The sequence below is a fragment of the Sorex araneus genome, chromosome 8, assembly GCF_027595985.1.
Source record: "Sorex araneus isolate mSorAra2 chromosome 8, mSorAra2.pri, whole genome shotgun sequence".
Lineage (NCBI taxonomy): Eukaryota > Metazoa > Chordata > Mammalia > Eulipotyphla > Soricidae > Sorex > Sorex araneus.
In genome coordinates, this window is record NC_073309.1 from 41267406 (window position 1) to 41555763 (window position 288358).

At 41.8% G+C, this 288358-nt stretch overlaps 5 protein-coding genes, 1 long non-coding RNA gene and 1 pseudogene across 12 annotated transcripts; 4 read left to right on the forward strand and 3 right to left on the reverse strand.

The window, feature by feature from the left end:
* Nucleotides 1–5027: 5027 nt before the first annotated feature.
* ZNF570 (zinc finger protein 570) lies at nucleotides 5028–23655 on the forward strand. The gene is made up of 5 exons (XM_004600716.3): nucleotides 5028–5165; nucleotides 5846–6033; nucleotides 12282–12408; nucleotides 13115–13210; nucleotides 19010–23655. The coding sequence occupies exons 2-5, from the start codon at nucleotides 5929–5931 to the stop codon at nucleotides 20362–20364; spliced, it is 1683 nt and encodes a 560-aa protein (XP_004600773.2). The 5' UTR covers nucleotides 5028–5165; nucleotides 5846–5928; the 3' UTR covers nucleotides 20365–23655.
* A 7600-nt stretch (nucleotides 23656–31255) lies between these two features.
* On the reverse strand, nucleotides 31256–60416 carry LOC101538308 (zinc finger protein 420). 3 transcript variants are annotated; one of them, XM_055145116.1, is made up of 5 exons: nucleotides 60257–60416; nucleotides 58566–58616; nucleotides 50948–51041; nucleotides 40789–40873; nucleotides 31256–34811 (listed from the first exon to the last, which is right to left on the reverse strand). In XM_055145116.1, exons 3-5 carry the CDS (start codon nucleotides 50954–50956, stop codon nucleotides 32884–32886), a joined length of 2022 nt encoding a protein of 673 aa, XP_055001091.1. In that variant the 5' UTR covers nucleotides 50957–51041; nucleotides 58566–58616; nucleotides 60257–60416; the 3' UTR covers nucleotides 31256–32883. The 3 variants fall into 3 exon arrangements, with proteins under 3 accessions (XP_055001091.1, XP_004600772.1, XP_055001092.1); XM_004600715.2 differs by lacking the exon at nucleotides 40789–40873 and adding an exon at nucleotides 48729–48855; XM_055145117.1 differs by lacking the exons at nucleotides 50948–51041; nucleotides 58566–58616; nucleotides 60257–60416 and adding exons at nucleotides 36480–36685; nucleotides 37301–37388 and having other exon boundaries at nucleotides 40789–40807.
* A 178-nt stretch (nucleotides 60417–60594) lies between these two features.
* On the forward strand, nucleotides 60595–68258 carry LOC129406761 (uncharacterized). 2 transcript variants are annotated; one of them, XR_008631214.1, is made up of 4 exons: nucleotides 60595–60794; nucleotides 62551–62663; nucleotides 67703–67829; nucleotides 68114–68258. It is a non-coding gene; the product is annotated as an uncharacterized LOC129406761 (long non-coding RNA). The 2 variants fall into 2 exon arrangements; XR_008631215.1 differs by lacking the exons at nucleotides 67703–67829; nucleotides 68114–68258 and adding an exon at nucleotides 66106–66200.
* Nucleotides 68259–84430: 16172 nt separating this feature from the next.
* Nucleotides 84431–187444, reverse strand: LOC101546936 (zinc finger protein 345). Of its 4 annotated transcripts, XM_055145123.1 has the most exons (8): nucleotides 186782–187444; nucleotides 179156–179241; nucleotides 172629–172755; nucleotides 170285–170380; nucleotides 166202–167424; nucleotides 128779–129709; nucleotides 97853–97867; nucleotides 84431–90456 (listed from the first exon to the last, which is right to left on the reverse strand). In XM_055145123.1, exons 2-8 carry the CDS (start codon nucleotides 179162–179164, stop codon nucleotides 89240–89242), a joined length of 3618 nt encoding a protein of 1205 aa, XP_055001098.1. In that variant the 5' UTR covers nucleotides 179165–179241; nucleotides 186782–187444; the 3' UTR covers nucleotides 84431–89239. The 4 variants fall into 4 exon arrangements, 3 of the variants coding, with proteins under 3 accessions (XP_055001098.1, XP_055001096.1, XP_055001097.1); XM_055145121.1 differs by lacking the exons at nucleotides 97853–97867; nucleotides 128779–129709; nucleotides 166202–167424; ... (2 more) ...; nucleotides 179156–179241; nucleotides 186782–187444 and adding exons at nucleotides 92710–92808; nucleotides 93080–93206; nucleotides 95399–95453; nucleotides 102338–102390; nucleotides 103126–103464 and having other exon boundaries at nucleotides 84431–90897; XM_055145122.1 differs by lacking the exons at nucleotides 84431–90456; nucleotides 97853–97867; nucleotides 166202–167424; ... (2 more) ...; nucleotides 179156–179241; nucleotides 186782–187444 and adding exons at nucleotides 137228–137300; nucleotides 146392–146448; nucleotides 147324–147427 and having other exon boundaries at nucleotides 123797–129995.
* LOC101546679 (lysophospholipase-like protein 1) lies at nucleotides 137201–138190 on the forward strand (annotated as a pseudogene).
* A 5696-nt stretch (nucleotides 187445–193140) lies between the features above and the next one.
* LOC101547198 (melanoma antigen preferentially expressed in tumors-like) lies at nucleotides 193141–206328 on the forward strand. The gene is made up of 5 exons (XM_012932234.2): nucleotides 193141–193162; nucleotides 195137–195269; nucleotides 201475–201777; nucleotides 202490–203089; nucleotides 205734–206328. Exons 1-5 carry the CDS (start codon nucleotides 193141–193143, stop codon nucleotides 206326–206328), a joined length of 1653 nt encoding a protein of 550 aa, XP_012787688.2.
* Nucleotides 206329–252562: 46234 nt separating this feature from the next.
* Nucleotides 252563–270212, reverse strand: LOC129406840 (igE-binding protein-like). Its single transcript, XM_055146416.1, is given in 4 exon segments — nucleotides 252563–254062; nucleotides 263414–263518; nucleotides 268702–268763; nucleotides 270122–270212. Coding segments are annotated over 4 exon segments (1605 nt in total). The 3' UTR covers nucleotides 252563–252715.
* Nucleotides 270213–288358: the final 18146 nt, after the last annotated feature.

Below are 288358 nucleotides of genomic sequence, written 5' to 3' on the forward strand. Positions count from 1 at the left end.
GAGATTGTGCCGCTTAGTCTGTGAAGCCAGTGGGTTTAGTTTTGTCTTTTTTGGCGTTCATTCGGGACTGGGTTTTAGCCGGGTGAAGGTGGGCTAAGTTTCATATTCCTGGAACTGTCAGGAAAAAGGCGCGGGGAAGGGAGGGGGAGTGGCGCTGTGTGAGATTTCAACTGTGGAATTTGAGAATCCGAGGTCCAAACAATCCGGTCAGAGCGTATAGTCTTGGTACCGTTTTCTAACCCTGTTATTTTCTCAGCCATGTGTGTTTGTCGCAGCTATTTGTGTACTTTTAGTTTCTGACTTGTGATCCCTGTTTCAGTGTTGAAACTCACTACGTTAAGTAAACGAGATTTGTTGAGTCTATGTTACTGAAATACCCATGCTTTCCCCAGCACACAGACTATTGTTTCACATTTGATGTGTTATATGAATGAGTGTGATACAGAATAGAAGGTATTGTTGAAGATGAAAACATGGAACCGTTGAATGGAAGTTTATGTCAAGAATTCAAAGAAACCCTACCATCTGCAATGAAAATAAATAGAAATCAAAATCAGGAACAAAATCCAAGACTAACCAGAAGATTGGAAAGATCTTTTTTTTTTTATCCTTTTGTGTCACACCCGGAAATGATCAGGAATCACTCTTGGCTCTGCACTCAGGAATTACTTCTGGTGGTGCTCGGGGACATATGGGATGCCTGGGATCAAACTTAGGTGGGTTATGTGCAAGGCTAATGGGCTAATGCTTTGTCTGCTGTCCTATCACTCTGGCCCCTGACTAATTTTTTTTGGACGACCATTTTTTTCTATTGAATCACCATGAGATACAGTTACAACAGTTACAAAGCTTTCATGTTTGAATTTCCATCATAAAATGATCAAACACCCATTCTTCCACCAGTGCACATTCTCCACCACCAATGTATACCACCCGCCTTTACAAGCCTATCCCTGCCTTCATAGCAAACAATTTCCCTCATACTCTCTCTCTACTTTCCGGCATTATGGTTTGCAATATAGATACTGAGAGCTTATTAGGTTTGGTCCTTTATCTACTTTCAGCATACATCTCCCATCCCAACAAACGATTCCTCCAACCATCATTGTCTTAGTGACCCCTTCTCCATTCCAGCTGTCTTCTTCCCCAGCTCATGAGACAGGCTTCTAACTATGGGGCAATATTCCTGGCCCTTGTGTTTACTGTCCTTGGGTGTCAGTCTCATATTATGTTATTTTATATCCCATAAATGATTGCAGCCCAGACTAATTTTTATCCCCCTCTATTTAATTTGGTTTTCACTTTAAATTCAGAGGAAGTGAATGATTGACAATGAAAATTGAAGACTGAAATTTTACAGGAGACTGAAATAAAAAATATATCCATGCAAACACTAGCCAAGGTTTTGGTGGTTCTTAGTGCTAACCCACAGTTTATAAAAAAAAAAGCTGCAGTCTTCATCATGTTAATTTTGGGGACTTTGTAGTCCTCGAAGGTATCTTGTCTTTTAGCTATTCAAAGTCAAAAGGAGTATGTCATTTCTAGGCTACAGTAGAAGACTCTTCCTGTCACAATGCTTCCTTTCTAGATAATGGACTCAGCATGAGAGCTGTGAATCACTGGAAAGAGACAAGAGTATCCCAACAAGGCATAAAATGAGTCATCCAATTGAGTTTTTAATACTTGTTTCAGATATCTTAGCAGTAGATTTTTCGCCTTTATTTTTAGTACTCATTTCAAAGAAATGAGAAACAGAGCTGGCTGTTTAGTGTCCCTAATTTTGGTGGGGGATGTTTATAGACATGTATTTCTCCTTTCACATGTGAAAATTTTGTTTATGTATTTTTTAATCATCTTCATAAATTATGCAGAGATATGATAGCTTCCTGCTATATTGAGTTAATAGGAATTTATGAAATTTACCCTCCTTAACATTGATCTTGGTCTTAATTAAAATTACTGTTTTGCTTTGACGGGCATACCCTGAGTGCTCAGAGCTTACTCCTGATTCTGTGTGTTGGGATCATTCCTGACAGGGCTTGGGGGATTATATGGGGTGCTGGGGTTTAAAACTTGGTTGGTCGCATGCAAAGCAAACACCTTACACACTGGACTCTCTCTCCAGCCCCATCTGACTATCTTGATATTACTGCATATTCATCATTTTTGTGCATAAATTATCTTTTTCCCCATTATAAGCTTTATGATTTAGTTTTTGTATGTCTCATTCAACTGATTTTTCCTTGTTATCTTTGTTGTCACTTCGGTAACATTTAATAGTGTAAGTTAGTAAGATTCTACTGTGAACAAAGGGTTTTATTAATAAGGCAAAGCAAAGCTCATCTCATAGGGAGCTAATCAGTGAAACACACAACTCCTGCACTGTTGGGAAAGGAAGTTGAAGATAATCAGTTCCAGCAACAATCATGTGGTGTCTATTAAAAATAGAATTGGATCATTTACTTCAGAATGCTGATGGGGCCAGAGAGATAGTATGGCGGCTATGGCGCTCGCTTGCCTTGCATGCCACTGGCCAGGATCAATCCCAGAAATAAGTCCAAAGTACTGCAAACAAGAACTGAATAATAGCTCTAATTCTAAAAACCAAACAAAAACCACTGCAACTAAACCAACCAACATTTAGGAAACTGCAATGTGGTTTTAAAATTTCCTGACTATAATATAATTTCTCCTGTTCTTTCACTTTCTCTTTTCTCATTTCTTATTTTTTTTATTATTTATTTATTTATTTTTGGTTTTTGGGTCTCACCTGGCGATGCACAGGGGTTACTCCTGGCTTTGCACTCAGGAGTTACTTCTGGCGGTGCTCAGGGGACCATATGGGATGCTGGGGATCGAACCCGGGTTGGCTGCGTACAAGGCAAACGCCCTACCCACTGTGCTATCACTCCAGCCCCTCTTACTTTTTAAAAGAATATCATTTTATTATTAGACATAGATCTCTCACATAAATGAAATTTTTATTTACAAATTATTTAAAATTATTACACTTCTGCTTTTTGTCATGAACCATCATAACATATCTCATTCCTTTATTGTAAAAGAAAGAGGTAGTGTTCGTGCAGAAGATATTAGTACTTGTCCGTGCCCCACGCAGAATCTCTAGCATCCCTGATGGTTCACTAATCACTTCCAGGAGTAATTTCTAAGTGCAAAGCCAGGAGTAAGCCTTAGGCATTGCTGGGTATAACCCCCAAACAAACAAACAAAGGAAAAGATAAAAGAAAAAATATATTGCATTTATTTTAAATGAAAAATGGTATGCTTTTGTTTAATCTCAAATGGAGATGGGATGGGGAAAATATTTTGTTTAGGCACCCCCTTTCTTCATTAGTTACATGAGGGGAGCACAAGCCCAGAGGTGATTAAGTCTTACTCTTGGCTCTGCACTCAGGACTTACTCCTCCCAGCAGGATTTGGGGACCTTATGTGGTGCAAGGCATTTACTATCACTACCAGCAATACTGTCACTGTCACCCCACCTTGTTCTTTTCTAAAAAAAAATTGCTTATTTTTATTTTATTTTTGTTTGTTTGGGGGGGCACACCCAGTGGTGTTCAGGGGTGGCTCCTGGCTTTGCACTCAGTAGTTACTCCTGGTGGTGCCCGCGTTGTCATATGGAATGCCTGGGATCAAGCCCAGGTCTGCTATGTGCAAGGCAAACTCCCTACTCGCTCTGCTATCGCTCTGGTCCCTCACTTCTCACTTTCAGAGTTTCTTGCTCAAGTGGTGGCTGCTACTTCAGTTTACAGGTGGGAAGGGTACCCTAAGGGCTGTCACCAGTTATCCCCCTAACTAAGACTGAATGAGTTAAATATATTTTTCCTTCATCCTTAAATCCCCTTAGAATTCAAACATTTAACATAAATTAAAATTTGTAATTGAATTTATCAGTGAAGACATCTAGGTTTCCATATTTGTGGGAAAGTTCTTAAGTACCAGTTGAATTTATTTTATGTCTTATTTACTTTCTATTCAGGCTTGTTTCTTTTTAAATAACGTTTACTAGTTTGTGCTGTCAAATCTTTCTATTTCATGTAATTGTTTAATATATTGAAGTTGCCCCTAAGTTTTAAATTTTTCAATATTTGAAAATCTGTAGTGATATCACCTCTCCTGTTCCTGATATGGAAAATTTATGTTCCTATGGATAGTTCATCTCCATTTCTTTCCTGATCAACCATTTAAAAGTTTATTTTATTTTTGCCATCATTGTACTTTTATTTTTGGTGAGGGGCGGCGTTCCAGGGATTGATCACAGGGCCTAACACATGTAAAGTATAAGCCACATACATATAAAGCATGCATCACTGACCCCCAGTCCCATCCATCCTTATACTTTTCAACCGTTGGCATGTTTCTGAATTGTGCTTTTCTCTCTAACCTGATCTGGTGCTCTTTAATTGGGACGCTGTAGTTCCATTATATTTAACCTGATTCTTGACATCATAAAGTTTATGACATCATAAACTTTCAATCTTACATCATGTTCTAAAGCGTGTGGTCCCACACTCAAGAGCCATGGAGAGACAGAGGAGCGGTACATCAGGAAAAACCTCTTTGGAGATGCGACATTTATATCTAGGTGGGAAGGAGTGGACAGATCATGCACAGCTGGGACTCCTTTCAGGCACCCCAAGGCAATTCTATGAACTCGCCCCTCATCCACTGTCGGGGCGCAATCCAGTGCGTGCCGCACGCACAGCCCCCACTCCTGCCATCCAGTTCTGACATCAGGGTGCTAAGGGAGGAGGGCTGTGCCTGCCCCCAGCAATCCAGATCTAGTGTGATGCTCGGCCGCATCCCTCAGACGCGCCCAGGCTGGGAGCTGCGAGGCTCTTCTGGACATCCCGGGAGAGGCAGGCGTGGGAACCCGGGACTGTCCCAGTCTCAGCTGAGCTGCGCAGCGGCTGCGGGACCCTGCGGCGCCGGCGCTGCGGATTTCCCGCCTCTGGACTACATTTCCCAGCGGCCTCTGCGAACACCGAGCCGGGTGCCCTTTTGTGTCCGCCTTAAGCCCAGTCGCTTCTTTCCGGACCCCTGCAAGCTGGGATCTCTGACTCCCGTCTGCACGCGGGCCCGAGCGGAACTATCGCGGCGCTTGCAGGGCGGGGCCGGGGCTGGCCCGCAGTTCTATTCTGCAGGTCGGTAGGTTGAAGATTGGACGGTGGGTTCCCCACCCCCACCTCACCCCCCCACGTTGGTCCTTGGGCCCTCTGAGTGACTCGTGCAGAGTAAGACGCACAGCTCCCCCATTCCTGCCGCTGTTACCCGTTGTGCTTGTGCACGTCTGTGTGACGGTATCTGTAAGCGATTAGATGGTTGAGATGGCAGAGAGCAAGACTGTAAGTGGGGTGGGGAGGGTGACCTCTGTCTGCCGCCTGGACCCTCAGCCCCCATGGCTGTGATTTCCAAAATTGGAAGCTTAGAAGTATGGGCGCGGGTGTCTGCATACACGCGGCCGCTGACTGCCATGTATGTTGGAAGGTGGGTGGTGCTGGAGTTTTTAGGAATCTCTCTGAAGGGGTACTGAGTGAGACTGTGCCAGCCACCTCTGTCTTTTAAAGCTAGCCAAACTATGGCACGTGCCAAGTTTTAGAACCATTCATCTGTTTGAAAGAAGGCCTGACAGATCAGGAAGATATTTGATCTTGGTGCCAGGTGCTCATGAGTTGGGTGGCTTTGTGTCAATGATTATATTCCTCAGAATCTCCACTTGTAAATCTAGGAAATCTGTTGTTACAAAATTAGGAAATAATTCAGGCATGTATTAACTTGAATGCAAACAAATTCCTAGGCCTCCATTATGTTTTATTTCTTAAAGGGAAGGCGTTTCCCTTGATAGGAGGCAAAAGACGCCGAAAGAAGCAAGACTGTGATTCTCATATAAGAAAAGCCCAGTTTTTCATGTGTGCGCCCCCTTCTCAGCTGTCTGAGGAACCTGCCACTTCTGGAGAGAAGAAAGACGAGGCGCGAAGGATGTCTCTGGAACTTCTCAAAGCTATGTACCAGGTGTGTTGGTGTTTTCTTTTTTCTAAAATAATTGTCCTGGTTTTAAAAACCAGCAGACATTAATTTTTCTTCTGCTCAGAATTTTCTGGGTAACCAGTCATACACTAAAGTCCTTGGCTTGGCCTGCAACACCCTACGTAATCTGGTTGTCTCCGAATTTATGGACTGAGATCTGTTCACATTAGCTTCCTTTTTGTGAGTTTAGCTACCCATTAAAACATAAAACATTCTATTTTTTGTTTTTTGGGGGAGGGAGGGCGGTGTTCATATCTGGTGGCACTCAGGGCTTATTCCTAGGTCTGAGCTCCAGGGATCACTCCTAGCTGGGACCTGGGGACTAAATGTGGTGCCAGGGATCGAACCTTGGTTGCCAGCCCCAGAGTTGAGTACATTTGTTTTTTTGCTGGTTTTGGGGCCATGCCCAGTGGTGCTCAGGGCTCATTCCTGTCTCTGCACTCTCGGATCACTTCTGAAGGGCTTGGGGGGACCATATGGGATGCCAGGAATGGAACCCAGGCCAGCTGCATGCAAGGCAAATACCCTACTCTTTGTACTATCGCGCTGGTCCCGAGTACATTCATAATTCATATCCCTGTACGTTTCCCCAGATCTGACCTACATTCTAGTCTCTGGCCAAACTCTATTAGTTTATTCAAAAAGTTTTAATTAAGTGCTTATTAACTCAAAGAGCATAGGCCTTTTTTATTTAGCTTTTTGGGTCCACCTGGCGATTCTCAGGTGTTACTCCTGGGTCTGCACTCAGAAATTACCTCTGACAGTGTTCAGGGGACCATATGGTATGCTGGGGATTGAACCTGGGTTGGCCACATGCAAGGCAAATGCACTACCCACTATACTATCACTACAGTCCCCTTGACCCTCTTATTTGCTCTCTCCACACTTCTTCTGTGATTTTATCCTGTCTCATGGCTTTAAATTCCATTTACATGCCACCATTTACCAGACTGTTACAGCTAGATCTCTCCTGCAATTCAGACTTACATATCGAACTGTCTACTTAGGATTGTCACAGAACTCTAAATAGCTCAAATTCTGTGAAATGAACCATTGGAAGGTTTTTTTTTTTTTTGTTAATATTTGTTTGCTTTTTTGGTTTTTGGGCCACTCCTGGCAATACTCAGTAGTTATTCCTTCCTGGCTCTGTACTCAGGAATCATTTTAGGCACTGCTGCTGAGATCACATGGGAAGATGTGGATTGAACCTAAGTCAACTGTGTGCAAGGCAAGCGCCTTACCTACTATACTGTCTTTCCAGCCTCAGAATGCCTTTTAACTTTTATTTTGTGTTATTTGGGCCATACCCTGCTGTGTTCAAGACTTATTGCTGATCCTTCCAGAGTTTGGGAGACCATATGTAGTGCCAGGAATCCAACTGGGATTGGCCACATAGTAGGCAAGTATCCAACCCCCATTTTATCTCTCCAACCCTAACTTTTAACTTTTTTTTTTTTCTAACTTTTAACTTTTAAATAAGAAAGAAAGGTTACAACTGAGATTAAGGATTGAAGACCAAAAAATTTAAAATTTGAGAGGAGCAGAGAAAGTATCAAGTGTTCATTTAGAAGCATGGGGGAATTAATGAAATGGAGAGTTGAATCATGTGGGTAGCTTTTTGGCCCACTTGAGGTTAGTGATCATGAGTTTAAAATTACACCAATTAGCATGATTTGTATTGTTAATTTTGCTCCAACAAATTAAGCTCTTCAGGGACTGGAGCGATAATACAGAGGGTAGGTTATTTGCTTTGTACCTAGATTTGATCCCAGGCACCCCATAGTGTCTCTCCAAGGTCCCTCCCTCCTGCTAGAAGTGATCCCTGAGTGCAGAGTTAGGAATAAGCCCTGGGTACTACTGGATATGGCCTCCAAACAAAAACAAAAATAAAGTGATATGCAGGTCCTAGTAGGGTCAGAGAATTACCCTAAATGGTATAAGATAGCAAAAGTTAGAAGTCAGAACATGAAAGTTTAGATCAGTGTTTCTGAACTGTTAAAAAAATATATTTTAATATGTACTTATATATCTACTATATTATATATGATATATAAATGATAATATATATAAATGATAATTTATATAGATTCTGAGGCTATTCCTGTCAGTGCTATCTAATTTATATATATAGGTTCTGGGGCTATTCCTGTTAGTGCTCAGGGCTTACTCCTGGCTCTGTGCTCAGGGATCATTTCTGTTGGGTCCCGTACGGGTGTCAGGGATCAAAGTCAAGTTGGCTGCATGTAAGGCAAATGTCCTACCCTCTGTACTATTGCTCTTTTGCCCCTGCCTTTTTTTTTTTTAATATTAGGGTCCCCTTCAAACTTTGTTTCCTTCCATGGTTTCCTGTCCTACCATTTGGCTTCCTGATCTGACACAGTTCTCACCTGGGCCCCTTGAAATATCCTGGGGGCTCACAGGGGATCATCTGGCCCCCACTTAAAAAATAATAGTTTAGATTATGGGGGTTTTGTTATTTATTGGTAATGACACTATCTGTCAGGCTCCTTCAAGATTCATTTAGGTTTGGTTTGGGGGCAACACTGGTGATGCTGGAAACTGAACACGGGTTTTGCACTTGCAAACCATGCTTTGCTATCTCTCCAGCTTTTGTGTATTTTTACTCAAGGTATATAAAGGGAAATTCTTTTTTAATTAAAAAATGAAGAAGCATAAGAGGTTCTTTTCCATTTCAATGGGGGGAAATGATTTAAGTCTTAAAAAGAAAGTGTAATGAAGGAAAAAAAATTGAAGAACCATAAAAGTTTGTGTAGCAACTATCCATTGTCTTTGGACAGTAAAGAGGATTAAGAACCCTTTCTGAACTTTTTTTTTTTTTTTTGCTTTTTTGGGTCACAGCCGGTGATGCACAGGGGTTACTCCTGGCTCTGCACTCAGGAATTACCCCTGGCGGTGCTCAGGGGACCATATGGGATGATGGGATTTGAATTCGGGTCGGCCGCCTGCAAGGCAAACGCCCTACCCGTTGTGCTATCGCTCCAGCCCCCTCTGAACTTTATTCTTTCTCTTCCCCAGAAGGCTTTGGTTCTAAGTAGCAATTAGTTTGAAGGTGAAAAGAAGAGTTGGTAATTTTTATGGCTATATTGAACTTCCACGGAAGAACCTGGCAAGCTCCCTGTGGCATATTCGATATGCCAAATACAGTAACAGTAACAGGTCTCATTCCTCTCACCTTGAAAAGAGCTTCCAATTGTTGGGAAAAAACGAGTAAGGAAAGGCTGCTACAATCTCAGGGCTGGGACAAATGGAGATGTTACTGGCGCCCTCTGGAGTAAATCGATGAACAACAGGATGACAATGATACAGTGACAGTGACAAAGTCTGGGGTATGACCATGCAGGTGTGGAAACATGTGGAGGGAGAGATATTATTGGAGGAGGTATGTGGGGGTTGGGGGTCATGCAGAGGATTAGGGAGTTGAGAGGCCAGATTGTAGGATTATTTATGAGGATATTGAAGTGTCTAGCCATTATAATGGGAGCACTGGTGAGACTGACAGTGAGCCAGATGTTGACGTCATAGAGAAATGACAGATAATTGGTTTCTAGCAGAAAGTAGTAGATAAAGAGAACAGAAGGAACCAAAGTATATTCTGATTTTATGATGTTTAAAACATATGGTCCTGGGACTGGAGAGATAGCACAGTGGGTAGGGCGTTTGCCTTGCATGTGGCTGACCTAGGTTCAATTCCCAGCATCCCATATGGAGATTTCCCTGAGCACCTCCAGGAGTAATTCCTGAGTGCATGAGCCAGGAGTAACCCCTGTGCATCACAGGATGTGACGCAAAAAGAAAAAAAAATATGGTTCTTTAGGGAGGAAGGAGAAGGAACCATCTAGAACAAATACAAGGAGTCATGAATTACCTCTTTCACTTCCAGGTGCTGTTGATACAAGGAACAAGGGCAAGAAGAGAGTTATCACAATGTCAGGGCTTTAGGGGGAGTCCTCTCAGCTAAGAACCACATTTCTATAAAACAAAAGGTAGAGATGGCCCGGGTAGATAGGGCACATGCCTGGTCCTGATGTTCGAGGTACATATCTGGCATCTCATGGGACACCCCCAACCCTATACCCCCTGCACCACTAAGTGTGAGTCTTATTTTTTTTTTTTTTAAAAAAAGGGGGAAGGGGCTGGAGTGATAGTATAGCAGGTAGGGCACTTGCCTTTCATACTGTGACCTGGGTTCAATCCCTGGCACCAGATTGTTCCCCCAAGCTCTGGCTCTTGAGTGCAGAGCTGTGAGTAAGCTGGAGCACCACCAACACAAGTAGAGTTTGATTCGTGTGCTCTACATGATCATGTTACTGCTGGGACAAGGAGGAAGACTCTCACAAACTAATTCATATAATTAAATGAGAAAAATGATCCATGAGTGTTAGAAATCACTTGAACAATTTCTATTCTCCAGAGAGAGTTTCATTTCTTATTTTGATGAGGGCCTTTCAAGTTGAGCTCAGGACTTCCAGGTCCTTCTAAGAGATTCAGTGTGAGAGCTTGAGAGTGCGGAGCCATTCTGGTCCTGCTGTGCCAGGGATTATCCAGGTTCCTGGTGGTGCTCTTAGGGCCTCCAGAACTACCCCTGGTGGGGTGTGGAGGGGCCTCTAGTGCTGTACCTGGTGACTAGAGGCCAGGAATCAAACTGGGGCTGACTGAATACCAGGCATGTTCATTAACCCTTGTGCGCTCTCTCCAGCCCAACACAGTTTCTTTAACTATGAAATTTATATTAGACACCTTCTAGGCCTTTCTTGCTTTGGCAGATTTACCTCTTCTAATTTTGTAAGATATACAAATATGAGTGCGTATGTATGTATGTGTGCATAAACATACATGAAGCAGAGTGAGAGGAAGAGGGAACAGCAGGGTCAGACCATTGCTCTTTTTTTTTTTTTTTAATGGGTGACACCCTGAGATGCTCAGGGCTTGCTTACTCCTGGCTCTGAACTCAGGGGCCTGATGGGCTTGTGGGACCATATGGGATGTTGATAGAACCTGGGTCGGTCACATGCAAGGCAAGCACCTTAATATACTTCTGGTCCCTGACCATTCCTTTCTTTTATATATACATATACATACATACACATCACTTTCATTACTTTTTAGTCAACAAGTAGTTACCATTGAGGGCCCTGGAATTCTTCTGAACCATCAAGCAGCGCTTCAAGTTTCAAGAATTCTGCTAGTGCATTAGCAGAAGCAGAATTATTAGTGGGACATTCCTATCCATGCATCAGATTTTTAAGTACTTTGTAATGAATTATTTAAACATTAATGGACTAATGATTTTCTTTGGTCCAACAGTTTTCAGATCGTAGCAAGCATTTTCTTATCTCATTTTTGAAATCTTACAGTTTTTTTAACCTTTCAAACCATTTGTTAGTTCAATCCATTACCATTTATTTGAATACCATCTTCTGTACTAATATTTTTCTAGTCATATAGCAGTGATAAAAAAATTTTAAATGCGCTCTGTCCTCATGGACCTTACATTTTGTTGAAGATACGATACATACAATAAATAATAAAGCAATTAAGTGACACAAAACAGTATGTGGCTGGAGTGATAGTACAGTGGGTAGGACACTTGCCTTGCATGCTGCCAACCTGAGTTCGATCCCCAATATTTCATATGGCCCCCAAGCACTGCCAAATGCAGAGTCAGGAGTAATAACCCATGAGCACTGCTAGGTGTGGTCCCCAAATAAACAAAAAATAGTCAGGTTTGGGGAGTAGGGAGTAGGGAGTAGGATAAGAGCATTGCTACTTCTACAAAGAATGGTCAGAGGGGCAGAGATAATATAATGGGTTAAGGCTATCCTTGTCTTCACACAGCAAACCAGGATTTGTTCCCTGGCACCCCATATGGTTTCCTGAGCACTGATGTTTGTAGCCCCAAGACAAAAACAAGGTCCAAGAAGAATGATCTTAGGGGAACTTGTGACTTTTGTTTGTTTGGGGGGGCACACCCAGTGGTGCTAAGGGCTGACTCTTGGCTCTGCGCTCAGGAATTACTCCTGCTCGTGCTTGGTGATCATATGGAGACCCAGGCCAGCTTTCTGCAAGGCAAGCACTCTACCTGCTGTACTACTGCTCCAGCCCCATTTAACACAATCTGAGGATGTAAAATCAGAGCGGGTCCAGTGTACTTGGGGCAGAACAACGAAGGAGACTACCTACAGTAAAAGATAAATTTCTTTCTTTTCTTTCAGGAGTTGGTGACCTTTGGAGATGTGGCCGTAGACTTTTCCCAGGAGGAGTGGGATTGTCTGAATTCTTCTCAAAGACATCTATACAGTAATGTGATGCTGGAGAACTATAAGGTCTTAGTCTCACTGGGTAAGAAACTTGCAGAATTGAACTTCTACTCCCAAGTACAACTCCTAGTCTTGGAGCTCAGTGGTAAAGCACTTGCCTTTTAGATTTGAGGCCCTGGGTTTGATCCTGGCAACACACACACACACACACACACACACACACACAAACACACACACACACACACACATCCTTCTCTTTGAACTGGAGTTTGATTACACACACACACACACACACACACACACACACACACACCCACACCCACACCCTTCTCTTTGAACTGGAGAGAGTTTGATCCCTAGCACCCCATATGGTCCTCTGAGCTGCCACAAGTGATGCCCAAATATGGAAATACAGGATCCTGAGCACTGCCAGTTGTGGCCCCCAAATTATATATATATAATTATATATATAATCATATTAAAAATCATATATATAATTATATATTATAGTATAATGTTATGTATTATAGTATCCACAGTTCTTAACTGAAGGTCTGTCTGCTACCTATGTAAGTGTAATGGTTTAATATTCGTGGAGTCGGCAGGGGATAGGTCAGTTATTAATCCATGTTGGAAGGTTCGGTGTCTCTCCTTGGATACATATCCTTTCCACAGTTTTCCCTGGTTTACTGTAAGCTCCCTCATTTCTAATGATCAAAGAATTGGAAGTGGGTTCTGGAATATGTACATGATCAAATACTGGTTTTGTTTTTGTTTTAAATATGCAGGTCTTTGCTTTTCTAAGCCCAGTGTGATATTATTGTTGGAACAAGGCAAAGAGCCCTGGATGGTGAAGAGAGAGCTCACAAAAAGCTTGTGCTCAGGTGAGTGAAGGGTAAATAGGCAAAAGCTTTTGCAGGTACCAGCCAAGCCTGGCTCAGAGTTCTAACCTCTTCATAGTTATTGGCACATTCTTAAAAAGGCCACTGTCTCCCAAAGTGAGTGACACCACTCCCCTGGAGGCACTGGAAAGATTTAGGCAGGCGGTATTAGCCTTCGATGCAGATGTGGGGTGCTTTCTGTTTGTTCCCTTAAAGAAGGTAGATTTCCAGGGGGGCGGGGGTAGTGCTGAGTAAATTTTTTTTCTGAAAAAGGGGCCAAATAAGTGTGAGAACCTCTTTCTTTTTACACTTTTCCTTCTTTTTTTTTGGAGTAATATTTCTTCTCAGTCATAAACCTCTGCTAATTATTTAAAAATTATTTTTCTAGGTCCAGGGAGATAGCTCAGGAAATTTTAGTGCTGTAGAACTACAGATAGTACTGTAGAACTCAGCATCATGCAAGGCAAGCATCATACTCTCTGTATTAACTCTTCAGCCCCTGTGTCGTAATTTTTAATAGTTATACCATAACCCCCTAAACAAAATATATCTGCTTGATTTCACTTTTTTATGCATGAAATATATTTTGATATTTCTGGCTTTTTGTTTTGTTTTTTTTTGGGGGGCATACTCAGCAGTGCTAAGGGCTTACTCTTGACTCTGTGCTCAAAAATCACTGATTCCAGGGACGCAAAGTGGTGCTGGGAATCAAACATAGGTCAGCCATATGGCAAGGCAAATGTCCTACATGCTGTACTATCTCCCTGACCCTAGACTTTTCTTCTTTTTAATTCTGGGAGTACTCAAGGCTTATTTCTTACTGTGCTCAGGGAACACTCCTGGCGATGCCTCAAATCTTTGAACAGTTTTTAAATAGTACATTCTTATAAACTATTGGTAGTTTATTACTTTGTTCATTTATTGTTTGTTGATTTCATCCTCTTACCCTTGGTATACTGTTTTTATGTTTTCTTTTGGTTTGGTTTGGTTTTGGACCTTCTAAGGATCTCAGGGCACCTGGATCCTCTCCTAGTAATGCTCAGTCTAACAGTTTGGTGCTCCATGAGGTAATATACTGCTCAGGCCAGGGGTGTTGGGGGCCACAGGACCATACCCAGTGGTGTTCCAGGGCTAGCTGGACCACATACTCACTGATGTCAGGGGCCATGCAGTCCTGCTCCTGGGGAACATGCTCAGGATCTTTTATGGCAGGCATGTGCTTCAGTCCTTTGAGCTATCTGGCTAACTTGCTTTTTTATTTTGATTAAATGTTTTGGTAAGCATTGAACCTATTGCTATACCCAGTATGTTGGCTATGCACAAGGTGGGCACTCTCTACCACACCAGTTATTGTTTCTGGCCCTTAATATAAAAACCAGTCTGTTAAGTGATATCGCACTGATGTTTTGATTTGTATTGCCCTGATTATCAGTGATAATAAGGGTATTGGCTTGTTTTATTATTTTGGCCACAGGTTATAACACTTGGAGTCTGTTCCCAGATCAGTGCTTGAGGGCTTCTGCCAGTGATGCTCAAGGAACAAGGTGGTACCAAGGATTGAATCCAGGACCCCAACATGCAAACAAGCATGTGCTCCAGCCCTTTGAGCCATCTCTGCATGACTAGCTGGCATTTTTTCTTCCTCATTCTGCTAGCCACTTGTTCTCTGGAAAAGTGACTTATTTTGCTCTTCTCCCCATTTTCTTTCTTTTTTCATTTGTGATTTAGAAAGTTACAGATTTATTCATGATAAAGTTTCAGGTGTAGAATGTTACACCACCAATCCCTTCACCAGTGTCCACTTCCCTCCTGTTTCCCTTCCACCCCCCACTCTGCCTCTCGAGCGGATACTTTCCTCCTCTACCACTGACCTAGAATTCCCTTCTTTAATTTATCACCCCCCCATGCCTATTTCAGTGGTAAGCTGCTTAATGAAGACCAGTTAGTTGCTCTTCGTTTCCTTTGCCTTGGGTATTTGATATTCCCCTACGCCATTTCATTATATTCCACATAAGAGAGAGGTCATTCTGTGTCTGCCCCTCTCCCTTTGACTAACTTCTCTCAATATGATGTTTTGCAGAGCAGTCCACATAGTAGCAAACTGCAAGACTTCATAATATTCCATTGTAAAATATATACCATAATTTATCCAGTCTTCTGTTCCTGGTCATTTGGGTTGCAAGATTTTGCCTGTAGTGAATAGTGCTTTAATGAACATAGGAGTGCAGATGCCTTTTCTGCATTGCATGTTTGGGCCCAAGGATATACTCCAAGGAATGGAATTGCTGGGTCATCTGGAAGTCTCCCCACTTGCAGTTCATGGGGCTACTCCTAGTTTCTCAGGGTTTGCTCCCAGTGGTACTTGGGGGATCATGTGATTTTTGGAAATTGAATCCAGAATTCCCCCACTCAAATATGTGCTCTAGCCCTTTGAATATCTCCCCAGCCTTCTGAATTTCTTAATTTTTGTCTATCTTGGATATTAGTTTTATCATTTGTTTGCTGTTAATATTTTCTCCTATTACATAGGATTTATTTTATTTTACTTTTTGTTTTGATTTTGGACCACATCTTACAATGATCAGGAGTGACTCCTGGCTCTGATTCAGGAATTTCTCCTTATGGTGCTCAGAGTATCATGTGGGATGCCAGAATTTGAACCAGGGTCAGCCATGTATAAGGCAAATGCCCTACCTATGGCGCTGGCACCAGGATTTTTTTTTTTTTTACTGGTAGTTTTAAAAAAACTTCTTTTGTTTTGTTTCGTTTTTTTGGCCATCCCCAGTGGTGCTCAAGGCTTATTGACTCTGTGCTCAAGGGTCACTCCTGGTGGTGCTCGGGGACCAATTGTGGTGTCTGGGAATCAAACCTGGGTAGGCTGAGGGCAATGCAAGGGCATTAAGCTCTGTACTATCTCTCTAAGCCCTTTCTTTTGGTACTTTATTTACTGATAATTTTGTAGTGCAGAAGCATTTAGTTTGTTGATATAATACCATTTGTTTTCCTTGTCATTGAAGACAACATGTCAATATGATGGAATAAGTATTCTATGTTTTCTTTGATATATTTTATGGTTGTAGGTCTAATGTCAAAGTCTTTAATCCAGTTTTAGTTAAATTTTGTGCATGAGATTGTGGTCAGCTGTCATTCTTTTTCACATGGTAACCAGTTTCCTCAACCATATGTTGGATGAGATTTGTTCTTCCATTTATACTCTTTACTCTTTGTCATAAGTGAACTGTTTAGATGTTTGAGGGTTACTGTTGGAATCTCAGTTCTAGTCCATTGATCTGAGTGTTTGCTTTTATTCCTGTATCACACTGCCTAAAATAGTTGTATAATATGGTTTAGAGTTGGGGAACATGATGCCTTTCATCTTATTTATTCTCAATATTTTTTTATTTTATGTGTATCAGGGCTGGAGTGATAGCACAGCAGGTAGGGCGTTTGCCTTGCACGCAGCCGACTCGGGTTCGATTCCTCCGTCCCTCTCGGAGAGCCCGGCAAGCTACCGAGAGTATCTCACCCACATGGCAGAGCCTGGCAAGCTTCCGTGGCATATTCGATATGCCAAAAACGCTAACAATAAGTCTCACAATGAGAGACATTACTGGTGCCTAGAAAAAAAATTACATGAAAATTTTGATAGGGCTTCCACAGTTTGTGCTTTGGGTAGGAATATTTTTCCATGTCCTTGTGTCTTCTATTTATTTCAATAGTGAATTTATAGTTTTAGATGAATAAATAAATGTTTCTTTGTTGATTTTTGGTATTTGATTTTTTACAATTTATTTTTATTTGCTTATTTTTTGTTTTGCGGGCCACATTCAGCAATGCACAGGGGTTACTCTTGGATCTACACTCAGGAATCACTCCTGATAGTGCATGGGGACCATATGGGATAATGGGATTTGAACCCAGATTGGCTGCTTTTGTACTATTTCTGCAGTCACTCCCAGATTTTAAAAATATAATCGAAATTGAATTAAAACAATTTTTTGTAACCCATTGCTTACATATAAAAGTACACAGACTTTTGTATGTTGATATCTGACATTTTATGAGGGTAAAATATTTTATTGTTTCCACTTGATTTTTATACTCTCTTTAGGATTTTCTATATATATTGTCACGCCTGCAAACAGTTGACAGTTTTACTTCTTTTCCAGTTTGAATCCTTTTTCATGCCAGATTGATGTGTCTAGGACTTTGAATATTATGTTGAATGATAATAGTAATAATGGACATTTTTTGTGACTAATCTTAGTGGAAAATATTTCAAGTTTTCATCATTTTGTTTGTTTTGGTTTTAGAGCCACACTGGCACAGTGCTCAGGGCTTTGCTCCTGTCTTCACTCAGAAATCACTCCTAGCAGGCTTGGGGGACTAGATGGTGTGCCAGGCGTCAAGCCAAGAATGGCTGCATGGAAGGCTAGCACCCACCAGCTGTATCACTGTTCTAGCCCTTAGCAAAGTTTTAAAATCAGGAAGTTTTCAAATCCAGCTTTGAAAATCTCTGAAAATCTCTTTTCAAAGATTTTTTTTCCTATTCAGGGTTAATCTTTTTTAATACTTTTCTATGTGTAGGAAGAATGATGGAATTTTGATAGGTATTTTTAATATTTTAGGATTTTAGGGGCCATACCTAGTGATACTCAGGGATTACTCCTGGCTCTGTGCTCTGGGATCACTCCTGGTAGGTTTTGGAGGACCATGAGGTGTGCTGGGAACCAAACACAAGTTGACTGAGTATAAAGACTAGTATACTTTAGGACTACACTAGCTCTCCAGGCCTTGCTATTTATTCATTTTAACGACACATATTCTCTTTATGTAGTATGTTTATCTATTTGCTAGCAAATCCCAATTTAAAATCTGTAGCTAAGAATTTTCTATTTTTTCTCTCTAAGGTGACACTTAAGGGTGTTCTGGGTTTTGGAGATCCAATCAGGGTTTATATGCTATGCAGATTTTATCTTAAGCCCAATGTTTTATGTACTTTGCTTTCCAGCATTTATATTTCAAAGTCTAAATGGTAGCTTAAAATGATCATTTTCAAAACTAAACTCTTAATTCTTCTGTATCTTGCAAAGTAAATCTGTTGTACCTATGGTTATTCCTATTAGTGTAGATGCTGATTACTTCTGTATGTTGCAAAGACCAGGCAATTTTTAGGCATGTATATATTTTTCTATTATATTAAACAACCACGATGTTAAAAATTCTCCATAAAATACAGCCAGAACCTGATCAATGCACTGTACCTCTGTTACATATCTGATCTAAATCATCATATTGTACCTGGATTACTACAGTAATTGAGCTACCCTAACTCCTTCGTTAACTAAGAATAATGAGTTTACTCAAAACTCTTCATTGTGGGGCTGGGGAAAAAGCTCAACAGACTGGAACACATGCCATTGCCTCAGATGCAATAATTTCTTTTTGACCTGAGTGAGATTTATCTTACAGAATTTTTGATTCTAATTATTTCTTCTCAACTACCTGCATGATATATTTTTAGTTTCTGTTCTTGTACATATCAGCACATATTTGGAAGGGTTTGGGCGTCTCACCTTGTTGCACTCAGAGCTTTCTTCTGGCTCTGTGCTCAGGGATTACTCCTGGCAGGACTATGTGATGCCAGGGATCAGTCCTGAGCCAGCCGTATGCAAGGCAGACACCTTACTATCTCACTGGACCCAGATTTTATTTTCTACTAAGTCATAAACCTCACATTATACATGCACTTCCATTAATGTAGCTTTTGGTATATAGTTGAAGAAATACTTTATTTTTCAGGTTGGGAACCTTTGTCTGAAACTGGAGAATTAAGCCCAAAGCAGAATATTTATGAAGAGCACTCATCGCAAAAGATATTAGAAAAACTTACAAGCTATGGCCTTGATTACCAGCATTTAAGGGAAAATTGGAAATATGAGGATCATCTTGAAAGACAGCTACAGAATCAGAAAGCTTGTTTTAAGGATGAGATGGTCACTCATGATGATGCCCTTGAGGAAATAGGACAAGAACATAACAAATCTTGGGGATCCTTGTATTCGAAAATACAGCTTCACAAACAACAGGTACTCCCCAAAGAGGAGGAAGTATATAAACATGAAACACTTAGGAGAACCTTTAAAAAGAGTTCAATTACCATTAAGCCTAAAAATATTTATACAGAGAAGAAACTTCTGAAATGTAATGACTGTGAAAAAGTCTTCAGCCAGAGCTCATCCCTTACTCTGCATCAAAGAATTCACACTGGAGAGAAACCTTATAAATGTATAGAGTGTGGGAAAGCGTTCAGTCAGAGATCAAATCTTGTTCAACATCAGAGAATTCATACTGGAGAAAAACCTTATGAATGTAAGGAATGTAGGAAAGCCTTCAGTCAAAATGCACACTTGGTTCAACACTTGAGAGTTCATACAGGAGAAAAACCTTATGAATGTAAGGTGTGTAGGAAAGCCTTCAGCCAGTTTGCCTACCTTGCTCAACATCAGAGGGTACATACTGGAGAGAAACCCTATGAATGTATTGAGTGTGGGAAAGCATTTAGCAATAGATCATCCATTGCACAACACCAGAGAGTTCATACGGGTGAGAAACCTTATGAATGTAATGTCTGTGGGAAAGCATTTAGTCTTCGTGCATATCTTACTGTACATCAGAGAATACATACTGGAGAGAGACCCTATGAGTGTAAGGAATGTGGAAAGGCTTTTAGCCAGAATTCACATCTTGCTCAACATCAGAGAATTCACACTGGAGAAAAACCGTATAAATGTCAGGAATGTAGGAAAGCGTTTAGCCAGATTGCTTATCTTGCTCAACATCAAAGAGTTCATACTGGAGAGAAACCCTATGAATGCATTAAATGTGGGAAGGCTTTCAGCAATGACTCATCCCTAACTCAACACCAGAGAGTTCATACTGGAGAGAAACCTTATGAATGTAATGTTTGTGGAAAGGCTTTCAGTTATTGCGGATCCCTTGCCCAACATCAGAGAATTCACACTGGAGAGAGACCCTATGAATGCAAGGAATGCAAAAAAACCTTCAGGCAGCACGCACACCTTGCTCATCATCAGAGAATCCATCTTGTGGAGTCACTCTCACCACCTAATCCAGTCAGTCACCAAGTCCTATAGACCCTCTGAAATACTTATGTAATTTATACCCTTCTCCATCTCTGATGTCACCCCTGGTCTAAGATGTATCTCACCTGGATCACTGCTAGAGATTTCATCTGATTTGGGTCTTCCTATATCAATTTTTTATTCCCTTAAGTACAATTTCCACCATGTACCCAAAGTTTTAGTTTTGAAGTATAAGACCACACATATCAATGTCTCTGGTTAAAACTAATTTTGCTATTTTTAAGTTGACATTCAATCATTAAATTTGTCTATGGGTGCTCTATTTTATGTTTTGTATATTTCTCAACTTTATTTTACTTTCCCTCTCTGGGAGCTGGGCACTTTTAGGCCCGAGAGCTTAGATTTTGGAAAAACCGTATCTCTAGTACCTTTGAGTAATTTGCCTGGCTTATCTAAACCTCAGGATTTTAGTTCTGAAAATAGGAATACTAAGGGATACTGTGTTGTAGAAACGTATTACATGAAATGGTGTCTCTTGTAGCCTGATGCATTTACAGTAAGAAATTTGCATGTAAAATACTTCACTAGTGCATCAAATATAGCAGATGTCTAACAAACCTGTGTTAACTACCTAGACCCCTTAGTGGAAAAAGTAGACCATACCTGAGCAGATCAGAATTGAAAAAGTGTAAAATATTCAGAGCATAAATTAAAATATTTGTTCTATGGGTGACTGGTCAAACTAGACATAACCAAAGCTATAATACATATCCAGCTTTAGAACATTCCTGAAGAAAACTAAGCATGAGTACAAACTGGAAGCATTCTCACCAAGAATAATTTATGTTTTGATCAAGGCCATAGAGAGCACAATTGATAAAAAATCTGTAAACAAATTCTACTATCCTATAAAAACAAGGCACAAAATCTAATTGTGGGTGAATCTGAATAATTTTGTAAGTATTTAAACTGTTCTATATAATAGGTAAAATGATTTAAATGTATCTAGTGGCTATAAAATTAAATTGGAGAGACAGTAATTTAGGTATGGTGCTTGCTTGCACGTAGCTAACCTAGGTTCCATCCCTAGCACCCTATATGGTCCCCAGAGCATAACCAGGGGTGATGCCTGAGTGAAGATCTGGGAGTGAGCTCTGAACACCACCAGGTATGACCCCAAAACAAAGAGATTCAGGAAAGAAAAATACAGATTAGAGTTACTATATGATATATAAGTATTAACTTATACATACATATAGACCTTCGTTAAATGAATATTGAGTACCAAATATTTGCCACTGTTTTGGGTTGAAGGAAACAATAATGAACAATACATGTCCTCATGGAGTTAAATTCCAGATACTGAGACAGCCTTATGTAATAGGTTTTCTAGATTTTGAAAATTAAATGTAATTTGAGTGTAATACTTCCTAAACCACAGGATTCCAGGCTTATTTGATCTACCACTCCCTTTCCCTAAAAATGTTGCTCAGTCATCTCTGAAAGTTTATCTTTTAAAAGCAAAGAAACAAATTGTTTCCCAACTGCTTCTGGGTCTACTATCAGCCCCTGGACTGTTCCAGCAACTCTGGGGTATCACTCACTTTGGGAAAGTGGTCAAGACTAAAGAGACTCAATACAGTTATTAGTTATTCTTAATTTACAAATTGGGTTGCAGGCCTAAGCAGGATTTCTCTGTGGGCATTTTTGCCTTTTTAATTCACAATTTTAGGAAATCTGTGAACTGTAAATTCTTGTGAATAGCAAGAAAAATCGCAGAGTGATCTAGTAGAAATTTTGCATATGGCATGGGGCTCATACAAATGGAGAATCTCCAATAGTAAGGCAAATGAAATTAAAATCACCATTTCTATTTCAATATCATTGGGACAAAAAAGCTTTACCATACCCGTTACTGGAAAGAGGTTAAGTAACGGAAATATTTATACAGTGTTAACAGATAATTATGATAGGATAATTTGGCAATATTTAGTAAAGTTGAAGATGTAGTAACATTGATCTAGAAGCTCCATACTCTCCAAATGTGTTATTTATTGTTGGTGAGAGAAAGAATATTTAAAGCAATCAAAGCAACCGTTAAATATGTTAAAATGAAGTAAACCTCTCACTAATATGAATATATCTCAAAAAAGTAATGATACTGAACTAGAGTTTATGTATAATGTGCTGCTTATGCATATAAACTTTGAAAACATGTAAAAACGCTTTGTGTATTTTCCTTGACACTATGTCATTTAGAAATAATAAAATGACATGAAAGTAATCAAATACAAAAGAATGGTATCCTACAGGGAGAGAAGGTAAATGTGAAATTGAAGAAAGTTCACAAAAGATACCTTTAAATAATCTGAAGATTAAGCAAACATGACCGATACTTATCTGATAAAGCTGGATGTTAGTTTATAGATAAGTTCTTATTGTTTCTTTCTGAATATTTAAACTTTCATAATAAAAATATAGATCATTAAAATGCTTGCCTTTGTTATTTTTTATTCAGGTATGCTACTTGTGTTGCCATCCATGTTCACCAATTTCTTAAGAAATAAGATTGTAATCTATTTGAGGGAATAAGTACAATTTGGTGACTTCCCTTTCTTGTTTGTTTTGAGAGTGACATTTACACTGAGAATCTTAAAAGTTACTATGTTTACTCTATTCTTTCCTCCATTTTATTAAGATTACTACTATTTAAGTCATAAAAGGATGTTTTGACATATGTATACACTGAATTAATTATATTGAACTAAAAACACCCCAGTTGTTAATTTTTGTATGTTGTGAGAATATGAGGTCTAAGCAAATTTTAAGTATTTACTAACTCTAGTCATGTTCTAAGTTAGGTTTTCCTACATTTGTTTTGGGGGCACATCTAGAGATACTCAGGTTACTCCTGACAGTGCACAGAGAACCATATGAGAGCTGAAGCAGGATTGATGGATTTTTATGGAGTTGTTTTTATATAGGCCCATGCTTTTAAAAATATTATTTCTAGCAAGTAACTTTCGTTTTGGGGGTGCACCCAGCTGTGCTCAAAGCTTACCTGTGACTCTGTACTCAGGGATCACTGCTGGTTGGGGGATATATGGGGTTCTGGGAACCAAATCTGGGTTGGTGGTTGACTGCATGCAAGGCAAGTGTTGTACCCATTGTACTCTCACTTGACCCTTTCATTTTCAGTGTTTGTTGTGGGGAGAGCCACACCTGGCAGTGCTCAGGGGATCATATGGTTCCAAAGATTGAATTTGGGTTAACTGTCTGGAAGGTAAATGCCTTACTGTGTTACCGTTTTAGTCTGAATACCGAGTTCTTTGTTTTGCTTCTATTGACTTTTTCCCACTCCTCCTCTTCCTTTTATACATTCATTCCATTTACTTTGCTGGAAACTCAGTTAATAGAAGCAAAACTGAAAAATACACTTGTTTATAATTCTGCCCCTGTTCAGAAGTGGGCTCATGTCACAAATTTACTCTGTAGCACTGTAGTCCTGTTCATCGATTTGCTCGAATGGACACCAGTAACGAGACTCCACTGTGAGACTTGTTACTGTTTTTGGCATATCGAATACGCCACGGGTAGCTTGCCAGGCTCTGCCGTGCAAGTGGGATACTCTCGGTAGCTTACTGGGCTCTCCGAGAAGAAGCGAACCCGGGTCAGCCTAGTGCAAGGCAAATGCCCTACCTGCTGTGCTGTCGCCCCAGTCCACAAATTTACTCAAACCCACAAAATATACAGTACGAAAAGTGAATTAGGAGCTACCAAATACCAAAAGTTTTGGATATATAGCACTGTAGACTCACTGACTGTAAATGTACTTTTAAATTTTTCTTTCAGGCCACACCTGGCTGTGCTCAGAGCTTACTCGTAGCTCTGAGCTCAAGGATCACTTCTGGTGGTCCCGGTGATGGGACCCTGGTCAGCTGCATGTCAAGCAAGGGCATTACCCACTATACTATCATTCTTTCCCCTGTAAATGTACTTATATGGTTATTGATAAAGGTGGAAAACTTTGCTTATGTATGGTGCAGGGAGAGTTAGAACTCTGTATCTTCAATCTTAACTATGAACCAAAAAAATATAAAATTAAGAAATCATTTAAAAAATGATAATTGGGGCCAAAGAGAGCCTACTTCCTACTTTTTAATTTTTTGGCCATACCCAGATGTGCTCACGGCTTACTCCTGGTTCTGTGCTTGGGGACTGATCAGTCTTGGCAAAGCTCAGGGGACCATTATGTGATACTGGGGACTAAATCAAGTTGATGGCATGCAAGGTAAGCACCTTAACTGCTGTATTACCTTTCTGACCCTGACAGTTCCCAGTATTAATTACACTGAAGATTTCTAGTTTTAAGCCATTTTGCTTTGTGTTTGCCTCTTTTGGTCTTTTTTTTTTTATTCATATCAAAATATTTCCTAACTTCATCTTTATTTTTTAATCTATTAACTTTTTAACAGCACATTGTTTCACAGATTTCACTAATTTATGGTATAGATATAAAGAAAATAGATGATTGACCTTTGGTTACAAAACTAATTACCAAGTATTGGGAAGGCAGAAAGAAGGATAAGGAAAGAGACAGTTTAGAAATGACATGACAGGGACCAACACGATAGTACACTGGGTAGGGCATATTGTCTAGCATGCAGAAGACCAAGGTTCAATCCCTGGAATCATTATGCACTCTAAGAACTGCCAGGAGTAATTTCTTAGTGCAGAGCTAGAAGTAACCCCTGAGCATTACTGGGTGTGGGCCCCCAAAAACAAAAAAATAAAAACAAAAACCACATATATAGAAGTGACATGACAGTGGTGGATGATCTTTGATGATGTGCAGTTAACTTTGTGTATTAAAATGATGTTGTAACCATTAACTACAACAAAGTTTAAAAAGATGGAACATGTAAACTTTTACATATTATATATTTGAATACATTATATGCAAAGTTTATATACAGATTAATATAGTAACATATAATTTTACATTAACTATATATAGATATATATTTTATATGTGTTTATATATACTTTATATTATTCCTAATACTTCTAATTCCATTCAATAAGTTGTCTATAAAATTATTATTCATGGCCTATTACTTAATCTTTTGGATATTGTTCTATGTAAATAAGAAAACTATTTTACTGCTATCAATTAGTGTCCTGTATGTTAGTTGCGCTGGTTTATAGTATATATATTCAAATTAACACCTACAAATCTCTCTTAAAAACCTATTGATGACTGCTTCACCGTCCATTTGATCTTTTTGTGGACTAGAAATTTATAAATCTGCTTTTTTTAAGTCAGACATATTGGGAGGAGGTGAGTCTGGAGTCCTTTTTTTCTTTTGGTGGAGGGGTCGGGGGTCAGGGAGTAGAGCACTGGGACACACCTAGTGGTGCTCAAAGTTTACTCCTGGAAGAATCAGAGTACTTCATGGGATGCTGGGGATTGAATCCAGGTTGGTTGCATGCAAGGCAAGTGCCCTACCCACTGTACTATTTCTACAGTCCCCAATTATGTCTTTTCTTAACTTGGTTTATTTTGCAACGAAGGTTTATGCTGTAAAACTGCTTATGCTGAAACTTAAAATCTAGGTGATATCTATAAAAGGGAGACTTTAGAGAAATAGTTAATGAAGTCATAATATACTTGCTTAATTTTTCTCAATAAAATGGCAAAGAAATTATATGAGCACAGGAAGCAGCTAGCCATCTAAAACACAAAATGAGAATTAGAAAACAACCATGTTTGCACCAGAAATTTCAAATTCCAACCTCCAGAATTTTTTTTAAAAATTCTGCTATTTTTAAAAAATAATTCTGTTCTTATAGCTACCCAGTCTCTGATATTTTGTTATGGAAGCCTGAGCTAACTGGTAAATGCATGTATGAAAATCACTGTCACATAAACTTAATGGATCAAAGGTCTAATAACTATCACGGACTTATATAATGTTACAGAAACTTTAGTGGTGACATATAACAAAGATTACATACTTTACACAAGGCTTAGAGAAGTCATTAAACAAATGGACAGCTGGAAAAATCATCAGGGCAAAAATGAACAATCTGGGGCTGGAGCAATAGCACAGCGGGTAGGGTGTTTGCCTTGCATGCAGCCGACCTGGGTTTGATTCCCAGCATCCCATATGGTCCCCAAGCACCGCCAGAAGTAATTCCTGAGTGCATGAGCCAGGAGTAACCCCTGTGTATTGCTGAGTGTGACCCAAAAAGCCAAAAAAAAAAATGAGCAATCTCTGAAAATGTTTTCTATGGAGCTATATAATATCCAAAATGATCAGATAACCAAAAATTTACAACATAGGTAAGGAAAATGTCTATAAATACAAATATATCTATTATAGATGCATGGTAATAGATTTTTGCCCTCCTGACTACAAAAAAAATCAAAAATAAAAAGATAGATTAGCATAATGGATAAGGCAATTTGTCTCACTCACACCGAATGTGGGTTCTATCCTCTGCACCAACTATGGTCTCACATACCCTACCAGAATTTTTGTCTCTCTAGCACTGAGCATAGCCAGGTATGATCCACTGTCCCTACCCGAAATAGAATATGACAAAATATAAAAGGAAACCTGAGTTGATCAAGTATACTAGGTCAACTTAAACATGCTCAATGAGCTAAAGAAACCTATGGGAATAAATCCAAAAGAAACCAAGACAGTATATATGATAGACATATTTGAACAAAAATGAGTGTCAAGAAAGAAACAGGAATTATGAAAAGAAACAAAAAAGGAAAGTGTGTCGATAAAAATTACAAAGGCCAGGAAGAAAACTTACCACATAATTCAATGGTAGACTTGCAGTGGCTCTAAAAATTGTCAATTTGAAAATCAGGAAACTGAAATGGTATAATCAAAAGCAGAAAGCTCAAAGAATTTAAAATTAAAAAGAGGCTTGTGACATCACAAAGCATACCAATAAATGTAAAATAGGTGCTCAGATGGAGACGAGAAGAAACTTTGTTAGTCTTTTCAAACTTGAAAACATGAAATATGCACAATTAAGACTCTTAATTTAACAAGCAATAAACCATCAATAAACAAAAGAATCTCTACTACGACATGTTATTGTAAAATGATTGAAAAAAAATTCTTTTGTTCAGAGGCCAGAGAGTACAGTGAATAGGATACTTTTCTTGCATGTAGCAGACAGGAGTTGATTCCCAGCATCCCATATGGTCCCCTTGAGCATGCCAAGACTAAGTCCTGAGTGATGAACTAGGAGAAACCCGAGTACTAGCAGGTGTGTCTCCTTACCTTCCCCCTCGTGCAAAAAAAAAAAAAAAAGTCAAAGTCAAAAGTGATATTCAGGTTTCATAGATGTGGTTTCAGTTGCCCTGAATAGTGAATTTTGTTACATTTCCTGGGCCAAAGTTGACAGTCTTGTAGCAAGTAGTAAATAGACAAATCCCTAGGATATCAGTGGATTGTATAAATGGTACAGAGCTTGGAAATATATACCGTATTTTGAAGGTTTTCAAGAACACCTAGTGGGAAAGCACCTAGAAAATCATGAAGGTTTAAGGACTGCTACTCACATCCAGAAGGTTATTGGCCTTGACTGGGCTGCAATCCCCAAAAGATTTTGTTTTCTAGATACATTGTTGAGTCCTACTAAATATAGCCCCATTGGTTAATATATACCCAGAACATAAAGAATCACACATGAGGTACAAGAAAAAGCCATGATTTGTGGCCAGAGATAGTACAGTGGATAGAGCATTTGTCTTACACGCAGCCCAACTGAGTTCAATCCCCAACACCCGATATGGTCCCCCGAGCCCAGTCAGGAGTAAGCCCTGAGCTCTACTGGGTGCACCCGAAACAAAACCCAAAAGTATAATTCTTCTGTATACCAGGATCAGTTAGTAAGCTAAGAAAAATTTCAACATTTCTAGAACATTAAGTTTCATTTACTTTTGTTGACCATTTAATCTCTTTCATGCTTCAAATTTATCCTCCACATTTTCAGTTAATGATGATTGCCACTTCTTGAAAAAAGTTCACTAGACTTCAGCCACCTCATCTACTAGCTTCCTATTATCTGCAAACCGTATTTTGCCATCCGACTACCATAAACATACTAGTTAATACTAACCCTTCCTTCCAGTAAATTCTATCCCTCTCATCTACGTAAGGTCATTTGTTTGGGGGCCACAAGTGGCAATGCTCAGGGAATACTCCTGGCTCTGCATCCAGGAATCACTTCTGGCAGTGCTCAGGGACAATATAGGATGCAGGGAATCAAACACAGGTCAGCTGCGTGAAAGCTAAGTGCCAAACTCACTGTACTATCTCTTCAGCCCCTGTAAGGTAATTTTTCCAGTGAATATTTAAAATCCTCAATCATCTTCTTCATTATTTTAACATTTTCTAATTTTTTAAAAACAAACATTTCCATTCTTCTTGTCACACAAGCTCGTTTCTGTGCTGCTCTGCAGCAACCCTCTAAATACTATCTATAGGGCTGGAGCCATAGTACAGCAGGTAGGGCGTTTGCCTTGCACATGGCTGACCCAGGTTCGATTCCGAGCATCCCATATCCCAGCATTGCCAGGTATGACCCCTCCCAAAAAAAAGCAAAAAAAAAAAATACTATCTATAGCTGCATGCTCTTACCAGGCTTTTAACACTCCATTAAACTGCTCTGTTCTCAGGTCATTATAAATACTAGTCAATTGCTGACCCAGGTTCAATTCCGAGCATCCCATATCCCAGCATTGCCAGGTATGACTCCCCCCAAAAAAAGCAAAAAAATAAATACTAGCTATAGCTGCATGCTCTTACCAGGCTTTTAACACTCCATTAAACTGCTCTGTTCTCAGGTCATTATCAATACTAGTCAATTCTCAAACATCCTATTATGTAACTTGTCAATCGTATCTGATACCATCATTTATCTCTAATTTTCACTTGGCTCCTGCAATGCCACACTTGGTTTCCCATCTGTTATCCTTAGTCTTTTCTTTTGATCTATCCCTTTCATACTGCAATGCACTCAGCTCTTGCTGTTCTTTTTTTTTTCTTCCTCTTTTTGGGTCACACCCAGCGATACACAGGGGTTACTCCTGGCTCTGCACTCAGGAATTACTCCTGGCGGTGCTCAGGGGACCATATGGGATGCTGGGAATTGAACCCGGGTTGGCCGCATGCAAGGCAAATGCCCTACCCACTGTGCTATTGCTTCAGCCCCTCTTGCTGTTCTTTTTATCTCTCCATATTCAATCATTTTTATATTGATTATTGTGGTGGATAGGCCCACTGGTGATTGGGCCCACATGGGGGATCAGGTCTACATCTGATAATGCTCAGGGAATCATGTAGTGCCAGGGATTGAGCCCTGGACCTTGCCATGTAAGCATGTGCCCTAATTCTTGACCCAGATATTACCCAACTGCCATATGATTTTAAGTATAATCAATAATTATTAAATTCCTATAATCTCACCAGTGCAAATTAGAACATCCAAATGCATACTCTATATTGTGACTTCGCACTGAACTCCAACTGTTCTCACAAATGTGGAATTACAGCTACTGCAATCTCAGCTGATGTAAGAAATCTTTGTCTGTCACCCTGGACTTTTTTCATACCTGATAACTAAGAACTAAAAAAAAAAACAACAAAAAAAACACTGCTTTATTATATCTAACACATCTCTAAATTATATCTTCTCATTGTGTACTACCGTCATTTGAATTAATGTCATCTTGTACTGTTACTCGTCTTATTTTTTCTTATTTTTACAACACAATAGCATGCCAGACCATGTCCTCTACTTAGGTATTCAGTGGCTGCTTATACCTCCCTAAATAAAATTAAAAATGGTTACAATGACAAACAAGGATTTATAAGATTGGTCCCAATATCTCTCACTTCTTTTACCAAGCATCACTTATTCAAATCCTTGTAAGTCATTTAAGCAGCAAAGATAAAAAGCTTTCACCACCCAGATTGAGTCTAAAGTTAGTCATGATATACTTAATGTATAAGTGTCTATTCCTGCCACCATCATAAATATGTAGGATATACCAATGAGCCCTTTTATTATGAGGCTTGAGTAATAAGTTTTACTATATAACATAAGTGGTACTGGAGAGTCGTTCAAAAGGATTTAAGAGGGGCTGGAGTGATAGTTCAGTGAATGGGGTTTTTGCCTTGTACCTAGCCAAAATGGGTTTGATCCCCGGTATCCCATATGGTTCCCTGAGCGCCACCAGGAGTAATTCATGAGTGCAGAACCAAGAATAACCCATGAGCATCAATGGATGTGATCCCGAAAAGCCAATAAATGAATGAAAGGATTTGAGGGATGTATTCGTTTGTTATATAATATATCTAGGAATGATATGGAGATGATATATAAAAATAAAGGTAGATGACAAGGAAAGAGTCAAGATTTTAATGGAGTGGAGTCAGCCAATGACTGAGGGGCTGGGGAAACAGAAGGACTGTGCTGGTGTGTTGAGGAACACCAGAGAAGGATTTTTTTTATCTATACCCGGCAGTGCACGGAACTTACTCCTGGCTTTGCACTCCGAAGTCACTCCTCGAGTAGTTCAAGGAACAATATGGGGTGCCAGTGATCAAACCTAGGTTGACCACATGCAAGGCAAATGCCTTACCTACTGTACTATCACTCCAGCCCAAGAGATAATGTTCTTTAAAAAGTAGTATCACTTTCAGTATCTGCTGACAGCTGTTAGCTAGTTTGTGTTATACTTGCGTTTTATAAGACACTACTCAAAGTAAAAAAAAAAAAACACAAATTACCACATTTCAACTCATTTCTATTCTTCTCTAATATTATAGCTCTGACTGGCACAGTATTTCCCTTGTAAGGAAAAGTGGAGTGATTCTCATTCAATGTCCTGTCTATTAAATCACAAGTTTCTTCTGTTTTGGGGGCCTCAAGTGGGTCCTACACTACATGATCCTAATTCAATGCTACATTTGAGATTTCATGTAAGAACAGAATTCCACTTCCAGGCACACAATTTTATATTCTTAAAAAGTTTCAATATTAACAAAACAGCACCAATGAAGTTTATTTAAATCTTATATTAAAAAAAAAACTATAGGAGGCAGGCAGTCCGTATTTGATATGCTTGTTCCATAGAAAATCAGATGTGTAGACTTGTTCTGAATTTCTGCTCCATTATCCTGAAAACCATTTTTAAAATAGCCATAAAAACACCAGAGCTTCAGATTAAAGGTCTACAATGTAGGCAGGAGTGGGGACTGGAAGGGATGGGGGATAATAAAGAGAGGAAAAAGATGTCTAAAACATTCCATCATAGAAATACCACCTCCATCTTGATATGCAAAGTTGGCCAAGATAATTTTTCAGTCAGAAATAAAAAGGGAAAATGGTTACTGAGTAATTAACAGGTTTTGAGACACACCATTTCTTGTTGCAAAATTACTTGTAATGACAAATTTTCTTTATTGGAAAGCTATGTATTCAATATTAAAAAATTCACAGTATATTAATTTTGTTACACATCTTTTTTCCCCTTCTTTTTGGGGGTTACACTTGATGCTCTGGGGTTACACCTGGCTCTGCATTCAGGAACTACTCCTAGCAGTGCTCAGGGGTCCAAATGGAATGCTAGGGAATGAACCTGAGTTGACCACATGCAAGGCAAGCACCCTGACCTCTGTACTATCCCTCTGGCCTTATTGCACAGCTGTTGCTGAATATCAGAAAAAGTATCAAGTGTGAGGAGGGATGCAGAGGTACATCTTGGTCCTGATCCATTTTTAAAACTTCTAAAAAACAAATCTCTGAACTCTGGTCAGTGACAAACATAAAATTTTCAACTTCAATACAATTCACTTTACAACACTTCAACAACCTACAAACTAATCTACATTTCTTTTTTACACTAAGAACTCCTCTTATAGTATATAGGATATGTAGTTGAAAGGTGTCTCATATTTATTATAAATGACAGTGACCCTCATTAAAATAATCAGGGTTAAGAGTAAAAAACAGGTTTCTCAATATGCATTATTAAGAAATATCCATTTCTCAATATTTGTAAATACCCACCTTATGCAAATAGAAATTCTAATGTGAACATGAGAGCTAATATTTGGGAAGTGCTATGTTCAAGGCACTGTTCTAAGGCTTTACATATACTTCCAAGAACCTTAGCTGGGTCTATCTTACAAACAATTAAGCCAAACAAGAGGTCAATAATTATGATGAATAGGAAAACAAAATGGAAATTTTTACAAAAGAAAGAAAATGACAATACTTTCATAAAAAAGACATGCTAGGGCTGAAACTTTCCTATACTTACTACACTAACAAAATTAGTCCCTATTTTAAACTATTTTAAAGTTTAACCAGTTTCCTAAATTGACAGGATTTTCTGTTAATTAACATTTTTCTCCCATTTATACTGATGCTGAGCTTTTTCAAACATGCCTCCATATTCACATTTTAAGACACTGATAATAGATTAATGATTACAGAAGGCTCTCTATTAGTCACAGAAAATCAGATAATTCACATATAAACTTGTGAGCCATGAGTAAAGTCTACCCCACATCCCGTATATCCAAAAGATTTCTCGTTGATATGTATTCTCTGATGTTGAATTAGCTGTGAACCACGAGTAAAGGCCTTCCCACATTCCTTACATTGATATGGTTTCTCACCAGTATGAATTCTTTGATGTCGAGAAAGATGTGAGCTCTGAGTAAAGGCTTTCCTACATTCTTTGCATTCATAAGGTTTTTCGCCTGTATGGATTCTCTGATGTAAAGTAAGCTGAGAGCCATGACTAAAGGCCTTTCCACATTCCTTGCATTCATAGGGCTTTTCTCCAGTGTGAATTCGTTGATGCTGATTAAGTTGTGACCCACGAATAAAGGCTTTCCCACATTCTTTACACTGATATGGTTTCTCACCTGTATGAATTCTCTGATGCTGTATAAGTAGTAAGCCCCGAGCAAAAGCCTTCCCACATTCATTACATACATAGGGTCTCTCACCAGTATGAAGTCTCTGATGCTGAGAAAGATGTGAACTCTGAGTAAAGGCCATTCGACATTCTTTACATTCATAAGGTTTCTCACCAGTATGAATTCTCTGATGTTGCGTAAGCTGTGAGCCACGAATAAAGGACTTCCCACATTCCTTACATTCATAGGGTTTCTCACCTGTGTGAATTCTCTCATGTTGTGTGAGTTCTGAGCCACGACTAAAGGTCTTTCCACATTCTTTACATTCATAGGGTTTCTCACCGGTATGAATCCGCTGGTGTCGAGTAAGGAGTGAGCCACGATTAAAGGCCTTTCCACATTCCCTACACAAATAGGGCTTTTCACCAGTATGTATTCTCTGATGTTGAGTAAGTTGTGAGCCATGACTAAATGTTTTTCCACATTCCTTACATTCATAAGGTTTCTCATTGGTATGGATTCTCTGGTGTTGAGTAAGCTGTGAGCCACGGATAAAGGCTTTCCCACATTCTTCACACTTATAGGGCTTTTCACCAGTATGGATCCTTTGATGTTGCATAAGTAATGAGCCACGAATAAAGGCCTTTCCACACTCTGTACATTCATATGGTTTTTCCCCATTATGAATTTTCTGATGTTGAGAAAGCTGTGAACCACAAATGAAAGCTTTCCCACATTCTTTACATTCATAGGGTTTTTCACCTGTATGAATTCTTTTATGCAGAATAAGCTGAGAAAGCTGAGTAAAGACCTTCCTACATTCTTTACATTCATAGAGTTTCTCACCAGTATGAAGTCGCTGGTGCAGAGTAAGTTGTGAGTTCTGAGTAAAAGCCTTCCCACATTCTTTACATTCATAAGGTTTCTCGCCAGTATGTACTTTTTGATGTCGAGTGAGTTGTGAGCTACGAATAAAAGCTTTCCCACATTCTTCACATTTATATGGTTTTTCACCAGTATGAATTCTGTGATGTAAAATAAGTTGTGAGCTCTGTGTAAATGCCTTCCCACATTCCTTGCATGCATAGGGTTTTTCACCAGTATGAAGTCTCTGATGAAGAATAAGCTGTGAATCGCGACTAAAAGCCTTCCCACACTGCTTACATGCATATGGTTTCTCACCAGTATGAATACTTTGATGTTGAGTCAGGTGTGAGGCTCGTCTAAAAGCCTTTCCACACTCCTTACAATTATAGGGTTTCTCAGTAGAATGACATCTAGAACGCTGACTTAAGCAAGTATGCTGGTTGAAAATAGACATGGTTTCAAGAATAATCATCCCTTGTCTGAAATATTCCTGATTATCTTGCTTATTTGCCAATGAGCCTTTGGCCTCCAAATAATCTCTAGAACTGGCTACTTTAAGATCACAGTTTTCAAGCTTGTCACTCATCTCCCATTGAGATATTTCTATTTCATAAGTGTCCTTTTTAAGAGAAAAGTTCTTATTTGCACACCGTGAAAGCACGTCTGAAAGAAAACATTAAAAATTAGTGTTGTCATTTCAGAAGGGGAAAAATTTCAATACTAGAAAAACTATATAAGGAAATACATAGGGAAATATAAGAAATAACTGGCCTTAGCCAAAGAGATAGAGGAATGAGTAAGATGCTTTCCTGGCTAACCCTGGTTTGATCCCTAGCACTGCATATTGTTTTCTAAATACTGCCAGGAATGGCCCCTAAGCAGAGAGCCAGGAGCTAAGACCTGAGACTGTGATCCCCCCACCAAGAAAATAATGGCCTATGTCAATTCTTTTCTAGTATTTATTCTGACCTATTAAACCTACTTACCTTTTTTAATAACTAGTTAGTTTCATAAAAGACCTACCCTGTTGAACCATACACAATAAATGCCCACTAAAGTAACTTTATGTCATAGCACAATTACAACTAGAATTTGAAAAAATATTAGTTTTAAATTGTTTCACACATTAACATATAATTTTAAATGTATGTGAAAGGGAAGAGAAAAATAAAAATTGTAGTGGGAAGAGTTCAAAAAATCTTTTAGTCAGTGATTCTCAAATTTTGGTGAAGACCAAAATCACCTAGAGTGCTTTTAAAATTAAAGATCCTAGATATAAAACAGCAGGCTTAGTGTGATTTTAGTGACTAAGAAACAAAGATTAGATAACTATAGCTTAAAAACCTTCTACCAATCAATTCTGGTTCAGATTGTGATTTGCTTGATATTTTAGCCAAAAATTTTAAAGTTACCAAATTAAAAATACAATCCTATTTTAAAAATACAATACAAATGACTTCCATGATTTTGACAAAGTCCTTTATAATCTAGTTCATATATATACATATACATATACATATACATATACATATACATATACATATATATACATATAATCTCCCCACAAGCTTGTTTGACTTTGCTCACTATTTGCAAACATATTAGAGATTACTTTTTTCTTTTTTAATTTTTTATTACTAAATCACTGTGAAGTAGTTACAAACTTATGTACTTTCATATTTGCATTTCAGTGATCATTTACATCCCTCCACCAGTGCCCATTCTCCACACCAATGTTCCCAGTATCCCTCCCACCACCCCCACCCCAACCCCCACTACCCCACCCTGCCTCTGCGTCAGGGTATTCCCTTTTCTCTCTCCTTTTGGGTGTTATAATTTGCAATAGAGGTATTGAGTGGCCATCATGTTCGGTCTATTGTCTACTTTTGGCATGTATCTTTCAACCCAAATGGGTCTCCCCAACATCCTCTACTTGGTGTTCCCTTCTCTATCTCAGCTGCCTTTTCTCCTAGCATGTGAGGCCAGTTTCCAAGCTGTGGGGCAGACCTCCTGGTTCTTATCTCTACTATTCTTGGGTGTTAAGTCTCCCATTCTGTTACTTTATATTCCACAGATGAGTGCGATCTTTCTATGTCTGTCTCTCTCTTTCTGACTCATTTCGCTTAACATGATATTTTCCATGTTGATCCAGTTATAAGCAAATTTCATGACTTCATCTTTTCTGACAGCTGCATAGTATTCCATTGTGTATATGTACCAAAGTTTCTTTAACTAGTCATCTGTTTTGGGCACTACAGTTTTTTTCAGATTTTGGCTATTGTAAACAGTGCTGCAATGAACATATAAATGCAGATGTCATTTCTACTATACCTTTTTGCCTCTCTGGGATATAGTCCCAGGAGTGGTATTGCTGGGTCAAATGGGAGTTCAATTTCTAATTTTTTTCAGAATTGTCCATATTGTTTTCCAAAAGGGCTGAACCAGTCGGCATTCCACCAGCAGTTAAAGAGAGTCCCTTTCTCCCCATATATGCGCCAACAACAGTTGCTCTTGTTCTTTTGGATGTGGGCCAGTCTCTGTGGTGTGAGATGATATCTCATTGTTGTTTTGATCTGCATCTTAGAGATTACTTTTAATTTTGAAAAAAAATCCCTAAATAAAAGCACTCTTCTTAAGCTGCAATTTATATATCACCTTCAAGAGCCAACAATGTGGCTGATTGGAAGATAAGACATAAAATCAGTTGTTGTTCTTTAAATGTCTACTAGTATTACCAGATGAGATTTTAAGCCAATCTTACTGTTGAGAGCTATTACACAAATCTGACAAAATACAAAAGGTGCATGATTGAAGACACCAGAAAATTAATAATGGGACCAAGGGATGGGTTAAAAAAAGAAATACTCAGGAGTTATTAACTCCAACATTTGGGGCCAGTTTTCCATTTACCTATTCTCTAGTCCTCATTCAGAAAAGGGAATTGAGAAGTGAAGGAACTACTGATTTTGAAACATTTCATAAGCTTAGTATACTAACAGCTGGAAAACAGAGTCCATCATAAATTTTCCATATGTTTTGCTGAGGGTTCCCTCATGGAAATGGGAGAAATGGTATGTTGGGAAATTCTTGAATCATCTTTGCATCATCTCAACTCCAGAAATCACCTTAGTCCTAAGGTAATTCAAGACTACCTGTCAGTCTCCACTGAAAATGTATAACACCGTCCAAGGCTCCATTTACTTCAGCAATTATTCTTTATAATCTTAAAACAACACATAACTAAATGAATGAGAGTACAAAACAATTAAAAATGGGAAAAAGCATACTTCGAGGCCTTAAGTCAGGCCTTGAGAGGTTAATATACACAATACTCTACTGTTCCTAAATACTCTCCAAGTGTTCCTCTCTAAGAAGCATATAGCTAAGTTATTGTCTTAGAAATCACTGACCTGTGGCTTTCACAACTGTTCAAAAATGAAAACAAAAGTATAACCATAGTAAATCTAGATAAAAATGGAAAAATATTTCTCCAATTGTCTTACCTCTTGCATACTGCAAGATACAAGTGGCTTTTACTTTATTTACTTCGGGTTTTTGTTTTCTTTGTTTTTAATTTCATGGTTTTTGTTTGCTTGTTTTTGTTTTTTGCAGTGCCAGCATTCAAAGTCAGGGAATCACATATGCAGGTAAATACTCTACTGTTTGAGTTAAATGCCCAGTCTGTTTCGTTTAATTATCCCATTTCATGTCTTCTTAAAATTTACTCTTCTATCCAAGGTCAATACTACTGTTAATCCCAGAAAACTATCATTTTTTTACATTACTACAGTTAAAGACAGGTGTCTAATAAACAATCCAGAAAGAAAAATAAAAGACATTAATTGTAAATGAAGAAAATTTAAAAATTCTCCACTCTTTGGTGATGGGTTGGACATGTAAAATAAAATACAGAGGCCAAAGAAAGCTACATGTATTTTCTGGAAACTGAAAAAATGAAAAGTCATTTACTGAAAACTCATTGTTAGTAAGAACAGATATGAGAAAGAAAGTTGAGAATTTACTTCTGAACTATCATATTCCATAAAAATGATACTGAATAGTCAGATATATGTAAACATGGGATGCTGGGCAGGTAACAGATTTGACATATAAATTTGTGTGTTATCAAAGGAAAGGTGATATTTAAACCTAAGAAACTGAATAAGATTATATAAAGAGAGTTTATTGATAAAGCAAATAAAGAAAGAAAAGGAAAGTTTGAAACTGAAACCTGGGGCATTTCATTTTTATTTTGCACTCAAACAAACAATAAAAAGGAACCAGCAAAGGAAACTGGTAATGAGCAAGTAATAAGGAATGAAAAAAGCTGGGAGACTAAGTCACTCCTGAGGCAAGGGAAGAAACTTGTTAGGAGGAGGTTCAATCGATCAATTGTGTAAGAGGTGAAGAGTTGAGGTATATTGGTAAACTGGTGATTTCTTACAGAACAAAGTTTTAAAAAATATTAAGGGTTCTTAATGGTATTCATAAGATCATTTCCATGGAGGCAAGTTCTGACTTAAGAATTAAAAGCGTGTAAGTACTTGAGATAGGAAGGAGGAAAAATTCTTTTTTGGGGGAGGGTTTTACAGTCATACCAACAGTGGTCAGGGATTACTCCTAGCTCTGTACTCAGGATCACTCCTTGTGAGCTTGGGGAACCATATGGAGAGCTGGGAATATAATCCAGGTTGGTTGTGTGCAAGGAAAATGACCTACTTGCTGTACTATCATTCTGGCCCAAAAGTAACAGAGAAAAGGGCCACACCAAGAGGAAAACATGTAGAGATATTTGCCTCTGATTTATTTGTCCTTTCAGAAGGGAGAAATTATATATTTGTTTGCTCATGAAAATGATAACAAGTATGAAAAAAAGACATTGCAAGAGGCAGAGAAAAATGGTTCCAAAACTGTCAATAAACAGATTAATATTTAGTGCAAAACTGGAGGTACTGTTCGAACAGAACATCAAAGAAAATTCATCTATCATAGGAAGAGACAGAATATGAGTATATATGCGGGAAGTAGAGACAAAGCAGCAGAAGCATAAAATTTTCTTACTATTTCAGTTTCCTCAATGAGATCAGCTCAAGGTATATATATCAGAGTCAAACAGAAGAAATGATAATAACCATGTACATTTTTCTGCAACTTAAAATTCACATTTGACAAACTAATACATATAAAGAGAAAGATAAGTCTACATAGCAAAGACATGTTCTATGTCTCACTCTAGGGTGTTACTGAACCCAAGGAAAGGATCACAGGATCACAGCATTTCCCGTTTTATAGCAAGTCAGAAGTATAAACGATTATTTGCAACATGTTATAAGCATTTGATTGGGCAGGGGCAGTGGAAATGAGCCCTACAATCATGGATTCTGTGCTAACTCTAAACAGTGACAGAAATTATAGAATATAGTTGGTGTCAACTAAGAACTGGAGAATTGTTTTAGATGGAAAAACCCACACTTCTGGTATTAGAAATATGTGAATAAAAGGAAAGTTTTATTTTCAGCTTTAGTACAGCAAAACATAACATCTTAACCACATTAGAATAAAATCAGAAATTACAAAAACTGAAAAAAGTATATAATTTAGAATTAAGGTAATTTTCATAATAAAAGTGAAATATAAAAATAGTTAAGATATAAATACTAAAGGTAGTTAGTAAATCTGAAATTCCATGAAATTTAGCAGTATATTTCAGCCATTCAGAAAATGTCATAGAACAAAATATTTATATTTATATTCCCAATAAAATGCATTAAAGTACTAAGGATATTACTTAAATAAGAAATATGAAGGACCAGAGATGTGGTTATAGTACAGTATATATTCCTTGCATGCGTGAAACTTAGGTTTGATTTCCTAGTTCTGCACAGAAAAAAAAGTGCAAGACCTTTTAAGAAAAAATTCACAAAATGACAAAAACTAGCATGCATATTGATACAGCATATTTAAAAGCAGGACTCAACACTGTTTGAATTCAACTCAGATTCATTCAATTTGTCTAAAATGAATGTATTAGATTTCCCGAAAACATTGTGAAATGCTGGATAAAATGACCATCATTCTTCTAAAACTTTTCTAATTTAAAAGGAAATAATGATCAAAGCAGATACAGAAAAATGAGAACCACAAAGCCAAGCTAAAAATATCTGGAGGCCAGAGAGATAATTCAGTGGGCAGGACACACACAACCAGACTTCAATTCCCAGCACTCCATACAGTTCCCCTGAACCCAAAATAGGAGTAAACCTGAGCACTACCAAGTATAGCCTCAAAATAAAACCAAAACATATCTCTAAAGTCACAGGTACCCTCAGAACACTGGCTGACTTCAATCACCTTAAAAAATTTGATATAAAATCATACTCCAACAAATTTTCAAGGAATAAGACTTGACTTCTTCACAAAATCAGAACTAAGGCCTACAGTTGAAAAAAAGATTTTTCACCCTGACCTTGAAAGGAAATAGATAAAACATATTTCCATTCTGGCCTAAATGCTAAACAAACAAAAAAAGCTATATATCATTACACAATATCTTCTATATAAGAAATAAACAATACAATTAATTATATTAAATCTTACAGAAAAAAATCTTAAAAACAGTCAGGAAATATAGATTACTTACAAAGGGAACAACAATGATACAGATGGCAGATTCCACAAGAGCAACAATAGAAGGCAGAAGACAGTGGAATAGTATCTTCAGAATGCTGAGGAAAAAATGATTGTCAATATAGGATTTTATGCCCCTTAAATCATCAGGCAAGAATGAAAATGACACAAAGTTATTTTGCAACAACAAAAATTAAAACTGAGAGCCTCTATTAACAGGCCTTATCTAATGTAGTTAAAATAGGTGAAATACAGTATGAAGGTACAATGGAAGCTGACTAGCACAGAAATCAAAGGATATTTACGTGAATAAATCCAAAAGCAAATGTTATGTGGGAGGGATACTGGGATCATTGTTGGTGGAGAATGGGCACTGGTGGAGGGATAGGTACTCTCGATCATTGTATGACTGAAATGCAAACACGAAAGTTTGTAAGTATGTAACCGTACCTCACGGTGATTCACTAATAAAAAAAAAATTTTTAAAAAGCAAATTATGTTATACAGCAAAAATAGTGCCCCGTTGGGGCATTAAAAAGAAAGAAAACAAAAATATCAGAAAACAATAACATATTAGATGGTAAAGATGAATCAAAGATGAAACATGTAAAATCTTTTACAGTTCTGGTTAAATGTGCATTTTTCATTTAATAATCATTTTAAGGACCAAAACAAGAAAAAACACTTCTAAAACATTTAAACTCACCAGTTATCACAGAAATACATTACTCCATTTTTAATCTATAAATTGACAGATAAATGGAGTTCAGCTGCTTTAAGCAGTAGATAATGGTTGTTGATTGATATCTTTGTCAATTATATCTTATTTTAGTAAGTATAAAATAAGATATAATTGACAAAAAAGCATATATTCATTTAAGCATTAAATATGTGGAGCTCAGCTGCTTTAAATAGTAGAGAATGGTAATGACTGAAATCTTTCAAAGTGTAACTGACAAAAAAGCATAATCATTTCAGCATTGTATTAGTAAGCAACATAATGACCAAATATTTGTAAACATTGTGAAATGAACAAAATACATCTAGCTAAAGTCATCATTTTTATTCTTGTTATAAGCTGTTATATATAATATATATTTTAAATTTAAATTATATTACTATTTAATAATTTTTATAATTTCCCCTTTACATTTAATGAATAACTATACTAAATGTATTAATGTATACTGAAACTTTTTTGCTCTTAAACATGAACAAATAAATATGAGAAGTTATTTCTAAATTTTTGTTTTTGTGTACTAAATGCCACTTGGCAAGCAATCTTTTTTTCGTTTTATAATTCTATATCTTACCAAAATAGATCTTACCAAAATAGATAACATAAATAAAATCTTTGGGAGGAAGCATATAAACATTTTGAAAAATGTATATTCTGCTTTGCTTTATTTTGGGGCCACATTCTGGCTGTGTTCGAGGGATCATGTGGAATGCTGGGGATGGAATCCAAATTGGCCAAATGCAAAACAAATGTCCATTCACTGGCCATAGTCCCTGCTTGAACAATTTATTTTCAATTAATTTCTTTCTGCAATTATTCAGTAAATTTATCATAAAAATATGACAGAATGTTGATATTTATCTTTATATATTACCAAATATTTTGAGATATTGGGTATATGTTGCTTGCTCTAATCTTCTCTATACACACTGAGTATAGATGCTTGTTCAAAATAATAATTTAAGAAAATAGATTTTCTTAAACCATCTAATATTGTTATAGCTCTTTGTCTTGACATCATAAATGATATTTTTCAAGTTACCTTTAAGATCTTTATTTTGACAAAATTAAGTGTCTTGTGAGCTAGATAAGCATAAAGGACAAATGAGTGGTGCTGTCAACAGCTTGTCAATTAAATAAATCTATGTCAACCCTCTAAAAGGCTGTGATAGTCAGGTCTTTAAAAAAACAAAAAGTAGAGATGCGGGCTGAAAGTAGACTATAGACTGAACATGATGGCCAGCCAATACCTCTATTGGAAACCACAACACCCAAAGGGAGAGAGAGAGAGAGCAAAAGGGAATGCCCTGCCACAGAGGTGGGGTGGGGTGGAGGGGACAGGGTGGGGGTGGTGGGAGGGATACTGGGACCATTGGTGGTGGAAAATGGGCACTAGTGGAGGGATGGGTACTCAATCATTGTATGACTGAAACCCAAGCATGAAACTTTGTAAGCCTATAACTGTACCTCACTGTGATTCACTAATAAAAAAAAATTTAAAAAAGGTAAAAAAAAAAAAGTCATCATTTTAAGTCACATTTTTTATTCTGAAAATAATTTTTAAGACTACCAGCAACATATACACTATAAATAATGTTAGCCACCATGTTACACATTATATTTCTTTAAATTATGTGGCTGTTGTTTTGTTATTGGGCCATAGTCAGATGGGCTCAGGGCATACTCCTGGCTGTGCACTCAGGGTTCACTACTGGTGGGACTTGGAGGATATTAAGTGATGCCAGGATTGACTGAAACTGGGTCAGCCACGTGCAAGGCAAGCACCTTACCCACTGTACTATCTCTCTAGACCTTAACTTACAAAGAATACAGCCAACAAGGTTCAGGGTACACCAGGACTACAACTGATGGTGCAGAAGTTAAAAAAAAAAAGATTGATAGTCAAAGTAATAGAGGGTAGGGTCTTATCCTGCACACAGCCAAACCAGATTTGAACTCTGGCACCCACATGGTCCCCTATGCCTTACCTGCAGTGATCCCTAAGCATAGTTCTAGGAATAAGCCCTGAGCATTGCTTGGTATGGCCTAAAACCTAAAACCAACCCCCACTCCCACATAACCCCCAACAAACAATTTAGCTACTGACATGAGTCCTTTATACAGTTTTTTGTTGTTTGGAGGCCACACTGGAAATGATTAGGGGTAACTTCTGGCTCTGCACTCCTGGCAGTGCTTGGGGGAACATATGGAATGTTGGGAATCAAACCCAGGTCGACCACATGCACGGCAAGTGACCTACCTGCTATACTATCTCTCTGGCTCCACTTTACATATTTTAGATATTAAATCTTTATTAGATAAGTGATTTACCAATATGTTCTTCCATATCTTACCTTTTCATATTGTGAATTTCCTCATTTTCGTTCTCTAAATCCACCCCTACAGACATCCCCCAATCCTGCATTGGGCAACCATTAATCTATTTCTATCTCCACAGATTTTTCAAAGCTTATACATGAATTATACCTAGCAGTGCTCAGGAGTGCTTACTTCTGGCTCTGTGCTCAGTAATCACTCCCAGCCAGGCTCTGGGAAGACCATTATGTAGTGTCCAGGACCAAACCTGGGTTGGCTACATGTAAGACAAATGCCCTACCTGCTTTACTGTTTATCCAGTCCCTATTTCTTTACTTGTTCTTTTATTTTTACTATTTGTCACTACCTGCAATTATTATACTTATTAAATAAGTATATAGATGTGTATGCAGATATATATGTTTAGTTTCCTTATTTAGTATTTCTTCTAGAAGAATGCAGTTTCCCCAAGGAATCTAGATTCTTACTCCAAGTTAATATAAACTTATATTAGTCCTTGGGTCGGAATAGGACCTCAAAATTTGCTTTTTGAACAATATATTTGAGCATTTCTGGAAAGACTGGAGACAATGATGTAAGTCTATTTTGGGGGAGGAAGGCATACCCAATGATGCTTATGTACTCGTGCCTCTGTACTCAGGAATTATTCCTAGAGGTGCTCAAAGGATGGTATGGGATGCCTGGGATCAAATCTGGTTCTGTTTTGTGCAAGGTAAGTGCCCTAACCACTTTGGAAAATGATACCAAACTAAACAGAAAAAAAAAAGATAAAAACAAAAAATAAACTTTCCACAAATTTACATAAAAAGGTTGTCAATGGGTAATAAAATTATCATTAAATTATATATTCTAGGTAAACAAAACTAGATGGGAGAGTTGTATAGAAGCCAAATAAGCTCAATTACAGAAAACAATAGCACAGAAGGCTCACCTCACCCCTAACAGTTCAGCAAATCCTTGGACAATAACCTTAGTAATATCATTATGAGGTATATGTTATAGCAAGCAATATAAAGTACATTATTTTCTGTCCACTAAGGGGAAAGGCTGAGGTAGGGGTGGGGTAACTTGGGACATTGGTGGAGGGAAAGTCAGACTGGTGGTGGGGTGGTGGGATTAGTGCTGAATAATAAATACCTGAAGTGATTATATTATGAACAACTTTGTAGATCATGAGTTAAATAAAGTTTCAAATGGGAAAAAAATTATCATGTATTCTACTCTCTTAAACTAGGAAGAATTCCATTAAAGATCAATGGGGGAGGGGGGAAACGTAATGGTCAGGTAAGCCTTTTTTAGGAGGTTATGATAAGTCCCAACTTTTTTCTCCAGTCATGGGTCTTTTGTTCCCCCACAGATCTTGGACCTGTAGAAGAGTGGAATGTACATAGCAAAAATTTCATAAAACTTTCAGTGGAGAGAAAAGTAAGAGGCAAGAGATAGTTGCATTCCAATGACTTTAAGAGTCTAGAGAGGAGGCCGGAACGATAGCACAGCGGCTAGGGTGTTTGCCTTGCACGCGGCCGACCCGGGTTCGATACTCGGCATCCCATATGGTCCCCCAAGCACTTCCAGGAGTAATTCCTGAGTGCAAAGCCAAGAGTAACCCCTGAGTATCGCTGGATGTGACCCAAAAAGAAAAAAAAAAAAAAACCAAGAGTCTAGAGAATAAAGTAATTTAGATGGCAAATCTCTTACAGAAATCTTAATTAAATGCTCCCCGATAGTCACTTCCTTAAAGAAGACACATGGAAAGCCAATAGGCATATAAGAAAGTGTTTTTATCATAAATAATTATCAGGGAAATGCAAATCAAAACAATGAAATATCACCTCACACCAATAAAAGGAGCATATATAAAAAATATTTAGGATAGCCAGTACTGGCAGGGATGGAGGAAAAAAAAACTTTACTCACTATTGGTAAGAATATAAACTGGAGAGACAAGGCCATGAATCCCAGAAGACAGAGATCTCCCTAGACCCCGTACGGAGCCAATTCCACTGGGGCACCTCAGATGTAGCTGGTGTGCCCTCTCCACCCGCTCCATATGAAACCCCCTTGATCACCAGCTTCCAGAAGCAAAACCCAGGTAAGCAAGTTCCAGGACTAAGACTCCAGACCCCATGGCGGCATCGGAAATGGGTCCTCCCTCCCTCTCTCCCCGCTTTGGGTCCTGGCTGTCATGCCCACAATCTGCCTCCAGATGGAATCTTAGTGCATTAATGGCCTTGATCCAGAGACTCCTAAATGAACCTCAAAATGGATTAGCTCCCTACAGAGATGTCTCTGAACCCCAACCATTTACAATTTTAGAATTCCACTAGTGCAACTGCTTTTGCGGCCATGTAACCTCTCATAATACTCATAATAAGCAACAGAAAATAAATTTTCTAGCATGGTGGTGGGAAAATTTAAGCAAACCATAATGCCCAAAAGTAGAGAGACAGTATGGAGGAAATGTCTGCCCCAAGAAGCGGGGGTTGGGGGGAGGCTTGGATGCGGGAGGATACTGGGGACATTGGCGGTGGAAAATGTGCACTGGTGAAGGGATGGATGTTCAATCACTATGACTGAAACTCAAACATGAAGCTTTGTAACTGCACCTCAGAGTGATTCAATTTTTAAAAAAGGGGGGAAAAAAGAATATAAACTGGTTCAGCTTCTATGGAAAATGCCGTGGAGACTTATCCAGCACATGGCCTCCAGAGCATCACCAGGTCTAGGCCTAAAGACCTTCCCAACATGATCAGGGTGGCCCAGTGGTCCCTAGCACATCCTCTAGCCCTGGCACTGAACACTTGCTCCATTAAGCTGAATATCCCTGGAAGTAGCCAAAATCCCACTGAACACCACTTATGGGCCCCACCAAAAACAACTGAAAACACACAAAAATATCCCAAATCAAAATCAAAATAGAACTCCCAGTAATTCAAATTCTTGGCATCTATCCTTAGAACACACAGACATTAATCCAAGCAATATATGCACATCTATTTTTACTGCGGTACCAATTATGACAGCCTAAATATGAGAAAAACCCAAGCGTCCAACAATAAATGAAAGGACTGAAAAGATGTGGTAAATATACATGATGGAATAGTATTAAACTGTAAGAAAAAACCTTATAGGCTAGAGCAATAGTACAGCAGGTAACGCATTTGCCTTGCATGTGGCCAACCTGGGTTGAACCCCGAGAGCCTCACATGGTCACCTGAGCCCTACTAGGAGTAATTCCTGAGTACAGAGCTAAGAGTAAGCCCTGAGACAAGTGGATATGTGACACCACCAGCCCCAGGAAAAATAAGGTTATGCTATGACTTGGATGAGGCTAGAATGGGTCATGTTAAGTGAAACTAGCCAAAGGAAGAAGGAAAAATACTGGAAGAACTCAGAAGTGTGTGACATATAAAGAAACAAAGGAAATGAATGAACAGTATCTAATGACTACTTCTTGGACTCTGAATACAGAACTGCGATCACCAAGTGTGGGGACAAGGTAGAGAGAAAGGGAAGGAAAAGGTAGATGACAGGTGGAAGCTGAAGGTCACATTGGTGATAAAGGCACATGAAACTTCTGCATCACAAGCACTAATGTAAACACTACTGTAACCATGTCACCTCAACTCAAATAAAAAGATTCTGTTATTTTATAATAGGAAAAAACAATAAACTTTCCTAGAAAATCACCAATATTTTCAGCTATTTTCAAATAAGAGATGGCTATTCATTCACTGTAAAATGCAAATATCTTAACATGTAATTTTAAACCATAAGTCAAATCGGAAAATGTTTTGTTGTAATATACTGGGTTGACTTGAATTGTTAGCAACATACAATGATCTACGCTAGCGCTATTTAATCGGTGTTAGAAAAAACCAAAACGTCTGCATCTATTTTACATTAGGTACCCCTTTGGTTGGGGCTAAAGAGATAGTACAGTGGGCAGAGTGTATGCCTTGTATGCAGATGACCTGGGTTCAATCCCCAGCATCCCATATCATCCCCCGAATACCTAGGAGTAATTCCTGGGTAGAGCCAGGAGTAACCCCTGAGCATCACCAGGTATGGTCCCAAAACAAAACAAATTCCTTTCACAAATCTAAATTGTAACACATAACCTGTATTTTATAATACTGAAAGAATCCCAGAATTCAAATCTATCCCTCTGAATACCAGAGAAACAAATATATAATATATAAGGAAATATGTCCTCTGAAACTAAATGACTACTTGCAGTAATAAATTTTTTCATTTGGGTCGGGGGGCTTTTCTGGGTCACACCCAGTGACGCTCAGGGTTTACTCCTGGCTCTGCACTCTGGAATTACTCCTGGCAATGCTTGAGAAACCATATGGATGCCAGAGATCGAACCTGGGTCAGTCACATGCAAGGCAAAAGCACTTTCTGCTATACTCATTCCTGTCCCTCCAATAATAAAATTTAAGAATGATAAATTATTTCAATAAAATTAATTATTTAAAAGTGACCTTGAGGGACCCCTGGGAAATGGCTCCAATGGGAGCAATATATGTGGCCCTGAATTTGATTTCTGGCACTGTATGCAGGCCTCTGACCCCCAGTACCACTGGGTAAACACTGACAGTACCCAAATACCTCCAGATATGGTACTGATGATCTCCTACTATTGCTGGGGTGGCCCTGGTGGCCCCCAGTATTTCCAGGACCAAGCACTGAGCTGAATAAAGAACCATCAGACACATATCCCTGGACAAATCATTGCCAGGAGTGGCTCCAATGTCCTCACACCTTACTACTGGGAATCCCTATTTAAAAAAACAAATACACTTGAAATTAAGAAAAACAGCCATTTTAGAGGTGGTTTAGAATAAGCCTCTAGGTATAGAAATCCTTACCTAGTGACACCAAGTTACTATAGTTCTCGAACATCACATCTTTATACAAATCCCTCTGAGCAGAGTCCAGGCACTCCCACTCTTCCTGAGAGAAGTCAATGGCAACATCCCTGAACATCACTGATGTCTGAAACAATAAATAATACTAGTTGTGGCAATAATTTCTGTCAATGGAAGAATAAGCTAGGAGGACTCTGATATGGATCAGACTACTAGAGTTATTCATGCTTCTGTACCAATATGCTCCTTTTTATTTCTGTTGCTATACATATTTTTTCCTGCATCTCATTATACATTGTAAGAATTAATTACATACGTGTAATCACCCATATAAGTAGCAAACACAACCATGCTGTATGATACATATTTTTTATATCATATGTTCTCTCTTTGTATATCATACATACATTTTCAATGTATGATATACAAAATGTGTGTCATACAATACATTCTCAATGGGCTGGAGCGATAGCACAGCTGTAGGGCATTTGCCTTTCATGCGGCCAACCTCTGTCCGATTCCTCCGCCCCTCTCGGAGAGCAAGCTACCAAGAGTATCGCACCCGCATGGCAGAGCCTGGCAAACTACCGGTGGCATATTCGATATGCCAAAAACAGTAACAATAAGTCTCTCAATGAGAGACGTTACTGGTGCCCGCTCAAACAAATTGATGAGCAACGGGATGACAGTGACAGTGACAGTGACATTCTCAATAAATGTGAATTTTTTTTCTTGTCTAAGATGTAAGAAGAGAAATTGGAGACATTCTGTAGTATCCTATAAAATCTTTAATAAGATTTGTATAAGAATTCTTCTTGGTTTTTGGGCCATACCAACAGTGTTCCTCACTCCTGGCTTGGTACTCAGGAATTATTCCTCACAGGGCTCAGGGGACCTTATGTGGTGCTGGGGATAGAACCTACGTTGGCCGTGTACAAGGAAAGCACTGTAGCCACTGTATTATTGCTTAGGTTCCAAGATTTGTATAAAGTTAAAGTGTTAAAACCTTAGGTTCAGGGGCCTGAGGGGATAGTACAGTGGGTTGGGCTACCTGGATTCAATCCCGTCACCCCATATGGTCCCATGGGACCACCAGGAGTGATCACTAAGCCATAAAGCCAAGAATGAGCCTGACCACTGACAGGTATGGCCACAAAAAAATCAAAAAACCAACCAAACAACTAACCAACAAAACTCACACACACATAAAAAAATGCCAACAACAACAACAACACCTAAAAAAAACAAGAATAACAACAACAACAAAACCCTAGGTTCATCATGATGAGAAAATAATTACACTTCTATGGTGATAATTAGGAAACCAATACAGGTAATGTAATTTCCTAGTTACTTATAATTGACATACTTATAATTGACAGACTGAAGAACAGATCCATATAACAACTATACCCAATTTAATTTATGCATGTACTTAAGCATTTTAAGTTAAATGAAAATTTTTATAAGCATGTCTTACTTCTAAGAATTTATAATTTTGAACTTTTGGTGAGGTTTTTGATGCTTGGTGAGAACCCTTCTTCTCACTATTCATGGATTATAAATGTTCCACCTACCTAGCCTAGCAACAAAAAACTAAAAAAAAAAATAATCCAAATGTACACATTCAAGGTTAGCACATAATGTTGAATCTCAAAATGAGCCATATTATATGTCAATTACTAGTTTCAGGTATAATATGTCAATTATTAGGATCAGGAAGTACCCTGATATTTCTGTATTTAGTCCCTAATTTTGTTCTTGTTCTGAAAAACTCAAAATACATAACTTTGGTATTATGGAAATTGATCCAATCAAGACCAAAGAAATCTTCTTTAGTTATATCGGATACCCAAATGATGTTTAAATAAGTTAGATTAAAAAAAAACATACTTAAGAGAGCTGAACAGATAGTACAGCAGGTAGGATGCTCGCTTCGCACACTGCCAATCTGGGTTCAATCCTCAGCACCCCATATGGTTCTACAATTACTGCCAGAAGTAATTCCTGAACCAGGAGCCAGGAGTAACCCCGGACCATCGCTGGGTGTGGCCCAATACAAAACCATACAATACAAAAACTAAACTAAGGATAGACTAGCATTTGTAAGAATGAACAAAACTGGACAATTAGACAACTTTCCCTAACAAGGAATGAAAAGATACACACAATCTTTTAAAAGCATATTTGAAAAGGGCAAAAAAGAAACATCAAGTTACCTGATCCATAGTTTTTAGAGCTGCAAGTCATGATCAATCTTCTGGATTCCTATTTTAGAGAACACGAGAAGTACAGAGTCTGGAAAAGGCAAAGCTGAGGAGGGGGGGAAAAAAGAGACTGAGAACATGTATTTTTGCAAGGTTCCAAATGATTGTTATAATAATCATTGTAGTTTTCATCTTCCTGATTTGCATCCAACCCCTAATTAATTACACATTAAGTGAGAAAGTATAAGTGAAGTTTCTCATCTAAACTCAGGGTTCTCTATTTACAAAAACAAAAATATTGGCGATAGAGAGCTAGTTCAATTAGTTAAAGTACATGTTTTACATGTAGGCAACCCAGGTCTCAATTCTAGTATCCTTCTATGGAGCTGCAAGTAGTCCCTTGAGCACTGCAGGGTATGAACTATACACACACACACAAAAAAAAAAAAAAAAGAAAAGAAAACCTCTGAAATAAACTTATAAAAATATTTTTTTATTGTACAACATGTTCCTCTAAAAACAAAACCACCAACTATTATATTTCAACTTTGTGAGTTCAAAATGTGGGTGTGTGGCGCATGCGGTCAGTGGCCAACCTCGGCTGGCAACGAGACCCTCCTTTTGGAGGTGTTAGGAAGTAAGGGCAACTGAGGCTTAAATCAAGTAATATGATCGATGCCCAGGAATAAATTATTATTCGGAGTCAATTAGCATCCATATTACTAAAGCATAGCATCAACTGTCTTCTGATGTCTATACAAAAAGAACACTGCTAAACCATACAAAGGACACAAAGGAAAGAGAAAAAGCAATATAGGATTAGGAGTGTCTCGTGGAACTGGGTGTGCCTCAGGAGTACTATGATGGGTGCAACTCAATAAACCTAAATTCTCTGCAAGAGAAGCAAGAGCAGACCAATGTTATCCAACATAGTTTATTAATGATTACATGCAACTATACTAAAAGACACAATTAAATTCTAATTTTTTTGCATCACACAGCAATCCTCAGGGGTTACTCATGGCTCTGCACTCAGGAATTACTCCTGGCATAGCTCAGGGGACCATATAGGATGCCGGGGATTGAACCCGGGTCAGCCACATGCAAGGCAAATGCCCTGCCCACTGTTCTATCACTCAGGCCCCAAATTCTAATATTTATAATATCTTAATACATATTGAGGTTTGGTGGGAGTGGTGGGAGGGATACTGGGAACATTGGTGGAGGAGAATGGGCACTGGTTGAACGATGTAAACGATCACTGTATGAAATGCAAACACGAAAGTTCATAAGTTTGTAACTGTCACGGTGATTCACTAATAAAAAATTTTTTTAAAAAACATGAGGTTTGAAGACAATAGTTAGAAAGTATTAACTGAATTGTCTGGTTTAGGGGTCTGAAGCAAGAGTACAATAGATAGGGCGCTTGCCTTGCATGTGGCAGACATGGGTTCAACAACAGAATAACAGGAGCTGAGAAAAATATTGAGTTGTTCCAAAATGAGATGGAGAAAACCACTTGAAAACAATAAAGGTTGGAAAAAAAGTCTAAAAAGAAATGAACAACATACAAGTACGATGGGATAAGTTCAAGAGGAAAACTATGAATCATCGGGATCCCAGAACAATAGGAGGGCAGACAGAATTAAGAAATAGCAAGTAAGGAAAATCCAAAGTTGAAGTATTACAGGCAACAGCTTTTTTTTTTTTTTTTTTTTTGCTTTTTGGGTCACACCTGGCGATGCACAGGGGTTACTCCTGGCTCTGCACTCAGGAATTACCCCTGGCCGTGCTCAGGGGACCATATGGGATGCTGGGATTTGAACCCGGGTCGGCCGCGTGCAAGGCAAACGCCCTACCCGCTGCGCTATCTCTCCAGCCCCGCAACAGCTTTTTAAGGAAGCTACTTTAATGTTTTCTTGTAAGACTGGATTCAAGGCTATGAACTCCCTAAGTTGTTCCCTGTCCCTGATGCTTTGTATTATTTCTTGAATCTTGGATAGATTATTTTTGGTGACGTGTTCAGTTCATTGAGTTTTTGTACTATATCCCTTCATTCTTTGCTGGATGGTAAGAGTCTCGTTTGATCTGTTGTAAATCATGAGCTTTTTTTTTTTATGTGTAAGTTCCTTTATTGATCTTAGCTGCTTTCAGTATTATGTATGTCTCTATCTTTGGATTTTGTCATTTTAAGTACAGTGTGTCTTGAAGTTTCAAATTTGAATTCGTTTTTGCAGGGATCTTTCAGGCCTCCTGGATTTTGGTTGCCTGTAATAACTGAGTATGGCATCCACTTATGAAAGTGATGGTTGCCATTTACTAAATGAAGAAAGGATGTTCACTCCTAATCTGCTACAGGATTTTGTATATTAACAATAAGAAATTACCATTTTATTTATATCGAGCATTATATATCTGATAAGGAGTTTTTCTCTACATCCAGAGACTTTTATTAGTCCATTACTTACTAATACAGACACTTAAACAGTAACTCTTAATATATTTCCTAACATAAAATCAATATTCCCCATTTACGATAAAACACATTTTTATACTGCTTTAGACCTACTAAGATTCTCTCCTTATATTTTTCTCAACTTTCTTCACTCATTTTTGTTTTGTTTTTGAGTTACACCTGGCTAGCGTGGCCCAAGTTAAGAAACAGTCGGTGCAAGAAAAAAATTGCAATATTCTTTTGTCCCTGCATGCAGCAGATGAATTCTCCAGAAAGGTACCTCCCAATACAGAAGGGCACCTCCCTATTTGTTACTATAGACAGACAATAAACTTTATCACTACAGACTTGAAAATAAACTTTTGGTCTTATTTCACCTACAAACTTTCCCCTTTTTCTCAAGTCTTTTTTCTCTACAGACTATAAAAGCATTTCTCTAGGTTTCCTACAAAACAGTATAAAGTTAAATAGACATTTTTAATATTATTGTCTGTGTCAAACCAAGAAAAGTGAAAAATTTTCTTTCCTCAATAAGCCTTAATACTGGCCTCACAGGGAATTATTGGCATAGGCAATCAACAGATATTTAAAATCCTACTTCAATATGTGAAAGTTACAAGACATCCTAAGAAGCAAAAATAATTTAGGAAAGATAGAAAGTAATTTATTTAAATTCATGAAAAGCTACAAACAAATTTTTAGAAGGATTAAACTCTAAAATGTGCCGAGTTGTTCCATAGAGACCTATATGGATGCTCACATCTTGACAGGGCTGAGTTGTATGTAATTTTCTTAAAGGAAGAAAGTCTAGCCGTTCCAATAAAAAATTCTATAAAACATAAAAAGCACATTTCAACTACATGATCTTTATAAAAATACAGTAAATATAATGACATAAATGGGTTGGAAGTTAAATGGTGGAGAAAGATATACAAATATAAGCATAAGAAAGCTGTGTACTGGGACTGGAGCGATAGCACAGCGGGTAGGGCGTTTGCCTTGCACGCGGCCGACCCGGGTTCAATCCCCGGCATCCCATATGGTCCCCCAAGCACTGCCAGGAGTAATTCCTGAGTGCAAAGCCAGGAGTAACCCCTGAGCATTGCTGGGTGTGACCCAAAAAGAAAAAAAAAAAAAAAAGAAAGCTGTGTACCTGTGTACAAGTACTGGTAAAATAGACGTCAAAACATTCTTAATTCTAGAAGATGAATTAAGGAAAAACTGCCATTATAAATGTATGAAGATATAACAAAGAATCAAAATATGCAAGGTAAGCATTGTCAGAAATAAGAATATCAAGTTGTTAAAAGCAGATTTGGAATACTTAACTATTTCCTCACTACCAAAATAAGTCAAATTTTTAATTAGTTTTTTTAACACACCTGGTGATGCTCAGGGGTTACTCCTAGCTCGGTGCTAAGAAATTAGTTTTAGTGGGGGTCAGGAGACCATATGGGATGCCAGGGATCAAATCCAGGTCAGCCGAGTGCAAGGTAAAAGCCCTACCCACTGTACTATCGCTACAGCCGCTTTAAAAAAAAAAATCAGCAAAAGCAGATTTATACAATATTATCAAGTAACCTGACACCCAACTTTTAAGAATGCCATATCCAGAGAGAGTTACACAGAGAGTAAAGTGTTTGCCTTGTATGCAATGGAACTCAGTTATATCTCTAGCACTTCATATGGTCCCCAAGCCCTGCCAGGAGTGCTCCCTCAGTGGAATCTGGAGGGAACCCTGAGCAGCACTAGGCATTGTCAAAACTAAGTGTATGACCCCTGACAAACAAATGCATAAGCACTACAACTGAGAGTATGCAATCTTTGGTCAAGAAGAACAACAAGGCAAAAGCAAAAAGAACAAATCTTCTTGAAAATGTTTTCTTTGTGAAAGATTAATACAATTGATAGGCAACCAGAAAGTTTACACAAAATGACCAACATGGAGAATAAAGTCTTAAACACAATAGGAAAGTGTTAAGGATAAGAACTAATTCCTTAAACCACAAATTACTAAAAGTTTTACAAGAAGAAACAAGCAGGCACAAAATGTCAAAATAGATATTAAAGAAATGCAAATTTTATTAAAACAACAAAAAACAAAACAAAACACCTGGACCACAAAGAATAATCTGATGTCTTTACAAATAAATCCAAACAAGATTTTTTTTTTTTTTTTTTTTTTTTGCTTTTTGGGTCACACCCAGCGATGCTCAGGGGTTACTCCTGGCTTTGCACTCAGGAATTGCTCCTGGCAGTGCTTGGGGGACCATATGGGATGCCGGGGATCGAACCCGGGTCGGCCGCATGCAAGGCAAACGCCCTACCCGCTGTGCTATCGCTCCGGCCCCAAATCCAAACAAGATTTAAGGCAAATAAACACAATACTATTCTTTCACAACTTTCTTCCCAGAAAACAGTAAAAGGAGAAAATATTCTCTTCTACATTTGGAAAGGAAGGGAGAGAGGATGAACCGCAGTAATTCTGCTCAGGATTTACTCCTGGCTCTGTGCTCAGGGTATACACTCAGTTTGGCTACATGCAATGCAAGCGCCTTACCTAGACCTCATTTCTACACTGTGAGGCTGAATATACATACCAAAACCAGACAAAAATAAGAAAATGACCTAGGCTAGCCTTGCACGTGTATGTTAAGCTCCAGCACCCCACATGATCATTAAGGCCCACTAGAAATGATCCCTGAACTCAGAGCCAGAAGTAAGCTCTAACCACAGACTCCAAAACAAAAAAGTACAAGAAAAATAAATTATAGCTCAATATTGCTACTGAAGACACAAAACTGAAGTATATCAAACTGAATCCATTTGACTTTGAAACCAGGAAAATGTTTTATACAACTATGATAAAATTAAATTAAAAAAACAGACTCTAATAATCAAATGCAAAATAAGACAATGCATATATGCATAATACCAGCAGGATAAATACAGAAAGGAAGCTGACTTTATATTTCTAATATAATATCTATATTTTAAAATTACACACATAATAAACATATATTAATGAGAATAATGCAAATATTATATTTTTAGGAATATTATTAGAGACAGCATTAGAGATAGTTTAATAAACTTGACACAGAAGGAAGGCCCTGGATCTGATCCTTGGCAGCACACTGTCCCCTAACAAAAATCCAAGAGTAGCTTCAGAGCATCACTAGGTGTGGGACATTAAAGCCCCCCAATTTCTTTCCAACTACAAAACAAACAAATCCTAGAAAAAAAGTTTTTGAGTATAAAAACAAAGATAAAATCAAGAACAATTTTATAATCAATCTTTCAATATGAGTTCAGATCAGAATTTTCTTTTCTTTTTTTTTCTTTGGCCCTTATGTCACCTCTGGTGATATTTAGGGGTTACTCCTGGCTCTGTACTTAAGAATCACTTTTGATTATGGCTCAGGAAACCATATGAGGTGTCAGGGATCAAACTTCATTTGGTCAACTGTAAGGCAAATACCTTGCCTGATACATGATCTCTCCAAACCCAAAATTGTGTCTTCTTAAAAGGGGCCAAGGTTCTATATAAAAGTGACTGATTTTATATTTACAACAGAAAATAAGGCTAGAACATCTGGTCACACTAGAAAGTTTTGGAGTCTGTCAAAGACTACCAGAGTCACATCAAATGAAATCCACAAGGAGCTACATCAAAATAAAAAGCAACCCTCTTGATAAAAATTTGGTCACTCATTAGAACAAAAGCTGTTCTGTAGTGAAATATATGAAATATATTTAAATCTATAAGTTCATATGATAATTTAAAAGGAAAACATGATAAACTTTGGAAGATACTGAAAAATGAGTAAAATCATTTTTATACTTTTTGTTTTGTGTAAGTAACCATGATGTTGAAAAAAGGATATCTGGTCAACTTTTAACAACATGTTACTAATCTCTTACAGAAGGGCTTAATGGCTCCTGGGTAAAATCTTCACACACTTTCCTCTAAGAAAATTTTTTTGGATCATTTTTGGCAGATTACTCATAAGAAGCCATACAAAATAAATTACTCTGGTTCTGCTTTGGGGGCAGGGCTTGGGATTCAGGATGGAAACACTGGAAATATGGTGGTAGGAAGGTATAATGGTGGTGGTATTGCTGTTCAAATACTAAATGTAATCAATTATTGTGAACAACTTTATAAAAATAAAATTTTTAAAAATGAATATCTGGTCCCTTTCACAGATATACTCCAGGTATTATATGTAAAAATATTATGTATCACCAATAGATGCACACACCATTAGGCATGAAACACTGAGGTAAAACAAGTAATAAAAAACACAAACTAGAATCTGATCAAATCTCTAGAATTAAACATCAGTTCATTTAAGAAATATAGGGTTAGACAGTGTTTTCCAAAGTAGGAGATAATTGCCCGCAGAAGGTGCTGGAACCAGGAAATAGTTTGACACGGGAGTTTGTCCTTATTTGGGTAGAGGGTTTGCAGCCACACCAGGTGATGCTCAGGTTTACTTCTGACTCCGAGTTCAGGGATCACTCCTGGTGGTATTCAGGGAACTTTACCAGGTACCAGGAATCAAACCAGGGTCAGCCCAAAGCAAGCATGCTACCTACTATACTAATGGTCCAACCCAAAGATAAGGAAGCTTTCTGTTTATTTGCTTAAAGATAAACTTCCAGAAAGAAAAAGAGCATTGTTTTCTGAAAAGAAGACGGTGGGCCAAATAAGTTTGGAAACTTCTAGGTTAATGTGTTAAATGATACCACTTATCTATAGTAATTAATAACGTGGATATAGCTTATTTAAAAGTTTATAAAAAGTTTTCTGTAAGGCATTAAAAGAAAAGATAAAGGGATTTTTTGGAGAGGAGGTTGGATCACGTCTTACTCACAATTAACTGCAGTTAATTGCCTGTCCCTCCATTATTTGGAAAAGGCTTACAAAACAAAGACTCCTATGTATTTCAAGAACAAAGGCATTTCAATTTCAGGGGCTGAAGAGGTGTTACCCTCCATTCTACATAGGTAGGATGTTTGCCTTGTTTGAGGCTAACCTGGGTTTGATCCTTGGCACCCATATGATCCCCTGAAAACTGCCAGAAGTGATCTCTGAGCAGTGCTGGGTGTGGTCCAATCTCCATTCCTCCCTGCCCTGAACAAAATGCATTTCAGAAAATATTTACTCACCTTGGACTTTGCTTTTGAATGTATGAAAGCCATTCTTTCCTCCTCTGGGTTCTATGCTCAGGGAAAGAAAATGGAATCATCATGAAATATTTGACCCTCCTTAGGGCATGTTCTAGAACCTATACCTTCTCTTTCCCCATCTATTCCAAATTTAATAGAAAATAGAAAGAGACAAGACCAGTTTCACACTTTCTGTATCAGAAAGAAGGGCTAAGATCATATGGTCTTGGACTAGAATTTATTCCTGTATTCAAAACTGCCCATTGGAAAAAAAAAAAAACCTGCCCATTGGAGACAGTCCTACAATGAAGTGCTACCAGTTTTAAAAGTGCGTTTTATAACACACTCCCACTCCTGAAACATTTCCATGTAGTTTCGCTTGAAAGTGCTCTCAGCTCTAAAATTTTCATTAAGCCCAGATCTACTGACACAGAAATAACTTATTCTCCACGGAGAATACAGGGTAAGGCTCCCGCTTTAGATGCTGCTGACTCCTGGAAGAATCTCCACACCAGAGAATCCCTCAGAACTGTAGGGTGATCCCTGAGCATCTCTGACTGTGGCCAGAAGACAGCCTTCTTTCCCCACTCCACACAAACAATCTTAGAATTAACTTATTTTTCATTCCAGGACACGAATTTTTAACTTCCTTCCCTCACTTTCTGTACCCAATAACGAAATAATATGGTTATAATGTGAAAAGGCTGGGGAAGCAGCAGGAGCCTAGAACTACATTCCCAAAGAAATGGACAATACAGGGCATGTGAATGGGAGTGGAGAGTATTTATGAGGTCAAAAAAGAGAGAGATCAAGTCCTCTGTAGACAAAGTCACAGGACCGGATTTCAGGTTCTCCAGGAAGCTAATGTAGTCGACCCTGGAACGACCAGGAAAAACCACCACATAACGTTACATCTGTATCCCACGAAACTCTCTAAAATACACAAACGGGTGATAGAGCGATAGGACAGCAGATAGAGGGGTTGCCTTGCACACCGCTGAGTCTGATGCTGGCGCCCCCAATAGTTCCCCAGCCTTGCCAGGGGCACTGAGCGCAGCACCGGGAGTAAGCCCCGAGCAGCGCCGGGAATAACCAAACAAGAAAAAAATAAACAAAAATGAACATACACAAAAGGCCACCCCAAGTTATACACATTCTCATAGACTAAGTCACGATCACAACGAGACACAGTCAGATCACAAACACAGACACACACTTGGGCAAAAACACAAACATCACTAAATTCTTCTTTGTTCAGACTCCTGAAAACGGCATACACACAGCCTCACACGCGGGTACACTGCCAGGCAGTCAAAGCAACGAGCCCTCCCAAACCGTGTCACACAACTGTCCCAATCCTACCGCGTCGCGGGGCAAATCCCAATAAAACACACGATACCGGTCACGGACACAACTTCAAAGTGACACAAGCCCCCCAGCACACCTCACAGTTCCCAGCAAACCTGTCGCACAAGCGGCACACACCCAGTGTCATCGGAGCACAGTCCCAGGTACGCGCGCAGTCACCAACACCCCGTCACAATGCCAAGGCACCGTCGGAGCCGCAAAACAACTCTCTGGGGTCACGAACTTACACAATAGCACAGTGGCACACGCCCATTCGGCAACACATCAACCGCACACACAGCCTGTCGGACGCACACCGAACAGTAAGAGACTTAGGCACACACCAATTCCAGCGGCACTTTCCGTGAGCGTTCCCGCCCGGGCATTCGACATCCTCACCGGCACAGAGCGTTGTTCAGGGTCCAGGATCTGGCGCGCGGGGAATCTGAATCTGATTTCCGGTTCGCCAGTCGCGCCGGAACCGAACCAAGATCCTCCACAGACGCAACGCGAGGCTCCCAAATAGCGAACGGAAATAACGAGACGCGGAGGACTGTGGGAAACGTAGTCCAATGGGGGCGGGGTGCGCCTGAAGGTTAGAATTCTCTCTCCCTTATGGCGGCGCCGCGGAGATTTCTGGGAGTGCCCGCAAGTGCTGGGTGCGCAGGCGCGGGTGCGCGCCCGCGGGCGCCGCGTGTGAGCGTTTGTGTCGAGTAGTTCTAGTGTCTTGACGCTTCGGGTTGACCAGAGGCGCTGGACAATGGGCAGGTGCTGGGGGAGTAATCGGAGCTGGGGCGGGTATTGCCTGGGGTCCTGTAGCAAGCTCTTTTGTGTGAGATGAAGCGAACAGCTGTCAGCTGACGGGAATCCCTCAGTGCTCCGGTTTGTGATTCCTAGTGCTTTGGGGTGTCAGTCGATTGGTACTTAAAGGTTCCCGGGAGTGGCTTTTTTTTTTTTTTTTTTTTACTTTTTTGGTTCACACCTGGCGATGCACAGGGTGTGCACTTTACCCCTGGCGGTGCTCAGGGGACCATATGGGATGGCGATGCCCAGGGGCCCATATGGGACCATATGGGATGCTGGGGATCAAACGGGGTTGACCCTGTGCAAGGCAAATACTCTACACACTATGCTATAGCTCCAGCCCCGGGAATGGCATTTTAGAGTGCTTAGGGGCGTCTGACGTAGTTAGGGGGACCCCTGCTGAAGTGGTTGTGTTGTGTGTGTGTGTGTGTGTGTGTGTGTGTGTGTGTGGTGATTTTTCTAATGTAAATGGGCTTTTTTCTAGCTTTTAAGTAAAGAAATTTTATTTTATTTATTTAAGCTTTTATTTTAATCAAATGAGCCTGCATATGGGATGGAATGCTAACCAGAAGAGATGATCAAGTTGGTTCTTGCTTGATCACTAACTAGTTTGATGAGCTGGAAAAGGGACTCTACCTGCTATATATTCAGATGCATATATTACGGGAAGGATGCTGAGTGAATATAGTTTGATTTTCATTTTTTAAGAGTAATGGTTTTGTTGTTGCTGCTGGTGAGGTGAGAGGGAAGCCACTGACTGGGTGGTATAACACCCCTTCTGCTTGGCTCATTATGACCTTTCCAGTGCCAAGGGAGGTCAGAACTCTTAAAAGTCTACACTACACTTTGTGGACCTAAAGTAAGATCCCTAAATTTGTTGTCTATTCTAGGAGGTAAGAGTTTCCAAAGATGACATTTTATTAGGGGAATTATGAGAGGATAAAACAAACGCCTTCAACAGAGAGCACAGGTGCTGCTGAGAAAGAAAAAAATGCCCCATGAAAAACAAAAGGAAGGAATTATGCACTCCAGGTTAGAAATCTGGGCAGCCTCCAAATGGAGTTTACGGTGTTTGCTTTTGGAAAGCTTTTTTATATAGGCCTTGGGCTTGATCCCGGTCACTAAATAAAATACATAATAAAATATGAAAAGCAAGAATTGTTAGCATGAAATTAACAGTGTATGAATAAAATAAATATGAAAAGCAAGAATTGTTAGCCTGAAATGAACACATCCCATGACAATGAGCTTATTTTATATTGAACTTGTGGCATTGTATATGTATGGATATAATGTAATTTAGTTTTATTAAATAAAAATTAATAAATACAAAGAGATACTTTAACTCATGAGAGTAAAAATCATTAGGAATACACATTTGCAGGAGGTGAGTAGGACCTAAAAAAACACTATTTTTTAAGTATATGTTTATATTTTTATTATTTTTTAAAGTGTATATTTTATGATAGAACTAAACACTAAACTGTTTAGCCTTTGGGGTAAAAAGAAAGGACCTTCCTGCCTTGATAAGGGAGAGATGTCAAAGGGAACTCTTTTTTAACTTTTTTATTGACTTACTGTGAAATAGACTCTTATAAAACTATTCATGATTGGATTTCAGTCATACAGTATTCCAACACCCATCGCTCCACCAATGTATATTTCCCAATACCAGTGTCCCCAGGTTCCCTCCCATCACCCCCTAGCCCCCACACCCTGCCTGCCTCTATGGCAGGCGCTTTTCTTTGATAGGTTCTTTTTTTCTTCCAGAAATCAAAATTTTACTACAAACGTACTCTACAGTAGACTAATTCAACTATTTCTTTCTTGATAGGAACATTTTCTATGACAAGAAGTTGAGAAGATAAACATTGTCTAAGAAGTTGGTGATCGAAAAGATGCTGTTTAAAGGTTTCTAGAAACTTTGTTACTCAGGAGGAATGAATGGTATGACTGTTTTCCCTGAACAAAATTTAATATTAATAAAGTATATCAGATAATTTCTTAAGACTTTTATCTGCTTCAATGGCTGAATATTAATAGTAGTACTCCTACATTTAAAAAAAATTGTATATGCCAAGGGACTGGGGATATAGCTTAGTGATAAAGCACAGGCCTTTTATATATATGGCCTTGATACCTGTTATGGGTGATACCTGTTATGGGTGAAGCCCTGAACTTGATCTGCATCTTAATATCAATTTATCTGTGAAGAGTAATCAGGACTCCTTAAAGAAACTTGTTTCCAGTGTTGGGATAGAGAAAATACAAGACCAGCTTGAATCTTGCTTATGAAATTTAAGGAAGTGCTCAAAGGATAATAGGAACCTTTGGGAAAAAAGCCACATGGATGGTAAAGATAGTATAGCTCATGTAGCTGACCTGGGTCTGATCTGCAGCATCACATACGGTCCCCTGAGCCCTCCCAGGAGTATTCCTGAGCACAGAGCTAAGAGTAAACCCTGAGCACCTCAGGATGTGGTTTAGAAACCAGAAAGAAAAAGCCAAAGTAGTCAAATAAAATCGTTTCCCACATGCCAATACGAGATTGTAAGTCTGTATGAATAGGAACTCAAAAGTTACTATTGACAAATAAATTTAAAATTTCATGAATAATTAAATATAATCTTAGAATATCCCCGTACATAAAGTCCTTTCTAATTAACAATGAGGGAAAATAATTTTATAGTGGAGAAATGTTATTAATTGAGCAAAAATAATGCTACAAATAGAGCCAAAAGATAGTGAAGGGTTTAAGGCCATTGCCTTGCATGCAGCTGATCCCAGTTCAATCTGGTACTGCATATAATCCGCTGAGCAATGTGTAGAGTGATCTTTGAGCACAGAGCCAAGAGTAAGCCTTGAACATTGCACAGGTGTGGCCCCAAATTCTATTATAACCAGTAATGGGACAAGTTTTCATGATGTGTCTTATATGCTAAGAAAAATAAAACATTGCTTCTGTGACATTCCTTTCAAACATACCTAGTAATAAGGAAACATCAAAGAAAACTCAATGGAGGAACATTGCTTAAAGTTTGGCTTATAATAAGTGTCATGATTTTGTGGCCAGAGCAATAGTTCAGCATGTCAGGTGCTTGCCTTGCACTTAGCCAACCTGGATTTGATCCCTGGAACCCCATATAATCTCCTAAGCACTACCAGAAGTGATCTCTGAGCAGGAATAAGCCCTGAAAAACACTGGAGGTGGCCCAAAAACAAAAAGTGTCAAGATTACTCAAAAAGTCAGTGCAGGAAACTGAGAAACTATCTCAGACAAAAGAATCTTCAAGAGTCCTAAGGAGTCCTAACATCTAAATGCAGTGTGTGATTTTGAACTGGATCTAATAAGAGATGGATAAGAGACTGGGTAGGCAGATACTGAACTAATGTAGAGTCAGGTGATAAAAATTTTACTTCTGTAGTAGACAGAAAGGCATAAGAAAACAAATAAGAGTTCTTTGTCTCTGGGAGAGGGATAATGCGTAGAGGACTTTACAGATTAGCTCATACAAAACAAAGAAAATCCTCAGGCAATATTGAAAACAGTTTTTTCTAGCAAGGTTTCTCTGATGAAAACTGGGCAGAAATTCTATGAGGAGATAGAGAGGGGCTACAGGGGATAAGGTGCCTGTCTTGCAATATGGCCACCCAAGGTTTGATTTTTGGCACCTCATTCAGTGGTGAGCACCACCAGGAGAGGTGTCTAGTAACTGCTGAGTGGGTCCCCAAGAGATGAAGACAAAATTATTTTAAGACATTTTATTCGGTCTGCAATGTATTAAGACACCATGAGTACTGAGCCAGAGTTATCTGTATAGGAAATTTCACAGGATAATTTATTGCCAGACAGACCTTGGGAATCTAGCTCATGAAACCTCTATCTAGACTGATTTTATCGCTTCAGACTCCAGCTGTGATGACTTCATAATAGGATCCAATGGGAGACACAATCGGAGAAACTCAGTAAAATTTTATGTCAATGCTTAGTACTGTATCAATTCCAGATTTTGGGTTTTAATTAATTGTTTTGTGCTTTTATAATGGCATGTTATTGTTTCTATGAATTACACAGAGTGTTAAGGAGTAATATATTAGGTCATATACTATCAAATGGTTCTTTGGTGCAGGGGAAAATCACTTATATTTTATTTGTATCGTTTCTTTGTATCTAGATAAATAAGTAAATAGTACTGAGTGGTCTTTTTTAATAACTCATTATAACTTTAAAAGAATTTTAAGTTCTATTGAATCTCCATAGGCTTTTGGTTATTCATGCTTCACATAGGTGATTTTTTTGGCTTTTTGATGGCTCTTAAGATATAATATATCATATTTCCCTGGAGATTTCCTAGTTTGACTTGTGTAGAGCTATTAAGCAAAATTGACATTTTTAAACTTCATTTCTCAGGATGGCTATTTCAGGATTCTACTCTATCCCAGAAAGAAAAGGTGTCAAAGTTTCATGTGAGTTTTAAGTTATATCTTTATCTCACCACCTTATTCTGAGGTGCAAATAAGGTCCATAATGATCTCAGTAAAATGAGAAATCAAAATTTGATGCAAATAGCCTGAAAAATTTATGAAGACCAGGAAAAAATTACAACTAGAATGTAAGGAAATAAGTTCATTTAGAAGTAGGCTTAATATATAAACTTGATCTTCAGAGGAAACAAAAATAAGAACATAACACTACAATTAATAAAATCCTTATGTAGTTTGTGATTTCATACATTTAAAGATTCATTAATTTCTGAAGAAAATAAAAGATATTTTTGGTTGGATAGTCACACCTGGCAATGCTCAGGGGTTATTCCTGGCTGTGTTTTCAGGGATCACTCCTGGTGGTGCAGGAGACCATATGGGATGTTGGGGATTGAATCCGTGTCAACTATCTACACGGCAGGTGCCTTATCCACTGTACAATCTTTTGGCCCCAGAGAAGAAAAGATTTTCATGGGAACAAAACAAACTGCTTCGGCCCTTGTGAAATTGTAGTTTATAGCTGACCCGGCAACTGATTTTATCTAAAAAAAAGAAATTTTCCTTCTCTCAAAGAAGCTTTTTATTAAGCTCATCTTCTCTGCTTTCATTCTGCACATCCTGAGGAGAAAGCAAACAATAAACTATTTTTTGTCCAAGACTCTCCATTAGTAACTTCTGATAGTGGAATAAAAAGACAGAGGCTTCAACACTGGCTCTAGCACTTTTTGTAAAACCATGATTCAGTTTCTTAAACTTCAGTGCTTTGGTTAATAGGGGCACTTATACATAGGTACATATTTTAAAAGTACATATTTTTAAGTACATATAAAAAGGTTATAACTTTTTATCATTTTCAAAGGAAATATTTTTGGGTTTTTGTTGATTTGTTCATTTGTTTTGTTAGCAGGAAAGTCTGATCCTTGTGATATGGAAAAAAAAATTTGAGGCTGTGGAGATAACATGAAGGAAGGTGCTTTTCATATGGGCTACCGAGGCTCGATCCCTCATACCACTTATCCCCTGCAAGAGCAGGAACAAACCCTGAGCACTGCCAGGTGGGGTCCAAAAACAAACAAATTTAAATACTTTCCATGTCTTCATATTATGATATTAATGAAAATCCTCTGATAAAATTTTTTCTATTAATGACTCAGATTTTTTTTAGATCCTACTGGTATCCCTGCCTTCTTATTCTGTTCTTCATAGGTTTAATCAATTATTACATAACACTGAAATGGCTTCAGCTACCAGTTATATAGACTGAAGGTTAAGAAGTTACTTATTTAATGCACGATATCTGGTGGGGTTTAAAGTAGAAGGCAAACAATCTTAGAGGGAAGTATATTTTTCTTTTTGGGTAACACCCGGTGATGCACTGGGATTACTCCTGGCTCTGCACTCAGGAATTACCCTCTGGCAGTGCTCAGGGAACCATATGGGATGCTGGGAATCGAACCCAGGTTGGCCATGTGCAAGGCAAACGCCCTATCCACTGTGCTATTGCTCCAGCCCCATATTTTTACAAATACATATATATGTATATATGTACATATATATATATATATATACACACATATATCCAACAGCATGTTAGCAATCTCTTATAGAAGGGCTTATTGGGCCCTGGGTGTAATACAACAATCTTCATACACTTTCCTCTAAGGAAACTTTTTTGGATAACTTTCAGTGGTTTATTCATAACAAACAATGCAAAATGAATTATTTCCATTCTACCTTGGGGCTGGAGTTGGGGCTCGGAATGGAAACATCCCAAATATGGTGGTGCGAAGATATAATGGTGGTGGAACTGGTGTTTGAATATTAAATATAATCAAATATTGTGAATTGCTTTATAAAAAATGTTAAAAAGAAAATAAAGACAAAATTTTTAGAAAGAAGTTACTTATGTTCTACTATCTACTGGAGTTCTTTATGAAAATATTTAACAATATGATACCTCATTAAAGAAAACTTGAGTCGTACATATCTGAAAGTTTAACTCCGATCACCCTTTTACTACCATCTGTTCCCTTTACTATATGTCTTTTCCCAGTGAATTAGATCATCTCTATCATTTCCCAATACTTCCTGTGTAGTAGAAGATAAGCTTTAAATGTTTTTCAATTTACTTTTTTATTTTTATTTTATCTTATTTTTTGACTTTTTGGGTCACACCTGGCGATGCTCAGGGGTTATTCTTGGATCTGCACTCAGGAATGACTCATGGTGGTGCTCAGGGGGCCATATGGGTGCCAGGGATCAAACTTGGGTCAGCTGTGTGCAAGGCAAATGCCCTCCCCATTGGACTATCACTCTGGCCCCTAAACTTTTAATTTTACTGAGACAACAAATAAACCTATATTTGCAGAAAACATTCTATATGACATTCTCTCTGAGAGTATAAAATATGCAATAGAAAGTAGGTTAAGTATTAGATACCTTTGTAACTTTTCTACTCTGATGCCAGAATACTTATAGGATGTGCCACCCACTGATTGCAGGGGGAAATAACATTCAAGGATGTGGCCATTGACTTTACTCAGGAGAAATGGCAACAATTGAAACCTGCTCAGAAGAATTTGTACAGGGATGTGATGTTGGAGAACTATAACAACATATTAACAGTAGGTAAGAATAATTCCTCTGTGAAAATCCCATTCTCCATTTCTGTGATACAAGAGGCCTCTAATTAGCATAGTGATATAACCTTGATTTTTTGTATTAAAATATTCTTGGTTCGTTCTTCTTTGAATGATAGTATTTATTCCATCTGTTGTTATACGTCAGTTTATACCTAGAAACCAAATGTTCCTTCTTCACCAGAACCTTGAAGTTTCCAGATTCAGCTCAAATTCTGGTATATAGTTATTTCTCCCAAATTTACTAAAGTAACATATCTCCGGATAAAACAGGCTGTCAACTCAAAAAAACAAATATCATTTTCAAGTTGGAGCAGGAAGAAAAGCCTGAAGACGAATGGCAGAAGAAATGTCAAGATGTTCAGATGACACTGGTGAAGGGATGGTAGTTTCAGCATTGTATAACTGAGACCTAAGCCCGAAAGCATTGTAATCTTCCACACGGTGATTTAATAAAATAAAATTTAAAAAAATTTAAAAAAAAAGATGTTCAGATGAGTAGTATAAAGTTACACTAGAATGATTCAGAGGATATCGCCTCTGAAAGGTTTTTAAAAGTGAGTTTTTAGTATTTTTGTTTATTTTTCTTATTATTGTTTTTTGGGGGGCCACACCCAGTGATGATTAGGTCTTACTCCTGGTTCAGCAGTTAAGGATCACGCCTGGTGGATTTGGGGGACCACATGGGGTGGTGGAGATAAAACCCAAGTTTGCTGCATGCAAGGCAAATGCCCTACCTGCTGTCCTATCACTCTAGTCCCCAACGTCTTTATATTTTAAATTGCAAGTATACCTTCCTCAGATACATACTTACCTCCTCAGATACTTCTAGGTATGTCTTATATATCATGATTCATTATTGAAAATTAGAGGATTGAGTTGGCATTCTGAAAGACAAACATCCCTTCCTTTGCAATCCTGATTTTCATGATTATTTCCCCTATTACTTGTATCCTTACTCTTTTATGAAATTCATCCCATCATGGGGCCAAGAATGTACCTCTGCAATAAAGAACTGTAAAAAAAAGTGAAAAACACATTGTTTTGCATGTATGAGGTCCTGGGTTCAACTCTGAGGGAAAAAAGTTGACAGTCTTTCCAAAACTGACACTTAAGTTCAGTTTATATTTCCTTTCTGCCCATTGTGAAATGCCTCATTTAAAAATCACAAGCATGTCTTTTATGGTCCTTTAAAAAGGAATAGAGGACCAGAGCAATAGTACAGTGGGTAGCACATTTGTCTTGCAGGTAGCCAAGCAGGGTTTGATCCCCAGCATCCCATTTGGTCCCCGGAGCTCATCAAGAGTGATGATCCCTCAGCATAGAGCCAGGAGTAAGCCCTGAGAACATCTGTGTGTGGCCCAAAAACAAACAAACCCATTTATATTATTACTTCACCTCCATTTTATGTAAAAGTTTCTGCCCTCGTACTAGCTGAACTCTGGCTTTCAAGTGAAACTCTGGCACTTGTTTTAACCATATTGTGAGATCTAACCCAGAAATGAATAAAACATAAGCCTGCCATATTGCACTCAATAAACTCCCCTGCACCCTCTCCGAGAGGAATGAGGAATCGAACCTGGGCTGGCCAGATACAAGTCCTACCCGCTATGCTATTGCTCCAGTCCTCGTTTTTTTTTCAGTCTTAATATTTGTATATCATTTTAAATCAATTTTTGCATGAAATTTTAACACAGTACTGCCTTTGCAAGTGCTCTGTCAGGAGTTTTAGTTGATTATGTTTATTCTTTTGATAAGATCTAGCTTATCAAAAGCTCCATTTTCTTGGGTTTTCAGTATTATTTAATATGATTCTTAAACTGTCTTTTTTCTTGCTGATTTCTCCCATTTTCTTGCATTTCTTTACCACTGTTTCTATTTTCACTCCTAAAGATTTACACTTCTTTAACCTGTTAATAATCCTTGGATTTCTATTGAATTTTAACTAATATCAAATTACTCGTTTCAACTATATTTCTGGACATATCCTTATTGAAGTAATAGGCTTCATTGTAATGTTAGTGGGCAGAGAACCAGGCATTTTGGAGGGCAAAGGAAATGCAAACATCTTCTCCCTTAGCTCAGTTTATGTAGAGTGTTCTCCCAACTTATGTAACAGTATAGATCTGGCATTTTGCACTCAAGATGAAAGTTTTCTGATTGAATGTAAGCTTACTTTTTTTTATCGCATCATTGTCAAATTGCTATATTTCCTTGCTATATTTCCTTTCTGCACCATACCAAATCACAAGCATTCATAATTTCAAAATTAACGTTACTTATGAATGTTAATTTTTCTCTTAGGTCTTCTAAGGAGTTTTCTGAACACTGGCCATATGGAATATTTACTTTTGGGATTTCTTGTATTTAGGGAGATAAGTTCTTAAACCAAAAGAATCAACTCAGGGGGCTGGAGCAATAGCACAGCAAGTAGGGCGTTTGCCTTGCACACGGCCGACCCGGGTTTGATTCCCAGCATCTCATATGGTCCCCTGAGCACCTCCAAGGGTAATTCCTGAGTGCAGAGCCAGGAGTAACCCCTGTACATCGTCAGGTGTGACCCAAAATGCAAAAAAAAAAAAATAAAGAATCAACTCAGCATTAGTTTATTTTTGAAATTGTGGTAGGGTACACATAGCTGTGCTCAGGGTTCACTCCTAGCAGTGGTCAGGGTACCAAACGCAGTGCCAGGGATCAGACCTGGGTTAGCTACATAACAAGCAAGCTCCTTACCATCTGTACTATTTCTATGGCCCCAGTGCTGAAAATGTTTCTCTCTTTTTAATTCCTTCTTAGAAAACTGGGAAGTTGGTAAGCAGATAGAAACAACACAGCAAATATTTGTGAAAGGAGTGTTCCCCACACTTCATGAAACTTTGACTAAGGAAAATTTTAAAGAATTCAAAAAAGCCAGAAAAATATCTCCTGTGAACTCAGACATCAGTTTTGCAAAAAAATTCTTCGCTAATTATGACTCTTGTGAAAACAGTATGAAAATTAATTTAGACAAACTTACTCCTGGTAGAAACCATGTAATGAAGAAACATCACGAATATCAGTCTGGCAAATCATGTCATAACTCATCCTCTATTGGAGTCAACCCCATTAAGTGTGCTCAGTGTGGAGAAAGCTTCATTCAGGAGTTGGATCTTATTAGACATCTTAGAATTTATACTGAGGAGAAATCTTACGAATGTTGTGAATGTGGAAAATTCTTTCGCCAGAAGGAAAATCTCAGTTCACATCAGAAAATGCAGATAAGCTATTATGACAGCAAAAAAGAATGTGGAAATGCTTTTTGACACATTACATTAGACATCAGCAGATGCATAGTATAAACCCTGGAGTGTTTTTAGTGTTGAAAAGTCTTCAGAAGTTCACATCTCATTATTCGTATTAAAATTCTGCAGCAAAACACTGATTTATCACCTTCAACAAAAGCTCAAGGTTAAACAAAACATCGACTAAAACCCAGGCAAAAAATTATTGCCATACTGAAAAACATATTCACAAAATAAATTATTGCATACATTACACTTAACCTTAGAAACACAAACATTCTTATAGGTAATGAGATGTGAATACACTGTCTCATTACTGAATAATAAATACCACTGAATTAACAAAATAGTATGAGAAAAAGAAATACAAGCAAGAAGCTTGAAAAGACACTGGGCAGTGGTATTGGGGTGGTGGGTTCAGGGGACTATGTGGTACCAGGAATTGAAGCCAGGCTGGGTGCATGCAAGGTATGAGCCTTAATTGATGTACTAATCCTCCCCCTACAATACATACAAATTTTTGAATTTTTATTGATAAATCACTAATTTCTTGAGTATTTCAGAGCTCATGGAGTTTTCACACAATACCCACCAATAAGATGCCAATATCTCTGCAGTCCACTGGACTCTCATTCCACTCCTTTTCCCTCCTACTTTGAACAGTTTTTTTGGTGAGAGTTTAGGTTTGATTTTTTAAAAATTTTTATTAGTGAATCACTGTGAGGTATAGTTACAAATTTATGAACTTTCATGTTTGCATTTCATTTACATTAGGTTTGCTTTTCATTGGACATTATCTGTAGTCATTCTTTGTTGATGAAGTCATACTTTATATACTACATACAAGTGAAGCCATCCAGTGTTTGTCTCTTGATTTTGCTTAGGAAAACTCCCTCCAGTTCCTTTGTCTTGTAACAAGATTCTGATTTCATCTTGTTGGTAGTATTCCTTTTTTGTATCTCTACCACATCTTTATTTACTCACTAGACATCTGGATTTTCACATTTTGGGAGAGGGAGGACACACCCAGCAGTGCTCAGAGCTTACTCCTGGCTCTACCCACAAGGATCACACCTGGCAGGCTCAGAGGACTATATGAGGTGCCAGGGTGGAATCTAGATCAGCCCTACTCACTGTAAGTGCCCTAATCACCTGAGCCCCTTATGTTACAGTATGTTTCCTTGGAATATATGCTTAGCAGTGATATTACTTTTTACTTATTTTTGAGAAATCTCCATGATGTTTTCCATAAAAACTGAACCAATTTAAATCCCCACTTAATTTTCTTCATAGCCCTACCAGCACTTATTTCACACCAGTATCACTTTATACCATTTTTGTTAATATATTGTAATATTGGTGTTTAGCTTTGCATTTTCCTAATAATCAGTAATAGATTTTTTAATGTGTCTGTTGATATCTTCTTCAAATTTCTGATTGCATTGTTTAGTTGTTTAGTTTTGTGAATAGTGTGTATCAAGGTACTCTCTCCCATTCAATAGAATTTCTTTATTATTTTTACTTTTGGTTGGGGGGATTAGGGTAGGGGGTGCATCACACAAGGTGATGCTCAAGGGTTACTCAGTAATTACTCCTGGTGGTACTTGGAACATATGTGATGCCAGGGATCAAACCCAGGTCAGCTGCATACAAAAAAAGTGTCATACCAGTTGTACTAGTTCTCTGGTCCCAATAGAATGTCTTTAATATTAGTTTCTTTTGCAGTCAAGAAGCCTTTTAATTGATGTAATTTCATTTGCTAATTTTTTGTTTTGTTTTCCTTGTCAATAGAGTTGAATCAGCAAAGACTATTTTATGTATTTTATGAATTTAGGTCAAACATCTAAGTTCTTAATTCATTTTCAATGATAAAAGATAATGGTTCAGTTCTTTCCTTTGCATGTGGCTATCCATTTTTCCCAGTTCCATTTGTTGAAAAAAACTTTCTCCACTTTATGCTCTTCACTCCTTTGTATAAAATTAACCGTTTTCAGGGCCGGAGCGATAGCACAGCGGGTAGGGCGTTTGCCTTGCACACGGCCGACCCGGGTTCGATCCCCGGCATCCCATATGGTCCCCCAAGCACTGCCAGGAGCAATTCCTGAGTGAAAAGCCCGGAGTAACCCCTGAGCATCGCTGGGTGTGACCCAAAAAGAAAAATAAATAAATAAATAAATAGCTCAAGTATTTAAAAATAAATAAATAAATAAATAAAATTAACCGTTTTCTTTTGTAGCACTCTGGGCTTTCATTCCTATTCCATCAATCTGAGTGTCTACTATTATTCCAGTACCATACTTCTAATTATATATCTTGTGTATATAATCCAGGAAATGAGATACTCACACTTTTTTGTCAGAATTGCTTTGACTATTTGGGGAGTTTTGTGTTCTATAAAAAAAATTTTAATGTTTCATCTATTTCTACAAGATAGATGCTTATCACTACACCATATCTCCTTGTGTCTAACATCACATCTTAAATATAAAACAAGCAAATCACAAGTTCTCAGAAAACCCACTATTTTCCTTTCCCCCATTTTATGTTTATTATCTTATTCCTTCTGAGGATTTTAATAAAACACCCTTTAGAGGCCTTGAAATCCTTTTACTATCCTTTGAAAAGCTTTTAGAATCTGAGTAGCTGGTAGAGGGCTTTTCCATTCAGTGGTTTGGATATATGCCATTCCCTTCTGGGCTATAGTGTTTCCATTAGTAAGCATGCTTTGAGGAACTGGAGAGATTGCTCAGTGCGCTGGGGTACCTGCTTTATATATAGAAGACCTGGATTTGATTCCTGGAATCAGATGGTCCCCAAGCTCTGCCAGGAGCAGTCCCCAGGTGCCAAGCCAAGGATGGCAGGCACCTTGAGCAGTGCTGTGAGCAAAATTAGGAAACAAAGTCTACTGTGACTGATGAGCATTCCCATATATGACTGCTTTTCTCTTGGTTTTAGATTGTGTTATATTTGCTTTTTTGCCATTTTTATTATGCCTTCCTGTACATCTCTTAGAGTTTATTTTCTTTGGAACTCTAGGTTTCCAGGATCTGGGTATGTCTTTCTGAGCTTGGAAGTTTTATGCTCTTATTTCTTCAAATAATTTTCCTTCTTCAGGGCTGGAGAGATAGTACAGTGGGCAGAACGTTTGCTTTGCATGCAGTCAATCTGGGGTTTGATCTCTGGCACCCCATATGGTACCGAGCCTGCCAGGAGTGATCCCCGAGTACAGAGCCAAGAGTAAACGCTGAGCACCACAGGGTGTGGCCCCAACTCTTTTTCTTCTTTCTGAATCCCTATGACGCTATTATTCCTCTTGCTACTATCATTAAACTTCATTTTAAAAACTTGCTTTATTTCAGGACTGGAGAAATTGTACAATGGATAGCATGCTTGCCTTACACATGACTGTCCTGGATTTAATCCCACACATCCCATATGGTTCTGAATCCAATATGATCCCTGAGTACAGAGCCAGGATTAAGTCCTGGGCACCACTGGGTGTGGCCCCCTCAAAAACCTGGTTATATTTCTTACACTTGAGTTTGCTAACTCAATATTAAGTTTCTGTCATTCTGAGACAAGTGAGTCCCTCTATTATATTTTGTAATTCAGCTACTATATACTTCAGCTCAGTAGCTGTTTTGTTTTGATCTCTTCCTCTCCTTCTTGAAATTCTCTCCATTTATTTCCTCGTTTAATTAAGCATCTTTAGCATTATTACTTTAAAGTTATCAGGGCATTTAGAAAGCTCTGATACAGAGCCAGAGTGACAGACCAGTGGGTAAGGCACTAGCCTTGTATGCAGCTGACCCAGTTTCAATTCCCAAGACTTCCAGAAGTGATCTGTGAGCAAAGCCAGGAGTAAGCCCTGAGCACTGCCAGGGATGACCCCCACCCCCACACACACAGACACCCACACACACAAAGAGCTCAGATATGCTTAGCATTATTCCCATTCTTTTGTTTTCATCCAGCAATGCAGGTGAATGGCTCCATTTTTTCCCCATTATGCCTGGTGCTACATGAGGGCTAGAGGTGAAGGATCATGTTCAAGCAGGCCTGAGAACTCACAGTATTAGTACCCAAAAGCAATCGTGGTGTCAAAGTCAAGTGGTCCTGGGTAGTGACAGGGGGGTTTCGTGGTCATGAGTACATACTAGCAGCTGCAGCGCTGGCCAGAGCTGCATGGCTACCAAGGATTTGTGTTTGCCATCAACTGGCAGCAACTGCAGTGCCAAGGTAAACAGACCACAGTAGCGTACCCTTGTCTGAGGTTGCAAGTGCTTGGCAGATCCTGTGGCACCAAGTTTTAATGGGCATTTAAGCAAATGTCCTAATTTTCTAGTGCCCTGGGCACCAAATTTGTGTACAATTGTATAAGCAGGAGATTGCACTGAGCACCTGTGGACCTGTGTCAAGTTCAAGCAAGTCCGTGGGGTGACCCATATTCAAGACTGCTAGTACCTGTGTGCATCTGTGCCCCAAACTTGAGGAGTCCTGAATAGTGATCAGGGGCATGCAGTCACAATGCCAGTGGTAATTCTGCCAAGTTTAAATAGGCCTTGGGGACAACCAAGGTTACAAGAGATGAAAACACCTACGTGGCAGTTTAAGTGAATCTGCTAGGCGATCCAGTGTGCAATCCCAAGTAGCTAGCGACAGCTTTGTGCCAGGTCCAAACAAACCTGAAGACACAACTTAGAGCTCAGTATCACAAGTTCCTAAAAGCAACTGTGCACCAAGATCAAAAACATCTGAGACTATCAAGTATCAAAGTCAATAGTGCCTGCATTCCACTGGCTTTCCTGCTGTGATTTCATAGCAGTGGCTGGGAAAACTTCAGAGAAGCAGATGGGTTTAAGCTGAGGCTTGAATCCCAGTAATAACTAAGCCCCTAAAGGGCTGAACAAGTAGGCACTGGAGACCCAGGGGCCACCTGTCTGTGTTTGGAGGTTCACAGGCTACTTTCTGACAGAACAGTAGCAACTTGATTGCTGCCAGTTACATGCTGAGTGGGAAGACTGGGGTCTGTTTGCTCTGCTTGAACAAATGCTTCTCAACACCAGTTAGCTTTGCCATTAGCCCTGGCTGTGTGGAGTTAACCTCAGGAATTTAACTTTTAGGTATGTTAATACAGACAGATACCCGATATGGCTAAGAGCAAAGCAGAAAGACCACAGTTGCCAAGTGACTGACTTGTTTACATTCTTGTCCTCTGTCTAACATTCCAGGGTTGTATATATAGGATCAAAGGCTGTGTGTTGGATATTAGCACAAAGTGTTTTAGGTTTCATCAGTCAATTGCCCCTTTTCCTCCTCCCAGAGCTGCTTGTTGTGCCCTTGCTAACATCCCTAATTTAGTTAAATGTTTATCTCTAACCTCTCCTTCCTGTTTTACCTCATTGTCACAGTTCCCCAAGTCAGTCTTGATTACTTATAAGCCAACTTTCTAGTAATTCTGAGCATTGTATTTGTACTGCTTTGTATTTGAAGTGCTATGTATTTGTATCTGCTTTTCTATTTCCCCTGTAACCTTTTTATATTTTACTATAGAGCAATGTTCTTTGGTTAAACACAGGACTATCAATGCTGTGCTCCTAATATTTGGGCATTGATTGATTGAAAAATCTACTCCTGGGAATAATTACTTGATTCAGGCTTCAGTTGCCATAGTTCCTAACACCCCAAAAGGGAGGTGGGACTGGGATGGAGCCCTGAGTGGTGAAGCTATGCTGGCATCAAAATGGGACATTCTAGAAAGTATAAATGCATGGTCTTGATGCAAGCAGTTACAGCTTAAGAGACAGGACCCCAATGGGGAAAGACAAGCTTAATTGGCCCAAAGACAGTCTGGGATTTACGGTAAAAGCCTAGCTTGCTCTGAGAGCCCTGAGAACTAAATGTTAAAAACCTTGTTTGCTCACAAGGCCCTGAGAACTAACTGTTGGGATCTGTCTCTTACTGTGTTTATCCAAACAACTCTAAGTACTGGTAACATATACAATTAGAGGGAAAGATAAAAGCAATGTATATGTCCTGGGACATAGTGTCTCCTTGATTTAATCTCCCCAAAAGAACTGCCTCTGCCAAATGTTTAACCTATGTAAATGATCAATCACACCTTAGTCATTACCTCCACCCCCCCTCAGATGTTCTCTAAGTATGCTTGCAGCTCTGCACTATGCAGGCCATTTTCACCATCAGGCGGTGCTCTCCCTGTCTGTTTGGGGAAGCCTGGGGAGGACCCGGAGGCGGCTCTGGGCCACCAAACGCACACTTTGCTGCAGCAGTACCTGTGTTTTATTTTATGAACTCACAGCTATGTATTTGGCGTCAACCCTTCTTTCCCCTGGGCAAAATTGTACATCAGAGAATCTTCCCAGTTGAACCTCATTGCTCCATGGCGGTGATTTTTTTTGCTTGGTGAACCTGTCCTCGTGTCTCCAGATTGGGAACTCTCAGTCCCTTGTTTCAAGAATATTTATGTGATTAAACAAGCTTTGATGTAGATTTTGCCATTATCATAAAAAAGGCTGTGTGGATCTGAGAATTAAGCCTTGCACCTAGACATGCACTCACTCCCTCTGAGCTACTTCGCCAGGCAGAACCTGACTCTGCCTCACACATGCAAGGCAAGTGTTCTTACCACTGAGCAACATCTTGGGGCTCTAGAGTTATTTTTTTAAACATATTTGGCTTGTTAGCATAACAAAAAGGAAATGAGTTTAAGAATTGTCTGATGCATGAAAACACTGTTAAACAGAAGTCCCTAGGGAATTGCTTCATAGTTAAGTATTTTGATTGTACTGAGGAAAGTGGAATTTGGGTATAAACTAGACAGTTATCTAGTAGTAAGTAGAACATTAGCCATCTATGTTCTCCCTTGAACGGTTGTTTCAGGGTCAGAGTGATAGTACAGTGGGGAGGGCATTTGCGTTGCATGCAACCCACCCTGGTTTGATCCTCCGGCATCCTCTATGGTCCCTGAGCACCGCCAGGAGTAATTCTTGAATATGCCAGTAGTAACCCCTGAGCATCGCCAGGTGAGACCCAAAAAGCCAAAAAATAAAAAAGAATGTCTCAGTTCCTTTATTTATTTGCACCACGAAGAAGCCCGTGTTCTCTCTTAAACATGCACATGTTGCCTTCCCCCTTAAATCTTTCTAAGTAAGTTTGAATAAAAACTACTTTGCTTCACTAAAAAAAAAAAAAAAAAGAAAAGCCAGCCAATACATTTTTAGGAATACATTCGATCTGAAAAAAAAAAAACAAAAACAAGGGTAACTCTATATTGGGTAAGTCAGAGAATGAAGAGTGAAGCATTTTTATGCTTTAATTTATTTATGCACCTTTAATATTTTATCTTTAAAATATGAGCAAGCATTAAAATGTTGACATTGGGGCTAGAGAGATAGTACAGCAGATATGGTATTTGCCTTGCACACAGTCGACCTGGGTTCAGTCCCCGGAATCCCGTAAGGTCCCCCATGCACTGCATGGAGAAATTCCTGACTGCAGAACCAGAAGTAACCCCTGAGCATTGCTGGGTGTGGCTCAAAAAGCAAAACAAAACAAAATGTTGACATGTATTCACTCTACATAATACTAAGTAATCTATGTATATTTTAGGGACATGCCACACAGAGCTCAGAGGAACTGAGAGCCATTCCAAGTGATACTCAACCAACTGGGCTGGAAGGGTATAAGTTAGGGCCCAGCAGAGCAGTGCCACTTGGAGTCAGTGGTATGGGAATTGTTAATTTTCAGTTATGTGAAAAATATGTGGGGTTAGAACAGTTGCGAAGTGGTAGAGTAGATGTGATCAAAGTTAGCAATACTGGGCCCAGAGAACACTGGGTAGGGTGCTTGCATTGCATGCAGCCAAACCAGGTTCAATCCACTAGCACCCCATATGATCCCTGTAGCACTGCCTGAGCAGAGAACCAATAAGCCCTAAGCACACAGCCAACCCATGTTTGATTCCTCCGCCCCTCTCGGAGAGCCCAGCAAGCTACCGAGAGTATCGTGCCCGCATGGCAGAGCCTGGCAAGTTACCCATGGCATATTCAATATGCCAAAAACAGTAACAATAAGTCTCACACTGAGAGACATTACTGATGCCCGCTCGAGCAAATCGATGAGCAACAGGATAACAGTGACAGTGACCATGGTGTGTGGCCCCAAAACAAACAACAATACCAACACGGAAACAACAAATGTAATGGAACTTTGCCACCTTTTTATCTAATAATCAGTCATGCAATTTTAATTACCAAGAGTTCAGGAATTCTAAAAAATCTTGAAAGTGGATTATTACATTAAAACTAGATTCTAAAAATGGTAGATTTTTGGGCTGGGTATGTGGCCTACCTGGGTTCAATCCCTGACACTCCATTTGGTCACTGTAATTCTACCAGGAGTGATCCCTACATGTAAAGCCAAGAATAAGACCTGAGTACCACTGGGTGTGGCCTGCAAACATAAAGTTGTATTTTTTAAATTATTATTAAAAAGTAGTAGTGATGGCAACTACTTCCAAAAGAATATTTTATAAGCTTGATTTTGGAAATTGGAAATTACAGAATTTTATTTTTATTTTTTGGTTTTGGGTCACACCCAGCAGTTCCGTTTTTCTTGAACAAAATTTACTTGGGAAGACATGAGGAAAGAGAAAGAGAAAATACACATTTATGAGACAGTATGTGTTTGAGAGAGCAAACCAGCAAGCAAGTAGAGACAGATACTTTTTCAGGAGAAGACAAGGGCTTGAGAGAACAAGCCTCAGAGATTACTTCTGGAAGGGCTCAGGGGACCATTTGGGATGCTGGAGATCGAACCCAGGTTGGCTGCCTGCAAAGCAAATGTCTTAATCACTCTACTATTGCTCTAGCCCCCGTAATTTCTGATTTTCTCATAGTTCTGTGATTTTAACAATCTTCTTGTTAGGTGATATGTTAGTTTGGGTGAAAAAAAGTGTATGGCAAGTGACAATTAGTAAATTGGTTGTTAGCAAGAATTCTAAAAGGTAGTGCTTGCTGTGCTATTAAGTTAGCTATTTTTACATTTAGGGTTGGGGATCTAGTTCAGAGCTGGAGTACATGCTTTGCATGCAGGAGTTCTGGATTCAGTTCCTGACGACTGTATGCTCCCCCAGGCACTGGTATGAATGATGCTTAAACACCAAGCCCCCAGTCCCAAATAGTGTGGACCAAACAAAATTCAAAACAAGTTTGATAACGAATTTCAATATATAAAAAAATAGAATGTTTAAGAAAATGTGAATAATACCAACGTATAGGAAACAAGTCGATTTGATTCTATAAGAGCGAAAAATAAAATGTCAGGCAATATTACCATGTGACCTACTGGACAAGATAATAGCCATAACAAAAGTATCTATAAAAAAAGAGAAATAAAGAGGAAAAGGGCAAAGGTTCTTTACGTAAGTAATTTACAGAAAACTAAGACAGCTAAAAGGAAATAAAAATATCCTCAGACTATGTTTAAAAGAATTCAAACCAAAGCAATGGCATTGTTTCATCAGACAGTACTGGCTGCATGAGCCTGAACTGACTTTATCTGGCTAATGATCAGCTGTTAAAATAAAAATAAGTATACTCTGGTTAATCTGATAGGAGACTATAAAAGTAACAAGAGAAGTCTATAAATACATATTTGTAAATTATGAAATATAAAAAGAAAAGTAGCAACACAGAAATTTTTATGTATAAAGATATTTATTGACAATTATTTGAGATAGCAATCAACTGCAAACATGAATGCTCATCAACACAGGAAAAAATATGAACACCTGTTACTTCTACATATGGAAGATTCTGCAACTACCAAATACTAAAGTGAGTAAATTAGATATACATGTACCTGGAAAGATGTCCATGATGTATTACAGGAAAAGTTGCAGACTGATGTCCAAATAATAATGATCCTGTTTAAATAAATACCCACAAATAAACACTCTATATAAAGTATACATTTTAAGTCTACAGAAACCTAGAGAAACAGACTCACTAGATTTTCAATGAGGTATTCGCCTTCAAGTATATTTAATGCACACTGAAGGGAAGTGCATAATGCAATCTTAGAGGCACAATTTAGTTAAATATGAAAAAAATACATTAAGCTTGTCTACATTCTTATGAGAATAAGACTAGAGAAAAAGAATTATGTATTTTGACAATCTTCTACAAACTTCATGGACTAAATATGATAAAGCCATTCATTTTATTAACTAAACCTTTAAAATCCTGGGAGTTTAAGAGGGAAGAGGAGTTAAAAAGAAAAAAAGAGAAAAAAAGAAAATCCCAGGAATTTTCTTCTAAAAAATTTTTTTTTTAAATTTTAGGCCATACCCTATTGGGGTGCCCTGGGTTTACTCTCTGCTTTGTGTTCAGGGATCACTCCTGGTAGTACTCAGGGACCACATGCAGTACTCAGAACAGAACTGGGATTGGACCCAGGCAAGGCAAGACCATTAACTCTGGAATGATTTCTCTGGCCCATTTTCACTTTTTCAAAAATGTCTTAGTACCCTGAACTAAAATGTGAAGAGAGGACTAAAACAGGAGTTTGACAACTGTTAGGTAGAGGAATTTTCCTTTTTCAGAACGATCTCTTATGTAAAGAAAAATATGGCTGGATTGCATAAAATACTTTGCCTTTCCTCTAACTATGCTTAGAATTCTTTCTGGTTTATTTGTTTTTGTTTGGGGCCATTCAGCAGTGCTCTTACTCCTGGCTCTGCCCTCAGGGATCACTCCTGGCAGGCTGGGAGTGGGGGGACCATATGGCATGCTGGGGATCTAAACAGAATAAGTCTCATGCAAGACAAATACCCTATATGATCTTTCCAGCCCTCTCTGGGTTTGTTTTTATTTTTAGCTGAAGAACTTCAAAAACAGGAGATCTGTAGTCAAATAAAGCTGATATGATAGGTTTAATTGAAAATATTATAGGATTATATCACCCCTTCTGAAATTAAAAACAAACATGTTGAACCAAGAAATGTGAAAATAAACAGTGCTTTGCAGATTCATTTGATCATAGAATCTTTCTTCCCCAATGTACTGAGCTCTACCATGACTTGACATATACTATGGTAAAATTTAGTTCCATGTTATTTCTGAAATTCAATTAATGATAGAATATGATCCTACAAAAAAGAATTAAGGACAATTTTTTTTTTTTTTTGCTTTTTGGGTCACACCTGGCAATGCATAGGGATCACTCCTGGCTCTGCACTCAGGAATTACTCCTGGCAGTGCTCAGGGGACCATATGGGATGCTGGAATCAAACCCGGGTCGTTTGCATGCAGGGCAAACGCCCTACCCACTGTGCTATCGCTCCAGCCCCGAGACAAATTATTTTAAAGTAGCACATAATACATTATTCCTAAAATAAAAATATTTTAGATATGACAACCATAAGTCTCTCAATGAGAGATGTTACTGGTGCCTACTCGAACGTTGACAACCATATAGTATACTAGGTACTAAAAGTTTATTTACAATTAATTATAAAACCTAAAACAAAACAGACTGGATAACAATGGAGTCCTATAGGAATTTCAAAATAATTTTGTTCTGTATAACTTTTTCCCCAATATTTGAACAGCTAATTCTGCAAGTCAGAGAATAATTAAAATAAGGATACTGATGAGTTAAAATTTGCTGCCAATACATATCCTAAAATTTAGAAGCTACAGAGAAAATTCACGATGTAAATATGAATGAAATTTGCATAGTGTTCCATATTTCAAAGTAAAATGTGTTAAGCTGTAAGACAGATGACAGACAAAATACAAGAAATACTAAGTATATCCTGGCTAGAACTTTAAGAAAAATGTGACATGTTCCCTTTTTGGTTTCTGGGTCAAATCCAATGGTGGTTGTGGCTTTTTAAGGCAATGTGTTCAGGGAAACATTGTGGTGCAGAAAATTCAATGTGGTGCAGAAAATTCAACCAGGGAAAACCAGGTGCAACCCTTGATTTGTTGTTGGGCGACAAATAGTGGTGCTCGGGATTTACTCCTGGCAGGCCTGGGGGACCATATGGGGTGCCAGAAATCGTACCCAAGTGGGCCACATGCAAAGTACCCTACCTGATGAACTATCACTCAGGCCCCTAACCCTGTACTACTTATCCACTGCCCCCCAAATGTTATAACCTTTCTAGAGCCAATGAATTAGTAATTTAGGTTAAAGAATAATTAATTAGATCACAACTTTGGGATGGGGAAACCCACACTTTGACAGTGCTAGAGAGCTACTGACTGACTCTGTGATCAGGGGATCATGCAAGGTTGGGAATCAAACCCAAGCCTCCTGCATGCAAAACATTCACTTATTCCACTGGGGTATCTCTTTAGTCCATTTAAATAATAATTTAAATCTTTACAGAACTGCTATTGTGCCAGCACTGATAGTCCAAACAACACACTTAAAGTCTGAAATGTGACTATTTTAATAAAAGACCTATTTGGTACCATAATACAGCTAGAAGGGAAGGCACTAGCCTTGCAGTGAACCTGGTTTCAATCCCCAGCACCCCTTATGGACCCCCAAACCCAGCCACGAGGGATTCCTGAATCAGTCAGGAGTAAGCCCTGAGCACCTACTAGATGTTCCCCCCAGGCTCCAAGCCCAAAGTCCTATTTGGTAATTTTCATTTCTCAGAATTAAAAGTAGAACATTCAATAAAATACTTCAAATTTTTATAATGAGGTGCTGGAAGTATATTACAGTAGGCAGGGTGCATGATGTTTTTCACGCAGCCAACCTACACTTGATCCCCAGCACCATAATATGTTCCCCCAGCTCCCCCAGGAGTGATCCCTGTGTGCAGGGTAAGAGTACACTCTGCATACCACCAAGTGTGCCTCTCACCATAAAGTTTCACAATGAATTTTTTAAAACAAATGTAACAAAAGAAAAAAATTTCTGACTTATTTTGTATGTCACAATTAGATTTTATCTTGTTGCCTTTGTCCTAAGGTAAATAATTTTTAATTAAATGCTAATTTTATTAAAACTGAATTCAATGTAGATCAAATGTAAAAATTTGGAACCGAATTCAATCTGAAAATGATTTAATCTTACACAGTATGGATAAAAGGTGTTCTATGAGTCTTTTAACATATATTAATATTTCAGACTACTTACCATTTATATTATCCACAATTAGTTTTATTTTAATTTTATAAACTATATAGACTATAATTACAGTTAAATGATCTCAAAGAATGAGCATCAGAAATTGTGGCGGACAATTGAGGTAGCTGGGAATTGTCTAATGTAAATTCACTTATGTTACGTTTCTTTAAACTATAAACTACTAAATCATGACTAAGATGAAACAGATATCCCAAACAGTCAGGTTGTCTAATAGCAATTAAAGACATTTAATTTATATCGGTGTCTAATTATATACTCACTTCTCCCAGCAAAGAAATCCTAACACCAGTAACCACACTGGCAAAGTTTCAATTACAGAATGAAAATAAATTCAATGCTTATTCCAGAAATAGAACAAGAACACTGAAACTGGTGTTCTATTTCGGGAGTATTTCTGAACCTGAACCCTAGTTCAGACTCATTTTATATCTCTATTAACCAAAGTAAGCAAAGAACAGCTAAGATAAAAACAGGAAGAAACAGGAGCCAGAGCTACTGTTTATAGTGGGTAGGGCGCTGACCTTACATGGGCCGACCCAGGTTTGATCACCAGCACCCCACATGGTCAGGATGCCAGCAATCAAATCTGCCAGGAATAATTCCTGAGTACAGATCCTTGAGCATCACCGTGTGGCCCCTTGCCATAAAAAAAGAAAATGATAAAACATTCATAAATTTAAGCTCAAAATCCTCAACAAAATGCTAGTAAATCAATTCCAACAAGGAAATATACAACATGACTATCACTTAAATGATGTGTGTAATGATATGTACTGAATCTGTAGCTTCACACATGTAAGGTATTTAATGCTACAGCTGACAAACATACCCAGTTTTACATGTGATTTATTATGAGCAGACACGAGTGGGTTGACACTGAAAAAAAATGTTTGTTGACTACAATTTGTGTGATCAACTCATTTCTGTTCTAAAATGTCCTATAGTTTAATAAACTTGCTTTCTTGCTGCAGGCATAGAGGCAATGTTGGAGAGATAGTCAAGTAAATGCTTTGCAGGCAGGGAGCCTGGACAGATCACTGGCACCGCATGTCCCTTAAGGGGGAACTGACTCCCAAACATCAAACCAGGATTTGTCCCTAAGCACTGCTGGGTGTGGCCTCACAACCAAAAGAAATAAAATTTAATCAATGTGATTCACAAGTTGGGGTTAGAATAAGTTAAAGAACTAGTTGAAGTTGAAGATAAGTAATAATATTATCAATTGCAACAAGAAAAGCAAATGATAAAATCCAAAATATTTAAGATTAAAAATAAAACTCAAAAGGAATAGAGGGACAATCCTTCAATGGTGGTTAAAAAAAAAAGTAGAGGCCAGATAGTACAGGAGTGTGAGTAGAACTGTGCACATAGCTGACCCTTACCCAGGTTCAATCCCTGGCACCCAGACATGTTCCTAGTCCCCAGAGTACTGCCAGAAACACATATGGGAGTGATCCCAAAGCACATGCACATACACACACACCCCACACACACCCCAAAGTAACTAATAATCGGTATCATTTAGTGTATGTCCCCCCTCTAAGATCAGGAACAAGGCAACAATATCTACCCTCAATACTGTTATTAAATATTAACATATAATCTAGGAAGGAATACATAAATTTGCTTTCAGAGAACACTGTGTACATAGAAAATTCACTGACAATTACCTTCCAGAATCAGTGAGTTCTGCAGAAAGAACAGAGATTTTAAATTCAAACACACACACACACACACAAAGTAACTAAAAAATGATATAATATTTAGGGCATGTCCCAATAAGACCAGGAACAAGACAACAATATCTACCCTCAACACGGTTATTAAACATTAACATATGGTCTAGAAAGGAATAAATTTGCTTTCAGAGAACACTGTGTACATAGAAAATTCACTGACAATTACCTTCCAGAACCAGTGAGTTCTGCAGAAAGGCCAGAGATTTTAAATTTAAATACACACATATTTATATACATATACAAATACATATGTATTTATACAGATGACAGGTAAGCAAAAACCAAATAAGAAACATCTTTAAATTTTTCAAAAGAAAATCCACTTACAAACTATGTATATAAGCTGTATACCAAAATTACAAATCCTAATAAATCAAATGACTGTCAGTAATACCATAGGTTAGGATAGCAAACTTTTTAAAAGTATTTTGGGGAACTAAGTACCTAAAATCAAGGTATTGGCAGGGCTATGCTACCTCTGGTTATTTTCTTTCCTTTTTAAAGAATCTTAACAAAGTTTATTAAAAAGTAGAAAGATGACACACCCTAGTCAGGGAGGAACTTGTAGGACTAAGGTCTGTCCCTGAAGTTTCTAGGGGAGGATTCCTCTTGCCCTTAAGTTTTTCTGGTGATTACAAGTAAGCCTGTGTTCTTTGGCTTACAGATACATTATTCCAACCACTACCTCTGATTTCATATCTCTATTGTCCACATTTCCTTTCTGGAGGTGGAGGATGGGAGCTACCCCAACATGACTTTCAAAGCAAGTGCCCTACCCACTGAACTATTGCTCCAGCCCACATTTCCTTCCCCTAATATGGACACCAGTAATTAGATTTCTGCTTACTGTAATCTCATCTTAATTTGATTACATCAGCAAAGATCCTATAGGGCAGTGATATGAAAAATGGGATGCAACATTTGAGGAGAAACATAAAGACCTTCTGATGCAAAAATATATAGCAAGTTCTCAGATTAGAACTCAAATTAAATTCCAATTTTATAGATATACTTAAATGTAAGTTTATTTTGTAAGTGAAACACAGGTCTAGAATAGCAGTTATTTTCAAAAAAGAAAGTGAAAGGAATCACCAGTAAGGACACTGTATATAGTGACAATAATCAAGGACAGTCACAGATTAAAATGATGTAAGAATCCCCACCCCCCCCAAAAAAAAATCCTGACAAATTTGTCTAAGGTTCATTTTTGTTTGTCTTATTTTGGGGCCATACTCGGTGAGTATAGGTTATTCCTGGCTCCGCACCCAGGAATTACTCCTGCTGGTGCTCTGGGGACCATATGGGATGCCAGGGATTGAACCTAGGTTCAACCTAGGCTGAAAGGCAAGCACCCTGCCCGCCAAGATTTTTTTTAAAGGCACAAAAAGATATAAGAGAGAAAAGACAGTCTTTTCAACAAATGGTACTGGAACAACTGGGCAAGCATAAACTAAAGAAACTCAAACTAAAGCTTACAATGCATGCAAATAACTAGAAATAATCATACATGTTAAATGTAAAATTTTGGCAAAAACATTGGAGAAAATCTTTGGTAACTAGGCGTGGCAATAATTAGTATCTTATCAAAATTCTTTTATGGATATGAAATTTGATATAAAATTATCAACATTAAAAATTTGCTTGGGCTGGAGCGATAGCACAGCAGTTGGGCTTTTGCCTTTCACTCGGCCAACCCGTGTTTAATTCCTCCGCCCCTCTCAGAGAGCCAGGCAAGCTACTGAGAGTATGAAGCCCACACGGCAGAGCCTGGCAAGCTACCCGTGGATATTGGAGATGCCAAAAACAGTAACAAGTCTCTCAATGAGAGACGTTACTGGTGCCCGCTCGAACAAATCGATGAGCAACCGGATGACAGTGACAGTGAAAAATTTGCTCTTCCCTTGAGTTAAGACCTGAGCACGGTCAATTGCAGCCCCCACCAAAAAAAAAAAAAAATGAAAGAAGGAAATTGTAATATGCATTAAAAAAACAAAACAAAAACTTGCTCTTCATGGCAGTTAAATACATCCAATTCAGTTGGATCCCCCACCCACCACATCCCAGCAGAAATGATCCCTGAGCTCTGAATCAGGATTAAGTCCTAAGCACAGCCAAAGTCGTCCAAAAACAAAGAAAGAAAAAGTCAATGGATAAAGAGTCAGCTACTGAGGAAAATATTTGAAAAGCATGAAGGCAACAAAGGACTAATATCTGGAATATAGGACACACTCTTTCAAAAATCCAATAGAAAAAAAAAGTAAAAAGACACAAGCACTTCACCAAACTGGATATGCAGATGAAAGTACATTACTATTTCAAATAACGTAAATCTGTAATAAGTGAAGCACAAATTAAAAAACACAGGAGGTATTACAACATACCTATCGAACAAGATAATGTTGTAAATATCAAACCGTGGAAACGCAGAGAAACCGGTCACATGTGAATCTAAAATAAATAGCTGCGTTTGTCCATTTATTATAAGAGAAAACATGCATTTACTGTAAGACACAGAAATCATTTGTAAGTGCTTACAACCTCAGGAAGAATGGAAATTTATAGTCACACAAACCTCACAAACCTCGTTACACAAATATTCACTAGCAGCTTTTCATTTTCCCCTGTAATTTTCTCTAAAATTGCTATGGTTCAGAACATGGTATAGCTTCACACTTACTAGCTTTGTTGCAAAGTGATTTATCTGATACTTCAAAAGGGATGTATACTTTTCTACACTTGTATTTTGTATAGCTTTCCTTTAAAAATGTTTAAAAATAACAATGAGCATAATTAGTACATTTCTTTAAAGCTTGTTTATCCTTTTAAAACCAAACATTTCAGTGAGGTGTATTATGTTTTATAAATAAGGAAATAAAGCAAACAAAAGTAATTTTCCCAACAAAACACACATAGAATAAATCTTGTAACATAGATGATCTTTAAAAAAATGGTACCTAATCAGATAACACTACAATTCAGGGAGGTAAACACATGTATTAATGTCTAATAGGGATTGAAGTATGATGTAAACAACTCCACATTTATAGTAATCTAGCTTTTCTTCACTGTTAATTCTCTAATGGGAATTAGTTATGAAAATTATAAAGGATTCCCACACTCACAGTCTGATTTTCTTATATTCCAAAGCAGGGTAATAAACAGGCGAAGAATTTACTAAATTACTGTCTTCAAAGTTTTTCTCCATTATGAAGTTTCTGATGTTGAGTAAGGTGTGAATGACGCCTAAAGTTCTTACCACATTCATTACATTTAAAAGGTTTTTCACCAGAATGAATTCTCTGATGTTGAGTAAGTTGGGAGCCACGATTAAAAGCCTTATCACACACATCACATTTGAATGGTTTCTCACCTGTATGAATTCTTTGATGCTGTGTAAGATGTGAACCACGAATAAAGGCCTTCCCACATTGATTACATTCATAGGGTTTCTCACCAGTATGAGCTCTCTGATGGTACGTTAACTGTGAACCACGAATAAAAACCTTACCGCATTCCTTACATTCATATGGTTTTCTACCAGTATGAAAAATCTGATGTAGAGTAAGCTGTGAGGCATAAATAAAAATCTCCCCACACTGTTTACATTCATGGGGATTCTCACCTGTATGAGTTTTCATATGCTGAGTCAATTGTGAGCCATAAATAAAGGCCTTCCCACACTCTTTACATTCATAAGGTTTTTCACCAGTATGGATCCTTTGATGCTGCGTAAGATGCGAACCACGAATAAAAGCCTTCCCACACTCCTTACATTCAAAAGGTTTCTCACCAGTGTGGATTTTTTGATGTTCAGTAAGTTGTGAGCCACGAACAAATGATTTTCCACATTCCTGACATTCATAAGGTTTCTCACCTGTGTGAATCCTCTGATGTCGAAGAAGCTGAGATTCATAGTTAAAAGTACTTCCACACTGTTTACATTCATGTGGTTTGGTACCTGTATGAATTCGCTGATGTTCAGTAAGTTGTGAGCCACGAATAAAGGACTTGTCACAATCCTTACATTTATAGGGCTTTTCACCAGTATGAAGTCTATGATGCAATGTAAGCTGCGAGCCATAACTAAAGGCTTTTCCACATTTCTTACATTTATAAGGTTTCTCGCCTGTGTGGATTCGCTGATGTTCATTAAGTTGGGACCCACGAATAAAGGCCTTTCCGCATTCCATACATCGATAAGGTTTCTCTGCAGTATGAACTCTCTGATGGTAAGTAAGTTGTGAGCCACGAAAAAAGGCCTTACCACATTCGTTACATTCATAAGGTCTTTCACCAGAATGAATTCTTTGATGCTGAGTAAGATGTGAGCCACGAATGAAGGCCTTTCCACATTCTTTGCATTGAAAAGGTTTCTCCCCACTGTGAACTCTTTTGTGATAAATAAGTTGTGAGGCACAAAAAAAGGATTTTCCACATACCTTACAATCGTAAGTTTTTTTAGTACCCTGAAAGAACTTTCCACATTCTTTGCATTCATAGAATTTTTCCTCAGAATTAATTTTCTGGTGATCAGTTGGCTTAAAGCCATTAATAAAGTATTTTTTGCATTCCTGACATTCACTGGATTTCAGAGAAGAGGAATTTCTCTGTTGCAATGTAAGGGATGTCGTCTGTTTGCAATTACGAATTTTTTCACCGGTGATCATTAATTGCCTAACGAATCCCTCTTTATCTCCTAACTGACTTTCAAAATTATCTTTACATTTTCTATCTTGAAAATTTATAGATTCAAGCTTATGATTTGCTGTCTCCTCATGAGATGCTTCATGTCCATCCACTCCTCCTTTTGAAAATAAGTTCTTGGTCTCATACCTAGATTCCAAGCCTGTAAGATAAAAGGAAAGTAAACAAGTGCTATTTTTATTACTGGAAAAGTAAAACTCCTAACAAAGTAACAGCATACTCAAACTAAGTATAAGATTCATGTCAATGAAAACAATGCAGCAGAAAAGAAAACTTCAGACATAGGTATTACTATAACTCAAAATTTATCATAAAGATGGCAACTCAAATAAAAGATACATTCTTTTAGTAAATGATAAAGATAAAGAGTAAAGTTCATTAATTCTTCAAATCAAAAGAATTATTTACTTCGCATAGTGATACATGGCTTAAGTATTGTACATGATACAAATATTTTTGGTTTTGGGGCCACACCAGCAATGTTCAGAGGCTGTTCCTAGCTCTGAGCTCAGGAATTACTTCTGGCAGTTTTCACATGACAATATGGAATGCTAGGGATCAAACCCAGGTCAGCTGCAAGGCTGACTTCCCCAACCCACCATACCGTCTTTCTACATATGCCCCCCCACACACACCTTTTAAGTTTTTTGTGGTTTTAAGTCAAATCCAGCTGTACTCAAAACCTACTCCAGGTGAGGGGAGAAGGGAGAGGAAGAACAGGATACAACATGGGGTGCCAGGTCAGCAGCATTTAATGCAAGCACTCTACTGCTGTATCTATCCAGCCACATTTTTCTATTTTTAATTACTAGATTTTTAGAGAACTGTGGGTTAAGTTCAAGGAGTTCCCACATGCCCTCTCTCCTTCCCTCCATTTCCTTCAATTTCACTTTGAAGTGCAACACATTATCATTCGTGAAGGTATACTGAAATATTACCTCCAAATAACCTAATCTCTCAAGCCACATTTATGAGCTGATGCACAAAAGGATTAAATTAATAAATGACATCAGCTCACTTGCAACTGCTATTCCATCTTTCAAATGCTCTTCTCCCAAATTTGCATGGCCTACTCCATCTCTCTATTCATGTTTCTCCTTATATCTAATTATTCTATAAAAATACTTCACTTCACTACCTTGGCATTCTCTACAAGCTCTGTTCTGTTTTGTAACACTTGCCACTCTTCATATATTATGTCACGATTACTTCTGCTACAAGGGTCTAAAAAGGTAAGAAATTCAGTGTCATTAAATATATGTATGAATATTATACAGTTTACATTGGATCAAAAATATGAAACAGTAAAAAGGTTTGAAAGGAAAGCTAGGGGCTGGAGTGAAAAGCACAGCAGGTAGGGCGTTTGCCTTGCACACAGCCGACCCGGGTTCGATTCCCAGCATCTGATATGGTCCCCCAAGCACCGCCAGGAGTAGTTCCTGAGTGCATGAGCCAGGAGTAACCCCTGTGCATCGCCAGGTGTGGCCCAAAAATAAAAAAAAAAGAAAGAAAAGCTAATCAGTGAAAATAAAGGAAAGGAGGGAAGTAATAAATGGGACAAAATAGGCGTTTACTTCAGTAACTGATACGAAATGAGTTTTGTTTTCCAAGACTCAAATTTCTACTTCATTAACTGAAGAGTAAATGGCTAGATTGACTTTTAGGATGCAAGCTTGAGGCCAGAGAATAGTACAACATGGAGGGCATTTGCCTTGCACGCAGCCAACCCAGGCTCAATCACCAGCATCCCATATGGACTCCCTGAGCACTGTCAAGAGTATTTCCTGAGTGCAAAGCCAGGAGTAATCCCTGAGCATTACTGGGTGTGGCCCAAACACCAAAAAAAAAATAAATAAAAATAAGACGCAAGCTATTATCTCAAAGATGTGGCCAACCTAAGTAATTCAACTCTTCTTCTCAATTATCATTGCACTAGTTTTATCACTGCACTCACCCGGTCTCTGCCCTTTTGTCATATCTTGCACCACCTTCCAGGGCTCTTTTCCTTGCTCCAATAAAGAGAGCAAATCTGGCTTAGAGATGGAAAGTCCTGCTTAGAGAAGTGGAAATTAATATGGTTATGTTCTGCTTGTTAAGAATTAAAATTGAGTTTATTATTCATCAAATAAGACCAATGGCAAAAAACTTAAAAGGAAGGATATCTAAAAAATAAAAGAGAAAAAAAGCTCAATGGAGCAATTCATTTCAATGTCTATAAGGTACAAATAACTAATTTGCCTAAGAGTCTAACATTCCGTTACAGAACTTCAAGTTTCCCAAATTTCCCAAATTGACTTAAGTCAATTTGGGAACAACAAGCTTACCCAGTGAGACCAGGTTGTTGTAATTCTCCAACATCACTTCTCTGTACAGATTCTTCTGTTTCAAGTCCAGGTACCCCCATTCTTCCTTAGAGAAGATTATGGCCACATCCTTGAATACCAGCAACCTCTGAAATTTTACCCAGGTGAAATAAATATTCTTTATAAGTAATAAGAAGAAAGGTCTTCTGTTAAAAGGCCAAAATAGTGAGTAATATGTTGAAGTCAGAAGCCTGAGATATAATGGAAAGGAATAGTAAATCATGAATATAGGGAATAGTAAATATGATAAATGTGAGAATAATAACTATAGAACATCTAAACAGATTCCTAGGAATATGTACAGGAATAAGTAAAAGTCAGCAGTTGTTGTTTTCTGATTAAATAAGAGCAGACAGCACATGCAAATAAACTGCCAAATATATTCAAATATAAATTCCTTTATCTCCTTTTCCTGCAAACCTGAAACAAAAGGGGAGGTAGGAGAAATGGTGAAGTGGAATAAAGAGGGTAGGGAGAAAAGTAAAGAAAATATGTACCAGATATAGTAGATGGGGCACATGCCTTGCATACTGCTGACCCAGGTTCAATCTCTGGCACCACATATGGTTCCCCAAGCCCCATCAGATGTGATTCCTGACCACAAAGCCAAAGATCTAAACACTGCAGAATATGGCACAAAACCAAACAAGAATTTCTCTTAAATTAAGTCTCCAAAGAATTTAGCAGTAATATTTTTGTTTGTCGGGCCTGGAGTGATAGCACAGCGAGTAGGGCGTTTTGCCTTGCACGCGGCCGACCTGGGTTCGATTCCCAGCATTCCATATGGTCCCCTGAGCACCACCAGGAGTAATTCCTGAGTGCAGAGCCAGGAGTAACCCCTGAGCATTGCCAGGTGTGACCCAAAAAGAAAAAGAAAATATTTTTTTGTTTGTCCTGGGAAACACTGTGGTAGCTTTAGAAAGGCTATAAAATATTCTCTATTACATGTATGACTTTTATGGTAATTTCTCTTTCTCCTACATCCTTCACAACTGTTTCTGAAATTCTCAACTATTCAGATGATCATAGTAACATTTGTCATAGATCATTTATATTTTAATTTATTCTAATGTGCAGTTTTCCTCTCCATTTTTTTATTTTAATTTGTTTCTGTGTGATTCCCTATTTTCAATGCATCATAGTCTGAAAAGATCCTTGATACAATTCCTACCCTCTTAATTTTATGGAGGTATGTTTTTTGGTCCAGCATATGGTCTATCTTTCTCTCCATTTCTGTGAGTTTCCTTGCACGTGCAAGATTCTTTTGATGAAAGAAATGACTTCTTGAGGGATTGTTGTAATAGTGCTAAAGCTAAATAACTAAGCAAGTAAAACTATGCAGGAAACTAAGGGCAGAACTTCTGAGAGACCTATTCAGAGAACTGGGCAGAGATGATGGGTCATATAAATCAAAAAGCTGACCAGTACAGAAGAGAAACACCAACCTATTTGCCTAGGCAAGGGGAATGGGGGAGAAGGGGTACAAAAATAGGTGACGTTATGAAACTTTAACAGAATGTACTCAACACAAAGATTCCGGGCAACAAGGGCTTGCTGCTAGTCCCATGATGCATCCTCCTGCCTTGACTATATTGCCATTGTGTAACGATCAAGAAGCTCCATTCTTTGGCTCTTCTCCTCTTTGTACCACAAGTGTGCTATGTTGCCAGAAATTTTGCAATTCTAGCCTAATTGCAGTCTGTCAAGTGTTTTTTCACCTTAAGATGGTCTTGGTGTGATTGCTTAAGCAAATTCTATCACAATGTAAGAAATAAGTTACTGAAAGGTCAGTGAGACTCACACAAATGTGGTCTTTGACTTACACATAACAATCAAATTCAAAATGGATATGTGGCTGGTACTGAACTCTGAGGCATAATGCCTGACACTCTTTTATTCTCAATTTCATATTTGATTACATTCCTAATCTTAAAGACATCACAAAAATCACATTCTGATACCAAAATCAATTTACATAGTAACCTGAAAATTCAGATGAGAAAGATAAAATTTGCATGTGTAGTCCCATCTTATTAAATCACATTCTGACAGAAGAGATTTTAGTCTTTTCTCAAATACAAATATTTGAAAAAAAAATTTAAAAAAAAATGATTTCCAGAGAGGATGTTGAGGAAAGTCTGGGCTGAATTCCTATCACTCACTAAAAGGGAGTGACTAGGAGAGCAGACCTGCGAATAGGGCTCAAGAAAGCAGAAAGTCTGGAGTTAAGAATACTTGAAAAGTCACTATTTTAAAATGAAAGAAGAAATACCAACTCACTTGGGACATGGCTTAGAATTAGTCCTCTGGCTTCTTCCTGCTGAGAAGCGGAGTCCTAAGAAGATAGAGTCAGAGAAGAAAAAGGAAACTAGGAGAACAGGTATATTCATAGTTTAATAGTATTCAAGATCTTTTAAATGAAAATCAACATTGTTTCAGATGTGCATCATTATAAATCATCTTTATGTCTACTATAAGCTATCACATAAGCCCACCTGATCTATCATTCAATATAACTGATACCTTTTCCTCATTTACCCGCTCCTCTTCCAATAATCACTAAATTTGTCTTAGTCTAAACCTAATTTTGTTTTATTTAGCTCATTCATTCTGTTTCTCTATAAATAACTCATGTGTAAATTCATAAGGTATTAAGTTGTCTTTGTCTGATTCACTGGAGCAAAGACAGAATCATCTTAGTTTTTTTGAGGTCACACCCAGTGGTGCTCAGGGCTCACTCCTGGCAGTGTTCAGGGGACAATAAGGTGCCAGGGATGAACACAGGTTGGCCACCTGAGGCAAGTGCCCTACCCACTGTACTATTGCTCCAGCCCCATGATTTCATCATTTTTTAATAGCTGAGTAATATTTGTAGATATACACACACCATCACATCACCTATATCTAATCACCTGTGCTGGGGACTTGGGTTGTTCCCAGCTCTTGACTTATAAATAATGCCATAATGAAAATGTATCTCTCTGAAGTCATGCTTTTCTTTCTATTCTTTGGGTAAATATCCAGAAGTTGGACAACGATCACATAAAATTTTTAGTTTTTGAAGATTCTCATACTGATTCCTACAGTGTCTGCTGCCTTCATGTTACCTTCTCACTAACAGAGAACCTGGATTCTCTTCCACACACATCCACTACAAAACTAGTTCTTTTCCTTTTATCCATTTTAGAAAGAGCCTTTCTATTTTGCTTCTATGTTTTTCAATTCAGTATTTTCACCCGTTTTTTGCACCTGATCAGTTGAGAAGGCCTGTAGATGTCTAAATAATTTCACCCTTGGGTACAGGATAGTACAGTGAGTAAGGTGTTTGCCTTGCAATGAGGTCAACATAGGTTCAATCCCTGACCTTACATATGGTCCCGCAAGCCTGCCAGGAATAATTCTTGGGTGCAAAATCAGGAATAATCCTTGAGCAACACAAAGTATGGCCCCAAAACAGAAATAAACAAGATTTCTAAATAATTTCAGCTCTTCCCTGCCCTAGAAAACAGATAGAGAAAAATTAATTCACACTAAAGCATTATCCAATTTGCACACTGCTATAGGATTCTCTGACCTGTACCGTCTGGTTCACCCTTTATAGCTTAGGGTACAAATTCCAAATTTAATAAAGGTAGGACCAAGGAGAGGGAGTACAGTGGGTATGGTGTTTGCCCTGGCACATCATTGGTCCCCCATTTGCCTGGAGTGACCCCTGAACACAAAGTCATGAATAAGCTTTGAGCACAGCCAGGTGTAGGCCCCCCACCCTAATGGTAGTATTCACCATTTACAGCCTTATGATGAGGCTGTAAAATCTGGATCCAGTCTGTTCCTTTTTAGGCCAATTCTTATAATAAATACTTCCCAAGACTTCAAACTCTTTGCCCAAGGTCCAATAAACTAAATAGCTCAAGCTGCCTACCTCGCTCATTCTCATACTACAGATTCAAGAAGCATCCTGGGTCCAATGAAAGATATGGAACACCAGGTTTTAGTGTGGAAGCTCCTAATTCAACCTACAGTGCCACAAAGTTCCTCAAGGACCACCAAAACCCATTCTGAATCCAAAGTGTAGGCTGCATCCAGGCCACATGAAGTCACAGCACATGAGTATTGGATAATGAAGAAACAAGACCAAAGCATCCTCTAAGTCACAGCTTCAGTTGAATTCAGGAAGTCTGGACGCAGAATCAACCTAACAGGATTGTGCTTTAAAAGGAAGGTCAATGGTAACTAGAAAAAGTAGCTGTACATTAATTTCCATATAGCCCCCACAATGTGCTTGGTATACGCTAACACTTAATTGAGCCATAGAAAGGTCTGTGAATTTAACCAGTTACCACAACTCTCTGCTCCCACAGCCTATAGAATCTTCTTACATATAAAATGCGGGTAGGGAGAATTACACTCAGCTGTGCTCAAGGCTAACTCGTTGCTCTATACTAAGGGATCTCTTCTAGAAGGATTAGGGGACCATATGTGATGCTGGGGATTAAATCTGGGTCAGCTGTGTGCAAGGCAAAGCGCTCTGGCCCAGTATGTTTTTACAACAGTTTTATAGTCACATAACTCACATTCCATAAATCCTTTTTAAAGTCCAGTTCTTACTATAATCAGAGATGTACAATCATTATCATCATATAATTGCACAAGTTTCACCACTACAAAAACAAAACCCCCTGGCTATTAGCAACCAGCTCTCATTTCCCACTTTCATAATTTTTTTTAATACATGTGAATCTGCCCATTCTGGATATTTCATAGAAACAAAATTGAAAATTATCTTCTATGACTTGGTTCTTCTACAATCTAATGTTTCAAGATTACACTATATTGTAGCATAGATTAAATATTTTGTTTAAATTGCTAAATAACATTCCTTTGTTTTCTTTTGTTTTGCTTTTTTAGGTAACACCCAGTGATGCTCAGGGGCTCTTCCTGACTGTGCTTGGGGGACCCAATCTAATTACAAGATGACTTTTCCATCAATTAGCTCCCACCATTAACATACCAGGTTCATTCTCAATACTTAAAATATTCCAAGGGTTTTAAAACAGGGTGCCATTTGTGGGGAGATAGTACAAAGGGTAAGGCATTGTCTTGCAAGCAGCTGACCTGGGATGGATCCCTAACACCCAGTATGGCCCCAAGCCCACCAGGAGTATCCCTGTGAGCAGAGCCAGGAATAAACCCTAAATACTGCTGGGTGTGGCCCAAAAACAAAGATCTGGGTTCCAAAAGAGGACAAAATATGTCAGCTTGCTGCATCTGTATTATAGCTGTATCATGTACAATGTATATATGAAAATAAAATTTTAAAAAGTCTAATGTTGGTACATATATATTGATTATAAATGTAAATTGACATAGGGCAGGGAATTAAACCTGGTTTTTGCATACAGTAGTTCCCCATAATCCTTAGGGAATATATTCCAAGACCCCAGAGTATGCCCTAAAATATAGATAGTACTGAACCCTCTATGTATTCTTTTCAATCTATCACTCTCTATGGCAAAGTTTAACTTATAAATTAGGCACAGTAAAATAGCATTAATAATAAAATTTAAATTATAATAGAAGTTAAATAAGTGAATAGGACCTGACTTTCTCAAACTACTTTATTTTTAGTAAAGATTTCAAGTCAATGTTTACCACAGTTGAAACTGTGGAAAGCAAAACCAAAGAAAAAGAGAAATCTACTATAAGTGGACTATAGGATTATGTAAATAATTTATATAATTATAGGGTACATTTTAATCTTAAAGGAGCAATCTCTCAGAGATTAAATTTTTAAAAATGAATTTATAGGCTGGAGAGAGAAAATAGTGGCTATGGCACTTGTCTTGCACATGGCCAATCTGGGTTTGATCCCTAGGACCAGGAGTGATCCCTGAGCACAGACTCCAGAATAAGAACTGAGCACAGCTGGGTATAGCTCAAAAATAAAGATTTAAAGCAAGAAAAATCCCAAACCCATTATTCCAATTGGTGGCATAACCAACCTTGCAAAACGGACTACTCCACATAACTCTAAAATACAGTAATTTGATTATTATCCCTAATGAGATATACCGTCATGAATACAAAAATATCAAAAGGCAAACAACAACTCTTTGTATAATTATATCATCAAAGGTTGGTATTCTGAGTGTCTTCATAAGGTGATCAGGATTCTTTATCCTGTTCTGTGATCTCAGCTTGGATCACACATTACATTTTATTTCCACAGGCTCTCTGGGGCTTTTTTAAAAATATCTTTTACCTATTTTAAAAACCTTTTTTCTGGGGCCTTAGTGACAGTGATACTAAAGTAGGTAAAATGCTTGACCTTGCACAAGGCCAACCAAGTCAAATTCAATCCCCAACGCCTTATAATAGTTCTTCACAGCCCCACCAAGAGTGATCCCTGAGTGTAGAGCCAGGAGTAACCCCTGAGCATCTCCAGGTGTGACCCAAAAAGAAAATATATATATATATATAAAGAAAGAATATAAGCAATTTGGTCACAGCAACCTCCTGCTGAAAAACTTTCCGGAGGCTATTATTAGTATTCTTAGCATGGAGATCAGGCCTGGTATTTCTCTCTGAAATACATTGTCTTTCTCCACACTATTTGTAATTTCTGCATATGTAAGGCACTTGACACAGGACCAAGCACAGGTACTCAGTAACACAGGTTTTCTCCCTTCACACATCTTTCTGCCTCTGTTTACATGAACCCTGTCTCCAAAGGCTGGTTCTTTACTCCATCACAGTTTAACAAATATTCTCCGTAGCCCAGTACTTCACTATCCTACCTCTGCAGCCTTTTTTTTTTCTTTTTGGGTCACACCCGGCAATGCTCAGGGGTTACTCCTGTCTCTGCACTCAGAAATTATTCCTGGCAGTGTTTGGAGAGCACCATATGGGATGCTGGGAATCAAACCCAGGTTGGCCACATGCAAGGCAAACACCCTACTCACTGTTCTATTGCTCCAGCCCCATCATAGATAGATCTTGAAATCTCCAGACACCTCATAATTCCTCAGTACTGAAATTCCAGTAGGCGCACACCAAATTAGGTGGGAAAGTGACATAGAGGGCAATTAAACTCAACAAACAAAAGCAGTAACATAGAAAGTTCAACTAGCAACAGAGAACAGAATTAAAAATTAAAAATCAGAGTAAAATTGAAATTGAAAGCAGAAAAGCAATTAAAAAAATCCAAAAAAGTCAAAACTGGTGTGTTTTTTATTTTTAGACCTCCAAGTGGTGTCAGACAATTTTGATTGAATGAGTCACTGTTCACTGCAAGAGAAATGATGGTCCTCCCTCCCTGGTGCTAGGGACCTCCAGGACCACACCTGGCAGTGCTCAGGTCCTTCAGAGCTGCACAGGGCAATGTTTCAGAAAACGTGTAGTGCTAGGAACTGAAACCAAGCTGGCTGCCTAACTAACCACTGTAATGTCTCCTGGTCCCCCAAAGCTGCTTCTTTTGTTTACTTTTTGTCTTTCTGAGTCACACCTGGTGATGCTCAGGTATTACTCCTGGTTCTGCACACAGAATTTACTCCTTGGGAGTGCTCAGGAAACTATATGTGATGCTGGGGATCAAACCTGGGTCAGCCATGTACTAGGCTCTCCCCACTGTACTACTGCTCCAACCCCCAAAGCTGCTTTTTAAAAGGTAAAAAAAAATCATTAACAACCCCCTTCCCAGGCTAACCAAGAAATGAAAAAAATCACTATATCACAAATGAAAAAGGTCATTTCTACATACACCATCGATATAATATATAATAAACTTGAAAAGCTAAACCATTTTTATATTAGCAGTCTATAAATTTTAGATAGCAAATTTTACCTTTTAAATTCTATTCTTAATAGGAGAGCCCACTTTCTATTTCTGTAAATAACAAGTTTTTTTTTGGTTGTTGTTCGTTTTTTGTTTAGGGGCGACACTGGGCGAAGTTTAGGGGTTACTCCTGGCTCTGCGCTCAGGAATTACTCCTGGTATTATTTGTGGGACTGTAGGGGATGCCAGGGGTCAAATCCCAGTGGGCACTGTTCAAGGCACACATCCTACCCACAGTTCTATCTCTCAGGCTATGCAAATAGTTTTACCGGAGCTCAGATATTTGCATTCTTTATTTATCACAAATGGCTACTCTGACTCGACAACAAAACTATTTACAACTGAGTATGACCAACAAGCATATTAACTATGTGGCCGTTTACTAAAAGTTTTGACTTAGGTTTATTGAAAACCAAAAACAGGATCAAATACCATTAGAATCAAGGCAGTAGACAGGGTACAAGGTTAAAGTCTTATGCCTTTTATGTGGCCAAACCCTGGCACAACATCACCGGTATAGCCCTGGAGGCACTGAGCATTGTGAGGTTTGGTACTGAAGGCTTGAGAGCATTAGTAGCCCTGGCTAGGTGATCCCTAGCACTGTAGGGCCCAAGCAGCACTGCATCTGGGGATGGAGAGATACCACAGAGGGAAGGGAAGGTTTGCCTTGCATGTAGCTGACCCAAGTTTGATCCCCAGCACCCTACACAGTTCTTTGAGCCCTGCCATGAGTAATTCCTGAGCACAGAATCAGGACTAAGCCCTGAGCACCACCTGGTGTGCACCCCCCCCAAAAAAAACCCCAAAACAATCAAGTATACTCCATACTGATACTCCTTCCTATTCAATTACCCAACCATCCAATGAGCGTGGCTTGGGACTCCTCAACCCCAAAACAGATACTACTAGTATCAGAAGGACCTAAGAGCCATCTAGAACAGGCCAAATATGAGACAATGGTAATTTAAGTATAAATAATAAATGAAACTGTTGCCACATATTGGGAAAAAAGTATATATGATTCATGTTTACTGATTATTTCCTCATCCTGAAATTGTTAGAGTTTGACCTGCTTCCCTTTAACAATCTGTAATTAAGAATAACCGATCAATTGTTAGTTTCACTCTGCATAAATAATCCAGTTTTGAAATAGAGAAGTAGGATATAACTAGCAATCCCTAATGAAATAATAACAGCAAGCATTGCAAAGACCTAGACTAAATAGAAATAAAAATAGACTGTTAATTCAGGTTTTTATAACCATCAACAATCATTTTGCGTAAGACAAAACAAAGAAGAAAAACAAAAGGGAGGCTAGGGTGTGCTCACAAATCCTCAAAAAGTCAGAAAGCACTTCAGAGCCCAAAGAGAGAACAACAATTTACCTTCAACAGCACCCTGGTGTGGAGCAGCGGGTCGTTCCTTGCTCTCTGGTTACCTGTGGCATAAGAAGGAACAGAAGGATGGCGAGTCCTTTCCTTTTTTCCACCCAAACGGACTTGCGAGAAACGAAACATCTTACACACAACCTCCACCCAAGCCCGAAAGCGGACACTAAGGGAACCCCAGGGACACGCACACCCCTATCCCCTCGGCGATCAAGCATACACAAGGAAAACCAGAGATCAACAGACAGTGTGGGAGGAGGAGAATCTCCTACCGGGGAGAGGCACGAATCAGACTCCCTCGGGACTTCCCTCCCCTCCCCTCGGCTCCCCCTACTTGGGTTGTTTTGTTTCTGGTTCTGCATTCTGACGTCAGGTCACGTCAATGTGACATCTGAAGGCTGGAACTCGCCCCCCAGGTTCCCCCTACAAGGCCCCCTGGCCCCTGTCGCTAACAAGAAAGGGGGCAGCTGAGCAGCGGCCAGACACAAAAGCCCCAACAACAAGCGGTCGGGAAACCTGAGAACGGCCAAATGAGGGGCATTTCTGACACCGGCCATGGCCACCCGCACCGCCCCGTCAGCCCCCGCCTCCCGTTATTCGCTCCCGACAGACACAGTTCGGCCGAGGAGCGGCACAAAGACAGACACAGTTAATCATGGGGCGACTCGCTCGGCTTCAGACAACTCACCCGCACCTAATCAAACAACCCAACCGGGCAAACGCCGGGCACGGCCCGTCCCTCCGCACCCGCGCACGGACCCGGCCCGTCTGGGGCCCCGGCTCACCTTCAGCTCGTCCTGCGTCCGGCCAGCGGACGTCCCGGCCGTCTGGATACGAAGCCTGCAGGCCGCGCTGCCCACCTCGATGCCAGCACCGAAGTTTTGACAACCCGCGGGAACGACTCGACCCCAGAAAGCTCTGGAAAACGTAGGCAGGGAGGCAAAAGGTCCGAGAGAGCCGGTACCCCACGCCGCCGGCTCGCCTTGTGGTGGTCACTCTCCGGACGCGTCAGTCCGAGACACGCGGTCGACTGGCAGCCGTGGCGAATCTCGGCTACGGTCCGCGGCCCCGGACGCGCACAGCCGCGCGCCCACGCGCGTTCCGGCGGACGCTCGAGTTCCGACGAGGGGTCTTCTGGGAATTGTAGGCGCCAGGGAGCGGGGGAGGGAGGGACTTGTAGGCGCCATGGAGACTTCTGGGACTTGTAGGCGTCAGAGAGCTGTGTGGGCTGGCAGCAATCAGCGCCTTCTTGAAGCCCTCTGCGGTGGGTGCACGCAGAGTTGCAGAGTCTGGGAAGTGGAACTGTTGGCGGAGAAGGCAGAAATCTTGGCTGAGAAGCCCAGAGAAGAATCCCCAGACCTTACCCACCGCCAAGCCTATAGGGGAGGAGATGGGAAGGTTTGGGACGTTTTACTGCTGTTGTGATTGATTGCTTTAGATTGTGTTTGTAAGTTCAGGGTGTAGCAAGGCTGCTATCTGAGACCATTTTCACAAGAAGTATTCTCAGCAACAAAAACGCGGTAAGTTTGAAGTACAGTTTTTGAATGTAATATATATATATATATATATATATATATATATATAAAGGGCCCAAATCATTAGAGCTGAATATAAACTTCTTAACGCCATGTAATCAACATGCCAGAAGTCCCCTATGAGTCGCATGTAAATCCATCATATAGCAAAACAGACTACTTCTGCAGGGTTTTGAACTTTATATAAATGGTATCATACGAGGTAACGAATCTTAAAGGGAAATATATATATATATATATATATATATACATATACACATATATGAGCACCCAAGGCTCAACACTTAACAACAAATTAGTAATCTCTTATGGAAGGGCTTAATGGCTCCAGGGTGAAATACAACAATCTTCACACACTCTTCTCTAAGGAAAGTTTTTCTGGAGCTTTTTCAGTGATTTATTCATAACAAACTACAAAATAAATTATTTTGGTTTTGCTTTGGGGCAAGGGTTGGGGTCCGGAATTGGAAATATGCAAAATATGGTGGTGGGAAGGTGTAATGGTGGTGGGATTGGTGTTTGAATATTAAATATATTAAATGTAATCACATATTGTATGAACTACTTTATGAAAATAAAAATTTAAAAATAAATGGTATTTATGCATACAATTTCTATAAATCATAATTACATGAATGGGATCATAAATCTGTTTGTGACATTAATTTATAAAGTTTATCTCCATGGTGAATTTGGCTTCTTTTCAGCTTAGGAGAATTGTTCTGTGAACATTCTTATTATGTTTTGCTGTGTGCATCTTTGGATTCCCGTTTATACACCTAAGAGGGGAATTTCTTTTTTTTTGGGGGGGGGGTCACACCCAGCAATCCACAGGGGTCACTCCTGGCTCATGCACTCAGGAATCACCCCTAACGGTGCTCAGGGGACCATATGGGATGCTGGGATTTGAACCCGGGTCGGCCGCGTGCAAGGCAAACGCCCTCCCCGCTAAGAGGGGAATTTCAAGGTGATAGATTATATAAAGTTTAGCGTTAGTAGATACTGCATATAGTTTTCTGAAATGGTATTCAATCTTGAAATCCCATGTGATAGTTGCTCTCCATTCAAACATACACTTGTTATTTGATATCCTTTCCTTTTAAATTTTATGGTGGTTTTAACTTGAATTGTCCTAAGATGTCCATTCATATGTCTTCTGTAACAGGATTAATACCCAACGATATTTAGCATTTATTATATACAAACAGAAAAAAAGTTCTATTCCTCCTGAAAGAGAAACTTAGATCCCCTTCTAGAGGTCTCTGCTATTTGGAGTGGTGTTGGCATCGCATCACCAGGAATAATTCCTGAGTGCAAAGCCAGGAGTAGCCCCTGTGCACCGCCGGGTGTGACCCAAAAAACAAAGCAACAACAAACAAACAAACAAAAAAAAACAGAACTTGGGACTGGAGCAATGGCACAGTGGGTAGGGCGTTTGCCTTTGCCTTGGACACGGCCGACCCGGGTTCGATCCCCAGCATCCCATATGGTCCCCTGAGCACCGCCAGGAGTAATTCCCGAGTGCAGAGCCAGAAGTAACCCCTGTGCATCACCGGGTGTGACCCAAAAAGAAAAAAAATACTGGAATAGAGGCAAAGATCCATCCTTCCATAAGGGGAATGGGTCAATGGCTACATGCTCTAGTCAAAGTACCCAAAATCGCCAGACTTTTTATTTTATTTTTTTAAATATTTTTTATTTTTTATTTTAAATTTATTTATTTTTTAATTTGTGAGTCACAGTGAGGGTACAGTTACAGATTCACACATTTTTGTTCTTGTTTTTCCCTCATGCAATGTTTAAGAGCCCATCCCTCCACCAGTGTCCATTCTCCACCACCGATGAACCCAGTATCCCTCCCAACCCCCAGTCCCATCCCCCCGCCCCACCCAGCCTCTGTGCCGAGGCATTCCAATTTGATATCTCTCTTTCTTTTTGGGTGTTGTGGCCTTCTTGGGTATTAGTCTCTATTCTGTTGTTCTATATTCCACAGATGAGTGCGATCTTTCTATAATGACATTTAGATATTTACTACAACTCTGTGCCCAAAACCTCGTGAAGCTTGAAAGAATGATATGATTGACTTGAGATTTTGTTTTTGCTAGAAACTTAATTACTAATGCTAAGATTAGTGAGGGGCTGGAGCAATAGCACAGTGGGTAGGGCATTTGCCTTGCACGTGGCCGACTTATGTTCGATTCCTCTGTCCTTCTCGGAGAGCCTGGCAAGCTATGGAGAGTATCCCACCTGCACAGCAGAGCCTGGCAAGCTACCTGTAGCGTATCTGATATGCCAAAAACAATAACAACAAGTCTCACGATTCGCCAGACTTTTTAAACCTTCTGGATATTGGGACAAAAGTTACTGTAGTGCTAGGAAGTGCCCATGGACAATGTTGAAAAAAATAACTGAGACCAGAGTGATAGTTCAATGGGAAGGGAGCTTGCCTTGCACAAGGCTGACCCAGGACCGATTCCTGACACCTCATGGGGTCCCTTGAACATTGCTAGGAGTGATCCCTGAGCACAGCCCTGAGAACAAAGGAAACTGCACTAAAAAATTAAGTGGCTTGGAAATCATTCTCAAATTAGGCAGCCTTTTCATTATTCAACAGCAAGAGTAACATTTTATTTATTTATTTATTATTTTATTTTATTTTGTTTTTTGGTTCACACCTGGCGATGCACAGGGGTTACTCCTGGCTTTGTATTCAGGAATTACCCCTGGCAGTGCTCAGGGGATCAGATGGGATGCTGGGAATTGAACCCGGGTTGACCATGTGCAAGGCAAATACCCTACCCGATGTGCTATTGCTCTAGCCCCCAAGGGTAACATTTTAAACACAAGTTAGAATTAAAATCCATTTTACATTCAGTTTTAGTCAAAATAGAACATAATTATGACTTAAAATTTCTTCCAAAATAGAACATAATTATGACTTAAAATTTTACCTATTCCAATAGTCACAGCTCAGGTCATATTTCAGGTATGACCCCTTTCACTCTTTAAGTCATACTGGCCACCTGATACTTCCCAAATATACTAATTCTGCCCCATCTCTTGTTTTTTTTATCCACTATGCTTTTGCCTAAAATTCCCTCTCCCCTGATAACTTCATGGATTAGTTAGCTTAACTTGTTAGTTTGAATACTTGCTCTCCAATATATCTCTCTAATTACAGAATGGAAGAATGTGACTGTTCTCCTTCCCCCAAAGTTCTTCTTGCCTGTCACTTCTGCTTTCTGTTTCAGGCATTTTCCCTTTATCCCTAAATACTCTCTGTGGAGCTGAATGCAATCTGGTGTCTCAACTATTATATTCCCAAGGGGAGGCAATGAACTAAATATTTATTTCATTCCAAATATGTTTATTTGCCAAAAGTTGAGTATCTTTGTTTTTAATTTAATTTTATTTTGTTTTGGATCACAGTTGACTGTGCTTAGGGCTTACTTCTGCTCTGCACTCACATCACTCCTGGCTAACTCAGGAAGCCATTTAGGATGCTGGGGATCAAACTTGGTCCAGACCTGAGCAAGGGAAGCACTGTACTATTATCCCCAGCTTCTGAAATTTGAATATCTTAGGTGATAATTACAGGAGACAGTCATGGAAACAGAGGTATGGTGAATGGGATTAACACCTGTATGAGAAACTACTATCAGGGCTGGAGCGATAGCACAGCGATAGGGCGTTTCCCTTGCACTCGGCCAACCCGGGTTCGATTCCCAGCATCCCATATGGTCCCCTGAGCACCGCCAGGAGTGATTCCTGAGTGCATGATCCAGGAGTAACCCCTGTGCATCACCGGGTGTGACCCAAAAAGCAAAAAAGAAAAAAAAAAGAAAAAATACTGTCTTTATTATAATACTCAGTTAATTTTTTCCCTAAGCAATAATAGTATTGCTCAGAAATAATACTATTTCTCAGAAATAGGGACATGGTGCTTGTAGCAATACTATTATTATTCAGAAAAAAATTAACTCAGTATTATTATAAGATCCCTGGCACCACATACATTCCCCCAGGTCCTGCCAGAAGTAATTCTTTTTTTTTTTTTTTTTTTTTTTTGCTTTTTGGGTCACACCTGGCGATGCACAGTGGTTCCTCCTGGCTCTGCACTCAGGAATCACTCCTGGCGGTGCTCAGGGGACCATATGGGATGCTGGGAATCGAACCTGGGTCGGCCGCGTGCAAGGCAAACGCCCTACCCGCTGTGCTATTGCTCCAGCCCCCAGAAGTAATTCTTAATCGATGAGTCAGGAGTAACCTTAAGCACATATGAGTGTGGACCGAAAACCAAAATAACAACAACAACAACAACAACAACTTTGGGAGCTGGACTGATAATTTACCGGGTAGGGCACTTCCCTTGCACACATCTGGCCCACGTTTGATCCCCAGCTTGATCCCTAAGCACAGAACCATAAGCACCACTACGTATGGCTAAAAACCAAAAAAAATTTTTTTTTAAGTTTTAGAGATATTATTGACACACTATGCAATTAACTTATTTCAAGTAGCTTTTGTCATATCTGATATAAAAATTTATTTCAATTAAGATACAATACATTACTTTTGCTCTGCCAAAGTACCTTAAAATAGTGTATGGTATAAGCAAAGCAACTAATTGAGGACTCTGATAACAAAATAATTAGTAGATTGGGTAAGGGGCTAAATAAGTATTTTTAAATGATTGATATGGTTTTAATTTTTAAAAAACACACCACCTAGGGCCAGCATGATAGTATAGTAAGTAGGGTATTTGTCTTGCATGCAGCTGACCCAAATTTGATACCCGGCATCCTATATAGTCCTCCAGCACTGCCAGGAATAATTCCTGAGTGCAGAGTCAGGAGTAACCCCTAAGCATTCCAGAAAAACAACCCACACACAAAAATACCACCTGGGGCTGGAGAGATAGTGCAGTTGACCAACATTAGTTAACTCCCAGGCACTGTATATGGTTCCCCAAGCCTTGGAGAAGTGATCCCTGAAAGCAGAGCCAAAAGTAAGTCCTGAGCCCTGCATCCTCATGCTCAAGCACTATGTCCCTATTTACTCTGTCCACTTTACTGGAAACCAGGTGTGCTATATAATTTCCAGGTCTTCTAAATAAATATCTGTTTCTTCAAAATTTGGATGGTTATTGTCGAAGAGCATTTTTCAGTTATGAGACACGTAGTAATTATTGCAATTGAGGTAACTGGCTTAGAAGAGGAAACACTATGAGATGTTTATCTTGCACGTGCCCAACCTGGGTTCAATCACCAGCATCTCATATGGCCCCCAGAGCACTGCCAGAAGTAATTCCTGAGTGCAGAGCCAGGAGTAACCCTCGAGCATTGTTGGATGTGACTCCCCCACCAAAAAAAAGGAAAGGAAATTTCCCTGGGCTCAGGTTGAGTAACCCCAGGTCATTTTCTTATCTTTAGCATTACCAATAGACTAAGACCAACAAAGCACTCTCATTTCTTTACTCGGCTAACAGTATTATACCCAGATTCTGGGTTTGCCATTAGCAGAGAGACCAGTTCCACAAGTGAGAATGCAAAAGCAAAGGAACCTTTATTGGTAGCTCAAGCGAGGGTCCAAGCCTCATCCAACACAGTGGAGTCTTGACAAGGACCCCCACTCTAGTTCCAGGGAACATTTTATTGCCTATGGTTACATAAGCAAAAGTTGGCACAGTTGTTGGTTACAGTTTGCAGTTTTTCCAAGAATTTCAACGAAACAGTCAGAAGTCTGTAAGCAAATTGGTCGTGCTGCTGTGCCCAGAGGTATTCCACTTATCATATGACTGGTTAGTGGTGTCTAGGGGATTTCCAGCTTCGGCCAAGGACAGTTTCAGAAAATTCTTTGGGGGTTGGGGGGAAACAGAAACTTAGGCCTACTGCTTGTTTTGCTGAAGTACAGCCTGTCATTGCGCATATGAGATTCTTCCTTGGCCTCACAATAGTTACAAAACTTTCAAATAAAACATGACAATATATAGTTCACATACACGTGGTCCCAATTTATAAATGGCTTTTATGTGGTCCACATCTGACATAACTGATGTGGAGCTGGGGCCACTCCTGTGGATGCTTAGCCTGAGGGTGTGTAATCCTGATACTTCGGTATTTGTATCCAGTGTTGTGGTTCTCAGGACAAATGTTTAGAGGTCACTGGTGTTATACCCTGCAGTAATAAGTGCCCGACTAAAGCTACACACAGCTGGGCTTAGGTGTCATTATATTGGGGATTGAACTCAGGGCTTCATATATGCTACTCTTAGGCTTTACCACTTGAGTAATCTCCATGGTCCCATATATTCTAAATTTAATAATAATAGTAATAATAATAATAGCTGGAGAGATAGAACAGCGCTTGTCTTTTATGTAACCAACCCGATTCAATCCGAGCACTGATACAGCAGGAAGTGAGGTGTAGAACTCCAGGTCACTTTACATCTCCGCCCATGGAACAGATAGCCAATCAGAAAGTAGAATGGGATGGCTGGGGGTGGGATTTGACTACACATAAAAGGAGGCTCTAAGAGCCCGCTTGCCCTTTTCTCCCTTTCGGAACGCGTATCCCATTTCTCTCTGGCGCCCTCAGCTTAAGTAGGGCTGTGTAAACCTGGACAGAACCCAATACAGGCAGGTGTCTCGGGGCCAGACAGAGGCAGAACGCAGACAGGGCTTGAGCTGCTCAGGGACAGGCCCCGCCGTCATTCACGGGAGATGAATATACTGCATGGGACCAGACAGGGAAGTCATTCGTGGGATCAGGCAACGGGGGACAGGATCAGGGACTACACTCACAGGAGGCAAGTATACTGCGTGTGACAAGACAGGCAAGTCATTCACAGGACTGGGCAGAGTCAGGGGCAGGACCAGGTCATGGTTCACAGGAGGAGAGGCCGGAATGGCTGGGGAGGAAGGACTGTACATATTTTCTATACAATAAACTACCTTTCGATCTTTGAATTTTGTAATCAAGAACCCACCAGCACAGGAAAAATCCACATTAACATTAGTTGGCGCCTAACATAGGGCACTTAACTGGAGTTGTAAAGAAACAAGCCACAGGATATGGGGGGGGGGGGGGGAGGACGACAAGCAAGGACTTAAAGCTTAAAGGTATTAAAAGTAACTTTTAGTTTTTTTGTTGTTGTTGTTACCCTCTCAATAGCTAGAGGAAGGAGAAAGAGAACTTGGACTTTGTAGCTAGTTAATTTCAATTTGCAACCAGGGAAACAGGATAGAACAGAGACATAAATGCTCCTACATTCCATACTTCCTACATTCCATACTCCCTCCAGCACTGAAGCTTTTCACTACTTATGGATCCAGTCACTGGAAGGTTAGGACCGCTAGAGAGCTGGGAAATAGAATGGGGAAAAAACCATTAAGGACATATCATAAGCATATGAAAAACTTGGAGGCCAAAACCAACAGAAGCACACTTTACTCATGCGAAACTTGAACTTGAGACCAGTAGGTACAGCAGAGTGCAGATGCCTAGATGGAGAATTGAAGAAGCAGATGGTACTCAGGCCCTGTGCTCCAGGCGTATTCAATCTCCTCAAGTAAGGAGGGAATTTGATAGGTCAACCCAAACTTCTTTATTGGAAAAGCCTCTTAAGTGGTCAAACATCAAGTCAGATCATGAAAAAGATTTTCTCTAAGGACATTTTTAGTAACTTTGCTGCTCAGTTTTGCAGTTTTGCTCCATCCCTGGATTGGAAGGAAATGTATCTGACTCAATATAACAAAGGATTTTGTTCTAGGACAACCAGCAGTTAGCCTGGGGAAATACATCTGGAGAAGGAAGTTTTAGAGATGTTTTCATGCATTTTGTCAAGGGAAAGAAGTTTTGCTACTTTGTTTCTAGGCCTTTCAAAATTTCCTCTACCTATAGGCAAAAGATGCAGCCATTTGGATCTCGAAAGTCTTGCAAAAGTTGGTTGAAGTTATTTGCAACTGAAAAATGTTTGGGAATTGACCTTTGTGTTTACTAAGGAAAATTAAGAGTAGGATGTGTTTTGGTACAAAAGATAGTAACTTCACGTTATGTCCTTGGAAAAAAATTGAAGGATGATGACTGTTATGCGAAAATTTGTTGTTCTTTGAGAAAGATTGATTAATTCAGTTTTCATCTCTTCAGAAGATATGCTCAAGTCTGAGAAAAAACAAATTTGGGATCTATATTTGAACAAAAATCAGATATACGATTCTGTTCTGATGAAAGTTAACTTTCTTGTAACTATCTCATGGTAATTAAATAAAATTTTAAAAATTAAAAAAAAACCAACTAAGTGAATTTAAGAAGAACCTTAGAAAAAAAAAAAAGGTTAAGTGCCTCTCAGGGCGTTTGCCTTGCATGAGGCTGACCTGAGTTCAATCCGGGGCACAAAAATACAAACGAGCACGTGCCAAAGGGGTGCAATGATATGTGTGTTCACTGGCTCTCGGGGCGGTTCTCTTTGTCTCTCTCTGTCTCTCTCTCTCTTTCTCTCTGTCTCTGTTTCTCTCTGTCTCTGTCTATCTCTCTCTCACACACACACACAGCTCGCATTGGGTGTTCTTGAGCCACTGTGTATAGACCGGCTCGGGATGGCTCCTCCTTTGTGCTCTGCTTCTATGTGTGCTGCTGTGTTTTTTTCTGTCTGTCTATCTCTAACTCTGTCTCTGTAGTCTCTCCTCTGGTCTCTTAAGACCTCTCTCTCTCTCTCACCTCTCTCTGTCCCTGTCATTTCTCCTCTGGTCTCTTTCCTTCTCTTTTCTTCCGATCTCTCTCTCTGGACCCTTCTGCTTCTCTCTCTGGAGCCCTTCTCGCTCTCACTTCTGACTGAATCTTACTTCTGATTCTGACTCTGACTCCCTTGTTTAGGGTCTTGTGCTTTGGCCTGCGTGCCTGAGAGCTTAACCCCAGCTAGCTGGCTTGAATAAACTCTGCTTGTGTTTTGCATCACTGGCTGGACTCTGTGTGGTTTAGAGAGGGGAGATTATCATCCTCGGATCCTAACATCTCAGGATCGCAGCACTCAGGAGAGATGCGGCATCACAGGCTTTGGTTTCAGAGCGCCCAGGTAGAAAGATGAGAAGCTGGGTCTTTTATTCAAGCCACAGCAAGTCCATGACAGATTGCAAATAAAGAAAAATTTAAATGGGCTTCAGTTTCGGGTTCCAGGAACAGACAGTTTCCATTTCTCCGAAATGAGATAGAGATCCACAGGCCATCCGGAGGCAGCCTGAAAAGCCCAAAAGCTTCATAGATTAGCCCTGCCTATCACCAGGCGCTAGCTCAGCAACTTGTACTAAACTGTCAAAACCACAAAATATGCACCTCTTATGTAACCTTATGATATATAATGTCTGCAAAATCTAGAGTCGGGGTCCTTGTCCTGAGGCCGCTGCGTCAGTGGGGACTTATGTTATACCTGGGTTCTGGGGTTTCGCAGAGAGACCAATTCCACAAGGGAGAATGCAAAAGCAAAGGAACCTTGGGGCTGGAGTGATAGCACAGCGGGTAGGGAATTTGCCTTGCCCCCAGCAGACCCGGGTTCGATATCCAGCATCCTTATGGTCCCCTGAGCATTGCCAGGAGTAATTCCTGAGTGCAAAGCCAGGAGTAACCCCTGTGCATCACCAGGTGTTACCCAAAAAGCAAAAAACCCAAAGGAACCTTTATGTCTAGTTCAAACTAGGGTCCAAGTTTCATCCAACACAGTGGCTTCTTGACAAGAACCCTGATTTTAGTTCTATTATGTCCCAGGAAGGGAGTTTTGCTTGCACATTGACCAGACCAAATGCAAAGATGCAAATGCAAGGCACTCTTTATTGCTAGCTCAAGCTAGGGTCCGAGTTTCATCCAACGCAGTGGAGTCTCACCAAGGACTTCGACCCAAGTTCCAGGAAACATATAGCGTGTGGTTACATAAGCGAAGTTGGCACAGTTTTCCCAAGAATTGCAGAGAAGCAGTCAGAAGTCTGTGAGCTAATTGGTCATGCCCTCCAGCTGTGCCCAGAGATATCCTACTTATCATCAGAATGGCTAGAGGCACCTAGGGGATTTCCAGATTCAGCCAAGGACAGTCTCAGGGAATTATTTTCGAAGTGGGAAGGGGAAACAGAAACTTAGGCCTATTGCCTGTTTCGGCCTTAATGTGAAACCTGTTATGGCCCCGCTCCACAGGTAAATTGATAACTCTCTGTTCTGCAGAATGGTCAGCCTTCAACATTAGTTGGCTAGCGGAAGGTACTTTTGGTCTGGGGACCATTCTGAAAAGTTAAAGGTAACCTTTTCTTGCAGGACCGGGAGGACACCCGGACTAGACCCCTTAACATCCTGATCTGGCAGGAACTGGTTGAGAGACCCATTGACTGGTTTATAATAAGAGTGTTGTAAAACAGTGCAGAGATGGGGTTTGTCTTGATGGCTTCTATACCTTTTACTTTAATAACAGGGGGTAGGGGTCATCAGAAGAAAGGTTTCTCATGCTTTGATAAACATTGGCCGTTCATGTTTTCTTATGTTGCTATTTAAAAGTTTGTTCCAGTGGCCTCTTTTTTGTGTCTAAAAGCATGTTTAAATTGTGAAATTCTTAAAGTATCTGGTGTAAAAAAAAATCTTACGATTTAGATAATTAAAAACTTTAAAATTAAGCCAAAGAAGGTTTTCCTATGTTTCATGAAAATTGATGGTTTAAGGGTTTTCTTATGCTGGTATGTTAACATGAAAACAAGATTAAAGAGTAACGGGTTAAAATGTGAGTTTCTAACATTATAGGATTGGTTGCAAAATTTCTTACCCTACCAATGTTTTATTTGATTTCTGAGATTGTTGGTAACCTAAATTACAGAAGCCACCAAAACCACAGAATTGTGCCTTGATAAAAGTTAAAGATATCAGGCTCTCCTGCTGAAACTCCAAACCAGCTTTCTTTTTACTGAAGGGAAAAAAAGTCATTTAAAAAATCAAGTGGCACCTCCTGCCGGCAAGATGTGATCTCAGGGGCCGCACAAGCGTGACTCCAGACGCCAGCTAAATTTTTCGGCATGGGCAGCTCCTCGCAGAATGTCACCAGACTGAGAACTAAGCCTCGGCCCGATGCCCGCCCTGGAGGGGAAAGGTATTTCTCTCTATGCTCTTCCTTGCTGGGGGTGAAGGGCGTGGTGACCGCCATATTATGACGACCGCAGATGGGGTTTACAAGCTTGCAATGATCCAATATCTGGAAAAAATCTCCCTGGACTTAGTTGCTAAAGTACAGAAATCCAAAACCTCATACCTCTTCACAAAAGGTCTGACTAGTGGGGTACTCCTAACAATAATAGTGAGGTTTGTGTTGAAATATTGAAAGTAAATAGAAAGTAAAGCGAAATTTATCAGTTACATGGTGGGAGGGGGGTGCGGGGGGGCGGGATGGGAGGTGTACTGTGTTTTTTTGTTTGTTTGTTTGTTTGTTTTGGTGGTGGGATATGGGCACTGGTGGAGGGATGATTGTTTCAGCATTGTGTAACTGAGACTTAAGCCTGAAAGCATTGTAATTTTCCACATGGTGATTCAACAAAATAAAATTCTTAAATAAATAAATAATCAAGTGGCTACAGGCAGCCCCTTTGGCTTTAATGGTTTCTGAAAATGGGGAAGTGTGTGAGTGAGGCACAAGGCCCTGAGCCGCCCCAGCAACTGCGGGCAATGCCCAGATGAAAAATAACTATCCCATTTTCTGTGTTTTCATTATTTTGTATCTCTTTCCCTGGAAGTTGGAATCTTAAAGATAAAGTTTCTAATATAAAGGGAACTTGTGCCAAGTAAATATATGTTATAAAGATCTTTAATTGTGAGCATTGTAAACCTTCTGAATATCTATAGGACTGACTGTCATCCCATTGCTCATTAATTTGCTTAAGCGGGCACCAGTAATGTCTCCATTGTGAGACTTGTAATGCTTTTGAAAGAGTACTGCAGAGGTAAATGAGATAATGATTAGCAACATTTTTTTCCAAATTTCTTGGTAGATCAAGCTATATTAAGTTCAGTAACATAAATAGGTTAAAATTTGAGAGATATGACTACAAGGAAGGAATAAGTATGTATTTTAAGGGAAAAGGATGATGTGTGTAGGGTTGAGAATGTGTTTTAAGAAAGAAAACTGTGATCAAACAATATTGTTATAAGAAACTCTTTAAATTATCTGCAGGATTGTTCTAGTTTCCAGACTCCTGTTACAGTGCTCTTAGATAATTAAAAAATCAAGGTTTTCAACGTGGAACTAAATGAGTAAGATTGAGATATTTGCTTTTCTCTCCTCAGTGCCATGAAGTGTTACAGCACTATGTATGTTTGCATAAACCTAGACAAAAGTTTTTCCTCTCTGCAATAGGGCCTACCTCTGGTGCTGACAGGAAAACCAGCTATGGTTTTCTTCCAGGGAGAGAGTCGGGGGGATTGGTCTAAATGACAGGAGAGGGTATTTAACAGTTACTGTTTTAAGTACCCTACAAACCTCAGGGAGACCTTGAAGGCAAGCCGGCTAAAGGAAGGAGCTGGACATCATTGCTGCCATGGAAAAAGAGGAAGCTGGAAATCTGCAATGACTGACTCAGCTTGGGCCCTGCCCTCAATGTCCAAAAATGGAGGTTGAGATCTCTCCCAGCACTGAAGAAGGGATGGGATGGACTCCTGACTGCCAGGACACTCCGAAGGAGGATGAGAGGCTTGTGACCACATCCAGTTCAACCTGAAGGTTCTACCTCTAGTTCATGGTGGGACCTGATCTGTGAGGGCCCTGCCCTGTCCAGCAGGTAGGACCCTTTGTGGGACTGAGAAGGGGACGCAGTCAAATGAACAGACGCAGAGACAAAAGGAGGAGGAAAGAGAGAGAGCGAGTGTTTATTCACTGGCAGCTACAGCATTTATACCTGCCTGCTGGGAGGCAGTGGTATGGTATACGTGCCTGGACCCCCGTACGGGTAGTGGTCAATCATAGATAAACAATGGCGGGGCAGTAAGGTCAGCAAGTTCAGCAATGGCAGGAAGTTTAAGTAGGCCTCTGTTTGAAAGAAGCCAGGCTCTGTAAAAATGGCTCCTTACGTCTGGCTTCCTATATCTGGCTTCCTACATCTGGCTTCCTACACTGATCTTCATATCTTATGGCCGAACCTGGGGTAAAACGTTAAATGCCATTATTGGTGTGTCTCTTGCTCTGTCTTTGACCAACCCCCAGGACTTCCTAGTAAGTAATGGAGTACCCCAAATGGAGAGTTCTCTAATCTTGCTATGTTTATGCAAAGGAACGAGCCAGGTTTGTTAGGCCATCTGACAAATTTAAAATAGAGGAGAGAAAACCATGTTTCTGTAACTTGCTTTCTTTAAGAATTAGATTCTAGTTTTACAAAGGTGATTGAATAATTGGGTAATTTAGTAAGTAAGCTGTCTAGTCTATAAAGAAACTCAATGTTGAACATGCTGTCACCAGTCTGGCCAGAAAAGTTGGAACCAGAGGTTTACCAGGGGGGGACCTCAGCTCAAAGTGCATGTAATCAATTGCTTTCCCCCAGCCTGTCAATTGGCTAAAGTACAGTAGAGAGTGAACATCCGAAACTGGTTCTAAGTATTCATTTTTAGTTAATACTTTACTGTATCACTGTTGTCCCATTGCTCACTGATTTGCTCAAGTAGGCACCAGTAACATCTCCATTCGTCCCCATTGTGTTCAGGGTCAGAGGGACAGGGGAATGAAGCCCATTATTGTTACCATTTTTGGCATATTGGATAGCTTGTCAGGCTCTTCTGTGCGAGATTCTTCATAATTCTCTTCCGGGAGTTTTGTTTTATAGTCTCTGGATCTTGGCCATTGATGAGGTTACATAGCGCCAGGGGCAGTTTGGTGGGTGTGACTGCCAACCTACTGGAAAACTGAGGATCTCGGTGGAGGAGGCCCAGTCCCTATCCAAGCAGCCTTGGAGATCTTAGCCACGGGTCCCACATACCTGGGTTCCTCTGCCAGTTCCTTCATGTATGAGGCTTGTCCAAGCATGTGGAATATGACTGTGGCTGGGTTCTGGAGGTTTTCAGCTGCCGGGGCTATGCTTGGGGCAGGGAGGAAAACTCAACCCACGCCCCCTCCAAGGTGCCCCGGTGAAGACACCCTGGCTCAGGGGCAGGAGATTCTAGTTAATACTTAAGTTAATTCTTGTTCAAGCATCATGGGATTAATAGTCCATTTAGAAAATATTTCCTCTAGAGGCTGGAGTGATAGCATAGCGGGTAGGGCGTTTGCCTTGCATGCAGCTGACCCAGGTTCAAATCCCAGCATCCCATATGGTCCCCTGAGCACCGCCAGGAGTAATTCCTGAGTGCAGAGCCAGGAGCAACCCCTGTGCATCGCCGGGTGTGACCCAAAAAGAAAAAAAAAAAAGAAAATATTTCCTCTACACTAGAACACTCTGAAGAAGAGGAAGAATGGGCCAGTAATGACTGGAGAAGAGAGAGATCATACGTTCTGACCTACACTTCCTTTTTCAAGCCTAAGTAGTGGCAGTCGACCCAAAAGAATTTCAAAGGAAGCAGCAAAGTTCCTCTGTATAAAGAGGATTTTGAAAGAATTTTCAAACAGGGTAGCTGTTTGAATTTTCTTAAAACCAATTTGAAATATTAGATCAGTTAGGACAAGGCATGCTACTTTGGAATGATCTGATCTTGAAAGTGGAAAAACAAATGACAAATGCTCAAATGCTCAAGGTACAAGCATGAATCATCAATAGCATAGGAAGCACAGTTCTGAGTTACTTCTTTCTTACTGCCCTGTTCATTCCTTTCACTAATATTTTGTTGTATTAGTCCAGGGGTCAGTAATTTTCAACTTCTGTTTAGGCACCCCGTTCTAATGCCCAAGTGCAGCCCCAAAACAAAAAAAATGACTAAAATATTTTTTTAAATTATCGTGGGAGCTAAATTCTTGTGCTGAGAGAGGGGGACCAGGTCAAGTAGTAATTGGGGGTTACCAGTGACCCATTTACAAGTTATCCAGAGGCTATGAGTATTAGAGATTGGACCCAGGGCCTTGAATGAGCAGGTGCGCCACCACCTGAGCCACATTCTTGGCCCTGAGTTGTTCTTTTTTCTACCTCCACAGGTTTGGTTTTAAGAAAATTCAATCTTTTGTTGTTGTTGTTTGGCCATGTTCAGCAGTGCTCAGGACTTACTCCAGACTCTGCTCAGGGATCATTCCTGGCAATGCTCAGGGGACTATATGGGATGCAGGGGACTGAACCCAGGTTGGCTGCATGCAAGGCAAGCACCTACCCACTGTACTAGCTCTCTAGCCACTCAGTTGCTTATTGGTGTTCAAAGGAATTGAAGCTTGTTTAATTTGGATTTTTTGTTTTGGGGTCACACCTGGCAATGCTCAGGAATTTTTCCTGACACTGCATTCAGGAATCACTCTTGTGATACCCTAGGGACTATGTGGGATGTCAGGGGTCAAATCCTGGCCAGTTGCGTAGAAGGCAAGTGCTTTACCTGCTGTACTCTCACCAGCCCCCAAATTTTAATTTTTATCCTTAAGTATTTAAATGTGCATAGATGAGGAGTCAGATATTTGTATGATCTAGTATTTTTTAAGCAATCAGGTAATGTGATTGATATTATTGACAGTGTTTGCCTACTTATAGGAACTGAATTAAGCATTAGGAGGGTTAAATTTGAATTAATGATTTTTTTCCTTCAAAATGAAATTTGATGAATTAGAAGCAATGAGTTATGGCTGTATTACAGTCATAGAGACTTAAGATTTTTCTGCAAATAAACTTCTAATATTAAGTCAGCTGTGTACCATGATTAAAATGCTTTCAGCAAAATTTTTTGCAGGGAAGGGGCTGGTGTGTGGAGAGAAAAGATAGATGAGAAACTATAAGGGGCAAAGGTATTCAGGTACATGAGTGGTGGTAAGGAATGGTAGAGCTAAATATCCCAACCACAGGGTCAAAAAGCCAAACTTTAAAAACAAACTTCAAAAGGTGGCTGTTAAGATGGCCGGCTGTGGGTTGGGAAGGTACAAGAGGGAACCTGGAACACTAGTAGAGGGAAGTTGACTCTGGTGCTAGGATTGGTGCTGGAACATTGTATTCTAAAACAGTTACAGGGGCTGGGGAGTGAGTACAGTAAATAGGGCCCTTTCCTAGCACGTAACCAACCTGGATTCAATCCCGGCAGCCCATATAGTCCTCCAAACACTGCTAGGAGTAAATTCTGAGTACATAACCAGGAGCAACCCCTGAGCATCGCTGGGTGTGGCTCAAAAACAAATACAAAACCCCAACTATGAATCACTTTGTAAATCATGGTGATTTAATAACAAAATTTTAATAAGTAAATAAAATACTTTGCAGAAATAATAAAACAAACCAAACAATTCTAAATTGTTAGTCTCAACTATAAACCATTTATGTATATTCATTTATATAATCCTTACCAAAGTATATAAAAGTGAACATGGCCATCTCCATTTCATATAAAGAATGATAAAATATATTGAAATGGAATAATTTTTCTTTTTGGGGGGTATTAAAAATTGGTTCTTGGACCACATCCAGTGATGCTCAGGGATTATTCTTGGCCCTGTACTCAGAAATTACACCTAGCAGTACTCAGACCATACTGGCTGCCAGAGATCAAATACAAATCATCCAAAAACAAGGCAAGCATCCCCTGTACTATTTCTCCAGCCCAGGAAAATTTTTTTGTTTTGCTTTGGGACCACTGCCAACACTGCTTAAGGCTTATTCCTGGCTCTGAGCTTGGGCATAATTCCTGGCAGGCTCAGAGGACCATAAAGTGGTGTCGAGGATCCTGCTACACTGTCTCTCCATTTCCTGATTCATTCATCTAATTACTGATAAGAAAGCTTAATGGGACTCCTTTGTATATCATACTTCTTTCCCCCCATATCTTGCCTTTAAGATTCTAAATATTTGATTTTTATAATATTTGATTTTGGATATGTTCATTATTAAATGTCTAGGGAAATATCATTTTGAATTATATTTATATTAAATTTGGATGTTCAATTATGCTTTTTTCTTTTGGAGCCACACCTGACAATGCTCAGGAACTTACTCCTAGCTCTGCACTCAGGGATCACTCCTGGTGGTGCTTGGGGCACTAAATGGGATGCCGGGGATAGAATCCGGGTTGGCTGTGTGCAAGACAAAGACCCTACCTGCTGTACTATTACTCTGGCCACAGATGTTCAATTCTTTTAAGGTTTGGAAGTCCTTGGCTATTATTTATTTGGACAATCTTTCTGCCTCATTTTCCCTTCATTTTTCCAGAACATCAGTGATTCTATTTTATCCACTTGATAGTATCTCAGAGTTCATATAGGCTTTTTCACACTTTTGAAATTATTATTCAGATCTCACTGGATCATTTCAGTTTTTTCCTCTGATTCTATTTGCAGTTTGGTTTATTCTACTGTTGACACTGTGTTTATCATATTTATCTACTTCTTCAGCCCCAGAACTTGATTCATTTTTCAAATTGGCGGGGTGGAGGGTCGTTGAGCCACACCCAGCCATACTCAGAGCTTACTCCTGGCTCTGTACTCAGGGATCACTCCTTGCAATGCTCACGGAACCATATAGGATGCTGGGGATCAAACCCGGCTTGGTTGTATACAAGGCAAGCGCCCTACCCTCTGTACTGTTGTTCCGGCCCCAGAACATGGTTTTTTTTCATGGTTCCTCTTAAATTTATTTGCTCTTACATTTCCCCTAATTTTACTGTATTATCTTCCTGTAGTTTGCTGTTGTGGCTGCTCATTGCCCTCAAAACAGCTGTTTTGAATTCTTCAAATTCTAGAATTGGTGTCCTTGTATTTTGTTACTGGAATACTGAAATGTTTGAGTGATGTCATGTTGCTTTTATTCATGTTCCCTGGAAATTTGACTGTTTTTACAACTAAAGTAACAGTTACTGGGGGTCGGAGTGATAGTATAGTGGGTGAGTATGGCATTTGCCTTGAAGTGGCTGACCTGGGTGCAATTTCTAGAATGCCATGTGGTTCTGTGAGCCCACTGGGAGTGATCTTTGAGCACAAAGCTGAAAGTAAGCCCTGAGCACTACCAGAAGTGACACCCTCTTCTCCCCCCCAAAAAATAAAGTAACAGTTACTTTCTCCAACATTTACTATTTGCCTTCAAGTATACTTATTTATTACTCCTATTTGGGGTTTTCTTAGTATAGCTCCACCCCTATATAGTGAGATCTTGCTAACTATATTGAAAATGAACTTGTATATTTTCTTTCAGTTATAAACTCACCAAACTTGCTGGTAGAAGCCTCTCATTTAATCTAAGGTGGGACTGAAAGTAAAATTTGTCATTTTTCCTTCGCCCCCAGCTACTCCTAAATCCTCTGGAGCCACATTTCCTTTCCTCTTTCCTGGTCTCCAAGAAAAAAATCACCAAAGGCCTACCTCAGTCTCTCCTGCATCTCGCATATCTGGTGGAACTGGGAACTCACCACTTTCTTTCCCCATGGAGGAGTTGATTTTTGGCTAGTTCACCACAACACTGTGCTGTCCTTCAGGAGGCAGTACTAGCAATTTTTTTGTTATCCTTACAAGGTACTACCTGAATGTATCGGGGTTAAATAGTACAACAGGTAGGGCATTTGCCTTGCATACAGCCTACTTGTGTTTGTTTTTCGACATCCTATATGTCGAAATCACCTTGGCAGTCCCCCAAGCCTGCCCGGTGATTCTTGAGTGCAGAGCCAAGAGTAAGCTCTGAGCATAACTAGTAATGACAAAAAAAAGTACACAATAATGGGGCTCTTGGCACCATTTAGGGGGTCAACTAGTAAGACTGGTGTGGGAGGTAAAGGTAGGAAACAAGGTTGGAATGAAACCATGGTGAGAAAAATGTTGAGAAATACTATTCTGGATGACATTATGCTTGTCATTATTTCAAATGTAGGAGTACTGCTATTTATTCAGACACTGATTAAGCTGACTGAAGCAGGCATGAACTCATTACTTTTTTAAAAAATTTTTTTAATTGAGTATCTGTGAAATAGACCATTATAAAGCTGTTCAGGGGCTGGAGAGATAGCACAATGGGTAGGGCATTTGCCTTGCACACAGCCAACCCAGGTTCGATTCCCAGCATCTCATGTGGTCCCCTGAACACTGCCAGGAGTGATTCCTGAGTGCAGAGCCAGGAGTAACCCCTGAGCATCACTGGGTATAATCCAAAAAGGAAGAAAAAGCTGTTCATAATTGGGTTTCAGTCATAAAATTATGAAGCACCCATCCCTCCAACAGTGTACATTTTTCCATCACCAATGTCCTGGTTCCCACCCACAATCCCTTAACACCTCACCTCCCACCCCCAGCCTCCCTCTATTGGAGGTACTTTTCTTCTTACTCTCTCTCCCCTTTTCCTTTGCACACTATGGTTTGCAATATAGGTACTATGAGGTAATTGTGTAGGGGACATTCAGTATTTGTATAGGGATAGTAAAGCTGGAGTAGCTTTTTAACTGGGTGGCATTTTTGGGGTATGGATATGACTGCCAAGGATTCTAGAAGAGCAGGGAGGTAGGGGGAGGTAGCCCATCCCAACCCCGACAAAGTCTGGAGATTATAGTCACAAAACCCGCATTTCACAGGTCTGTCCTGAGACAGTGGAGTCAGGCCAAGGGCATGGAAAACTATGTCTACGTTACTATATATATTTTATATGTGTATATGAATGGATCTGAGACACTCATTACTTAATGTTTGAGATCAGGGATACTGATCAAAGGCAAGCTCAGCATTATCTATAGTGTACAACAAGTCTTTGCAAGCAAAAGAAATCCTGAGATATTATCTCTGATATGAATGACAAATCAGACACAGGAAAAAGTAAACCATCAAACTTACTCCTTATGATATCAAATTTTTCTATGTTTAATAAAAGAGTAACAAAGTATTTACAAAGAATATTAAAGCTGACTATAGTAGCATAATCTCACTCCAAATAATGTATATTATCTTCAATGGTTTGTTCTTACAGTTTGACAGTGATTGCTAACAATGCAGATAACCATCTTCATTTTTGGTCCATATCTACATTTTTATAGAGGACAGTTATTTTGCAAAAACACAAACATTATAAAATATAAAATACACCAGAACAAAGGCACAGATTTACAAGACATTACATATTTAAAAGTAACATTATTTAGCAGTAACAAAAGAGTAAGACAGAGAAATAAACATATGCAAAAAACAAACATTCCAAGCTTTATATTGTATAAAAATATAATTTACCACAAAACAGGCAAAAATATAAAAATATTCAATAAATGTTAGGAGAATGAGAGTGGAAAAGGGCAAATTTGGTCTAAATAATTTTGAGACAAATCAGTGATTCTGTATATTTCAGAAAAGCTAAAAACATTAAAAATAGGATTACGACCCCAAGTGAATTTTCAATGCTCAAGGACAAAAATTATATGAAAAGGCTTTTAATTTTTGTTTTTTGAGGCCATACCTGGCAATGCTCAAGGATTACTCCTAACTCTGCACTCAGGAATCACTCCTGTAGTGCTCCAGGGACAGCTAGAATGCCAGAGATTGAACCTGGATAAGCCACATACAAGATAAGCATCTTTTTAAAGCAACATAATTATTTTTTCCAGATTAAACTGAATTACCATGAGATAGATCTTTACCAAGCTGTTCATAATTTGGTTTCAGTCATAGTGTTCCAACACCCACCCCTCCAAGAGTGTTTATTTCCCAGTACCAATGTCCCCAGTTTCCCTTCCTTCACCTCCCCCCTCTATGGCAGGTATTTTTCTTCCGTCTTTCACTTTCTTTTCTTCTGGGCACTATTCAGTAGATATTGAAAGGTTATCCAGTATATCCCTTTACCTATTTTTAACAGTACTTGTACAGCATGATCTTTTCCAGCTATTATTGTTATCTTGGTCCCTTTTCTATGATGAATCCTACTTCGTCATGGTATGTGATCTTTTTGATGAGTCGTCATTGGACTCTATTTGCTAGTATTTTGTTGAGAATCTTTGCATCTGTATTCATCAGGGATATTGGCCTATAGTTTACTTTTTCATGGTGTCTGTCTGCTTCTGGTATGAGAGTGATGTTTGCATCATAGAAACTGGGAGTGTTTCTGTTTCTTTAGTTTCCTGGAAAAGCTTGAAAAGGGCTGGCAATAGGTTCTCCTTAAAGATTTTGAAGAATTCACTAGTAAATCCATCTGGACCTGGGCTTCTGCTTCTGGGAAGACTTCTCGTTACCATTTCAATTTCCTTGATAGTGATAGCCCTGTTCAGGTATTCCAGATCTTCTTGGTTGAGCCTTGAGAGGTTATAGGAATCCAGAAATCTATCCATTTCTTCTAGGTTCTCTTGTTTCAGTGTACAGATTCTCAAAGTAATCTCTGATATTTAGAAGTTCTGTGTTTTCCGTTGTAATGTCCCCCTTTTCATTTAAAAATTTTTTATTATTTTTTAATGAATCACTGTGAGGTACAGTTATAGACTTACAAACTTTTGTGCTGTTTCAGTCATACAATGATCGAGTATCCATCCCTCTATTAGTGCCCATTCTTCACACCAATGTTCCCAGTATCCCTCATGTTCCCCCATTCTCCCCCCACCTCTGTGGCAGGTGCATTGCCTTTTACTCTCTTTCCTTTAGGGTTTTGTGGCCCCTTTCCATTTCTGATTTGGTTTGTTAGGGTTTTCTCTTTCTGAGTCTTGCTAGTGGTTTATCGATCTCGTTTATTTTTTCAAAGAACCAGCTCTTTGTTTCATTGATCTTTTGAAGATACACATAGGATTCTAGCTTGTTGATTTTTGCTCTAAGTTTTATTATTTCTTTCCTCTTGCCTGGTTTGGGTCCTTTTGTTAGTCATTTTCTATGATCGTAAGCTGTGAAGTAAAGCTATTTAGGTGAAGCCCTTTCTTCCTTTATGATAAAATGCTTGCAGAACTTTCCTCTTAACACTGCTTTACCTGTGTCCTACAAGTTGCTAGTACCTACTAGTAACTCGTGTCTTCATTCCCATTTGTTTCCAGGAATCTTTTGATTTCTTCTTTGATTTCCTTACTAACCCATTTTTTTTAGCAATTACCTGTTTAATTTCCACATGTTTGATTCTCCATTTGTGTGATTAACTTCTATTTTCAGCACATCATGGTCCGAAAATAAAGTTGATACAATGTCTATCTTCCTGATTTTACTGAGTTATGTTTTGTGGTCCAGCATATGATCTATCTTGGAAAATGTTCCACGTGCACTGGAGAAGAACGTGTATCCAGCACTTGGGGGATGAAAAGCCCTATATCTAGTAGCCCTCTCCCACTTCTTCCTTCAGGGACAGTACTTCCTTGCTGAGTCTCAATCTCATTGATCTATCAAGAAGTGATAAGGTGGTTTTGAAATCTCCAACTAGTATTGTGTTGCTACCAATGTCCTTCTTGAAGTCTATTAGCAATTGTTTTCAGTATTTTGCTGACCCCACATTGGGTGCATATATGTTTAGGAGTGTTAATTTCTTCCTAATGTACATATCCCTTGATTATTAAATATGCCCTTTGCTGTCCCTTCTAATCTTTTTCAGCCTGAAATCTATGTTGTCAGATACTAGTATGGCCACCCCAATTTTTTGAAGTTGTTTGAAGAATTGTTTTGCATCCTTTGACTTTGAGTCTGTTTGCTCCGACTGTTCAGATGTTTTTCTTATAAGTATCAGAATGTTGGATTCAGTTTTTTAAATCCATTTTGCCACTCTGTCTCTTAACTGGCACATTTAGATCATTGACATTCAGAGACATTATTGTCCTTATGGGGTTTAGTGCCATCTTTCTGTAGTTTGTTTGTGAGGTTTGTCTTGTCTTAGAGTAGCCCCTTCAGTCCTTCCTTTAAAGTTGATTTTGAGTCTATGAAGTTCCTGAGCTGCTGTTTATCTGTGAAGTGCTGTATCGTTCCCTCAAGTCTGAGCGAGTCTTGCTGGATAAAGCATTCTTGGTGAGGCATTCATTTTTCCCTCTATATCCCACCACTGTCTTCAGGCCTGGATGATTTCATCTCATAAGTCTTCTATAAATCTAAAGGATGCTCCTTTGTATATAATTTACATCTTTAACCTTGCTGCTTACAGTATTGTGTCTTTATCTATGGTATTCATCATTCTGACTAGGATATGTCTTGGAGCTAGTAACCATCAGGCTTCGTGGATCTGGATGCCTGCATTCTTCAGCTCTCGGAACTTCTCAGCAATGATGTCCGTAACTATTACTACATCATTGTGGTTGCTTCCATAACCTACTGGTATGCCAATGATTCTGTTGTTCATCTTGAATTCATCACATATATTTCTTCCTCACCCTTGTGCCATTTTAAGGTCTTTTTCCCATCTTCTATTGTTGCCTGTGTGCTTTCTGCAGCTCAAGTTCAAGCTCACTGATTCTGTCTTCAGCTATTGTTATTCTACTGTTGAAGGCACCCACTGAGTTATTTCATCTACTGAATTACTAGTGATATTTCTGTTTGTAGTATTCTTATTTCTGCTCTCATTTCTTCCTATTGGCTGATAGCTCCACTGTTTCTTTTATATTCTACTGTATTTTACTGGATATCCATTCCACTATTTCTTTGAACTTATTAAACATCCTCACCTTTTCATTTCTAAATTCTTTATCAGAGAAATTATGTATGCGAGTATTCCCTATTGGGGTTTCAGGGGTCTTTTCTTCACCCACACCTCGTGGTGGGGATCTGTGCTGTTTCCCCATGATGCTGGAGTAGTATGGCGGTTAATTACTCCAGTTCACTATCAGTGTCCCCCTTTCACTGCTACGAGGGACTCAACAATCTTAGTCAATAGTGATCTCCTCTTTCCTTTTCAGGTACGTTTCTCTTCGGTGCTCATGTGTGACTTATATAGGGCCTCTAGTGCTGATTTGGGTGATGTGTTTTTATATTGGGTTTGCACAGATTCTAGTGTACAATGTTATTTTGCTGAGTTTTAGGGGTATTTTTATTGGAGTAGGCTAGTAGTCTATTGGCCTAATGTTGTTGGGATAGCTAGGCTGCCCTTCTAAAACTTCAGTATAGGAGACTAAAATATGGCCCAATGCACTATGAAAGGGGAAATTAACTGGTGACCCTGGTGACCGCTCAGCAGCTGTTACCCTGAGGCCACGCTCCACACTGATGGCGTACATGTCAGGGGAGGGGCCCCACATTACAGATTCTGAGGCATAGTTCCGAGTCCTACTTCCAGCAATCTTCCAGAACCACCAGGGTCCCCTTTTGCTTAGACACCTGTTTGGGCACCTGTGGCTAAACAGGGAACTTTCTGCTTGCTGTCACTGGTCAACATGCCGTCCCCAAAGGTACACATCTTACCCACTGTAGTATCTCTCCAGCCCCACTGGTTTTTAATTTTTATGTTCACAGTAATAATCTTCCAAAATAACAAAGGAATGATGACAAAGATATACAAACATTTAGTTTTGGGGGAGTGTTTTCCCTTATATATTCTCCAAGTAATGAGGTGGCAAAGTGTACTATTTATACCTTAATTACATTTTTAGGCTCTAACTAGTATGAATTTTCCTATGTTCAAGTTCTTCATTTCCATCATCCCAATTCAGAGTTTCCAATTCAGAGATTCTGAAAAGTGTGATTTTTCTTATGTTGTTGCAATTATGATCCCTTCCCAAATATATTCCCATATTCCTTACATTTAAAGGGTTTTTCACGTGTGTGTGTTCTCTGGTGCCGATTGAGAGCTGAGCCACTATTAAAGGACTTTCCACATTCTTTACAATCATAGGGCTTTTCACCAGTGTGAATTAGCTGGTGTTGAATAAGTTTCGAGCCACTACCAAATGCCTTTCCACATTCCTTGCATTCATAGGGTTTCTCACCAGTATGAATTCTTTGATGTTGAGAAAGATCTGAAGCACTACTAAAGGCCTTCCCACATTCCTTACACTCATAGGGTTTCTCACCAGTATGCATTCTTTGATGCTGTATAAGTTTTGAACCACTTCTAAAGGCTTTTTCACATTCCTTACATTCATAGGGTTTCTCACCAGTGTGAATTCTTTGATGCTGAGTGAGATCTGAGCCACTATTAAAAGCCTTTCCACATTCCTTACATACATAAGGTTTTTCACCAGTGTGAATTCGTTGATGTCGAGTAAGGGCTGATCCAAAACTAAAAGCCTTCCCACATTCATTACAAACATAGGGCTTCTCACCAGTGTGAATTCTCTGATGCCGAGTAAGGGCAGAACCACTACTGAAGGCCATTCCACATGCCTTACATTCATATGGTTTCTCACCAGTATGAATCCGCTGATGTTGAGTAAGGTTGGAACCACTGCCAAAAGTTTTCCCACAATCCTTACATTCATAAGGTTTCTCACCTGTATGAATTCTGTGATGCCTAGTAAGGGCAGATTCAAAACTGAAAGACTTCCCACATTCCTTACACTCATAAGGCTTTTCACCGCTGTGAATTATCTGATGACGAATAAGGCCTGAACCAAAGCTAAATGCTTTCCCACATTCCTTACATTCATAAGGTTTCTCACCAGTATGAATTCTCTGATGGTGGGTAAGATTTGAACCACTACCAAAGGCTTTCCCACATTCATGGCATTCATAAGGTTTCTCACCAGTATGAATTCTTTGATGGTAAGCAAGGTTTGCACCACTACCAAAGGCCTTGCCACATTCTTTACACTCATAAGGTTTTTCACCAGTATGAATTCGCTGATGTCGAATAAGTACTGATACAAAGCTAAAATCCTTCCCACATTCCTTACATTCAAGGAGTTTCTCATTAGCATGAATTCTCTGATGTTGGATATTGAAAGTGGGCATGTCTTTAGGAGTAAATATCATTTGACTGAAATGTCCTTCCTGAGTTTTCTGCTTTCTCTCACACTGGCTTTTATATTCCCAATCACCTCTGAAACTTGAGTATTCAATGCTGTTTTTTATAATTCTTTTCATTATCTCTCATGAGGATGATTTTACTCCATATAAATCCTTTTTCAGAAATAATTTCTTGGACTCAACCTGGATTCATAATCTGAAAGAAAATATAAAAGCAAACATTCACTTTTTTTTCATGTTCATGAAGAAGTGAAACTTTTTACTCATAATATTAAAGATTTAATTAGAACATTAAGATTTACACAGTTCTCATATGTAACTGGGGAAATTGACAGATAAAGATGGTAAAAATAAAAGTCAACTCTGAGATAAGGGAAATATTTAGGAAGATATTAATGTAGCAATCAATTGATAAAAGATTGACTACTAAAAAGTCTGGAATGAAAACAATGAGAATTCTTTTGTGGTCATTTGCCAACGAGAAATGTTTACGTAAGATGGTAATGAGACTAAACACTGAGTAAAGACTAAAGAGCAATTGAGAAAATAATTTTAAAGTCAGGTGTGAAGATAAGAGGTAATGTAATACTAACAATAGAACACCTGGCTGAAGATAGATGAGTATTTCTGAATCCCAGCTCTAATTACTGATTCTGAAATACATGTAATGTATTCATGTAAAGTAACAACACTGGGTTATTTTGTAAGACACTTTCTACTACAGACCACTAAAGAACCTTATTTAAAGACATCAATTAGAATTTTGAGCAAATCCCAAAGTTTTAGCTGCATCCTCTTCTCAAAGGGTAGAGAACTCGGTGGTAGAGTACATACTTTGCATAGATGAGGCCCTGAGTTCAATTTTTAGCACAGGAAGGAAGGGAGGGAGGACTTGATAACATTTATAAAGCAGTCTTTATTAAGTCTCAGGAAAATGGCAGAGTATATGCTTTGAACCCAGCAGCAGTACTGCCACTCAGATGAAAATACCCTGTATTAAAAGATTAGAAGCAACAAATGTTGACAACCATGTGGAGATAAGGCAATTCTGCTAAGCTCTTGGTGGAAATGTAAACTGATACCTATGAGGGCCAGAGAGATAACAGAGCAAGTAGGGCACTTGCCTTGCATGCAGTCAGCCTAGGTTTAATCCCCAGCATCACATATGGTCCATTGAGTGCAGAGCCACGAATAAGTACTGAGGACAGCCAGGTTTGACAAATACATAAATAAACAAACAAATAAACAGATACCTATGAAAAACAGTAATGGAGATCCTTTTAAAAATCTGAAATGGAAATGCTATATGATCCAGCAATTTACTTAAGGGGTATACATGCACTAAATCTAAGAGAAAACTGAATTTCTATGTTCATTTTTTTACTCACAATAGCCAATACATGTAAACACTCTAAGTACCCACTGAAAGATGGATAAAGGACAGAATCATTAGAATACTATTCTGCCATTAATAAAGATCAAATTGTGCTCTTTGGATCAAACTCAGGCAAAATAAATAAGAAAATGAGAAACATTTATCAAATAGTTTCACTCATTTGTGGAATATAAATAATTAAAGGAAATACATTAACCAAAAAATACTGAAATTCTAGACTATAAAAACTATGGAGATTATAAGAGGCATATGGAGGTGCTTGAGGGAATAGGTTGTGATAAGCCTGCCACCCTTGGCAATCTGGTGGTGGGTGAGGTGAACATTATATACATGTGGAGATGTTAAGGTATAACATCAAAATTCTATACTATATATTAATGATAATTTAAAATTTTTTAAAATATGAAAAATCATAGCTTTCAAAAGAAAACCAAAACTTCGCTAGGAATTTCCCTACACTTTCAGTTTAGACAAGTAGATCATGTGCAATTCTCCTTGTCCTTAAAAACTCTGCTTTTTATTTTAGATAAATATAAAGGGCTCGAGAGAGTATAATGGTAAATTGCTTGTCTTGCACATGGTCAACCTGGAATCAATCCCTAGCATCCCATATGGTCCCCTGAGAACCGCCAGGAGTAATTCCTCACCGCAATGCTGGGGGTAAGCCCAGAGCATCGCCAAGTGTGATCCAACCCCCCCCCCAAAAAATCAAAAGAATAAAAATAGTTTAACCTTTTAGAATACTCTAAATAGAAGGAAATATCAAATATTTTAGAAAAGCCTATAACTTATTTTTTTTGGCTTTTTTGGGTCACACCTGAAGATGCTCAGGAGTTATTCCTGGCTCTGCACTCAGGAATTACTCCTGGCAGTGCTAAGGGCACCATTTGGAATGCTGGTAATCGAACCTGTCGGCCACATGCAAGGCAAATGTCCTATCATCGCTGACCTACCACTCCAGCCCAATAACAGATCTTTTTCCCTTTTCGGGTCACACCCAGTGATGCACAGGGGTTACTCCTGGCTGTACACTCAGGAATTACTCCTGGCGGTGCTCAGGGGACCATATGGGATGCTGGGAATCGAACCCAGGTCAGCTTCGTGCAAGGCAAATGCCCTACCCGCTGTGATATCACTCCAGCCCCAACAGATATTTTTTAAAAGCCCAAAGGAACTTAGAATGACTACACAGAAAAACACCATTAGCCAATAACAGTAGCTTTAAAAAGCAATTCATCTCTGAAGGATAAGAGAAGCTATTTCACATAGTATGAGAATATAACAAAAAACAAATAGGTAAATACCTAGGAAATATGAAATGTGAATAAAAACCACTAGAAGGATTAAAAAGTGAAATGTAGAAATGGAAAATAAAAAAGCAAATTTATATCTAAGGAAGCTAAATAACTCATTAGATGAAATCATTTTGGTGACTGTACTCCCCACCAATGCTCAGAGAATGAGAAAGTGCTCAATTTGGTCAGTAGCTCTGTGCAATAAAAGACCAAGGATATGATACTACATAGACATAGCAGTGCCAGGAATACCCAGCCACCCCCAGTGGTACTGGGGGCCAAGGGTCGCACCAATTATGTTTGGGAAGCATATGGCACTGGGAATAGAACTCAGGTCAGACACATGCTACCCCTGTGCCCTAACCCCTCACTGTACTATCTCCCAGAAATGACAAATAATTTTTTAATCATACTTAGCCATCTACCTACCAAGAGTTGGGCAAGGTGCTAAGAGGAGTTAGAAATCTAAAAAGTGCCATTTTGAAACCAACAATCTAATAATTCAACCAAGGATTCTCATCAGGTTGTGTTTGGTTGGATTTTGTGTGGTTTGTTTTGGCGTTTTGGGTCAGACCTGATGATACTCAGAGGTTACTACTGGCTCTGCATCAGGAAGTACTCCTGGAGGTGGTCAGGGCACCATATGAAGAAAAGTTTAATGAATCAGTGGTAAGAGAAATAATAGCATCATAGGGATTCAAAAAGAGAAGAAAGGAATAAAAGGGAGTGGGCTACACCCTGTGGTACTCATAGATTACTCCTGTCTCTGCACTCAGAAATCATTCCCAGCGAGCTCAGGGCACCATACAGGAGTACCATATGGGGTACCATACAGCTCAAACACAGGATGGCCACGTGTAAGGCAAGCACTCTACCCTCTGTACTATCACTCCAGACCCTCTCAGCAGGTTTTAAAGGCAGAAAGCTAACTGTTGGGAAAACAGATTATTTATGTTACCGGTAGTGTAGAGCCTCAAGAGCTCGACACTGCCAGGGATTTAAACTGCATATTAAAAATATTAAGAGTAAAATAATCAGATGTCTCCAACATACTCTCAAGTGATTCAGAGGGAAATATGCTTATGTGTGTATTTAGATAAAAATAAATGTTGCAAATGTTAACATGTTAACAACTGGTAAATTAGGTGATGGCTATACAGGATTCACAAGAATATTGTTTCTAGTTTTCTCTTTTCTTTTATTTTTCATTCGGGTCACACCCAGTGATGCTCTGGCCTTACTCCTGGCTCTATGCTCAAGTATCATTCTTGGCTACACTCTAGGGACCATAATATGGTGCCCAGATAAACCCAGTTGGTTGCATGCAAGGCAAGCTCCTGACCTGTTCTACTGTATACGTAGTCTCAAATTTTTCCTCACTGTAAGAAATTTGTCTTTTCAGTGGGTATGGCATTTTCCTTGCACTCAGCCAACCCGGGTTCAATTCCCAGCATTCCATATGGTCCCCCGAGCACTGCCAGGACTAATTCCTGAGTGCAAACCCCTGAGCATAGCCAGGTGTGACCGAAAAAGCAAAAAAAAAAAAAAAAAAAAAAAAGGAAATTTGTCTTTTCTTTCTTTTGTTTTGCTTTTGGGTCACACCAGCAGTGCTCAGGACTTACCTCTGACTCTATGCTCAGGGATCACTCCTGGCGAGACTCAGGGGACCATTAATTAGATGTTGGAGACTCAACCTCAATCAGCAACAAGCAAGACAAGTGCCCTATCCAGTGTCCTATCAGTCTAGCGCTGTTGGAAATTTTTTACCTTACACTGTATCATTGTCATCCTGTTAATCGTCGATTTACTCAAGCGGGCACCAGTAACATCTCTATTACACTTACCGCTGAGATTTTAACAGCCTCTCCTTACTTGTCTTTCCCAATGATTGGAGGCTCTTTCAAGGTCAGGGGAATGAGACCTATCGTTATTGTTCTCCCTCTTGGAGAACCTGACAAGCTACCGAGAGTCTATTGTCCACTCGGGAGAGCCTGACAAGCTCCCCGTGGCATATTCATATCCCAAATACAGTAACAGATATTATACATACCTCTCAGAGAGCCCAGCAAGTTACTGAGAGTATCCCACCTTACACTACTTAATAAAAATTTCTAGAACTGAAGGACATGAATCTCTAACATAATGCACATATTTGATATCTAGAATAAAGAATAAAAATGATTCACACCAAAATACATTTATTAGATCAAAATATATTTTATTAGATTGTAAGATATTGATAAAGAGAAAAAGATTACTCCAAAAAGAAAAAGGAAAGCATAAATGAACCCCTGAGCATAGCCAGGTGTGATAAATTAAAAGATAAAGAGAGGGCAGAGCACTTGTCTTGCACACAGCCAACCTAAATTTAATCCCAGGCACACAATATGGTCCCCTGCGCTCCACCAGGAGTAATCCCTGAGTGCTTAACCAAGAATAACCCCAATTGGGGGTTGGAGTGATAGTACAGTGGATAAGGAGTTTGCCTTGCACACAGCCGACCCGGGTCAGATTCCCAGCATTCCATATGGTTCCCTAAGCACCACCAGGGGTAATTCCTGAGTGTACAGCCAGGAGTAACCCCTGTGCATCACCAGGTATGACCCAAAAAGCAAAAAAAAAAAGAGAGAGAGAGAGAGAGAGACAGAGAGAGAAGTAATAACTGCAAAATTCAGAAGGTAAATATTTTCAATATATAGTTTAATGGCCCCTCAATGAATCAATGTGTTCACTGAAAAGTCCTTTTCAGATATACTAAAATTTAAATATTTAACTTACGTATCCATCCTTGCATGCCACTTTTATCAAAAACCAAATTTCAGTTTTGGTTTTTGGGCCATACTAGCGATGTGGCCCAGTGACTTACTCCTGGCTCTGTGCTCATGGATCACTCCTAGCATGGAGTGCCAGGAATTAAATTGGGTCAGCTGTGCATACGAGGTAAGTAAGCATCTTACTCACTGTACTCTCTCAGACAATGTAGATATTTAGTTTTCTTAGACCAAGAAATAAGAAGGCATGTAATCTACAAAATAAAGACTAAGCACTCAAAAAGAGTATAAAATTCAAAAGGAAAGAAAATTCTAGAATACTTTAAAGCACAGTTGGCAGGACAGAATTTAGAAGAAACATTTATTCTCTAGCTGACTTTACATATGAACTATTGATAGCAAAGTGGATCACTCTAAGTAATAAGTGGAAATCGAAGTTGTATAGCAATAAAAACATGACTTTAGATACAGATAAAGGAAAATGTGATTTGTACAATTTATGAAATGGTAATATATAAAATATATCAAAATTATTTTATATTAATCAAAAAGAATAATAATACAAAGAGATCCTATAAGGGGTAAGGTGCTTACTTTGCACATAGCTGACTCAAGTTTAAACCCCAAAACCATATATTGTCTTTTAAAAACTAGAAGTGATCAGAGGAGAGTCAGAAATAGCCTCTGAGCACAGCTCAGAGTGTGACCCAAAAGCTCTGTAGCACTGTCATCCCATTGTTCATGGATTTGCTCGAGCGGACACCTGTAACGTCTCCATTGTGAGACTTGTTGTTACTGTTTTAAGCCTTATCAAATATGCTGCAGGTAGCTTGCCAGGCTCTGCTGTGAGGGTAGGATACTCTCAGTAGCTCACCAGCCTCTCTGAGAGGGATGGAGGAATCGAACCTGGGTCGGCCGCATGCAAGGCAAATGCCCTACCCGCTGTGCTATTGCTCCAGTCCAAAGGCATAAAAACAAAATATATTAAACAGATATTAACAAAAACATATTATTCTATTTACCTAAAGCTTAAAATTATTAAAAACTTGGGCTGGCGCGATAGCACAGTGTATAGGGCGTTTGCCTTGCACGCAGCCGACTCAGGTTCAATTCCCAGCATCCCATATGGTCCCCTGAGCACCACCAGGAGTAATTCCTGAGTACAAAGCCAGGAGTAACTCCTAGGCACTGCTAGGTGTGACCCAAAAAGAAAAAAAAATTATTAAAAACTCTGGGGTATCTGAAAATGCGGGCAAAACAAATTTTTATTATAGCAAAAGCATGATTTTTATATACATCAATTCAATGATCACTCATCAGGGGAAGTTTGTGCAGACTATCTGGTGGCCATGTGATTTTACTACTTACCCAAGTTTATTTTTATATATTCCTAAATACACAAATATATGTAAAACTTCCAATTGTAGTGGTTCTTAGCTTAATTTTTAGATAGCACTTGGCCATGTTCGAGAACTACTACTGATGCAGAGCTTGGGGAGGTGCTTTCCCCCTGTTCAGGTGCACACACACTGGCTCTTAAAGCTATCTGCCCAATCCTAAAACTTCCCGGTTTGAAAAGCAGAGTCTGGGGCAGGAGTGATACTACAGTGGGTAGGGCATCTGCCTGGCACACAGCCAACCCAGGTTCAATCTTCAACACCTATTATGGTCTCTAAGCCTGCCATGCGTGCCCTGAGCACAGAACCAGAATTAGGTTCTAAGCACCACTGGGTCTGACCCCAAAACAAACAAAAATAAACAATAATAAAGAAAAATAAAATCTTTTTTACTTTATCTGATTAAACTAGTATAGCCATGACACCAAAGAGGAAAACGGCTATATGAGAGATAATTTTAGGCTAATAGGAGAGAAATTTCCAACTAATGAACATCAATATAAAAATTGGGGGAAAGGGGACATAGGGAACCAATGGCAGCTATGGTGGCTGTGTCAGCTTCCACGCACCTGCAGCGCTGCAGGATGCTCCTGGTTGGCAGACACAGCGCCTCACTCATCTTCCTGCATGACTCAAGTGATTCTGGACAAGGAATGAGAAGACAGATCAAACAGGTTTTAACATTCCAACACATCAAAATTATTTATTCAACAGCACCTCCCAGACTTTACACACCTATGAACAGAGGGATCTCCAATGTATGATTTGACAGGTTGAAAATATCTACCCACTGTCCCAAGCACCTTGAGTCCATTGATGGACTGTGCCAGGTGCTTACAGATTTGATTGATGAGGAATTAAAAAGTGGCATCAAGAAGAGCAGGATAGGGGCTGGAGCAATAGCACAGCGGGTAGGGCGTTTGCCTTGCACACGGCCGACCTGGCTTCAATTCCCAGCATCCCATATGGTCTCCTGAGCAGCACCAGGGGTGATTCCTGAGTGCAGAGCCAGGAGTAACCTCTGTGCATTGCCCGGTGTGACCCAAAAAGGAAAAAAAAAATTAAAGCAGGATATTAGTAGGGTGATTTTCAATGGGAGAGTGTATAGAAATGCATCTAGCATGGAAACCATCAAGATGTGACAGGAGTCTTTGCTCTTTCTAGATTTTTTTGAAAAAAGCACATGCTTCTTACCAGTACTTTCAAAAGACAGAATTATTGGATTATTGAATTATTCTTATTCCCTTCTTGAATTAATCCAGCTCCATAGTCTTGAAAATAAGCGAGTACTTCATTCATGAGGAGAAGGGACAAACTCAACATTAAAATCTCTGGGGGTGAGCACCAAGTTTCATAGTTTCCCAGGGGTTTACCCTGAGCTGAACAGAGCTAAAATAGAAAAACTGAAGTCCTGGATTCTTATGAAGCTACCAGGAGAAGTAGAAACCCAAGAACAAATCAGAATGATTGATATACATGAAATATCTTTGTGCAAAGTGATCTTTACTGCCAGATCACAGATTATAACTTGACAGTAATAATAAAAATTTTTGGACAGAAAAAAAATAAGATTTATTGTTACTGTTTTTGGCATATCAAATATGCCACGGGTAGCTTGCCAGGATCTGCTGTGTGGATGAGATACTCTTGATAGCTTTCAGGCCCACTCAAGCAAATCGATGAGCAACTGGATGACAGTGACAGTGACAGACAGTGACAAAAAAATTTAAGGGGAAAACTCATAAATCAGACCATCAAAGGTTGCTCATTAGAAAGCCTTGCACACAGCTGACCAGGGATTAATCCCCGGCATCCCATATGGTCCCCCTCAAGCACCACCTGGAGTAATTTTTGAGTGCAGAACCAAGAGTAACCCCTGAGCATCACCAGGTGTAACCCAAAAAAGAAAAAAGGTAAAAAAGGTCTGTAGGGGTTGCAGAGAGAGTACAGCGGGTAGGGTGCTAGCCTTGCACGCAGCCAATGGGGATTCAATTCCTGGCACCACTTATGTCCCTGGAGCACCATCAGGAAAGATCCCTGATTTTGCAGAGCCAGGAGTAAGCCATAAGCATCACAGGGTATCACCCAAAATTAAAAAAAAAATTTTTTTGTAAAGGTAGCAAGTGAAATATAGAGTTCCTGGAAAACAAGTAATAAAATTGATGGCTGCAGATCTTCTGATTGCTTACAAGAAAATCCCAGTAATTTAACAAATTGTTAGTTTTTATATGAGACTTCACAAAATTCTCAAAAATAAATCAAAAAACAAAAGTCAAAGGTATCTCTACATGTCAACTACAAAATTATAAAAGATTCACTAAAAATAGCATCAATATAAAGTGCACAGAAATGTCTATTTGAATGGACTTTTAAAAAACTGCTCTTAATACCTACAGATAAATGAAAATATATAAATTCTTACTAAAAGAATTCTGGGAATATATAAATTTCTCAGATTGACACATGACAAGATTTTGAGGGCCTTGACAAGGTAATTCCCTAGTGTCTCATAAAATAATTCTCCCATGTTTAAGACTACATCAAGATGTTATTTGTTTTTTTATGCCACACCTGGCAGTGCTCAGTTATTATGCCTGGCTCTGTGTTCAGGGATCTCTGCTCACTCCTAGTGGTTCAGGAGGTCCATCTGTGGTACTGGGGGTAGAGTCAAGTAAGCCACATGAAAGGCAAGAAGTGAAGAACCTTGAAAATAAAATTTCATTCATTCTCTCCTTATGTGATTTTGAGCATGAGTGGCTACTTAAGAATGAGGCCACTGGGCTGGAGATATAGTGCAGTAGGTATGGAGCTTGTCTTGCACTTCACTGACCCAGGTTCAATTCCTAGGACTCCAAACGGTCCTCCAAACCCCACGAGGAGTGATCCCTGAGCAGGGCCAGGAGTAAGCCCTGAGCATTGCCAAGTGTGGCCACAAAGAAAAAAAAAAGAAAAAAAGAATGAGGCAATTATAGGGCCAGAGAGATAGTACAGAGATTAAGGCACTTGCCTATCATGTAGCTGACCCCTGGTTTATAATTTCCGGCACCAAATATGGCTCTCTGTGTCGTGCCAGCAGTGATTAGTGAACAGAGAGCAGGAGTTAAGTACTAAACACCACAGGATGTAACTCCAAACCAAAACAAAACAAAGAACAAGGCACCTAGGCTATAAAAGGGGACAGAGGCTCTTTTTTTGGGACATGCCTTGTCTTACTTCCAACCCTAACAGCTATCCCTTTCATCAGAAAGCTGTGTACAACCCTGAATCCCAGCCCTGGGAGCACCTCCTCCGTGCATGTTTCTATCTCAGTCTTTAGAAATACTATTGCATTTCTGCTATTTTTAATGTTTTAGGATGTTAGCTGTGTGGCTGGAGTCCTGCAGTGCCAAGGTTACCAGGGCTACACCGGCTATGCTTCAGGCTGCACTCAGATGCTTGGGAGACCATGTAGTTCTGGGAATCAAACACACTCACTTGGCCCAACCATTGTACTAGTTCCCAACACTTCACTTCACTTAACAGCCAATCTTTCAGTACATCAGTCCTTCTGTATTTAATCTTTCATACTGAATTTTCCCAGTCCCAATCATTACGTGCTCTTTGTCTTTTATTTAACTGCAACAAAATTCGTGCTTGCAGAAGCCCCAGGAGACCAGCCTGTAGAGACAGATTTGGGGATTATTTTGGCTTTGCCTTTATTCTTGCTTTAAGCCATCCCTTATTGTTAAACTGCTGTTAGAATCTTTTTCAAATACTTACTATCCCTTTGAGCTTAACTATAGTGCAAATGCTGTTGTCAGTGTTACTTGGAATGTTAAAAATCCATGGCATGTAGTAACATTACAATAAGTAAAGATGGGGTTGACTGTGAAGCAATACAAACCCATTGTGCCTTAAACCTCCCAGCTCTGCCTGGGAGCCCATAAGTTGTTGCATCTGACCAACTTGACAGTTACAATGTCTTACAACAACTACAGTGAGTTGTAAGTGATATTCAAGTGGGTCCATTTGAGCATACAGAAAAGAAAAATTCAGACAGCAGGTCTGTTAATTTCACTTCAAGTCATAGGCTTGAAGAACCAGAGAGCTTCCATAAAATCCTAAAAGAATTTCCCTTTCCTTGAAATCAAAGGGCTGATATTAATGAAAACCAAACCCCCATCTGCCCAATTTTGCAAGTTGCTAACAGTTTAATTCAATGTAAGTGTAGTTTTGATGTAAAAATTAAGAGTACTGAGGGACTGGAGAGAGTACAGTGGGTAGGGCACTTGCTTTGCAAGCAGTTGACCCAGGTTCAATTTCTGGCACCCTATATGGTCCCTTGAGCACTGCTAGGAGCAAGCCCCGATTATGGCTGGGTGTGACCCCAAAACAAAATGAAATAGAAAGAGAGGGGGGACATTAATTCTTAGTGGGGGGAAAGATCTTTAAAATAAGAAACTCGGCTTCTGGTTGGACTCAGATGAAACAAAAAATTTCCTAGTACTCTCGTCAATGAAAGAAACTTGCAAATCGTTATCCATGAGACTAGCTTTCCCTGACTAAAACCCAAGAATTACATCACCAAGAGTATCTTGACTTGCTCATGCTCAAGACCCATCCAGACTATTCAGTTTCTTAGCATGTTTCAAGGGGACAGGTAGATAGTATAAGCTAGAAAGAAATCATTTACTCACTATTACTGGCCTAGAAGTATCACAGCAAAATAGCATAGAATGGGTTGTATAAATAACAGAAAAATTTTAAAAGGTTAGAAGTCCAAAATATAGGTGCTGCCAGAAGGCTCAGTTTATTCTGAGATTTCTCTGCGTGGCCTACAGATACTCACTTTCTTGCTGTATCCGCATAGGGGTTTGCTCTCTGCATGTATATCCCTGTTGTCTAGTTCTATGTTCAAATTTCCTCTTCACATAAAGATGCCAGTCAGACTGGCTAGCCCACCAGCTTCACTGTAACATAAAGCATCAGTCTACAGGATCTAGCTACACAGGAGCAAGGGTCCAGTAGGTAGGACATTTGTCTTGCACAGGACCAACCCAGGTTCGATCCCCTGCATCCCATATGGTCCACCAAGTACCACAAGGAATAATTTTGTAGCATAGAGCCAGGAATAAACCCTGAGCATCACTAGGTATAGCCATCATCCGCACCCCCCCACCAAATAAATTAAGGCTCTAATATACAAGTAGTGAGTCTGTCTATAATTTTCAGGATTAGGATGAAACATATTCACGAAGTAGTCACAATTCACAGCCTGAATGTCACCATATCAAGGCTATTTGAGCAGCACTATTCTTCTGTTGTACCTTTCACTTAAAGTTATTTTTCAAACTATGTAATTTTTTGACATGCCTATATCATCAAGTCAACAAAGATAAAGGAATTGTAAAAAAAAATTCAAGAAAATACCAGCAGGAATAAATGAACCCATATGTATTTCAAATGACTAGCAAAACCACACTGAAGAAGTGAATACAAACAAATCCAAAATCAGAGAAAAAGGTTAAGTGGTACTGCACAATGCCCCACAATGTTGAATCTAGTTCTGGTGGTCTCTGAACACCTGTCTTGCATGCAGCCAACCTTAATTCTATCCCCAGTGCCCCATATGGTCTCACTGTGATACCTGAGCATAGAGCCAAGGATCAGCCTTGACTACAGACGAATACGGCAAAAAAAAAAAGGTATATATATATACATACATATATATGTGTATATGTGTGTGTGTGTATATATGTATATATATATATATGGAAGGGGGGAGAGAGAGAGAGATTCTATATAGTTTAGGAGTCTGAGTGATAGTACAGTGGGTAGATAGTTTGCCTTGCTCAAGGCCAGCCTGGGTTTGCTATCTGGCACCCCATAGGGTCCCTGAGCCCACAAGGAGTGATTCCTGGGCACAGAGTCAGGAATAAGCCCTGAGCACTGCTGGGTGTAGCCCACACAGCAAAGAAAAAAATATAAATAGAGAAATAAATAAATAACAACCTATGGACAGAGTGATAGTTCAAGGGGTAAGCACATGGGTTGCATACTGGAAGCCTGGATTTGATCACCAGCACTGCATGATTCCTGGAATACCTCTAGGAGCAAATCCAGAGTGCTGAATCAGGAATAGTCCTGAGCACTGTGGCAAAACCACAGGGGACACCAGAGAATCAAAATCTGAGCCTTATACATGCTCACCCCTGGGCTTTCACACATGCTCACTATTTGAGCTTTCTTCTTAGTCCTTTCCTATCATTTGTTTTTAATATATACCTTAGATATGTATATAATATACTTTATTAGATGCTTTGAACACATCTGGATGTCTCAAAATACAAAATAGGAAAAGAGAGATAGTATAGAGGTTGCAGAATCCTTGGAATCCACCAACAAGCCTTTCATATACTAAAACTGACATGATTTTAGTATAATGCACTGGACATTTAGTATAATGCATATGGTCTCTCGACCCTTTCCAGGATCCTTAAGTGCACAGCCAGGAATAAGCAAGCTCTGAGAAAAAAACAACAAAAAATGTATATGGGCTTTTGGACCCGGCTGTGGAAGGAGCATGATGGAGGGGCCCGAGGGAGCGCCCTCGGACTCCAAGCAGCCCACTGAACTAATTCCGGCATGGGACCAGAGACCCCACGGCGTGCTGAAGCTGTGGGACCCGGGCATCCCCCAATTCTTTTAACCTGTCTCTCTCTCAACTCCTCCCTCCTGAGCACAGCGCAGGGGCCGCGGTTTTCCTGAGCGCAAAATGGAGACGCCGAGCCTCTCTCTAGGTTTCTCCATCTTATGAGCACCATAAAAGGGTAAAAGTTTGTAGTGATGTTATTTCTGGTTGTACTTTCCCTGGACTTTATACAGAAACCCAAAACCGCGCGGCCGCTGCCGTGGCCGCGCGACTTAATGTCATCTTAGTATGAGCAATATGTAATGGTTCCTTTCTAATGGGGCGGACTTTTGTGGGAGATCCTAATAGTAAGTCTGTTGCTGAAATATTGAAGGCAATCAAAGTGGTAGCCATCTCACTAGACTGAACTAAGCTATATCCCCACGCCGGCTGAGAAGAAATTTTCTTCTTTCTCGGGAAGAAACGCGGTGTGTCATCAACTACAGTGTGATGTCCATTAAGCAAACAGACCTGGTGGCGTGGGAATGGGATATAAGGGGAAAAATTATGTACAAGGAACAGCGGGACGCTGGTGGAATCTCGAGCCGGAGCCGATACCAGCGCAAGACCTTCGGTTCCAGAGACTGCTTGCAGATACTCTACAAGTCTATCAACTAAGCCAGAGCCCCACGCCTGCTGATGACGGGAAATAACCATCCTTTTCGGTTTTTTTTTCCCTTGTCAGGCAGCGTGGCGATTACTAAAACAGGCGTGAACTCGGTGGCGCGGAGCAAGGGGGAAAAAGAAAAACTATGTAACAAACAGCGGGACTTAATATCTCTATATTCTTAGCAATGGAGAACTATCAAATGCCTCCTTGGCAATAGGACTGCTTTTCTTTTTGGGGGGAAACCCCAACAACGGTAGTGAGTTGTGTGTTGAAACATGGAATGTAATCGAAATAAGGCGTAAACGAAGTGAAACATATCATGTGCAAGGGTTGGGACTGGGGAGGTGGGAGGGGGCGGCAGGTATACTGGGGGGGTTGGTGATGGAAGATGGGCACTGGTGAAGTGAAGGGTGTTTGAGAACTGTATAACCGACATAATCCTGAGAACTATGTAACCCTCCACATGGTGATTCAATAAAAATTAAAAAAAAAATGTATATGGAAAAATCAAAAGAACACAAATAGCCTACATACTCCTGAGGAACAAGAAGGTAAGAAGAGGGGCCAGAGCAATAGCACAGTGGGTAGGGCTTTTGCCTTGCACAAGGTCGACCCGGGTTCAATCTCTGGCATCCCATATGTTCTCCCGCACACACCGCCAGGAGTAATTCCTGAGTACAGAGCAAGGAGAAACCTCTGGGCATCACTGGGTGTGACCCAAAAAAACAGAAAAACAAAAAGGTAAAAAGATTTGCTGCCAATATTCTAAAGTTATAGTAACTAAGATAGCATGATTCTACAAACACCCAGAACAATGCAAGAGAATATAGAAACATACACAGTCAGGTATGTGGAGTGAACATACACAATCACTTGATATCTTACTAAATTAGCACTGTAGATTGGTGTACAAAAGAAACTTTTCATTAAGACACTGGAAACAACTGAATATGCACATGGGCAAATAAAACCTAATTGAATTCTGGTTCTACAGAAATAAATTTCAAGTATCATAATAACCTAAATGTTAAAGCCAAAACCCAGAGAAGACAACACAAGAAAATCTTCACTATTCTAGGGTAGCAGAATTTTGTTTGTTTTTTGGGAATGCTTAGGGGCTACTCCTGGCTCTGCAATCAGGAATTACTCCTGACAGTGCTCAGGGGACCATATGAGATGCAAGGGGATCTAACTCAGGTGGGCCTCATACAAGACAAACACCCGACCTGCTGTACTATCACTCTGATTCTAGAAATGTCTTAAACAAATACTAATTAATGGGGAAAAGTTCAGAGAAGTTTATTAACAGAAACTTACAGGGTGAAAAATGAAGGAGAAAAGAAGAAAACCTGTCACACATACTACAGACAACAAATACACAGAGGGGCTAGAGCCATAGTACAAAGGATAGGGTCTTTGCCTTGTGGGTATCCAAACACCACCAGGGGTAATTCCTGAGTGCAGAGCCAAGAGTAACCTACTGAACATCTCTGGGTATGGCCCAGAACAAAACACAAACAAAAAAACTCACAAAAATATAAATATACATACATATCAATTAGAGAAAGAATCCAGCTAAAATTTGCCAAAATAAGGACCAACAGTACAGCAGGTAGGGTAATTTGCCTTGCACATGGCTTACCCTTGTTAGAGTAGAATGTTCTAGTAGAATGCTGTGTTCCTGGGACCATATGAAATACCCAAAAAGCCAAAAGAAAAAAAAAAGTGGATTCAAGCAAGAACAGATTAATGGCTAATGTTGAATTGGTTTAATATTCACTTATTTTTACTTTTGGGATCACACTTAGTGATACTCAAGGGGTTATTCCTAGTTCACTACTCAGAAGTCTCTCTCTGCAGTGCTCAGAAGGCCAAGTAGTGCTATGGAGCAGATCCAGGTTTTTCCCATGCAAAGTATGCCCTCATCCCACTGAGCTATCACTCCAACACTAGCATTGTTTTGGTTTGGGCTTGGGGCCTCACCCAGTGATGCTCAGGGGTTACTCCTGGCTATGTACTCAGGAATTACTCCTGGCAGTGCTCAGGAATATATGGAATACCAGAGATCAAACCTGGATGGGTTACACGTAAGGCAAGCACCTTCCCCACTGTTTCTCCAGCCTCACTAGCATTGGTTTTGACTGAGAAATCACATTTTCTTCACTGGGTACTCTTACACTTTAATTTAAAATAATCCTGTTTTCACTTTCAAATTACAAAAGAATACTGCTGTTTTATAAAACTGTGAAAGAAATATTCAACCAGTTTTACAAGCTGGTAAGAAATCAGGTGAGTGTGTGAGGCTTCTGGCCTGGAACTAACCGTATTTTCTCAAGGAAGAACTTTTAAAGATCAGGTCATCGAGAATTTTCAAGAGAAAGCCCATTGGGTCCTGAGTGGGGTGGTGGTGGGGAAACAGATAATTCAAGAAATAAAGGGAAAGGTCAAGCTACCTTGCAGATGTCTTGTGGATTGTCACTAGCCATTCCTTATTCCACTCCTCTGGGCACCTGGGAAAGGAGAAAGGAGTCAGGAAACGCCAGGCTCTCTGAGAGCCCTGGCCAACTTACATCTACAGACCTAGCGATGCCCACTTACTGATCCCCACCAGCTACAGATGCGGGAGAGACAAGCTCAGGACGTCCCGCTCCCTCCCAACATCACAGAGGGAAGCAGGGTCCACGCAGTTTGGGGCAGAATCTGGTTCCTGAGCTCGGATTCTCACGCGAGCACACAGCCTGGGGTGACAAAGAGATACACAAAGGTGCCCCGCACCTGCACAAACGGACGGGCACACGCACACCCACGAGACGCAGGTGCACAAAGCCGAAAAGGAACTAGTGCTGCCTGCGGCCAAGGGATCACACACAGCCCCGAGACTGACAGGTACCGACGCCGTCCTCCGCGCCCAAAGCCCCGGCGGTCCCAGTGCCACAGGTGATGGAGATGTAAGACCAACAACAAATTCACAGGTACCCAACACCCCCATCACAAAATAACACATACCCGACTGAGAAGCAAGACAGAACCTTTCAGCTACGGCATTCCACTGCCACTGATCACAAACAGACGTCGGAAACCACCCCCCCCACACACACACACATACACACCGAGAGGACACAGTTACAATGACTCAGGTCAGGGCATCCCGGGCTCCAAGTCGCACAATTAAAGCCGGATCCCGAGCACGACGCGCCGCCACCCCCTCCTCACCCTCCGCCAGGGCTCCGTGTTCCATCACGCCAAGATGCCGTCACAATCAGTCCCCGACGCCTCACCCTCTCACGCTCTCAACCGACTCCCCTACAGATCCCCGTGCCAGCCAGATCTCAGGGACCACCCCCTTCGGCCCCCAAACTGGGACACCCGGCCCCACACGCCTCACCTAGACCTGCTCGGATCTTCTTAGCCGGGCTGCGCTCAGGTCCTGACCAGACGAACCCAGCTTTTTCCCGCTGGACTCTGAGGCCGTTTGTCCGAGCCAGCGAGCTGACCACGCCCACTTTAGGAGGTTCTCGCGGGAGGGGCCGAGGGCCGAGAGGCCTCTGGGAGGTGTAGTTCGGACAGCCGCCACCAGGCACTCGCGGGGTCCTGAGAGTGCCGCGGCACCGAAGCCCCCGCGCGCCCCCAAACCGGTATCTTACAGCCGAGCCGCGCACCGGAGGCGTGGACCAAACTTTTTGTCAAGCTTCTTTGAACCCTTGTCTTGACTAAGCGTCGTCCTTCACTTGCGGATCTTACTTCAGCAAGAATCCCCTCACTTGGTACGGAATCAAATTTCGCTTAGTAACTCATCCATTTGACTCCCTCAAGCTATAAATCCCCGCTACTGTTATATTCCAGGCCGAGTCTCTGGGCTTCTGCAGTTGGAAAAAAAAAAGGTTTAATTGTCTATCTGTTTAACTTGTCCGTTGCAATTTTTCTCGGAGACAGCCTTGTCCAAAGTTTTCTTAGGTATCCTGCACTCTTCAACAGACTGGGGCCCCGCGGCCCTCTGGGAAATGTAGTTCCAGACTTCTCCAGGCGCGGAGGGACCCTGCTCTGGCAAACCGAGGGGTTGGTCACTGAAATTCGCCAGTAGCCACTCTGATTTCGCTTTGTAGATGCTTCAGAAGTTGCCTTCTGTGAATCGCGTCTGAGAGCGGGAAGGACGGGGCCAAAAGCGAGTCCTGAAAGTTTGGCCAAATTTGCCAGTAAGTCTGAAGGAGAGAAATCCGCAGTCGCAAAAAGCTTGCGCCTCTACAAGTGGGAAAGCTGGGGCCGGAATGTGCAAAACAGACCCTTTGGGTTTGGGGATTGCCGGGAAGTTTAGTGAAACAATAAAATAAACTTTGTGCAGGTCAGATTGATGTGTGTGAGACAGGAATGGGATTAAGTATTAGGGTGACTATGTTAAAGGTATGATACGTGGACATATGTAGGTGAAGGCACTGTATGTGCAGGATGCGGGTAGGTTTGTATGTGGATCTAGCTGTATAGGTATGAGTTCAGTGATCAACTGAATGAGAGTCGCTAATGGGTGGCTCTGACTGGAAGAATCTAAAAATCTCAATACCTCATTTACTTTTCAAATTGAGGAAAGTTTAAGTTTCTCTAACGCATCCAATTCAAGGAGGATGGGCTGGGGGAGGGGCTGGCGGGTGCCAAAACTCATATAAGTAACTTAATTTTGAAGCACAAGGGCAGATTGTGGGGACGGTAAGGAGGGGAGGGCTGAAGCCCAGTTCTTGGGAAGTAATGTGAATTAAAGAAATTACTGTCACCAACTCTAAAGTAGCCGCCAGACCTTGAAAAACAAACTGCTTTGGGGAACACAGAAACTAGGACTATAGCAACTAACTGGCTGGACTCCCTCTGAAGTGGAAATACTCCAGCAGAAACAAAAGGCTGTGATAAGAACATGAAAAAAAACCTCAAAAATTCAGTGCTCCTTCCCTGACAACAACCTAGCAATAGACTTCTACTGCACAGAAAACTTAAGGCCTGGTGGTTTGGAAAAATAAAAACTGTGAAACCAACTTTTCAAAGGCAAACCAGGTGCATCCTCATTCTGGGATTTGCTTGCATCTCAACCTGCAATGTGTACTCACAGCACTTTCTACTTTGGTAAGTCTGTGTTCTCTCTTGAACACGTTTCTCTCTCTCTCTCTCTCTCTCTCTCTCTCTCTCTCTCTCTCTCTCTCTCTCTCCTCATAATTGATAAATAAAACTGTTTTACTTATGGATTCATCTCTTCCTGAACTTCTTTTCTGGAAAGGTAAACTAGGGACCTGGGACCCTACCTCAACTTTCCCTGGGAGACTGAAGTGGGTCAAGCAGAAAGGCTGTAACATTCTCTGGAGGCTAGTACTTCCTTCCTCCTATTCCTACATCTCCCACCAACATCACTAGGGTACCTAAGATACCTGCATCGCTGGAGAAACACCCAAACCACCCACATAATTTGAGGAACCTCAAGATATCTGCAGCTCTTGGAAGAACCATCCAAATTACCTACCAGCAATTTAAAATATAAATCTGAAAGAGAACATAAAATCAGTATGACTTTTATTTATTTATTTATTTGCTTTTTTGGGTCACACCTGGAGATGCACAGGGGTCACTCCTAGCTCTGCACTCAGGAATTACCCCTGGCAGTGCTCAGGGGACCATGTGGGGTGCTGGAAATCGAACCTGGATCGGCCGCATGCAAGGCAAACGCCCTACCCGCTGTGCTATCTCTCCAGCCCCAAAATCAGTATGACTTTTAAAATATATTTTGTTCTATTTTGGTTATGTCCACAACTTTCCTTCTTTATTTTTTTCTTTATTCCTTGGAAGATGTCATTGCAATAAACATTCAGAGTTATTTATCAATTAGTCAGTTTGACTAGGGCCATCAACCACAACCAAAAGATATTCCCAAGAAGTTTTAGTGGGTTATGATATTGGAGAACTAATGCAGTAAGACATATTAGGTATGGACCACTTTTCTATAGTTTCTCCAACTTCTGAAGATAAAGTGCAGTTATTTTTCCATTTATGCAATATTAAGAATCCAGCTCTGAGATGCAGGCTTTAGATATTCTCAAACCCTGTACTGCATGATTATATGTACTCAACCTTTAAGGCAAAAAAGGTTACCTATTTTGTTCCTCTTTATCTACTAATTTCCTTGAAAGCTCAGCCTGCCTCAGCTTTGAGATTGTACTTGCGTTAATTCAAGTCTATGTCATTTTCTCATAAGTAGGCTATCTAGTTGGTATGAGTGAGCATGAGTGATGAATAAAATAAACCTAAAGAAGGTTCTGTCCAAGTGAATGGCTGATAATAAGGGAAATATGTCTGGGACAGGGAAGACAAATGTTCATTGACAGAGTTAACACTGAAATTTTTTTCAGGATTTCCTTATAGACCTTATTCTTTCACAGTTTTAGTTGACATGAATATTTCAGTAATCATAACTACTTTACCTGCTCTTTTATTTAAATAAACCCAGGTCGGCCAGGCTATTTTCATTTCCCAAGCCAACACATGTACAGTCAATCTCTCATATTTTAAGCTTTTTAAAACTCCTGTTTCAGGGCTGGAGCAATAGCACAGCAGGTAGGGCTTTTGCCTTGCATGCGGCCGACCCGGGTTCGATTCCCAGCATCCCATATGGTCCCCTGAGTACCACCAGGGGTAATTCCTGAGTGCAGAGCCAGGAGGAACCCCTGTACATCGCCAGGTGTGACCCAAAAAGCAAAACAAACAAACAAACAAAAACTCCTGTTTCATTCTTTGGTTTTCTTTATTACATTGTTGTCTATTTTTCCATCACTAAAGATTCAGGATTAATTACATTTGCACCTGCCTTTCCCATTATGATTTACTTTCCACTGTTACATTTGAGCAACTTCCATCACTTTCTGAAAGAACAAACTTAGAAATCTTTGCATTCCTCCCAACGTCCCTTTCTGCCAATTAAAATAAAGCAATTTTATTTCATAATTGCTTTTAAATTAATCATCCAATGACAGAAAATGTACTGTCAAGGTCCACGGAGATAATCAGGTATTATCAACCACTTCCCTGAGACAATTTCTGTAGGTGATTTTCCATTTGTGAAATCACAAGCCCCGGCTGTGAAAATATTAATAGAATAGAACTACTCATCATTGTGGATAAAATCTCAGGATTTCATCTGTTCCAACATTATTAGCTGCAAAAACCATCCTTTCTTCACTACAGTGTTTTATACTATTATTAATAGTTATATTCATGAGTTTATTTCTGGACTGTCTTCTGTTCTATTATTTCTCTATGCTGCCACCATGATTACTCATGATTACTCAGCCGTGGCATTATTCATATTTTGGATTCAATAATTCTTGGTTGTGGAATCAAGTGATTCTTTGTCCCGTGCTTTTTAATTTTTTTATTTTGGGGACCACACCAGTAGTAGTCAGGGCCTACTCCTGACTCTGCTCAAGAATTACTCCCAGCAGGGCTCAGGGGACCATATGAGGTGCTGGGGATGGAACTCAGGCCAGTCATGTACAAGGCAAGACCCTACCTGCTGTACAATGGCTCCAGTTCCCTTTCTGTGCTTTTTAGATTATTTACCATCATACCTGGCTCTTTACATTACTTGATAGGAGTACCTCTCCATTTAGTTACAAAATTTTCTTCTGATAGTGCCAAATATCTCCCAGAGAATAAAATCCCTGCCTAAGAACCCATGCAGTATAGCTTTTAATATCCTAGCCATTCATACTGTTGGGTCCGGAGCCGTAAGAAGCAGAGACGGGCCAGTCTTGCAAGACAAAAGTTTATTCAAACCAACATGCTGGGGCTGCACCTCTAGTAGATGCAGCGGTTTGTGCTAGCTAGGGCAGCCTTTTTATAGGGCTTGAGTCCTCTGGGCCAGTCACGTTTGTCACGTAGCTTCGTCTGGAGCCACTATCTCGGAATTCGTGTGTCTGGAGACATTCTTTCATTCTTCTTGCCCTTCGTCAGGAGTTACTATCTGTAGAGCCGTGAGACCAGAGTCGCTATCTGGGGCTTCTCCGGAGTCACTATCAGCTGGGCCAGAATCTCTATCTGCTGGGCCGGAGTCACTATCTGCTGGGCCAGAGTCACTATCTACTGGGCCGGAATCACTATCTGCTGAGCCGTGGGACCGGAGTCACTATCTGGGCTCCTTGTTCTCAGCAACTCCTTCTGTGAGCAGGTCCCTATTTTTTAGGCACGTACGTGAATTCCAGCTCAACCGACAGGCAGATGTCAGGATGTATGTGACAGGACCCAGGCATAGTACATTGTTATATACAGTTCGGGGGCATAAGCATGGTTACAGAAGCTGAACAAGGCGAGGTTACAAAAGCCAGGAGTGGGCTGCCAACCATTTAACCCAATATAATTTCTTTCAACTTAACAATACTTTAAGTTCCGTGTTAGTTCCGATGTTTGGATCATATGAGCCTAATTCTTTTTTTTTTTCTTTTTTTTGGGTCACACCCGCCGGTGCACAGGGGTCACTCCTGGCTCTGCACTCAGGAATTACCCCTGGCGCTGCTCAGGGGACCATATGGGATGCTGGGAATCGAACCCTCGTTGGCCGTTGGCCGCGTGCAAGGCAAACGCCCTACCTGCTGTGCTATCACTCCAGCCCCATATGAGCCTAATTCTTGATTGTTGTTTCTGGGGAGTGTTTTGATTTTTCTTGCCTTTTCATGTCTTGTGATTTTGCTATTGAAAACTTGCCATTTTGTTTAGGATAGAAGCTATCAGGGAAAAAAAAAGTTAATGTTGCAGACGTCTCTTGGTTGGAATGACCTGTTTGCCAGAATGTGCCTTGGCTTGCTTATAGGACTCACATATTCAAGAAGAGTCTCACAATCCTAAATCATAGGCATGATTTACCATTCAAAAATGATTTATAAATAATATATTTTTCACTAAACACCTGTTTCCCTTATTTTTGAGGATGTGGGGTGTCTGAAATTTCATATGTGCTAAGGCTGCTTATGAGACCAATCCTCAATAAAAACTGTTGACACTGATTTTCTAATGGGCTTCTTATAAGACTATTTTATATGTGTTGTCACAATTCATCGTGAGGGAGAGATTTAATGTCTTATGTCACTTTACTGGAAATGGGCTTTTGGAAGAATATGTCTTTGTTTAGTTTTTGGTCTCCACATGGCAGCGCTTAGGGATTACTCCTGGCTCTGCACTCAGAGATCACTCCTTGTGGTACCATTTGACAAGTCAAGGATGGAACTTGGATTGGCCAGGTGCAAAGCAAGCACCCAAACCGCCCTAAATATGCCTGTTTTTGGTGTGGGTTTTTTTTTTAAATTTCAATCCATATATCTCTGTTGATTTTGCTTTGTAAAGTTTTGCTGTGAGATCTTTCAGTGAATAACTGAACCTTGGAGTGAAGGTTGATGTTGGGGTCCAGCAACACAATAATATAAGAAAAAAAAACAGCTGTTGCTGGTTCTGGGGTCCGGAGAACACGCTGTATGCTGGAGGCCCTTGGGTTCCATTCCTGGGACCACATGGACTCCTTAATGTCCCCTGAACATCACGAGACATGGTTCCTCCAAAAGACAAAACTCTATGGGCTGAAGCAATGGTATAGCAGGTAGGGAGCTTGTCTTGTACTCGGCAAAGCTGGGTTTGATTTCCAGCACTTCATATAGTCCCACAAGCCCCACCAGGAGTGATTCCCGAGCACAGAGCCAGGAGTAAACCCAGAGCACAGCCAGGTATGCCCCCACGCCCTGAAAAAATAAAAAGACAAAAGTCTAAACCAAATGCTAACAAAGGGGCTAGAGAGAGTACACTGGGTTAGGCACTTACCTTGCATGTGATGAATTGGGGTTTGATCCCTGACACTATATATGGTCCTCAAGTCCCCACTGGGACTCTACTGCAGCAACCTGATGTCATAATTATCTCCAATTCAGTAACACTATCACTCTCTGCTGATCAGCCCTCTCAGGTCCACCTTCTTAAAAGTTCTCAGTTCATCATTCAATATTCAGTAAAGCCCCTTCACTCCTCAGCACCTGGCAATTTCAATTGGTTCCAACTTTGTAACTCAGAGAAGTTGAAAAGCATGGCATACATGTAAGGAAACAGATGTATATAATCTTAGTTACCAATTTCAACAGGCACAGGCATCCCACTAAATTTTGTGCAGAACCAGGAGGAACCCCTGTGCATCGCCAGGTGTGACTCCCCCCAAAAAAAAACCAAAAAAAGAAAGAAAAAATATGGCTAAATTGGCATCTATTTTCTTTGGCAAAAATCTGCACTGTGGAATTCTGAGTTAATCTAGTTAGGAGTTTTATCAACTAACAATTCATTGAAGCTGATTTCACTTATTTCACTAACATACATTTCAAAGATATAGTAACAACTGAGGCTGGAGAGATAGTTCTGTGGGTAGGGAGCTTGCCTTGCATAGGGCTGACCTGGGCTAGATCCCTGCACCCACATGGTCCCAAGCACTGCCAGGAGTGAGTGATTCCTGAGAGCAGTAACAGAAGTGACTCCTGAGCATTGCTGGATGTGGACCAAAAAACAAGATATAGTAACAACTGACATAACTTTGATTATTATTACTCTAACACTTGGAATAGTGGTCAGCTGGAATTAGGGATGAGAAGTGATCACATGGGTGGGGCATTTCTTGTTGACGTCCAATAATGTATAATTTTTTTCACTTGTATGAAATTCAGTTAGTTGGGCTGAATTGCCATTTTGACAACATTGATTCTCCCTATCCATGAGCAGGGTATATGTTTCTATTTCCTCATGTCCTCTTTTATTTCATGGAGTAACGTTTTATAGTTTTCTTTGTAGAGGTCTTTTACTTCCTTGGTTAAGCTGATTCTGAGGTACTTGATTTTCTGGGGCACGATTGTGAATGGGATTGCCAAGAGCTGGTTCTTTGAGAAAATAAACAAGATTGCAGGGACCACCAAGCAAAGATGCTTGGAGGGCATGCTCAGGATGGGAGATACATGCTGAAACTAGACTATAAACCGAACAAGATGGCCACTTACTACCTATATTGTAAACCATAACACCCAAAAGGGGAGATAGAGACAGAAAGAGTTAAAGGGAATGTGCCTTCCACAGAGGTAGGGGTGAGGGGATGTGGTAGGGGTGGTGAGAGGGATACTGGGAACATTGGTGGTGGAGGGATGGGTACGCCACCATTGTATGATTGAAACATAATCACGAAAGTGTGAAAGTCTGTAACTCTATCTCATGGTATTTCATGAAAAAAATTTTAAAAAGAAAAGAAAAGAAATTGTAACATTCAAAACACACAAAAAAAGTTACATAATTTTGAAATACTGAAAAAAGTTATGTTCGGTGAGGAAATTTAGATATATATCTAAATGACAACAGGTAGGTGTGTGTTCACAAAAATGTGGGCACACTTGCTGTCTGCGTTCAGTGGTCATGAGCCACCTCCCCACCTTAGCTGGCCGCTGCTGCCAACGGACGCATGAAAGAGAGAACAGGGTCATCGAGCTGGTTGGTGATAAGTCACCGTTTATTCCAGTCTCTGTCCTGCTGTTTATTTCATTCTCCCCACACGCCTATTCCAGTCTTACTGGGTGCCCCATTCCAGTTTCACCTGCCCCTCATTCCCATTTCCTACTGTCCCTCATGCTAGGTTCCCAAGTCGAGTCTCACAACCTTAGTTACAGAGCACAATCATCATGGGTTGGGGATAGCAATTACACATAAGTGTGTCTGTACAATAAATAGATGTAAAGTCCTTCCCTGGGGGAAATTTCTTCTAGGACAAATTTTTATCCAGCAAGGCAATCCACCTAAGGGTGAAATACCATCTAGAGGTTTATTTCTCCTTTCCTCAGTCCATATCCATTTAAACAGTTATATTAATTCTACTTCTTAATACTACTGGTCATTCTGTATGGACACAGTAAGAGATATATTAAAATTAAAGGGTGGGGCTGGAGTGATAGCACAGCGGGTAGGGCGTTTGCCTTGCACGCGGCCAACCCGGGTTCGAATCCCAGCATCCCATATGGTCCCCTGAGCACCGCCAGGGGTAATTCCTGAGTGCAGAGCCAGGAGTAACCCCTGTGCATCGCCAGGTGTGACCCAAAAAGCAAAAAAAATAAATAAATAAATAAATAAAAATAAAATAAAATAAAATTAAATTAAAGGGTGGATCTCCTGGGGACATCTTGCTATAGATCCTAGACTACAGGCCTCATACCAGATTAGTCCTTCTGAACCCCAGCAGGGTCCTTATCCAGTTGTTTTTCTTTGGATCATGACAGAATTTGTCCATGACCATGCTCTTAACTTTTAAGTTTTATGGTGGTTGGCCTGTCCCTTTTCAATGCCAGGGTAGCTTACAGTTTGTCCTAAGTCCATCTAAGTCCCTTTGTCAGGATCCACTTTTGGGGGTGCTAGGAAATAAGAGCAACTGAGGCTTAAGTTGAGTAAATATGACATGCTCAGGAGTGAATACTATTCTGAGTCAGTTAATTCCTAAGTTACAAAAGCATAGCATCAACTGTCTTCCTTTGTCTAGACAAAAAGAACATTACTCTAAAGTAAACTAAAGGAAATAGAAAAGCAATATTTCACTTGCATATACAAAATCCAGAGTCCTTAGAAGAATTTGACTTTACAAGTTACAGGGTCTGATTTGGTGATAAGTTATTAACAGATAAGGAAGCAGAGCACAGAGGAGAAGTTAAAGATAAACAGGAATGGGAGTGCCTCAGGAGCACTGTGATGGGTATAACTCAATAAATCTAAAACTCCCTGCAGTAAAGGAGAAAGGAGAAATGACAAATCTATGTTATCCTGCAGTAGAAAGTTTAAAACACAAACACACACACACACCCAAGCCATCAAATACCAACTTCAGCAAAAAGAATGGCCCAGACAATTGCCGAATACTGTTGTAACCATAGATTAATTTAAAACCAAATACTTTAGGGGAATGGGATAAAAATAAAGTTAAGTATCTGTGGGTGTCAAGGACAGTAGACTCAAGGGCCAGAAATATTGCTCCATAGTTGGAAGCCTGTCTCATGAGCTGGGGAAGAAGACAGCTGGGATAGAGAAGGGACCACTAAGTGAATGATGCTTGGGCTTCTCAGGATGGGAGATGTGTGTTGAAAGTAGATTATAGACCAAACATGACGGCCACTTACTGCCTGTACTGCAAACCATAATACCCAAAAAGGAGAGAGAGAGAGAGTAAAAGGGAATGTGCCTGCCACAGGGCCGGGGAATGGCGGGAGGGGTACTTGGGAAACATTGGAAGTGGAGAATGGGCACTGGTGGAGGGATGGGTACTTGATCATAATATGACCAAAATGTAATATCGAAAGCTTGTAAGTAACTATCTCATATTCATTAAAAAAACTATATATATATATATATATATATATATATATATAAAGTATCTGCAGGTATGAGGTATGAGGGCTACTTCCCAGTTAATAGGGGCATCCTCGGGGCTGGAGCAATAGCTCAGCAGGTAGGGCATTTGCCTTGCATGCAGCTGACCTGGTTTGATTCCCAGCTTCCCATAGGGTCCCCCGAGCACTGCCAGGAGTAACTCCTGAGCATCGCTGGGTGTGACCCAAAAAGGGGAAAAAAAAAAGAGGCATCCTCCATGCTACTCAGACAGGACAACCCTTTGGGAGCTGGACCTGAAATGTGCCTCACAGTTTATACCGGACACCACCCGGTCAGCCCCACAAAGACTCCCTGGCTCTTCACTCCAATGCTTAGGCGAAGAAGAAAGGAATCACTGGACCTAAGCGCCCCTGCTCAGTTGTGGTGATCAGGCAGTGAATTTGCCGTCAAAGGTTCACTAGGTTCACTCTGAAGCAAGTTTCTGGCTTCGGACCACATTTCCTTGGGCACATACCTTGGGTGAAACCCTGGACTACTTGGAGTCCAAAAATGCCCAGAACTTGCTTATGGGCACCCAGCAGACAGCCTTGTGGGGGCATCCGTGAACTTGTATTCTAAATGCAGAGTGGAAATCATTAACACTCTGGTTCATCCTTGTGGGGGTGAGGGGAATGGCCTTTGTAGAGGGTAGTGGTAGCGACCAAGACCAAACTCTGTGAATTAAAATCTTCAGGTTCTGGTTTTAATTTTTTTTAAAGGCGACTCAGTTCTGGGCCTACATTTCCCATAAATCACAACTACGCTGGGTGATCTTGTGGGTAAATGTGGGAGTAACAGCTGTGTTGTGATGTTACAAGTGAGATTTGCATTTAGGAGAGTGCATTTTTCAGTTTGTTTTGTTTTGGTGGCCACACCGGGCAGTGCTGGGGGGTGGGGGAGAGGGAGGCGTGATGCTTGGCTCTGTGCTCAGGAATCATTCGTGGCAGGCTGAGGGGACCATATGGGGTGCTGGCGATTGAACCCTGGTTGACTGCATATAAGGCAAATGCATTACCCACTGTTCTATTGCTTGGGCCCTAGGAGAGCATTTCATGTGCATCATGTGATAACCATTAGTTGAACTGGCACTGGGCAGTACAGAGAGGAGAGAGAGAGAGAGAAAAGACAGGATAGAACATATGTTCCTGGAGTTTCTCTGTAAATATGACCTAAGAAATATATCAGCAGCTGTGTGCAGGGTTGTAGGGGGGGGGCTAAATGGAAATAACTTGAAAGTATAATGGGAGATATTAAAGGTGAAAGTAAAAGATGGTAAAAAATAAACCATGGCAAATGATAATCAAAAGAAAGGTCAAGAGAAGGAGAGCAAGGCAGGCAGTTGTCACAAAATATGATGAAGTTTTTATGCCTTTATGCCCTTTTTTGGTCTTTGCTCACCTTTCTTGCACAAGGACAGAGATAGAAACAAAAGAATGCTGAAGGATCTTGGGATCAGAGCTTCCATTCACATCTCGGGACAGCTTAATTGGAGAAATTATTTCTGCTTAGGTATTTCTTTAGAGAAAATTGTCTTTTCTGTAGTTTGAATTGTAGTAAAATATTAGAGCACGGTATGCCCCATTCTCATGTTTAGACCTTGGTGTATGTTCATGTTCTTTGGGACTCTGCATTGCCCAGGTGACAAGGATAAGGCAGACAGAAACCTGAGAATAAGAAGGTCGAATTCTTGTCCTCTATCTGCAAAAATTCTCAACCCAAACAAGAAAAAACAGGAGCTCAGGAGGAGGTAAAATTGGACATCAAAGCAGATGAACAACTTCCAAGTTGGTGAAGAGAGTTGTAGAATGAGTATGAGTTCCAGAAGATTCCAGAATCAAGATCCTTGCAGACCGTTCCTAGATTGAGCCAAATTGTTGAAAAGAAGCACCACAATGTTTAAGGTTTCTTAAGAAAACCCATAACTTAGTTTTTGTCTGGAATTCTCACCTGCAAAATATGACTTAAAGTGCAATATATTTGAGTGTAAACACACTATTTCTTCTCCTTTTTAAATTTAAATTTTAGAAGAGAATTCATAAGGATCTCCATATTGATAGGACACAATATTTAGAAACAACATATATTTGTGTGAAGTTGTACTCTTTGTTATTAATAATAACAAACTCTTTGACAAGGCTAGAGAGAAAAAGCTTAATATGAAACAATAAAGTGTGAATCAAAAAGACAAGGAAGAAGTGGTGAAGAAGAAAAACAGGTAGCTACTGAATAGGAAAATCTGTTGGTTTTTTTAATGGAACTTGTGGTATTTCATAGCTTTGTAAAATAATGGGCCAGAGCGATAGCACAGCGGGTAGGGCATTTGCCTTGCACACGGCCAACCCGGGTTCGATTCCTCCAACCCTCTCAGAGAGCCCGGCAAGCTATCAAAAGTATCTCGCCCGCATGGCAGAGCCTAGCAAGCTACCCGTGGCGTATTCGATATACCAATAACAGTAACAACAAGTCTCACAATGGAGAGACGTTACTGGTGCCTGCTCGAGCAAATCGATGAGCAATGGGATGACAACAATTCAAGTTTGCCTCTTAAAAAAAAAAGCCAAGAGGCAATATTAATATCAGACAAGGCCAAAAGAAGGGCAACAGTGTTTAATTGAATGACTCACAAGTTAATGGCTTTCTAAAAAATGAGAGGAAGTATTTGATAAATGACAAAACAGTGAGAATGTGGTGAGTTATAATCTCATGGCGTGGAATTTAAAGCCTGAGCTTTGGGCTGGACATGCAGTGGGTTAGATCTTATGCAAGCTGCTGGGTTAGGTTCTTGGCATGTCCTATCAATACTGCCAGGTACAAAAAAATCTAGATCTTTCATAGAAGAGGGAGAAAAGTCTAAAAGTCATAATGAGGAGCAAGGCAGACAAATCTTGCACTTCCAGACCCAGCAGCAAAAGTGTAGGATGAAAACTGTTGAGCTGGCTGGAGATTGAGAAAAGCCAGACTCCTGATAGACCCAAAGATAAAAGGAATAAAGTGTCTGAGGATAAAAGAATGTGCTTATTAGTAATTATGTATTCCAGAGGGCATATAGGAAAGTGTCAAAAGTTCTGAGGAATGAGAAAAGGAAACATTCAATTCTTGGGGACTACAGTGTCTGAAAAGAGGTTACTTGGGGGATTAGGGCTTTTTAATGTACATAAATTTGGATGTAGAGAATATTGATGCTTATTCTAACTGAATTCAAGGAAATGTTGGAGTGGTAATATTAGGATGTTCAAACGGATTTCTGAGTCTCAGAAAAGAGGGAACTGGAGGATCAGAAAAAAACACCTTAGGATGACTGAAGTTGGCAAATGATGCCCTGCAAAAATGTTGGCAATGTCCTAATCCCAACCATAAAGGCAAAAGATTGGGGCTGAAGACATAGCTCAATGGTCCACGGTGCATGCTTTTCGTGTAGGAGTCACGTTCAGTCCCCAGCACTGCACAGTTCCCCATCACTGCCAGGAGCAATTCTGGTCATGGAACCAAGAGGTAGCTTCTGAGCATCGATAGGGGTGGCCCAGGAACCAAAAGCAAATACACAAAAACAAAAGATTGGATTAAGAACCTTGAAATCACATGGGTCCTTAAAGTCAGGAATACTTACCTATCTACCAAAGGTAACCCAGATACAAAGCAAAATACTATATCTGAATATTTATGTATACAACATATATTATATAATATGTAAATACATATCCATGTATGTGTGAAACTAAATATTAAAAAATATTAGAAACAGGCTGGAGCAATAGTACTGTGGTAGTACACAATAAACAATCCAGAAAATACTTGCATATAATAAATAGTAATACACCTAACAATGAAAATATAACAAAATTATTTTGGTCCTACTAATTTTGAAGTTTTCATTTAATGAAAGGTATTCTATGGGTCAAAAAGATAGCATAGTGGGTAAGCGCTTGCCTTGCACAGTTGATTCCCAACAGCCCATATTGTCCCAAGTACCATGGGTAATGAACCTTGAGCACAGAGCCAGGAGTAAGCCTGGCTTGAGCACAGAGCCAGGAGTAAGCAGCTGCCTTGCACACGGTCGACCTGGGTTTGATTCCCAGCATCCCATATGGTCCCCTGAGCACTGCCAGGAGTAAGCCCTGAGTACTGCCAGGTCTGGCCAAAAAAAGAAAAATTTAGATTTAGAAAGGTATTCTAGAGCTAGAGAGATGGCTTTAAGCTTTGCATGCAGAAGATGCAGGTTTGCTCCCTGTGCTGTGAGTTCGCCTGAGCATTATCCCTAGGAAGCCCCAAGCACCTAGCTGGAAGTAGACCTTGAACACTATTGGGGGTAAATCAAAGAGAAAAATTATAAAACAAACAAACTAAAAATCAAAAAAAACCTCCCAATTCAGGATTGCTACACAAATACCTTTAGGTGGCGAGGTTGGTTTGTTTTTTGGACCAAAGTGGCAGTACTCAGGGCTTCCTCCTTGTTCTGCACTCAAGGATCACTCCTTGAGGGACCATATGGAACATCCAGAATTGAACCCAGGTTATCAGAGTCCAAGGGAAACACCCCACCTGCTTCATTATCGTTCTGGCCCCCAGGTTTGTTTTTTGGCTTTTTTTTTCTTTTTTGCTTTTTGGGTCATACCTGGTGATGCACAGGGGTTACTCCTGGCTCTGCACTCAGGAATTACTCCTGGCGGTGCTCAGGGGACCATATGGGATGCTGGGAACCAAACCCGGGTTGGCCACATGCAAATCTAATACCCTACCTGCTGTGCTATCGCTCCAGCCCCAGGCCCCTAGGTTCTTGTATTAAGATAAATAAATTGAAATGGGATGATAGGCTGTGATTGATGTGTAGTGTCATTTATAACAGGGTCCCTTTAGGGGCCAGAAAAATAGTACATCAGGTAACATGCTTGCTTTGTACACAGCCAACCCAAGTTTGATGTCTGGTACCCTAAGTGTGACCCAAACAAATGGCCCCATCACCTTTGCCCAATGGTGTCCATTCCCAAAATCATCTTATATCTTTGCTTATCACTATGTAATAAGTTAATCCAACGCTTAATGGCTTAAAATCAGTTCTACTAAGAAACTCTGTTTGCTAGTCTTACTTAGTCCTCTCTTTCAGGGTCTCTAAAAATTTTAATTCAAGGGTGTCAGCTGGGATCAAGGCTTAGTCACCTCAAGTCAATTGGAAAAGGGACTGCTTCAAAGCTCAGAATAGTTAACTGGATTTAAACTGCATGGGATATTGGCCTGCAAGTCTCATTGAATGCTGCCTAAAGATTGCTCTCAGCTCACAAGGCAGTTTGCTTCTTAGATGAGCATACAAGAAAAAAAAGTGTGTGAACAAGACAAAAGCCACCTTTGAGTTTTATAATCCAAACTAAAACATGAAATTCTATCACTTTTCTTAAGATATTTGTTTTTCGAACCACACCAGGCTGGCTGTGCTCAGGGCTTACTTCTCATTCACTCCCAGGCTCTGTACTCAAGGGATCACTCCTGGCAGACTCAGGGAACCATATGGAGTACTGGGGATTGAGTCTTGGTCGGCTGCATTTAAGGCAAGTGCCTTGCCACCCCAGATGTAAGATTTCTTAGCTACACTGGAGACAGTTCATTTTCTTCATGGTAATTAGGATCAGTGGCTAATCCTAGCAAAGATCACACTAGTTAACATCGTTAAGTCCACTGTGCCTGTTGAATTAGAAGCATGAAGAGGTCAATATGCTTTAACAGATGCTTCATTAAAATCACAGGGCTGGGGCTGGAGCAATAGTACAGTGGGTAGGGTGTTTGCCTGTGCTGCACATGGCCGACCTGTGTTCGATTCCCAGCATCCCTTATATTTTTTTCTTTTTGGGGGGTCACACCCAGCAATGCACAGTGGTTACTCCTGACTCATGCACTCAGGAATTACTCCTGACGGCCAGCATCCCATATGGTCCGCTGAGCACCGCCAGGAGTAATTCCTGAGTGTAAAGCCAGGAGTAACCCCTGAGCATCGCCACGTGTGACCCAAGAGCCAATAAAATAAAATAAAATCACAGGGCTGGAGAGACAACAGATAAGGGTGTTGTCCTAAGGGTGTTGTCCTGCATGCAGTCAACCCAAGTTCAGTTCCCAGTACCCCAAGCATGCCCATGAGTGATCCCTGAGCATGGAGCCAGGAATAAGCCCTGACCATAGGTTGATGAGACACCAAAATAAACCAAAACCTGACAAATAATAGAAACCAGAATTTGGTCATATACTAAATTTCTTCCCGGATTGGGAAATTACCAACCCTTTCCATTTTGCTTTCCAATAAACCTTTCTATTTCCAACTCTTAAAAAAAAATCATAGAAATCATAGCAAATCTAGGGGCTGGAGCAATAATATAGCAGGTGGCCTTGCACCACAGCCAACCTGGGCTCACCCCCTAGTCTTTCATGGGTGATCCGTGAGCACAAAGCCAGGAGTAAGCCCTGAATGCTGACTCAAGTACCTCCCCTGCCAAAAAAGAAATCATAGCAATCTAGATATATTTACGAACAACTGGAATTTATTCTAGTAGTATAAAGCAAAAACAGGAACCTGAAAAATCCATTTAGGTATTCCATGAGTAAAAGAGAAAGAGAAACAGGACATTCTTTTATCAACTGATAAAATTTCAACTGATACAATTTCAAGAAACTACAGAGAAATATACAACAGTGTTTCCAGGTAGCACAGTTTTCAGGTTGTGAAGAGAGTGGGGGACCAAATACCCGCTGCTGTTATGAAAATACAGCTTTCAGGTAAAAATAAACCCAATGTTTTTCTTTTATCAGGGCTTCAGGTATTTTTTCAAATTCATAGGGAAGTCAATATACAAAGTTAGCTGACCTTCCTGATTGAGTGAAACATAATTAAATAGAAAACACATTTTTTAAAAAAGGAAACATCCATTAATCACTAAAATCTTGAATTAACAGGATACAAACAGTACAAAGTCAAAGTGTTTTGGATCCCAAAATATCTATGGATTAGAAAAAGAACCACTTTGCTAGAACATGGACTACCTTTAGTACACAAGATAAAACACACCCTGACTCAAGGAAGAACCAAGAGTTCAATATTCAAATATGCTATTTACTTGGAAGCAGAAACACACTTAAACTGGGTTTCAATATTACATAATAATGCAATCCTGGGCATCACAGCTTCCCAAATATAGGAGACAAATACTGAGAAATTGAAACAATTATAGAATTTTTATAGAATTGTCTTCATACTCGTATTTTACATTAATTATCAGTTATTCTGAACTAGTCACATTTCAAGTTCTCAACAGTTTAAACTATTAGACAATGCAGGTTTATTTCATTAATTTTTATTCTCTGGTGAAAGTTTATTTTCCTGATGCCAATCATCAAACTCAGGCCCTCATACATACAAGGCAAGTGCTCTCCATATCGCCAACCCCTGTGGTAAGTATATTTTAATTCACTCTTTAGGTGGCACTTTGAGGCAGATACTTTGATACAAAAATTAGATGAAAATCTCACACCTCAATCTTAATTTTCAAATTATATTATGGCATATTTGATTATTTGTGTACAGCTCTGGAAATATAAATTTCAACATGTGGTCATTTAAAAATTCACCTCTTAAAAATGGCTATAATTTCAGTTAATTTTAGCTTTGAAAGATTGGGTACTAACATGAAAGCTTGTAATTATCTCACGGTGATTCAATAAAATTAAAAAATATATATTGGGTGCTAAAAAGATAGCAGGGAGTTTGCCTTGCAGCCGACCCAAATTCTATTCCTTTCATCCCACTGTGGTCCCCCAAGCCTGCCAGGGGTAGTCACTGAGTGCAGAGCCAGGAGTAAGCCCTGAGCACCACTTGGTGTGTCTCTCTCCCCAAACTAAAAGATTATGAAGAGGATTATAAAAGATTATAGAGAGACAGTACGAAGGTAAGGCGTTAGCCTTACACCTGGCTGACCTGGATTCCATCCCTGGCATCCCATATGATTCCCCAAGCACTATATGGAATAATTCCTGAGTGCAGAGCCAGGACTAACCTCTAAAGACATCTCTCGTTGTAGCCCGAAAACAAAAAAAAAACATGGAAAATTTCCAATAGAAAAATTAGTGCAAACAAACAAATGTACCTAAGATTTATCTTACTATCATTTTGACAATTTTAAGCTATAGATCCTCACTTTTCTTTGTATAAGCACTTAAAGGAAATTCCAGGCATTGTCTCTTGGTGCATAAACTTTGTAATTCATCTCTAACACATATTTTTACATAACTGCAATATCACAGCTAACAAAAACAGCTGTTATCTAATCCTGTCAATAAAGGCTTCTCTGCCTATCCAAGTGGTAGGTCATTTGGTATGATTTAGTAATTACTTAGAAATGCTTTTGAAAAATAACATTATGGTAATAGTGTTCCCATTCGCTCCTTTAAGTGAATTTCCTAAAGTTTAACAAGGCTTAAATGAGAGTGAGACATTTACCTTAATTGTGAACATATTCTTTTTAAATAAAATCTCAGTGCTAAGTTACTAGTAATTATTAGGGTGGGATTCCTACATTCAAAAATTACCTCCAGAATTTTCTTTTTAGTGCTTCTTAACACAAAACTCATAAAGGGGAGCTGAGGATGGCTCAAAGTGTTGGAGCACATGCTTTTTATGGGTGTTCCCCACACACACACAAAGAATTATTTAGTTACACTGTGAACTCGCTGATGGTAAGTGAGGTGGGAATGTTGTCTGAAAGCCTTCTTACATTCCTTACATTCATATGGCTTTTCACCAGAATGGATTCTCTGGTGCTGAATGAGAGAGGAATGAAGTCTAAAGGCCTTTCCACATTCTTTGCAGTCATAGGGTTTCTCCCCAGTGTGAATGCTCTGATGCTGAGTGAGTTGTGAGAGCAGTCTAAAAGTCTTCTCACATTCCTTACACTTATAAGGTTTCTCGCCAAAGTGAATACTCTGGTGTTGAGTAAGTTGTGAAAACAATCTAAAGGCTTTCCCACATTCCTTACAATCATAGGGTTTCTCTCCAATGTGAATGCCCTGATGTGAAATAAGTTCGGAGTAACGACGGAAGAACTTCTGACACTCCTTACACTCATAAGGTTTCTCACCTGTATGAATTCTCTGATGGAGAGTTAGATGATATGCACGACTAAAGGTCTTCCCACACTCCTTACAATCATAGGGCTTCTCCCCAGTATGAATTCTCTGATGGAGAGTAAGTTGTTGCCGCACTCTAAAGGCTTTCCCACACTCTTTACACTGGTACGGTTTTTCACCAGTATGAAGTTTGTGATGTAGCCGAAGGCCTGTGCTACACAGAAAAGCTTGTCCACATTCCTTACATTCATAGCACTTTTCAGCAATATTAAGTCTTTGATGTCGAGTGAGGTGTGCATATTGTCTAAAAGTCTTCCCACATTCCTTACATTCATAGGGTTTCTCACCAGTATGAATTCTTTGATGGAGATTAAGTTGTCCTCGTACCCTGAAGGCCTTCCCACATTCTTTGCACTCATAGGGCTTTTCACCAATATGAACTCTCTGATGAACTCGAAGATCTGAGCCACATGTGAAGATCTTTCCACATTTCTTACATTCACAGAGTTTGTCAGAAGTATGAATCCTCTGATGTCGACTAAGGTGAGCACTCTGTCTAAAGGCTTTTCCACATTCTTTACATTCATAGGGCTTTTCACCAGTATGAATTCTTTGATGAAAAGTAAGTTGCTGACGGACCCTAAAAGCTTTCCCACATTCCCCACATTCATATGGTTTCTCTCTACTATGAATTTTTTGATAGAGAGTAATAGGTGTGAGTTTTCTGTAAGTAGGCATTTTTTCAGAAGTACTTCTTTCCATTTGCTTGAAATATCCCTTCTGAGAACCTGCTTCTTCGATAAACCTTTTATATTCATAATTTTTCCTCAAAAATGAATCTTCGATAGCATAACTTCTAATTTTTTCCATTATTTCCCACTGGGATAAATTCATTTCACAAATATTCTTTCCTTGAAATGTTTTTTTGTCATATCTGGATTCCAAATCTGAAAGAAAAGAAGATCAATAAATGCTATTTTCTTATTTTAGAGAAAGCAAATAAAAATTTTATAATAAAAAGAAATCAAAAAGGGGCCAAAGAGATAATATAGCAGATAAGGTCTTTGCCTTACAACAATCTACCCATATCTGATCCCTGGCACCCATATGGTCACCAGAGCCTCACCAAGAGTAATTCCTAAGCAAAAGCCAAAAATAACCATTGATACAATTGGGCATGGCACAACCCCCTGAGCCCCCCAAAAAAAGTCACACAAGGAAATAAAGCAAAATTGAAGTAAATGGGCTAAAATACTAAAATATTACATACTTTGATAAAAGGGGACTATAAAAATAATGAAATGCATATCAAAGTCTGAGAAGCCCTATAGAATATTTTTGATGTTTTTTCCTTTCAGTTAGATATAAGTTAGTCTTGCTCTATTAAATTTTCTGGGAATGCTGATTTTGGGTCCCACAGCACTGAGTACTATTCATCCTTAAGGTATTATGTTAAGAATCAGAAAATCATCCCTGATGACTATTAAATTTGTATTTTTAATTTGTTCCTTCTTTAATGCTTAAATTTCAATTTTCTTCTTACGAATTAATTTTCTCAATTTTTACTTATATTGTTACACTAAATATCCCCAAGGATAAGAACCTTTTACTTATCACTGAATAACAAAATCACAGCGCACAGTTTCTGTTAATTACTAAGTTCACATAATTAAATTATTAGGTATGTTGCTTTCTTTTTTTTTTTTCTTTTTGGATCACACCCGGCGATGCACAGGGGTTACTCCTGGCTCTGCACTCAGGAATTACCCCTGGTGGTGCTCAGGGGACCATATGGGATGCTGGGAATCAACCCGGGTCGGCCGTGTGCAAGGCAAACGCCCTACCCGCTGTGCTATTGCTCCAGCCCCCATAGGTATGTTGCTTTCTTACAGCTCAGTAGTCTGATTAAATATCCTCCCGCCTTTTTCATTTTTGGCCTATACCCACTTACTCCAGGATGAGCTCAGGTATCACTCTTGGCAGTACTCAAAGGACCTCTGTGGTACTGGGGATTGAAAGCATGTCAGTTTAATGCAAGGCAAGCATTCACCTGCTTTACATACTATCTCCCTAATCCTAAAAATTTCCTTTTAAATCACTTTGTTTTATTTTAGGACCCTACCTGGCAATGTTCAGGAGTTACTTCTGGTTCTGCACTCAGGACTCATACTTGGTGATGACCTCAGGGACCATATGGGATGCCAGGGATCAAACCCAGTTCTGCTGTGTGCATGGCAAAGGCCTTACTTGCTGTCCTATCTCTTCATTTCCTCTCTCTTTAACTCTCCCTGTCAGCCTGTCAATCTCTCTCAGCCAAAAGGCAGTATAAAACTAGGGTAATCTTATATTTTGGGGAAAAAGTTAATTTAAGTTGTGAGGCCCAAAAGCAGGCCCCTCAGAAGCCATGACAAGCTGCAGATAACATTACGTCTTAGCTAGGCCTCAGTTTCTGTTTCCCCAAAGCAGGACTTGCAGTTTCTGGTAAACTCCCAATTGAGTAATTCATCTAGATAAGAAACTGGGCAGTTGGATCTTTCCAGTTATGAGGGGTCACTGCACCCTTCTTGGAAAGAACCCCAAATGTTACTGGTACCTGCTGTCTAATTGCTGACCACTGTTGTAATAGGGAAATGCTAAAAATAGACCAGTATATAAACCGTTTCTTAACTCAACCCTATGTAAACTGCTTGTGAGTTGGAGTTGGGGTTCTTGTCAAGACTCCACTGTGTTGGATGAGATTTGGACCCTAGCTTAAGCTAGCGCTGGCTCGGGCTAATAATAATGTTCCTTTGCTTTTGCATTAACATGTGTGGAACTCGGTCTCTCCGCAATTGGAGATCTGAAATGGGCATAACAAAGGCCCCAGTTAGAAAAAGTAGATATAAATAATAAAGCAATAATTGGCTAAAATGTCAAAACCATAAGAAGTATTCAGCTATAAAGTATGACAAGTAATCTAATATTGGATTACAAAGGATATAAAAATTAAAAACAGTTCACTAGGATAAAGGATATTACTCATTGCTAGTGCAAATGTTTTGCATGTAGGAGGACTGAGTTCAATCCCTGGCCACATGGTCCCCTTCAGAAGTGACCCATGCAGCCAGAATCCTCCAGGTATAGTTCCAAACTACTCCCTCCCCAACCCAAATAAATACTACTCTAAAAAAAAAAATTATCATCAAATTCCCAAGGTCCATATAATAGACTAATATTGGTTTGCATGCAACCAACCTGTGTTCAATCCTTGACACCCCGTATGGTCCCCCAAACCCGTATAGTCCCCCAAACCCTGCCAGGATTGACTTCTGAGCAGAGCCAGGAGTGAACCCTAAGAACAGCTGGATATACCCCAAAACAAACCAAAAAACATCTGAATATTTGTAAGAAAAACGAGAACATGTTTACCACATAAACACACACATTAACTGGAAAAAATGTTAAAAAATAAAAAAATTAATAAAAGGAAGTGACCAGAATATGCGCAAAATAAGTTAAAATTGGAGCAGAAATATTATCTTCACTTATAGGTATCAGTTTTTTTAATTTTTGTTTTTGGACCACATCCAGCAGTGCTCAGAGGTTACTCCTGGCTGCAGACTCAGGAAGTACTCCAGGCACTCAGGGATCATTATAGGCAGTGCTCAGGAGACCATATGAGGTAGACAGCAGGGACTGAACTCAGATCAGCTGCGTGCAAGGCAAGTGCCCTACCTGATAGGATCCCTTGGATATTTTCTTTAAATCAATGTGTTCTCTTCCTAGCCATGTTTAGTAGCATAAGTCTGCCTTATTAGTATTACTCACCTAGACTCCATCTTCTTTTCTCATTCCTCCCAACCATCCAGGGTTCTTTCCCTTGCTCTAAAAGGGTAATTACATCTGGCTTAGAAAAGGAACACCCTGCTTGAAAAGAAAAGAAAAGGAACATTAAAGAAATTATTTGATCAGGCCTAGGAACTCAATTCAAAGGAATGGAGCACATACCTTACAGGTTAGGTGGTCCAAATTTGATCCTCTGCACTGCATCTCCTCCCAGCACCCACCCCAGCACTATTGGTATGACCCTGAAAGACTCAGAATGGCCCTTATGTCCTTTGGATATATTTGGAGCTTAAAAAGAGAGGAATCCTGTGCATCGCCAGGTGTGACCCAAAAAGGAAAAAACAAACAAAAAGAAAGAAGGAAAGAAAGAAAGGAAGGAAGGAAGGAAGGAAGGAAGGAAGGAAGGAAGGAAGGAAGGAAGGAAGGAAGGAATTTACCTGAACAAAGAAATGCAATGAGATTGAAAACACATTATGACATTACGTGAGTAGGATTTTGCCTTGCATGTGGCCAACCCATATGGCTGACTCAGTATCCCATATGGTTCCTTGAGCACAACCACAAGTAATTCCTATGTGCACAGCCAGGAGTAACCACTGAGCATCACCAGGTGTGGGCCCCACATACACAAACAAAAAGAAAAACATAGCTACTTCAGAACCATAATTATGAAAACAGGACTGGAGCCATAGTGTAGCAGGTAGAGTGCTTGCTTGCTTTGTATGCCAGTGGCCAGGGTTCAATCCCTGGCATCCCATATTATCCCCCAAGTCCACCAAGAGTGATCCCTGAGCACTACTGGGTGTGGCCAAAAAACAAAAATGAAAAGGGGGCCAGGTAGGGCATTTGCCTTGCATGCGGCCGACCCAGGTTCGATTCCCAGCATCCCATATGGTCCCCTGAGCATAGCCAGGAGTAATTTCTGAGTGCATGAGCCAGGAGTAATCCCCGTGCATCGCCAGGTATGACCCAAAAAGCAAAAAAAAAAACAAAAGGGGAAGAATAATGATGGTGGTTATGATGTCTGCCCACAGAATTATTGTAAAGTTTAACTTAAAAAGTTCTTTAGCCAAAGAGATAGTACAGGAGTGAAGGTACTTGTGCAGTATGCAATCAACCTTAGCTGGATCCTGAGCCCCATGTATGGCCCCAAGCAGCATCAGGTATGGTCCAAGTCAACCCTCAACAAAATAAAAACAGAGGTAAAGTTCTTAGAGTAAGGCTTAGTACATAATAAGCATTATCTATGCTTAATTAGGACTATTTTTGCATTTTTAAAAAACACTTTTGCTAAGTGAAAAATAACTAACTCACTGCCAGGATACTCATCTAACATTAAATGCACAGTTGATGTTAAACTTTTATTCCTGTTTTGTTGTTATCACAGCTGGGCTATGCTCAGGACTACTCCTTACTGTGCTCAAGATCACTACTGGTGGGGTTTAGAAAGCCATATATATGGGATGCCAGAGATAAAGTAGGAGTTAGTCACATGCAATTCAAGCACCTCACCCACTGTACTATCTCTTCAGCCCAGTTTTAAACTTTTAATCATGAACCAATGGAGGGGAGGGAATAAAAGGACAAGTTGTAAGTAAACTAGAACATGTTCACTTGATTAATTGTTGATTCCACCTGGTATCATGCATTGTATATGCTTTTCTAATAAGTATGCAGAGCCAGGCATCTGCTTTCACAGGCATCTGCAATTAAGGAGGCTGGAATGATAGTACAGGAGGTAGGGTGCTTGCCTTCCACACAGCACATGTAACTTCCATTCCAGCACCCCGAATAGTCTCCAGGGCCTACAAGGAGTGATCCCTGAATGCAAAGCAAGGAGTAAGTCATGAGCACTGCTGGATATGGTCCCCAAAACAAAAACAAGACAAAAAAATCAAATAGCTGTAAAACTAGTAAATGACAAACCATCGATTACAGTATAAGACTATTTCTCTAAAAGCAACTTTGCTAAGAATTCACAGGTATCTTGAAAAAGATACACTGATAGAAATAGTACAGCAGGTGGAGCGCTTCCCTTGCATGCAGCTCACCCTGCTTCGATCCCTGATACCCCCATACGATACCCTGATCTTTTCCAGGAGAGACCCCTGAGAATTGGAGGGGGTGGCCCAAGAAAACAAAAACAAAAACAAAAAGGCAAAAGATGATGTAAAGGTCAGTGAAGCCTGAAGGAGCTAATTAATTGCTTAATAACTACTGGAACCAACTCCCAAACTACAAGGCACATATTTAGACTTTTTTTTGTCTAGAAAGCTAGCTCTAAAATTCAGTCCGGTAAATTTAATTATTTGACAAATAAACTTACCCACAGACACCAAGTTGCTGTAGTTCTCTAATGTCACATCTCTGTACAAATTCCGCTGATAGGAGTTCAAATATTTCCACTCTTCCTGGGAGAAATCTACAGCCACATCTCTGAATACCACCATATTCTGAAATAATAAAATTATGTATAATTTTTAAGATGATTCACTTCTTTGAAGAGCTGTGTTTTAATGTTGCATGCCATGCATGTAATCTCTGTTGCATATACGTCTCCCCTTTCCCTTCTTAAAAGAAAAAAATCAGAACAAGGGAGATGGGTCAATAGGCTGAGCACATGCTTAGCCTGCAGAAGGTCTGTGTTCAATTCCTGAACACCACTGAGAGCAAAGCACAGAGCTGGAAGCAGCCCTGAGCATTACTAGGTATGATCTAAAAAAACAAAAGAGAACAAAATTTTAGGTACAGCTTAACTAAAATCAAAGAATTCCTTCCAGATGTAACTTCATTATTAATTGTGTCATAAGCATTTTTCTTTCAAATTATAAGTCTTTATTGAATATTTTAAATTCACTACACAAGTGTTCATTTTACAGATGCTAGATATGTTTATTTCGATAATTTTTGGAGGGGGAGCGGAAGCGGGCCCCATTTACTGGTGCTCAGGGACCATATAGGATCAAATCTGGTGGTTTGGCCATATGCAAGACAAGTGCCCTACTCTTGTACTATTTCTCCAACCCAATATTTCTATACTTTTGATTCTATTATTGGGGCAAAAGAGAGACTACAGGGGTTCTATCTTAGGTATCGACCCAGTTTACTCTCCAGCACTACATGGTCCCCTGACACTTCAGGGTACAGCCATGGAGGCCCCAAACACCACAGGCGTGGCCAAGATTACCCCAGCACCAGCAGTGCAGGGCTTGAGCAGCACCTTGGACCCTTGTACTCACCCACCAGCCCAGCTAGCTGAGCACCCCCAGAGGTGACTCCCATGCTCCCTGAATTCTTCCTGGGCACCCCCCCAAAAATTAATTAATTATATCACTGCCATCCCATTGGTCATCAATTTACTCAAGCAGGTGCCAGTAATGTCTCCATTCGTTCCAGCCTTGAGATTTTAGCAGCCTCTCCTTACTTGTCTTTCCCAATGATTGGAGGCTCTTTCAGGCTCAGGGCAATGAGACCTGTTATTATTACTGTTATTGTTATAAATAATTAATTATACACATTAAATCATATTTAGAATTTAGGTTACACAAACTTTCTAAAGCTGTAATATGCTTGCTTAGACAATGCGGTTACTAAACTGTGACTACCCAAATTGAAACATGTTATAATTTAAAATACACAGCAGGGGCCGGAGAGATTGTACAGTGGGGTAGGGCACTTGCCTTGCATGCGGCCAGCCTGGATTTGATCCCCAGTACCCCCTATGGTCCCTTGAACCCCATCAGGAGTGATTCCTGAGTGTAGAGCCAGGAGTAACCCATAAGCACTGCGAGGTGCAGCCCCAAAAACAAAATAAAAAGAAACCATAAAAGATACAGCAGACACTTAAGACTTAGAAACAATATAAAGTATCTAAACAATTTTTATATTGATATTATTTTGTTGGTATTTTTGTTTCTGGGTCATAAGTGATATTGTTCAGTTGCTTCTGGCAGTGCTTTGGGAACGATTTGGTGATGTAATTTAAGAAGCTCATTAGAAAGGCCATTGACTCTGGCTCCTAAATACAGAGCACACACTCCAGTCCTTTGAGTTCTCTCTTCAGCTCCTATACTGAATATACTTTGATATCTTTATTTTAGCAATGTTGGATTTAAAAAACTTAAATTGCATATGCTTTTAAAAAGTAATGCCTGCTAATCCTCAGGGAAACACAAATCAGAACAATGAGATATTATCTCACATTTGTGAGAATAGCACACACAAAAAAGGGTTTCAAAAGCCAGTAGTTTATTGATGTGGATGTTGGGAGAAAGCAACCCTCACTCACTGATTCAATGTCTTTGAAAACATTATGGACACCCCAAAGAAGTAATCTGACCCAGCAATTCCACTTCTTCGAATCTATCCCAAAGGTCCAAAAACACCATTCTGAAAAGACATTTGGGCTCCCATGTTCATTGCAGCACTATTTATCATAGCCAAAATCTGGAAAATTATACAAATGTCTAAGAACAGATGAATGAATAAAGAAACAATGGTATTCCATCCAGTTAAAAATTTAACACCAGCTGTATCACCCCACCATAATTTTAAAATTCCTGGAGCGGTATCTCATATTCAATACCACTGATAAACCAGGAGTAGCACACCACATTGGATGGGATGTAAAGTACAAGGCAATCAATCTCTAACCCTAAGTATTTTAGGTTTCATCAGTGCAATGCCCCTTTTCCTCCTCCCAGTACTCTTGTGAGCACCCTTGATCCCCCGAGTTTATCATTAACCTCCTTTGTGTTTTACATCTCATTGTTGGACAAGTCAAATCTTGGTTACTTCTAAGTAAAAACTTTCTGGTAACTCTGGATTTTGTATTTGTAGTACATCACTTGCTTTTCTATTTCCCCTACAGACTTTTCATATTTTACTATAGAGCAATGTTCTTTACTTAGACACAGAAGGACAGTGCAGTTAATGCTGTCTTTCTAATATTGGAAGTTGAATGACTCTGAAAATACCTACTCCTGGGTATCTATCATAATTACTTGATTCAGGCTTCAGCTGCTATAGTTCCTAACACTCCAAAAGGGAAGTCCCGCCATGGGACTGGGATAGACCTGGGGCAAGCAACAAAGCTACCCCAGCATCGAATGGGACAGTCTAGAAAGCATAAATGCATGGTTTTGATGTGATCTGTTATGACTTAAGAGCCAGGATCCCCATGGGAAAGGACAAACTGAATTGGCCTGAGGACTTAATCTGGGATTTATGTAAAAGTCTTGCTTGTTCTCAAGAGCCCAGAGAACTAAGTTTTGGAATCTATATCTCTTACTGTGTTTATCCAAATAACTGCAAGTATTACTAAGAAGTAAACTTAATTGTTTAATATGTACAACTTAAGGGAAAGATAAAAAATATATAGATGTCCCTGGGAGATAGAGTGTCTCTCTGAGTTAATCTCCCCAAGCAAATTGCCTCTGCTGAAATGTTCTACCACTGTAAATGATCAATCACACCTGCGTGCAGTCCTATACCTCAAACCCCTTCAAATGTTCTGTAAGTATAAGAGCAGCTCTGCATTAAACAGGCCATTTTCAACATCAGTGTGTGGTCTTCCCACTCTTTGTTCCTCTTCTAGGAAGGCCTGGGGAGGAAGGGGAGGCGGCTCTTGACCACCAAACTCATGCATCATAGAACCCTTGTACTTTGTGAACTCAAAGATAGTAATCTCTGATACAAGGGATTTATGGCTCCAGGGTGATATACAACGACCTTAACACACTTTCTTCTAAGGAAATAAATTTTGATCATTTTTAGCAAATTAATGTAACAAGCAATACAAAATAAATCATTTTAGGGCCTGATATTGGGGCAGGTTTGGGTGGTGGGAAGGTATAATGGTGATTGGTTTGGTGTTGGAACACTGAATGTAATATATTATTGTGAATAACTTTATAAAAATTAAATAAAATTTACAAAAAATTTTAAGAAAAAGAAATGATGGTGTATATCCACATTGGCATACTACTCAGCTATAAGAAAAATGAGGGCCAGTGAGACAGTGGGTAAGGTGCTTGTTTGCATGCAGCTGATCCAGGTTCAATCCCCCACACTGCATATGGTCCAAGCTCTGCCAGCAGTAATCCCTGAACACAGAGCCAAGAATAAACCCTAAAGACCATTGCTGTGGCTCAAAACCGCAAAAAAATGAAAGAACAGAATCATGTGATTTGCCATGCAACTTTGAGGATGGAACTGGGAATAAGAGGTGGTTGGGAGGAAACCCTGAGACAATGATGGAGGGAAGCAGTGGAAGGTGTGGTATTTAGAATAGTGTATACATGAAACCCTATTGTTAACAGTATTGTAAATCCCAGTGTTTCAACCAAAAAAAATGTTCTTAATTCTAACTAAAAACAAAATAAAATGGGATACATAAGAAGTATTAACAGGGGCTGGAGTGATAGCACAGCGGGTAGGGCGTTTGCCTTGCACGCGGCCAACCTGGGTTCGATTCCCAGCATCCCATATGGTCTCCTGAGCATCGCCAGGAGTAATTCCTGAGTGCAGAGCCAGGAGTAACCCCTGTGCATTGCCGGGTGTGACCCAAAAAAGAAAAAAAAAAGGAAATATTAACAACTTGGTGTCAGAGTGATTGTACAGCAGGTAGGGAGCCTGCCTTGCATGCAGTCGACCCAAGTCTGATCCCTGACACCCCATATGGTTCCCCAAACCCACCAGGAGTGATCCCTGGGGCACAAAGATAGGAGTAACCCCTGAACACCACTAGGTGTGGTCCTGCCCCTCCTCCAGAAAAAAGTGCAACAACTATGTATGTGTCTTGCATATTATTGAATGCTTTTTCTTTGGTACAGAGTAGCATCTGAGTCACACCTGCAATGTTCAGGTCTTACTACTATTCTGTGCTCAGGGCTCAGTGCTGGTGGGACTTGGGAGACCATATGGTGTGAGGATCAAATCTGGGTCCACAGTGTTCCAGGCAAGTGCCAGACACACTGTACTATCACTTCAGCCCCTTAAATACTTTTTTTGCGGGGGGGGGGGGGCTTTGGGCCACACCCAATAGTGCTCAGGGATTACTCCTGGTTCTGCACCCAGGAATCACCCCTGGTGATGCTCAGGGAACCATATGGGATGCATGGGATTGAACCCAGATTGGCCACATGCAAGGCAAAACACCCTACCTACCTGCTGCACTATCTCTGGCCCCTTGAATACATTTTTATATGGATGAACTGGCAGTGTTTGGAGGGCATATGGTCACAGGGAATGAACTCATAGGGAATGATCTCAGGGCTTCTCATGTGCTTGGTCTGTGTTTGTTGTACCACTTGATTCCTTTTTTTTTTTTTTTTTTGCTTTTTGGGTCACACCCAGGAATGCACAGGGGTTACTCCTGGCTCTGCACTCAGGAATTACTCCTGGCGATGCTCAGAGGACCATATGGGATCCTGGGAATCGAACCCGGGTCGGTCGGTCGTGTGCAAGGCAAATGCCCTACCCGCTGTGCTATCGCTCCATCCCCTTGATTCGTATTTTTAACCCTCTATTCCATCATTTTTGTGGTGATAGGAGTTGGGCCACACCCTGCAGAGTTCAGGCCTTACTCCTGCCTCAGTGTTCAGGGAACTCTCCAGGTGGAGCTCAGGGGAACAAATGTGATGTTGAGGATTGAACCTGGATTTGCCACATGTATGACAAGCACCTTACCTTCTGTACTATCTCTCTCTATTCTATCATTTTTCTCTTCTCTCTCTTATTCGGGGGGGGAGCGGAAGGAGGGGCAGGTCCACATTCAGCAATGCTCAGGGTTACTCCTGGTTTTACACTCAGGAATCAACTCCTGATGATGCTCAGGGGATCTTAAGGGATGCAGGGATCGAACCTGGGTCAGCTGCTTGCAAGGTAAGCACTTTATCCACTGTACTATCTCTCCAGCCCCAATATTCCATCTTTGTTATTGGTGTTCTGGGGTTTGCTTTTTTGTTTTGTTGGTTTTTGAGTCATACCCAGCAATGCTCAGGGTTTACTCCTGGTTCTATACTTGGTGGGGCTCAGGGGACTGTACAGACTCTATGGGAACCAAGGATCAAATACAGGTCAGCCGCATGCAAGGAAAACACCCTACCCACTATACTATCTCTCCGGCCCCAAGATTTTAAATTATGTATGTAGCTCATAGTATAATTCTTTCATTTTCTTTGTTTTTGCTTTTTTGGGTCACACCCAGCAATGATCAGGGATTACTCCTGATTCTGCATTCAGGAATTACTCCTAGCAGCACTCAGGGGACCATATGAGATGCCAGGGATCAAACCTGGGTTGGTCACCCTCCCCAGTGAACTACCACTCCGGCCCCTTATAATTCTTTTGGACAGTCTCCAGTATAGTGTTCCCAGTTCTGACAGTCTCCGTTTAAATATCTCCCCATAGGGAATTCATTTCTGTGGGTGTTTCTTTTCTGCTTTATCAATGCTCAAGACCTAGAGCGAACATCAAAGAGAAACAGAATGATTTGGCAAATTCACAAGTGTATGAAGAGGAAGGATGTGGGCTGCTCTTATAAGAATGGGAGAGAGGGTCACAGAGATAATACAGCAGTTAAGGAACTTGCCTTGCACGCAACTGGCCCTGGTTCAATCCCCACCACTATGGTCCAGGAGCACTACCAGGAGTGATTCCTGAACACAGACCCAGGAGGAGTAAGCCCTGAGCAGTGCTGAGTGTGACCCCAAAATAAAAACAAAATGAAACCAAAAAAAATGGGGAAAAGCTATCAAGAGGGATTCTCAGAAAGTTCTAGGGTAAGTAATGAGAATATTCACATATCCTAGGAAAAATCCTGCAGTATTTCATATAGAAACACCAACTTACATGAGCCATGGTTTTAGGGTTCCAAGAAATGGTCCGTTTTTCTCAAAGATCATTTACTGGTGAAGCAGAGTCCATAGAAGTCAGAGCTAAGGGAACAACATGAAACAATGAAAACAACTGCCTCAGAGCTCCCACACTTTAATATATTCACAGTGCATCTCAATTCCTGGAGATGTTATCTCCCCAGACCAGAGAAAATCACTTGCACATGAACACTCTTCTGCAGAAGGCACTTGTCTCTATTAAGAGAGTTTTCTGTGGGCTGGAGTGATAGTACAGCAGGTAGGGCATTTGCCTTGCATGGGGTGACCCGGATTCGATTCCCAGCATTCTATATGGTACCCTGAGGACCACTAGGAGTAATTCCTGAGTGCATCACCAGGAGTATCCCCTGTGCATCACCAGGTGTGACCCAAAAAACAAAAACAAAAACAAAAACAAAAAAGAGGGAGAGTTTCCTGTTAGTCCCCTACACAAACAGGTTTTTGCATTCTTGGGACCATATCTGATGATGCTCAAGGCTTACTTCTGGCTCAAGGCTTACTCCTGGCTCTATGCTCAGGGGAACCAAAGTAGTAACAGGAATTGAATCCAGCTCGATCATCTGCAAGGCAAATGCCTTAATCTCTGTATTATCTCTTGCCATATTCTGCCTTCCTTGAATTAGTTGTCTTCTTTGAGATTTAAAAATTTGGGGGGAGTTTTGTTTGCTTGGTTTGATTTTTTGCTTTTAGGGCCTCATCTGGTAATGCTCAGGGCTGACCCCTAGCTATATACTCAGGAATTACTCCTGGTGGTGCCCAGGGAACCACATGGGATGCCAGGGATAGAATCCGGGTCAGCAATGTGCAAGGCAAGTGCCTTACCCACTGTACTATCTCTCCAGGCCCAAAATAATTTTGGTTTTCTCAGCTTCATTTTCTAAGAAATTATCACTATTTTTTTTCTTTTTCTTTTTTGTTTTATGGGTCGCATACGGCGATGCACTCAGGAATTACCCCTGGTGCTCAGGGGACTATATGGAATGCTGGGTAAAATTAAACCCCGGTCGGCTGCGTGCAAGGCAAATGCCCTACCCGCTGTGTTATCTCACTCCAGCCCCACTAATTTTATTTTTCAACCACTCACATAACTAAAAGATCAGGAGCATTAAGTTTTTTGCATAAAACACCAGAGCTGTCTACTTCATACCATACAAGTAAGACACCAGGGGAGACTGAACCCTTAGTAAGAATCTTTCTTTCAATAAACACTGGTTATGTCTCAGAGAATCAGTTCCCAAGGGAACTTGCTGAAGACCCTGATACCCACCAGGTTGCCTGCAATCTGCCCTTTCTGAAAATACATGTTCCAGTTATTTTCCTATAAAACTGCTTCTTGTGAACATACAGGCAAGACATTTCTAAAACATAAGTCTGCCATCTTCCAACCAAACAAAATTCCTTCCCTGCCCTTGGTCCTGTTTGGTTTTTCTGCCACACCAGGTGTAGGATAACATTGGTACATGCTTTCTTCCTTGCCACAGGGAGCCTAGATTTACTGAGTAATACCCATCACAATGCATCTGAGGCACTCCCATTCCTGTTTATTGGAATATAGCTCTAAACATTTTAGGGTAACATTGGTATGTCCTTTCTCCCTTGCTACAGAGAGCTTATGTTTATTGGGTTACACCCATCACAGTAATCCTGAGGCACTGCCTTTCCTCTGTGTTTATCTGTAACCCCTTCTCTGTGCTTTGCTTCTCCAATTGGTCAATCACCTTTATCCCCTAATCAGACGCTGTTAACTTGCAAAGTCAGATCCTTCAAGGACACTGGATTTGTAAGTGAAATTTTGCTTCTCTATTCTCCTTATGTCCTTTGCATAGTTACTTCAGAGCAATGTCCTTTTTGTATAGACACAAGAAAACAGTTAATGCAATGCTTTTGTAACTTGGGAGTTAATAGACTCCAAATAATAATTCACTCCTGGGCATCTGTTTTCTCAACTTAAGCCTCAACTGCCCTTAGTTCCTAGCACCCCAAAAGCAGGGTCCCAACAAGTAACTGGATAGTCCCAGCACAAGCTGTGTGCTACCCTGGAATCAAAATGCACCAGGCCAACCAGCTTAATACTTAACTAAAAGTTAAGAGCACAGTCATGTACAAATTCTGTCACAATCCAAAAAGTAACAACTGGATTAGGACCCTGCTAGGGTTAGGAAAGACTAATCTGTCCTGAGCACTGTAGTCTGAGATCTATAGCGAGAGCCATCCTATAAGCTTAATGTATCTATGTCCATACAAAATGAGGAATATTTTATTAGTCACACCCGGCAATGCACAGGGGTTACTCCTGGCTTTGCACTCAGGAATTACCCCTGGCGGTGCTCAGGGGACCATATGGAATGCTGGGAATTGAACCAGGGTCAGCCGCATGCAAGGCAAATGCCTACCCGCTGTGCTATCACTCCAGCCCCTACAAAATAACTAATATTATTAAGAAGAAGAATTAAGATGAACATTTAAATGGCTGTTGGGGGGCTGGAGTGATAGCACAGCAGGTAGGGCGTTTGCCTTGCATGTGGCTGACCCGGGTTTGATTCCCAGCATCCAATATGGTCCCCCAGCACCGCCAGGAGTAATTCCTGAATGTAGAGCCAGGAGTAACCCCTGTGTATCGCTGGGTGTGACCCGAAAAGCAAAAAAGAAAAGAGAGAAAGAAAAAACTTAAATGGCTGTTGAACTAAGGGAAGGAGAAACACCCCCACAGATGGTATTTTGCTCTTAGGCAGGTCTTCTTGCTGAATCAGAGTTTGTTCTGGAAGATTCCCCTGAGGGAGAGACCTTACATCTGTTGATTGTATGATCACAGTTATGTGTAATTGCTACCCCAATCTCCTCATGATTTGGGAGTTAACTCAGGCTGTAAGAGTGGGTATGGGGAGAATCAAGAGGAGGGATGAAGGGAATCTGGGGAAGGAAAATCAGGAGAAAATGGAGATGAGACTGGAATAAACTGCAATTGATACCAACCAGCCTGGCCCTCATTTCCTCCTTCACTCGCCCATTGCCATTGGCTGCCCTGGAATGGGGGGTAACAGCGGCGGTGAGAAGAGCAGCAGGTTTCATACTCATTTTTTGAATACACACCCGGTGATGCCCAGGAGTTACTCCTGGCTCTGTGCTCTGGAATCACTCCTGGTGGTACTCAGGGAACTATACAGGATGCTAAGGATTGAACCCAGATTGGCCTTGTGCAAGGTCGATGACCTACCTGCTATACTATCGCTCCAACCCCAGTATAGGGTACTTTATAATCATTAGGAAAACTAATTAAGCCTCATTACTAGTAACAAAAAGGAGAAAGTCAGTGTGACTGAAATTATAATTCCTACCAATCTTTAACTATTGTTTCTCATCAGCACCCTGTTTTGTGGTATTACCAAAATGTTAAGAGACCATCAAACACACACACATACACACACACACACACACACACACACACACACACACAGAAAGAGAGAGAGAGAGAGAGAGAGAGAGAGAGAGAGAGAGAGAGAGAGAGAGAGAGAGAGAGAGAGCGAGCGCTAATTTCACAGCTTCTGCTTAATAATCTTGAGTTCAGCCCCAACCTGGGTCCCAATATTGTTGGAGAAGAGTAAATTTAAGGGAAAAAAGTAAAGACACCTGAATGAGCTGGAGAAGTGGGGAGAGTACAGGGTCCCATGGGAAATATCCCACTAATATTTTTTAATAGGGGCCACTCCAGCAGTACTCAGCCCTCAGGGCTTCAATCTTGCTGGGCATGAGCTACCATTTAAGCCACTTACCCAGACAATTGGGCAGAGCCTGGCAAGCTACCTGTGGCGTATTCAATATGCCAAAAACAGTAACGATAGGTCTCATTCCCCTGACCCTGACAGAGCCTCCAATCATTGAGAAAGATGAGTAAGGAGAGGCTGCTTAAATCTCAGGGCTGGGAGGAATAGAGACTTACTGTTGCCTGCTTAAGTAAATCGAGGAACAATGGGATGACAATGATACCAGACAGTATAAAGCCAATTATTAAATCCCTGAAAAGTAGGTTCTAAATTCTGGTCTCAGTGTTCAAGAAACACACAGAAGTTAACAAATTCTTAAAAAAACTAATTACACATAATATATAATTTAAAAAAAGCCAAAATATTAAAACCCCTCATTTTTACAGTACCTTTTTTTCTTACAACTTTTGTTTTAGAGCCACAAACAAAAGTTTTAGCATAGTTTTTATTATGCCATCACGTGGATGGGCATAGTTTACTTAACCACTTCCGTATTGTTGTTTACTATTTTTCTAAGAAAATAGTAAGTGTGGCCGCGTGACATCTCCCTCTGGGAGAACCTGGCAAGCTACCGAGAGTTTCCTACCCCCATGGGAGAGCCTTATAAACTCCCCGTGACATATTCATATGCCAAAACCAGTAACGATGATGGATCTCATTCCCCTGACCCTGAAAGAGCTTCCAATGTGGCACCATTGGAAAGGATGAGTAAAGATAGGCTTCTAAAATTTCAGGTCTAGGACAAATGGAGATGTTACTGAGACAGCTTGAGGAATTCGACGATCAACAGGATGATGACAATGATGATGATGATTTTTCTAAGAAGATTATCTCAAGGGGGCTGGAGTGATAGCACAGCGGGTAGGGCGTTTGCCTTGCACGCGGCCGACCCGGGTTCGATTCCCAGCATCCCATATGGTCTCCTGAGCACCGCCAAGGGTGATTCCTGAGTGTAAAGCCAGGAGTAACCCCTGTGCATCGCTGGGTGTGACCCAAAAAGCAAAAAAAAAAAAAAAAAAAAAAAAAAAAGATTATCTCAAAAATTCTTCCCGCTAGGGCTGGATTACCCAACAGCATAGTGGATAAAGTGCTTGTCTTCCATGCAGCCAACTCAGGTTCAGGTCCCAGCATCCTTTATGGTCCACCAAGCACCATCAGAAGTGATTCCTGAGTGCAGAGCTAGGAGTAACCCCTAAGCATTGTCAGTATGCCCCCCATTCTTCCTTCATATTTCAGACATTAATTCTAGATGTGGATGGAGATCGAGCTTGTTCAGCCTCCAACAACTTTGATATCACGAAACATATATACACAGACACACACAGACACACACACAGAGACACACACACACACACACACACACACTTCTATGTATAACCTTAAAAGAATTTTTTGCTACCATAAAAATCCACAGAGGTGCTGGAGTGATAGAACAGTGGGTAAAATGCTTGTGTCATAAGTAGTGGACTCAGGCTTTTTTTTTCTTTAGATTTAATATTTAATTTAACTTTTGTTTTTGGGCCACATCCACTGGTGCCCAAAGCTTACTTTTTTTTTTTATTGAGTCACCATGATACAGTTACAAAGCTTTCATGTTTGAATTTTAGTCATACAATGATTGAACATCCATCCCTCCACCAATATACATTTTCCACCACCAATGTCCCCAGTATTCCTCTCCCCACCATCCCATCCCTCCCCTTTCCTCTGTGGCAGGTAATTTTCCTCTTACTCTCTCTCTACTTTTAGGCATTATGCTTGCAATACAGATACTGAGAGGCCATCATGTTTGGTCCTTTATCTACTTTAAGCACACATCTCCCACCTCAAGCGATCCCTCCAACCATCACTGACTTAGTGATCCCTTCTCTATCCCAGCTGCCTTCTCCCCCAGCTCATGAGGCAGGCTTCCAACCGTGGAGCAGTCTTCCTGGCCCTTATTTACTGGTGGACTCAATCAGGATTGATCTCAGTATCACAGATGGTCCACAGAGCACCACCCCTGAGCACAAAGCCAAGAGTAAGCCTGAGCACAAGCGGGTGTAGCCAACCAAAGAGAAAGAGAGAGAGAGAAAGCAAAAGAGGCAGAGACGGGGAGGGGGAGGAGAAGAGAGAGCGAGAGCGAGAGAGAGAGAGAGAGAGAGAGAGAGAGAGAGAGAGAGAGAGAGAGAGAGAGAGAGAGAGAGAGAGAGAGAGAAAATCCACAAGGAAAAGTCCAAAGTTGATTTTTCATGTAGTACAGCAGGTAGGACACTTGCACATGGCTGACAAGGGTTCAATCCTTGGCACAGTATATGATAGTCCTGAGCTCTACCAAGAGTGATCCCTGAATGCAGAGGAGCCAGGAATAAGCCTTAAGTACCTCTAGATGTGCCACCCCCAACAAACAAAAAGAAAACAACAAGAATTCCTGTTCTGGAACACTTGAGGGTCTGACTGATTTTCCTGCTTGCAAACAGCCCATCATAATGAACTTTACATTTTCATTAACTACAGAAAGTTGATAGGGAATAAGACTCACTCAACAGCAGCAGCTAATGAAGCTCACTTCCAATGAGCCACACACTTTCTAGGAATTGAAATGACCTACCCTCAGGCCCCTAAAAAGATGCTTAGTTTAATTCCCTTATTTATAATGTCTGACAAGGGGAGCAGTAGTATGCAACAGTATGCCTGGTACTCAGCTGACTCAGGTTCTATCTCTTATACCCCACTGACCCCCTGAGCCCAGTCAGGAGTAAGCACAGCCCAGTGTAGGCCAAAATCAAGACAAATAGTCTGAGAGTCAAAAGGATTACTGTGAAGAATAACAGTCACTGCCTCCTCTAGAAACTGTTGAAAATATAGCCCCTACTTGGTTTGAGTATTCCTTGGTTTGAGTACTCCTGGTTCTCAAGTTGCCTTTGGGGTGTGTGTACAATAAACTTTTGATAACTGCACTTCAGTAATTCACTAGTTTTATCTTAGTTATTTCTGAAATTGACAGTAGAGAAGAAATAGTACAAGAGAAAAGTCTCCAGAGATTTGATTCCCCCAACACCCTATATTGGCCCCCTATCACCACCAGGAGTGATCCCTGAACACCTGTCAGCTGTGGCCCAAAAACGAAAAAGTTCAGAACCCAAAACTGAAAAGGTTCAGAACCCAGGTTAGCTCTGTGTGTGTGTGTGTGTGTGTGTGTGTGTGTGTACATACATATATACACCACACATCAGATTGTATTCTTTCAATACCTGAACAATGGGTTTCTTTGCTGTTATTTTTTTTAAAAGGGGAGCCCTCCAATCTCATTCTCTGGTACTAAAACTTCCATTTATGGAATTCTCTTGGGGATAAAATAGTCCCATTAAACCTATCTAAGCGCCCCGAGAGAAAATACAGGGTGGGTTACCTTGCAAGCAGCTGACCAGGTCCATCCCTGGCATTATCCAGTCCCCCACCAAAGCCCGAAGCAACTGCCCAGCACAGAGGGGGGGTGTGGCCCCCGAATAAACGTAAACATATCTAAAATTAAACATCCCGGTGGAAAACAAAAGCATGAACGGTAAATCAGCAGAGGCTGTTTTTCCATCATCAGTTCTCACAAGAGCACGGAGCCAACACCGCGCACTCGATTCATCATGGAACCCCATCACGGGGCTCCCGAAAGGGGGAAATCTACTCATTAGGTCCGATGCCATCAACTCCGAGGAAAATCCCCAGGTCCAAATATCAAGAGGTGGAGGATTCATAAGGGGACTGGTGCCAGAGAACGAAATCTGAAACTCCCGGGTCCCGGAAAACCAAACGGCACGGAAACAAAGGAAACGGTGCAAACTCACCGAGAACCTGGCTGCCGGCGGCGCCGCGGCGGCTCCTTCCCCCTTCGCAGGTCTTCTAGGAAGACTCGCAGGACTAGGGGAGCAAATAGGTCTGGTTACAGCCCAGGCTTTTCCGGACTCAAAGAAAATCCAGGTCTCCTGGATCTTGGGTCCACCCCCTCCCCCCCACCTGCACACACAAATGAAGAGCCGAGAGAAAAGTCCGCGACGACCGCGTTCGGGCTCGCAGCTTGGGCGCCGCCGCCGCCCACCGCGTCTTCCGTGTCCAGCGGGTCCTTCCCTGACCCTAGGGGCGCGCCTTGAAGTGGGGGTGCGGGGCTGTGCAGCGCCCCTTACCGAGAAGAAAGTGGATCTTCTCTGCCCGGCCCGGCCTAGGAGGCTGAGGGGACGGCGTGGGGCAGGACCTTAGGATACCGCCCGGCAGAAGAAGCCGCGCCCACAAACCCAGTCCGGCCCCCGCTTTCTGCCACACCCACGCCGACCGGGTCCGAGGCCCACAAGCCCCTCTGGGGAGAAAACGGACCGCCCCCTCAGCCTCCAGGCCTGATCGCCTCGTCGCGCGCCAGTTTCCTCGCGGCGGAGCAAGGCTCGGGGAGCCCGGGCCTCTCCAGGCAACGGGCAGCGTCCAGCCCCGCGGGTCCGAGCTGCGGGGATTCACGGCCAGCCGGCCTCGGGCCCGAATGCGCACGCGCACGGAGAGGGGCGGGGGACGGGAGCGCCCGGCGCCCGGTCCAGCTGGGCTGGGCTGGGGGCGCGGGTCAGTTGCTCACGGGGCTGCCCAGAGGGGAAACCCACGAGTCGTGCTTCTCAACTCTTTTTAAAGATGACCCTGTGAATAGCCGCTGCTACCAAGAATGATCAGGGCCTGGTGCCGGGTTGGAGTTGTCGTCCCAATCGGGGGAGGTGGGCCAATTCCGCTTTTCGTCTCGGCTTCTCCGAGCCGCGCCCCGCCCCGCCCAGCCCCCGGGAGCAGGGAACCAGCGCTCCCCGGAGCGAGCGCGTCTAGCTGTGTTGCGCAGGCGCGATAGGAGGGGGCGTGGCCGGCGTTCTGGAGGCTCGTGTGGCCAAGCCGCTGGGCGATAGTTACTCTGAAACTAGAACGGGGATTTAGAGATTACAGTCCCGAGTCCGGCTTGCACGCAGGCATCCGCTTCTGTATGTTGGGTAAGGGCGGTGGCCCCAACGGTGATGCCCCAGGGCTACTAGCATTTGCTAGGACTCGGTGTGGTGCCACGTGCGCCTGAGTGCGAGTCCTGGCCTCGCTGTGTTTCAGGACCCCACAACAAGACAGTGCCTGGGGGAGCCAGAATGATAGTACAGCGGGTAGAGCATCTACCTTGCACGTGGTGGAACTGAGTTCGATTCCTGATATCCCCTAGGGAGCACTGCCAAAAAATAATCCAATGAGCTGATTGTGTCCCCCTTCCCAATTTTTTTTTGTTAAGACTGTACCAGAAAGAAATCAGACTGTCATCCCCAACTCTGCCTTTTTTAACTGCAAGTTATTTTTGATCTGAAGGCAGTTAAGGTTCATTTACGGAGGGAAAATCTCTCTATCCTCCCTATTTCTTTTTATCCTTAAAATGTTCCTGATCTGCCTACCCCGATTTTTGCCTAAAAGCAGGATATGTTCTTTAGTGTAGACTGCTCTAAACTCTTATACCAATAGAACAACAGAGGAATATGCTAAAACCTTAAGTATAGCTTACTCTCAATTATCCACCCTCAGAAATCTAAAGCTGCTTTTTTTTGTGTGTCCTGTCATTTCTCTACAGACTGCTCTTTGTTGATGATGGTTTAGAAGCGAGAGATCTAAGTTTTTGAGATTTTTGCGTTTATCTGTTTTGTTTGTTTTGTCTTGTTTGGGGGCCATACCTGCTGTGCTATCTGCATGCAGAAATCATTCCTGGCAGATTTAGGGGGATCATATGTGGTGCCAGGGATTGAACCTGGGTCAACTGCGAGCAAGGCAATTTCTCTACCTATTGTCTTATCTCTCTGGCCTCAGTGGACCAGTTTCAACTGGGAGATCAAATGGCAGAATTCAGAAAATATTGTTTTGTTGTTTTTGGATAGCCAGAAGGGACCATAAGAGGTACCGGGGATCAGGTACCGGGGATCAAACCCCGGCCGGCCAGATGCTGAACAAGACAAGCACCTTACCTGCTATACTATCTCTCAAACACCAGAGATTTTCAAAGAAGGGAAAGGAAAAAGATGGCAGGGAAACTCCAGGTTTCTGGAGCAGTCTCCTTAAGGAGAATTCAGAGAAAGGAAGAAAATGATTTATTTTATTTTATTTTTGGGTCACACCCAGTGATGCTCAGGAGTTATTCCTGGCTCTTCACTCAGGAATTACTTCTAGTGGTGCTAGGGACAATATGGGATGCCAGGGATCGAACCTGGGTCGGCCGCATGCAAGGCAAAAGCCCTACCCGCTGTGCTATCGCTCCAGCCCTGTGATCCCTTTTCACATTTTTTTAAATTTTGGTCATATCCAGCAGTGCTCAGGGTTTATTCTGAGCTTAAGGAGTCTTTGTACTCAGGAATGCCAGGGATTGAACCCGGGTCAGCCACATGCAAGGCAAATGCCCTACCTGCTGTAATCTCACTCTAGCCCCTTCATTTTACATCTTTTTAATAAAAGGTGCTTGGGCAAGCATCTCTCACTGTGTTTAAAGTAGGTAGGTTGGGGATGGGGCTGGAGTGATAGCACAGCAGGTAGGGCGTTTGCCTTGCACTTGACCGACCCGGGTTCGATTTCCAGCAACCCATATGGTCCCCCAGCACCGCCAGGGGTAATTCCTGAGTGTAAAGCCAGGAGTAACCCCTGTGCATCGCTGGGTGTGACCTGAAAAGCAAAATAAAAAATTTATTAAAAATAAATAAAGTAGGTGGGTTGGAGACAGAGTGATTGCACAGTGGGTAGGGTGATTGCTTTGCACATGGCTGACCTAGATTTGATCCCCAGCATCTGGTATGGAGTGACCCCCCCTCCCCAGAAAAAGCATAAATAAATAAATAAAGTAGGTGGGTCAGTAAAACAGATGAAGGATGTTGTGATTATTTTCTGGTCATTAAGTCACCTGGGTCACTGGCCTTAGCCTAGGCCAACACTACCTAGACTTCCCCTAGTGACCTTCTATACAGATAACTCTTCCTTAGGGCCATATTTCTAGTCTTGCCCTCCCTATGATCTTTCTCTTCATAGAACTGTCACCACTTCATACAACTGTCCTCTCTTTAGGAAGGTCACTGTACCTGAATAGTTCTTTTTTCAGCTAGATGACATCATAAAGGATGAGATCATAAATGATGAGATCATAAAGTCAGATAAATGACATCATGAAGGTTGAAATCTATGGGGCCCAGGTTCTTGAATTCAGTGCTATACTTTGTGACATTTTAAATGTTGTTTGTAGTAATTACCTGGTGCAAAAGAATCATGCCATGTTCCTCTGGATTCTTCAGGGTTGTCAAATAAAGAAGCAACAAGCAGATTGATAAGAGCAAAAAAGCAGACATTTAATAACAGAAACCAAACATGGACGCCGAGTGACCACCAACTTGAGTTGTTTTCTCTTTTGCTGTGAACAGAACTGTAAAGAGAATCTCTCGAAGATCAACTTCTAGTTACCATCCAGAAAAGATTTAATTACACCAATTGTACCAGCTGTTCACCATTAGACTGGAGTGCATGAAGAAGAACTGAACACTGTTCAGGATGGACTCTGGGGGGCAGGCAGACATGGAGATCACCCTGCTCCAAGGACATACATATGTGCTCCAGATCAGCTGACCTTGCGCTGGCTTGGAACCATGTGGACATAGAATTAGATCTTCAGTTTGGGGCCACACTGACCGAATATGAGGTCTGCCCTTTGGCTTTGCAACTGAGAAGTGTCGCATGCACATTTTGAACATCAGAAAGAAGCATGGAGAGAGTCCAGCCCCTTATGTGCATCGGCTCCTGGGCTCAGTCTGACGGTCCTTTGCGCTGATGGCCTTCCTCTGCGGGAAATCTTGCATTCCTTTGAGAACCGCAGCCTGCATTTTCTCCCTCTTTCCATCTGGAATTCTTTCTAGCCCAGCAAATATTAGTTCCTTGAGATTCACCCTCCATTTTCTCATTACCAGACCCAGTCATTTTGCTCTTTGTTTCAGAAATCAGTTTCACTTTATTTTTTATCTCATTTTTTCCTGTCTTCTTTGATGTTCAGCAGTCACATACACATATATGTTTTTTGGGGTCCACACCCTGTGCTGCTTAGGGTTACTCACAGCTCAGTGCTCAGAGGTCAAACCCAGGTTTTCCACGTGTGCCCCCTACTCTCCAGTGCTTTCAGCTAGTACTCCAGATCACAGTGTTTTGTTTTGGTTTGGTTTTTATAAGGGCACATCTGGTGGTTCTTGGAAGCTATTCCTAACTGTGCTCAGGGAACCATGTGGGGTACCAGAATGGGCCAAGGGCCAAGGGTTCATATTAAACAAACCAAGTGCTTTTGATACATATTTTTTTTTTTTTTTGCTTTTTGGGTCACACCGGCGATTCACAGGGGTTACTCCTGGCTCTGCACTCAGGAATTACTCCTGGCGGTGTTCAGGGGATCATATGGGATGCTGGGAATCGAACCCGGTAAGGCAAACGCCCTACCTGCTGTGCTATTGCTCCAGTCCCAAAGTGCTTTTGATATTGTGAACCCCCCGGGTGGCTCATGTGAGTTGGGAGGAGAAAAAGATGATCACCTTCTCCCATTCCGCCTCTGTCACCCATGAACCCCTGGGAAGACTAGGACTGGTCAAGTCTGCAATAAGCCCCAGATCGGCACGAACCTGAGCCCACCAGCCTACAAGGTGGCCATCAAGCCACACCTGAGGTCCAGTTGGTCTGCCAGGCAGGGAGTTGATCCCCACCACCCGGTTTCTCAGGGAGCCACGGACTCAGGCTGGAGAGAGAGAGTTACGTTGTCTTCTCTGGGCTAAATCACTAAAGTTAGGGTATTCAAGGAATTTTCTTCATGGGGAGAAGTCCAATCTCCTCAGATATGCTGCTCAAGATCTTATTCGTATTCACAAGATTCATCAGTTTTAGAATTTTCCTTTCAAATATTTTGTTGACCTGAGTCTCATTGCCAAGGGCCTTTCCCTATCTATCTGCCTACATCACTTTAGCACCCCCCCTATTCTATCTGGCCTTTAGAATTTTTATTTTATTTTATTTTATTTTTAATTATTTTTTTTCTCTTTGGGTCACACCCAGCGATGCTCAGGGGTTTCTTCTGGCTCTGTACTCAGGGCAGAGCTTGGGGGACCATATGGGATGTTGGGGAATTGAACTCGAGTCAGCCTCGTGCAAGGCAAATGCCCTACCCGCTGTACTATTGCTCTGGACCCTAGAATTTTAATTTTAAATGAATGCATTTTTATTTATTTGTTCAGGGTGGGGTTAGGGAGCCTTCCTGGTGATTTTCTGCCAACTTAACTACAGTTCAATACAAAAGACCAAGGATGCAGAGGTTACCTTAGCCACCTCAGCCATGTTCAAGGGGCCAATAAGACTCACCTGGTAGTGCTCAAGGAACCAAGTAGTATGAGGAATAAAACCAGGGTTTGCTGCATGTAAAGCAAGTGCCCTAATCACTGGATTATCCCCATGGCCCCTGAATAAATTTTAATTTGGCTTCCTCCCGATAGCACAGCAGTAGGGCATTCACCTTTCACGCGGCCAACCCGAGTTCGATTCCTCCACCCCTCTCGGAGAGCCCGGCAAGCTACCGAGAGTATCGAGCCCACGCGGCAGAGCCTGGCAAGCTACCTGTGCATATTGGATATGCCAAAACCAGTAACAATAAGTCTCTCAATGAGAGACGTTACTGGTGCCCGCTCGAACAAATCGATGAGCAACGAATGGGATGACAGTGAGGTTCCTCCCCACCCCAAAAAAAGTATTTTAATAATAGCAGACCTGGAGGGGCTGGAGTGATAGATAGTACAACAGGTAGGGCATTTGCCTTCATGCAGCCAATCCAGGTTTGATCCCCAGCATCTCATATAGTCCTCCGAGCACTGCCAGGAGTGATTCCCGAGTGCAGAGCCAGAAATAACTCCTGAGCATTGCCTGGTGTGACCCCCTCACCCCCCCAAAAAAATGCAAAAATAAAAAATAATAGCAGACTTGATAAGTCAACTCACCCACAAATTCAGACACTGTTTTAACCTCAACTAAAATAAAGAGCTCTGTAGAGTTGCAGGGAGGAAATGATGCAGGAGAAGTTAGCTTTGAGGGATTACTAGGGATTCCCGGAGCACAGAGCCAGAAGGAAGCCTTGAGCGCTGCAGGTGTGGCCCATAAATCCAAAATGAAAGCGATTAGCAGGGAAGGTACGGTAAACAAACTATTATGCGTATTTTAATTGTCTCCTTCACTGAATAGAGTTAAAGAGATTAGCTTTTGGGGGAGGCACTGGTGGGAAAGGCATTTACAAAGACCTTTCCCTTTGTACATGCAAATGTATTGAAAAAGAATTTACACCTAGTTTTCAGAGCTCCTTCTATTAAAACCTTTGACACAAAGAGACAGAATTTACACCTAGTTTTCAGAGCTCCTTCTATTAAAACCTTTGACACAAAGAGACATATTTGGGGTGCAGATTTTTGCTCCCTTAAATAATATATGTATTTTTTTGGATCACACCTGGCGATGCACAGGGGTCACTCCTGGTGTGCTCAGGGGACCATATGGGATGCTGGGAATCGAACCCTGGTCGGCCACGTGCAAGGCAAACGCCCTACCCACTGTGCTATTGCTCCAGCCCCTAAATAATATTTTTTAATTGTGTACTTTTTTCTTTAAAGTTTTATTAACCTGGGTCAGCCTCGTTCAAGACAAGCGCCTATATACTGTACTCTCTCTCTCTGGCATAATTTTATTGTTCTTGTAGGGGTTTTTTTGTTTTGTTTTGGGGCTGCACTGGTTGTACTCTGTGCCCAGGGAATATTCCTGAAAGTGCTCAGGGGCCGTTATGCAGTGAGGGGATTCTGCCCCGTTGGCTGCATGCAAGGCAAGCACCTTAACCTCTGGCATCCTGTCCCCTTTGATACCCGGTGCATTTTTCATAATCTGAGTAACTTTCATTGTGATGTACTATTCATTTGCTTATTTTAATTACATTCCTCTCTCTGACTTTTTTTTTAAACACCATCACCTCAAGATCCAATGCACATTGATGCAAAGAAAAAGATTTCATCTTTTCTATAAGATTGTCTGGAGCCCAAAGTGATATTCCAGTGTTAGAGTGCGGAGTTGACAGAGAACAGAGACAATAATGCAAATCACATAGCGAGGTTTATTGTTGCAGCTAGCTGGGGTCCAAGTGTCCACCGGACGCAGCGGGCTTCAACAAGGACCCCGAGCACTAGGTTCGGCAAGGTCTTATATTTTCATTTTGTCAAGTAAGCATAACTCAGCAATTTTCTATTACCTACAGAGTACACATCTATTTTGTTGTTGTTGTTTTGGCCTGCAACATCCAGCCCACCTCCCTGACAATTACATTCCAGAGACCTAATCTTATTCCAGAGATGTAATCTTTGACAAAAGCATCTAGTTTTTCTGCTTTTCTTGTTTCTGGAAGAAGCCTAGGTCACTCAGAAGGCCACAAAGCCTGTCATAGCAGTTCTCCAGCTAAGTGGGACCTAACATTAGAAGACGGGGCATACTTGGCCTTGCACACAGCCAACCTGGGTTCAGCCCCTGACGGGCACTCTATATAGTCCCCTGAGCACCATCAGGAGTGAACTCTGAGTGTAGAATTAGGAGTAAACCCTGAGCAATGCTGAATGTGGCCCAAGCATAAACACACACACACACACACACACACACACACACACAAAATAAGTTTTCCTTCTTTAATGTGTCACCCTGCTGTGTTATTTTTTTCATTGTTTTGGGTTTTTTTTTTTTTCCGGGGGGGCGGGGCAGAGGCAAATTTAGTGGTGCTCAGGGATTACTCCTAGAGTTGTTCTGAGGACTATATGTGGTGTCTAGGATCAAACCGGGGTCAGCTCCTTGCAAGCAACAGCCCTTGTGAGGTGCTATCTCTCTGACCCTCTGTCCAGTGTTAATCTTTAACTTTGTAGTATTTCCCTTGGAGCCAGCGCAGCGGGTAGGGCATTTGCCTTGATCTGGTTGGCCTTGGTTCGATCTCCAGCACTCCACAGGCTCCCCGAGCACCACCCTTAGGAGTAATTCCTAAATAGAGTCCGTAGTAATCCCTGAGTGTCGCTGGGTGTGACTCCAAAACAAACAAACAAAAGGATCGCATTTTCCTTGATTTTCGGCTCCCTCGCTTTCAGATGGAGCAGAGCCAATCAGAAGGCTTTATTATGCCCTTAAGACGGGCCAAGGGGAGGAGCCTTCCTGGGAGGCTCTCAGTCCCTCACCTTTCCTGCCTAACTCCAGACCATTCCTTTGTCTACTGCCTCTTAGGTAAGTTCGGTAAGTCTGGTATTTTTTGTTTTTGTTTTGTTTTATTTTTTTTTGGGGGGGGGGGCACACCAGCGGTGCTCAGGGCTTACTCCTGGCTCTATGCTCAGCGATCACTCCTGGCCGACTCTGGGGAGCATAGGGGGGGTCCAGAGATTAAACCCGGATCAGCCGGGTGGAAGGCAAGCGCCCTGCCCCCGGTACTGCCGCTCCTGCCCAAGCCTAATGATTTAACGCTTCTTTCCGCTTCTCCTCAAGCACACCAGGAGCTTGCTTTGGTGTGTGTAGGTTCCCAGTAAGCTCCAGGAGTGGCCAGAGAGAGATAGCACAGTGGATAGGCACTTGCATTGCACGTGACCGAACCCAGTTGGATCCCCAACATTCCCAGAGCCCTGTTAGACATAATCCCAGAGCCAGGAATAAACCCTGAGCACTTCCCCAAATAGAAAACCTAAAGTCGAGGAGCCAATCTGACACTTTCCAAGGATCTATTAATATATTTTGTTTCTGTTTGCTTTTTGGGTCACACCCAACATTGCTCAGAGCTTACTTACTTCTGTCTCTGTCTTCAGGGATCACTCCTGGTGGGCTGGGGAGAACATAGGGATTCCAGAAATCAAATCCTGTCAGCCAAAGGCAAGGCAAGTACCCTACCCACTATACCATTTTTGTGCCCACCGGCTTCCCACTGTTTTCAGTTTAATGGCTTTATAATACTTTGTAACCTGGCGGAATAGTCCTGTTTTCAGTCCATTCTCCTTTTCCCTCATTCTTTGTTTTTTTTAAAATTTTTTGTTTATTTTTTGTTTTGTTTTGTTTTGGGAACACAGCAATGCTCAGGGGTTACTCCTGGCTTTGTCTCTGGAATCACTCCTAGCAGTGCTTGGGGGACCATACGGGATGCTGGAGATCAAACCTGGGTCAGCTCCTCTTTTTCTATCTAATCTTAGCTCTCAATCCCCAACAGTAAAATTATTTTAAGAAATACGAGGGGCTGGAGCGATAACACAGCGGGTAGGGTGTTTGCCTTGCACGCGGCCGACCCGGGTTCAATTCCCAGCATCCTATACAATCCCCTGAGCACTGCCAGGAGTAATTCCTGAATGTGGAGCCAGGAGTAACCCCTGTGCAGTGCCAGGTGTGATCCAAAAAAAAAAAAAAAAAGAAATATGAGGAGCCAGAACGATAGCATAGCTGGTGGGGCTCTTTCCTTGCATGTGGCATTTCCTGTTCAGTCCTTGGTATGCCATCTGATCCCTGAGACGGCCAGGAATGATTCCCGAGCACAGAGTCAAGAGTAAGTTCTAAGCCAAGTATATGACGCCCCCCCCCCTTTAAAACAAAAGTATGATAAGAGAATCCTATAAAGGAAAGAAATGATGCATTTCAAATTCACAAATGTGTGGGCTATTTGCATAAAAGGAAAGAACCCTTTTATGTGGATCTTTTTTTTGTAATTGAGGTAATAACGAGTTTTGTATTTTTTCCAAGGGAAGGGCACACCCAGCAGTGCTTAGAGTCTGCTTCTTGTTCTCTGATTTGGGATTACTCCTGGCAGTGGTTGGGGTCTCCTGTGGTATCAGGGATCAATACAAGTACTTCACTCTCTGTACTACCTCTCTAGCCCCAGTTACAGTAGTATTGATGCTCGTGGTTGATTTTTATCTATTTTGGTTTTGGGACCACACCTGACTTTTCTCTGAGCTTAGTCCTGCCCCTGTGCTCAGGGAACATAAGCTTGGGGATCATGTGGGGTGCAGAAATTGAACCTGGGTTTCCCTACCCATTATAGTATTTCTTGGGTCCATGATGAGCTTTATGATCTCTTAACACACCTTGGACATTATCTAATGTTTGCTGTCTACATTTCTCTCCTTCGGATATCTTCATTTTAACTGATCTCAGCCATTGGAAAAACTTTTTACTTTAGGGTAGTGACACTGGAGTGGGTAAGGCACTTGCCTTGCATATGACTGACCAGGGTTTGATCCCCTGCATCTCCTATGATTCTCCAAGCCCTGTCAGGAGTAAACCCTAGCACCACTGGGTGTGGTCCCCATCCTCCAAAAAATTATTTGGATGTAGTTCCATTTATTTAGTTTTGTTTTCTTTTGCCAGGGGTGTCTAGTTATTAAAGACATCTTTCAAGTCCATATCCTGGAGAGTTCAACATACATTTTTACCCAATGGATTTTATGGATTCTGGTCTATTCTTGAGACATTTAATCCACTTTTTGTATAGTGTGAGACACTCATCCAGTTTCTTTCTTTTATGTTTTGTTTTGGGCCCCACTCAGTGTGCTCAGAGATCACTCCTGGCAGTGCTTGGACCATATGCGCTGTTGGAGATCTACCTGGGGTTCACCATATGCGAGGTAAGCATCTTAACCCCTGTGTTATCTTCCTGGTCCCAGTTTTACCTACTTCCCCAGCTCTGGGGGGAGCTTTTTTTGTCTTTTTTTTTTCTCTCTTAGTTCATTTTTACACATAGAAATGTTTTAAGAGTTTTTTAATAGAGTCTTTAGGGTCTTCTGTGTATTTTATATCACATGCAAATAGTGACAGTTGAACCCACTGAATTATCTCTCTGACTTGACTTTAAGACATTTTATCTTTCCTTTAGTTGATATGCTGTATCACATGAATTGTTTGTTTTTTGTTTTTTGTACTGGGGCCACACCCAGCAATATTCCAGGGTTTTTCCTGACTTTGCACTCAGGAATTACTCCTGGAAGCACTGGTATCATTTGGGATGCCAGGGATCAAATCTGGGTTGTCCCATGTGTGACAAATGTCCTTCTTGCTGTAGTACCTCTCCAGCCCCTATATCATTGATTTGTGTATTCTGAACCATCCTAACATCCCTGGAATAAATTCCACTTGTTTTCTTTGTATGAACCTTTGGATATATTATTGGATTTGGTTCGCTAAAATTTTGTTGAGGATCTTTCAATCAATGTTGATTAAAGAAGTCTATTTTTTTTAGAAATATCTTCATCTGCTTGGGGCTGGGGCGATAGCACAGCGGGCAGGGTGTTTGCCTTACACGCGGCCAACCCAGGTTCGAATGCCAGCAACCCATATGGTTCCCTAAGCACCGCCAGGGGTAATTCCTGAGTGAAGAGCCAGGAGTAATCCCTGTGCATCGCTGGGTGTGACCCAAAAAGCAAAAAAAAAAAAAAAAGAAAGAAAGAAAGAAAGAAAGAAAGAAAGAAATATCTTCACTGCTTTTACTACTAGGGTAATAATAGCTTCACAGAAACTGTTCCAGAGAAATCCTATTTTGGAAGAGCTATACTCAAGTATGGATAGTAAGTCTTCTTGTAGGGTGCAGAAGAACTCTATAATAAACCTGTCTGGACCTGGGTTTTTGTTCTTAGGGAGACTTAAAATTACTATTGGTCTTTAATCCAAATTTTTCCAATTCTAGTTCTTCCAATTCCTCATTTAGGATCCTTTTTTTCTTTCTGATATTCTGTCTGATTGATCTGTCCAATGATGAGAGTGGTGTGTTAAAATTGCCCTCTACTGGGGGCTGGAGCAATAGCACATCGGGTAGGGCGTTTGCCTTGCATGCGGCCGACCCGGGTTCGATTCCCAGCATCCCATATGGTCCCCCGAGCACTGCCAGGAGTGATTCCTGAGTGCATGAGCCAGGAGTAACCCCTGTGCATCGCCGGGTGTGACCCAAAAAGCGAAAAACAAAATTGCCCACTACTATTGTGTTTGCCTCGATGTATCTCTTCTCGTCTATTTACAGCAGTTTAATAAGCTTGGCTACCCCTTCATTTGGGGTTACATATGTTGATAATAGATAGTACTTTTGGGGGCTGGAGACAGTACAGAGGGTAGGGCATTTGCCTTGCATGTAGCCAACTCTGGTTTGAATCTCGGCATCTCATATGGTCCACTGACCACCAACAGGAGTGATACCTGAGCACAGAGTCAGGAGTAGTGTGGCTCTAAAAACAAACAAACAAAAAAACCCAATCACTCCAACCCTCCATTTACTTCCTAAGGAGGCTATTCAGTTATCCCTGTTGAATTGGTTTAGATGCAACAAATGCTCTCAGCTTTTTGTTAAAGAGTGTTTTTAATTTTTATTTACTTATTTTGCTTTTGGGGTCACCCAAAAGGGGTTACTCCTGGATCTGTACTCAGGAATTACTCCTGATAGTGCTCAGGAGACCATATAGAATGCTAGGGATTGAACCTGGGTTGGGGATCGAACCTGAGTCTGCCGCATAAGGCAGAAGTTTCTGTGTGCCTTATCTTCAAGGTCATTGATTCCATTTTAAGCTTCTCTTCTGCTGCCTAGTCCTGCTACTCCATTCTTTTATGCCTTTGCTTTTTTAGTTTCTTCATTTTGTTCCTTAGTCATTGAATTTATTGATTCTCTTTCAATGATATCCTCTATTTAGACAGCTCTGACCAGAGAGATAGTACAGCTAAGGTGGGGAACTTGCCTTGCACACAGCTGGCCCAGATTTGATCCCTTGCATCTCATGTACACCCCTCCCACCCCAGTGATCGCTGAGCAAAGAGTCAGGAGTAGTGCCTGAGCATCACTGGTTGTGGCCCCAAACCAAAAAGAACAAAACTAGAAAGTTATGATGGAAATGGATTTTCCTGATTTCCTATCCCGAAATATTGATGTGGCTCAGTTCCTTCATCTTTTCATTATTCCTGGTGCTTTGTGGGGTCTGAGGCTTGAGCTCCAAGTTGCAGTTTGTCTGAGAAGTGATCTTGTGCTCCTGTTCACTGTATCAGGCTCGAGCCTGTCACTGATTTCAGTAAGCCTGGGATGCCTTGTGATGTTTAGTGAACTGTTCGCAAGATCAAAGTGGCGCCTGTGGCTCTAAGTGTGTGTTCCTAGATGACAACAGGGAATTTGGGGATCACCAGTGTCCCTGCTGTAGTTCTGAGGTATACAGTTAACCTGGCTCTGACCCAAATGTCATGTTTGCTGGTTTCTGGCAGCTAATGTGGCATCACCTTCCAAATGATTTTTTTAATTGAATCATCATGAGATAGAGCATTACAAAATTGTTCATGATTGCATTTCAGTCAATGTTCCAACACCCATCCCTCCACCAGTGTAACGCCCCAGCAGCAGTGTCCGCATTTTCCCTCCCACCCCTCCAAGCCGAGAGCACATCAGGTAGGGCGTTTGCCTTGCACGCGGCAGGCCCGGGTTCGATTCCTCCATCCTTCTCGGAGAGCCCAACAAGCTACCGAGAGTATCACGCCTGCCCGGCAGAGCCTGGCAAGCTATCTGTGATGTATTCAATATGCTAAAAACAGTAACAAGTCTCACAATGGAGATGTCACTGGTGCCCACTCGAGAAAATCGATGAACAACAGGATGACAGTGCGACAGTGCAGTGCTACCCCCTCCAAGCCACTCCCCACCACAGTCTGCCTCTATGTTTGTTTGTTTTTTTTTTTTTGCTTTTTTGGGGTCACACCCAGCGATGCTCAGGGGTTACTCCCGGCTTTGCACCCTGCTGTGCTATCGTTCCAGCCCCCCAGCCTGCCTCTATGGCAGGCATCTCTTCTCTCTTTCTCACATTCCAAATGATTTTCGTAGTGAATGGCAATTGTCACGTGCATCCAATAACACTACTCAGCAAGCTGGTCTTTGTAGCTACAAGTGATTCTTCCATTTGCCATCCATCAGTTTTGACTTGGAATCTCCAAATCCTGGCCCAATAGGAAGGATTCCTTGCTGTGAGGTCAGCTGTTGTGACCCCAGGCACAGCTGTTCCTAGCTGCTTTATCTATAGTATTGCCAGTCCCAGCCTCTGACTCAGCAGGTCCCTTTGTCCTGCCCATAAAATGACAAAAGATGACTAAGACCTCATTTCATTTTTTTGGTTTGTTTTTGTTGCCACATCCTGAGCTGCTCAGGGCTAACTCCTGGCTCTTTGCTCAGGGATGCTTGGGGGACCATCTGGGATGCTGGTCATTGAGCTGAATAGACTGTATGTAAGGCAGATGCTCTACCGGATATGCTGTCTCTTCAGTTCCAGTCATAAACTGGTTATAGCTTGCAGCTGGCTGCAAAGTTCTGTGAGAGTCTGGAAGTGATGCTGGCAGGGACTAGGATTGGTAAAGGCTCCAGTGGTTCCTCTGAAGTGCTGGAGTGCAGGGTTTGGGAGGGCCCGAAGCCAGAACTGGTTTTCAGTATTTTCTCTTTACCCTGTAGCAAGGCCAAGGAGATGGAGAGGTTCCCAGTTCAGCTCCAGGACCTGGCTATCCACCAGCTGTTGAGAGATAAAACTTCTATCAAACAGACCCTGAATGAGCTTCCAATCACCTTCTTCCCGATTCTGTTGGATGAGGCCATCAAAGGGAAACACAAAAAGTACCTCAGAGCCTTGGTGCAGGTCTGGCCCTTCACCTGTCTCAATCTGGGTTCTTTCAACTGGGGCAGTCCTGAAAACCAGGATTGCCTCCGTGCTATACTAGAAGGCCTGGATACCCCACTGACACTTCATGCTGGCACCAGGTATGGAGACCTAGATACATGCAGACATCAGCATCATAGAGGGGTGTTTGAGTGTGTGTGTGAGGGGGGGGAGAAAGGAGAAAGAGGGAGCGACAGAGACAGAGAGATAATGAGCATTAAAGGAAATAAGCACAAGAACAACGAAGATCGGCCAGTGACTGAGCAGATGGAATGCATCAAGTCAGGCTTCCTGGAAGCAGAGACTGAGCCAGGGAAGGGCTCTGGGGAAGGAGGGGACAGCACAGGGCAGAGGAAGCAGTCGAGCAAACCTGTGGTTTCCGCTAGGACTGACTTCTGCCTGATACTACATGGGGCTCTGGAGTGGTTTGCATACCAGGCCGGAGGGTCAGAATCTGTATACTCATACCCAGGGCCGTCAGCCATTGGTCACTTCCAGCATCACCTCTGCCCCAGGGGCCTGATCAGCTGAGGGTGATGCTCTGAGAAGGGGTGACCAGGAGTTCTCAGTAGATGACATGGGACTGACTGGGGAAGGCACCAGGCAGAAGACAGAAAGCCCTGGTCCAAGGAAACTTGGTGAAGTTACTAGGGACGGACTTGGGAACAATGGCTGAACTGTGGTGTTAGAGAGGAGTACTAGGCTGCTGATGTGCAAGCAGGTTATTTGAAAATTCCAGAAGGGAAGAAGGGGGAGAGTTGCTGGGATGGAGCCAGTGTTGGCTTCACATGGAGTTTCCCTCTCTTCCCTCAGGAGGCCAAAATTGAGGATGGTGGATTTCCGACCAGACTCTGAGCAAAATGATGGCTCCCAAGATGCAGCTGGATGCGTGGAATCATCAGCCACATGGAAGGACACAAAGGCCGCCTTTACTGCGAACAAGCCCAGGCAGAGGCGCGCACACTGGCTGCCCTGGGAGTGTGTGGATCTATATTTGAACCTCTCCACATGCGATCACTATTCTCAGATCATTTTTTCCTGTATTCAGAGGAGGATGAAGATTAGCTGCCGTCCTCTGCGTCTATTTGTTAGGAAATTGTGCATCAGGAATAAGTCGTGTGAGTGGCTTGAAAACGCCCTGATGTTCATGCAGCTGGAATTCATAGAGGAGCTGGAGCTAGATATTCCCCCAGGTTTCCACTCCGAGGGGATCAATGTTACAAGAAAAGTGAAAGAGATGACAAATTTGCGGAGCATCTCCCTGTCTGTTCTCAGAATCCAAAGTCATGGCCAATGGGACCAGGTGTTGTCTAGTTTATTTTCCTTCCTCTTCCACGCCAAGGTGCTGAGCCACCTCCGGGCATTCCACCTGTCCAGTTACTACATTTCAGGCCATGTGTACTACCTCTTCCGGTGAGCACAGGGGAAGAACTCTATTTTTTTTCTCTTGGAGGGAGGTGGTTTGGGTCACACCCAGCAGTGTTCAATATTTACTCCTGGCTTTGTGTTCAGGGGATCATATGGGTGTTGGGGATCAAACCCAGATTCAGCTGTGTGCACTTTCCCGTTCTTTAATGGTGATCAGGACTGGAGGAAAGGGAAGTGAGGGGACAGTGGAGTCACATCCAGGACTCAGAAGCCTTGGCCCCCTGATCAGTGGTAACTTTTTGAGAGACCAGTTCCTATCTGGAGAAAATTCACACTCACAGTCATCAGGAAATATTTTTTTCTTTTTGGGTCACACCCGACGATGCACAGGGGTTACTTCTGGCTCTGTACTCAGGAATTAATCCTGGCAGTGCTCAGGGGACCGTATGGAATGCTGGGAATCGAACCTGGGTTGGCCGAATGCAAGGCAAACGCCCTACTCGCTGTGCTATTGCTCCAGCCCTCATCAGGAAATTTCTATCAGGTTCTTTTCTCCCAACAACCCTCATCTTTTTTGTGTCACACCCTGTGGTACTCAGCACTTATTCTTGGCTCTGTGCTCAGGAATCACTCCTAGATAGAATTGGCTCTGTGCTCACAATAGAATCGAGTTGGCCACATGCAAGGCAAGTTCCCTACTCATTGTACTCTCGCACAGTCCCTAGCCCTCATCTTTTACATCTGTTTCAAAATGAGGGAACTGGAGCTGGAGTGATAGCATAGCAGGTAGGGCGTTTGCCTTGCACGCGGTCGAACCTGGTTCGATTCCCAGCATTCCATATGGTCCCCTGAGTACTGCCAGGAGTGATTCCTGAGTGCATGAGCCAGGAGTTATCCCTGTGCATCGCTGGGTGTGACCCTAAAAAAAAGCAAAAAAAAAAAAAGAAGAGGGAACTGGGTCAGGGAGATAGTATAGTAGTATAGGAGTGAAGGCACTTGTCTTAGGTGGTCAACCCTGGACCTTAAAGTAGACCTTAAAGTAGAGCCAGAAGAAGTAAGTTCTAAGCATCACCAGATGTGCTCCCCCTTGCCCCCAGAAAATAGGAAACTAAGGCAGATTAAGAACTTGTCCAAGGTCACATAGGAAGAGTTAGAGTCAAGACTGAAACCAGGAAGTCTGCTGTTTGGCAGGGAAAGTGGGGTGGGAGCACCTGTCCCAGGGAACAGCCATCAGAATCAGAGAGGAGTACTGGTGTGGCTGTGTAGGGCCTGACATGTGGTGCTGCGTTGAGCTGGGGATCAAACCTGGGACTAGCAGATGCCTCCTAGCACTTAATGCACTACAGCCCTCTGATCAGTTTCCTTCTTGGCCCTGGAAGTCTGGGTTTTTAAAAAATTACTAATTACTTTATGTAAAAATTTTATTTAAATTTTGTTTTGGGGCCACACCTTGTAATGCTCAGGGCTTACTCCCAGCTCTGTGCTCAGGAATCACTGCTGACAGGAGACCATAATGAGGTTCAAGCCATCGAACCCAGGTTAGACATGTGCAAGGCAAGCATTCTATCAACTGTGCTATCTCTCTGCTGCCACATTATCTTAAAAGAATTTTTTTATTGTTCTTGGGCCATAACTAGTGATGTTCAGGGCTTACTCTTGGCTCTGCATCCAGGAATCAGTCTGTCAGTATTTGGGGGACCGTATAGGATGCTAGGGATCAAACTTGGGTCAGCCACTTGCAAAGAAGTCACCTTATCTGATGTGGTAAGGTGGCCCCTCATGTAAAAATTTTATTTTTTTTGCATTTTTTGGGGGGGTCACACCTGTTGATGCACAGGAGTTACTCCTGCTCTGTTCTCAGGAATTACTCCTGGCAGTGCTTGGAGGACCTTATGGGATGCTGGGAATTGAAACCGGGTCAGTCGCATGCAAGGAAAATGCCCTACCTGCTGTACTATTGCTCCAGCCTCCCGTGTAAAATTTTTTAAAAGCAACCTATGCTTATTATTTCACACAGTTTCTGAGAGATAGGAATCTGGGGCAGCCTAACACTTTGGATCTGAGTTTCATGAGATGGCCGTCAAACTGTTGGCCGGATCTCTTTAAAAAAATGCCTTGTGGGGCTGGAGCAATAGCACAGCGGGTAGGGCATTTGCCTTGCACACGGCCGACCCAGGTTCTGATTCCCAGCATCCCATATGGTCCCCTGAGCACCGCCAAGAGTAACTCCTGAGTTCAAAGCCAGGAGGAAACCCCTGTGCATTGCTGGGTGTGACCCAAAAAGCAAAAAAAAAAAAATGCCTTGGCCACAGAGGTTGTTCAAAGGACTGAACTCAAATATATTTAATACATGAGAGGGTTGGGGTGAATCCCCAAGACCTCATGGTCTCCTGACCACCACCTGATTGATCCCTTTGAAGAACAGGTCCAGTGTCACCCTTATCCCCACTGGGTGTGGTCCCCAAAATAAGCCTCTTTACATCCCTGATGGACTTAAAGATTAACAATCAAATGTCCATCTTCCAGATTTGAACACTGAGATCATGAAATACTGGGTCAGTAACCACTGCCCCACATCTCAATGCCATTCTTTATCCTTGAGGGGTCTCTGAGGGCTGATATCTGGTTGCTTCTAGAAGGTTCTCTCCTTACCTGCTTCCCTGGAGTGACTGTCTCCATTTCTCCTCAGCTACCTGCCTGCTACCCTGGAGATCTTAGAGCTCCCCTACTGCAACCTGGAGCCCCGGGACATCAGCTGCCTGTCCCAGAGCCCGCAAGCCTCGAGTCTGAAAAAGCTCAATCTGAGGAACACTTGTCTTTCCCGTGTGGCTCCCGATGTGTTAAAGGCGCTGCTTCAGTCATCCATGGCTACCCTACAGGAACTAGACCTCGGTGGCTGCAGGTTAGAGGATGTCACCTTCATGGCCTTGCTGCCCCTCTTAAGTCAGTGTGTCCATCTCCAGGAGCTCCGTCTCTTCGATAGTGTCATCACCATGGCTACCCTGCGGAGCCTGCTCCAGCACCTGGCAGGGCTGTCCAAGCTGCAGTGCGTGGTGCTGCCCGTCCCTGAAGAGTGCTTTGAAGGCCTCCCTGTTCACGGACGTACCCAGGACTTGCGACCACAACTGCTCCGGAGCGTGAAAGCCATGGCCGAGGAGATGTTGTGTGTCCCAGGGCGGAAGGATGTGCGTTTTACCTACCGCCTCTCTGAAATCACTCTTTGGAAGTTAACTTCTGAGTCTCGAATGTATTTTCAGTCTTTGTTTCCTCATCCAGGACCTTAATAAGTCTGTATGGTCCCAAGGGACCATAAGGGATTTCAACTTGGGTTAGCCTGTAAGATTTCTTTTTCTTTTTCTTCCAGTTTTTTGGGAGACACTCATTGAAAGTGCTCAGGGCTCACTCCTGACCAAGCTCAGGGGACCGTAGAAGATGCTGGGGATTAAACCCAAGTCAGCCTAGCACGCAATCACCCTATTCACTGTACATCTTGTCAGATCCAACATCTCCCTTTCTTTTATTATTGTTGGGCCACACCCGGTGGTGCTCAGGGCTTACTCTTGGCTCTACACACAGGGATCATTCCTGGTGGTGCTGGGGTATCATAGGGGGTTCCGTGGATTGAATCTGGGTTGACTGCATGAAATACAAGTCCCTTACTGTCTGTACTGTCCCTCTGGCCCAGATTTTTTTTTGAGTGGGTAAGTTTGGGCTTTATTGGCAGTGCTGGGTGGCTACTCCTGGCTCTATGCTCAGTTATCACTCCTGGTGGTGCTCTGAGATTACAGTTCTGAAGTGTTGAGGATCCACTTGGGGTGAACCATGTGCAAGGCAAATGCCTTAATCCCTGTACTGTCTATGCCAAAAAAAGCTGAAGGAGCTTTGAAGAGACAGTGCAGTGAGTAGGAAGTTTGCCTTGCATACAGTTAACACAGGTTAGATTCATAGATTCACTGTACCCCATATTATCCCCCTGAGCACAGACAGGTGTGGCACCCAAAACAAAAAGTAAGCAGGGGGGGGTGAGTGAAAGGCTTGGAGAAGCAGTTAATAACACATCAACTGAAGTTATGAATTTTGGCTGACAACCACCCTGAATTTTCCAGGGGATTCCTATTTTTAGCACTGATGTCATGCATTTGACTGTTCCCCTCCTTTTTCTGAGACACACCCAACAGTGCTCAGCACTTACTCTTGGATGTTCACTCAGGGATTACTCCTAGCAGTGCTCAAGGGACCATAAGGGATTCAACTTGGGTTGGCCACATGTTTCCAAAATGTCCTACCTACTATACTATTTCTCTAGTCACAGATTAAACTGTTAAGTACCCCAGGCCAAGGTCATTGGAGAATATCCACGTTTTACCTTTCCCAAAAGCTATTCAAAACTCTCTTAAATGTGTTTCTCCTCATCTGTCTCTAAATAAAACTATTTTACTACTTGTCTTTTGATATTTTCCATGAGGGTAAACAATGGACCTGGAAATTTGAAGGAGGTTATGTCTGATTAGAGAAATACCTCACTCCAGGCTGTGGTCTCAGCTCCCCAAACCATATGGGTGGTTAAGACCAATTTCTACATGATGAAGATCAAGTGGACTTCAGGTTCACCCAGTGGGGCAGGTGGACACTGGCAGTGCAGGTACTCAGGACAGCTTGACCCAGTTGGATCAAACAAGAAGATCCAAGATCCACTGGCCAGGCAAGTACCTTTGTTATACCCGGGTTTCAGGTTTCCCATTCGAAGAAAGACCAGATCCACAAGTGAGAATGCAGAAGCAAAGGAAACTTTATTGCTAGCTTGAGCTAGGGGCCAAGTCTCATCCAATGGCGCGGTCTTTTTTTTTTTTTCTTTTTGGGTCACACCCGGCGATGCACAGGGGTTACTCCTGGCGGTGCTTGGGGGACCATATGGGATGCTGGGAATCGAACCCGGGTCAGCTACGTGCAAGGCAAATGCCATACCTGCTGTGCTATTGCTCCAGCCCCTGCAGCAAATTCTTGACAAGGACCCAGACCCTAGTTTCAGGTAACACTATATTGCCTATGGTTGCATAAGCAAAGTTGGCACAGTTGTTGGTTACAGTTGGCAGTTCTCCCAAGAATTTCGAGGAAGCAGTCACAAGTAAGCTAATTGGTCATGCCCACCTGCTGTGCCCAGAGATATCCTACTTATCATATTACTGGCTTAGGATGTCTACGGGATTTCCAACCTGGGCTACGGACAATTTCAGGGAATTCAAAATCTATGCTTTAGGCGGAAACAAACCTATGCCTACTGCTTGTTTTGCTTAAGTGCAACCTGCCATGGCACACATGAAGTTCATTCTCGGCCTCACACCTTTTTTGCTCCCCCTTCTCCCACTAATATCATTTACCGAACCCTCAAATACAGTAAAAAGGAACAAAAGATTATATAAGTAGGCTTGATCTTGGGCTCCAGGGACCAATCTGGGGTCAAACGAAGGTCATGTGACTAAGGTCACATCCAAGGCAAGTGCTTCAACCTCTTTCCTATCTTCCTCTCCGGGCCCTTCTATAAAGCGGCTTTGATTTCCAATTTTTTTGATGGTTAATAAGATTTGGTATCTTTCCATGTGCTTATTAGCTATTTATATGTCTTCTTTGGACAACTTTTTTTGTCTTTAGGGTTTTTTTGTTTTTGTTTTTGCCTCATCCACCAGTTCTTAGGACTACTGGCTCTGCTCGGGTGTTGCTCTGAATGATGTTCGGAGGACCAAATTGTGCCAGAGATTGAAGTTGGTCTCCCGCATACAAAGCATGTGGTTAACACTTTGAATTCTCTCTCTGGTCCGTGTTTGCATCTTTTAACCATATTTTATTGAATTGCGACTTTTACAGCTTTGTAATAATTATGTATTCTAGACTCACATCCTTTACAGATAGTTGACAAACTTTCTTCTATTTGATTAATTATCTTACTTTCGAGAGAGTATCTTTTGCAGGGGAGAATATAATGTTCAGCTTACAATTTTGTTTGTATCTTATTTTTGCAGGTATGCTTTGTAGCAGTGTTCGGCGCAACTCCCAGCAACACTTGTGAACCTATTTTTTTGTGGGGAGGCCACACCCGGTGATACTTAGGATCACTTCTGGTGGTGCTTGGTGGCCCACGTAAGATTGAACCCATGTCGACCGCGTGCAAGGAAGTGTCCTATCCTCTGTATCCTGCAGCCTACTTGGGCGCTTTTCAAAACAAAACATTGTCTTCCTTCTTTATGGCTGAGTTTAAAACCTGAAGTTTCAGAAAAGTAGATCTCTATAGCTCCTTTTCCATAACTCCTAACTCCGGTCCTAGGGATTCTCCTGGATGAATCCACAGAAAACCCTAAATCTGAGCGGGTGCGGGGGTGGGGTGAGGTGGGGGCGGCACTTCACATCTGCGCTTGCGCACACCTGGCCCCGTCCGTCCCAGAAGTCTCCGCGCTTCACGCGGGGTGGGGCCTCCCTAACTTCCGGGCGCTGCTCGGCCTCGCGTGGTGGATGCAGGAAGTACGGGCTCCCTGTTGCAACGCGTTTGTCCCTGCGGGAGAGGCCGCATCCCTCATGGCCGCAAACAGAGAGGCGGTGAGTGGGGTTGGGAGCCCGAGCTCGGGCAGAGCGGGTGGGCTGCAGCTCAGACCGCGGGGTGCTTGTGTCCTTAGGAGGAGGGAAGGGGACGTGCTTGTGAGAGGCTGCGCTGCCTCGTGGTTCAAGTTCACCTCAGCTTCCTCACCAGCGCCGCGTGAGGCTTCCACTAAGTGACTCCCTAGGGGTAGGATTGCAGTGAAAACCGACAAGGGGCCAGAAAGAGGAGACAGCAGGTAGGGCAGTTGCCCTGTACATGGCTTACCCGGCATCCCATATGGACGCCCCCGAACACCGCCGAGTAAGCCCTGAGCAACACCCGGTGTGGCCCCAAATCCAAAAGAAAACCGAACAGAAACCAGATCAAGCCAAAGCGAGAGTCGCTGTGAGGGGTAGGAATTTTAAAACGAAAATTGCCTTGGAGAGCAGATCAGGATGCAGCGAAAGGCCGAACTCTTGGGCCCCGTGGACCCGCAGCTGTCTTGGGTGTATGGTGACCGAGCTTTGGGCTGCCATTCTGAGCTGAAGTAGAAAGGAGTCAGCTTGCATGGCACGTGTTCGGAGTTTTGGACTTGTCTGGGGTTTTTTATCCTAGGTTTTTTATCCTAGGTGCAGCACCGGGTGCCAGGATTTTGGCCTGGAAGTTCTGGGGCTGGAATAATCCAGTCATGTCTTCTAGCCTGTTGAACAATCTAGCGGCCCTGGCAGATTATTTTATTTTACTAAAAAAAATCATTTTTAATTGACTCTCTGTGAGATAGACCATTACAAAGTAATACGTGATTGAGTTTCAGTCATGGAATGATCCAACACCCATTTTTTCACCAGTGTACCTTTTCCACCACCAATGTCCCAAGTTTCCTGACCACCACCCCCAGCTTGTCTCTATGGCAGGCACTTTTCTTTCTTTCTCTCCTTTTGAGCATTATGGTTTGCAATATGGGTACTAAGAGGTTATTGGGTTTGTTCATGGCGTTCATATTTTTATCAGGAAGGTAAGGCTGCAGTAGCTTTGTAACTGGGTGGCAATTTTGGGGTATGGACGTGACTGCCTAGGCTTCTGCAAGTACAACGAGGTGGGGAGCCGTAGCCATCCCAACTGAGAAAGCCTGGAGATTGCACTAAAAAAACCCCACATATATAATTTTTTAGCAATTGAAATATTGGTGAGGTCCATCCCAAGATAGCCAAGAGCATGGCAGCAATTTGGGTTGTTCAAGCAAGAGGCTGCTGGGGGTTCTGTTCGACAGGTTTGGGGTAGCAGGAAGCCTGAAGGCACCATTAGGCTGCTGATGCACTGGTACAGGGTACATGTTGACCTGCTGGAGGTACCACATTCCCCCTACCTATCCCCAATTTTGAACTTTTTTCCCCAACAACTGGTTGTATGCTAAGCTAATAGCAGACATTCTGTTCTAGACACTTTGAAACCTTGTGTTAGGTACTGGAGGTAGGTGTTATTTTTTTCTTTTTGGGTCATACCTGGTGATGCTCAGGGGCTACTCCTGGCTTTGCACTCAGGAATCACTCTTGGCGGTGCTCAGGGCGCTATATGGGTTGCTGGGAATCGAACCGGGTCAATTGGTGCAAGGCAAATGCCCTACCCTCTGTGCTATTGCTCTAGCCCCTGGAGGTAGTTTTAAACTTCTCGTTTCCAACAGCTGCAGAACTCTAAATGTTTTTAAGAGCTATTGTAACATTGAGTCCCAGAACCTTCTGTGCTAAGGAATTCACAACATTATTGTCTTGTGTGTTTAGAATGGAGGAACTATTTTTGAAATCAGTACTTTGGGTGCAGGGGCGGGCAGGACACACCAGGTGTTGGTCAGGGCTTACTCCTGGCTTCCACTGAGGAATCACTCCTGGTGGTGCTCTGCGTGCAAGGCAATACACTTTTCTGCTGTACTCTGGCCCCAACTTGCTACATCTTTCAAGCCATTCTCATTTAAGAGCCTGCATTTCTGACCCCCCCGCAGTCTTTGCAGGGGAATGAAACCTCCCTTGTTTTGTATGCCACCAGCTTCCTGGGAAAAGAAATCAGTCAGGCCAGCTTACCTTGACTAGAGAATGAAGAGGGCTTCTTGGAGTGAAGGGTTTGGCCACTAAAGAGTTAAATTTCAGAAAAAAAGTTGTTTGCGTCTGCTAATTTGCTAAATTGCCTATTGTAACTGCTCGGAAGCTTTGGATAGTGCACCGTGGGCTGGACCCAAGGCCAACCTGAGGGGGGGGGCTATGTGCTAGATAAACAATTAAGTAATTGCTTCGACCCAAGGCCAACCAGATGGACGTGCTAGATAAATTAGGACGGGAACTGAAAATATACTATCCGGTCACAATATCACGTGGTCTTTGTTTACAGAGCTGTATAAATACTGCTTACTTTCTGGGCTCCGGGCTCTCAGCCTCTACCTGCTCTTGGGTATGCTGCTGAACCCCAGCATGCTGGTCTGAAGAAACCCCGTGTGTTTGCAGAAAGAGTTGTCTCGGTCTCCTTCCTCCGTGTCTCCCCTGTCTCTCCAAGAAGAATTTTCTTTCTTCAAAATTCATGTTTAGGTAAAAATAAACTACAGATTTTACTTTCTAAACAAAAAATTGCAGCAATGTCTTCATATTCCTAGAAAGACCATGGTGCAATTATTTTTGTAGGGTTTTCAGATTTTGCTTACAAATGAAACCAAGCAGTATAGTCAGAAAAGGCAAAATGGACATTCAGTTGTTACTATCCATGGTTTCTGATCTTACCTTGACATTGAACCGGAAGTATTTAATGTTTACCTGCTAAAATCTTTGGTAGGCTCAAAAACGAATGGCAACAGCAACCAGATGGGAGAACAATGCATATTCCTCTGCATACTCCTGTTTTGGAGTATGCAAACAAAACTGATTTGTTCCTTAAATTCATTTGATAAAAACATTCTACACTGAACCTGTTTTGGTAAGCCACACATCTCTTTTATTGGGTAAATTAATTGTTATTGAATTTAATAATTTAAATTCTTACCAGTCCAAGACAGGCTTGAACTTCGTTGTAACATTTTATTTCAAAAAGCATTTTCCTCCATACATGCTCAAAATTCCAGAGAATTGATAACATATATAATTATATCTGTAGTGATAATTTATGTCTAATGTGACTTAACTCCAACGTTCCAAGAGCAGATTTCACAGGGAAGTGTGGTGTGGCACTTCAGTGCTGTCTTCTGAAAGAACAGCAGGTCTCCAAACAGTTTAAATGGGCCATTTAAATGAGGACATTGTGAATGGTTAACAAACTTGGTTGGAGGCCTATTGGTGAGATACTCATTGATTTAAGTTACCTTCTCTCTCTCTCTCTCTCTCTCTCTCTCTCTCTCTCTCACACACACACACACACACACACACACACACACACACACACACACACACACACCTTAAAGCTTCTCTAAGAGTTTCAAGTTTCCCCCTTTTCAGTGGCTTTCTGAGATGGAGTTTGCTACATGTGTCCTCCATTAAATCCAAATATTGTTTTTTTTTTCCTTTTTGGGGTTCTGGTATCATAGGTAGCAGTGTTCAGGGCTCTGATAAAGATAGTTACTTGCTATGTTTAGGGACTATAAGTGACGCCAGAAATTGAATTGGGGTAGGCTGTGTGCTCGGCACTCTCCTTAACCTCTGTGCTATCTATCCAGCCCCTGAATCTTGTTTTATATCAAAATTATTTCAGTATAGCCAAGTTACTTGACCTTTGGTATCAAAGTGTTCCTCAAATAAATAGTAAGACATTTGCCCATTTTCAAATGATTCATTCTTACTAATTTAGGTCATAGGAAGAATTTATAGAATCTTTAGCCATGTGTAAACATGAAAAAATGGATGTCTAGCAAATACAGGCTTTCGTAAACGCAGGATGGAATTTTTTTCTCTTTTTGTGTTTATACTTAATTTCCCACAGTGTAATTTAGCTGAGAGATTATTAGGATTTGGTAAGTCGCTTCTGTACATCTTGGCATAGTTTTCCTCTGATATAGGACATTTGTTTCTGGTCCTAGAAAATGGTTTTATATTCTTAGATTTGGAGTCAAGTTTTTTGAGGAAAAAACGGTGGGAAAGGTTCATTTCTAAAAAGCATTCATTTCTTCCTCAACATCAGAAAATTCATAGCAATGAGATAACAGTCAACCTGAAGAAACAAACCTTTTAGTCATCTTTCATCTTATAGACCATTGTGTGTGCCTGAAAATTCCTGCTGCTGAGACAATCTGTGAATGTGAAGACTGGAAAAGCCTTTAATCAGTCTTAGATCTTGCTCGGTATGGAAGAGTTCACATGGGAAGAAACTGACATGCAAGAAGCTGAAAGAAATTTTTAGTGATGCTACAATTCATTTTGGTAAGAAACCCTGTAAGTATAAGAAATGTGGGAGAGTCTTTAGTGTGTGGAAGTCTTTGACTTTTATATCAATGAGAAATATTTTGAATGTAATGTGTGGGAAGTTTTTAGGTATAATTCAATCCTTAGCAGACACCAAGAGTATATTGGTGAGAATTCGTATGTATGTAAAGAATATGGAATCTTTTATCTACCTACTACACCTTTTTTTTTTTTTTTTTTTTTTTGCTTTTTGGGTCACACCCAGCGATGCTCAGGGGTTACTCCTGGCTTTGCACTCAGGAACTACTCCTGGCGGTGCTTGGGGGACCATATGGGATGCCGGGGATCGAACCCGGGTCGGCCGCGTGCAAGGCAAACGCCCTACCCGCTGTGCTATCGCTCCGGCCCCAACCTACTACACCTTTAATGTCATAACAGTTCATTTTGGTGAAAAGCCTTTCAAATTTTAGGAGTATGGGAATGTCTGTAAAACTAGTTTGAAGTTAATACATCTTTATTTTTTCTTTTTGAGTCACATCTGGCAATGCACAGGGGTTACTCCTGGCTCTGCACTCAGGAATCACCCCTGGCAGTTCTCAGGGGACCATGTGGGATGCTGGGAATCGAATCCGGGTTGGCCGCATGCAAGGAAAATGCTCTACCCGCTGTGCTATTGCTCCAGCCCCTTGAAGTTAATACATCTGCAGATTCATATTATGAGTAGAAAGAGTCTGAGGAGGATTATAGTAGTAGCTTTCAGTTCTTATTGGGAAATCTTATGAACGTGTAGAATGTAGGAAGATCTTCAGTGCGTAAAGACAAAATTACTAAATACTGCACCATTCATAGTGGTAAAAACTCTTGAGAGTAACATGTGGGAAGTTCTATAGGCAGAGTATAATCCTTAAGGACATTAGAATGGTCATACATGTGAGGAATCCTGTGTATGGAAAAAATAATGAGGTCTTAAATCAGTCTGGATGACATCAGTACTGACAATGTCTGTATCAAGAGTAGGAAAGCTTTTAGTTTAAACATTTTCTTTAATAAAATTCATGCTGGTGAGAAAATTGCATGTAACATGATTATTTCAATCCTTAGAGGACACTGGAGTGTTCATACTGTGAAGGAGGAATGTGGGAATGAAGGAATGTGGAAAATATTTTTTTTAATTTTTACTTTTTATTGAATCACCATGTGGAAAGTTACAAAGCATTCAGGCTTTAGTTTCAGTTATACAATGGTTGAACACCCATCCCTTCACCAGTGCACATTATTCCACCAAGAACCCAGTATACCTCCCGTCCCACCCCCAACCCCCACCTGTGTAGCTGATAATTTTCACTTTAGTTTCTTTTTACTTTGATTACATTCAATATTTCCACAAAATCAGTATTATTGTTTGGAGTTAGCATTTGATAATTTGTTTTCCATTGCTGAGAATGAAGAGATATGAGGTCTTGGATTTCTGCCAGAAATTGCATTATTGCAAGCTCATACCTCTCTTTAGTGGTCCTTATAAGATGGGGGTTGCCACGTCTTTCCCCCCAGAAAGGAAAAGCTGAGAGAGAAAAACCTTTCCCCTCCTGGGGTGGCATGGGGCCGTGGCTTAGTTCACAGTCTAGAGACATTTCTGCAAGAAGCTGCTGGTACCAAAAGTAGTTTAGCTGGCCTCCAGGATCATGGTCATCTAGCAACAAAGAGGCCGCACACATGTGGCCACTCGGGTCACATCTCGGCGGAGAGCGGCACCAGTCCTGCCCCTGTCCTGAGATATCTCGTGCATCCCGTTGCTATAAGCTGTACCTCTCTTTAGTGGTCCTTATAAGAAGCGGTCTCCATGCCTTCCCCCCGCCCTCTCCACCCAGAAAGGAAAAGTGGAGAGAGAAAAACCTTTCCCCTCTTGGAGTGGCATGGGGCCATGGCTTAGTTCACAGTCTAAAGACATTTCTGCAAGAAGCTGCTGGTACCAAAAGTAGTTTAGCTGGCCTCCTGGTTCATGGTCATCCAGCTACTGAGAGACTGCACACGTGTTGGAAAATATTTTTATCTGACCTTACGCTAAGCTTATACTATATTATGGAATTAAAATTGACTTTAAAAATTCCTATCAATGTAAAGATGGTAGAAAGACCTAAGTCATATTTGTGTATCATGAGAGAATTCATACTGATGAGAAATCCTACAGATACCAAAGCATGTGGGGGCCAGAATAATACTACAGCAGATAAGATGCTTGCCTTGCACATGGCTGATCTGTATTTGATTTCTGGCTCCTCATATTGTTCTCTGAGCTAGCCAGGATTGACTTCTGAGAGCAGAAGCAGGATTTAAGCCCTGAGCACCACTGGTGTGATTTCCTTCTCCCCCACCAAAAAAATTGTGAAGGCCCTATTTTCTTAGACATAAAAAAATGGAGTTACCGAGATTAAGTTGCAAAGAAACAGGAATTCTGATTAAAAAACAATAACCTTCTGACAAATGCAGTTTTAGATTTGACAGTTTTACTGGCAAATTCTACAAATCAAATAAATTAATACCAGTCAGTGTTTTGCCACTAACTGAGGAGCAGGGAATATACCCTGATTCATTCTGTTTGGGCAACATGACTTTGTGAAGAGCACAGAAACATTCTTAGGGAATGTTTAACATAAAAAAATTAAATCTGGAGCTTGCATTTTAGAAGTGCCGCAGAAGAGGTGATGTAAAAAGCTTATACTACAATGGTTAATTTCTGCTATAGCTTCTTCACATAACTTATATGGACATACATACTCATTTTGCCCATCCATAGGGAGGGTGATCTTTTCTGCCTCTTTTTCTTGTAGAGAATACCAGTATTTTTATTTCCTCCAATAAGAATACCGCAGTGATAGCACAGCGGGTAGGGCATTTGCATTGCACCTGGCCAACCTGGGTTCAATTCCCAGCATCCCATATGGTTCCCCAAGCACAGCAGGAGTATTTCCTGAGTGCATGAGCCAGGAGTAACCTCTGTGCATTGCCAGGTGTGACTCAAAAAACCAAAATAATAAAAGAATACCAGTGTTTTTTAGATTTGTACTCTACCCTTTTGATCATGTAACCTTAATTGCCCTGTTAAAAAATTATTTATATTTGAATATAGTCATGATGGCATTTAGGGCTTAATGTAAGAATCTGAGGGACATAGTTTAGCCCCTAGTGGCTATAAAACAGAATTTTGGTATGTTTCAAATTCTGTTTGGAAACTTAACATTCTTCGGTGTGTTCAGGATACCATGAATGGATAATAGAACTTTGTTCTGACATCGTGTCTTATAAAGCAAGGTGGGCACTTGATCACTGAGTCACATCCCCTGCCCTTCCCAGCTCTTATTCAATGTTTTAATTAGCTGCCATTGATAAAATTGGAGAAAAAATAGTTTAAATGTATCCAGTGAAAGCAAAATAATGAAAAGCTAATATAACAGTAAGCCCTAGTGTGTAGAATAAATAATAGACCTGTGTAGTTTAGATAATTTGTTCAGGAATCAAAATAATACTAAAATAATGGCTCATTATGTTCTGCTTTCATTTGTTTTTCTTTTTACTCACCCCCCCCCAGTTTTACTTTCCACTCTTATATTTTCTGTTTTCCAACTGTTTCAACTTTGATCCTCAGCTCAATTTTATTTTTGTTTTAGGTCACACCAAACATGAGGGCTTTCCCCTGGTTCTATTGAAGGATCACTTCTGGTGGTACCTGTGGAACTCATCTGCTGCTGATTAAACTGTCAGCTGCATGCAAGGTAAGTGCCTAAACCCTTGTGTTATTTCTCTGGCCCTCTGCTCACTTTGGAAAAAAAAACCACTTTCTATTCTTGAGGTAATACAATGACTTATGTTTTAAATTCTTTGACTGCACAGTATTAACATGTTTATAGTTATTTTCTAGGTTTTTTTTTTTTTTGCTTTTTGGGTTACACCAGTGATGCCCAGGGTTGGTTACTCCTGGCTTTGAACTCAGGAATTGTTTCTGGCAATGCTCGGGGGACCATATGGGATGTTGGGGATCGGACCTGGGTCGACCATGTGAAAGGCAAATGCCCTACCGCTGGACTATCGCTTCAGCCCCTAGGTTTTTTATTAATTTCAGCTCTTTTTTTAAAAAATTGAGTAACTGAGAAAAAACAAAGTTACCATGTTTGAGCACCCATCCCTTCACCACGGTCCACTTCCCACCACCAATATCTGCAGTTACTCTACTGCCACCTAGTCTGCCTCTATGGCAGATGCTTTTTGTTTTCATCTCTTTTTCCTTGTAGGTGATTTTGATACTGTTACCGATAGGTTATCATGTGATTCACTTTACCTCCTTTTAGCACCCAGTTCTTTTCCAGAGTGACCACTTACTGTTATTGTCTGGTGATCCCTTCCCTGCACTAATCTTCCTACCCTCACTGTGGCAAACCTAATAAGGCCATTGTTTCCTTCTATGTTTCTTTATATTCATCAAATGAATGCCATCATTCTATTTGTTCCTCTTTCCTGATTTCCACATTTAGTATTTTTGGAGAAGGTCACAATGATAGATTATCCAGTCTTATTTTTCGTTACTAATTTTTGTTGTAAATCTCTTTTGAAGATAGTGTCTTCAGTTTATTGAAGTTACTGTCTCAACTTTTTATATTCATACCATCCCTTTTTTTTCCGATTACAGGAAGGTGTTTTCCGCCCACCCCCCACCCCACCACCTCATGTCATAACCTGCTGTTGACTCCTATCCTTCAGCTTACTGTGATCTTTTTTAAAGTTTCTGTTTGAGGGCCACAACCAGCAGTGCTCAGGAGTTACTCCTGATTCTGCATTCAGGAATCCGTTTTGGCAGGCTAGAGGATCATATGTCTTTTTTCAAGTTTTTGTTTTGGGGCTACAACCAGCAGTGCTCAGGGGTTACTCCTGACTCTGCATTCAGGAATCAGTTTTGGCAGGCTAGGGCATCATATGGGATGTCCGGAATTGAACCCTGATCAGTTGCCTGCAAAGCAGGTACTGTATTGTCTCTCCAGCCAACATGACTTTTGTTAACAGAATTAAAGTTCTCTTCTTGATCGGACTTTTTTTTTTTTTATTGAATCACCAAGTGGAGGGTTACAAAGTTCTCAGGATTATGTCAGTTATACAATATTCAAACACCCCTCCCTTCACCAGTGCCCATCTTCCATCCCCAACCCCCCCAGTATATCTGCCGCCCCCTCCCACCTCCCTAGTCCCCACCCTTGTACGTGATAAGTTTCACTTCATTTGCCGTTATCTCGATTACATTCCAAGTTTCAACACACAACTCACTACCGTTGCTGGGGTTTCCCCCCGAAAAGAAAAAGACAGTCCTATTGCCAATGAGGCATTTGATAATTCTCCATTACTAAGCATATAGAGATATTAAGTCCTGCTGTTTGTTACATAACTTTTCTTTTTCCCCCTTGCCCCGCGCCACCGAGTTCACGCCTGTTTAGTAATCGCCACGCTGTCTGACAAAGGGAAAAAAAACCGAAGAGGATGGTTATTTCCCGTCATCAGCCGGCGTGGGGCTCTGGCTTAGTTGATAGTCTAGTAGAGTGTCTGCAAGCAGTTTCCGGAACCAAAGCTCTTGCGCTGATATCGGCTCCGGCTCGAGATACCACCAGCGTCCCGCTGGTCCATGTACCTAATTTTTCCCCTTATTTCCCATTCCCACGCCACCAGGTCTGTTTGCTTAATGGACATCACACTATGTTTGACACCACGCCACGTTTCTTCCCGAGAAAGAAGGATATTTCTTCTCAGCCGGCGTGGGGATATAGCTTAGTTCAGTCTAGAGAGATGGCTACCATTTTGATTGCCTTCAATATTTCAACAAAATACTTACTATTCTTGTTAGGATCACCCACAAAAGTCCGACCCATTAAGAAGGAACCATTACATACTGCTGATACTAAGATGACATTAGGTCGCGCGGCCGTGGCCGCGCGGTTCTGGGTTTCTGTCTAAAGTCCAGGGTAAAAGTTGAAGGAGAGAGAGAGAGATTTCCGCACGGGGGACCTGGCAGAAACTCTCAAGTCACATACTGCAGGTTGCTGGTGGGCTGCCGGTGTCCCAAGCAGCTCCATCCTCTTCGTCAGTCATTCTGGGGGTGCGGGCGCGGAGAAATGGGAAAGCCCACGTGGCTGCACTCTCTTTAAGTGTCCGATGTGGGCGGAGACCGGTACTTCCCCGCCCTCGATCCCCCGCCAGCCGCGCCACGCACTTGGGTGCGTCTCTCCATTTTGTGCTCAGAAGTGGGGTAGATGCTGTGCTGTGCCCAGAAGTTGAGGGGAAGAGAGATAGATTAAAGAAAAAAAAAAAAAAGAGAAACGCCAGGCCCCTGCTCGGGGGACCTGGCGGAAACTCTCAAGTCACATACTGCAGGTTGCTGGTGGGCTGCCGGTGTTTGATCGGACATTTTTTAAAATGTTTTGGATGTTGTAAGACTGGGGTGTCAGAGAGATCGTTCAGCAGGTAGGCACTTGCTTTGCACTTGGTCAACCTGGTTTGATCCCTGGCACTCATATGTTCTCCTCAGCCCACCATTCTCCCTGAGTACAGAACCAGAAGTAAGCTCTAAGCATAGTTATGTGTGGCCACAAGAAAAAGTAACAAGGTGTGTATACTGGGTCAGTATCAGAAAGTAGATTCAGATATGCTTAGTGGCTTTAACCAGATAGTTGACTTTGATGAAAAGAGAAAGTAAAATCTATGTAGTAAAACAAATTGAACTGTTGGGATGATTGAATGAATAGTAACATCTTAGGGAATAGCAATTCAGTAAAGAGTTACAATTCTTTGTTGTATAATGCTGTTTTATAATTGTGGAAAGTAGTGCTCAAGGCGATACATTGGAGGGCATGAGTCACAGTGGTGGGAACGTGTATTTTTAGGGAGATTATAGCTAAAGTATAAGGCATAAATAGTGGCCTTTTAAAATTTTGAATATGAAAAGAGTGAAAAACTTGCTTGCCACTTAAATTCACAGGATTCAATTACAGAGTAAAAAATGTAATTACAGATTTATACCTTGGCAGTGTATTAGACATTACTTCTGGTTTCCTAGGGATAATATTTTGTATATCACCTAAGTCTAGGGCTAATTACATTGACCAGCTAAAGTTGACCAGTGGATTTGCAAAAATATAAGCTAGGACTAGATGGGTATTGTGTATATATATATTTATATCTGCAGAACTGCTTGTTCAGTATTTTGCAACACTGCTGCACAAATCTTTACGAGCACTGTTTTATTTATATTAATATTTTAATTCATTTTGGTGTGATTTTGAGCCACAAGGTGATGCTCTGGATATGCACTCAGAACTCCTGACAATGTTTGGAGGACCATATGGGATGGTGGGGTTTCAATCGTGTGCAAAGCAAGCACCTTACCTGCTATACTTTGTCTCTGTCCCCAATTTGTAAAATTTTTTAATTATAATGGGTGGTTCTCAGCTGCTCTTAGTCCTACTATAGAACAATCCCTATTCAGAAAAAAATTTTTTTGCTCATTTTAGATGTGTCAAGTCCTGAAATAATTGACTGTAGAAAAGTTGATTTTCTACAAACATTTTTCTCATCTGTTACATCAGAGGATTGTACCGAAACACAAAGGTAAGGAATGTGTGAAGTCCTTTGTTTTACAAACCTTTAGAACCAATTCAAACTTACAAATAGGAAGAATGAAACAAACTCTCAGTTATACCTCAAAACTTGCTCAACTTGGAAGAGTTTGTAATGATGAGGAATTTTGAGTATGTATGGGGTATAAGAAGGTATAAGTGGTCTTAGTACACTTAGAATGCTTCGGAGACTTGGTAATGTTGAGAAACTATTAGGAATATAATCAGGCCTTTATTCTCAAGCGTGTAAACAGTGACTGATTTCATGCTAGTCTGTAAATGTGAGTAGTCCTAGGAATATAAAAAATACAAAAAGGGTGCTGGAGCAATAGCACAGCAGGTAGGGCATTACTGGTATCACATATGGTTTTCTGGCTTACCAGGAGAGATCTCTGAGCATAGAGCTAGGAATAAGCACTGACACCACTGGGTGTGGCCCAAAACCAAACCGAAAAAAATCTACAAATGATTAGTGACTTACCATAATAAAGTCAGTCTGACGACACCTTCACAAACTCCAGCAGTTTTGGTTCCAAAGAATGAAATAGATGCTATTAATTGTTTAGGAAACAGGCTAGCCTTAATAGCCCCAAACAGAACAAAGGGAACCTCAGTCTTTCATTTAGCATGACCTACATTTCCCTCCCTAATTCTCGTCATGTATATTACTCAGCATGAGTTGGTGCATAGAGCGAAGGACAGGGTGCAGGCCCAGTTGTGTTAGTGCAGTTGTGGGCATGGGTAGGTAAACAGTGCCTTATTTACCATGGATAGATAAACAGTGCAGGGTAGATAAGCACTAAACTCAAGACTGGGACTCTCTTCTTGGAAGACCTCTTCCCTGCTTCGAAAATTAGACTAAGAAATTAACCAAAGATGATCAAAGCTGACAGGAAGAAAACAATTTGAAAGAAAGATGACATAAAACAGTGGAACACACTCCATGTTCATGGATTAGAAAACTAAATTTATATTGTAACATAAAAGCAATTGATATGAAGACTCCATGCAGTTCCCATTAAAAACTCAATTATATTTTTGCAGAAACCAGAAAACCTACCGTGGAATTAATAAGGAATCTCAAAGGATCTGGAGTGTCATATGGGAAAAAGAAATACCTGGAGGACTGAACTTGCTGATTTCCAAACTGACTACATAGCTACAGTAATCAAAAGCAGTGATGTTAGAATAATGGAAGGTATATTGCCAACAGAAGTGAATCTTTTGGGGTGGTGTTTGCTGTTGGGTGTGCTGAGGAGAACTGGAACTGCCAGACAGACCTAGCAGTGCTCAGGTGCCATCAGCTCTCCACCTTGTGGTGCTGAGGATTAATTCCAGGGCCTCACTCACATGTACTTATATTACACCCTCAGTTCTCTAAAGAAACTTTATGAATGTATAACAAGCTCATGAAAAGATGATCAAAGTCACTTAGGGAAAAGCAGATGGAATGTCAGTGAAACAGCATATTGCAGCCATGAGGTGCCATCAGGTACTGGAAAAACAGTGTTGGAGAGGATGTGGGGTAATGAGAACCATTTTGCAGTGTCTGGGATTGTAGGATGGTCCAGTGGAACATGGTACAGAGGTTTCTCTGTACATATTTGAGTTAAAAATAAGATCAGTTCCACACCTGGGTAAATGTAAAAAGCTCTAAACAAAAAGCATGGGAACAAGGAGGTTGCTCAAAGGGTTGGAATGCATACTCTTTGTTCAAGAGCCCCAGGTTTGATCCCTGGCATCCTGAATATCTTTAGGTGTGTTTCCCTCCTATTTTTTTTAAAGTCTATAATTAAAGTTGTGTGGTCTAAAAGAGACCCTTGTTTTTGGGTCACACACAGTTATACTCAGAGTTTTACTCCTAGCTCTGTGCTTGGGAGACCGTATGGAATTCTGGGGATTGAATTTGGGTCAGCCACATGCAAGGCCAGCCCCCTTCCTGCTATTTACCTCTGCAGCCCCTCCAAGAGGTATTTGTACATTCTACCCATATTTGTAGTTAAAACATGGAAGAAACTTGAGCATCAGTTTTTTTCGAATAAGTAGGTAAGCAAAAGGAAAGGTGTTTTGTATATATGTATACAATGCACATTATTTGAAAGAAAAGGTGATTCTATAATAGGTCTACCTTAAAGGTCATTATGTTAATAAAGTCATAAAGAAGGCTTATCTAAGTCTACTTACAGGAGATACCTAAAGTAGTCAGAGTCCTAGGGGCTATTGTTTGTTTGCTTCTGTTAATGCTCAGAACTGACTCCTGACTGCTCTTAAAGATCACTTATGCAGGATTTGGGGCTCTTAATGGGGTGTTAGTGTTTAATCATGGGTTCAAATAGACCTTGTCAGTGTAATTTCCCAGCACCAGTGTCCCCAGTTTCCCTCCCACCCCTTCCTGCCTCTGGCAGGCACCTCTCCTCTCTCCCTTTCTCATTTTAAGCATTATGATTTGCAGTAGAGATTCTGAAAGGTTATCATGTATATCCTACTTTTTCTACTTTTAGCACTCAGTTCTTGTCCAGAGTTTTCATTTCCATCTAATGTTGTCATAATGGTCCCTCCTCTATGTTGACTACACTCCACCCCCCAGGCCCTTCTGATAATTTCCAACTATTGACCAGTTTTTCTGAACCGTTTTTTCCCTGGCCTTGGATATTAGTTTCATACTTTTTTTTTCATATCTAACAAATAATTGCAGTCATTCTTTATCTGACCTTCTCCTTCTGACTCATTTCACTCAGCATGACACTTTCCAGTCCATCCATTTATAGGCAATTTCATGACCTTGTTTTTCCTAACAGCTGTGTAGTATTCCATTATGTAGATGTACCATAGTTTCTTTATCCATTCGTCTGTTCTTGGGCACTCAGGCTGTTCCCAGATTCTGGCTATTCTGAACAGTACTGCAATGAACAAAGAAGTGCAGATGGTGTTTCTGTTGTGTGCTTTTGAACCCCTGGGGCTATATTCCCAGAAGAGGTATTGCTGGGTCAAATGGGAGCTCAGTTTCTAGTTTTTTGAGGAATATCTATATTGTTTTCCAAAAAGGCTGGACCAGTTGGCATTCCCACCAGCAATGAATGAGGGTCCCTTTCTCCTTGCATACGCACCAGCACTGGTTGTTCTTGTCAGAGTATACTTTGATGTGCCCTTTGACTATTTGTACTTCTTTGAGGATGCTTCTGTCCATCTTTTTTCCCCAATTTTTGATGGTTTTTGGTGTTTCTTTCTTGTAACTTCTACCAGTTCTGTTTACCTTGGAGTATTCTTCATTGTATGAATGAATAGTTTCTCCCAATTTGTGGGCTGTATTTACATTTTGCTCATCATTTTCTATGAGGTGCAAATTAATGTAGCTCCATTTGTATATTATTGCTGGTGTTACATCTTTTTGTTTGGGGGCCACATCCAGTAATGCTTAGAGGTTACTCCTAGCCCTTAAGTCAGAATTACTCTTGGTGTAGCTCTGGGGATCATATAAGATGCCAGTAGACAAACCTGGGTTAGCTGAGTATAAGGTAAGTATCCAACCCATCATCCATTCCTTTCCAGCTCTTATGTTGCATCATGAAACATTCCTCTAGTTTGAATGTCATGGACAGTTTTACCTGTTTCCTCTGTGAACCAGGTCTGATACAAAGGTCTGACTTTTTTTTTCCCCGCCCCGCCCTGCACTAAGGTCTGACTTATTTATTTATTGCTTGCTTGCTTGCTTGCTTTTTGAGTCATACCTGGCGATGCACAGGGGTTACTCCTGGCTTTGCACTCAGGGAACCATATGGGATGCTGGGAATCAAACATGGGTCGGCCGTGTGCAAGGCAAACGCCCTACTCACTGTGCTATCGCTCTAGCCCCAAGGTCTAACTTTTTAAAAAATATTATTTTAATTGAATCACTGTGAGATTCAAACCCTTACAAAGCTTGTTCATAATCAGGTTTCTGTCATACAGTGTTCTAACACCCATCCCTCCACCACTGTACATTTCCTAGCACCAATTTCCCCAGGTTCCCTCCCATCATCCCTCAACCCCATCCCCAGCCTGCCTCTATGTCAGGCACTTTTCTTCTTTCTTCTCCCTCCCTCTCTCCCTCCCTCTGTTGCAATAATTGGTGTTAATTAGTGATCACTCGCTCGGTCAGGGAGTGCAGAAGCAAGTCAAGCGAGAGGAATGCTGAAGCACGGAGGACCACAGCTCTTTAGGCTTGTTGGCCAAGAGCAGCTTTTGCAGTCTCTTTATTTGCTTTCCTAATGCATACACCTCCATCTTTGCAAAGCAGAAAGAATCATTAACTGAGGAACATGGGGGTACAGGATAAGCATATATCACAAGGACATCAAAGTATACATTGTCCTGCCATGTCCAAGAGTTACAATCTCCGGGGAGGAAAGCATGGTTGAGCACATGAGTTCCATAGGTCACAACCTTGTCTTTACTGGGGTCTGTGGTAAGCAGGGGGGCTGTTCTCTTGTGCTGCAAAGAGTTAATGTATGGCCAAGACAGATGTAGGAGGACCTGTTGACCTTTCTCAGATCAATCAGATTCCCAAGCTTCAGCTTACCTACTTAATTAAAAGTGGGGTCCTGGTTCTGCTTCCTGCTCTCAGGGCAGCGTCCAGGGACTCATCCTAATGATCTGGCTAGGCACCAACATCCGTCTCCCTTTGGGCATTGTTTGCAGTTTTGGTACTGAAATGTTACCAAGAATATCCCTTTACCTACCTTTTTTTTTTTCTTTTTGGGTCACACCCAGCAATGCACAGGGGTCACTCCTGGCTCATGCACTCAGGAATCACCCCTGGCGGTGCTCAGGGGACCATATGGGATGCTGGGATTTGAACCCGGGTCGGCCGCGTGCAAGGCAAATGCCCTACCCACTGTGCTATCACTCCAGCCCGCTTTACCTACTTTTAACACTCAGTTCTTGTCCAGCGTGATCATTCCCAGCTGCTCTTGTGCGTGGTGTCCGAGTTCATTTTTTGGCATATGTGTTTTCAGCACCACTTGTTGAAGAAAGTTTCCTTGATCCACTTCATACTTTTGCTCCCTGTTGAAGGTTAGCTCTCTATATATCTGAGGATGTCTTTTGATCTGTTTCTTTGGAAAATGTTGTGGGTATGCTTACTTGCTTACTGGGATTACATTGAATGTGTTTAATGCCTTGGGGAAATATTGTCATTTTGATGGTGTTAGTCCTCCCAGTCCATCCTTGGGCAATGGATATATTTGCATTTTCTTGTGTCCTCTTATTTTGTAGTATATTGTGTGTGTGTGTGTAGGTCTTTTACCTCTTCAATAAGCTGATTCCTAAATACTTGGTTTACTGAGGAACAATTGTAAATGGGATTTTAAAGAAAAATTTATTATTTGCGTATAGAAAAGCCATGGACTTGGGTGTTGATTTTATAGCCTGCCACTTCACAAGTCTATTGTTTCTAGGTGCTTTTGAGGGTAGTCTTTTGTGTTTTCTAAATATTATATAATCTGCAAATACTGAGCGCTTCTTCATTTCCTGTTTGGATTCTCTTAATATCTCTTGCCTAATTGCTGTGTGAAGTACTTCCAATATTTCATTTAATAGAAGTGATGAAAGTCGAAAGCTATCTTGTTTCTGATTTTTTTTTAATGAATCACCATGAGGTACAGTTACAGACTTACAAACTTTTGTGCTTACGTTTCATACAATGATTGAGTACCCATCCCTTCACCAGTGCCCATTCTCCACCACCAATGATCCAAATATTCCTCTCACTACCCCACCCCATCCCCCCACCCCACCCTGCTTCTATGGCAGGGCATTCCCTTTTACTCTCTCTTCTTATGGGTGTTACGGTTTGCAGTAGAGGTATTGAGTGGCCATCATTTGGTCTGTAGTGTACTTTCAGCACGCATCTCCCATCCCAAGTGGGCCCTCCAAGCATCCCATACTTGGTGGTCCCTTCTTTATCTGAGCTGCCTTTTCCCCCAGCATGTGAGGCCGACTTCCAAGCCATGGAGCAATCATCCTGGTATTCATTTCTACTATTCTTGGGTGTAAGTCTCCCTTTCTGTACCTCCTATTCCACAAATGAGTGCAGTCTTTCTATGTCTGCCCCTCTCTTTCTGACTTATTTCATTTAACATGATACTTTCCATGTTGATCCCCTTATATGCAAATTTCATGACTTCATCATTTCTAACAACTGCATAGTATTTCATTGTGTAGATGTACCAAAGTTTCTTTAGCCAGTCATCTGTTCTCAGGCACTCGGGTGTTTTCCAGATTTTGGCTATTGTAAACAGTGCTGCAATGAAGATACAAGTGCAAATGTCGTTTCTACTATACTTTTTTTTGTTATCTCCGGGATATATTTCCAGAAGTGGTATTGCTGGGTCAAATGGGAGCTCAATTTATAATTTTTTGAGAAGTGTCCATACTGTATTCCAACAGGATTGAACAAGCCAGCATTCCCACCAGCAGTGAAGGAGAGTCCATTTATCCCCACATCCTCACCAACACTGGTTGCTTTTTGTTCTTTTGGGTGTAGGCCAGTCTCTGTGGTGTGAGATGATATCTCATTCTTGTTTTGATCTGCATCTCCCTGATGATTAATGATGAAGAGCATTTTTTCATGTGCCTTTTGGCCATTCGGATTTCTTCCTTGAGAAAATTTCTGTTCATTTCATTGCCCCATTTTCTGATGGGGTTGGGTGTTTTCTTCTTGTAGAGTTCAACCAGTACCTTGTATATCCTTGATATCAACCCCTTATCAGATAGGTATTAGGTGGATATTCTTTCCCATTATGTACATTGTCTTGTATTCTGGTCACTGTATCATTTGAGGTGCAGAAGCTTCTTAGTTTAAGATAGTACCATTTGTTTATCTCTGTTTCCACTTGCTTGGTCAGTGGGGTGTCATCTTTGAAGATGACACCTTTAGCTTTAGCTTCAATGTCATGGAGGATTTTGCCAACCTTGTCTTTAGTGTACCTGATTGATTCTGGTCTGATGTTGAGGTCTTTAGTCCATTTTGATCTGACTTTTGCGCATGGTGTTAGGTAGAGGTCTGAGCCCATTTTTTGCATGTAGCTGTCAAGCACCATTTGTTAAAAGGCTTTCTTTGCTCCATTTCACATTTCTTGCTCCCTTATCAAAGATTAGATGATCATATATTTGAGGGTGTATGTAAGGATATTCAACCCTGTTGAATATTGGTCTGAATCTCTGCCTTTGTTCCACTACCATACTGTTTTAATTGTAACTGCTTTGAGGTTGGAGAAGGTGATGCCTCCCATTTTCTTTTTCCCAAGAATTGCTTTAGCTGTTCATGGGGGTTTCTTGTTCCATATGAATTTCAGGAGTGTTTGAATCATTTCTTTGAAGAATTTCATGGGTATTCCTATAGGAATTGCATTGAATCTGTATAATGTTTTGGGGAGTATTGCCATTTTGACAATGTTGATTCTCCCAGTCCATGAGCAGGGAATATGTTTTCGTTTCTTTTGTTTTGTGATGTAGCGTTTTGTAGTTTTCTTTGTACAGGTTCTTTACCTCCTTAGGTTGATTTCGAGGTACTTAATTTTCTGAGGCATGATTGTGAACAGAATTGCTTTTTTTTTTTGCTTTTTGGGTCACACCCGGCGATGCACAGGGGTCATTCCTGGCTCATGCACTCAGGAATCACCCCTGGTGGTGCTCAGGGGACCATATGGGATGCTGGGATTCGAACCCAGGTCGGCCGCGTGCAAGGCAAATGCCCTACCCGCTGTGCTTTCACTCCAGCCCCAGAATTGCTTTTTTCATGTTGCTTTCCTCCCTCTCATTATTTGTGTATAGGAAAGCCATGGACTTTTGGGGACTGATTTTACAGCCTGCAACTTTACTATAAAAGTCTATTGTTTCTAGGAGCTTCCTGGTAGAGGCTTTAGGGTTATCTAAATATAGTATATCATCTGCAAATAGTGAGAGCTTGATTTCTTCCTTTCCTATCTAGATGCCCTTAATAACTTTTTCTTGCCTAACGGCTATTGCTAATACTTCCAGTACTATATTGAACAGAAGTGGTGAAAGTGGGCATCCTTGTCTTGTCCCTAATGTTAGGGGGAAGGCTCTTAGTTTTTCCCAATTTGAGGATAATGCTTGCCATAGGCTTGTGGTAGTGGCTTTGACTATATTGAGGAAAGTCCCTTCTTATCCCATTTTGGCGAGAGTTTTCTTCATAAATGGGTGCTGGATCTTGTCAAATGCTTTCTCTGCATCTATTGATATGATTATGTGGTTTTTTTTTTTTTTTGGTTTTTGGGTCACACCCGGCGATGCACAGGGGTTACTCCTGGCTTTTCACTCAGGAATTAGCCCTGGCGGTGCTCAGGGGACCATATGGAATGCTGGGATTTGAATCCGGGTCGGCCGCGTGCAAGGCAAACGCCCTACCCACTGTGCTATCGCTCCAGCCCCGATTATATGGTTTTTATTGTTTCTTTTGTTGGTATGATGGATTTGTTGATTGATTTCCCAATGTTAACACATCCTTGCATCCCCAGGATGATTCCCACTTGGCTGTGCTGTATGATATTTTTGAACATTTGTTGGATTCTATTTGCTAATATTTTGTTGAGGATCTTTGCATCCGTTTTCATCAGGTATCAGCCTGTAGTTTTCTTTTTTAGTGGTGTCTGTATTTGCTTTTGGTATTAGGGAGATATGCACCTCATAGAAATTGTTTCAGAGAGTGTCTGTTTCTCCAATTTTCTGGAAAAGCTTGAGAAGAACTGGCAGCAGGTCCTCTTTAAATATTTGAAAGAGGGCTGGAGTGATAGCACAGCGGGTAGGGCGTTTGCCTTGCACGCGGCCGACCCGAGTTCGAATCCCAGCATCCCATATGGTCCCCTTAGCACCGCCAGGGATAATTCCTGAGTGCATGAGCCAGGAATGACCCCTGTGCATTGCCGGGTGTGACCCAAAAAGCAAAAAAAAAAAAAAAAAAAAAAAAATATATTTGAAAGAATTCGCTAGTGAATTCATCTGGACCTGGACTTTTTTTTTTTTTTTTTTTTTGCTTTTTGGGTCACACCCAGCGCTGCTCAGGGGTTACTCCTGGCTTTGCACTCAGGAATTACTCCTGGCGGTGCTTGGGGGACCATATGGGATGCCGGGGATCGAACCCGGGTCGGCCGCGTGCAAGGCAAACGCCCTACCCGCTGTGCTATCACTCCGGCCCCTGGACTTTTGTTTTTGGTGTTGCAACAATGTTGCAGTTTTACTTGACAGTTGGAGGCATTTCACTCCCAGAAGAAATACACATTTTTGGGAAGGATCACAGGACTGCCTCCGGAGGTTTTGTGTTATGGCCTGCCAGAGAGCAGCCTGTTCAACCTCCTTTTATTTATTAGGTTAATGTACAAACCAATCATATTCAGCCACATAGGCTGAATTTTCAAATCAACCAACGGAAATAGTAACCGTCATTTAAAGTTACAGTAACAAAAACATAAACCGTTTACATCCAGGCCTAGCTAGGCCTGAGATTATGGGATGTTGTATACCAATATTTGGGAAGACATTTGATTACTGTTTTAATTTCCTTGATAGTGATAGGTCTGTTGAGGTATTCCGGATCTTCTTGGTTCAGCTTTGGGAGATTATAGGAATCCAGGAATTTATCTATTTCTTCTAGGTTCTCTTGTTTCATGCCATATAGACTTTCAAAGTAGTCTCTGATGATCTTTTGAGTTTCTTTGGTTTCTGTTGTGATGTCCCCGTTTTCATTTCTGATTTGTTTTATTAGGGTTCTTTCTCTCTCTTTCTTTGTGAGTCTTGCTAGTGGTTTATCAGTCTTGTTTATTTTCTCAAAGAACCAGCTCTTGTTTTCATTGATCTTTTGGATTGTTTTTGGGTTTCCATGTCATTGGTTTCTGCTCTACATTTTGTTATTTCATTCCTTTTGCCTGGTTTGGGCTACTTTTGTTGGTCCTTTTCTAAGAGTTTGAGCGGTGAATTCAAGTTATTTATGTAAACCCTTTCTTCCTTCCTGAGATAGCTTGCAGCGCTATAAATTTTCCCCTTAATTCAGACTTAAGCTGCGTCCCATAGGTTCTGGTAATTCGTATCTTCATTCTCATTTGTTTCTAGGTGTCTCTTGATTTCTTCCTTGATTTCCTTCTTGATCCACTCGTTGTTCAAGATTGAGCTGTTCAATTTTCAGGTGTTTGATTTGGTTGTCTGCTTCTGTGCATGATTAACTTCTACCTTCAGTGCGTTGTGGTCTGAAAAGATAGCTAATACAATTTCTATCTTCCTGATTCTATTGAGGTACGTTTTGTGACCCAGCATGTGATTTATTTTGGAAAATGTTCCGTGTGCACTGGAAAAAAATGTGTATTCTTCCTTCTTTGGATGTAAACCCCTGTATAGATCTATTAGTCCTCAAATCTCTTCTATTTCTTCCTTCAAAGCCAGTGCTTCCTTTGTAAGTTTTATTCTTATCTATCTGGAGGCTCTAAGGCAGTATCAAAGTCTTCAACTACTATTGTATTGCTAACAATGTCTTACTTAAAATCTGTTAGCAGTTGTTTTAAGTATTTTACCGGTCCCTCATTAGGTGTGTATTCATTTAGGAGTGTGATTTCTTCCTGCTGTAGGTATCCCTTGATAAATAAAAAATGGCCTTCACTGATCCTCCTAATCTTTTTTCACCTGAAATCTGTGTTGTTGGATACTAGTTATGGTCACCCTGGCTTTTTTGAGGGAGTTGTTAGCTTGCAGGATTGGTTTCCATCCTTTGACTTTGAGTTGTCTGTAAGCTTTCTGCAGCTCATCTTCAAGCTCACTGATTCTGTCTTTGGCTGTAGCCATTCTACTGTTGAGGGCCCTACTGAGTTTTTAATTTCATCTACCGATTCCTTTATTCATGTCATTTCTGTTTGTAGTTTTGAAATTTCTGCTGTCATTTCTTCCTGCATTTTCTTGGTAGACCGTTCCACTGTTTCTTTCATGCCCTCCATTAATTTACTGGATGTTTGTTCCACCATTACTTTGAGTTCATTGAACATCTTCCATATTTCATCTCTGAATTCTCTATCTGAGAGATCATATTTTTGCTTAAAACCCCTGTTGGTGCTTCTGGAATCTTTTCTTTATCCTCTCCTTGTGGTGGGTATCTTCACTGTTCTTTTTCAATGTTCTTTTTATAATGGGCTTATGAAGGTTCTTGTGTTCACTGATAGTTTTGGTGAAATTGGAATAGGCTAAAGAACTATTGGCTTATTGTGATTGAGATGGCCAGGGTGTTCTTCACAGAATTAGGTTATACAGATTGTGACCTAAGTCCACAGTGCTGGGAAGGGGAGAAAATAACTGCGGCCACATGAGTGGCCGCCAGCCACACAGGAGGCCACGCCCCTTCTATGTCACGACCCCTGATGTACAGGCTTTGCCCCCAGCCATCTGTTGGGGGAAGCTGCGGAGCTAGGGTGGCACACAGGGGGCCTGGGGCTGGAAACCAGGGTCCTGAGAGGCTCCAGAGGTACCGCTACACTGGTGGGGCAGAACAGCTCAGTCAAGCAGGGTGGGGTTGGGGGTCCTGCACACTTGTTGGCAGAAGTGGTGGAGCTAGGGCGGCGTGCCAGGGGACCTGGGGCTGGAAACTGGGGTCCTGAGAGGCTTCAGTGGTGCTGCCTCGCTGGTGGGGCAGGGGAGCTCTGTTGTCAGGCACGGTGGGGCTAGGGGGTCCCACGAACCTGTTGGGGAAGCATCGGAGCTAGGGCGCGCTGGGGCTGGAAACCGGGGTCCTGAGAGGCTGCAGTGACGCTGCAACACCAGTGGTGCATGGCAGCTCTGTCAGGCAGGGCGGGGCTGGGGGGTTCCACACTGTTAGGGCACGGTTCTGTATCTCCAACCACAGACAAGGACCACACAGGGATGCAGTCAGCAAGCAGGTAGTTTATTAAGCTGGTTAGCCAGGGTCTTGCACATGAACACAGTGACACGCAGATCCCATGTGAGATGCAAGACCCCGACCCAGGGTACAGGGGTAACTTATATAGGCCCATGTCAGCCATTATGGCAAAAGCCTGCGCATTCCACAGCCAATAAATTCATAATTTGACACGCTTCTCCCTCCAATCCCACTTGACCCACCTGCTTGTCCAGCCTATAGATTTGAAGGTCACAGTTGTGTAAGCACCTGCACAGGTCCAAGGGCTGAGCCCAGGCCGGGGAGACCATCTGTCTCCTAGTAAACGACTGCTTGTTTGTGAAGTTAGATTATACCCTTATATGGTCATAGCTCAGGCAAGCAGATAATAGAGGCTTGAGTAGAGAATTTACTGTTTCATTGTCCTTGGCCCAGCCCAAGGCAGTCTTGCCCTAACACACACATCTGTTGGTGGAAGCAGTGGAGCTAGGGCGGCACACAGTGGGGTCTGGGGCTAGAAACCGGGGTCCTGAGAGGCTGCAGGGGTGCCGCTGTGCCGGTGGGGCCTCATTTAGGGTCTTGATGAAGAAATTCCACCATTTCATAGGAGGGCGGCCAGGCATTCTTTTGACATCCCACAGAATCCAGTCGGTAACAGCTCTAGTTCAGCTGTTGTCTCCAAATCGCATTACATGTGTGGCCCATCTGATTTTCAATGCCTTGGCAAATGATTGATTGTCGACAGAGGTCAAAACTCTGGATTCCTTCTCTCACTTGAGTGAAATGTGATATTCCAAGCATAGCTCTTAACGATTCCTCTTTGGGTGACCCAAATAGCGTTCTCATCCTGCTTTCGTAGGGCCCAGGTCTCTGAGGTGTATGTTAGTGCAGGAAGATGGTGGAGTCAAAAAGATGTGCCTGAAGCCAGAGGTTCTTCGTCCTCTTAACAACTTCCTTGATGCTCTTGAAGTCATTCCACGCTGCTCTCTTCTTCCTGCACAGCTCAGGTCCCAGGTCATTCATCATGTTGAGTTCTCTATCTAGTGTACATAACTGCTGCATTCAGAGATGTTCATTCCATTGAGAGCAAATGAAACATCAGGAACTGGTCCATTTCTCATGAACATTGTCTTCGTGAGATTCAGCTGCAGTCCGACCTTTCCACACAAAGTCTACCAGCATTTGTGCTGCTTGGCTAATGTTTGGTGTCATGAGAACGATGTCATCATCGAAGCAGAGGTGTGTAGTTGCCTACCGTCTATCTTCACTCCCATTTCTTCCTATTTCAGTCATATGACGTTCTTGAGGGTGGCACTGAAGAGTTTTGGTGAAATGGTGTCACCCTGTCAGACCCCTCTCTTTACATCAGTGATCACTTCCTTGTAGAATGGGAGATCCTGGTGGTGAATCTGTAATACAGCTCACGGAGGATCCGGATGTACTGAGTTTGAACACCGTGTTTGGCTAGGGCTTCGATGACCACTTCAGTCTCAACAGAATCAAAGGCTTTCTTTAAATCAATGAATGTTAGACATAGCGGCATCTTGAACTCCCATGAAAACACATGAGCTTGGTCATCATGTGGATGTGGTCAATTGTGCTTAATCCTTTTTGGAACCCAGCTTGCTTGCATGGTTGTCCTTCGTCTAGCGTTCTGCCAGTCCTATTCAGGATGACTCAAGTGAAAAACTTGTAGATGACGGACAACAAGCACATCGGACAATAGTTGCCAATGTAATGGATGTCTCCCTTGTACAACAGAACAGTCCTGCTGGTTTTCCATTGGGACAGAACCTTGCATTCAGCCAGGTAGCTTGTGAAGAGCTGAGCCAGTGTATTGATGAGTAATGACAGTAGATTCTTCAGGTGTTCGGGTCTGACATTGTCTGGACCGGGTATTGTACGTTTCTTTACCGATAAAATGGCGTGTCAGATTTCAGAAGGGAGAACACTGGGAACAACATATCCATGCTGTGGAATTTGGTATGTGGGCAGGTGGACTTGACTATCGAAGAGATCCGAGTAGAAGTCATGGATAACCTTTTCATAGCTCTTTTGGAAGATGTGTTAGATCCATCAGGATGTCAGAAAACAGTCATCTTGGTCTTATAGTTGGCGAAGGAAGCAGGCGTTACGAATACTTTTCCCAGCTTCTGCCACATCGGCCAACACTGCTGCTCCTCTCTCTTAGAGGTCTTCCTTTATCGCTTCTCTGCACAGCTTTTTGAGCTTGGATGTTAGCTTGTGATTGCCTGAGGCTTGCGCCAAACCACGTTGGCAAATGAACTCTAAAGTTTCCAAATACAGGTGTCTTTATGTGGCTTTCTTAATCTCGGCGTTCCTTGCATAACATAGTTATTTAATTAAAATTGAAAATGTAAAGCCCTTATTTAAGAAACTGTATAGATGTTTATTTAGTGCTGGTGAGTCTTCTGGCTACTGTCTCCATTCACTAAGCATGGTGGGGATCCGAGCTGCTTACCTAATGGTGCCTGTTGTAGACTTGGGGTGAGTCTCTTCAACTTCAGCTGCTGGAGATATAGATCTGCTGGTTTCCATTTTCTTTTTTTTTTTTTTGGTTAATTCACTTGTATCACTTGTTTTTCTGTTGATCTTAAATTTGCTCAAGCGGGTGCCAATAATGTCTCCATTTGTCCCTGCCGCATGCTAGTGTAGCCCAATGATATCTGCTCACTCCAGGAACAGGAAGAGCCTCAAACCGTTCAGGGTTTTGACAAAGAAGTCTGACCATCTTGCTGGTGGGCGGCCACGCGGTCTTTTGACATACCGTGGAATCCAGTAGGTAACAGCTCTAGTCCAGTGGTTGTCTCTGAACCGCATTACAATGATCACTTCCTTGTAGAATGGTGAGAATCCTGGTGGTGAATCCATAATACAGCTCGAAGAGGATCTTGATGTACTGAGTTTGAACGCTCTGTTTGGCTAGAGCTTCGATGACCACTTCAGTCTCAACAGAATAGAAGGCCTTCTTTAAGTCGAACGTTAGAGCTGCATCTTGAACTCTTGCGAAACTTGAGTGAGTTTGGTCACTGTGTGGATATGGTCGATCATGCTGAATCCTTTTCAGAACCTGGCTTGCTAGCATGGTTGTCCTTCATCTAGTGTTCTGCCTATTCTATTCAGGATTACACGAGTGAACAACTTGTAGACGACAGGCAGCAGGCAGATTGGGCGATAGTTGCCGATGTCGTGGGTGTCTCCCTTCTTGTACAACAGAAAACCTGCTGGTTTTCCACTGGGACGGAACCTTGCATTCAGACAGGTAGCATGTGAGGAGCCGATCCAGTGTATTGATGAGTACTGGAGGCAGATTCTTCAGGTGTCCGTTGGCAGATTCTTCAGGTGTTCGGGTTTGACATTGTCTGGACTGGGTGCTGTACATGTCTTTACCGATGAAATGGCGTGTTGGATTTTGGAAGGAAGGATGTTGGGAATGACATATCTATCCTGCAGAATTTGGTATGTGGGCAGGTGGACATGGCTGTCAAAGAGATCTGAGTTGAAGTTGTGAATAATCCTCTCCATTGCCTTTCTGGAAGATGTGATAGATCCATCAAGACGTTGGAGGGCAGTCATCTTGGTCTTGTAGTTGGCGAAGGAAAGGCGAGCATTGCAAATACTGTTCCCGGCTTCTGCCACATCAGCCAACACTGCTCTCTTTTCTTTTTGAGGTCTTCCTTTATCGCTTCTCTGCACAGTTTTAAGAGCGTTGATGAATGAGCTCGAGAGTTTCCAAAGGCAGGGGACTGTTTGTGGCTTTCTCACTCTCGGCATTCTTCACACAGTCATGGAGGTGCTGAACCAGTCGATCATATTCCTTGTTGATGTCAAGAACAGCATCTTCCCACGTTGCTGCAGTAGTGCCAAAGAGCTCCCAGTTGGTGGTCATTCTGAGAGTTCCCTTCTTAAACTTAAACTTTGCAGACCTTTCTCTCTGCTCTGTGAAGTAGAATTTTGCACGAAGAAGACGGTGGTCCAATCCCATTTGGAATTTTGGGACAATAGCAACATCAGTCAGGCAAAACCTTCGATTGAATATATGTAGTCAATTTCATTGTGGAACTGTCCACTGGGAGACTCCCATGTCCAGCGTTTAGATTCGGCCTTCTGGAACTGTGGTCTTGGTCGACATGATGAACTCAGTCTCTCACCCTGATAGTTCCATTCTAGGCCGTGGGTCCCAATGTGGAGTTCTTCGGGCGACCTTCTCAGTCCTATCTTGGCATTAAAATCACCAACAATGACCTTGTAGAAGGTGTGGTCTTCTTTATAGAACCTCTTCAGTTCCATGTAGAACTTCTCGATTTCTTCATCATAGTTGGATGTTGGTGCGTAGACGATGAAGATAGAAACTGCCGGCAGTGAGTCATACCTATTCAAGCGTAATCGTCTGATTCGGGTTGTTAGGCATTCGAATGAATCAATGCTCATGGCCAAGTTTGTGTTGACAAGGACACCAATGCCACTGACTCCTCTGTTGTCGCATGTTCCGAGGAACAATTCTTCAGTGTTGAAAACTGCGTGATGTGATCGATGTCTTCTCATTTCGGTCAGACCAATGGCGTTGTACTTGATCTTCTGCATTTGTACCATCAGGTCCTCAATGGATGCTTCCGATGCCAGCGTATGTGCATTGAAAGTAAAACTGATGGTCAGAGAAAGAAAGGGCAGTCCCCAGGGTAAAAATTTCCCTGTTGACTGATTGGGATTATCCCCCGTTTCTCAGTCCAAGTAGCCTGTCTCCTGCTTGTAGAATTGGATCCAAAAAGAAAAGAAGCGCTTCTGTTTTACAAAGCTGGCAAAAATCCATGAAAAAGGAATCCATACTGCAGTTTTTTCATTTGCTATCCATTATTCACTGAGAAGCTTTAGTCTTTTTGTAGGACACCAAAAGCAGTTTCTGTTTGCTGAAATAAAAGCAAAACCTCGTCCCCACCTTTCCACCTTTCCACCTGGCCTGGCATCCAACTCCTAGAGACTGGGTGCCTGTAAACGACCTTATGTCTCCTATTTTATCTAAATCATTTTTAATTTTATTAGAACTTATTTCTTCTGAACTATCCTGAATTTCCCAATGTTTTACTAGACTTGTTACGTAAAAAACTCCATTCTACAATATTAGTTCCTTGTACCAAAATCTCAGTAGATGAATGTGAAGCACGCAACACTATCAGATTTAAACTTTCTGAAGACTCAGTTCTATCCAGGTGAGCCTTTTGTTATCATGGTAGGGGATGAAGAACTCTTTCACTTAATTTTAGATTTTATTTGTTTTTTTTTTTTCTTTTTGGGTCACACCTGGCAATGCACAGAGGTTACTACTGGCTCTGCACTCAGGAATCACCCCTGGCAGTGCTCAGGGGACCATATGGGATGCTGGGAATCAACCCGGGTTGGCCGCGTGCAAGGCAAACGCCCTACCCGCTGTGCTATTGCTCCAGCCCCTAGATTTTATTGAAGATTTCCTGTATTGTTGAAGGGTCGCCGGGTCGAGCCCCAACTCCCGTTTCCCAATGGCTCATTATCTTTTCTAATTTTTTCTCTTTTGTAATGGCATTCATTGGCCCAATGTTTCCCCTTCCTACATTTTCTACAGACCCCTGGTTCTTTTTTTATCCTAGAGCTAATACTTGTACAATTTCGTCTGAGATGTCCCAAAGCTCCACAGCTGTAACATTTTATCTGGTTTACTCTTTTAAAAGCAGCGGCTAGTATATGCGCCTGACGGGTTGTGTTCCTACTTCCCTACGTATTTTAATAAAATCATCCAGAGAGTTTTTTCCCATTAGCTTAGCAGTTTGAATTGCCTTTTGGCAGTCTGCTGTAGCATTTTCCACCGCTAAAGTTAGCATAAGCATTTCACGAAGGCCTTCATCAGGTATAGCCTTTTCAAGAGTCTTGGAGTCTGGCAATAAAATCTGTCTAAAGTTCATTTGCTTCCTGAAAGATTTTTGTGAATGACATAGTACGTTTTGCAGAGGTCTCAAGATAACGCCACGCCTTTAGGCAGGTCTTATTAACAGCTTCTAAAATGTTTGCCTCTAAACAGACTTGTTCTTCCACTAAAGCCCACTTGCCAGTGCTTAAGATCTGGTTCACAGTGTTATCAACTTGTTTTGGTGTTTTAATTCTATCAAATTTATCAGCCTCTTCTCTCCACCAGGATTTAAATTGTACATATTGAGGGTTTTCTAACACTGCCTTTGCAAGTGTTTTCCAATCAAGCGGAATTACAGTATTAGCTGCTGCAAAATTTTCTAGAAGGGGTAGCACATAGAAGTAACACCATAGGTGGTCACAGCTTGCTTAAGTGAGGAAAGAAACTTAAAAGAAACAGGCTCATATTCCCCTGCTTGTCTTTTTCTTTGCACATCAGGATTACAAACAACTGGAAAAGCGATTAACTGAGCAGGCTGTTGACTCAATTTTGCTTTATATAAAGGAGCTTCAGATTTTTGCATCAGAGAATGCAACTCAGGAGTAAGCTTAAAATGGCAACACAGAGATTCCTCTTCCCTATTCTTATATAATTGAGGGGAAGGAACTGCCAAAGGGTTAGGATCAGTGATGCCCTGTACAGCAGGCATTATCCTTCTTTCAGAAGGGTGGTGCATCTCAAGGTACTTCATTTGTCTAATTTATCTAATTTTTTATTAACTTTTCTCAACTCTTGGGAGTTTACATCCTCTTTTAAAACCGAATTTTCTGTGTCTGACTTGACGCTGTCAGACTCAGACCAGGCACGTGAATCATCAATTTGATATGATTCACCAGACAAGACAGATGCTGTTGGCTTAGCACAAAATTTTGGCAATATCAAAGATTCTTCCCCACTTTTCTCCTCTAACACAGGAGTTTCCCTGTATGTTGCCTTAGAATTTGATGAATTAGTGGAGAGAGGCGTATGAGAAGACGAAAGAGTTGATGAATCAGTGGAGAGAGGCGTATGAGAAGATGAGAGAGAAGGCTCCTTATACTCAAAGTCAAACTGAAAAGTTTAGGGCAGCAGCAATACCTCCATTCCTTTGCTGGGATCAAATCTCCCATTTTTCTGTGCATAACACAGTTCTCTCCCTATTTTTATCCATAAATCTAGATTGAATTGTTCTATATTTTTTGGCTTAAACCAATGACAATACTTTTGTATCTTATTATCTGTTTCTTTAAAGGCAGACCAGCTGCTTTTGTTAGTGAGTTCAAAGTGTCAACATAGGCATCCTGCTGAGACCTTACAGAATTGCCCCTTTTTCTTTTTCTTCCTTTATTTATTCTTTATTTCTTTCCTCCCTTTCTTTCTCCTTTTCTTCTTTTCCCTTTCTTTTTTTTTTTTTCTTTTTGGGTCACACCCAGCGATGCTCAGGGGTTACTCCTGGCTCTGCGCTCAGGAATTACTCCTGGCGGTGCTTGGGGGACCATATGGGATGCCGGGGATCGAACCCGGGTCGGCCGCGTGCAAGTCAAACGCCCTACCCGCTGTGCTATCGCTCCGACCCCTTCTTTTCCCTTTCTTCCTGCCTATCTTTCTCCCTTTCTTTGTCTTTTTCTTCCTTCATTATCTCCTTATCTATTTTTCTTTCCTCCCTTTCTCTTTTTCTTCTTCCGTCCTTATCTATATTTCTTCTTTCTCCCTTTCTGTCCCTTTTTCTTCTTCCTTTCTATCTCTTTACTTCCTTTCTATCTATATTTCTCCCTTTCTTTTTTTTCATTCTTTTTCTTTCTCTATATTTCTTTATTCACTTTCTCTTTTTCTTCTTAACTTCCTTTCTATTTCTTTATCCCCTTTCTTTTCTTTTTCTTTTTTTCTTCTTTCTATATTTCTTCTTTGTCCCTTTCTTTCTCCTTTTCTTCTTTCCTTATCTATATTTCCTTACTTTCTCCCTTTCTTTCTCTTTTGCTTCCTTCCTTATCTATATTTCTTTGCTTCCTTTCTATCTATATTTTTCCTTTGTCCCTTTCTTTCTCCTTTTCTTATTCTTCCCTCTTTTTCTTCTATCTATATATTTCTTTATTCCCTTCCTCTTTTTCTTCCTATTTCTTTCTGTATTTCTTTTCTTTTCCTTCTTCCTTCCTATCTCTTTACTTCTTTCTATCTATATTCTTTCTCCCTTTCTCCTTTTCTAATTTCTCTATATTTTTTATTTCCTTTCTTTTTCTTCTTTCCTTCCTTTTTTCTCTTTATTCTTTCTTTTTATTTCTTTGTCTCTATATTTCTTTATTCCCTTTTTCTTTCCTTTCTTTCTATCTTTCTTAATTCCCTTTTTATCTCTCCCCTTTCTCTATTTCTTCCATACGAGCCTTTATCTTCGAGCCTCATGTTGGGCGCCATATGTTGCAGGTTTTTTTTATAATTTATTTTTGCTTTTTTTTATAATAAATTTATTTATTTTTAATTAATGAATCACCATGAGGGTACAGTTACGGATTTATACACATCTGTGCTTATGCTTCCCCCATACAAAGTTCGGGAACCCATCCCTTCACCAGTGCCCATACTCCACCACCAGTAAACCCAGCATCCCTCCCATCCTCCCCAATCCCATCTCCCCCCACCCCACCCTGTCACTGTGGCAGGGCATTCCCTTCTGTTCTCTCCCTCTAATTAGCTATTGTGGTTTGCAATAAAGGTGTTGAGTGGCCACTGTGCTCAGTCTCTAGCCCTCATTCAGCCCGCAACTCTCTTCTCCCACATGGCCTTCGACTACATTATAGTTGGTGATCGCTTCTCTGAGTTGCCCTTTCCCCAGAATGTGAGGCCAGCCTCCTAGCCATGGAGTCAACCTCCTGGTAGTTGTTTCTACAATTCTTGGGTGTTAGTCTCCCACTCTGTTATTCTATATGTCATAGATGAGTGCAATCTTTCTATGTCTGTCTCTCTCTTTCTGACTCATTACACTTAGCATGAAACTTTTCATGCCGATCCACTTAAATAAAAAATTTGTGACCCCCTTTTTTCTAACAGCTGCATAGTATTCCATTGTATAGATGTACCAAAGTTTCCTCAACCAGTCATCCGTTCTAGGGCATTCGGGTTTTTTCCAGATTCTGGCTATTGTAAACAGTGCTGCGATGAACATACATGTGCATATGCCATTTCGATTATACTTTTTTGCCTCTCTGGGATATATTCCCAGCAATGGTATTGCTGGGTCAAATGGGAGCTCAATTTCTAATTTTTTGAGAATCGTCCATATTGTTTTCCAGAAGGGCTGAACCAGTCGGCATTCCCACCAGCAGTGTAGAAGGGTCCCTTTCTCCTCACGTCCTCTCCAACAGCGGTTGCTTTTGTTCTTTTGGATGTGCGCTAGTCTCTGTGGTGTGAGGTGGTATCTTGTGGTTGTTTTGATCTGCATCTCTCTGATGACTACTGATGTAGAGCACTTTTTCATGTGCCTTTTGGCCATTTGTATCTCTTCCTTGGGAAAGTTTCTGTTCATTTCTTCACCCCATTTTTTGATGGGGTTGGATGTTTTCTTCTTGTAGAGTTCAACCAGTGCTTTATATACCATTGATATCAACCCCTTATCTGATAGGTATTGTGTAAATATCCTTTCCCATTCTGTGGATAGTCTTTGTATTCTGGTCACTGTATCTTTTGCGATGCAGAAGCTTTTTAGTTTAATGTAGTCCCATTTGTTGATCTCTGTTTTTACTAGATTGCTTAGTTCCGTGTCACCTTTGAAGATACCTTTATCTTCAATATCGTGGAGGGTTTTGCCGACCTTGTCTTCAATGTACCTTATGGTTTGTGGTCTAATGTTGAGGTCTTTAATCCATTTTGATCTGACTTTTGTGCATGGTGTCAGGTCAAGGTCTAAACCCATTTTTTTTGCATGTGGTTGTCCAGTTGTGCCAGCACCATTTGTTAAAGAGGCTTTCCTTGCTCCACTTCACATCTCTTGCTCCCTTATCAAAGATTAGATGATCATACATTTGGGGTTGTGTGTAAGGGTATTCCACCCTGTTCCATTGGTCTACGGCTCTGCCTTTGTTCCAGTACCATGCTGTTTTAATTGTTACTGCTTTGTAGTAAAGATTGAGGTTGGGGAGGGTGATGCCTCCCATCGTCTTTTTCCCAAGAATTGTTTTAGCTATCCTTGGACGTTTGTTGTTCCATATGAATTTTAAGATTGCTTGATCCATTTCTTTGAAGAATGTCATGGGTATACTTATAGGGATCACGTTGAATCTGTATAATGCTTTGGGGAGTATTGCCATTTTGACAACATTGATTCTCCCTATCCAGGAGCAGGGTATATGTTTCCATTTCCTCATGTCCTCTTTGATTTCATCGAGTAGCATTTTGTAGTTTTCTTTGTAGAGGTCTTTTACTTCCTTGGTTAAGCTGATTCCGAGGTACTTGATTTTCTGGGGCATGATTGTGAATGGGATTGCTTTTTTTATGTCCCTTTCCTCTGCCTCATTGTTTGCATATATGAAGGCCATGGATTTTTGGGTATTGATTTTGTAGCCTGCAACTTTACTGTATAAGTCTATTGTTTCTAAGAGTTTCTTAGTAGAGGTTTTAGGCTTCTCTAGATATAGTATCATATCGTCTGCAAATAGAGTTTGATTTCTTCCTTTCCTATCTGGATGCCCTTAATCTCTTTTTCTTGTCTAATAGCTATCGCAAGTACTTCCAGTACTATATTGAAGAGGAGTGGTGAGAGTGGGCATCCTTGTCTTGTGCCTGATCTCAGAGGAAAGGCCCTTAGTTTTTCCCCATTGAGGATAATGCTTGCCGTAGGCTTGTGATAGATGGCTTCGACTATCTTGAGGAAAGTTCCTCCAAACCCCATTTTGGCGAGGGTTTTCATCATGAAAGGATGTTGGATCTTGTCAAATGCTTTCTCTGCATCTATTGATATGATCATATGGTTTTTATCTTTGCTTTTATTGATATGGTGGATTATGTTGATTGATTTCCGAATGTTAAACCATCCTTGCATCCCCGGGATGAATCCCACTTGGTCGTGATGTATGATCTTTTTGATGAGTTGTTGGATCCTATTTGCCAGTATTTTGTTGAGGATCTTCGCATCGGTGTTCATCAGGGATATTGGTCTGTAATTTTCTTTCTTAGTGGTGTCTTTGTTTGCTTTTGGTATTAGGGAGATGTGTGCTTCATAGAAACTGTTTGGGAGATTTCCTGTTTTTTCAATTTCCTGGAAAAGTTTGAGGAAAACAGGCAGCAGGTTTTCTTTAAATGTTTGGAAGAATTCGCCAGTGAAACCATCTGGGCCTGGGCTTTTGTTTTTGGGGAGGTTTTTGATCACAGTTTCAATTTCCTTAACATTGATGGGTCTATTCAGGTATTCCAAGTCTTCTTTGTTCAGTCTTGGGAGATTGTAGGAATCGAGGAATCCATCCATTTCTTTTAGGTTCTCCTGTTTTGTGGCATATAGACTTTCGAAGTAGTCTCTAATGATCTTTTGAATCTCACTGGTTTCTGTTATGATGTCCCCCTTTTCATTTCTGATTTGATTTATTAGGGTTCTTTCTCTTTCTTTCTTTGTGAGTCTTGCTTGCGGTTTATCAATCTTGTTTATTTTCTCGAAGAACCAGCTCTTTGTTTCATTGATCTTTCGGATTGTCTTTTTGGTTTCCATGTCATTAATTTCTGCTCTAATTTTTATTATTTCTTTCCTTCGATCTGGTTTGGGTTCCTTTTTCTGGTCCTTTTCTAAGGTCTTGCGTCGTGAAGTCAGGCTGTCTATGTGGGCCCTTTCTTCCTTCCTGAGGAATGCTTGGAGAGCTATAAATTTTCCCCTTAACACGGCTTTAGCTGCGTCCCATAGGTTTTGGCAGCTCGTGTCTTCATTCTCATTTGTTTCTAAGTATGTTTTGATTTCTTCCTTGATTTCCTTCCTGACCCACTCATTGTTCAACATTGAATTGTTTAATTTCCAAGTGTTTGACTTGATTCTCCGTGTCAGTGAGTGGTTAGCTTCTATCTTCAGCGCATTGTGGTCTGAAAGATGGTTGATACAATTTCTATTTTTCCGATTCTATTGAGGTATGTTCTGGGGCCCAGTACATGATCTATTTTAGAAAATGTTCCGTGTGCACTGGAAAAGAATGTGTATTCTTTCTTTTGGGGGTGTAAGGCCCTGTATAGGTCTATTAGGCCTCTCTCTTCAATTTCTTCTTTCAGAGTCAGTGTTTCCTTGTTGAGTTTTGTTCTTGTCGATCTATCTAGAGGCGATAAGGCCATATTGAAGTCTCCGACTACTATTGTGCTGTTAGTGATGTCCTCTTTGAAGTCTGCTAGGAGTTGTTTTAAATATTTAGCTGGTCGCTCATTAGGTGCATATATGTTTAAGAGTGTGATTTCTTCCTGTTGTAAATATCCCTTGATAAACAGAAAATGACCTTCGCTGTCCCTTTTAATCTTTTTCAACCTGAAATCTATGTTGTCGGATATTAGGATGGCCACTCCAGCTTTTTTACGGGGGTTGTTTGCTTGCAGGATTGTTTTCCATCCTTTTACTCTGTTTGTTCAGGTGTGTTTCTTGCAGGCAGCAGAATGATGGGTTTAATTTCTGGATCCATTTTGCCACTCTGTGTCTCTTGATGGGTGCATTTAGGCCGTTGACATTGAGAGAGATTATTGTGATAGGATTTTGTGTCATATTTCTGTGGTATTTGTTGTTTTTATGTGGCTCCACCTTGTCTTACAGTAGCCCCTTGAGACCTTCTTTCAAGTTTGGTTTTGAGTCTATGAAGGACCTGAGCTGTTGTTTATCCGAGAAGTAGTGTATGGTTCCTTCGAGTTTGAGTGAGAGTTTAGCCGGATAAAGTATTCTTGGTGAGGCATTCATTTCGTTGAGTCTTTTCACTATGTCCCACCATTGTCTTCGGGCTCGGAGGGTTTCCTCTGACAGGTCTGCTGTAAATCTGAGGGGTGCTCCTTTGTATGTAATTTCCTTCTTTGACCTTGCTGCTTGCAGAATTGTGTCTCTATCCATAGCATCCGTCATTCTGACTATGATATGCCTTGGAGTCTTTTTATTCGGGTCTCTTTTTGCTGGTACTCTTCGGACTCCTTGTATCTGGATGCCTGCCTTCTCCAGCTCTGGGAATTTCTTAGCAATGATGTCTTTGACTGTGTTTTTTTCATTGGGGTTACTTCCCTGTGGTTCTGGTAGTCCAATGATTCTTATGTTGTTTCTCTTGAAGTCATCCCCCAGGGCTCTGATTCGCTCTATAGCCATTTTGAGGTCTTTGGCCATGATTTGTTGTTGTCTATAAGCTTTCTGCAGCTCATCTTCCAGGTCGCTGATTCTTTCTTCAGCTGTAGTCATTCTACTGTTGAGGGCATCTAGAGAGATTTTTAATTCGTCTACCGATTCCTTTATTTGTGTGACTTCCGTTCGTAGGTTTGAGATTTCTGTTCTCATTTCTTCCTGTATTTTCTTGGTGGACCGTTCCAGTGCTTCATTCATCTCCTCCCTTAGTTTATTGGATGTCTGTTCCATGGTTGCTTGGAGTAGGTCGACTCTCCTACAGATCTCCTCTCTAAATTGTTTATCTGAGTGGTCGTAGATGTGAGTAGCCCCCATTGATGTTTCTGGAATTTTTTCTTCTCCCTCTCTTGGTGGAGGGGATTTTCGCTGCTTCTTCATATTGTTACGGAAGTATAGAGTTGGAGCTTTGTAGTTATTTATTCCTTTTTCTTCTTGTGGAAAGAAGGTTTTCTGATCGTGCTAAACTTCCCTTATTAACTGACAGCTTTTATAGTGTCAGACTAATCTAATGGCTATTTTGCGTGTTTGAGATCGCAAAAGTGAATTTTCAAAAAAATACAAGTACCGATTGAGCTGAGGTAACAAAGAAAAACTGCGGGGTCGGGAGGGCGTGGCCGAAGGTCTGGGATGGTACCTTCGAGGGCAGGCTGCAGTTATGGGGCCAGGTGAGGAGCCGGGGCGCGGAGGACAGCGGGGTCGGGAGGGCGTGGCCGAAGGTCTGGGACAGTACCTGCGAGGGCGGGCCGCAGTTAGGGGGCCAGGTGAGGAGCCGGGGTGCGGAGGACACGGGCTGGGGCGGCTGGAGGGTCTCTTGGAGTCCAGGCAGCGTGAAGCGGGGTCGGGAGGGCGTGGCCGAAGCTCTGGGACGGTACCTGCGAGGGCGAGCCGCAGTTAGGGGGCCAGGTGAGGAGCCGGGGTGCGGAGGACACGGGCTGGGGCGGCTGGAGGGTCTCGGGGAGTCCAGGTGGCGGGAAGCGGGGTCGGGAGGGCGTGGCCGAAGGTCTGGGACGGTACCTGCGAGGGCGGGCCGCAGTTAGGGGGCCAGGTGAGGAGCCGGGGTGCGGAGGACACGGGCTGGGGCGGCTGGAGGGTCTCGGGGAGTCCAGGTGGCGGGAAGCGGGGTCGGGAGGGCATGGCCGAAGGTCTGGGACGGTACCTGCTGTTCGTTGCCCGCGTCACGATTTCCCTTTGCCAGCAAAGAGTGAGACGACACGGGTTGAGGATCCTTCTGCAACCGTTTATTTAGTTAACTCACGAAGAGAAAAGAACCACAACCCGGGTAACAGCAGTCCTTATATAGCCTGGTTGCCCCGCCTCTGGCGTGGTGCTCATCTATTGGCTCTCGCCAATCACCCCATATGAGGTCATTCTGTCATGGCCGCCACGCATGCGCAATGTGCTCTGGCTCCCTACATCTCCCCCTTATGTCTTTATTTATGGAGCCATCCTGTTGGTAGAAGGGGGTGGCGGTCACCACTGCCTGTATTACAAGGGACTGAGGAGGCCTCCGCACGTCCCCATCAGGTCGCGCCAAGGCTCCACCTGTCCCACCGTCCTCACTTCCAGGCAGGGCAAAATCCGACGGCTGCCCTATGCAAGTGGCTCGCCACCCTGAGTCGGGGGCCAACTCAGTGCAGTGCTCTCCGGCCTGACACCCTTCTCAGGGAGAATACTCGGGAGCACCCATACTCGTGCAATGAGCCCTTGTGGCTCCGAGCGTGCAAGGGCTGCTCCCAGAGCAGGAGCCATGAGCGCAAGATAGAGGGGGATAGCGGGAGCCCAACGAGTCCGAGCCCCCGTCAGAGGATTGGGGCACCAGGCAGCAGTCAGCTATAACACAGGTAAAAGCAAATAATCAAAACAACAATCAAAAATACAACCATCAAAACAAAATCAGAAATGCAATCAACCAACATAGCATCAAGCGGTTTCCACGTCATGGTACACTCTCCGCATTGCGTATTAAATTTGGGGATAGAGAGCCAAAATCAGTTGCTGAATCTGCTGTCCCACCTCCCTTTCCCGAACCACATCGGAGGGACCCCCGTCAGTGACATGCAAGGGGGCACGCGTGGGCCAGCAGGCATCTTTGCCCACTGGGGCCGTGCATGAGGCAGCAGCATACTTAGGGTTCCCTCTGCTGGAGGGGACGACTGACCAGTCACCCCCGAACGTTCCCTCGTAGGACGTTCCCTCGTTATATAGCTGGTATAACACATGGCATTCATCTGGTCTACCACTTGACAGTTTTGAGGACAGGGATCCCCCTTATTTATAAAAGTAGGCTTGGGCACGCACTGCCAAAACTGGGTTAGCCCGCCCCGAGCACTGGGCCGAGTGGCGAGATATATAGTCAGAGTCCCACAGTCCACGGTTTGCGTGTAGCTCGTTGGGGTCACCGAAGATTGTCTTCCCTGACAGTTGCACAGGATCCCATACAGCTGTTGTAGGAGGCGTGTAGGGTCAGCCGGCCGGCCCAATCCGGCCTCCGTCGATTGCACAGTCAGCAGCAGGATCATTATTGCAAACCCGCAGGGTCGGCACCGGACGACGAGCCGCATGTTCTCTGTAAGAAGAAAAGAGAGAATCCCTCTCAGGGGTTCACCCTGGAGCATTCTGCGGACTCGGTGTCAACCGCCTCCTCAGTCGGGGTAGCCTGTTTCAGGGCCCGCGTCAATCTTTCAGGGACCCAAAAAGGCTGCGCGGCTTCTTGTGGAAAGACGCACACCGCGCCTCTCGATTTGATCAGGGCAGGGTCAGGACCCTTCCAGGTATTATCAATAGTGTCCTTCCACTTAACCAGCAGAGGTGGAGTGCGGGGAGGGGCCACATGGCGGTCTGCGGCCGAATTGCCTGAGTCATCCAAAATCAGATAATAGAGCACAAAAAGAGTAAGTGCAAGAGCACTTCTGGGGGACCCTACGTCCTCCCATCCCCCTCTCAGTTTTTGTAAGTAAGACTTCAGGGTCCTATGTGCTCGTTCAACCATGGCTTGGCCCTGTGGGTTATAAGGAATGCCCGTAACGTGGGTTACCTGCATCTGAGCACAGAATAGCAGGAATTTTTGGGAGGAATAGGCCGGTCCATTATCAGTCTTCAAGACCTGAGGCTTGCCCCAGGCGCTCCAGGCCTCCAGGCAGTGCTGGATAACATGAGTGGCCTTCTCCCCACCCAGGGGCGTGGCCATAAGAACGCCTGAGCAGGTGTCAATAGAAACATGCACAAACTGAGCCTTACCCAAGCTGGGGACGTGGGTGACATCCATCTGCCAGAGGTGGAGGGGTCGCAGGCCCCGCGGGTTAACCCCAACAGCCCGTGCAGGGAGATACTGGACACAGTCTTTACACCCAGTCACGATGTCCCGAGCCTGTTGGCGAGTAATCTGGACCCTGTGCTTCAGAGTTCCAGCTGTAACATGAAACTTCTCGTGGAAGTCTTTCGCTTGTTGGATCGGCTCAGCTAGTAAGGCCAGTGGGCACGTAGCCTCGTCTACAAGAGCGTTGCCCAACGCCATAGGGCCGAGGAGGTGACTGTGAGCGCGAATGTGCGTCACAAAAATTGGGTTGCAGCACTGCAAAAGGCTGCGCTGGATTTCCTGAAAAATCTGGGACATGGGGCCTCTGCCCCTTATAACGCCAGCAGTCTCAAGGACTTTAAGGGCATTTACCACATAAATGGAGTCAGACACCAGATTCAAAGGCTCTGGGAAGCATTTAAGGACTTCTGCTACAATCTTGCACTCGACCACCTGTGGTGAGCGCGGGCCGTAGTTCCTACGAACCACCTGTCCTTTGGCCAAGTACGCCCCAATGCCTGTTTTAGAGCCATCAGTATAGACAGTGGTGGCCCCAGGGACAGGGCGCTTTACTGTAACTTTGGGGAAAATCAAAGGATGTAAGGTGGCAAAGCGGGCCAGGGGATGTTGGGGGAAATGATTATCAATGTCCCCATTGAAGACCACGGACAATATGGCCCAAGAGTCATGTTCGGCCGCCAGAACCTGACGCTGTTGCAGAGTATAGGGAATAATTAACTTGGCCGGGTGGAGCCCAAAATGTTCCAAAGAGCGCTGAAGTCCCTTTAGAGCCAAATCAGCCACAGCAGCAGGGTAGGAAACAATACTTTTTGCAGGGGATGCATGTGGATGGATCCAAAGAAGGGGGCCATCCTGCCACAGAGCAGCTGTGGGAGTGCCTCGAGTAGGAAAAATACATAATTGCCAGGGATGATGATAGTCTATCCTGGACAGCTGGGCTTTACTAATCGCTTGCTCAATTTTCTGTAGTGCCACCCGCCCCTCGGGCGTTAGTTCCCTGGGGGAGTCCAGGGTGGGGTCCCCCTCCAATATTTTAAATAGAGGGGCCATATCCCCAGAAGGGACCCCCAAGGAGGGGCGCAGCCAGTTAATGTTCCCTAATAGCTTCTGAAAATCATTGAGTGTGCGCAGATCTCGCGCCTGTAACTGAATCCTTTGAGGCATGATGTACTTTGGGTAGATAGTGGTTCCCAGAAAGGAGCCAGTATCAGAAAATTGCACCTTCTCCGGGGCCAATTATAAGTTCCTTTCGTCAAAGGCATCTCTGAGGACCTTGAAGGCCTCCTGCAGGGTATCCTTATTATGAAACGCTAACAAAATATCATCCATATAATGTATAACATAAAGTTGAGGGAACTGCTTTCTAAGTGGTCGCAGGGCTCGCTGGACATATAGCTGGCATATAGTGGGGCTATTAGCCATGCCCTGGGGTAAAACTCTCCATTGATATCGAGAGTCGGGACCCTTATGATTAAGTTCAGGAACAGTAAATGAAAAGCGGGGGCAATCTGCAGGGTGCAAAGGAATGGAGAAAAAGCAATCCTTAATATCAATAATATAGAGATACCAATTAGCGGGCAAGGCGGAAAGCAAGGGGAGGCCCCGCTGTACAGGGCCTAAGAGTTCCATTTGGGCATTAATTGCGCGAAGATCGTGCAAAAGTCTCCAGGTGCCTGATCGTTTTTAATGACAAAAACTGGGGTATTCCACGGGGAAGTGGAGGGCTCAACGCATCCTTTTTTCACTTGTTCTGCCACAATAGTTGTTAATGCTTGGAGCTTATCTAGGGGCAGGGGCCACTGAGGCACCCAGACCGGGGATCTCGTGGTCCAGGGAATGGGTAGCTCCGCCCCAGTGGCCCTGATCAAAAACCCAGCCCCGTTTTGCCTTGATTTCCCTCCGCAGTGATAGGCTCTGTGATGCCACTGGAATTCTTTCCTAGTCCTTCTCCTGGTATGTACCCCATGCCCTGCATCATTTTACGTGCCTGAGGGGAGTACTGATCGGTTAAGACTATGCCTAAGGCTGTTAAGACATCCCTGCCCCAAAGGTTAACTGGGAGAGGCAGGACATATGGGGTGAAGGAACCCTTGCTCCCTTCATCAGTACGCCAGGTGAGGACCTGGGTGCTCATGGAAGGGCATTGGGTATAACCTAGACCCTGAAGCTCATGCTCAGACTCAGCCACCGGCCAGCCCTTAGGCCACCAGTGCGAGGAGATGATACTCCGGTCAGCGCCGGTGTCCATAATGCCCTCAAAACGCTTACCCTGAATGGAAAGGGTCAGTTTAGGTCTCTTGGCCAGGTCCATGACTAGGTAAGCTTGCACCGGGTTCGTGGCGGGGATTTCCAAGGGGCCTCTCCGTTTAGGGTCCTCAAAACCAGCCGGGAAGAGGAGCACCTGCGCGACACGGTCCCCTTCCTTAATTACAAAGGTGCCTGTCGGGCAAGAGCATAAAACCTGAATGCTCGGTTTTCTGACATCTAGTGTACCTGGGTAAACTATAAGACCCAGCTTTGCGAGGGTTGTCCTTCCCACTAAAAGGCCAATGCATCCAGGAGGGGCTTCTTGCACGGGTGCTACCGGAACAGGCTGGACTCCTGAATCAGGGGTTATGGTGAGGGAGGAGGTGGCACGGAGGTCCAGTTGGGTGACTCTGCACTGGGTTGCTGTTCCTGAGCCTCCCGAACGAACCTGGTCCCATACTTGTTCAGGCCCTGAGACCATGGGCCTCGCCTCCCGTTTTTTGGCTCCTCCGAGATTAGAGGTGGGAGGAGCCGCCCCGTATTGTCACGGATGGACCGACAACGGTCGGCGGGGTGATTGCCCTTCTTGCAGCGCTGACACAGAGAGGGGGTCGCCCGCGGCGCCCTGCAGTCACGCTTAACGTGTCCTCGCTTCCCACAATTAAAACAGGTGCGGTCCCAGGAGGGATCCGAGCTTCGTTGCTGCTGTGAGTAGGGAATGGCGGCCGCTAGGCCAGCGTTGGAGAGGGGGCCCCCGAGCTCGCGGCAGACTTTGAGCCAATCCTGCAAGCCCTTAGCCTTCCTCGGGGCTATGGCATTCCTGCATTCCTGAGTCGCTTGTTCAAAAATGAGCTGCTCGATAAGGGGGGTCGCTGCGTCCGAGTCACCAAAAATGCGACTCGCCACCTCTGTCATGCGTGCAACAAAATCAGAGAAGGGTTCCTGAGGCCCCTGAATGACCTTTGTGAGTTGGTTACTTGTCTCACCTTATACGGAAAGGCCTTTCCAGGCTTTTATGGCAAGCAAGGATATCTGGGGATATACCCCCCAGGGTAAGTTAATCTGATCCTCTGCATGGACGCCCTGGCCAGTAAGCATGTCACTGGTCCACGCATGCTGCGCGGCATCGCGGGCGTTGCGGTTAAGGCGAGCCTGATCCTGAGCTGCATCATACCAGAGGGCCTTCCACTCTAGAAATTTCCCGTTATTGGGTAGCGTGGCTTTGGCCACGTCCTGCCAATCCCTGGGGGTCATTCGATCCCGCGCTAGCCTGTCAAGCAGGGAAATGGTGTAGTTGGCATTTGTTCCGTACTTCCTGACCGCCTCCGCTAGCTCCTTAATCTGAGCAAACTCCACCTGGGTGTAAACGCGCTCGTCCCCATCCCCCTCAAAGACGGGGAAAGCTAATCGCGTCTGCCTGCGCAGATTATCAGGAAACAGGGAAGTACGAGATGGACGTGCCTTGTCCAAGGGAGGATCATGATAGGGTGGAGGGGGAGGAGTGGAAGGCGAGGGGCGTGTCGAGCCCCTCTCAGCGCGAGCCCGAGACTCCAGAGGATGGTACCTAGTTGCTTCATAACGGGCCGCTTTTCGCTGTAATAAATCCTCCTCTTCGGAACTAAGGGAGGAATCCTCCGAGGGGCTATGTCTAGGTCTATGTCTAAGGTCTAAGCTGATTGCAGCCACGTCACGCCTGGGGTACAAGTCCCCGGCCTCGTCCGAGGCGGATCGAGGTGCACAAGCAGCGGGAGGGTCATTTGTTTCATTTATTTCCCCTTTCCCTTCTAGCTTCTTGCCCCCACCGGGCAGTCCTTTTTCCTTATTTATTTCCCCTCTCCCTTCTAACTTCTTGCCCCCACCGGGCAGTCCTTTTTCCTTATTGCTGGGTATTTTCATACGCGCGCCCAGCCCTTTTGATCGCTCGGTTTCTGACAAACTGTCTTGGACCTTTTCCAACACCTGCCGGCCTTCCCTGACCACTATGGAGCATGCCTCATCCTCCAAACAATTTTGAACCATCTTCCAAGTCGCCTCAGTGCCCATAGTAAAGACACAAGAGCAAAAGAGAAGGCAAATCCAAATAAGGAGGACAAAGAGTGCTCCCCACCACCAGGAAACGGGCATTCTTTTCTTACCAACACTGGGCAGTGGTCCGCAGCACGCCTCTCCGAGCAGTCGTCCCTGCAGTTCTGAATCCTCCCTCCAAGAGGAGGGGTTCTTCCTCGCGGTGCAAGATGGATTTCCCGGGTTTCGGCACCAGTTGTTCGTTGCCCGCGTCGCGATTTCCCTTCGCCAGCAAAGAGTGAGACAACACGGGTTGAGGATCCTTCTGCAACCGTTTATTTAGTTAACTCACGAAGAGAAAAGAACCACAACCCGGGTAACGGCAGTCCTTATATAGCCTGGTTGCCCCGCCTCTGGCGTGGTGCTCATCTATTGGCTCTCGCCAATCACCCCATATGAGGTCATTCTGTCATGGCCGCCACGCATGCACAATGTGCTCTGGCTCCCTACAGGAATTACCCCTGGCGGTGCTCAGGGGACCATATGGGATGCTGGGATTAGAACCCGGGTTGGCCGCGTGCAAGGCAAACGCCCTACCCGCTGTGCTATCGCTCCAGCCCCTCAGGGCGTTTATGTTCCCTCATGTTGGAATTGCTGCTTGCCATGTTGCCAGAAGGCATCTGCATCCAGGAGTTCCATTCTGGTCTGGAGCCTGATGGCTGATCTGGAGTCTCTTTATCCTGTCCTGCAGTCTTTTCGTTTGCCGTCTTATGTTGTGATTCATGGAGAAGCTTGAGTCTTTTGATAGGACACCAAAGGTGTTCCTTATCTGTGGAAATAAAAGGGGAACCTCGCCCCCACATTTCTACTCAGCTTGGTATCCAATCACCAGAGACTACATCTTTATAAAGGATTTTATATTTCTGAACAATTTTTTCTGGGTTATTTTTTATTGTATCAGGCCTGTTTTTCCCGAAGAATATGTTCCCTCCAAATTATTTTGGACTTCTGCAGGAGTTATGTTATCAGTACAGTGTGAAAAATGTAAACAGTGCTGTGGATAATTGCTGTCTGGGGGTATCTATATATACTCCCCCTTCCGGGTAGTGCTTTTGCCTTGCATGTGCGGCCGACCCAGATTCGATTCCTCCATTCCTCTCGGAGAGCCCGGCAAGCTACCCGTGGCGTATAGGATATGCCAAAAACAGTAACAAGCCTCCCAATGGAGACGTTACTCGTGCCTGCTTGAGCAAATCGAAGAACAACAGGATGACAGTGCTATGTTAAGGCCCCTAGAATCATGCTATCTTTGTGAGTGGCAGTGGCTTATTGATAGGTATGTGTGAGACCTGGGATAACTAGTGCCTCAGATGTGGGGTGCAAAGAAAATAAGTTCTCCTAACGGATCCTCATGGTTTTGTGGTTAGGGGGTTCAAAGGTGTTCCGGATGAGTAGATGAGGGGGTGTCAATAGAGGTCTACATACCTGGGAGAGGAAGGTGGCGGCTCGGCACTGGAGGGGCGGTGGCTGGGATCAGGATGCATGGCCCGCGGGATGCTGCTATCTGAGATATTTTAGACACATAAGTGAGCAATGATTTAGTAAACTTGTAAAGCAAAAAACTCCATTCCACAATATTAGTGCCTTGTAAAAGAATCTCGGTGGGAGAGCGTGAGGTATGCAACACTAGCAGACTTAGTTTTTCAAGAATCTATTCTATCTGGCTGAGCCTTGTTAACAATTTGCTCAATTATTTCCAATTCATGTTCAGCTGTAGGTTGAGTTGCCTTGAATTATTAAGAAAGGAAGAAAGGAATCATCTTCCAATTTATGAAACAAATTTTGTAGGACATAGGTTGATATCTCCAGAGAAGGCCAGTTTATATTTCCAAGTAACTTTTAAGTAATCATTTAAGTTTTCAAATTATCTCTTCAAATTTGAACCTTTTGTGGCTTGATTTTACTTTCCCATATAATTTTTCCCAGAAATTTCCAAGGAACCTGATGTTGAATTTTTTCCTGTGCAATTTTAAGACCCCAAGATTCTAATTTGTAAATTGCAGCTTCATAAACCACCTATAAACCTTCTGCAAATTGGTCTGGAGTGCAGCAGTGATTAAAATATCATCCATATAGTGAATAATTTCGACTTTGGGATACTGTGCTCTTATTATATCCAGTGGTTGAGTAACAAAATATTGGCACATTGTGGGACTGTTCATCATCCCTTGTGGCAAAACAGTCCACTGATACCTTTTAGTAGAAAGTTTATTGTTTAAAGAAGGCACAGTAAAAGCAAACGTTTCTCTATTTTCTTCCCTTTGAGGGATGGTATAGAAGCAATCTTTTAAATCAATTATAATATTCCACTGTTTTGGGATCATTTTAATTAGATAGACCCGGTTGTAAGGGGCCCATTGGCTCCATACAGTCATTAACGTTCCTTAAATCAGTTGACATTCTTCATTTACCATTCTTTTTCTTAGTAATGAATACAGGTGAATTCCAGGGACTAGAGCTAGGAACTATATGTCCTAGGTCAAGCTGTTCCGTAACCATATTCCCTAAAGCTTCAAGTTTATCATTTTGCAAGGGCTACTGCTCAACCCAAACAGGTTCAACCTGTTTCCATATTATTGGGAGAGCTGTTTTTCGAGCAGTAGCCCTAATCAAAAAGGCGATTCTTGAGACACTTTTTTTCTCTTTACAATATTTCACAACAAGTTGATTCAATATATCCCATTCCCTATAAGATGACTTCCATTGAACAGAAGTGCTGAGAGTGGGCATCCTTGTTTTGGCCCTGATCTTAGAGGGAAGGCTCTTAGTTTTTCCTCATTGAGGATAATGCTTGCCATAGGCTTGTGGTAGATGACTTTGGCTACATTGAGGAAAGTTCCTTCATAAAAGTTCCTTCAATACCCATGTTGGTGAGAGTTTTCATCATAAACGGGTGCTGGATCTTGCCAGATGCTTTCACTGCATCTGTTGATATGATCAAATGGTTTTTATCTTTTCTTTTGTTGATCTGATGGATAAATGTTGATTGATTTTCCAAATGTGAAACCATCTTTGCATCCCCGGGATGAATCCCACTTGCTCGTGGTGTATGATATTTTTGATGATTTGGATTCTATTTGTTAATATTTTGTTGAGGATCTTTGCTTCAGCAATCATCAGGGATATCGGCCTGTAGTTTTCTTTTTTAGTGGTGTCTCTATTTACTTTTGGTATTAGGGTGATATGTGCCTCATAGAAACTCTTTGGGAGTATTTCTGTTCAGTTTCCTGGAAAAGCTTGAGAAGAACTGCCAGTAGGTCCTCTTTAAATGTTTGGAAGAATTTGCTAGTGAATCCATCTGGACCTGGGCTTTTGTCTTCCCAAGGAAGACATTTGGTTACAGTTTCAATTTCCTTGATAGTGATAGATCTATTCAGGTATTCCAAATCTTCTTGTTTCAGTCTCGGGAGATTATAGGAATCCAGGAATTTATCCATTTCTTCTAGGTTCTCTTGTTTCATGTCAGACTTTCCTTTTTTATTTTATTTTTATTGAATCACTGTGAGATAGTTACAAACTTTCATGTTTGGGTTACTGTAAAAAACAGCAACCCGGAGATTCTTCTTGAAGAGATTTATTCAGAGACCTTCTCATGCATTGGGAAGGAGGGGAAATGGAAAAGAGGAGAAACGAGGAGGAGCCTCTAGCTAGGTGACTTCCCCTTTTTTATCCCTCTCACTGCTTGTTTATGCCCAAGTTTCTACAGCTGATAGGCTAGTTACACCTTGTGGGTGTGACAGGACATCCTGTTTTCTTATTAGGAGTTGTTTTCCAAGCACTGTAAATTAACAAGAAACAGGTGTTGTTTATGAAAATAAAATGCTAGGCACGAAAGGTTCAATAACAATAGCAGAACATCTATTCTCTAGGACAGATACTTTTTCAGAAGGACCCATCAATGATGAAATCCCATGGTTGTGTTTCTCCTCTCCTTGTCCAATAAACATATGAGCATTCATAATATTAATCATTTTGTATGGGCATAGCAAGAGATGCACTAAACTTTTAGAATTGCTCTCCTGGGGTCATATTAATCTCAGACTACAGTGCCCGGGCCAGATTAGTCTTTCCTATCCCTACCAGGGTCCTAGTCTCGTCATTACTTTAAGATCATGACAACACTTGTCCATGATCAGACTCTTAACTTATAGTTAAGAATGAGGCACTTTGGCCAGGCCCATCTCGATGCCAGGGTAGCACATAACTTACCGCTTGCCCTGGGTCCGTCTCGTCCCCCGTTGGGACCCTGCCTTTTAGAGGGCTAGGAACTGAGGGCAACCAAGGCTACAGTCATGAAAGCAGATGCCCGGGAATTAATAATATTCAAAGCCAATTAAATCCCAATTGCAAAGGCATATTAATAAATGTCTTTCTTTGTCCATACAAAAAGGACTTGCTCTGAATAAGCTATGCAAAGGACTCAAGGAGAAGAGAAAGACATTATTTACAAGTCAACAGAACACTAAGAAAGAAGCTACAAATAAGCACAGAGGAATGGGAGCACTGTGATGGGAGTAACCCAATAAACCTAAACTACCTGAAGCTATGTAATCCTACAGGTTACAGTCACACAATGATCAAACACCCATCCCTCCACTAGTACATATTGCCCACCACCAATATCCCCAGTATAGCTCCCCATTCCCACCCTCCCCCTGCCTCCATGGTAGACAATATTCCCCATATTTGCTCTCTACTTTTGGGCATTATGGCTTGCAACACGGACACTAAGAGGTCATCATGTTTGGTCCATTATCTACTTTTGGCATGCATCTTCCATCCCGACTGATTCCTCCAGCCATCATCTTCTTAGTGATCCCTTCTCTATTCCAGCTGCCTTCTCCCCTCTACTCATGAAGCAAGCTTACAGCTATGGGGCAATCCCCCGGGCCCTTGTATCTGCTCCCCTTGGGCGTCAGCCTCCTGTCATGTTATTCAATACTCCACAAATGAGTGCAGTCCTTCTATGTCTGTTCCCCTCTTTCTGACTCATTTCACTTAACATGATACTCTCCATGTCTATCCATTTATAAGCAAATTTCATGACTTCATCTCTCCTAACAGCTGCGTAGTATTCCATTGTGTAGATGTACTAAAGTTTCTTTAACCAGTCATCTCTTCTAGGGCACTTAGGTTGTTTCCAGATTTTACCTATTGTGAACAGTGCTGCGATGAAAATATATGTACAGGTGTCATTTCTACTGTGCTCTTTTGCATCCTCGGGATATATTCCCAGAAGGGTATTGCGGGGTCATATGGAAGCTCAATTTCTAGTTTTTGAAGGACTGTCCATATTGTTTTCCAGAAAGGCTGAACCAGTCGGCATTCCCACCAACAGTGAAAGACACAACACATCCACGCCAGCACTCGTTGCTTTTGTTCTTTTGAATGTGTGCCAGTCTCTGTGGTGTGAGATATCTCATTGTTGTTTTGATTTGCATCGCTTCTGATGACTAGTGATGTAGAGCATTTTTTCATGTGTCTTTTGGCCATTTGTATTTCTTAGGAAACTTCTGTTCATTTCTTCTCCCCATTTTTTGATGGGGTTGGAGGTATTTTTCTTACACAGTTCTACTAGTGTCTTGTATATCCTGGATATTAATCCCTTATCAGATGGGTATAATTATTCTTTCCCATTCTGCCAGACAGACTTTCAAAGTAGTCTCTGACGATCTTTTGAATTTCTTTGGTTTATGTTGTGTTGTCCCCATTTTCATTTGATTCGGTTTATTAGGGTTCTCTCTTTCTTTGTCTTACTAGTCGTTTATCAGTCTTGTTTATTTTCTCAAAGAACCAGCTCTTGTTTTCATTGATCTTTTGGATTGTTTTTTGGGTTTCCATGTCATTAATTTATGCTCTACGTTTTGTCATTTCATTCCTTCTGCCTGGCTTGGGCTCCTTTTGTTGGTCCTTTTCTAAGATCTTGAGTTGTGAAGTCAAGTTATTTTTGTAGGCTCTTCCTTCCTGAGAAACGCTTGCAGAGCTATAAATTTCCCCCTTAACATGGCTTTAGCTCATCCCATACGTTCTGGTAACTAGTGTCTTCATTCTCATTTGTGTCCAGGTATCTTTTGATTTCTTCCTTGATTTCCTTCTTGATCCACTCATTGTTCAAGATTGAGCTGTTCAATTTCCAGATGTTTCATTTGGTTGTCTGCTTCTGTGCATGATTAACTTCTACCTTCAGTGTGTTGTGGTCTGAAAAGATAGTTGATACAATTTCTATCTTCCTAATTCTGTTGAGGTTTGTTTTGTGACCCTGCACATGGCCTATTTTGGAAAATGTTCCGTGTGCACTGGGGGAAAAATGTGTATTCTTTCTTTTTGGGATGTAAAGCCTGTGTAGATCTATTAGCCCTCTCCCATTTCTTCCTTCAAAGCCAATGTTTCCTTGGTGAGTTTTATTCTTACTGGTTTATTGAGGGGTGATAAGGCGGTATTGAAGTCTCCAACTACTATTGTATTGCTAGCAATATCCTCCTTAAAATTTGTTATCAGTTTTAAATATTTAGTGGGTCCCTCATTAGGTACATATACATTTTTAGGAGTGTGATTTCTTGTTGTGCATATCCCTTGATTTATAAAAAATGGCCTTTGCTGTCCCTTCTGTTGGTATACAACATCCCATAATCTCAGGCCTAGCTAGGCCTGGATGTAAACGGTTTATGTTTTGGTTACTGTAACTTTAAATGGCAGTTACTGTTTCCGTTGGTTGATTTGCATATTCGCCTATGTGGCTGAATATGATTGGTTTGTATGTTAATTTAATAAATAAAAGGAGGTTGAACAGGCGGCTCTCCGGCAGGCCAAAACACAAAACCTCCGGAGGCAGTCCTGTGATCCTCCCCCAAAAGTATATATTTCTTCTCCGAGTAAAGTGCCTCTGACTCTCCGGGGAAATTGCAACATTGTTGCAACATATGGCGCCCAACGTGGGGCTGGAACAACCCACGACCCTGAGATTAAGAGTCTCATGCTGTACCTACCGAGTAAAGTGCCTCTCTCTCTCTCAGGTGAAATTGCAACATTGTTGCAACACCCTTCTAATCTTTTTCAACCTGAAATCTATGTTGTCGGATATTAGTATGGCCACCCCAGCTTTTTTGAGGGAGTTGTTTGCTTGCAGGATTGCTTTCCATCCCTTGGTTTTGAGTCTGTGTTTGCTCTGACTGTTCAGATTATTTCTTGTAGACAACAGAATGCTAGGTTCAGTTTCTGAATCCATTTTGTCACTCGGTGTCTCTTAATTGGTGCATCTAGACCTCTGACACTGAGAGATTGTCATGGGGTTTTGTGTCTTTCTGTAGAGATTTGCTGTGTTTGTGGGGGGTTTTCTTGTCTTACAGTAGCCCCTTTAGTCCTTTTAGGTTTGGTTTTGAGTCTATGAAGTTCCTGAGCTGCTGTTTATCCAAAAAATAGTGTATCGTTCCTTCAGGTTTGAATGGGAGTTTAGCTGGATAGAGAATTCTTGGTGAGATGTTCATTTCATTGAATTTTTTCACTGTATTCCACCATTGTCTTCGGGCTTGGAGGGTTTCCTCTGATGGGTCTGTTGTGAATCTGAGGGGTATTCCTTTGTATGTGACTTCCTTCTTTGACCTTGCTGCTTGCAGTGTTGTAGTGACATCCATCATTCTAAGATATGTCTTGGAGTCTTTTTATTAGGGTCTCTTCTAGCTGGCACCCTTCAGACTCCTTGAATCTGGATGGCCGCATTCTCCAGCTCTTGGAACTTTTCAGCAATGATTTCTTTAACTGTGGCTTTTTTTTTTGCTTTTTGGGTCACACCCGGCGATGCACAAGGGTTATTCCTGGCTCTGCACTCAGGAATTACCCCTGGTGGTGCTCAGGGGACCATATGGGATGCTGGGAATCGAACCCGGGTCGACCACGTGCAAGGCAAACACCCTACCTGCTGTGCTATCACTCCAGCCCCAACTGGCTTTTTCATTGGGGTTGATTCCCTGTCTTCCTAGTACTCTGATGATTCTTTATTGTTTCTCTTGGAATCATCCTCTAGGACTCTGATTCGCCCTAAAGCTATTTTGAGGTCTTTTTCCCATTGTTTGGTATTGCCTGTACGCTTTCTTCAGCTCATCTTCAAGCTGGCTGATTCTTTTTTTTTTTCTTTTTTTTTTTAAGCTGGCTGATTCTGTCTTCGGCTGTAGCCTTTCTGCTGTTGAGGGTGTTAGGGTCGAGCAGACCTCAATCCAGGGGAGGCCCGGAGGAACGAGACCGAGACAACTGAGACAACTCTTTCTGCAAACACACGGGGTTTATTCAAACCAGCATGCTGGGGCTCAGCAGTGTACCTAGAAGCAGGTAGGGGCTGAGAGCCCCAGCCCAGAAAGTAAGCCGGACCACCCAGCTCTCAAGGTCCTGTTGTTTTTCTAAGAATGGTGTGACCGGATAGTATATTTTCAGTTCCTGGCTTTACTGTTTATCTAGCACGTCCATCTGGTTGGCCTTGGAAGCAATTACTTAATTGCTTTTCTAGCACCTCCGCCCCTCCGGTTGGCCTTGGGTCCAGCCCAGTGCACTATCCGCAAAGCTGCCGAGCAGTTACAAAAGGCAATTTAGCAAGTTAGCAGAAGCAAACAACTGGTTCTTTTGAAATTTAACTCTTTGGTGGCCAAACCCTTCAAGGGCACCCACTGAGTTTTTTATTTCATCTACCAAAGCTTTTAATTGTGATACTTCTGATTGTGACTTTCTTGTTTCTGCTGTCATTTCTTCCTGTATTTTATTGGCTGTTCATTCCACTATTTCTGTCATGTTCTCCTTTGATTCACTGGATGTCTGCTCCTTTGAGTTCATTGATCATCCTCGGCATTTCATCTCTGAATTCTTTATTGAAGAGATTGTATTTGTGGGTAACCCCTGTTCAGGCTTCTGGACTCTTCTTCATTCTCTCCTCGTGTTGGGGATTTGTGCTGTTTGTTCATGTTGTGGTTGTATGGAGGTGGGACCCTCCAGTTCACTAGCACTGTTCCCTCTTACTGCAAGAAAGGGTTCTGGATGAGCTTGATCAATGGTGGTCACCTTTTTGCTCTTCTGGAATACGTCCTTCCTCTCAGGTATTTCTCTGTGACTTATGTGAGGTATCTAGGGAAGCATTGGAGAATGTGTATTTTTACATTAGGCTTGTACAGCTTCTTGTGTACACTGGTCTTAATTCATCTACCGATTCCTTTATTTGTGTGACTTCTGTTCGTAGCTTTGAAATTTCTGCTCTCGTTTCTTCCTGCATTTTTTTTGGTAGACCGTTCCAGTGCTTCATTCATATCCTTCCTTAATTTATTGGATGTCTGTTCCATGGTTGCTTGGAGTACGTTGACTCTCAAGATTTCCTCTCTGAATTCTTTATCTGAGAGGTTGTAGATGTTAGTAGCCCCTGTTGAGGTTTCTGGAATCTTTTCTTCTCCCTCTCTTTGTGGAGGGGATTTTCGCTGCTTCTCCATATTGTTATGGAAGTATAGAGTTGGAACTTTATAGTTGTTTATTCCTATTCCCTCTTGCTGTACGAAGGGAGGGGCTCTGGTTGTGCTATTGCTGATGGCAGTCTTGTTCCTATTCTAGAGTTCTTCCTTATACTCAGGTGTTGCGCGCCGCTTCGACCAGCAAAGAAACACGCAACCCAGAGATTATTCTTTTCAGCGGTTTATTCAGGAACCTTCCCATGCATGGGGAAGAAGAGGAACCTCTAGCTAGGCAGCTTCCACCCTTTTTATCCCTCTCGCTGCTGGTTATGCCCAAGTTTCTGCAGCTGATAGGCTAGTTACACCCTGTGGGCGTGGCAGGACATCCTGTTTCCTTATTAGGAGTTGTTTATGAAGCACAGATGCATTAACAGGAAACAGGCGCCATCTGTGAGGTGCGGTCCCACGGGGGCTCTCCACAGCTCCCTCTTTTTGTTTTAGAACAGCAAGTCTGCTAGCCATCTCGGCCCCCTTGACCTTACCTGTCATTGGGAGCCCTCTCGCTTGTAGGTCCCTGTCTTAGGTTGGTCCAAGGGTCAGGTGGGGTAGGATGCACCCTTTCAAACTCCTCAACTACAGGAGGTCCCCTGCAGTCAAGGACTCTCAGCTGCATAATACTTTTTGCTACATCCGGCTAGACTTGATTGTTCGAAGTGAGATTGTTTCAGAGATGCAAGCCAAAGCTGCGGGGATTGCTGTGCTTCCAGGGCAGCGAATGGCTGTAAATACAATGCCTTTGTATGTAGTTGTTCTTGCCGCATTCTGCACAGACACCAGGCAAAAACCAGAGCAGCGAGAAGCAGTAAAGATAGAATTGCTCCCACCCCCGCCCACTCTTTGAAGAAATGGAGGGAAGGACATGCGCCTGCCCTGTAGAGTTGCCTTGTGGGGTGAGTGAGAGGGTGATATTGTTGATGCATAAAATCAGGCAAAGTGCAGGGAAGGTCTAATTCACACAGTGAAGAGAAGAAAGTAGGTAAAGAAGGGGATAGTCTATAGACAGGCGTCAAAACAGGCCATGTTGTAGTAATGGCCCAGAAAGCTGCTTCTTTAGCTTGTATCGTCACAGGTATCAGGCTGAGCAGGAGCACCAGTTTCCACATCTTGGTCTACTGGAGGCGAAGTCTTCCGTGTCAGGCGTTCAGGAATCCACACTGGTTCTGCCCTGTCCTGCGGAAAAACACAGACAGAACTCCTGGACCAGGTTAACACGGGGTCCGGGCCGCGCCATTCACCAGAAAGGATATCTTTCCATTTAACATATCCTTGGCACACAGGGATCTTTGAAGAATGCCTGTCTGCTGGAGAAGTGCCCTTATCATCAAGAATCAAAAAATTTAGAGTAAGAAGGGCAATAGAGGTTCTTTCTTGAGGGGGCCGTCCCAGGCCAACTCCCCCTTTTTGTTTTATCAAGCATACTTTAAGGGTGGAATGGGCACGCTCAACAATGCCCTGTCCTTGTGGGTTATACGGGAGGCCATGAGATAAAGATACTCCCATCTGGGCACAAAATGCGGTGAATTTTGCAGAGGTGTATGCCGGACCGTTTTCTGTTTTCAGTTGGGCTGGGATGCCCCAGGCTGCCCATGCTTCAAGGCAATGAGAGATAACATTTGTGGAACGCTCTCCAGGAAGGGGAGTGGCATGAATGATACCGGAGTACGTGTCCACGGATACGTGGAGATAATTGAGCCTGCCAAATTCCGAGAAATGTGTAACATCCATTTGCCAAATGCGTAAAGGCACAAGACCACGAGGGTTTATGCCCATGGAGGGGGCAGGAAGTAAAAGGACACAGTGTGGACAATGTAAAACAATTGCCCAAGCTTCGGCTCGAGGGATTTGAAATCTATGTTGAAGGGTCCAAAAAGAAACAATGGAAACGGTCATGAAAATTTTTTGCTAATTGTAGAGGGGACTGAATAATAAAACAAGATGGTCTAGTGAGTGCATCAACACAAGCATTGCCTTCTGCTAAGGGACCCAGAAGGTCTGTGTGAGAGCGGATATGTGTGACAAAAATTGGTTTTACACGGGTCCAAAGAATTTGCTGTAAAGCAGTTAACAAGGAGGCTATCGAACTGGAGGCCTTTATAGGTCCTGCCACCTCGAGTGAGCAAAGAGCATTTACAACGTATCGTGAATCAGAGATCAAATCGAAAGCAAAGGGGCAGTGTTCAAACACTGTCAAGACAATGCGAAGTTCCACAACTTGAGGGGACGTAGTTGGAAATTGCATACGAATGGGATCCTGACTCTATCATATAAGCCCCCCAGCCTGTACTGGATCCGTCAGTGTAGATGTTCGGAACATCCCGAAGGGGTACATAAGAGGTGACTTTGGGGAAAATTACCAGATGGGTTTTAAAGAAGGTCATTAGTGGGTTTTTGGGATAATGATTATCAATAATATTGGGAAAAGAAAATTGGAGAATAGCCCAATCATCACGTAAGTTACACAAAGAAACTATTTGAGTGGAATTATAGGGGGTTATAAGAGTATCTGGAAGTTTTCCAAAATGTTGCAAGCAGTCCTGAATACCAATCATAGCCAAACAGGCTACAGCTGCAGGGTATAACTCCACGGCTTTTGCCGGAGAGACCCTAGGATGAATCCACAGAAGGGGTCCCTCCTGCCATAGGACTGCAGTAGGCTGCCCATATGTTGGAAGCACACAAAGTAAAATGGGAAACTCAGGCTGCACGCGTGTATTGCTGGCAGTGGTAAGAGCTTGCTCAATTTTGCAAAGGGCTTCTCTAGCTTCGGTTGTGAGAGTCCATGGGGAAGAAAGAGAGGGATCACCTTGAAGTATATTAAACAAAGGTTTTAACTCATAGGTAATTTAAGGTATCCCCTTATCCAATTAATGTCTCCTAACAAAATGTTGGAAATCATTAAGTGTGTGTAAATGATCAAGCCGAAGCGTAATTTTTTGAGGATGTACTGCTTTGGGGGTTATCTTAGTACCTAGATATTGGACAACTGTTCCCTTTTGAATTTTTTCAGGGGCAATAATTAGGTTGGCATTTTGTAAGAGCGAAGTCAGTTTAAGTAGGGCGTCTTTAAGAGCATCCTCGGACTTTGCTGCCAGCAAGATATCATCCATATAGTGTACACACTGTACTTTTGGGAACCACTTTCGCAAGGGAGCTATTATGGAACCTACGTACAAGTGGCAAAGAGTAGGGCTGTTTGTCATTCCTTGTGGGAGGACTGCCCATTCATATCGCTTATCTGGTTGCTCATGGTTCTTAGAAGGTAAAGTAAACGCAAAACGGGGAATACCTTGTGGATGCAATGGAATCGAGAAAAAGCAATCTTGTATGTCAATGGTAATTACATGCCAAACTTTTGGCAAAGTGGTTAATAAAGGCAGGCCATGTTGTACAGGCCCCATCATGCGCATTTGAGCATTAATGGCTCGAAGATCATGCAACAAGCACCATTTGCCGGATTTCTTTTTAATTACAAAAATAGGAGTATTCCAGGGGGATACAGAGGAATGTAAGTGTCCAGTAGATAACTGTTGATTAACTAAGGCTTCAGCTACGTCCAACTTTTCAGAGTATAAAGGCCACTGTGGAACCTACACTGGTTCTTCTGTTAGCCATGTTAGGGGGATGATTTCCACAGCGGCCCCTACAATAATTTTGGACAGCAGAAACGGCAATAGGGCGCGAGGGAGTGCAAAGCCTAACTTCCATCTTAGCTAGAACATCTCGTCCCCAAAGGGAAAAGGGCAAATTTAGTATGAAGGGTTGGAAGCTATCCTGTTGTCCCTCAGTCATCCTTCCAGGTGAGGTGTCGTGCGCTCATTTCCGGGGTATTGAGGTACCCCAGGCCTTGCAACTGCTGAGCAGAAGCCTGTGCGGGCCAAGCGGGAGGCCAATCTTTAGTGGCTATTATGCTTCGGTCCGCTCCAGTGTCAAGGAGTCCCACGATCCTTTTTCCTTCCACTATTAATTGCATCATGGGTCTGGAATGCATACCTAAAGCAAGAAAAGCTCCCTCAGTTTGTTCTTGATTTAAAGCTCTTCTACCATTGCATGTCTGCCCACCCAAGGCGGGAAGGAGAATAACTTGGGCAACAGTATCTCCTGGATTGATGGCAGTAATTCCGCAAGAAGATTCAATTAGGATTTTAATACTTTCAGAATGGTTGGGATCAACTATGCCAGGATATACACACAAGCCTTTTAAAACTGCTTCGGGGGAGCCTATTAGCAATCCTATAATTTCATTCGGTAAAGGGGCAAGTTTCCCTGCCTCTAAAAGCTGTACTCCCATTCGCAGAGTGAGAACCATAGGAGTGACGGCTCGTATTTTCATCCAGTATTCCAGCCCCAGCCTTAGAGGCTCCCCCGTGTCCCTGGGGTATTGCAGAGATGGCCATCCCTCGGAAACTTGAGCCGCCTCATATATTTGAGGGCCCTGGGGACGTGGGCTCCGTGAACCGTTTTTTGAATCCCTTATGTTGCTTTGTAATCGGTTGACCGTGGATCTTTCACAAACCTGTACTCATTTGCCCAATGGTTTCCCTTTTTACACTTGGGGCAGAGGCTGGGTTTAGGTCCTATAGCTTTGTTTTTTACAGGACACTGCCACCTCATGTGCCCTGTTCTTCCACATTTATAGCAGGTTATGGTGAGTCCCTTAGCCTTCTTGGTAATATCCATGACAGCCGCAGCTAAGCCTGCGGCGGTCAGGGGACCCCCTATTTCTCGGCATATTTTCATCCAATATTCCAGTCCCAGACTCTTATAGGGGGCAATAGCCTTGCGACACTCAGCAGTGCATTGTTCGAATACCAACTGCTTTATGAGAGGCATTGCAGCATCCGTATCTTCGAAGATTTTCCCTGCAGCTTCGACTACGTGGGCAACAAATTTGGAAAACGGTTCCAGGGGCCCTTGAACTATCTTGGTAAGGTTGCCTCTGACTTCTCCTCGGTTGGGTAGAGCCTTCCACGCTTTCAACCCTATTTGGTTCACCTGCGTATAAACTTCTGGGGGATACCCGGTCTGCTGATTGGCGAATCTGCCAAGTCCAAATAACATGTCTCTATCCCAGGTTGCTCGTGCCCCTCCTTGGGCTAGATTGGTTGCTGCTTGCTCATTTGCAAATTCCATTAGGAAAGTGCGCCAGTCCAAGTATTGTCCGGGCGTCAACACCGCTCTAGCCACCTGTTGCCAATCATTTGGGGTCATACAATATCTGAATAAGCCTTCTACTTGAGTTAAAGTAAATGCCGCGTTGGCTCCATACATCTTTACTGATTCTGCCAAGGACTTAATTATTTTAAAATCTCGGGGCTTGTGATATCGCTGTTGATTATTATCTTCAAAAACAGGATAAGTTAACTGCAGCTCTCGCCTAACCTCTGTCCAGAGCCCGGGATTTTCGAAGGAATGCCCGCCTCCTGGTTTATTATGATAAGGGAGCGGATCATCCTCAGAGCCCTTTAGCAGCAAGTATCGGTCACTTTCATATGCCGCAGCTTCCTCCTCAATAGGGAGGTCAGAATCCCCATTAGCCCGTCCCTGTTGAAATTGACGTAGCGAAGGATAAAGAGACAGGCAGGTCGTGGATGGTTCTTGGGGCCTTCCTCTCTTTTGGGGCACGTCCCTGTGTCAGTGGAGTTCCCCTAGAGGCCTCGCTATCTATGTCTGAATTATCCTCTAGCTCAGAGGCTACAATGCTATGACGGCTGCCTCTGTCCGACAATTCCTCTTTTGTCTTTTCTAGCACTTACTGTCCCAATTGTACGGCCTCACAGCACTTCCGATCCTCTAAGCAACTTTTGACCAATTTCCATATAGGGCGGACACCAGGCAGTAATTCCTTTCTTTCCCAAGCTGAGTCTATGTCTCTGCCCAATTTGTCCCAACTGGCTAGGGTAAGGGAGCCAGTGGTCAAAAACCAAGGCGCCACATGATCCACCTCTCGTAAGAAAATCTCGATATTCGCCCCACGAAGGTGGATCTGTCTCTGAGCAAGCAAATCGGTAAGGGCAGTCCTCAAATGTGTGGATGGAGAATATCCCGTGATATTGAAAGCGAGAGGGAGACGCTTACTCCTCAATGCAGTCACAGAAAGCAAAACAAAAAGCCCGAAGAAGCAAAAAAAAAAAAAAAAAAAAAATCCAGCCTGCAAGTAAAACATACACATCCATCCCACTAGCAACAACTTCCGTGGACTTTATTGTCCTGACTCACCACAGGAACGTACCGGTACCGCCCTGAATCGCAGCAAGTTCTGAATCAACCAAAGGGCGATGGAAGTTGGTTCCCCGTATGGGCCACCAGCTGTTGCGCGCCATTTCGACCAGCAAAGAAACACGCAACCCGGAGATTCTTCTTACAGCGATTTATTCAGGAACCTTCCCATGCATGAGGAAGAAGAGGAGCCTCTAGCTAGGCGGATTCCCCCCCTTTTTATCCCTCTCGCTGCTGGTTATGCCCAAGTGTCTGCAGCTGATAGGCTAGTTACACCCCGTGGGCATGGCAGGACATCCTGTTTCCTTATTAGGAGTTGTTTATGAAGTACAGATGCAATAACAGGAAACAGGCGCCATCTGTGAGGCGCAGTCCCATGGAGGCTCTCCACAGCTCCTAAAGCCTTCTGTTGAATGGAAGTCAAGAGCAGAACTGCATCTTAGTTCTCTTAGGTTCTAGAATCTTGCCACTGGGGTTGGGAAGGGAGCGGGCCAGCAAAGGGAACACTGACAATGAGAGAGGGAAGTGGTCCTTCTGGGCTAGGACTAGGCACTTAAAGAAGGTAATGTAACGTGTGACATCTTATCTGTGACAGTAGGGTCAACAGCCGTCCCTGAAAGGGGTAAAGAAAAATACTGCCTGCCTTAGAGGTGGGGTGGGGGTGCAGTGGGGTGGGCCGAAACTGGGAACACTGGACAAGGTATTTGTGTTGAAACATTTTCTGAATAACTCTTGTGTATAATCATAGTCATCCAATTAAAAAAGTTGAAAACATAAAGCCCTTATCTGAGAGACTATATAGATGTTCAGTGCTGGTTGAGTCCTCCCGGCTACTGTCTCCATTCACTAAGTGTCGCGGGATTTTTTTGCTGCTTGTTCATGGTTCCTGTTATAGACTTGGTGGTGAGTCTCTCCAACTTCAGCTGCTGCAGGTGTAGATCAGCTGCTTGGTACACTTTCCATTTTCTTTAGAAGCTCTATCCAACCTAGGTTATTGTTCTTCTGTGTTTAGAATTTTTTATGGTGGAGGTAGAAAGTGTTGTATTCTTTGTCAAATATGAAGATGAAGATGCTGTGTTCTTCGTCAAATGTGTCGGAGGAATGTTTCTGTGCTACCTCTAATGCAACAGAGCCTCTGATTGAAGACTTTTGGGACCTGGTGGGCAGAGAGGCTAGCCATGAAGAGGCTATCTGTCACAGGTGGCTCAGATGAGTGATGATTGGTTGCCATGGTGACTGGGGCACATCTGTTGCCGGAAGCTGCCAGGAAAATAGAGACTGGTGTATGGTGAGTGAATAGCCATTGTATGTTGTGAATCGGGTGACACAGTGCCCTGATCAGGGCTTTTCTGACCTGGTAGGTGGAGCCAGATGGCTTCCACTTGCCCCAGAGAGAGGCTAACTACTTTCATGTTGCTTGTGTTGTGTGGCTGGTCACCTTGGGAACTGGAAATACATCTAAGACTGCTAGTTCAAGGCGCCACCAGGAACATGATGGCTAAGAATGTAGTGTGGTTACTTGCTTTGAGACAACCTAACGTTGTCCTCCTAAGACATGAAGCTTTGTAAATTCAGCTTTAAAAATTTGTAGTGTATAGGGGCCAGAGAAATTTTATAGCAGGTAATGAGCTTTGCTTTGCACATACCCGATCTGGGTTAGCTCTCTGGCATCCCATATGGCCCCCTTAGCCCACCAGGCGTGATACCTTGGTGCAGAGCCAGGAGTAAGTAACCACTGAGCACTGCTGGGTGTGACCCCCCCCAAAAAAACCCCCCAAAAAACTCGACATAACAGTTATGTGTTATCTAAGGTTGGGAAAGGGTAGCCCCAAAAGCCCAAAAAAACCCCCCATAAAAACCTACATACAGTTACAAGTTATCTAGGGTTAGATACAGATAGTAAAGTTTTGCTTAAACCACAAAAAATTCTCTACTATGAGAAAAGGTATTTTCCTTTGGGGGAAAGGCTCACTTCCAGTGCTGCTGAGGACTTATTCCAGGCTCTGTGTTCAGCGTTCAGTCTCTGGCGGGGTTCTAGGGAACCATATAAGATACCAGGGATCAAACCCAGATCAGCTGCATGCAAGCCCAACACTCTACCTGCTATTCTAATACTCTAGCAGATCTCAAGGGGAACTTTGAAAATGAAGAAAATCAGGAATAAAGGCATGTTATATTATCTCTTTTTTAAAAATAGTTTTGTTTGGGGGGGGCCATACCAGGTGGAGCCCTGGGGATTAAACCCAGGTCAGTTGATGCAAGACATGTGTCCTACATGCTGTATTACTTCTCCTTTCCTCAGGTCATTTCTTTGTGTGTGGTATGTAGCAAATCAAAGCAGGATTACAGTGAACAGATAATTGTTGAACACAAACGGCAAAATTCAAGGTGGTGTGTGTTTTTTGGGGGATGAAGTGGTGCGTGGATTACAAAGTGAAGGGGCATTTTTATTAGGCTCTGATGGAGGGAGGGATATTGGCACAGTGACGGTGTTTTTGTTGGATACCTTGGAGTGGCATGATGCTTTCCCCCTCAGACATATTCAGATGTGTTCATTTTTTTTCTAGGCAATGCTCAGGGGTTACTCCTGGCTCTGCATCTCAGGACTTACTCCTGGCGGTGCTTGGGGGACCATATGGAATGCTGGGAATCAAACCCGGGTCAGCTGCGTGCAAGGCAAACACCCTACCCGCTGTGCTATTGCTCCAGCCCCTACCCTGGTATATTTACACAAAGTAAATTACACTGCTGTTTGGTTGGACTGGAGACAGTGTCATGCTAGGGTAAATGAGTCAAAGGATAAAGGCAAATATCAATTATGTGTCATATATCAAATAAAAGCTATAGTCATAAGAATTAGATTTTTGAATTTAGGCTGTAGTACTGCAATTGGGGAGGCTTTAAAGAAAAGTTACCATAGGCCTTGCAGGTGTCAGAATTGGCATATGCTCTCCATGTTTTGGGTATTAAAAGCATATGTGCTGTCACTGGGTGTGAGGGAGTAATCCATTTCTTTCTTTACTAAAGTGATGTATCCATCTCAGAATCCCAGGAAACTACATCCCAGAGAGTATAATTCAATATGTTTTTTTAAAATTGAGTCACCATGAGATACAGTTACAAAGCTTTTCCGATTGAGTTTCAGTCATACAATGATCAAACACCCATCCTTCCATGTGTGTTCACAAATGTGTGTGGACACTCGCTACATGTGTTTGGTGGCCATGAGCTGCTTCCCCACCCTGTCCTGCAGTCACTACCAACAGACGCATGAAGGAGGGCCAAACTGGTGATCGGTTGCAGTTTATTCCACTCTTCCCATCTATCCTATTTTCCTCACGTGCCTATTCCAGTCTCACTGTGCGCCCCATTCCAGTCTCATACTATCCCTCATTCCTGTCTTCTTTCCCCCATGCTAATCTCCTTATAGCCAGTCTCACAGCCTTAGTCAAGAGCTAATCTCCCAAATTGGGGGTATCTCACACACAGGTGAGATAGCACAATCAACATATGTAAAGCCCTTCCTTCCAGGCTTCCTTCTAAGACAAAGATCCCATCCTGCGAGGAGACCCACTCAGGGGCAGAATTTCGTCTTTCCTTAGTCCATAACCTTTTAAACAGTCACCTTAAATTTACTTCTTAATAATGTTTCTAGTCATTTTGTATGGATACAGTATCACTTCACTTGGATCACTTGTCATATGGATTTGCTAGAGCTGCCACCAGTAACCTCTTCATTTGTCCCTGTCATGTGAGAGGGTAACTCAATGATACCTGCTTGCTCCAGGAACAGGAAGAGCCTCAAATCATTCAGGGTTTTGATGAAGAAGTCTGACCATCTCATTGGGCAGCCATGTGGTCTTTTTGACATCCCGTGGAATACAGTTGGTAAGCAGCTCTAGTCCAGCATTACATGTCCAGCCCATCTGACTGCCTTAGCAAATGAGACAGCATCCCAGATTCTTGATTGTTGACGGAGGTCGGAACTCTAGATTCCTTCTCTCACTTTAGTGAAACGTGATACTCCTAGGATGGCTTTTTCGATTCCTCTCTGGGACACCCGAATAGAATTCTCATCCTGTTTTTTGTAGGGCCCAGGTCTCTGAGGCATATGTTAGTACAGGAAGAATGGTGGAGTCAAAAAGATGTGCCCGGAGCCGGAGGTTCTGCATCCTCTTAACCACTTGAACGCTTTTTTTTTTTTAATTTTTATTTTATCACCATGTGGAAAGTTACAAAGTTTTCAGGTTTATGTCTCAGTTATACGATATTCAAACACCATCTCTTCACCAGTGCCCATATTCCACCACCAAAATCCCCAGTATACCCACCGACCCCGCCCCCCACCCCAAACTGCATAACTGAAGAATTTCACTTCATTTTCTCTGTACCTTGATTACGTTCCATATTGCAACACAAAACTCACTATTGTTGGAGTTTCCCCCAAAGAAAGACAGCCCTACTAAGGAAGCATTTGATAATTGGTTTTCCATTAAAAGATTGCATGTTTTCAGTTTTTAGAAAAGGTCGCGCGGCCACGTTAGCTCAGATGTGTCCCAGTCCCGCAAGCCGGAGCCGTGTTAGTTGCTGCTCAGTGTCGCCATGGCTCTATCTGGAGAAGGTGTTGTGGCTGCACCTCCTCCGTCCGGATCCCCGGTGTTGCTGGCCCGGTTTTGGGTCCGGAGCATTTCTCCGGCCACGTTGCTCACCAGAATGCCTGGCCTCTTCTCTGTTGAGTGTGGCAAGATGACACCAAGGGTGGGTCAAGTGCGTGACTTCCGGCGGCCGGGACCACTTGGAGGTTGGGCTGGAGACTTGGACGCTTTTGAAGGCATTCCACACTGCTCTCTTCCTCCTGCACAATTCTGGGGCCAAGTCATTCCTTATGTTGAGTTCTTGACCCAGGTACATATAGCTGCTTCATTTAGAGATGTTCGTTTCATTGAGAGCAAATGGAATGTCAGGGACTAGTTTGTTTATCATAAACGTCGTTTTGTTGAGATTCAGGTGCAGTCTAACCTTTCGACTCTCGGTCGAAGTCAACCAGCATTTGTGCCACTTGGCTAATGTTTGGCGTTACGAGAACAATGTCATCAACGAAGCAGAGGTGGTATAGTTGCCAACTGTCTGTCTTCATTCCCATTCCTTCCCATTCCAGTCGTCTCATGATGTTCTCGAGGGTGGCACTGAAGAGTTTCGGTGAAATGGTATCACCCTGCCAAACCTGAGTGTCTGGAAAGCAGCCTGGAGTGTGGTGGTGGCTGGGTAGTGGAGCTAGTGGAGGTCAGCAGTTGAGGTATTTATCTGGCTACGGTAGGGTGGGGCGTCTAGGTTTGATCCCTGGAGCGCCAGAGATTGGAGAAGGCAGACAGAGGATCTTATTTCCGGGTCTCATTGAGCCTGGAGACCATGTTCGCAAAGTTCTGCTTTATCTGGTTCTGTGGGGCTTCACTCATGCGTGAGGTTCAGCCTGAGTGTCCAGAAGTGGCTGGAGCGTGGTGGTGGCTTCAAATATGGTATGAACCACGGGAACACCTGTAAGGGTGATTGGAGACCACCCTAAAAGCCTCCATCCCTCTTGGAGAGCCTGGCAAGCCATGAGAGTACCCCACCCACACAGCAGAGCCTGGCAAGCCACCTGTGGCATATTCGAGATGCCAGAAACAGTAACAACAATGGGCCTCATTCACCTGACACTGAAAGAGCCACCAATACAGCAGCGCTAAGAAAGATGAGCAGGGGCTGGAGTGATAGCACATCGGGTGGGGCATTTGCCTTGCATGCGGCTGACCCGGCTTCAATTCCCAGCATCCCATATGGTCCCCTGAGCACCGCCAGGAATAACCCCTGTGCATCGCTGGGTGTGACCCAAAAGAGAAAAAAAAAAGGATGAGCAAGGAGAGGCTGATAAAATCTCAGGGACGAACTAAACTGCCAGAATGAAGAAAGACTAATATGACCGTCTGTACTTTCAACACACGTACGCTGGCATCAGAAGCATCCATCGAGGACCAGATGGTGAAAGCACAGATCAAGTACGACATCATTGGTCTGACTGAAACGAGAAGGAATCAATCACATCATGCCATTTTCGACACTGAAGAACTGTTCCTCAGAACATGCAACAACAGAGGCGTCAGTGGCATCGGTGTCCTTGTCAATACGAACTTGGCCATGAGCATTGATTCATTCGAATGCCTAACAACCCAAATCAGATGATTACACTTGAATAGATCTGGCTCACTGCCAGGAGTTTCTATCTTCATCGTCTGCGCACCAACATCCAACTACGATGAAAAAGAAATTGAGAAGTTCTTCATGGAGCTGGAGAAGTTCTATAAAGAAGATCACACCTTCGACAAGATCATTGTTGATGATTTTAATGCCAAGATAGGACTGAGAAGTTCGCCCGAAGAGCTCCACATTGGGTCCTAGAATGGAACGAACAGGGTGAGAGAATGTCTGAGTTCATCATGTCAACCAAGACCATCCCTGGTAACTCACAGTTCCTGAAGGCCGAATCTAAACATTGGACATGGGTGCCTCCCAGTGGACAGTTCCACAATGAAATTGACTACATATATTCAATTGAAGGTTTTGCCTGACTGATGTTGCTGTTGTCCCAAAATTCCAAACGGGATCGGACCACCGTCCTTAGTGCAAAATTCTACTTCACAGTGCAAAATTCTACTTCACAGAGCAGCGAGAAAGGACTGCAGAGTTTAAGTTTAAGAAGAGAACTCCCAGAATGACCACCAACTGGGAGCTCTTTGGCACTATTGCGGCAACATGGAAAGAAAAGATGGATACAGTAAGAGATATATTAAGCTTAAAGGGTGGCTCTCCTGGGAACATCTTGCTATAGATCTCAGACTGCAGTCCTCAGGCCACATTAATCTTCCTAACCTTAGCAGGGTCCTTGTCCAGTTACTTCTCTTCGGGTCATGACATAATTCATCCAGGACAATGCTCTTATTATAAGTTTTATGGCACTTGGACTGTCCCATTTTGATGCCAGGGTAGCTTACATCTTGCCCTGGGTTCATCCAATCCCTTCATTGGGACTCTGATTTTGGTGTGCTAGGAGCTAAGAGCAACTGAGGCTTACATCAGGTAAATATGACATGCCCAAGAGTAAACTTTATTCAGAGTCAATTATCTCTCTAGTTACAAAAGCAAGGCATTAACTGTCTTCCTTTGTCTATACAAAAAAGTACATTGCTCTAAACTATAAAAAGGACATAAGAAAAAGAAAACAGCAATATTTTACTTAAAAATACAAAATCCAGGGGCTGGAGCAATAGGACAGCAGGTAGGGCGTTTGCCTTGCATGCGGCCGACCCAGGTTTGATTCGATTCCCAGCATCTCATATGGTCCTCTGAGCATTGCCAGGAGTAATTCCTGAGTGCATGAGCCAGGAGTAACCCCTGTGCATCTTCAGGTGTGACCCAAAAACCAAAAAAAAATAATAATAATCCAGAGTCCTTACAAGGATTTGACCTTTTAAGTCACATGGTCTGATTTGGGAATATAGGTGATTAACAGATAGGGAAAGCAGACAAGAGCACAGGGGAGAAGTTAAAGATAAACACAGAGGAATGGGAGTTCTTCAAGAGCACTGTGATGGGTGTAACCCAATAAACATAAGTTCCCTGTGGTAAGGGAGAAAGGACAAACCAATGTTGTCTACCAGTGTACATTTTCCACCACCGATGTCCCCAGTATCCCTCCTACTAGCCCACCCCATGCCTCTATGGCAGATACTTTCCTTCTTACTCAATCTCCTTTTGGTCATTATAGTTTGCAATACAGATACTGAGAGGCCTTCGTGTTTGATCGTTTGTCTACTTTAAGCACACATCTCCCATCTAGAGCAATCCCTCCAACCATCATTGACTTAGTGTCCCTTCTCTATCCCAAATGCCTTCTGCCCCAGCTCATGAGGCAGGCTTCTAATCATGGAGTGATCCTCTTCACTCTTGTCTGTGGAGAGCCGCCACGGAACCGTGCTTCGTAGGTAACACCTGATAAGGAATCAGGATGTCTCGTCACGCCACGAGCTGTAACTAGTTTATCAGCTGCAGACACTTGGGCGTAAGCAGGCAGCGAGGGGTAGATAAGGAGGGAAGCTGCCTAGCTAAAAAGATTTTCCTCCCCGTTCGTCCCTAGTTCCTCTTCTTTCCTGTTTTGCATGAGAAGGTCTCTGAATAAATCACTGCCAGAAGAATCTCCGGGTTGCGTGATTTCTTACACTTGTCACTACTGGTTTTTTTTTTTTAATTTGTTTATTGAATCACCGTGAGAACAGTTACAAAGCTTTCCTGTTTGAGTCTTGGTCATACAATGATGTACACCCATCCCTTCACCAGTGCACTTTCCCACCACCAACAACCCCAGTCAGTATACCCCCCTCCCACCCCTACCCCCTGCCTGTGTGGCAAATAATTTCCACATTACTCTCTATTTAGATCACATTCAATATTTTGACACCAGTCCCAACATTATTTGGAATTTTCCTCCAACACTCAGACCAGTTGAAGAGTCAACATTAGACAATTTGTTTTCTGTTGCTGGTTATGAATAGCATATGATGTTTAGCCACACTGTAAAAAACTAAAGCTCGTGTGTGTGTGTGTGTGTGTGTGTGTGTGTGTGTGTGTGTGTGTGTGTGTGTGTACTGGAGCAGGATGGCCGGTGGTCAAGGAAAGGCGAAGGAAGGACGAGGACCAAGCTGGTTGCTGATTTGTTACTGTTTATTCAATCTTTAAACTTCCATCTCCCACATGCCCAGCTCCAGCCTCTCTCTGGATCTACTCTGCTCCCCCCTCTAGTCTCTCCTTCCCCATGTCTCTCTCTCTCTCTCTGAACCCCTTTTTGCTCATGGTGCAATACATTGCGCTGAAAAGCACTCAGATTTACATACCAAAGACTGGGCTGGGCTGCCACCTGAAATCTACATCCCAAAGACTAGGCTGGGCCAGAGCCTGGAATCTACAATGTAACAATTCAAGCTTAAAAGGTTCAATAACAATAGCAGAACACCTATTCTCTAGGACAGATACTCTTTCAGCAGGACCCATCAATGATGAAATCCCATGGTTGTGTTTCTCCTCTCCTTGTCCAACAAACATATGAGCATTCATAATATTAATCGTTTTGTATGGGCATAGCAAGAGATGCACTAAACTTTTAGAATTGCTCTCCTGGGGTCATCTCAATCTCAGACTACAGTGCCCGGGCCAGATTAGTCTTTCCTATCCCTAGCAGGGTCCTAGTCTCGTCATTACTTTAAGATCATGACAGCACTTGTCCACGATCAGACTCTTAACTTATAGTTAAGAATGAGGCACTTTGGCCAGGCCCATCTCGATGCCAGGGTAGCACATAACTTACCGCTTGCCCTGGGTCCGTCTCGTCCCCCGTTGGGACCCTGCCTTTTAGAGGGCTAGGAACTGAGGGCAACCAAGGCTACAGTCATGAAAGCAGATGCCCGGGAATTAATAATATTCAAAGCCAATTAAATCCCAATTGCAAAGGCATATTAATAAATGTCTTTCTTTGTCCATACAAAAAGGACTTGCTCTGAATAAGCTATGCAAAGGACTCAAGGAGAAGAGAAAGACATTATTTACAAGTCAACAGAACACTAAGAAAGAAGCTACAAATAAGCACAGAGGAATGGGAGCACTGTGATGGGAGTAACCCAATAAACCTAAACTACCTGAAGCTATGTAATCCTACATACACGATTTTGGAATTTTAAAATTTTAATAATTAGGTTTGAAGAGATTTCTACCGAGAGCCACTCGGTTCCGAGATTTGTTTTTGTGTCTCTGGGATCATGACCTTAAGGAGCTTAATAAGCAACCGGGAGGGCCGTTTATAGGCAGCACCTTGGAGTCTCAGGGGCGAGAAAGGGAGAGACTGGCTCCTCTCCTTCCCGTGAGGTCTGGCATGTGTCGTCACTTCTGGCCTGTACCTGGCATTCCTGATGAGTTTTGGAAGATGGTGGCCATCAGGCTTCCCAGAGAACAGGCAGAGGGACAGCACCTGTTCCCAACAGGGGTGGCCTGGCGAAGGTGGCCTAATGCAAAGTCCGGAGGCATGTCTGCTGAGAGCTGCTTGGTTTCAATATTCGTTTGTGTGTCTCTGGAATCATGGCCATTAAGGAGCTTAATAAGTAGCCGGGAGGCCCATTCATAGGCAGCATCTCAGGGTCTCTTCGGGCCAAGGGAGCTCTAGTCTTTGAGTGTTAGTCTCATACTATGTCCTTGAGTGTTAGTCTCATACTATGTTATTTTATGTTCCACATACGGGTGCAATCATTATGTCTGCCCTTCTGTTTCTGACTCATTTCATTTAGCATGATACTCTCCATGTCCTTCCACTTATAAGCAAATTTTGTGACTTCATCTCTTCTAACAGCTGGAACATGCTCCATTTTTAACTACAACTAAAGTGCTGTGGAATAAATAGTTTCCCCAGAAGGACACTTGGTGCTCAAGGAGTTCTTGGGGTTTTTTTTTATAATTTTTTTATTTTATAAAGTAGTTCACAATATTTCAGTACATGTAATATTCAAATACCATTCCCACCAACATTACACCTTCCCACCACCATATTTTGGATGTTTCCATCCCAGACCCCAATACCTACCTCAAAGCAGAATTGAAATAATATTAATATATTTTATATTTTTGTTATGAAAAACCGCTGAACGTGCCACAAAAAAAAATATTATTAGAGGAAAGAGTGTGGAGATTGTTGTATTTCACCCAGGGGCCATTAAGCCCTTCTATAAGAGATCACTTACAATGTTGTTAAAGGTTGAACCTTGTGTGCTTTATATGTATATTTGTAAAATGTATATTTCCCCTTTTTTAACGCTGGAGAAAGTAATTTTTATTCTGGTTCTGTTTTTGAGATTTCTTTTGTTTACAAAGCCTTGTCAGAGTATCATTTTCTTGTAAAAATTTCATTTGCAGCAAAGAATTCCCATGGGGTCCTTTAATAGTTCATGATTGAATGCTATGAATGAGGACCATGATTTCTTCAACTGAATTTAATTGAAGAATGTCAACCATAAAGTAATTGCTGTCCTCTCCTTATCAACTATTCCGTACTAATACCAAGTTAGTACAAGAATTTTTTTTTTTTGCTTTTTGGGTCACACCCAGCGATGCTCAGGGGTTACTCCTGGCTTTGCACTCAGAAATTACTCCTAGCAGTGCTTGGGGGACCATATGGGATGCTGGGGATCGAACCCGGGTCGGCCGCGTGCAAAGCAAACGCCCTACCTGCTGTGCTATCGCTCCGGCCCCAGTACAAGAATTTTATTACACTTTCTACATAATTATTTTTCATTCAGTTTTGTTTTGTTTTGTTTTGTTAAACTTTTTTTACTTAGTGAATCACCATGAGGGTACAGTTACAGATTTATACATTTTTGTGCTTATGTTTCCTTCATACAAAGTGCCCATTCTCCACCACCAGTACACCCAGCATCCCTCCTACCCTCCCCAATCCCATCTCCCCCCACCCCACCCTGCCACTGTGGCAGGGTATTCCCTTTTGTTCTCTCTCTCTAATTAGGTGTTGTGGTTTGCAATAAAGGTGTTGAGTGGCCACTGTGTTCAGTCTCTAGTCTACATTCAGCCCGCATCACCCTTCCCCCACATGGCCTCCAACCACATTAAATTTGGTGATCCCTTCTCTGAGTTGACCTCTCCCCAGAATGTGAGGCCAGTCTCGAAACCATGGAATCAACCTCCTGGTAGTTATTTCTACTATTCTTCTATTCTTGGGTGTTAGTCTCCTACTCTGTTATTCTATATTCCACAGATGAGTGCAATCTTTCTATCTCTGTCTCTCTCTTTCTGGCTCATTTCACTTAGCATGATATTTTCCATGCCGATCCACTTATATGCAAAATTCATGACCTCCTTTTTTCTAACAGCTGCATAGTATTCCATTGTATAGATGTACCAAAGTTTCTTCAACCAGTCATCTGTTCTAGGGCACTCGGGTTTTTTCCAGATTCTGGCTATTGTAAACAGTGCTGCGATGAACATATAAGTGCAGATATCATTTCGACTATACTTTTTGGCTTCTCTGGGATATATTCCCAGCAGTGGTATTGCAGGGTCAAATGGGAGCTCAATTTCTAATGTTTTGAGAATCGACCATATTGTTTTCCAAAAGGGCTGAAGCAGTCGGCATTCCCACCAGCAGTGTAGAAGGGTCCCTTTCTCCCCACATCCTCTCCAACAGCGGTTGCTTTTGTTCTTTTGGATGTGTGCTAGTCTCTGTGGTGTGAGGTGGTATCTCATGGTTGTTTTGATCTTCATCTCCCTGATGATTAGTGATGTAGAGCACTTTTTCATGTGCCTTCTGGCCATTTGTATCTCTTCCTTGGAAAAGTTTCTGTTCATTTCTTCACTCCATTTTCTGATGGGGTTGGATGTTTTCTTCTTGTAGAGTTCAACCAGTGCTTTATATACCATTGATATCAACCCCTTATCTGATGGTTATTGTGTAAATATCCTTTCCCATTCTGTAGATAGTCTTTGTATTCTGGTCACTGTATCTTTTGTGATGCAGAAGCTTTTTAGTTTAATGTAGTCCCATTTATTGATCTCTGTTTCTACTAGATTGCTTAGTTCTGTGTCATCTTTGAAGATACCTTTATATGTTCAATATCATGGAGGGTTTTGCCGACCTTGTCTTTGATGTACCTTATGGTTTGTGGTCTGATGTTGAGATCTTTAATCCATTTTGATCTGACTTTTGTGCATGGTGTCAGGTTGAGGTCTAAGCCCATTCTTTTGCATGTGGTTGTCCAGTTGTGCCAGCACCATTTGGTAAAGAGGCTTTCCTAGCTCCACTTCACATCTCTTGCTCCCTTATCAAAGATTAGATGATCATACATTTGGGGTTGTGTGTAGGGATATTCCACCCTGTTCCATTGGTCTACGACTCTGCCTTTGTTCCAGTACCATGCTGTTTTAATTGTTACCGCTTTGCAATAAAGTTTGAGGTTGGGGAGGGTGATGCCTCCCATCGTCTTTTTCCCAAGAATTGTTTTAGCTATCTGTGGGCATTTGTTGTTCCATATGAATTTTAGGATTGCTTGATCCGTTTCTTTGAAGAATGTCATGGGTATCTGTAAGAAAACACGCAACCCGGAGATTCTTCTTCCAGCTATTTATTAAGAAACCTTTTCATGCAAACAGAAAAAAGGACGAACGAAGCATGGACTAAGGACGAACTAAGGAAAAGGAACCAGGGGGGACCCCTAGCTAGGCAGCTTCCCTCCTTATATACCTCTCGCTGCTTGTTTTCGCCCACGTGTCTGCATCTGATAGGTTAGTTACAGCTTATGGGCGTGGCAAGACATCCTGTTTCCTTATTAGGAATGGTTTTCGAAGCACACAGGTGTTGTTTACCAAGAAAGGTGCAATTTACAAGCACAGTGCAAGTGTTGTTGCAAAGCACGGTCCCGTGGAGGCTCTCCACAGTTCCCCCTTTTTGTTTTAGAACAGCCAGTCTGCGTAGCAACCTTGGCCCCCTTGGCCTTACCCGTCATTGGGAGCCCTCTCGCTTGTAGGTCCCTGTCTTAGGTTGGTCCAAGGGTCAGGTGGGGTATAGTGCACCCTTTCAAACTCCTCAACTACAGGAGGTCCCCTGCAGTTAAGGGCTCTCAGCTGCATAATACCTTTGCTACATCCAGCTAACCTGATTGTTCTAAGCGAGATTATTATTTCAAAGTTGCAAGCCAAAGCTGCGGGGATTGCTGTGCCTCCAGGGCCACGAATGCCTGTAAATATCACGCTTTTGTAAATAGCTGTTCTTGCTGCATTTTGTATAGACACCAGGCAAAAAACCAAAGCAGCGAGAAGCAATAAGGACAGTCTGCTCCCACCCCCGCCCACTCTTTGATAAATGGAGGGGACTCCTACTCTGGGCCTATCAAGATGGGTAAGGAAGGGGGAAATCTATGCACAGGCGTTAAAGCAGGCCATGTTGTAGCAATGGCCCAGGAAGCTGCTTCTTCAGCTCATATCACAGGAATCAGGCTGAGCACGAGCACCAGTTTGCACATCTTGGTCTACTGGAGGCGCAGTCTTCCGTGTCAGGCATTCAGGAATCCACGCTGGTTCTGCCCTGACCTGTGGAAAAAACACAAAACAGAACCCCTGGCCCGGGTTAACACGGGGTCCGAGCTGTGCCATCCACCAGAAAGGGTATAGGTGGAATCAGTTTGGCGATGAATCAGGAGACTCTGGCGGTCTGAGATCCAAATCAGGTGCTTGAATTCTGCTTCTGATAAGACGTAAAGGGATCCAAAGTTTCTTAGCGGGGTTATCATCTGTTGAAACAAAAGCATAGCCTTTTCCTCGAATGAGGAGTTTCCCTGCTACCCATTCTTTGTCAATTTTAATCCAAATGGGAGAGTTAATAGTTTCTTGACTGTGCGCATCTTCCTGAAAATGCCTCTCAGCTGCTGTATAGGGTTCTCCCTGAGGTAAATTTAAAAAGTTTAAAGTAAACAATATCAGGGACAAGGAATCAAGTGGAGGCATACCTCCTTTTTTAATTTTCAATAACTGTGTTTTGAGGGTTCTATGGGCACGTTCGACTATGCCTTGACCCTGAGGGTTGTAAGGGATTCCAGTAATGTGTTTAATTTGCCATTCATCACAGAAATCTTGAAAAGCTTTACTAGTATAGGCTGGGCCGTTGTCAGTTTTAATAGCAGAGGGAACGCCCATGACAGAAAAACATTGTAGTAGGAAGGAGCAGACTGCTCTGGTTCTCTCAGAAGTCATGGGAACAGCCCATGTGAAGCCAGAATAAGTATCTATAGTTACATGGAGAAAAGGCTTCTTGGGGAAGCACGTGACGTGAGTAACATCCATTTGCCATAATTCACTGGTCTGTAGACCTCGGGGATTGGCCCCTGCCACATGGGAGGTACAGTGTAAAGGGGCACAAACAGAGCAAGCACGGACAATATGCCTGGCTTCTCGAATTGGGATACGATGATGAATATAAAGGCGCCGGGCGTTTGTGTGTAAGGCCTGGTGCTCTTCTGCAGCAGAGGTAAAAATTGGTGCTGCCAAGAGATCAGCGGCTTCATTTCCCTGGGCCATAGGTCCTGGAAGACCAGAGTGAGATCTGATATGAGTAATGAAAACAGGTTCAGAGCGCTTTTGTAAAAGCGCTTGTAGCTGCTCAAGTAATTGTTGGACTATAGGATTGGGGGCATTTAGAGCAGCCGTCACGATGCCAGGGAAGAGACCAACCACATAAGCTGAGTCTGAGACTATATTAGCAGGTCCTGGCACATGGGAGAGTAGATACACCAAAGTGGCAAGTTCCACTTGCTGGGCAGAGGTATAGTTAGTGTTTACTGTTGTGGTCAGGGCGGGTCCAGAAATTCCGCCTTTCCCTGAGGCAGAGCCATCAATATAATATACTGGAGCATCAGGAATAGGAGATGGGCGAATGATAGAGGAAATGATAAATGGGGTTTTTTTGAAAAAATCCCAAGTTTTTCCTGCTGGATAGTGGGAGGAAATTTCTCCTGAAAAATCAGCTAAAGCTCTTTGCAAAGCATCACTGAGGGGCAGGATAGAAGCAATCTCTTTTTCAGGAATGGGGAGAACAATGATATGAGGATCAAATCCCAGCATGGCAAGGGCTCTCAGTCTTCCTTTGATTATGAGTTTAGTCATTAACTCAAGGTAAGGCACAAGAGTGCGAGACTCCTTATTGTGCAAATAAAGCCACTCTATTGGGCCCGAAAGCTGTGCTAGAGCAGCAGTGGGTGAGTGGGGAGTATCAAAAAGCAAAAGCCACAATTTTTCTCCCGGAACAAACCGGGAAAGATGGGATTTCTGGAGTCGATCTAGAAAAAATTCTAATTCTTTCCGAGCTTCAGGGGTAAACTGCCTAGGACTGTTCAGGGCGGAGTCGCCTTCAAGGGTCAGGAATAGATTACGGAGGTCTGAGTTGGGAATGCCCAGAGAGGGGCGAACCCAGTTAATATTTCCTAGCAGTTTTTGGAAGTCATTAAGGGTTTTCAGTTTATCATGGCGAATAGAAATTTTTTGAGGTCGTACGGTAGTACGCTCAAGAACATAGCCCAAATACTCATATGGAGACAACACCTGAATTTTTTCTGTGGCTACTTGTAACCCAGCTGCGGGTAGACGAGTCATAACATCCTCATACAATCTCTGGAGTTCTCCATCATTAGAACATGCAAGCAAGATATCATCCATATAGTGAATAACATAAGCCTGAGGAAACTTAACACGGGAAGGGCGCAAGACCAAGTCAACAAACTACTGACACATGATAGGGGAATTGGTCATTCCCTGAGGTAGAACAGTCCATTGATACCTGCGCATAGGAGCGCGGTTATTAAGAGAGGGAACAGAAAATGCAAAACGCTTACGATCATCCGGATGGATAGGAATGTTGTAAAAACAATCTTTTAAATCAATGACAACCAGTGACCAATCTTTAGGAACGGCAGCAGGGGAAGGAAGGCCAGGCTGGAGAGCCCCCATGGGAACCATGGTGGCGTTAACATTTCGTAGGTCAGTCAACAGACGCCACTTGCCTGACTTCTTTTGGATAACAAAAACAGGGGAATTCCATTCTGAAAATGAGGTTTCTATATGTCCCAACTCCAGTTGTTCTTCTACTAAAGATTCTAACACCCTTAGTTTTTCATTATTAAGGGGCCACTGGGAAGACCACACAGGATGGTGGGATTTCCACTGAATACAGAGGGGTGCTGGGCGTGAAACCGCAGCAGCTCCGATTAAACAAGGAGAGGCCTCAGAGTCAAAGCCCACAGCAGGAAGTGGAACGGGAATCCTAATCTCCGCGTTCCACTGCTCAAGTAAATCCCGTCCCCATAAATTCATAGGTACGGGTGCTATGTAGGGCTGGAAAATGGCTGTAATGCCCTCTGGGCCAATACATCTTAGCCACCTGGCACTTTGCCGGACAGAGGAGGAAGGCATCATGCCTACTCCATACAAACCATAAGGTACTGCCTGCACGGCCCAGTTCCTGGGCCAATGTTGGGAAGAAATGACAGAGGCGTCAGCTCCTGAGTCAATCATTCCTATAAATTTCTTCCCATGAATCTCAATAGTTAAAAGTGGGCGGTTGTCTTTCTTCAGATGGGCAACACAAGCAATTATAGGATTTGTGCTGTCAAAATCTCCCCCACTAGGGCGAGTGGATAGACCTGGCACAACCAAAGGTAGCAAAAGGAGCTGAGCTATGGGTTGTCCCTTATCAAATGTCCAAACAGTAGGCACCGTGATAACAATTGTTATTTCACCAGTATGGTCAGGATCAATGACCACGGTATGAACAATAATTCCCTTAATAATAAAACTGTTGTTTCCCAAGAGTAGGCCTATAGTGCCTTGTGGAATTGGTCCCTTTATACCCGAATTTAATTTGTAGGGACACTGGGCAGGGGCTATAGTAATCATATCAGGGCAGGAAATATTCAAGGCTGCGCTTCCTGCCGTCACTGGTTGCAGTGAGTCTATTGATCGGAGCTCAGCTGACTGGAGTTCTGAGACTCCACCTTGGGGAGAGAGACTGCAAACGGAAACATCCCCGGATTTCGCTGGGCCTGGGGCTGGCCCCCTGACAAGTTTCCCGAATTGGAGTCAACAGCTGCATGAAAATTAAAGGGACAATCTTTGGCCCAGTGGTTTCCCTTTTTACATCTGGGACAGGGCCCAGGACGTGCTCTCACAGTAGCACGGTCTGGAGGTGCCCTGTAATCTTTACGAAAGTGGTCTGGTCTCCCACGATTGAAATATCCTTTCTGAGCTTGTCTCTGTACTGTACCGGTCTCAACAGTCCTAGCCTGCATTTTATGTCTAGCAGAACCAACATTCCTGCATGCGTCCAAGTACCCCATTATGTCTTCCTTCTCCTTAAGAGGGCGCAGAATGGCCTGGCAATCCTCATTAGCATTTTCAAAGGCCAATTGTTTAGTTAACAGCTCATGAGTCTCCTTACCCTCAACCTGCGTTTCTATGGCTTCCATTAATCTTCCTACGAAGTCTGCATAAGGTTCTGAGGCTCTCTGGACAATCTTTGTAAAGCTTTCTTTAAATTCCGCATCTGCATCAACCTTCTCCCACGCACGCAGGGCTACGCCACGGACATGAGCAAGAACAGCACGAGGCAAGGTGACTTGCCTTT

Coding starts and splice junctions, on each gene's coding strand:
- LOC101547198 (XM_012932234.2), top strand. CDS start 193,141: ATGAAAGCGATTAGCAGGGAAG. Junction 193,163..195,136: donor GAAAGCGATTAGCAGGGAAG/GTACGGTAAACA, acceptor CCTCGCTTTCAG/ATGGAGCAGAGCCAATCAGA. Junction 195,270..201,474: donor CTTTGTCTACTGCCTCTTAG/GTAAGTTCGGTA, acceptor TTTACCCTGTAG/CAAGGCCAAGGAGATGGAGA.
- LOC101546936 (XM_055145123.1), bottom strand. Junction 170,381..172,628: donor CAGCAACTTGGTGTCTGTGG/GTAAGTTTATTT, acceptor CTTTTCAAGCAG/GGTGTTCCTTTTCTAAGCCA. Junction 167,425..170,284: donor GAAAAGAAGATGGAGTCTAG/GTGAGTAATACT, acceptor CTTTTCTTTCAG/ATTTGGAATCCAGATATGAC.
- LOC101538308 (XM_004600715.2), bottom strand. Junction 34,812..48,728: donor TAGTAACTTGGTGTCACTAG/GTAAGGATTTCT, acceptor GTTTTCTTTCAG/ACGTGCTTTCACGGTGTGCA.
- ZNF570 (XM_004600716.3), top strand. CDS start 5,929: ATGTGTGCGCCCCCTTCTCAGCTGTCTGAGGAACCTGCCACTTCTGGA. Junction 6,034..12,281: donor TTCTCAAAGCTATGTACCAG/GTGTGTTGGTGT, acceptor CTTTTCTTTCAG/GAGTTGGTGACCTTTGGAGA. Junction 13,211..19,009: donor CACAAAAAGCTTGTGCTCAG/GTGAGTGAAGGG, acceptor TTTATTTTTCAG/GTTGGGAACCTTTGTCTGAA.